Source organism: Gallinula chloropus (genome assembly GCF_964237585.1).
Source record: "Gallinula chloropus genome assembly, chromosome: 15".
Taxonomy (NCBI): domain Eukaryota; kingdom Metazoa; phylum Chordata; class Aves; order Gruiformes; family Rallidae; genus Gallinula; species Gallinula chloropus.
The window spans coordinates 261,209-511,274 of NC_140100.1; the positions used below are offsets into that span (position 1 = coordinate 261,209).

General features: G+C 55.2%; 2 protein-coding genes across 2 annotated transcripts; both read left to right on the forward strand.

Annotated features, from left to right (window-relative positions):
• Positions 1-23,916: 23,916 nt before the first annotated feature.
• On the forward strand, positions 23,917-195,832 carry LOC311197369 (ankyrin repeat and fibronectin type-III domain-containing protein 1-like; the record flags this gene model as incomplete). The annotated part of the gene is made up of 23 exons (XM_084271121.1): positions 23,917-24,044; positions 43,561-43,754; positions 49,263-49,480; positions 130,557-130,597; positions 161,407-161,535; positions 182,176-182,377; positions 182,692-182,899; positions 183,183-183,377; positions 183,550-183,663; positions 184,239-184,336; positions 185,773-185,863; positions 186,848-186,955; positions 187,202-187,301; positions 187,749-187,881; positions 188,933-189,052; positions 189,419-189,634; positions 189,986-190,152; positions 190,483-190,633; positions 191,463-191,631; positions 191,886-192,052; positions 192,579-192,789; positions 193,073-193,731; positions 195,545-195,832. The coding sequence occupies exons 1-23, from the start codon at positions 23,926-23,928 to the stop codon at positions 195,830-195,832; spliced, it is 4,098 nt and encodes a 1,365-aa protein (XP_084127247.1). The 5' UTR covers positions 23,917-23,925.
• A 44,053-nt stretch (positions 195,833-239,885) lies between these two features.
• LOC311197300 (noggin-2-like) lies at positions 239,886-240,825 on the forward strand. Its single transcript, XM_084271037.1, has one exon. The coding sequence runs from the start codon at positions 239,996-239,998 to the stop codon at positions 240,638-240,640; it is 645 nt and encodes a 214-aa protein (XP_084127163.1). The 5' UTR covers positions 239,886-239,995; the 3' UTR covers positions 240,641-240,825.
• Positions 240,826-250,066: the final 9,241 nt, after the last annotated feature.

A 250,066-nucleotide genomic window follows, 5' to 3' on the forward strand; every position in this document is an offset into this window, starting at 1 on the left:
CAGGCAGATACTTGTCTGAATTTCAGTGATGCCAGAGACTGACAGCCTGTCACGGGGTAAAGGCACAACAGCCACCCCAGCGATGCACACGTTGGGGGTTGGAGGCTCAAAGCAAAGGCACTCTGAGCTGCCTCAGAGGAGACTGAGTGATGTTGTGTGTGACATGGCAGAAAAAGCATGGAGGTGCCTCTTTGGAGTGTGTCTTGTCACCACCCTGGCTGTGCACAGCTGACATTGTCTGCTGATGGTCTTACCCTATGTATTCCTTTTCTACCCTGTTTATTCCTTTTCCCCTCCAGTTTCCACGTTGTTCTCTGCAGATCTCTCTGTTCTCTCCAGCCGCCCCCCAGAGACTAAGAGGGGACCTTATTAATGTTTATAAATATCTTAAGTATGGGATGCAGGGGAAACGGGCAGCCCCTTTTCAGTGTCTGTGGGGACAGGCCAAGGGGCAATGGCTGCGAGTTGGAGCACAGGGAGTTCTGCACCAACATGGGGAAGAACTTTTTCCCAGTGAGGGTGAGGGAGCCCTGGGACAGGCTGCCCAGGGGGTGTGGAGTCTCCTTCTCTGGAGATATTCCAGCCCTGTCTGGATGCTGACCTGTGCAACATGAGCTGGGGAGCTGCTTTGGCAGGGGGTTGGATCCGATGAGCTCTCGAGGTCCCTTCCAACCCCTGTGATTCTGTGATTCTCTGTGTGGTGATTGGTTGGGCTTTTTGCTGGGATTCTCCCCCCCTCCCCCCCCCCCCCCCCCCCCCACACACACACACAGGGTGCCTCACCCACATCACTTCCCCGCTCTGGGGGCGAGAGTTTCTCTTTCCCATGTAGTTCCCACCTCTGCAGTGGCTGCTGAATGGGGCATCGCATCTCTCTTCCCATCCCCAGTTGCAGGCTAATGGGGATGCATCCATGTAACAATAAACGAACCTCAGTGTGGTAGTGAGTGTTCTTGCCAAGCCATGCACGTTTACTGAGGTCAGGAAGAAACACCAGTATGCTTTTGGCTGCTAGTGCCAAATCAAGGGGAGGAAGGACATATGTCAGTAGAAGCCCGGAGTTCTTGCTCACACATCTCCTTTTTTCTGCTGAATAAGAAATTAATGTAATCCATTAGCTAATGTAATCCATTATCAATCCAGTGATGGGTAACCAGCTAGAAAGAGGAGGGCACATCACATCTGGGTTTAGTGACAGAGGTACCAAGCAACTGAAGGAAGGTTCGCATCCTCACTGGGAGTGTGCCTGTGCACCGGTGTGCTCAGGCTCATGGCTGCTGAGAATCCCTTAAAAAGCTCGGTGCTCAGGCCTGGGGGATGGAATTGAGCCATCCTGGGTGGGATTCAGCTGGACCACATCACCTAGTGGGTCTCAGCCCCATTTGGGTGAGAAGCACATCTCTGGGCACGTGGTTGTCCTCCTTTGTGGGCCCCAGTCTTCTCTCACCTCTTGCTTGCACGCTGATGATGTCTGTCTGACTAACGGGCAGGGTCTCCATCTCTCTCTCTCCCTTCCAGCGGCGCAGGGTGGCTAGTGATGGTGCAGCACGCAGGTCTGCGTCGCGGCGCAGGATCTCTTGGCCGCAGGGAGACGGGGAGGAACTGCTGTGGAGCCTGAGGCGAGGGACGGGATGGACCTTGTCAAAGGGTGAGTCGGGCTGTGCCAAGCTCCCTGTCTTCCACTCGCTCATGGTTGGTGGGAGAGGGAGGGAGAAGAGGTGTGCTGGGTCTGGGGAAGCTGAGCCGACGCCTGCCCTGCACCACGAGAGTTCAGTGTGTGTGGTACCTTCGTCGTGTTTCCCTATTGCAAAGCAAACCTCTGCCTGTGGGGAGAGGCTGTGCCCCGTGCTGCTGAGAGCAACTGCTGCAGCTGGGGAGGGCTCACAGCCTCTTCCCCCAGCGTGTAGCAGTGGGAACTGTGGGCAGTGCTGGGCTTCAGTTTTGAGTTGGAGGGATGCTCTGGGAACTAGCTGTGAGTAAGGAAGGAGTGAAGGGTGGGGTTTGGACCAGTGGTGAGACCCTGCATGTAGTCAAACCTGACCATCTGACTGCAGCAGTGGTTAAACCCCTGTGTTTAACCTCAGCCTGTTATGTCACTCCCCAGAGTGAGTGCTGTGTGAAGAAAACCATCTTTTCCTGTTCCCCTTATGTCTGCTGTTGTTTTTCCCATTAAGTTGCGGGAAGATTTGCCTCTTCAGGGAGCTTCCCCTGGGAAGCAAGGGCTGGGCTGTCCTGAAGCCGTTTGCAGCCACCACAAAGTGCTTCCCACCTGAAGATCTGTGCCAGGATCACTTGAGTGTGATTGCATGGGGGTGGAGGTGAACACAGGGTGGGTGCTGGTCCATGCTGTGAGCATGGGTAAGGGTGTGTGGCTTGCCATCACGCTGCGGGCAGGAGGGGTGAAGAGGGAAGGAATGGGAGAAAACATCTTGTCCTTGGGGGGAGGTTGTTATTCTGCATATGGAAATCATCGCTGGCAGGGAAAGGAAGTTCAAGGGCTGGGAAGGGATAGGGTGAGCCAGTCTGAGGGCAGGAGAGTAGACCCTGCTCGGCTTACCCCTGGAGAGGAATGGTTTTGAGCTCCCAGCTCTCAGCTGGGCTGAAAGCGAGAGAAGAAAACACGTGTGATTAAGGGATTTGAGCTGGGCTGGACCAAACACCTCTTGGCTCCATCGTCTGGCTGCTATGAGTGTGTGTTCATGGACTGTCCTGCGTGCTGGAGGTGGTGAGGGGCACCCAGCTCTCTGTGTGTGGGGCAGGCAAGAGAAAAGGAGCCTTGGAGACTTCTGCTGCCATCTGCACGTGCGTTAGAAACCTCCAAATGAAACACAGCCAAGGCGCAGCCTCCTCCATTGCTGAGCTATCTAGTCCTTTCCCCAAAGCTAACTTTGCCTTTGCAGATACAAAGGCTGGTTTGTCTACCCTGCCTTGGCAGGGCTCGCCATTGGCTAACGTTGTCTTTGTCTGCCACAGGCCCGTGGAGCTGCAGATGGGCTGGGGTGAGCAGCCTCTCAATGCTGGGATTGTTTCTGGCCACCCCCGCAAACAGGGTGTGCTTGCCATGCCACCCCGGCACCTCGCTGCTGCTCCGGGCTGCTCCAGGGCTGCTCCAGGTCCCCAGCACCCCTCTGAGCCAGGCACAGGGCTGCTGTGCTGAGTCCCATCCTGCTGCTGGCTGTCCCTGCCGGGAGCAGCCTTCTGGATGTCCGCCTGCTCAGAGCAGGGCGGAGGGACAGCTCATCCAAAGGGCATCTGGTCCTGGCTGGCTGAAGATGCACTCGCCTCAGCCTGTGCCACCTGCACTCCAGCTGTGCAGACAACGGGGTGCTGGATATCCCCACTCTGGTGCCCTTGCCATGGGATAGAGGGATGGAGCCCCTCGGGGGCTCCAGGTAGAGGGACTGAGCCTCTCTGCTGCTCCCCAGCCCTGCCCTCCTCTGGGCACTGTATGTGTCAGAAGGAGAGTCTGGAGAAAACGACCCATGAGCAGGGAAGGGATGAGCTGGGGGTGCTGGAGTGGGGGCAGAAGCTCGGTGGTGAGTGTGGTAACTGTGTGCAGTCTGTTGTCCGAATGCAGGTGCCTCAGCTGGCCTTGAGGGAAGATGTAAGGTTGTGGGGTGTTGAGGAGAGCTGCTGAGCACGCTGCCTGCAGAGGGACGGGTCTTTGTTGCTGGTGCAAGAAGAGGTCGAGCAGAGGAGCAGGTGATGGGTACAGTGTGGGCTGGCTCCTTTGCCAGGTCCCTGAGACCCTCCCTCTTTGGGTCTGCTGGTGGACTGGTCTCCTTGGGGCTGGACCTGCTGCCCAGAGGTTACAGCGATGGTGGTCAGGGTTGTTTTACTTGTGTGAGCAAAGGAGAGAACAGGTTTTTATGGGTTCTCTCCACCCCAGGCCCTGGGCAGGAGTCTGATCCCTGTGCATTCCAGCTGCCTGGGGACAGCTGTCATGAGTCCTCTGCCCCTTCCTCATGCTCCCATGTTGGAATTTCTGGCTGGGCTATTTCACTGAGTGGTTGTCAACTGCAAGGGCTGCCCATGCCTGATTCCCCACACAGCCCCCCATGCTTTCTAAATACGTGTGGAAGGGGAGAAGGGCAGCATGGCAGGGTACAGCAGGACACTGGGGCTACTATGGGTTCCTGTGGGTCTGGCCCTTGTGGGGTGGGCACCAGGGATGCGAGAGGGCAGTGTGGCACCGCCGCTCACCCAGCCCTGCGTGGCCCAGCATAGGTGTGCTGCTGGTACCCCACATCTGTGTTGACCCTCCCGCCCCATCCTGCCCCTGGCACCCTCCTAGCACCCCAGCTCCGTGTGCTTCCCACAGTCTGAGATCTCTTTAGCCAAATACTTGGGGCTATCTCAGGCAAGATCTGTTGTCTTAAATTGTTACTTACTCGTTTGTACAAGGGCTGTGTCCTGGGAAGGATGGCCGCAGTGCTTTGAGCATCAGCTACAGCTTTGACCAAAGGGGCCGCGTCACCTCTCAGTATCCACAGCTGTCTCTTGGCAGGGCACTGTGCCTGTGGACTTGCCTGCCCCTTGTGCTGTCTCACACAGAGGTAGGTGGTTGCATCATGGAGGCTTGTTCTTGCTCGCTGGTGCTGCAGCTTTTCCTGCATGCTTCATCCCTGGGGTTACAGTTTGGGGGGAAAGCCCTCCGTAAGGAGGTGGTGGTTGAGACATCAAAGGCATTGAAGTGGGAGGGATATAATGGATCCAACTGTCATAAGGTTCTTTCCTTTCTGCTTCAGAAAATAAACCGTGTGAGGTAGAGGGAGATGCTCTGCACAGTAACTTGCTCTTTGGGACTGTCAGAAGGCAGCCACAGTGTCAGCCCTGGTCGGGGTGACAGGGTGTGATTCTCACCCCAGCGCTTGCTTTGAGGTCCTATCCAGGGCACAGTGAGGTGCGAAGGCACAAGACGCAGCCCCTAAGGCTCTCTAATTGTTTTCCCTTCCCCCAGCCCCCCTTATAGCTCTGACCTAGAAATTCCTCACTTGCTTTGTTGAGTTGGCTTTGTTGAAGACTTGACTAATTTCTGGACTATTAAATACTCAGTGGGTATGGGGAGGGAAGGAAATGTCCACTCCTGACTGTGGGTGCGGTGGTGGTGCTGGGCTGGGGAACGGGTGCTGGCCCTGCCCAGGGATCTCCTGCCATGCTGCTTGCCCAGGAGGGCACAACCGCTGCGCGGGTGCGTATTGGGGAGCGCGTTGCCATGCTTTTCTGTGCATGGCTCTGGTCTTCTCACTTCATTTAAGCAGGAAACCAAATTCTGGGCTCATGGTCTTCAGTGGCATGTTTTCAGATTGTTTTGCTCTTTTTCCTCCCTGCAAGTCCCATGATTGATGTCCCCAGGGTGCTGCGCTGGACGTGCTGTGGGGCAGGCGCCGCTGCCTCAGCCGGGGCTTGGCTGCAGTGATCACTGGGGTCCCCCAAAGAGGTCAGATCTGCAGACATCTGGTGATAATGCCGGGGCTTGGGGTCCCCTTGGTCCCTGTGGGTGGGATGCTCCTGGGCCTCCCTGCAGCTGTGCCCCTGTCCTGCTCACTGGCCTCTCTGGGAGCATGCTGCAGGCTGCAGTTTGGGCAGCACTTACTCCTTTAAAGCCGTGCTGCCACGTTTGGGATAATTCCTCAGATGTGTGGTGACAGCAGCTGTTTTTCAGGTTGCAAATACCTCTGTGCCCTGGGGGTTGCATGAAGGAATATATTTCCTTGATCTCTGCAGGCTCCTGGTGTGCTGGTGGAAGCAGATTCCCCATTTAACAACAAAGTAAGGGTAGGTTGGCAGTTTCTTTTCCTTTGATTGCTCCTCTGCTTGCTGCGATGTTGCTGCTGTATGTTCCCCTGTGTAAGGGGCTTTGGCTGGAGGTAGCATTTGTCCTGGGCACCTTCATACCTGTGATGGGTCCAAGAGTTCCAGGAAGAGCCTGGGCCACCCATGTGAGTCCTGTAAACATGCTTTTTGGGAGGCAGTACCTGAAACTTCTGTTTCCCTGACCAGTTGGGAACTGGCAGGGATGCTGGTAGCGGCTGAGACGCTTTGTGCTTGAGTTTTGGCAGGATTGTTGCAATAAACAGTAAATGACTTCATTAATAACCTGCAAATTGCTGCTCCCCAGCTGAGCCATGGGATCTGTCTGTGCGCTTGCCCCTAGACTGCAGGGAGCTGACAGAACCCTCCAGCGCTCATGTTGACATGTTTAGCTAATAGATGCCATGGGCAGAGCGGGAGCTGGACAGCCAGCAGTGACCTGGTGGCTGAAGCTCACTCCCAAAACTGGCTGTTCTCAGGGCATGGGGGCAGGATGCCATGCGGTGGGGCGGTCACCACCACGGCTCTGGAGCAGATGTTTCTCTCCTGGACCCACAGTTGGTGCTCAGAGCAGAAAAGCCTGGGAGGTGAGGAGAGCTCTGCTGTGAGGAGAGCTGCACTCCAGGCAGAGAAACTGGGGAGACACTGGTAAGTGATTGCTGCCGCCCTGCTCCAGCGCAGTGCCATGCAATCTGCCCCGTCTCCCACACAGGCACAAGGGTTGGTGTTTCAAATAAAGTTGTCTCCTCAGGCAGCCCGCAGGCATCTGTTTTCTACCTTTTCTTGCCAGTGGACTTTGGAAATCCAGGCATCCCTGCTTTGGGCAGAGCAACTGTGAAGTTTAGCTGCTTTTTCCTCCTGTAAATTCACCTTCAGCTGGGTCCCGCAGGAGTTTCTCCACAAACTATTGAGTCTTGAGGAGTGTAAAGGGGGTGAGGAAGGGTTGGGAGTTGTGAGGGGCTCAGCTTTACCATGTGGTGGGAAGATGTGGAGTGGAACAGCAGGGAAGTGAGTGCAGGATGGTCTGTGAAGCACGGCTCTGCTGGTGCAACTCCTCTGCCATAGGGTCAGCATGCAGGAATGTTACAGAAACTTCTGGTTTAATGCATGGGTGTGTGTACCTTGTAATGCCTGCAGTGGGCTGCAGGGCTGTGTTTGAGGAATTGAGCTCAGACCTTAGGGACTGACACCACAGAGAGATGCTTGGCTGCATGGGGTGTTCCTGGGGCTGGGCTGTGACTGTCAAACGGCCTTTCCAAGGCACAAAGCACTGTGGTGGGGGAAATGGCTTCACACCTTCAGAGTGCACGCAGCATGTGGGAAGCAAACCCCACCAAAGAGGTTTGCTGCAGGCTGTGCTACCCTGTGTGTGTCCACCCTTGCTGGAGGAGGACAGGGGAGAGCTCTGCCGAGCCGTGCCAGCTGCCTGCCCTGTGTGTTCGTGAAGGTTCCTGGATCTCTGTGCTGGGGAGCCTGGCACAGTGTCTGAACCCGTGGGTCCCCTCGGAAAACAGCTGCAGCCGGGAGTCTGGAGAGCAGTGTGGCAGTGCTGGGTGTGCCCTTTGGTGGCCTGTGCTGTGGGCTATGCTTGGGATCTGGGGACTCTCTGTGCTGCGGGACCCACTGAACGTGTTTGGGGTCTTGGGTGCCCCAGGAATGTTCTCTCCAGGTGCTTCTTGCTGCAGGGGTGGTTTTGCTGTACAGAAGGGCTCCGCAGGTACCAATCTGAGCTCTGCTACATGAGTTCTTCCCCTGTTTGGCCAAGCCTGGTGTCTCAGTGATCAGGTTGTGCTGTGCTGAAGCTGCTGAAAGCTGGGAGGGACTGTGGGAGCTTAATTTAGTGTAGGGCCGCTGTCTGCGGCACATCGCTGCGGCTTAGGGAGAGGCACTTGCTACATGCTGAACAAGGCTGTACTAAGCTGTGGTTTACCCAACCCCTCAGCCCCAGGTAACAGCTGCTTTAGCACATGGTGTTCCTCTTGCCCTGGTTGCCTGTGCTGCTCCAGTCCTGCTGGCCCTGGGTGAGAGGTCCGGGGATAATTCCCGCTGCAGGAGAGGCACTAGCGAATACTTTGCATTCCTAAGTTGCCAAGGTGCTGCCACCTCGGGGAGGGCCTGCTGTGTCCCTCTCTTCTGGAAAGCGTGTCCCTGCAAGGTGCTGGCGTCCTGTGGCTGTTTGCCCCCCACCCAGCAACCTGTCGAGCCCCAGGATGGCAGCAGGAAGCAGTGAGAGTTGGTTTCCCTCTTCCCGTGGAAGCAGGGGCTGTCTCGCTCTCCACAGGCCTGGCTGTGTCTGCACATTGGCTTTACTGCTAATAGAGCTGCTGCTTTACCCATTGGCTTCTCTATCCAGAAAGGGCTCGCGAGAGCAACTGCAGCTTTCCCTCTGCTCTACAGAGCCTATTCAGCTTGCGCATCCTCCTGCACTGATTGCTGGATTTCATCAGAGGAGAGGCACATCTTTCCTAACAGCCTGTGTAATTCCTTCCAGAGGGACCCATCGCATTAACTCCTTAATCCACCAACCTGCCCAGGGAGCACGCTCGGGCTCTGTGCGTTTACTGTTGGTCTCTTGCACAGCCCTCATGCCACCCCAGAGGCTTTACCCGTTGGAGGAGCTGGAGCTGGCGCAGTCGGAGCCTTTGGAGGCCAGCTGGGGTGGCAAAGGGCTCTGGCCCACCTCTGCTTTCTCGGTGTGCTTGGCTCTAACGCCACCTCCGCAGCGTGCTGGGGAAGGCAGGGTCCTCTCTGTGCTGCGTGCACTTGGGTGGCATCAGCTGGGCTCTGTGCAGTGTGAAATAAACTGCGCAGGAATTGAAGTGTGGTGGTGCAGGGCTGCTGCTCTGGCAGGTCACTGCTGCCTTTGATTTCTTTCTACACTCAAAGATGCTAGCTTGCTCTGCTCTCTTACAAGTTTCTCACTTTTGGATAGGGTTTTTATAATTACTTTTATGAAAAGGCCTTTTGGAAATCAGCTGGTGTGTCGCTGGGCCTGATGCTGCCTGGGCAGAGTCCAGCTGCGCTGGGGCAGCGGAGCGAGAGGCCTGTGCTGGTCCAGCTCCTGCTGCACCATCCCACTGCTGAACTGACTTCTGTGTCACCTCCCGCCGTGTCCCCTTGCTTTCTCTGACCTCTTCTTCCTTCCTCCCTGTCCTTGCAGCCCTCTCTGCTAGGCAGGAGTGATGTGGAGGGAAGCCTCGCTCATTTTTCATGCTCAACCACCATTGCAGCTGTTGACTGTGCTGGCAATTGCCTTTGATATACATTTACAGAGATGGTGACCTGTGAAAGAGTAAATCAAAGACTTGACAGTAGTGCCTGGGGTGCACCTTAATGTGGCATAATCTCCCCATCTGTTCCTCTGCAAGTAGCAGGCAGATAACAAAGACACATCTGCACATCAGGCAGAGATCAGCCACATGATGCAGCTACCTGAGAGGAAGGGGATGAGGGTGCCTGGGACATCTTCAGACTTGGGAGCCTGGAAGCAGGCGTGTTAAACCTGGACTTGAGGAGTTTAGCTCCTGTGGCCGTAGCTCTGTATGAGGCCTGACTCTTGAAAATGATGATTTGCATCTTTGTTTTAATAATTTTTAACTTTTAAAAGTTTTCATGTTGTTTACCTTTATTTGCATCTGGGCACCTTGCAAAGCTCTTGGTTCTTGGCATCTCTGTGTGCCTGGGCTCCTGGCCCCAGCCTGGGTTCTGATGTCCCAGAAGGGCCCTGCCCCTTATCCTGCCTCCGGGCTGAACTCACTGCCTGCTTCTCCAGGTGATTCAGAGATGTTTTGTTCACCACCCGATCTCTCAACCCGTGGTACCCAATGTGGCAGATCAGCCCCATGGGGACGCTTGGTGCGGCCATCAACACTCGGCTCCTCTGGGCTGATGAAGTGACTGGAAGGTGAAAGCTGCTCAAACTCCCAGAGCTGCCCTATTATGGGATGATCTTACTCCTGAGCCCCGTGGGGCTGCTCATGCTGTTAGGAGTGCTGTCATCTGCCAGGCTGTCACAGGTCTGCCTTCCCTGACCACAGCTCGCATCTCCGCATATCTTGGCCAATACTGGCCTGCCAGCAGGCCTGTGCGGTGAGGACATGGCCTGTTTGATGTCCTCTGGTATTCCCACCTTTGCTGCTCACTTTAATTTTTTCCTGCTTCTTGCAGGAGGCATGGAGGGGCCTTTTACAAACATGTTCTAATGGATCTGAGGATGTTACCTCATCTCTTTAGTTTTTCTTTCTTCCCAAAAGCATATGTGGAGTGCCTGCTCTGCATCTCCAGGGGTGGCAAGAGAAGATGCCAAGCTGCTTGCAGTGTGCTGGGCGGGTTGTGGGTCACGCTTGGCTCAGTGAGTGTCCCTCCTGCAGAGCTGGAGAATCATTTCCTAGTGCATCATTCCTGCTTTAACCTGCTGCTGTGGACACGGGGAGGGTGGCCCTGCTCAATGGTATTGCTGCTCCATTACTCCACAGGCACTGTGGAGACTGCCCAGCTGGTGGGATACCCTGCTGCAAGCACGGCCGGTCCATGTATCCAGATCTCTTGGTGGAGCCAGCAAGGAGGCCCAGTACATGGCTTGCTGGACACCACTGCAGTCCCTGGTCCTGTGTGGCCCCCATAGCAGAGAGGAGAGGATAGAGGGAAAACTTGGCTTTGTTGGGGAAATGAGTGGCTGGGAAGACACAGCTGAGTTGTTGCATCACCCAGCTTGGGCAGAGCCGGGGCTGTCAGAGGGAAAAGGTACCAGGTCATTTCTTGCAGCTTGAAGGCTGCAGAGCATCGTGGGGCGACTGTGGCCATCATAGGTCCTGGTTGCCCACGCTGTGCAGCCAGGTTCTGTGCTCTGCTGCAGCTGATGCAGTGAAACCCCAGAGGTTTGCTGAGCGTCCTGAAGGCGCTGGACCCGTGTGTCTTATGGGGATGCTGCCTGGAGCTGAGCTGAGGGCAGAGCTGTGGTGAGAATGGAGGAGATAGGCCATGGGAAGCTTTGCTCCGTGGGAAGGAAACCCATCAACTTCTGGTTTTAAATGGTGTCTACCCAGGTTTAGTTTATTTTCTTTGTGCTGGCAAATGGCTGCCATGCTTGGGCTTGGGGTGCTTTAGGAAGACTGGAGAGAATGACGAGGGCTCCTGGTTTAGGTGGGGTTGTGACATCTTTTTTCCCCCCAGAATTTATTTGGGGGGTTTTAGGAGTGTATGTGAGTTTGGGGGTTCTCTGCATGCCCCAGGATAGCGGACTGGGGCTTCACAGAGGCACTTGCTCTTCCCCCTGGAAGTGGAGGCCGAGGTGGGTTTGGGGATGTGACTGCGGTGTGACAAAAGGGTTGGTCCAGAGTGCAGAGAGCTGCTGCCAGTGAGATGGGAACTGAAACAGGGGATCTAGCCCATTCTTCTTTTCCCAATGTTTTTTTTTTCTTTTCTTCAGAGGTTTTGCAGCTGGGGAAACCTCTCCTGTACCCCTAGAGCAGGGGCAGCCCTTGGAGAGGGAAGCTGCTGGTGCCTAGGCTAACCATGCACTGGAGAAGTAGCCTAAGATACCTACTTGAGCCCCTCCTGGGGGGAAAAGCAGCACCTTAAGTTTTGCCTCCAGGCCTGTGGGAGGAGGCATATCCTGAGTTTAATCGTTTGGGGATTGCACAATGCTGAGCTGCACCACTGAGCTCTGCTTGCCTCTGGCAGCCTGGTGATGATGACAATGATGACGTCTGAGGCAATTCCCTGTGGCTGAAGGTCTTTGCCCCAGTTGGTTCATCTGCAGTTCTGCAATGTCTGAGCTTGAGGGACTTGGACCTAAGAATGAGCAGGGAGCTGGGGTTTGCTGTTACGTTGTTGTGATGCTCCCTGTGACTCCCACCTATCGCTTTCACAAGCGTCAGGAGCTGAGAGCTCCTGTGGCCCTGCCCAGGGTGAAGCAGACACATCGGTTGGGGCTCATCAGTGTTTGGGAGGCCACAACTCAGCTTGCAGACATGCCAGAGGTGTTGGCAGAGGCTTCCCAGCTACTGCCTGGGAAGGTGAAGCTGCCCAACCCCGCAGGTAGCATGCTGCTGTGTCCTGCCCCTCGTGCCAAGAAGCAGGGCTGAGGTGTGATGATGCTGCGCGCCGTGGCTGGGACCAGGCTCATGGAGAGGTGATGGACAGACCTCTCTGTGGTGCATTTCAAGCTTTTTTGCCCTCCGTGGGTGCTAAGGGATGTGCAGTTCGAGGGCTGCTTGGCATTTCGGCCCCAGACAGGCTGTGTGCACTGACACACAGCACTGGCACTCGCAGGAGATGTGCTGGGTGGCCTGTTCTGCCAGGCACCCCCCGGATGCTGGGGTTCCCAAGGAACCATTGACCTGGGTACCCTGTGCTGCCCTCGCTGCTTTTCCCCAGTGGCTGGTCACTGGTGTGGGGGTTTCAATTTCCAAATCGCTGTAGTTTTTTCAGCGAGAGGTGTGTTTCCTGCCTGCCGGCTGTTTCCCAGCAGCGGCTGTGCCGACCACGTGCTCTGAGTCTTACCACGCTGACGTCAGGGGCTGGGAGGTTTGGGGGGGCTTTGCTGCTGTGAAGTGTGGCTGTGGAACTGCACCTCCTTCCTCTGCTCTGTGGGCAATGTGCTTGGCTCTCTGGCTTGCCCCCTGTGCTACCCCTCTGCTGAAGCACACACAGCTCGACGACCCCTGTGATGTGCTGGTAAAAGGTGTTGTTTTGCTGTCTCTTTGGGGGATGGTATTGAGTGATAGCAGAAATCCAGTAGATCCTGGGCCCTGACTGTTGGGCACGACTGTTTCTCACCCCTAGCTAAGCCTTGTGGCCAATTTGCACTTAAATATTCAGGTTTCTTAATGTGCTTCACTATCCAGTTTTCCTGGCTGTGCTGTAGTAGTTACACTGCCTTTCCTCATGGGTGCAGGCTCTGTGGGGATCTAGGCATGCTTTGCAAGGGCTGGTGTGGTGTTTGCCCACCTGTAGCTTCTCAGAGCACAGCTTTGCATCCGGTGGGTGCTGGGGAAGGGACTGTTCCCCCACACCCCTGGGTCTGTCAGGTCTGGTGGTTGTGTGGCCTTGGGATGACTTAGCTCCCTTGGTTATGGAGCATTGAGGGGTGTGGGTGGGCTGGCTTGTGTTTTGGTTTCGACCAGCTCAGCTGACCCACTGGGAGCTGCGTGGGCATGCTGCTGCTGCCTTGAGCTCCACAGGCTCCCCTCTCTCTTTTTGGGGGAGGGATGGGTACCACCAGCCCTGGGGAGTGATGTAGGTGGGTGTCCTGCTGGCAGCCCTGGGGTGTGACATAGGTGGGTGTCCCACTGCTGGCCCTGGGATGTGACACGGGCGAGTGTCCCGCTGCCAGCCCCCAGCAGCCTGCCCAGGGTTCCCCTTCCCTCTGTCAGCAGCATGGCAGCATCCTGTGGTGGGAAGGTGAAGGTAGGGATGGGGCACTGGCTGGGAGGAGCTGATGTGGGCAGAGGGTGCAGGATGTTGGCAGGGTCCCTCTCCCTCTCTCCCATGCTCTTCCCCAGCAGTAGCAGCCTTGGTCCCACTGCCCAGGGCTGAAGTGTGACCCTGTGTGTGCAGCCCGAGCATCAGGTGGGTGTGGAAGAGGCTGGGGCGCAGCGGGGTACCCGTGCAGCCTGGCCTGTGGTGTGGGGGCTTGTGCAGGAAGGTGGGGGGCTTCTGGGAGCCCCACAGACCACAGCTAATCCCACCAAGGTCCCCACTCTGCCAGGACTGCGGGTGCCACTGTGGTCCCAGGGCTCGAAGCTGACCTCTGCCTGCCAGCAGAGGTCTTTCCGGACCAGATGTGCGGTGAGGACCTGGGCGGTGGCCTTGCAGATCATCCAGGTGAGGAGTCTGGATGTGTAGCTTCCCTGTGGTGGCACCGACCATCTGAGTGACGCTCTCGCTCTGCCCGTGCGGGGCTTCAGCTGGTCTGTGCTGGCCCGCGAAGGCCGCGGCCTGCTCCGCTCTGGCAGCCCTCGTCTTTTACTGAAGCAAATCAAAGTGCTTTATTTTCCCTCAAGCGTTATTTGGGCTCCGTACTCTCCTTGGCAGTCCTGGAGGTTTTCATTTTACAACCAGCATTTTGGTAGTTCTGGCGGTTTGTTTTTACTTTAATTAAATTGCTGTAACCTGGGGGAAATCTTTTGGCTTGATTTAAACAGAAAGCCTTATGCCGAGTGAATCCAGTGCCCCTGTCTGCCTGATGATTGTGCTGTTCAGAGCTTTGACATGAAAAGTTAAAATCTGACTCCAGGCTTGGAAGTTTGCAATCGTTGGCTGCAACAGGCACAGCCAGCGCTGTCGTAAGAGGATTACATTAATCTATTGTTTGAGAAAGGAGCTGCAGTTTTAATAGGCTCCATTTTGATGCCGAAATGGGATAATTACTGGGTGAGAGAAGAGGAGGGAGAGGTTGGAAATAGAAGTGTCCTTGCCTGGTGTGTGTGGGTGTCTGCTCTGGGACCCCTGGGTGTGCCTGCTGAGGATGTCTGTGCCACCCTGGGACAAGTGCCTGGCCCTGGGGTGGCCCTGAGGGGTGCAGTGCGTTTTTTGGGGGATTGGGGAGGGTGCAAATGCCTGTGGGCTCTGGACAGTGGCAACAGTTCTAGGGCTGGACTCCCCAGCTTGCGGAGCTCTGGGTACCAGGTTGGGTCTTCTGCTGACTTGGGAAGGCTTGGGTCTGCTGCTGGGGACCACAGTGTCTAGTGTCAGGGACTTTGTATGGGTCAGATGGAAACTCAGAGTCACTGGTGAGTAATTTCCTAGAGAGGTCATTGCATTTATCCATGATTCACACCAAAGCAGGCCCTGTGGAGTGCTTGAAGGGAGCAGGCTGGAGACTCGTCCTGCTCCTTCTGGTGCATGTGAAGGTGACCTCCCTTGCCTGGCAGTTAATTGTGGTTTCACCAGCTCCCTCTCCAGCTGGCATCTGCTGCATGCTGCCTCCTCACCCTGGTGAGCCCATGGCAGGGATCACCCTGCAGCTTGGCTTCGTCTTTGGTGGTATCCCTCCATCAGGAATGATTTAGGGAGCTGCAAGCAAAGTGGCCGGGGTGAAGATGAGCAATCCCTGTGGTGTGTGCAGGGTGAGGAGTGGGGGGCACACAGCGTGCAGTGAAAGCTGCACAGCCAGGATGTCTTCACACCGCAGGTTGGCAATCGGGCACGACCTTTCCATCCCTTTCTCTGGGCTTGCTCTGCCTCTAACCAGCCTGCTGTGAATCCAGGCACCTTTTGGGAGGGGGGTGCCTTAGGGGTTGGGTGCTGGCTAAGGAAACCCTTGGAACAACAACCATGGATCTGATGCTGGGGAGAGACAGCTTGAGGGGAGCTGGGTGTGGGAGGGGGCTGCTGCTGGTCAGGGATGTGATGGGCACAGGCGGCTCTCTGTGGATGCAGCAGCCGCATTGATCCGAGTCCTGTGGCTCTGGAGACTGCTCGCTCTGTATCGATTATTAGTTTTTCTAAAGGCTGATGAAGTTTGGGCTGTAATTGCAAGAATTAGTCTCCTTGCCATTTTATGACATTCTTGATCATGTTAACGAGTTCTCCAATTTCTGTGGAGAGTTTTCCCTGGGCTGGCTGTCAGGGGAAAGGAACTGCTGGTGAGTGCCGAGCTCTCTGCTCCCCAGGCTGGCTGAGGATGTGGGGATGAGGATGGCACATGCTATTTGCCCCACTTGGGGTTTTGTATGAAGGAACAGGTGAGTTTTGGGTGATCTCCAGCAGTGGTGGGGGACAGAGCCGAGGTGCCCCTGTATAGACACAGTGTAGCAGAAGCAGCACTGTGGGATACTTCTGCCAGCTCCAAATGTCATCCATTACTCTGTCTTTGCTTCTCCTTTTGCTGTGCTGCCTCCCATCACATCACTGTTGATGTTTTATACCTTCTTTGATCCTTTAGAACTCAACAAACTGTTTTCTAGGGAGGGACCAACCAATTTTCTTTCTCTATTTTTTTTTTTTTAATCTTCATTCTCTTAGCAACTGTGTAAAAGCCCCCGTGGCTCATTCGACTGGCTGTGCTGCTGTCTGCTTTTCTCTGCTGTTATCTTTCCCCTGCAAGCCCACAACAGGTCTTTGTGCTGCCATCAAGGAGTGGGCATCAGGGATGTCCCTGCTTTGGGAGGTGATTGTCCCTGGGTGTGCCATGATTTAACTGCCCCATGCTTTGTGCAGGGACAACCTTTTTAAGTGGGATGAAGTAACTTTGCAATTCCTATTGATCTGTGGGTTAAAAGGAAATTGGATTTCCTGAGCATGCACGTCCCATGCTGTTCTGGAAAGGCGCAGATGCTGATGAGCCGCTGCAGCGATGTCTCAGCCATGGGGGCTGCGGCTACTGCACTGGCTCTCGGTAGTGGTGACCTCTCTGCTTCCCTGGTGCTTCTCTGTTAATCACAGAATGCTTTGGGTTGGAAGGGACCTCAAAGATCATCCAGTTCCAACCCCCTGCCATGGGCAGGGACACCCTCACTCGACCAGGTTGCCCAAAGCCCCATCCAGCCTGGCCATGAAAACCTCCAGGGATGGGGCTTCCACCAGCTCTCTGGGCAGCCTGTGCCAGGGCCTCACCACCCTCAGAGTAAAGAATTTCTTCCTGACATCGAACCTAAGCCTTTCAGCTTGAAGCCATTGCCCCTTGTTCTGCCCCTGCACTCCCTGGTGAACAGCCCCTCTCCCCCTTTCCTGTAGGACCCCTTTGAGTATTGGTACACTGCAATTAGGTCACCCTGGAGCCTTCTCTTCTCCAGGCTGAACAAGCCCAGCTCTCGCAGCCTGTCTGCATAGGAGAGATGCTCCAGCCCCTTGATCATGTTTGTGGCCTCCTCTGGACTCACTCCAACAGCTCCATGTCTTTCCTGTACTGGGGACCCCCGAGCTGGATGCAGCACTGCAGGTGGGGACTCAGGAGAGCAGAGGGGCAGAATCCCCTCCCTTAACCTGCTGGCCACGCTGTTCTTGATGCAGCCCAGGGCACAGTTGCCCACCTGAGCTGCTCACACACCACTGGCTCATGTCAAGCTTGTCATTGAAGGTGAATATTGAGTCAAACTAACAAATACTCCCTCACACCAGAACGTTCATGCTGCAGGGTGAGGAGTTGGGCACTTCAGAACAAAGTGAGGGATTTTGGCAGGCTGGAAACAAGGCACCATGAGCCACGCTCCCAGCGCCCAGGGCTGCGTTTAGCTAGGGGATGCTATGGTGCATCATGATGCTTTAATGTCGCTAATGCCTGCCCTTCTCTGGGCACAGGGGGGGGCCCAAGTTACAGAACCAGTGTATCTTTGAAGTCTTTCCTTCTGCTCTTCAGCGCTGTCACCAAGAATGGCACATCTGGATTTGCTTCTGGAATTAGAGTAATTGTGCTAAATGAGTCCTAATGCAGCGATGCACCAGGCAAATTAGTAAATTGATGCAACTGGTTTATGCTAGGTACCAGCACTGAAATTTGTATGTAATGCAATATATCTGTCAATTAAAGCAAAGTGCCTGTTAGGCTGAAATTACAGAGCCTCTCGTATGCTCTGCTTTTCATTACAGCTGTATTACAGTGTTGTGTTTCCATGGGGCTTCACAGCTCTGCTGACGAGCCGGGTAGTCCCAGGGCTGCACTGCTTTGAGGAGCTGGCCTCCAGAAGGCTCTGGCCACATTTCTCCAGGGCTGTGGGCAGCCTGTGGTGCCATGGCAGCCTTGTGTTCCCATGTGGCACAGGGGTGTTTGCTTGGCTCGTGCTGCAGGGATGGTGTGAAATCAAAAAACAGCCTTGTATCTGCAGCTGTTAATTGTCTTGAGAAGCCCCAAAACTGGCTTTGGCTGTGGTGTGTCTCCCTTCTATTTGATGCTCAGGAGGATGGGTCGGTCTGTGTTCAGGGGTGCCCAGGGACAGGACAAGGGGCTGTGGGAACAAACTGGACCAGAGGAAATTCCACCTAATCCTGAAGAGGGACTTCTTTCCTGGGAGGGTGGCAGAACCCTGGGACAGGCTGCCCAGAGAGGATGGGGAGTCTCCATTCTGGAGACCATCAAACCCCGTGTCCTGTGCAGCCTGCTTGAGGTGATCCTGCTTTGGCAGGGGTTGGGCTGGGTGATCTCCAGAGGTCCCTGCCAACCCCATCGTTTTGTGATTCTGTGTGATGCTCCAGGAGGCTGAGCTAAGGGCAGCTGAGGAGGGGTGGGCTCACTGGCTCTCACCTGGGGATACAGACCCACAGCCTGTCCTCGTTGTGTTCATTAGCTGCTGTAGGTTTGAGGAGCTGAGTACAAGCATTGGGCAGGTGGTGCAGCATGAGGACTGGAGCTTGGTGCTGCACATCTGGGTGCTGGCCACCTGAGCTGTCACAATGTGCTGTTGTCAAATGCTGCCAGTGCCTGGGGAGCGATGACAGCCCGTGGGTGCACTCAGTGCTGCTGCAGCGGCTGCTCCCAGGAGGGCTCTGTGCTCTGCGCCCTGTGGCTTCACCAGAAGGGTTGTGGTGATGCTTGGCAAGCTTCCTGGGGGGCGACTCCAGGCTGGAGTGTGTTTTTTGGTAAGTGTAGCAGCTCTATTGCTGCATCTTTGAGCATCCCCCTTGACCTGATGGCTGGAGGTGTGGGGCTGGGGGCTGAGGAAGGCTTGAGCCTGGAAATGCCTCTGGAGAGGATGGGAAGAGCAGGCAGGAGTGCAGGAGGTGTCCTGCCTGTGCCCAGCCTGCACCTTGGGTGTTGCAGTGCCTGCTTTTGGCTGGCTCTGAGCCAGGGGTGGGGGCTGTATTTTCATTTTGTGTGATCTCTGCTCAGTGCACTGTGTCACACCCATACTGTCATATGCTCCAGCTGCAAATACAATGCAGGATTGGTTTAACCTCCTAAAGACATGGAGGACCTTGCAGCTCTTTACCCAGTGACAGAGCCCTAGGACAGGCTGCCCAGCGGGTGTGGAGTCTCCATCTCTGGAGAGATTCCAGCCCCATCTGGATGCCAACCTGTGCAATATGAGCTGGAGAGCTGCTTTGGCAGGGGGTTGGACCTGATGAGCTCTCAAGGTCCCTTCCAACCCCTACAATTCTGTGATTCTTGTGTAACTCCACAGTGTAATGCTTTAGTAGAGGTGTGTGTGCTCTGTTTTGGCCTTTCTGGGGACGTGAGAGGGTTGCTGGTAGCCTCTTGTGTATCTGTTTCAGGAATCGCTTCCTACTGGTGTTTAACGTGTTCCTTTGCTTGCACATGGTGATAATTGGTGGTGCTCATCCTGTGAAATGACCTGTTCCCTTTTGTTTTTATACCTGTCCTGCAATTTTGATGGCGCTCTGGCATGCTGTGAAAATGTTGTGGGAAACAGGGGCTCGGTCACTGGGCACACTTAAAAACAGGGTGGAGGAGTTTTAGTTCCTACCCGCCCCCCCCCCCCCCCCCCCCCGATGTTAGTGCTCAGAACTTACCTTCCCCTCCAAAAATTATGGTTATCAAAATTCTTTGTTATTGGCTTGCTTCATCCATGGGAGGCTTGGCAGGGACCTGCTGCCTGACATCAATGGCCAGTTTTCTGCAGTTTGGAAAATTCCTGCCCAGAACAAACTTTCAGGTCCCCATGGTGCTTTCAACCAAGCCAAATATCATGGCTCCTCCTCAGCTGGACTGAGAGAGAAAGCCCATGAGAAACCCTCTCTAACCTGACCCAATGGCACAACTCTTCACTGGGGCATTAGGAAGCTTTCCCTCACTCAGTTTTTTGGATCTTGAGTGTTTTTCCCTCTGGGAGAGAGGAACTCTGACCACACTGGGTGGGAGCTGGGGTACCAGGACCCATACAGTCCTAGTTTTGCCCCTGAGCTCTGGGAAAGCTTGCCCTTTGACCCCGGGATGTTTCATGCTCCATTCCTGACCAGCTCAGGCTTTGACTCCTTGTTTGTCCAGGCTTGTTCCTTTTCTAGACTGTTCTTCTGTTGTCACATATGTTTAATTTTGAACCTGCTGTTGGGGACCCCGCTCGTGCGTCCTGCTGAACTCCATCCTCCCCATTGCTGGAGAACCTCAAGCAGCAGCTGCTGCTCTCCAGGTATCAGCCAGACTGGGAAAGGGCCACATGGAAAGGGATCCTTGGAGATCATTTTTGTAGAAACAGGGTGGCTGCTTCCAATATAGCTTAACTGTGGCTTGCATGTTTCCCCTGGGCAGTAGGGAGAGGGTGGAGGGGGTGTGAGGTACTTGTGAGCAGCGGTCCCGGAGAGAGGAAGGAGCTGCTGAAGGCAATGCTGAAGGAGGAGCAGGATGGGCTCGACATCTGCTGCTGAGTGGCTCTTCAGGATGCAGCTCTCCCACCGAGCCAGGGGCTGGCATCTGGGCTTGGAGGAAGGAAACTCTCCTGGATAAACAGGGATGGAGGTTCTGGTGCTGTAGGAGTGGACAGAGAAGCTGTCAGCTCAGAAGAATGCTTTCTTCCTCCTTCCCTGCTTCTGCCTAGCCACGCTTGAGAGGTGCCATCAGAGTAACAGCTGCCTGGGGAAGCCACAAAGAAGCAACAACATTTGGGTTGCTCACCCAGGGCTCGGGAGTCCCCAGGGCTGCGAGGAGTCTCCCAGGGATGGTGCAAGGGTGGGTGACCTTACAGTGTCACCCAGCTTGCCTTGCTGTTCTGGGTGGGCAGGGGTCTTGGCAGAGATGCTTTCCCACTCCCTGCTCGCGGGCAGCCCTGGGACTTGTGGTGTTTGAGGTCGCTGTGAAGCCTGACGAAGTGTCGTGGTGCTTTGCAAGCTGGGCCTGGAGCCGGTTCCTGTGTCTGCAACGGCTTCACTGGGTTTTGGAGAGTTCTGAGATGGGAAATGCTGGTCTCTACATGTCCTCACTCGTGCCATGCAGGGATGTGAGGGATGGACCCAGACCACCACAGGGTTGCATTTGACTTGGGTTTTTTCCCTGCAAAAGGCCTGCAGATGAAGGTGCCCTGTATGAACACCTCCGTGATGGTTGTGCAGGGGTGGCAGCGCTTGGTGTTACCCCGACACGAGGTCCCAGCGCGGTATGGAGCTCGATTTCTGCTTTAACAGTCTCCTCTGCAGCTCCTCTTAAAAATCAGTTTGTCTCCTGCAAATTAAACCACTGTTTCAGTTAATAGTGGAATGAAAGGCTTTATAAGTGGAAGTGGGAAGCTGACTATCGCATCGCTGAGTACACGGCTGCAAACCCCAGCGCAGCAGCCTGTTAATGTGGAATTAGAGATATTTCGGCAATATCTCAGCAGATTGCCTCTGCTGCCTAATAAAATGTGCACAGCTCCCCTGGGAGACACTTGTGTGACAGCCCTATCTTGGAGGGCTGACCACTTCATCCAGGAAGAGCCTGGGGGCTGTTGCTTTGTGCTGCCTGTTCCCTGGCTGTGTGGGTCCCACTGAGCCTGGTCCTGGGGGCTGGGATGGACTGGGAGAAGCAATCTCCTCTGGAGTATGGTTCTTTGATCACAGATGGAGGTGGTTATGGAGTCATCTTGGCTTTCAGGCACCCTGAATCCCACTGCCCCCGGCTACCCAGACAAGAGGTTCCTCCTGTCCCTTTTCCCAGTGCCGGTGCTGCCGGGCTCCCAAAGGAAGGTTTGCAGCCCGGTGGGAGGCCTGCTTGCCCTGGGCAGAGCCGCGGCTCCCGCCTGCCTGCTGCGGAGGGGACTGTGGAGAGGTGAGGTGCTCTGGCCGAGGACCTGGGCACGGCTGCATGGAGCCTGTGTCCAGCTGTGTCTCATCCTGCTGCCGCTTCTGCAGCCTTCCAAATTGCCCTTTTGTCCCCAAACAATGGTACTTTGCAAACGCCAAGGGGGATCCATGGGGTGGCATTGCTGCTCCTCTGCCCTCCCGGTGCGATGCAGAGGAAGAGGAGAGAGGGATTCAAATTCACCCTCCGCTCCTGCTGCGCAGCCCAGCCACTCTCCCATTGCCTTCGCATAGCTCAGGAGCAGATAACATCATCTCTGCCAGGTAACCACCGCTGTCCTCCTCTGAAGGCATGTGTGTGCTTAATCCATCTGCGTGGAAGGAGCTGGCGTCGTGTCACGCCTGTCCTCCGGAACACGGAGACCAGAGTTGTGCCCTTCTGCCTGCTCCTTGTCTGGTCTCCCCTTCAGCTGCTTTTCTGCTGCCTCCCACCAGCCCCCTCCGCTCTCCTCTGGATCCTCTGACCTCCTTTGACGTGTCGCGTTTCACTGTGACTGGTAACAGGGAGTCGATGAGAGATAAGAGGGGTGACAGTGTTACCGGCTCACGCTGTGCCTGAAAGAGAGAGCCAGCGGGGGATGCTCTGCCTCAGCCCCCCCTCTGCCAGCGAAGCGATTTTTAGGAAGTGCCCTGGACCCCTCCCCAGCAGCGGTGGAGCCCATCGAAGGGAGAAGGTGGGAGATGAAGGGGGCTGCTGTGTAGAGCAGTGGGTAGAGGGCTTTATTTTCCCTGGCTGTACGAGGGAAGCGAGCCCGAGCTCTTCTGGTGTGTGTGAATGGGAGGGAGAAGGTGGAGAAGCACCGCGTGCCTGCCCAGCGGAGGGGCTGGCAGAGCCCCCCATGGTCATGGGGTTCCCCCTCTCCCCTCAGCCCCCCACTTTGTGCACAGGTTCATGCTTGGTTCGCTCTGTTTTACTGGGATGAATGTCCACACCTGGAGCTGGGGGGCAGGGACGGTGACGGTCCCTGGGACAGCCCCGCGCAGCTGGCAGGGGCTGGCGGCTGCACCAGTGACCGGGGCTGTGGGGCTGGTGTCCTGTGGAGCGTACCTGGCTGCTTCGGGCATTTGGAGCGGGAAGCGGAGCCAGAGCCCAGAGGAAAAGGGGGGGGGGGGGGGGAAGCAAGGGAGGAGGGAAGCGGCACTCTGCGAGACACGCAGCAGCCTCTCTGCAGCCGATGGTCGTCCCCCGTTGCGAGCAGGCTGCTTTGCTTGCAGCGGGTGGCTCCGAGCAGGGAAAGAGCAAGGAAAGGGATTTGTGTTTGTTTATTTTAACATGGCACCCACAACAGAGGGATGGAGGGGACGTGGAGGTAGCCTGCTGCTCTGCCGGTTGAGTTGATGCTGCTTTTCTTTGCTGCTTCCCCGAGGATCTCTTGGCACAGCTGGGAGTTGCCATCAGACACCCCTTCCCCTGGACACGCTTCACTGACTGAATCTGTCTCGTGGGGCTGGAGCAAGAGGGGTTTTTTCCTCTTTTTTTTTTTTTTTTTTCTGAAGCCCTTGCTTTTTCCTCCGCCCAGCTGGCGTCAGGCGCCGAGGATACAGAGACAAGTGCTCCTGACCGGGGAGGTTGCAGTAGGATTTCCCTTCGGGTTCGCAGCATCCCTTCAGGTGCTGCCTGCCGCAGCCTGGGGAGCCGAGCCCGCGGGTGACCCCTGCCTGCATCGGGCTCGCTCGCTTTAGATGTCTGTCCTTCTCCTCCTCGCGCTCAGGTGTTGGGTGACAGGCTGGAAGATCATGTTAGGTAGGTGCTGCCGGAGGCTGAGGGGTGTCTTCCGCCGTGGAAGGCGGGGAGGGAGGACGACTGGCGAACTCTGAATAGCCACAAGAAGAGCAAGCGGAGATCCTCGCCACCTGCTGTGCTGGTCTCTGTATGCTGTGAGAACAGACCCTTTGGAAATTCATCTGAACAGCCGATTTCTTGGGGTTTTTCATCACTTGCTGATCAGGACAGCATCCTCTCATCTGGCTGATGGGCACCGCAGCTGCCCTGGGCCATCTCCCCAGAGGCCTGCCTAGTGGCCACTTGCTGTGAGGGCTCCAGACCGGTGCCACTGCTACTGAGGCATCCTTTCCAGTGGGCATTATTATATTTTTTTCCCTCCTTAATTCAGCTGCACCACAATAACTAAGCATACAGACACCAGCCCCTCTCATAGAGTTGGGCGCCTGCGGCTGCCTGGGGGAGGTAGGGCTTTCTGCCCTCACAGTCTGAGGGGTCGCCGTGGAGCACGCTGTGGACTGTCCAACAAGTGATTCCTGGCTAAACTCCTGCTGTCTTGTGCTGTCTCTTTCTCTAACTCGCAGTGCTCCCCTCCTGGTCCCGCCGGCTGCCAGATTGTGCGGAGTCGGGAGCACAGCCGGGGTGTAGCATGCGTGAGCGTGCGGTGGGACTGGTGCCCGGGGACGCAGGCGGGTGCGTGCTTGGACACCGCAGGGGCCATGGCTTCGTTTGGGAAGCTGACGGAGTACTTCAGCCTGAGGAAGTCCAGGACGGAGCTGCGCTCCAGGTGGCGGGGCCGGCGGAGTGGGAGCTGTTGCTGTAGTGTCACTGAGTGCAGGTATGGGGTGGCAGTGGCCCGTCTGTCATATTGCCTCCGTGTGTGCCTGGGGAGCTGCAGGGTGGGAGATGTGCAGTCCTTGGTGTTTTGTGTTCCCTTTATCTCTCCTGGGGCTGGGGAGGGGGCTGAGAACAAGCCAGGAGTTCCCAAGGCATCACCTTGGTCTTGTCCTGAGGCTCCCAGGTGGCTCGTTGCCACAGGATGTTTCTGACAGGTTCCGTGTCTCGGTACTGGTGTCCCTGTCTAGGGCTCGTTTCAGGTGTCAGTGGCACACCTCTGACATCCGTGTGGTGACCGTGTGCACGTGTACCTGCTTGCTTTTGTCTCCTGCTTTCTGTGTTGTGCTGCTGTGCTGTCTCCTTGTTGGGTGGTGAGGTTCCTGTACCCCAACTACCCTTCCCTGCCCCGAGTGAAACCCCTGTTTGTGCAGGCAGCGAGAGGCGGCTTGGTGGGCTATTGAAAGAGCATGGGAACTGATGGAACATCCTGGCTGGGATAGGGGTGGGGGGCATCTCAGTGGTGGTCAGGGACATGGTGTGATGGCGGGGGCTGCTCTGGGCAGGCAGACATGTAGTTGTTCTTCAGTTCGTTAGGGAGACAGGGAGCATGCTGGGGACAGGGAGGGTTGGCACTGGACTGACTGGAAATCTCCTGGGGTGGACTGAGTTGGGGGGCTCGACACGCAGCAGAAGGGTGCGTGTGTCCTTGTGTTGTGATGTGAACTCTTACTGCAATAAGTAGATTGCTCTCTGCCTGGGTGGCTTGTCTCTCCTTGGCTTGTAGGATGTGGCCAGTGCTCAATGCTGCTCTGGGCTTTCCCTCCATCAAAAGGGTCATGGGGCAGAGGGTTACTGGCCCGAGCACCGTGGGTCCCCACATCCTTCCTCTGACCTGCACATGGCGCTTCCCTGCTTCCAGAGGGGGCAGGGGGAAGTAGCACTAAGACACAGCTCACCTCCTTCCCTGGTTGTTGAGCATCTTCCTGGTGGTAAAGGCTATTGAAGTATCCATGCAGATCAAAAAGAAGTTGGAGGTCTGTCTCTTGGGCCCCTCCTGCTGCTCCCTGCCTTGCTGTTGCGATGGCGAGAGATGACGTGCTGTCGCTGTCTCCCCTCTTCACCCTGCGGTTACAGGAGATGGTCGCCTCTTCCCCCCTGCTCGAAGCAAGGCAGGAACGTTTGTGGCTGAACTCTGTCCTGCTCTTTCCTGGCATTGCAGACAGAAGCCCTGGGTTTTGCCCACAGGCTTTTGCTGTGCCGGCACAGAGCTGGGTGTGAGGAAGGTCAGGTCTTTGGGTGCTGCTGAGTGTGAGGTGTCTGTGGTTTGCTGGTGCGCAGAGCTGAGTGCTGTGTGGAGAGGGAGTGTGTGACATGTTCTGGCCTCTCCCTGGCACAAGGGAGATGCAGAGATGCGCCTGGGGTTCCACAGCATAGCGGTGCCCTGTGCACAGGGTGCTACAGTCCTGGACTTTGTGTTTTTAGGGTAGTTGGGTGCCTTCCCGTATAAAGGGAGATGCTGCGGCACCTTCCTAGTTCCAGGGCGTTAGCACAGTGGTGCTGTTGTGTAGCGCACGTACCACATCTTTTGGGGGGATGCTGTGTGTGGCCATGTTAGAGAGCTTCCCTTGTGCAGAAGGTGCAGCTCACCCTGCATTGGTCTGGGCTGTTGAAGCTCAGTGTGCTCTGTGTGGGGCCAGAGGATGTGGTTCCCCCAAGCAGAAGCTTCCCTGTGCACCCAGGTGGTTTTGGCGTGTGCGGAGCCACACTCTCCCTGCTCCGTTGTGTGTTTTGCCCCCAGAGCCAGGCAGCCACTCCAAGCTGACTGGGAGGGTGTCACAGTGCCTCTGAGTCTCCAGCACCTGCAGGTACTGAGCCTGTTCCCTTGATTGCACGCGGTTGATAATGAAAGTAAAAATAAGCGCTGATTGAAGAATAGGATGCTTTTGAAATCAGTGTCGCTTTTCACTGAAGCTACTTGATATTCTGCCGTTCCCCCAGTGTCTGTACACTGAGAAGCCCCAGTTGAGACCCTTGACCCAAACTAAACTGGCTGCGGGCATCCAGAAAGTCATCTCCTGCTCGGTCTGACCCTGTCCTTTCCCAACATGGTGTTTTTTCTAGCTCTGATGAACAACTTTGCAGTTTTATTTAATTTCCTCATGTTAACGTGGGCAAATTAAACAAGGAATAAGGATGCTTAGCCCCCATGTTTCTGTGTGTATGAAGGTACTGGAGATCCTGCATCCCAGGCTCAGCAGTGTGGTGTCTAACGACCCACCAGAGCCCTACCCTGGCCTTGGTGTAGCTTGGGGTAGCCGGGCTTCCACCACTCATCCCAAAAAGTGCAGTCCCCTGAGACTATGGCAAATGAGTGTTGGCAAGTCCTCGGTAAAGAGGATGCACCGACTGGAGTTATTAAATTCTAAATATAGTGGTCCCACACATTCTCACAGGACCTAACAGGTATTAGCAGATGTGTAGTTATGGTTTTTAAATTAGGCCTCCAGATGAAGCAGTGTGTGTGAGGGGGGTGGGTGAGTCTGCTGGGTTTGGGAATTTGTGGGCTCAAGCCTGTGTGCTGAAGAGGAGCCCAGCGACAGCATCTCCTCCTCTCTCCGAGCTGGGAGCCTGTGAGCAGACATGCTGCTTTACAGGAGCTGCTCACCCTCTGCCGTGCCCTGTGCCCTTCTGCTGCCTGTGCCCTGTGGCACCGAGCACGCTGAGGCTTCCACCCGTGCTGTGAGGGCTGCAGGAGCTTTCCCCAGCCTGACACTTGGCGGGAGGACGGATGCTCTGCACAGTTGCCCCGTTACCAAACAGACCTCCAGAGGTTGAGAGGCTCCAGGTGGGACAAGCTGGGGATTGTGGCATCCCCAGCACGCAGCTTGTACTGGTGTAGTGATTGAGCATAACCATCCCAGGCAGAGCCAATCTCAGGGAAGCATGGCCGTGATTTATTTGCAGTGACCTTTCCCAGTCTGGTAGAGGCATTGATGGATGAGCCACAAGCTGGACTTGACTGGTTTTGGAGTTGTCCTGCTCCGCGCAGGGTGAAGGTCTGGATCGCTGCAGGGCTTATTTCTCTGCAGCACTGGATGCAGGTGCCTGTGGGTGAAAGACAGGAGGGGCAGGGGGGGTGTTGTTCACTGTATTATCCTACAGCGCTGACCTCAGGGTGCTCGTGCACAGCTCTGTGTGTTGGCAGGGTGAGTGGAGAGGATCTGCCTCTGGCACAGAGGAGTAATGAAAGGAAAAGGCAGGTTCTACAAAACAGCTCGTCTGTTTCATTAGGAAATTTTAAACTGAAGGGTCTGGACAACTAATTTTGGGTTCCTGCAGGTTTTGAAAGTGGATCAGAAAATAGAGAATACCTTGTAAGCGGGCTGAGAAACCGGCTGTTGCTCTGCTCTTGTTCTGGGGGAGGCTCCAGACTGAGCTGAAGTTTTTGGAAGCAGGCTGACACCTTCCCAGGCTGCTGAGCAGTGAGCTGCTGTGCAGAGCCCTGTGCTGACACCTGGGCACTTGTGACAGCGCCCGTCCCTCCTCTGATGGGGTTAACCAATGCTGGAGAGTTTCTTGAGGAGGCTTTTGGAGTTGATCTTGGCTGAATGCAATGCTGGCAGAAAGAAATCCCCTGGGAGTGCCGCTCCTCTTGTGGGAGCCATGACTTGCAGTGGTGACAAATAGCACTTCATTAAAAATCCCAAATACTGCCCGGAGGAGGGTGTTGGGAGGCATTTTGCCCTCTAAATTTGGGAGACCAATTCATGCAATAATTTTCTGTCTTGGCCCAGTACCCTCTTTGCCTAGATCTGCTCACCTGGTTGTAGGAGGCTGATGACATGTTCTCTCTTGGATAGCTGTCACCTCTTCCCTTCTCTGTGGTCCCCAGAGCCCTGTACGGTCCCTGCAGAGGGGCCTTGATGTGCTTACTTGGAGGTCGCTGACCTGGCTTTGGAAAAGGAGATCTTCAGGATGGGGGAAGAGGGAAGGAGATACTTGTGCCTGGTTTTAAGTCTCGTGTCCTACTCTGGGTGAGACCTTTGGGCTTGAAGACAGCAGAATTGAAGACTGCTGAAACCATGAGGGGTGAAGAGCCTCCATCCTCGGTGGGCTCCAAAAGAGGAGTGTTTTCCTGGCTGGGGTGGGTAGTGATGTGAGTTTGGGAAATGGGGAGGAGAGGTGCTTGGCTTGCACTGAACCAGGGAGCGTGGGGCATTCCTTTAGGGTTTCAGTGCCTTTCATCTCAGCGATTGGACGTTGGTGTTGATTAGTGGTGAATTAAATTACGTAAGAATTACATAACAATTCCAACGTGCCCAGCCTGTTTTGCCCATGCCATGAGAGAGTCTCCAGCTGAAGGAACAGTGCTCTGGGTGATGCTCAGCCTTTGCACTTGCAGGGGTTCAGAGATGTGTCCAGTTGTCCCTGTGGCTCTGTGGGAGCTGGAGCCCATCCTGGGCCTCCTAGGAGGCTGGACAGAGGAGCTGCTGTTACCCTCCCTCCTTTGGGGGGTATTTTCTACACTGATATTCTGATTCATATTCTTTGCTTTGGAGTTTGATGGGCTCTGAGGTGGATGGGGAAGGGGGGTAGTGGGCAATCTTTTCCTGGCGGGTCTGTGCTTAGTTTTGAGTGTTTAAAAATATCTCTTCAGCTCTGGCAGCGTGTCTGTGTTCAAGCACGTGGCTGTTGGTGGGGAAGAGGAGGAGCTGGCAAGTTTGGGGACTGGAAAAGTGCACTGAAAGAACAAACGTGAGCTGCATGCAGAGTGAGAGGAAAATGATGGTGGGTCTTCCACCTCTGTCCTGCAGCAGGGCCGTGCAGGAGTCCCTGTCGCTGGAGTGTGGCTGTCTTGTGCGTCATCCTGGGCGTATCGTGGTGGCACTGTTGGAACCACAGAGCAGTGGTTTGGGCTGGAAGGGACCTTTAATGCTCATCTCATCCAACCCCCTAATGTGAGCAGGGACACCTTCAACTAGGTTAAATTAGCATGTTGCTGGGTCGTGTTCAGTTTTTCATCCACCAGTACCCCTAAATCCTTCTCATCAGGGATTGTTCTCAATCCCTTCATCCCCCAGCCTGAACTGATACTGGGGTTGCTCAGACCCACATACAGGATCTTGCCCTGAGCCCTGTTGAACCTTGTGAAGTTCGCATGGGCCCATCTCTTCAGCCTGCCCAGGTCCCTCTGGATGGCGTCCCTTCTGTCCAGCCTGTCAACTGTGCCACACAGCTTGGTGTCATCAGCAAACGTGCTGAGGGTGTGCTTGATCCCACTGCCTGTCACTGATGGGGATACTAAAAGTACTGGTCCTCATACAGACTCCTGAGGGACACCACTTGTCACCAGTCTTCATCAGGATACAGAGCTGTTGACCACTACTGTTTGGGTGCAGCCATTCAACCAATGCCACATTTATCAAACAGTCCACCCATCAAATCCATATCTCCCCAATTTATTGAGAAGGATGTTGTGGGAAATCATATCAGAGGCCTTGCAGAAGTCCAGATTGATGACATCCATAGCTTTTCCCTTATCCATGGATTCAGGCACTCCATTGTCAAAGGCCACTAGGTTGGTCAGGCAGGACTTTCCTTTGGTGAAGCCACACTGGGCATGTTGAGTCACCTCCCTGGTCTCCATGTGCTTGTGCAGAGCTTCCAGGAGGGTCTGTACCATGATGTTCCCAGGCACAGAGGTGAGGCTGACAGGTCAGTAGTTCCCAGGACTCTCCTTTCTGCCCGTTTTAAAAATGGGTGCAGTGTTTCCCCTTCACCAGGGACTTCACCTGTCTGCTGTGACTTTCCAGGTATCGTGGGGAGCAGCTTGCCGCTACATCAGCCAGTTCCCCCGGGCCTCCAGGATGCATCTCTCCAGCTCCCATGGCCATATGTCTGTTCAGGTTCCTCAGGTGGTTGTGAGCCCAGTCATCTCTTCCAGCGGGAGGGACTTGCTGCCCAATGGTGCGTGGGACACTGTGCTGGGGACTGAGCCCACTCCTTCCAAATCCCAGTCTGGCAGTTTTAGTCAACGCTGGCTATTTTATACATGAGTAGGAGTGAGAGCTGGTGGGATGGCATGAGCAGCTGGTTGAGGTGCATGCAGTGGTGAGGAAATGTTGAGCTCCAGCAGAGCTGCTTGTCAGCCTTGATGGGTGCTTGGGTGTTGTTTTGTGTACCCACCTGTGACATTTAATTATGCAAATGTGCCTGGACTTCCGCACCAATATGCAGAAGAACTTCTTCCCAGTGAGGATGACAGAGCCCTGGGACAGGCTGCCCAGGGGGGTGGAGTCTCCTTCTCTGGAGAGATTCAAGACCCGTCTGGACACCAACCTGTCCTAGGGAACCTGCTTTGGCAGGGGGTGTGGGACCCAATGAGCTCTGGAGGTCCCTTCCAACCCCTGTGATTCTGTGACTACTTTCCCCAAGTGCTATATCCTGCAGCTTGAGCTGGGTGAGAGGCTGGCAGCATGTAGTAAGGCTTTCTCCCCAAGGGGCACTGAGGATCTCTGGCACGTGATTGATATTTTGACTGATGTTTCCTACCTTGGTTTTGATGTGTTTTGAGCAAAACCTTTCTGCTTCCAAATGACACGTCAATATGGAGAGATACCTGCATTTTAAAAAGAGAAAACAAGCCAAGATCTCGGCAGTGTGTTTAGTGAAGTGCAAAGTTTCCACCTGGAGTCAGACATTAAGGTGTTGGTGGCACTTGCATTTCAAAATTCCCAGCTCTGGCTGGGAGGCTGGCAGGACAGTGTGTGTGTGTGTGTGTGCTGCAGCACATCATTGTACCCTACAAAAAGACATAAAGCCTGATGTCCATCACTGCTGCGTGGAGGTGCTCTGTGCCGGTGTGGAATCAGGCTGTGCTGGAAATAGAGCCCTAAATCCAGTGTTGGTGACTCAGAGTGTGGCACCTGTTAATCCTGTCAGCTGAACCAGGCGGCAGCCGCTCAGCATCCTGACAGCTGAGCTGGGGTCAGGCACGTGGCCCTGCCAGAACAGGGGGAGGCCCAAGACTTTGGCCTCTGTGAGATGGGGAGCTCGCTGGCGGGTCGTGGGGCGCACTCAGGTCGCCCATCTGGATGGATGGATGGATGGATGGATGGATGGATGGATGGATGGATGGATGGATGGGGGCTCTTGCATTTGGCAGCTGCCCCCTTCGTGCCAGTGGTGTGCGTTGAGGAGGACTGAGTCTTCCTCGCCTCTCTTGTGTGTCAGCTTCTCCCCAGGCTGTGTGAGCGCTGCACGCCTGGTGTCTCACACAGATGACAAGCCGTCAGACGTCAGCGGCTCTGTTTTGTGAGCAGAGTGGCAGTGCCACAGGAGGAAATGACATTTAGCTTTTGTTGCCTGATTCCAGCTGCCTGGGCTTTGCATATTAAACTTAAAGAGGCTTTTTGGCTTTGCTCTCCCCTGGTGTTTGCATCGCTGTGGCTGTGATCTGGCAGGAGGGGGCTTGGGGAGCTGTGTGGCTGAGAAATCTCTTCCCATCAAACCTGTCCTTGCAAAAGGGCCTCTCCAGCAGAACCTGGCACATCTCTGGAGGCTTCTGTGCACCAGGAGATTCTTTGGCCCTGGGTGCCTTTCCGGTTCTAGCACCCGGTTCCCTGGCCTCAGCTCTGTGGTGCTGCTGGTTCCCTCCTCTTGTCCCAGTGTTGCGGGGCCAGGCACCACCACGTTAATGGGGGATGTGGGGCAGCAGAGCCAGGCATGCCTCGTGTCTCTGGTGCCTCTTGATGCTCCCCAAAGCCTGTGCTTGTGGCTGTAGGTAGAGGTGTGTTTAAGACCTCTCCTGTGAAAGCACAGGGACATGTCAGCCTAGGAAATTAAAGTTTTCCAGATCTGACAGGCTGGAAAAGCTTGCTTGAGCTCTCAATGTCATCCTCTGGGTTTTGGGGTCACGTTGTATCTGAAGCCAAGCCGTGTGTCCATACCCAGTGTTCTTCCTCTGCGCCTAGCCTCTGGCCTCCTTTTAAAGCTGATCTTTGGGCTGGGATGTTGGGAGCTGGCTGTTATCTGTACAAGCTGAAGCTGCTCTTTGACTGCATTAAGCAGAATCAGATGAATAGTCATCCTTTGTTTTGGAGTGGTAGTTGGATGAGGTGGCGGGAGGAAGGGGAAGTTATACTGGTATTAAGGGGAATTACATCTGTAGCATGACTACAGAAAACTTCTCTTTCAGCAGAAAGCCTTGGCTTGTGAGTCACGGTTGTTAGAAAGACTGTTTGATTCCTAATTCACCCACTGTTTTGGCACTGAGTCACAGCTGGGTGGGTGTACAGGTAGGAAACAGAAGCACCAGCAATACACACCGGGACTCGTGCACCGAGGAGGGGAAGGAAGTGATTTCAGGCAGCGGATGTGAATTTTAACAGCTTGTAATAAAAGCAGTGGCTGGTAGGGGGAAGATTTAAGGTTTCTCAATGGAGGTTGTCCCTGTTTGCCCTTTTCAGCCCAGCCCTGCCTGCGCAGTGCAGCCCTCGGGGTGTGTGGGGGATGTGAAGCTGCGCAGTTTCTGGCTTGTGGGGCACAGAGAGGGTGCTGAGGGGGGTCTGCTGGGCACAGGGGAGCTGACGGGGAGCGGGGGGGGGGGGGGGGTGTCATGCCTTGCTTGTAGTCATCAAGATATCTAGCTGTGTTGGCATTGTTTGCTTTTGGAGGTGAAAGGCTCTGTGCCCTTGCGTGCCTTGAGGAGACCTTGAGCTGCAGGGCATGCAGTGAGCAGAGCCCTGGGGAACGGACAAGATGCTGCTGTGAGTTGGAGGGGTCTGAGCACAGAGTATCATCGATCCATCCCCGCTGGTGTGCTCAGCACCCTGGTGTGGGATGCTGAGCAGGGGACAACCCATCCTGTAAACACCCACCTCTCCCTGGATGCTGAAGGACCACTTAAAAGTGACCATCCCTGACCTGGCCATTCTGTGTGTGTGAGGAATTCTGTACTGTTGGGGAAGTTTGGGGGATGGGGTATTTCCTTCCAACCCCTCAGTGGGGGAGCAGCCACCCCGGGAGGAGAGATGCTCCTGCAGCCAGTTGATGCTCTCCTCTGGGAGGTGGCTGAGATGGGGCTCTGGAGAGTTGGAGGGGAAGGGGATGGGTGCTGGGCTGACAGGGGAGGCGACTTCTGGACTCCAGGAGAAACATTTCAGAGAAGAAAGAAACAAAGAAGACTTCTGCGTAGAATATTTAAAATGGGAAAACCAGAATACTTTAATAATTGAAAAGGTGGTTTGGCTTTTTTTTTTTAATTCTGCCTTTTCTCCTGAAGGAATAGTTGGCAATTATACAAATTTATGCAGAATATTTTTAGTTTGCATCTTTTGATGGGGAAAGAATACAGGCGGGAATAAGCTGTTCCTGCTGGTGAGCTGGCTGTGGCGGCCGCTTCGGCACAGGGGGAGCGGAGCAGAACCCCAACCCTCGCCCACCCCTCCTGAGGCAGCCCCCTGGGTGCAGGCACCGCTGCCAGGGGCACCCATGTGCTTCCATGGGTGTTTGGTGCTCAGAAGCCACCGGAGTTGCTGGTGGTGCCAACTGGCTCCTCCATGCCCGCTGCTGCCTGCCCTGTGCACAGAATTGGGGTCACTGCCTACATTAGGTCTCTTTTGGCTGCAAATCCATGTTTGTGGAAAACCAGAAAGCTTCAGTGCATTTTTCTCTTGCTTTCAAAGAATAAATAACTAAAATTTGGATCACAGGAGATGCACGTTATGGAAATCTCCAGACATACACCCAGAACCGGCACCCCTCAGGCTGCAAGGGGTTGCAGTAGAAGCTTGTGGGTTATTTACTCCAACCACCTCAATGGCCTGCTGCAGCCATAGAAACTTGTGTTTATATTCACAGAGGTCAGAGGCACTTTGTATCTCAGAAAGGCTTGCTGCTGAGGAATTCCCAAGCTGCTGTTGGCTGGTCTGGACTGCTTGGGATTTCATCTGCCTGCCATCCCTGCTCCTGCACCGACCACCCACCAGCCAGCAGGAGGGATGTTATCGGGAGAAAACACAGCATAAAAGCAGTTTGCACCAGCAGTGCTGTTGGGTTGGGTGCAGGTGGTGGTGTAGGGGAGGAATGGCAAGTGGAGCCGTGGTGCTGGGCTGCAGGGAGAAGGGGGAGCCTGGTGTTCATTCATCCAGTGGTGTATGTGGGTACCAGGCTGTGAAGAAAGCAATGTTCGTCTTTTCCAGAGAAAGATGCAGGGAGCAGGAGCTTATTCAGACTGAGGATTTTAGGGTCTGGTTTTCCTCCTGAGGGGCAGCAGGAGGTACATGCTTGTCTCTGCCTTCCTCTGTGCGCACTGGGCTGAAACGGCTCATGGACAGTCTGACAGCTAACCCTGTGCCCAGGCCCTTGTGTAGGAGCAGGATGCTCTGGGGCTTTGCTCCCCTTGCATCCCATGGTTTGGACCTGCAGCCCAGCCCTGCAGGTTGGTTTCGTACCCTCTGTGCTGGCAACGTCATGCAGCGAGACCCTGGGGCTGGCAGGGACCAAGACCTGAGCTGCCTGGGAGGAAGCCTGTACCCCACTACTCCTGGCTGCGTGCTCCCTGCGCTACCCCAGCCAGGGTGGCTCCTCTGAGCCCACCAGCTGATGGATGCCGTGCTGCAAAGACCAGGAGTGGGCTTCCTTCCTGGTGTTTTGGGGCTGTTAGGTCTTCGCTCTTTCTTGGGTCATAAAACTCACTGCCTCCCCCTTGCCCCAGGCCGGGAGGGCAGAAGTGAGTAGCTGGTGCAGGGGGTCCTGCCCTTGCCAAAAACTGTGGCTCCCAGCTCCTCGCAGCATCCACTGCTCCTGCATTGAAACACAGGCTTTTTTAGAGATGTTACTGTGACACATTGGGAAGGTCAAAATCCGCTTTGTTGAATGGGCTGCTTGGCTGTCGGAGTGCAGAGGTGACCTGCTGCTGCTCTGATGCTTCTGAGGAAAATGGAAACCAACCCAAGGGCCTGGAGGAAGAGTGGGGCCCAGGAGGGTTTAAAACACGTGCTTCATCCAAGGCTGTAATTCATAAATACGTTTTTTGACCAAACCATACCAAGACAATTATTTCTGCCTGGAGGTAGCAGTTGGGGAAAGGGCAGCTCTGCCTCTGTCAGTGCTGAAGAACTCGGTCACGCTGCAGAAATGACAGGATTTAAAGAAAAACGAGACGTCTTGAGTCTTTGTGCCTTCCAGAGCGCACAGTGTTTGTGCCCAAAGGTCTCCCCCCTGTTTGTATCAGTAGTATCCTTTCCAAGATGAGCTCAGTGGCCTTTTTGTCTTGTGACTCAGATTTTGAAGCAACAGGGGAGACCAGCCCTGTGTCATGAGACTGGGAATGGGATCAAGAGTTTGGCTGTGGAGCTGGTGGGCATCCCTGGGAGGGGTGGGCTGTGCTGGGGGGGTGTCAGAGCATGATTTTTGGCAGGGTAGGTGAGGGGAGGGCAGTAGGTACTAAAGGTGGCTGTGGTGCTTGGGGTCTTCTAGTCTGTCTTCTTTCCATCCCCAGTATAAAGGAGGCTGTGAGGTATTTATCTGTGCTTCAGCCAGCCTGGTAAAAATCGAGCCAGGATGCGTGTCTTCCATGGTACTTGTGCTTCATTAGCTTTTGTCTCTGAAATTTTTCAAGGGTAAACAGGGGATGAGTAATTCTCCTGCAGAAGAAAAGTGGGAGCTGGGGCACAACAGTCTGTGGTTCAGCATCTGGTGAACTCGGGAAGGGGGAGGTTTTTTGTCTGGACTCAGCCCTTGGCAGGTCACATAACCCCTTCTCATCTCTGCTTTCCCCACCTTTAAACATCAGTTTCAGTGTAGCACTAAAAGTGTTGTCATTTAAAGCCAGGAGCCATATAATGGTCTGCATGGCTCATCTTTGGGCCAGTTCCTGCCTGCTGGCTCAATGTCCCTGCTGTGCAGCAGCTGCATCCCAGCCACGCTTTGCTGTCCCTTGCCTGTCTCCGTGCTGACCACTGCATTGGAGTCACTGGTGTGTCCCCAGGGGCTGTGTGAGCTTGTGAGCTGACTTCCAGTGGGCAAGCTCTTCAGCTGAGCTTCCTAACTCATCTGAAATACCCTTCTCAATAAGATGGGGAGTCTACCTCAGCCCTCTCTTGGAGAGTGGTCCACAAACCTTCTGTGTTCCCTGTGGAGCATCCCACATGCCTTTTGCTGTTCTCTTGGCTGTACCAGTTGGTGCTGAGTGGCAGGGCCTGGCTACGAGCACAGGGAGCTCGGGGTGTTCACAGCACTGGTCCCTGAGGGTGGAGGTCACGCTCTTGAGCTTGCTGGGAGGAAGGATGTTCATGTTCGTGCTGGGATTCGTGTGTTCACCTGCCCTCTTTCCCTGTTTATCAGAGCACCCTGCAAGCAGGATAGATGTTCATACTCTGTAAGTGTTTCTGTTTCTTTCCTAGCCCTGGGCTTTCTGTCTTTGGCCTTTGTTTTTGTTGAGGGGGTGAAACCCTGGTGGGCATGGGTGCCTCTGGCAGCAGCCCCCCAAGAGCCTGGTTCCTGCCTCGCCCCTTTAACAGCACGTGGGTCCGCATAGCTGGTGGGCAAAGTGTGCCCTGGGCTCCTGCCCCTTGCTGGCCGTGGAGGGAATGATTTTGCGGTATCTCAGGGACAGCGCACGTCTGGTTTCTGGGGTCTGGTAGGGGCAGGGTGACCACCAGTGAGGGTCCCCACGGCATCCTATGAGCTGGGGAGAGCCCTGTGTGTCTGGGGGACCTCCCTGTTGGCTGGGGGTGGGGTTTGCTGCCTGCAATGGAGCTGGAAAAACGTGCTTTAAGGAAGAAACCAGCGTGCTTTGAATGAGTGCCTGGCCCCCAAGGGTTCCCTTTGTCACCATTGCACTGAAGCCAATGTTGAAACGCGTCTGTAAAGCCCTGCCCAGGGCTTGGGGACAGGACAGCTGAGGTGACATCCCGGTGGGCTTTTAACCTGGTTCCCTGAAGCAGCGTGTGAGCCTTGCTGGCCTGGGGTGGCTTTGCCTGGGGTGACTGGCTTGGGCTGATGGGACAGTGCCAGAGACAAGTGCTGGCAGAGCAGCCGCCCGTCTTTCGGGCTGAGCAAATGCCTGGTGGGTGAGAGGCTGCTCGTGGTGCCGGCAGTCACCAGGCGTGATGCTGGCTGTCACACACTGCAGCACTTAGGGCTCAGCAGGCAGCTGCTCCCACAAAAAATGACTTTTGGTCTTTTCCTGGGAAATTTGGTACCTGACTGCAGCAGGGCGCTGCTGGCACCAGGCCCCAGCTTGGAGGGGGCAGTGGGTGCTGAGTGCTCCCCTTCCCAGCACCTCTTCTGAAAGGATTTGCTGAGGACCTCCCTGTGCTCCGGGTGTGCGACCTCCTCTCCCGGCAGCCCCTGCGATGCCGCCTTGAGGCGCCGTGGTGCAGGGGTGGGAGCAGTTCCCCTGCTGCTGGGTGGCGTTTTGCTCTGTGCTTGGGCACTGGCCCCTGTTGCAGAGATGAGCGTCAGGCTGCAGACATGGCAGGAGAGGCGGCTTCTGCAAACCAGCTGGTGGAAATCATGGTGTTTACCGGCTCCCAGCGGAGTCTGGGAAGGTATTTTTATAGCTTCACATAGTTTGTTTTGGGGTTTTTCTTCCTTTTTTTTTGACCTTGCAAGCTGAATGCTGTTTTGGTTTTCGTTTTGCTTTGAAACTGTTTCACAGCCAGATAAAAGGTGCTCAGTTTCCAGCCATCGTCCTCTGCGCTCGGCCCCTGTTCCCTTTTAACTGTGTGAAGATGGTTTTGTGGAGGCTTGGCTTCGACTGGGGGAGAGAGATGTCACCTGGCTGAACCCCTCCTGCACGGGGGATGCCTGCTGTGCTCTGTACAGGTAGCAGAAGGGCTTGTTGCTGCCTCTTCCCTGGTCCCAGATGGTCACGAGAGGTAGCAGAGCATGGTTGTGTGGTCCTCAAGGACTGTCCGAACTTCTTGTGCTCCAGGGATGTTCTTGGGATCAGGGGAAGATGTGGCAGTGATGCCATGTGAGTGATGGAAAAGAGCTGTGCAGGGTGGGGAGCCCCCCGTGCCTGGGGCTTGGCTGTCCTGTGCAATGGTGCTTATGTTCTCTGTTAAATGGTTGTGTCCCTCAGTAGACTCACCCACTCCTCTCTCCTCCTAAAACTGTGGCTCTCTGTGGCAGGGGGTCCTGCTGTGAGGAAGTAGCAGCTTATCACTGCTTGTGATGTGGAGCTGGTGTTGTTCTGTGCTACCTGTGGGATAGTCAGCTTGGGTGCCTGTACTGGGCAGCAGGAGAAGAAGGGTTTTGTTCTGGGTGTGTTTGGAATCGAAGAGAAGACTCTCAATGATTGTGCTCTGGCCTCGCAGTTCACAGGGCTGCTGGAAAAGTACCGGTGACTCACGGGAGGGGGGGTTGCCAGTGGTGGATAAGGTTTGCAGAGCCAGCTGGTTGCTTGAACAGTGCAGGAGCCCTGGGAAGGCTGCACTCATCCTAAAGCCTCGGGCTCTGCTTGAGGCCAGCTGGTGTCCTACCCAGTGTTATCGATTCTGCTCAGACTCCTTCTCTGGGCAACCCCTCTGCTGTGCCATCCCCTAAATCCTCACACCATGCCCTCCATGGAACTGTGCTGCCTCTTTGGCTGCACTGCTTGGCAGCCCAGAGGTGGCTGCTGCTCTGCCTTGTGCTTCTGCCCAAAATCAGCTCCTGAAGCGCCTGCAGCCTCCTCTGCTCCTGCCCCTTCCTCTTCCCATGAAGCCCCTCTGCAGGGACCAGCTGCAAGGAGGTGTCCCTTGCCTGAGTGCCAAGAGCAGGTTGTGGTGGGTAATTGTTCCTCCTGGCGTGCAGCATCCCTCGTTCTCGTGAATCTAGCTGAAACCTTTGCCGAGTTTTTAAGGTCAGGTTGCTAAGTTACACCTCCTTGGAGGAGCGGGCTGAGCAGCGTGCTACAGGGAGAGGCAGCCGCTGGCTGGGAAGATCTGGGAGCGGTGTCTCTTTGCAATGAGCAGGCTCTCCTGGCCCCTCTCCCTGCTGTCCTCTGCCAGACCTGGGCTAATCTCAGTGCCACACTTACCCGTTCTGCCCCAAACCTTCCTTTGCTCTGCAGATGTACTGAGCTGACTGAGGGTGTAGAGGAGCTATCTGCAATGCCTGGGAAATACCGTGCAGTCCTGCAGGATGGGGAGCAGCCCTCTGGCTTCTCCATCTTTTTTAGTGCCTGTTTGCCCTTTGGAGATGTGAGCTCTTTGGGATGCACATTGTCCCCCTTGGAATCTGGAAATGTCCTGATATGTTAGGGCTCACTGCTGTCACCAAACCACAGTGCTGGAGCAGGCATGCAAGGTCCAGAGCAGCCAGTGCCTGACTCCTCTGCTCCTTTCCAGACTTGCTCCCTGACTTAAGCTCCTCCTTTCCTTTCCATTTTCCACGAGCAGCTGGGCTCTGGGAAGACTTGGTAGGAGCAGGGAGAAGGGCTGGATTAGCATGGTGAGTACTCGGGTTTGTCCAAGAGCTGCAGGGCTTTCCCCTTCCCAGGAACAGGGCATCTTCATGTTGGAGTGCAGGAAGTTCCGCACCAATATGCGGGGGAACTTCTTCATGGTGAGGGTGACAGAGCCCTGGGACAGGCTGCCCAGGGGGGTGTGGAGTCTCCTTCTCTGGAGAGATTCAAGACCTGTCTGGATGCCTCCCTGTGTGACCTGTCCTAGGGACCCTGCTTTGGCAGCGAGGTTGGACTTGGTGATCTCTGGAGGTCCCTTCCAACCCCTGTGATTCTGTGATCTCAGAGGGTCACCTTCCTCGGGCACTTCAGGGGTGTGTGTGGGAGGCTCTCTTACTCACTTCCCTGGGAAATCATGTAAATGAGTGAGGCTTTTTGGGGTCCTTTTTGGATTGTGTGAGTAGCAAGTTTAGTGTTCGTTTTCCCTCCTGCTTGCTATCTGTTGGATTTCTGCTCAGGCTGGCATGGGGACTCCTCCATCCTTCCCCTGAGTAATGTGGAGACTGTCCTCTCTCTTTCAAAACTAGACTGAAAGAAGCCCCAGGGCTGGACTGGGCAGTGCCTCAGCAGAGTAGCTTTTCCCGGATTGGAATAAGTGGGGAGGACAGGCTGGGGGGTGTGTGTGTGTGTTTGTGTGTCACAGAATCATAGAATCACAGGGGTTGAAAGATCATCGTGTCCAACCCCCCTGCCAAAGCAGCTCCCCAGCTCATGTTGCACAGGGCGGCGTCCAGACAGGGCTGGAATCTCTCCAGAGAAGGAGACTCCACACCCCCTGGGCAGCCTGTCCCAGGGCTCCCTCACCCTCACTGGGAAAAAGTTCTTCCCCATGTTGGTGCAGAACTCCCTGTGCTCCAACTCGCAGCCATTGCCCCTTGTCCTGTCCCCACAGACACTGAAAAGGGGCTGCCCATTCCCCCTGCATCCCATACTTAAGATATTGATCAACATTAATAAGGTCCCCTCTTAGTCTTCTTTTCTCTAGGCTGAACAGTCCCAGCTCACTCAGCCTTTCCTCATAGGCTTGTGGCAGTTGCTTGGAGGAAGGATGCAGAATCTGTCTTTCCCTGTGGAAACCTGCCCCTCTCTTTCCTTGGGCTGATGGAGAAGCTGCCGGTTAAGAACATCACTGCGGGGAAGGCGTTGGATGCAGCACACTTCTCAGGTGTGCTTTGGTTTTGGTCACAGGGGCTGTATTTGTTAGCCTGGGGAAGCAGCACCTGCATCCCTCGGGCACCACGGGCCGTGGTTCGGGCAGGTGATGCTAGAGCAGGCTGCTGGGCTTGGACCCTGCCTGGCACAACCAGCTTGTGCCCAGAGCTGAAGGCAGGAAGCTTGGTCCTGGTGACTGCTGCACATTTCCCCATCTGGCCGTGGACTGGGAGCGATGGAGCTGTCACTGGGCTCCTGCCTCGGGTCTCACATGCAGCCAGAAGGATTTTTCAACCCTTGTCAAGACTCGATTATGTGCTCTCCTTTCTACCAAAATGCTGATCGGCAGCTAAATATAGGCTGTAACTGTCTTGATTATGGCTTTTCTAATTGAGCTTTACACTCCATCGGGGATCTTTACTAATGGGATGTGGCATCCTTGATAACGCCTCGCTGAGGAGCCACTCGGGGAGCATCTGTAGATGCGATGTGACTTTCCTGTGGCAGACGTTGGGTGCTGGCTGGCAGGCGCTGCTGAGGCCTCTGGAGTTGTACGTGAGGTGGGAGATCTGGGGAGCTGATGTTTGCCTGGGAATTCAGATCTCTGATAGAAACGGGTCTCTAGTTGCTTTGCTCTTTCTAATATAAATCGTCTGCAGCTATGCAACTAAAAGATTGCTCCTCTAAGGGTGGGAATTCTCCCCCTTTTACCCCCACGTGATTTGTGAGTGGCACTGTTTGCACAAAGGGGTGTTAGTACTCAAAATGCTAATGCTGTTCTGCAGGTGATGGAGCTCTATGCAGGTGCGTTTAGCAGCGCTGAGGCTGACATGCAAGACAAAAATGAATCGTTTTGAACTCTGGCAGAGCCCAGGACTCATTTATGCAGCACAGCGATGTGTTAAGTTCCATCCCTGTTGTCTTGTGCCAGTGAAATGTGTTACAATGAGAGGTACATACATTTTACTGGAATAGAAACAGCTCGGGATGCTAATTCTGGCTTTGTATCTCCTGGCGCAGCTTGTTTCCTTGTCGATGCAAGTGAAGCGTGGGGCTGCGAGTGGCTGGGACAGTGCTGTGTGCCTGATCTGCTGTGGCAACGCCTTCCCGGGGCTGTGCTGTCCCTGCAGCTGTCCCGTCCCCAGAGCAACTCAGCGACAGCTCTGTGGACCAGAGCAGCACGGCCCGTGAATCGAGGGCAAGTGTGATTAATACAGAAATCAATACATTTCTGAACCTAGACGCTGAAGGGCGCTGCCCGCCCATCCCTGCTCCGACGGATGCCGGGGTTAGGGTCTGGGTAGGAGGCCCTGGTGGTGGACGTAGGGGCTGCCTGGCTCCCAGCAGCTGATGCTCTTGCCCAAGGGTTGTTGGGAGTGGTACTGTCCTGCCAGAGCTCTTCCCTGGCCCCCATGTCACTGCTTGCCTGTGAATTACATCAGATGCCGGCACCGGTCGGGAGCCGCTGTCACATTTGCAAAGGGAATGAAAAATGATGGTAATAAACGTAGCCGTGACAGGCAGCCACTGAGGGTCAGGAGCTTTCATGTGATAGACTCTCCCTGCGTGACCTTGAGCACCGGCTTAGTGGAAATTGGATAAAATATAGTTCTGTTACATGCAGGGAGGCAGAGTGCTTGCCCCATCATCCATGCTGGGACCTGAGCTCTGTGTGATGCTCTGGAGTGGGTGGAGGATGCTGAGTCTGAGCTGGAGCGGGGGCAAGCGGGGGATGTGGAAACAACAGTGGGGAATGAAAGCTCATTTTATAAGAGGAGGCTGAAAGAACTTGCCTTAACCAGCCTGTGCAAATGCAGAGTGAAAGGGGCTGTGACTGTGGAATCATAGATGTTAATCATGGGAACGCATGCTCGAGAGGGGCAACAATTATTTAAGCTAAAGGGGAATATTGGCTCAAGAAGAAGTGAGCACAAACCGGCTAAGAGTTGTTTGGGATGGGAATTTGAAGACTTTGTACCATTTGGGAGCAGCCTTGTTTGAGGCTGAACCCTGTCAGGGCACGCTGGGGAGCTGGGGCAGCGGGGGACAGGGCTGGACAGCCTTGGGGTGATTCTAGCCCATGGCCCTTGGCACAGGGCAGTCCTGCCATGTCTCCTCACACCGCGGTGGTGTTGGTCATCTGTTCCTCTTCTCATGTTTCTGGGCTCCTTGCAGCATGGCCTGGGTCACTGGCATCCCTGCTGACCGAACTTTGAGGGAGGCGGTGGTGAGGCAGGAGAGAAAGGGATGTGTTCTGTGCCCCATGGTGATGCTCAGCATACTCCAGGGTTTGAGAGAAGCAGCCTCATGGTTGTACCACGCTGCGGTGTGTGTCTTGGTCACCCCTGCAGCTTTCAAGCTCCATCATCAGTCTCAGTTGAGTTTTGACTCCATAGGGACCTTAAACTGGGGTTTCTACATGTGGCCTGACACCTTTGTGACCTCTGTCACACCTGCTGTGAGAGTCTTGTGGATAGGCTGGACCTCTGCTATGGCATGTGTCACCTGGTTTCCACCACAAAAAGGCATTCTGCCATTTCAGTGATGCTCTAAGTGGAGTTTTTAATTCTCTTAAAGGCAATTTGTATTGTTTCAGTCTTGAACCCTCTGTTAATTTGCTTAATTTGGATTATCTGTGAGTTTTGAGGTGGGGTGGGTACTGGAACGCTTCATGTGTTGCTTATGCTGACTGTGGCTTGCAGCTCAAAATGCAAATCCTAATTAAAATACACCAGTGAAGAGAGAAGGTGTTGCTGAAACAGCAGTGGCTTTGCAGATGAAGGGTGCAGTTTGGTGTTGGGAAGGACTGGGTACTCTCAGTGCAGCATTACAGAGGGGTCCTAGCTCAAAGCAGCCATCACACCTACTGAACTGGGTATGCCCTGTGTTTTTGTTTCCTCCCCTCAAGGTCTCTGGACAGAAAGCTGCAGCGGCCGCTCCTGGGGAAGTCCCAGACGCTGCCCAGCATCCCGCAGTCCCCAGTCCTGAGCAGGCTTCCCCTCCTCGACTCCGCACCGTACAGGGAGGAGATGCCAGAGCAGAAGCCCTACAAGAAGCACTCAGCCTCCGACTGCCAGAAGGGCTGCACGGTCCCCTCTTCCGGTGAGTGCTGCAGTGGGCTTCCATCCCTTCCTGCCAAGGGACCTGCAGAATCCTGGAAGCATCTCCTGCTTCTCCAGAGCCACCAATAAACAAAATGAACCCAACCCCAGGCTGTGTGGGGCTTATCCTGTCACAAAACCAGCCCTTCCTGCTGAGATGTGGGTTGGGGATGGGGGTTTGCCCTTCTCTGAGCCTTTCTTTGAGTCTGTTACCCCCCCCCCACCCCATCTTCCCTATCTTTCATATTACACTGATGAGCCAGTGGAGTCAGCCTGTGAAAGCCCCTGATGTGGAGAGATGATGCTCAGAGCCGTCTGCCTCTGGGTGAGCTGCACCTCACCCAGAGATGCACCCGTGCTGGGGTCAGCTGTTGTCTCAGTGGCTCTCTGGCCTCTGGAGAGACCAAAACATCTCTCCATGGCATGAAGTAGCTTCCTGTTGCTGGGCCTCATTCAGAGCAGCAGCAGGGAGCGGCACCACTCTGCTTTGCCTGTTTACCTGGCCTGGGGTGAGGATTTGCTGGAGCAAACACTCCCATCCTGGTAGCCTTCAGGTCTGCTGAGGCTCTCTTATCGTGTTCTTCTACTTCTGTGCTGATCCTGATGAAATACTAATGTGTTGGGCCAGCTGATCTGAACACATTTATTGGCAATAATGTTGATGGCCAAGGGATTTCGGTGCTTTTGGTGCCAGTGGAGTCATGCCAGGGCTGTAAAAATGATGAGGAAAGGGATTATTAGCACTGAAAGAAAGATAAGGGCCTGCAAGCCAGAGCAGATAACCCAGGACTAAGTAAAATCCTTACAGAACATCTCCCTTCAAACAGCACCCTTGGATTTTTATTTGTTATTTTTAGTCTCTTTAAAACTAACCTGCTCTGGGTCAGATCACTGAGCTATCCAGCGAAGCAGCTGTCCAAACCCTGGATTAATTTGAATGCTCTGCAGGCTGCGTTTCATTTCCTGGTGCTACTAATTCTCCTGAAAGTTGTGCCTGGAGACGATCTTGGCAGGCTGCTGCGCCCATCCTGCTGCGCTCATGGCAGCCCTGCTCCTGGCAGCGCTGCAGCACCCCAGCAACTGCTGCCCACTGCCTGTGGTTCCCCTGGTTTTCCTTTCAGCCCACTGAATTGTTAAAGCGGGTCCTGGTGTAGGAAGAGAACAGGTGGGAAGGTTTGTGTAGCTGAGTCCTGGGGACAGGAGGGATCGGGACACCTGGGAGTAGGTCAGTAGTTGCAGGCAGCTCCCTTGCTTGGAGTCAGAGACGGCCTGTGTGGTCTCTGGATTTCTTGGGTTTGCAGAGAGAGACCTGGATAAATGGTTGGGGGTCTGCCTCCTGTGAGGGGGCAAATCAAGGGGCTTGTGTCTGGGAGAGCATCTGCAGTGGAGGGCATGGAATCTGGAGCCCCTTTTCCTCACCTGATGGATCCCTGGTTGGTGTGCTGGTACTTCCAGGGAGCTGTGCTGGAGGGGATGCTGGAGGCAGGAGGCTGGGCTAAGGCTGTGAGATGAAATCGCAGCAGTGGTCAGCCCCACGCAGAGCTCAGCACCTTCTGCTGTGAAGGTCTCTCTTGGGAGTCTGCGCTCTCACGCTTCACTGCGGTGGAACGGCCACTCCAGAGCAGCCCCTGCGCACGGTGGGTGTATGGAGGAGCCCCGGTTCCACGTTGCTTTATTCCCAGCTGGCAGGTTCCTGGGATGCCCAGAAGAGGAGGAGGATGAAAACCCCCACGGGTTGGAAGGCTCCTTCTGCAGCCAGAGCCTTGGATAGATGGATGAATGAATGAATGAAGAGTTGTTTTCTGTCCAGATCCTCCCAGGCTGTTTTCCTGGCTCCTTGATACTCAGTTAGGAACTGCTAATTAGTTGCTCATTAAGGCTATCAGCATGCTTTCACAGGGAGGGGGGAAGAAAATGCTTTTCTTCACATTGCAGGGTTGTTGTGTCTGGCACTGGCAGCCTGGATCCTGGTTTTGGCAGCACTTACCTGTGCCGTGCTGTGTGTGGAGCCTGGGTCCGACCCCTCCGGAGGGCTGGCCTTGTCGGGGCAGGGTGTGAGCTCTGGATGGGACCAGTTCAGTGTGTGGATGGGACTGAGCCCCACGTGCCGATGGTGACGGCAGGGTTCTCACAAGCGCTCATAGGCTGCTCAGGGCTGCAGTGTCCCAAGGGAGGGGAGATCTGCTCCTTAAAGTGCCTGGGGATTTTAAGCAGGAGCTGCTGCTCCCTGCTCAAGGAGAGGGGGCCATGTGGCCGGCTGCAGCGGGGGATGCTTGGATAAAGCCACCGCAGGAGGAGGCTTGTCCCCAGGGGAGCTGGGCTGCTCCTGGGGAGGCGTTAGCCTCATCTTCAGGGGGAGAGCATCGCTCTCCGGGGACGGACCCGGCCTCCAGCTCACTGCTGCCCTGGAGGCCACAAGCAGAGGCGCTTCCAGGTGAGGTGGGAGAAGCTGTGCTCACCTGTGTGGGTAAGGTGGGACAGCCTCATCTGGAGGGACTCCAATGGGAACTCCTCCAGTAGAAACTCCTCCCGAGCCTTTTGGTTTGTGTCCTGTGGTTCCAGCGTGACAGCACCTGCAGGATGGGGTGTCACTCTGGGGCAGGTGGGGTCACCAGGGATTGTTCTACTCTGGCATCACATCTCCTGAGCAGGCCTGCAGTGCCTGGTGGGAAACAGGGGTTCCAGGGGTGGCCAGGAGAGCTGATGAGCTTGCCAAACCTTCTTCCCTCAAAACCAGCCTTCTCACTCCATAAGCCAGGCTGCTGGCTGGGCTGACAAACCTGTCTGGGCTTCTTGTTGCCTGGTTTTGGTGTTCCCCTCCAGGCAACCCCCAGCAATCGATGGTGCAGTCGGCTGGGACAGGCTCCAAGCTCTCTATCCTTCACCTCCTTGGCTGGAGCAGCACACCAGCACTAACCCAAAAGTCCTGATGGCTGTCGGCTGGGGGTGTTGCAGGGGGAGGCAAGGGCAAACAGGGCTTGGTCAAAGAGAGGCGGCTCCTGCCTTGTCCAAACCATCGTCTGCGTCCTGCCATGTCTTGCAGTGTTCCTCCCCAGGGACTTGCTGGTCTTTTTTTTTCCCCTTCTGACTGCTCTGGGCTTGATCACTGATTTACTTGTTTGTTAGAAATCAGGAATGAGTCCCTTCAACATGTAGAAGAGCTTTTTGGGGTTTCAGGGCCCACCTCTGTGGTGGGGAGGAGGGGCTGTAACCCTTCTACCTGAGCAAGGGAGAGGTTTGGAGATGATCATCTCTCTGGCAGGCCAGAGAGAAGCTCTTCTTCAGGACTCTGCTGGGGGACGCAGCTGCCTGTAGCTCCTTGGAGAGGGAGGAGACCAAGAGGAGAAAACATGACTCCGTCTGTGGGGCTTGAAACCCAACTCCTCCTCCCAGGGAGAGGTGTCCACACAGGGGAGGGGGTATGGTGGGTGCCTACCTCACACTGGGTGGCTGAGCAGCGGTGGCTGCTCCCGGTGCCCTGGGGCTGGGAGGAGGCTGCCTTGGGGACAGAGGATGGGTGGGGGCTGAGCCATCATAGATAAGCACGGGGGCACCTCCTTCCATGTACAGTTCTCCTGCATGTTGGGTGGGTTTCCTCCTGGGCTGGGTGCTTGTGGTGAGGCGTTTCCTCCCCTGTCCCTGGAGCGATGCTATCTCGCGGTGGCAGTCTGGATCTGGGCTCCGATTGACGTGTTTGTGCCTTGAATAATCACAGCTTTCAAACAGCAGTTCCTGTGTTGTATGAGTTGACATTTGGAGAGGAGAAGCAGCAGCTTATTAAATTGAAAGTAGGGGAGGAAAAAAAAAAGAGATACGATGGTAGGTAGTGCTGTGCTCCAGGTTGCCTCTTTGTTCACGTTTTTAAGCTCTCTGCCTTTTTCTTCTTTCCTCTTCGTTCTGCTGGGTTTGATTTGGCACCTTCAGATCCACTGGCAGGACTCTGCACACAGTGAGCCGTCTTTTTACACATGAAAAAGCACAGGGAGCTTGGGGAAGAGACACTTTTATTGTGATACAGAAGATGGAGTGGCCAGTCGCTGCTCCGAGGCTGCAGTGTGCAGCCTGCCTCTCATCCTGGTCAGTGTAAAACCCTCACCCTCGCTGGGTGAACCAGTCTTTGCTCACTTTGTGTCTGGTTTTTACGTTAAGGCCTTTATTTGTTTTCAACTCTGTCAGTATTTTGCTCCTCAGTCCTGAGGTATCAAGGTCACAGTCGTTCCTGCTCAAAGGTGCTGGGTTTTTTGGATATTGGCCACAGCTGATCTTGCCTTGGCTGCAGGAGAGTTCCTGGAGGCGATCGTGTGAGCTGCCCTTTCGGGCTGCAGTGTCTAATAACAGAGTGTTTTTACAAGGATGGAGTGAGAAGCTTTAACTGTTTCTTTGTTAGGGCTGTGGAGAGGTGGCTTGTGGTGTGGGGGCAGGAGGTAGGGCGAGCTCCAGGTGTAAAGGTGAGATTGGCAAGGAAGAAAGGACGCGGCTGGGAAGAGAATGGAGCGGTGGTGTTACAGAGGGGGTTCCTATTGTGTTTTGTTCCTTTGCCCTTTTATTGCAATAGAATATGGTCAGTCCTACCCCAGGAGCACCAGCTCTGCATGGTGCTGACTGTCCTCTGCTGCTGCTGCTTTCTGAGCCTCAATGGTTTTTATCTCCAGCCCTTGCAGCCCTGCAGTGCTGCAGCACGTGTTGCTGGCGATGGGCTGCTTGGGCAAAGCAGAGGTCTGGTTCCTGTCCTCACTCTGGCTGTCAAATTGCTCTTGGCTGCACCATAGGGAGTTTTCTGGAGGAGGATGTGGCAGTAAATCCTTTGGCAGTCTGCAGCAGTTGTGGTGCCTCAGTTTCCCTATTCACAAAGCAAGGTTTCTTATTGCCTCCAAGTACAGAGCACGTGGATACCTGCAGGAGAGAGGTTTGGTACAAGCATGTGGCATTAATGCCAGTGGCAAGAACTGTCTGTAGTTCTAACTGGGGGATTTTCATTCCCTTAAAAAAACCCCAAACAAATCTAGACCGTTTTCTTTTACTGTGGAATGTCTCATTGGACTTGAGGTGATGAAAAATGAGTGACGCTTTTATTTCATTACAAATGACCCTTTTAAACAGCTCACCCTATTGGAGCTACATAGCAGGACGGTTTTAAATGCTAGGATTTTGGTCTGCTCATCATTCTGAGGGATATATATGTTGCAGTAGTGCCTGGAGACCCTGACAGGCCAAGTCTTTGTTGTGCTCAGGGACTGCCTGATTCCTGCCAGGAAGATGTTGGGGGCTATGGGTGTGTGAGGCTGGGCAGGGTGGGAGCAGGGGCTGTTGCCTGGGGGGAGTGGGGGCAAAGGGTACCTAGGGCCACGCAGGGAGTGAGCTCTGCTGCACCCCATGGCACGCTGGGGGGGTGTAGGATGGGTTGAGGAGGTCCAGGCTGTTCATTGGGCGTCCCCATCCCTGGGCTGGTGGGGCAGGATGTGGCACAGGCTGTGCTTCTGATGGGGTGGCGTGTCCTTCTGCTCCCCAGAGGAGGCCTGGCAGCTGGAGGATGACAGCACAGACCACCCCAGGAATCTCCAGCTCAGCACGGCGGTGGAGGACGCTCCGTTCAGCCACTTCCGCACCCGTTCCTTCTACATGAGGAAGAGCCTCTCGGTCGACAACCACCTGGGGTCCCTCAGCTGTGCCGTCCACCCGGCAGAGACGAAGGCCGAGCGTGTCAAGACGAAGCTGCGGCGGCAGTTTGTGAGTATTGGGGTGTCTGGCCACCCTGCTTTCACCCACACGTAGCTTCCCAAAACCACTGGCATGGTGCAGAGCTATTTTTACATGCAGCATTACCAAAACAACAGGAAAAAGAGGCTGCTTCAGCCTGGCAGAGCAGATGGCGGCAGCAGCTCAAGTTTGCCCACACTGTGGCAGACCCCCTGCATGCCATGCCTGGCAGGGTTTCTGGCTCCCTGCTTCCCCGACGGGCTGTTGCTGGCTTGGAGGCGGCTGTTGCTCAGCCAGGGGATGCGTGGGGCAAGTGTCTTGTCTCTGGGATCTGCTGTGTGAAGCAGGAAGCAAGGTGGAAAGTAGGAAATCTGTTTTCCCGTCCCCTGCATCACCTTCACAAGCTACTGGGTCTTTCTGAGGGTTTGCAGGTGGGTGCAGCGTGGGGCTGGGGTGAGCAGTGAGCCAGTGCTGAGACGCTGGGGCAGCTCAGCCCTTTCTGGTCCAGCAGAGCATCCTGGTGGTGGGGTGGCGGGGATGTGGCAGGGCTGTACCACAGCTGTGGGATGCTCCAATCAATGTTTAATGGGCTTTGCCTCTTCTCTTTCCCAGAGATATCCGATATAGGGGTTCATATGGCCTTCCTCCTGTCTTGTTACTGGCCTTGGGGTTGTAATGAGGGCTCAGGTGTCCCTGTGCTGAAAAGCACTTGGTGTCAGTTGGCAATGGGTGAGAGCATCAGTACAATGGGAGCGGAGAGGGGAGTAGGTGCCCACACAACCCAAAGTGCCACTGAGAGCAGCCGACCGAGGCAGCAGTGCTCACCCTGCTGCGGGTCTGGGCAGACACAGGCTTTGAGACCCCCTGAAGCTGCTGACTTTCCTCCAGCCTGGAGGAGGGGCTGATCCTGGGTTGCACGGACCGGTGCTATTGCACACTCTGGGGGGCTTGCCCGCTCTGCCTGTGCTTCAATGGACTGTTGAATGTAACTGCTCCTCTTCTCCGTGGGAGGACGGTTCTGGCTGTGGACGTGTGTCGATGCTTTACCCCGTGCAGCAGCAGCAGCAGTAGATGCCGGTGGGGTGAGTTTGGGGGAGCTGGTCCTGATCCTGGCACTGCCAGTGAACCATCCCTGAGGGAGCTGAGGTCGGTGAAAGGCTCAGGAGTGGAGACAAGCAGAAGCAGGATGGGGTGTCTGATGAGCACAGCTGAAAGACATTGGAAGAGTTAAGATGAGGCGGTTCTGCTGTGTGGTAAGGCATGAATATCTGCTTTTATCTGCCTTTCTGCCTGGATCTGCAGCTCCCATCTGTGCCCAGGAGAGTAGGAGGTCACTGAGACGTTAGGGACCTTTCCTCCTTTAGAGATGGCCTTTCAGTAGGCTTGTCACCTTCCTTCTGTGGTGGTGATGGGCAAAAAAGGTGAGGAAGAACTTTGGGCTCTCAACCCAACCAGTGACGGTGTGCCTGAGGAGTTGGGCTCTGCCCTTCCCTGCGGGGGCCTGCTGCCTGCTCAGCACCGTGCCCGCAACTCTCTGTGCTGTCTGTGGCTGTGATTTGCCTTGGTCTTTGACCCCACAAGGTTCTGGGGCCCTTTGGCTCTCCTTGGTGTCTCTGTGGAGCTAACTGTTGTCCATCAAGGAACGGAGCAGGATTTTTGTAGGGTGGATATTTTATTTTCCGATGTCCTTTCTGGTTTGTTTGAACACCTCAAAGATGATGTTGCTCCAGGCTCAGCTAGGGGCTGTGACCTTGTGAGACCCACTGAGAAAAGTAGAGTCATCCAAACTCTGCTGACACCTTGCAGAGGCTTGGGGCTCTGGGGCAGGGTGAGCGCGAGGAGCTGATATGGCAGCTTGTTTGCTGAGACTCAGGCTGGTATGGGACCTGTACCCCTCACACAGCTAGAGAGCCTGGTTTATAAGTTCAAAGTAAACGTTCTGTGACCTGGAGAAGTTATTTCCAAGAACAGGTAGCTAGTGCTGGGCTCCACATCCTCTCACAATTTTGGAATTGCTCTGTTTCCATGCTGGAGGTGTTGCAGTTCCCCGGGTGCCTGATCTGTCCAGCCTGGCTCTCTGAGCATGGTTGGCAGAGAAACTGGTGCCAGGAGAGCTCTCCCTGTGCCTGGCAGAGGATTTATGGGAGGGAGAATGTGACTTGCCTCTTCTGCAGTGGCTCACCTGGGACCTTTTTGGACAGTCCCTATTTGCAGCTTGATTCATTTTTCCAGGCTGATGTACTTACCCAGATCGGAACGTTAGATTTCTGGCTCTGCTCTAGCTGTTCTGACAGTCTGAGCTGCCTTTGCCTTGCCATGCAGCTGCTTGGCTGTCTATTTTGGGGACTGCTGAGGGAGGGGGGAGGCTCCTGGTGGAGGAGATGGTGGGGGGGATGGCTGGGACCCTAACCTGGCAGGTGGGATGGGGATGGGACAGAGCTGCTGCCTGTGTGTGTGCTGTGCTGCGCAGCGTGCTCTCATCTGTTTGGTTCGGCTCTGGGCCTAACAAAGGCTTCGTGTTGGTCACGGGCATCTGAGTGTCTTCAAGGGAGATTCTTGTTGTAGCTGATCTGGAAACAACCCAGGTTTGTCTCCCTATATCCCTGGGTACTGCCGGTGTGCCTGCGAACCCTGCTCGGGCCCGTTCCCTGCTCGGGCTCCCCGCGGGCCTGCCGTCCCCCAAGGGCCCGTTCCCCCGGCCGCCGAGCTGCGGGCGTGTGTCTGCGGTCCCGCTCCTGGCACGTGATGGATCTGCATGTACGGATTACTTGCATTTGCATAATTTGAATTTTAAATGAATGCCAATTCTTGTGATTGTCAGAACGGGTTTTCTTGGTGCTAAGCCTTTCCTTTTCACTCCTCTAAGGCCTGTGATGTTGGCGGCGCTTCTGCCTTTGAGAAGGAGGAGTGTCTGATTGCTTTTGACATCCGTCTCTCGCACTGATCCGCTGTCTTGTCCCAGTGGGTCTGTGCTGTGATGGTGGCAGCAGCCAGGGCTGGGGCTGTGCTCTGAGGCCGCATGTGAGGTGGTTTGGGTCACTCAGTGACAAGCAAAGGACTGTTTTTGTGTTTCATGCCCAGCTAGATGTGCGCTACCTCTGAGGCGGGCAGCAAGGGCAGGGACTTCTCCTTGCTTTAGTTCCTGTGTGTTCAAGTCGGTGAGACTCCAGGTTGTGTTGCTCATCTGGCTGTGTTCTCATGTACTGATTTATATTCCCTTTTAATTATTATTACGTTTTCAGATGGCATTCTTTCCAGGCAGCCATTCTGTTATGAAATGTCTGTGCCCTCCAGGAAAGACTGAGAGCTCTGCTTATCCCGGAAGCTCTACAGATCAGTTGAGCATGGGGTAATCCTTGCCTTACAACACACATAATGAAGGAGAGAAGGCTAACTGAAATGGTAGAGCCTGGACAAGGAGACAAACTTGCTTTGTGGCAGAAACTTGTTGGAATCTGGTGCTCAGTGAAGTCACTAGGAGTTCCTGGGCCACAGGAGGAGACTGGCACCAGCTGACGTACCCATGAAGGGTTTTCTATCCCATGGATTCTGGATATCAGTCCAGAAACTTGTGCTTTTCCTGATGGACTCTGCAGAGATGTTGGGGAGTAGGGGTGTGTGTGTCTGTGCAGCAGTTGCCTCACCCCAGAGTGGCCACTGGTCCATGGGACATGAATATCCCAGTCTAGGTGATGGGTGGCAGGCATGCTGGGCAGAGCTGGAGCAGAACAGTTTCTGCTTTGTAGGACCCAACCTCATGTTACCCCATAAGCTGGTCGCCTTTTGAAGTGTGCAGGGACTTGGGAGTCTGTCGGCTTCTGTACGAAGCAGTGACAGAGCATCTGGTGTGATGCTTTTGGGACAGCACAGGCAGGCTTGGCCCTGCTGTGATCCCACCAGTGCTGGTGAAGTCACGCTGGTGGTAACACTCTCCTGCTGGCTTCATCTTACTCGGTTGTGTTCTGGTGCTGCTCTCAGCCCTAATTTTAGAACATGTCAGCACACAGCTGGTTGATGCTTGTTTGTGCTCTGTATTTCAGTGTAAAAAAAAAAAAAAAAAGATGAAATTAGGGGCTGGGGTCACCTGAGCAGCAGGTCAGCTGAGCTTTGTGAAGAGGGGGAGCACAGCAGTAAGTGTCGTGCTGGATCTACGCACATTCTGCCCTCAGTCTTGCGAAGCACAGTCGCAGTGGCTGACTTCAGAAGGTAAAGGCAAAGGCAGATGAAGGATGCACACTGTGTGCCCAGCCCCACCGTGGCGATCGCTCACTTGCTGACTGTTGTTCATTGATGAGTAGTTAAATAATAAACAACGTGACAGGCGGCTTATTCACCGGAGAGCTGGCGGTGCAGCGGCCCCGAGGAGGCGGCACTGGGTGGGAGAGGCTGCTTGTGAATCAGTCGGCTTTGCAGCTCGGTGTGAGACAGAATCGATACAGTGATGCTCCGAACCAAAGCGTACCCGTCGTGGTTCTTTGGCAAGTGTGGTTTCATGTGCAGCAGCAGCAGCTCGTAGTGTCTCAGCAAGTCCTCTGCGGTGCCTGTAGTAAAAGCAGTGATGGTTTGGGAAGAGGAGTGTGTGCTGTGGGTCTGCTCTTGGCATCCCCACGCAAAGGGAAAGGTCTCCTGTGGGGTGGAATTAGAGCGGCAGCTTTGTGGGCTCACTCAAAGCTGGGCTGGTAGGGAGGGGGGATTCTGCTGGGGTACATGGACAGTGAGATACATCCCGTTTTTCAAAGCCGCAGTGGGGACAGGTATCTGATAGTGTGGGGGGGGTTAGCCTCATCCAAGCCCTGTACAGCTGTTCATTCACTTTCCCCCCCATGGGATGGGGATGAGAATCAGAGTGGGTTGAGGTAAAGATGGTTCAGTAGGTAAAGCCAAACCCTGTGAATGCAAGGAAAGCAAGGGGTCCATTCCCTACCTCCCCGGACAGACAGGTGTTCAGCCATCCCCGGGACAGCCAGGCTCCATCACCATAACAGTGACAGAGGAGCTCTGGTGTTAAGAGAGATATTTCCAATTCTGTGAAGGGAAAATACAATTTGTCTCTTAAACCTATCTTCTGATATTTATTTAACGCTTAATGCAGGGCAAATCGCATTGCATTTGCAAGTCCCTTGTGGGGGAAGCTTCTGTTTGTTGCAGGCAATTGGAGACCTGCTGATGGGACGGCTTGCAGGGGCTTGGGAGTGTACAATCTCTGGCAGTGCCTTAAAATAGCTAGATGGGAGCTGTGGGGCCCTGATGCTTCAATCTGGAAGGTGTTTTATTGCCAAGGGACAGACTTTGGCTTTGATTTGAACGCTGCAGTTTTGCAGGCTGGGTACTGGTGTGTGCTTTGTGTCATTTTCCCAGTGCTCTTAAGAGAAAGGATGCAGATTGGCTTCGGTCCTACCTTGGGCGGCTCCAAACCATTAACACGAACTATTGGGAAATAGCCTCTGGGATCAAAATAAACCCACCCCGATGAGAAACCTCGGCGTTTTCCCTGCAAACCCGCAGTGTTTGCTCCCTCTGCTGGCTTCACTTGGGAAGGAGCAGCCTGGGACCAGCCGGGGTGGGGATGCTGGTAGAGGGCAAAGCTGGTGGTGGAGGGAGGGTCTGATGAGCTGGCAGAGAGAAAAGCAGTGATTTTTTTTTTTTTCCAGCCTCCCATGCGTTAGTATTTTGCTTCTGGGCAAGGAGAATCAAATGCACAGAAAGCAGCGGGGCTGAGGAGGAGGAAAGCAGAGTCCTTTGCCAACTTCCGATTTTACCCCACTTCTCCAAGCTGGACCTGCTAAAAATGGCAGTGTGTCCTTTGGTATTCAAAGAAAAAGCCAGCTACAGAACTTTAAACTAGGTGAGATGGTATTTCATGAGCTGGAGCATCCCTGCTTTGTGGCAGGACTGGGATGTCTCAGCTTGAAACTTGAAGGAGTTTTCTGGTTGGTGCTGTGGCCTCAACTGGGGTCTGGGTGATGCGGGGTGGGCTGGGGATGCTTTGGGCTGCAGCCAGCAGCAGGCCAACTATGTGGAAAGGCAAATGCTTTTGGATGACTTCATCTCACTGAGCACACCAAGGCTTGTGCTGGCATGGCCCAGATTGGTTTATGGTCAGGGTGAGGAGCTGCCTCTCCATGGCACAGCTTCTCCACCTGTCTTTGCCTGGCTGTCCCCTCCCAACAGCTGGGTATGACAGTGACAGAGGCCATGCTCTGCTGCCCAGGTCCTTCCTGGTCTCTGCATCCAGCCAGAGAGGTCCTGGCAGCCAGGGCTGTTGCTGTTAGCCCCAAAGTGCAGTCTGGTGCTTTGCCATCCTGACTTATTTTTTCATGCTTCTGGGCTCTGTGGTTTGTCAGCAAGACTGGCATTGGGACTGGGGGTCCTGGATGCTAGCCTGGCTGCTGCTCAGACCAGGCATAGAAGGTCACATCCTCTGTAGGGCCTCTTGGTCCAACTCTGGACCTTTACAGTGTTTCCCTCTGTAGATCTGCTCTTCCTCTTGAGCCCTCTTGCAGCTGCTGTCCCAGGCACCAGACAGGAAATCTGTGGCTGTAGTCTGTGCTCTTGCAGCTTGGAGCTCACAGCCTGCAGTTCTTAGGAAGGCAGGTGGGCCAGGTTCACAAGCGAATGGTGCAGCTGTTTTCAAATGCAATCCCCAAAATGCCTGGACACCACCAGCAAAGCAAGAACTCTGGCAGCCCGTGATTTGGACTCTTCAGAGCACTTTTCTTATGAGCAGATTCAAGCAGGGAGGTCCTTGGGCATGAAAAAGCCCTTTTGAACATTGTGGCTTCCTGTAAGGCTCAAGGATGTGGCATGGATTAAAGCTAAAGGAGGGAAGGTTTAGGTTAGATATTAGGGGGAAGTTCTTTGCAGAGAGAGTGGTGAGGGGCTGGAACAGGCTGCCCAGAGAGGGGGTGGGTGCCCCGTCCCTGGGGGTGTTCAAGGCCAGGTTGGATGGGGCCCTGGGCAACCCTGTGTGGCTCCAGGGCTGGAGGTTGGTGTCCCTGCCTGTGGCAGGGGGTTGGAGCTCTGGGACCCTTGGGGTCCCAACACAGACCAGTATATGAGTCAATGATTCTAAGTGGATTCAGCTGTAGAACCAGGGAGCAGTGAAGCGTGGTGGCTGCGTCCATAGGTAGCACTTTGTGTGTGCTGGATGCTGTGAAGCCTGGACAAATGCACAGGATAAATCCCCAGTGTGCTGTGGAGCTCCGATTTATTTCCAGCTGGAAACCACTCAGCTCCCGGAGCTGCTCCGTGGTGTCAGGGTGCGGGTGCAGTAGCAGCCGTGCGCTGCAAGAGGTCTCTGCAGCACTGTGCTTTGACATGCTGGAACCCACCACGGAGCAGCAGCTCCACGGGCTGCCTGGACTTCTCCTGCTTTGGAAGAAGGGCTTCGTTCTACCCATCCCTGCCCCTGCTTGAGAGATCCGAGTTCTCCTCAGCCTCCAAATCCTCATGGTCTGCCCTCTCTTCCTTGCATTTGGGAGCCTGGGGAAAACTGCCAGAGCTCCCCAAAGCACTGGGGTGAGGGGGGGAGGGTGTCACGGTGTGTGGATGATGAGGTGGTCACATCTGACTGTTCATCGTTAACGAGTGTCAGGGCTCCCCGTTCTCGCCTGCACCCAGAGCTGAGGCTGGCTCGGTGCTGCTGTCCCCTTTGCAGCCTGAGCCGTGACGGTGGAGAGCGTGCAGGGATGTGGCCCTGGTGTCACCCCGAGTGTGGGACCCAGTGTGGTGTGGGGTTTGCTGCCTGCTTGGCTTTGCTGGACCTCAACTAAGGAGCTGGTGGTTTTGGGAGACGTTGTTACAGCCCAGAAACACGATCCAGACAGAGCTTTTTCTGCCTGCCCAGTCCCTCCTGCAGCCACAGCTTCCATGGGAGCTGGGCAGCAGCAGATCTGATCTTCAGCCCTGGCCTTTCCCTGTGTGAGCTGCTTCCCTGGCAGTGCCGTGGGGCCGGATGGCCTCACCTGTGTGAAAGAGGCAAGGGGTTAAACGTCCGTTGCCATGTGTCTTGTTTTGCCCCTTGTGCGTCGCTGCCCACCCCAGCACGTGGGACCTGCTGGGCACTGCGAGGGCTCTCTGGGCGCAGACCTGGGGCTGGTTCCGCTCCTTGGGCGAAGGTGATGGTGAAAAGCAGAAGATCTGGTGGGGAAGAGCCTCCAGCTTGCACAGAGGCACCGGGGCTGAGGGGAGCCATTGTCAGGCTCTCCGTGGGTGCTCTCACTTGCTGAGAGCTCTGGTGACGTCTGAAGCTGCCCCGGGAGCGCGGCGGAGCGGAGGGTGGGAGCAGGAGCTGGCAGCGACCTCAAAGGGGACTCGAGGTTGAAGATTAAGCAGAGCATTTCCGGTGGGAACAAGATGATGTCTGGGGTTGGGTGTCACCTTGCTCTGACGGCAACAACAGCCTTGCTGCTGTTGGGGAGGATGGAAAAAGAAAGGATCCTGAAACCCAAGAGCTGTTTTGCTATTTACTTTGGTTCTGTTTTTACTCCAAGAATAGAAACAAAGACGGTGGATTTGCATCACCAGGAGCAACTTGAGGAGGCAGGAGGAAGCAGTGGGGCCTCATTAGCAGCGGGAATGTGCTGGCAAGAGGATGGACGGTGACAGGGGAGGCAGTTTGACCTGGGGGTTCCCATTAGCATTTTGTTCATCTCGCTTCTCCCCCCGCCCTTGCGTTTCAGTTTTTTAATGACTGGTTTACAGGCTTTGGAAGGCCAAGCCTTATCTCTGCTGGGGAGGGTTTGCAGAGGCAGAAACAGCCCAGGCTTCAGCAGGGACTAAGGTGCCTTTGGAGGCTGCACAACGTGTGTGGTTGGGTCTTGATGTCCTGGAAAGAAGAGCAGATTTAGATCTTTTTGCACAGACAGTTTCGAGGTCTCCGCTGGTTGCACACAGAAAGCTGTTTTCCCTCCCTGTTGCTGCTGTGGTTGGATCTTCAACCAGAGCCTGGTCACAGCACAGGGGTGGTGGTGGGGTGGCTCTGTGGGCCAGAGCTGTGACACCTTCAGCCTCACAGGTCCTCGCAGTGGAGGAGGAGGGCTGGATTGAGGAGGGGGTGGAGAGATGCTTTGGCTGTAGGGCTCTTGATGTCACCTTCCATGGCAAGGGCTGTGTTTGCTGCCAGCCTGCTGAATCTCTCCCTGTTGAAGCCTCCAAGAAGCAGCCCAGCAGAAGGTGGAACTGGGACCCAGGGCTGACTGGCAGTGGAGTAGAAAGGTGGAGTTACTCTCTTGGGGTGTGAGATCTTCCCTCTCTTTTCTTTGGCTGTTACAGAGGTGGCTTTCCCAGGTAGAGAGAACAGCCTTCTGGAAACGCCCAGCTGCCAACATGGTTGTGTTCAGTTTCTGAATGTCCTTCCTTGTGAAAAGTTTCAGTGCTTCTGCATGCTTTAAGGAAGGCAGTGTGAAAGCTGCTGTCCTAGAAAGACCCTATGTGCACCCAGTTTCCCTGGGGTGTGGTGGATCTCGGGTCTTGGTATTGTTGCCTTGGGCTCCTGTTACCTCCTGAGGAGGAGGGAGGTTGCTGGGGAGGACAAAGTATAGAGCTTCACCTAGGGAAGCTCATAGACAGTGATAGATCAATGTGGGACCTGGGTCCTTGTTCAACTTCTGTGTTCAGCCACAGTAGGGTAGGAACTGTGTGGCATGTTGAGGAGACACGTGTGGTCTGTGGTACACTGGGGCTGGGGGACAGCATGTGTTCATCTGGTTTTGGCTTCTGCTGTGTCCCCTCTGGTGGGGACCTTTCCCTTTAGTGGTTGTCCTCCATGTTTTTAAGGGTGGGTTCCTGTTTCGGGCTTGAAAATCCAGCCCATAGCTCACCTTTTTCAACCAGGGGTTGTTCCATTGATCATTTACTGGCTTTGGGGCTATTTAAGGTACCTCTGGTGAGCATCTGAGGCACCAGCTCTGGGGCAACAGGTCAGGAGGTAGCTGTTTGGGTGGTAGGACAAGGCATTGACTGCCCAAAAAGGGGGAGAAAGAGAGTCCTAATACCTGTGGGGTGGTGGGAGGTGGTGTTTTGACTGCAGACCTTTGCCTGCCATGGATGGGGTCCAAGCCCTTTGCGGTGGCACTAAGCCTAGTGATGCTCCAGGAGGAGGAACACACAAACCACACAGCTTCTGCTGTTGCGCAGCGTTCTGCACATGCTGCATGGGATTTCAAGCAATGACCCTGCCAAGAAACAGCAGGTTTCTCACCCCGAGTAAGTTACTGTCACGGGGTGGTGGGCAGACCTTGGTAAAGGAGCTCAGGAGCTTCCTGGGGCAGAAGGAAGCCCATGAGAATGGAGAGGATGGGATCCAGCCTTGTGCAACCTGCCGGAGACCTGGCTTGTGGAGCTGTGAGATGGGAAGTGGCTCCTTCATCCCAGCACCACTAACCCCCTCCCTGCCTGTCCTCCCGGCCACCCCACCAGTAAGCCAGTGCTGTGGGCACCGGCAGAGAGCCTGGCAGGGTGTGGAGGGGCTGAGGCTCTGGTTTGCTTCAGGATGCAGGCAGGCAGCTGAGGCTGCGGGGAGGCGAGGCGGTGTGGGGCCGCGGCCGGAGGCTGTGGGGATGCTGCAGCTCCAAACCTGGGCTAAATATTTTTAATTACCCTGCATTTAGAGACCTTCTGTAAACAAACCAGTGACAAGCCACCTCTTTCTCTGTTGCCAAGGCCCGTGCAGAAAATATTTAGATCAGCAGCGAAGGCAAATAATCTTGGTGTGGGGGCGTGAGGGGGTCTATTTTGCAGGTTCTTTTCTGCCTGGGCTGGATCTTTCTTTATTCGCTGTTTTGTTTCGTGGTTCCCATCACACACAAATTCGGGCCGTGTTGAGGCACGGACGTGTCTCCTTTTCTGCAGGACCATCCAACACCCCCCTAAGTATCACTCCCCCTCCTGGAAAAAGTTATTGTTCCTAGAAAGCAGAGCAGCGCTGCTGGAATGTTAATTGGGGGAAGTGAATAACCACTGCTACCCTCTGCCTAACCTTCCCCAGCCCCCTCTTAACGAGCAAATTGAATTTATTTAGGCATTGAAGGTCCTGTCTCTCCCTCCCCTGGGCAGAATGAAGTGTCCATTGTGCAGCTCCACATTGGGATTTGCTGCCATTTGTTCAAGGAATTTTTTTTTTAGAAAAAGAAAGGCCATTTTAAGGAGGTGGGGGGGGTGTACCCTTTTTCTCTTGCCATGGGGAGAGGAGATGAGTTATGGCGCGCAGAGGCAGGCAGGGGAGTGGGTTTGTTACCCTTGCTGTTCCCAGCGTGTTGGGACATACCCCACGGCATAAAGGCTGCGGATTTGAAGGGCTCAGGTTTGCCTGCAGGCTCGAAGATGGGTTTGATTAGGCAGATATCTGTGGTTTTGGCATCCTGGTCACCAGGCTTTGGATTTACCCCTTGAAGCACAGGGTGGGTTTTACTGGTGTCTGTAGGGGTGCGGGTTTCCTGCGATCTCCATCCCATGGCTGTCCCAGGGCTGCTGACCCTTCAGCCTACAGTGCAAATGGTTTGCTTAGTTTAAACCCCAGAATTTCAAGTACAAATGAGATCAGCTGGTGGAGTATCTCCAGTGCCGTATGTTTTGATGCTGAATTTGTCATACAGGGTCTTTATGCTGTTAATTCTTGTCTCCCAGCAGGCTGCTGTTGCTTGCCTGGCTGGCTGCTGGCTGCAGGTGCTGAGCTCGCTGGGCTGGGGTACCCAGCTGCAAGGGGGGCCTGGCATTTCCATAAGGCGCTTTTGCCAAGAGGAGCAGAGCTGATGTGCTTAGGAGAACCCTGGAAGCTTTAGAGCTGACATTGGAGTGGAGAGGAGAGGAGGTTATACCTGTCTGTTCTCTTGATGAGTCCGAAGCACATCGATTTCTGCTGGCAGCATTGTGCGTTTTGTGGTGTTTTGCCATCTCAGGATTGACCTGGGAGCTTGACTTCACCTTTGGAGGGAGTCTTGGCTGATGGTCTTGGGGTTGGGGATGGTGGGAGGCAACACGGTGTCACTGGTGGGATGCACTTGGGGTGTGGGAGCTGCTTCCCAGAGCTGAGCTGGGGAGATGGTGAGCTCCAAGTACATCGCTCTGTTGGGTCTTGATTATCTCAAAGCTCAGATATCCCCTGTGGTCCCTGCTCCTCAGATCACATTAGGGAGCCTGCAGAAAGGAAGGGGGGTGATGCAAGTTTGCAAGTTTGAGGGCTCGGCTGCCTCCCCCCAAAACTCTTCTTTTCTTCCAAGGGGAAGCCTATTTGGGGATGGGAAGGTGGGACGGGGGTCACCCTGCCTATGTGCCCGCTCCTTCCCTGGTGTGAGGACCTCTCACACCAGCTGTGCTGTGGGACAGAGCCAGGGCTCAGGACATGCACCTGATGCTGCTCTGATGGTCCCGCCAGTGATGGTCATCGGTGGGGTGGCTTCCCTCCTCCACTGAGATCCGGATGAGAAATCCGTGGGCCACACTAAAGCCCAGAGCTCAGGCTGGCCAGGGCAGGATGTACATTACCTCCATCCCCCAGAACTTCCAGGCAAACAATAGGACAGATCAAATCACATTGAATAAATCTGCAGAATGGTTGAAGTAAAAGAAGATAATGCTGCAGAGGTAGTGTTGGGGTGAAAACTGAGCACTTAGGCTGTGGCTGGGAGGTCAGCTGTCTGCTGGGATGCTCTGTGGGGCCTCAAGCCCTTGGAAAGAAAACGCCTCCTGAGTTGTGTGCTGAGTTTGGGTGAGCAGGCCTGGAAGGTACAGAGCAGTGCAGCAGCTACTGGCAGCAGGAGGGAGGTAGTTTGCAACTGAGCTGATGCTCAGCTCTGCCTTGCACTCTTTTCCTGCCCTTTTCGTAGGAGAAAGGGAAGAATCTGTTCTGCAAAGCCACTGGGTAGCTCCTGCTGCTTCTCCCAGCTCCCTCTGCGAAGTGCCATGCGGTGCTTTGCACTGATGGGTGTCGATTTGTGCCACCTCTGTCTTGTGTCACACACCAGCTTCATCCTGTCTTGATGTGTGTGTCCACGAGGGGCAGGGAACAGCTAAGGCGCAGCAGAAGGCAAGTGCTGGGTGTCTGGGAAGGGCCCCAAGGTTCTTGGCAGCAGCGGCCTCCACAGGTTCTCCCTATGGAAGCTTTGGTGTTTGATGTTAAGTGTAACAGCCTCAGGGCTCTGGTGGGAACTCGTACTCCCTCACTTTGGTGTGGGAGGGTCTCACGGGGGGACCCTCCTGAGAACCTCTGGGTGCTGTTGTTACCCCTGCCTGGCCCTGGTTAAGGCTCAGACAGAAGTGAGCAATTTCCCATTGCTAGTTGCATTTGTTTTGCATATATTAAAGCCTTTGTTTTTCCTTCCCATGTACCTATTCGAGTTGTCTGTGCAGCTCCAGCCACTCCCCGTCCCCCAGCCTCTCATTTCCACTGGCCTTTGCCTCTGCCTACTCTCCCTCACTTCTCTTCTCCCCTTTGCTGTCCTCTCTGCAGCTGCTGCTTCCTGCTTGGCAAGTGGGGAAGCATTGCCAAAGGAGGGAGAGATGATCCCGTGTCCTGGAGTAAATGTGAGAGGCAGTGCTGGGCTGCCTGGATGTGTGGTGGCAGGTCCTGGCTTTACCCATCCCCTCCCTCCTTTCAGTGCAAGGGAGGGAGAGCGGCACCCAAACCAGACCGAATTCTACATCTCCCCGTATTGCCTTTGGAGACTCTTTGTTGTTCATTTGTTGCTGATTTGTATATTCATGATTAAAACCCACAGCTGTCCAGTGCCTGGAGGGTTTGGAATGAATTAGAATGACAAGAGACATGGTCTTTACAAATGAAGTAATCATTTTTCCCTGCACTTAGCATTCATCCTCTTTCAAAGGTTCTCTGTGTGACGCAGATTTGCTGCACTTTCATGCCGGGACTGTGGGGAGATGTCTGGATCTCGCAGTCCTCTTTATTTCTGTGGCAGACGTGGGTGCGATGACGTGGGAGGAAGGGGCAGTGTGTTAAATGCTCTGATAGTTTTTAATGGTGTCAAAGTCTGCCATTTAAATTGGGACTTTCATGCTAGAGAAGAATTGAAAGGGGAAGATGGGCGTGAAAATCGATGCCGTGGGCCTCCGTTCCTCCACAGCGTCCCTGTCGCAGTGCTTGTTGATCAACCTCCCTCCCCCTGGTCCTGCTTCCCCTCCTGCTGGAGCTTAATCCTTTGCTCATGGCATCCCTGTGTTGCCATGGAAATTGCCATCCTGCTGGTGGGGCACTTCACCTCTGCCTGGTGGAGAGCTGGAGCTGGATCTGGTGGTGGTGGGCCCAGCTGGGCAAGTGGCACCCTTCCTGCTGGGTCGGTGGTTGGCACCGTGGTGGCTGGAGGTCAACAAACATGTGCCTTGCAGCAGTGGACACAGGTGGCATCTGCAGTCTCCCTGTATGGCACATTCCACTTGTGGCTTTGACATTTTATTGTGCCTCTGAAGTTTATCAGCCATAAGAAGTCGTGGCCTGTGCTGCACGGAGCGTGGTGTGGGAGTGTGGGTGGCTAGTGACCCTGTGGGTCCCCCCATGGCTGCTGGGACCTGGCTTCCATGACCAAGCAGTCCTTCCAGCTTGTGTTCCTGGGCACTGTACGCTCTTCAGGATGGACTGTGCCACGTGGTGGTGGCAGGTCTTGCGGGAGGTCGGTGGTCAAGCCTTGGAGGCTGGGTTTCTGGGAGAGGGCAGCTCCTCTGTACATGAGGCATAAGGGATGCGGTTATGGCACTGGCAGGTTACTGACTGTGGAGTGGCTGTGTCCTCGGTCACCAGGGTTGGGTGGAAGGAGATCCCATGAATCACAGTCCTGCTAGAGGAGCTGCATGGTGGCACGTGGAGCACCCAGACTGCCCCTGCAGCACCACGCAGGGTAGAAGAACGGGTTAAGATTAAAAACGCTGCCTGTGAGCGTCCTGGCTGGAGCATGAGGAGTGCTTCCTCCTCAGACACTGTAATTGTCTTATTCCAGCCCCACTTTCATTACACGAATCATTACACGTCCGAAGGTGGCTGCTCAGCTCGGGTTTGAGCTGGGGGTGCCACTCCACCAGCCAGCTGTGCTCCAGATGGCATTTCCTATAAACACAATGTTTGGGTGTACCGATGGAAGGCTTCAACCCTTGCTGGTAAGCAGTAAATGCCTGCTGATAATTGGTATGTCTCAAAAACCTCTGTGGTTGTCCAGGCCTTGCTCTAGCAAACCGCTGGAGATGTACGCTGGTGCTGGATCGTGCCACCAGCCTCAGCTCTGCCTGTGGGCTTTCTGGGACCAGCTCTGCCAGTGTGGGACAGGGTGGGAGGCAGTGGGTTGTAAACAGTACTGCGTCTCAGGGTTGTTTGTTTTCCCCGTTTGTCTGATCTGGTTGTAAAGCAAAGAGATGAACTGGGCTGTAGGACAACCTGGACATTAGGTTTATTTCTGTGTCTTGCAGTTGAAAAGCCAAGTGGATGATGGTTTAAAGTTAAGTTTAAATTAATTTAATTTAAATGAAGCATTTCCCAATAAAAACCCTGTTGACAGAGTAGCTGTGAAGCTCCCAGGAGCAGAAATACTCTTTGAATTGAAAGCAGGATCCACGTTTTGGGAAAACCAAGCTGAGCCCACCTTCGACTTAGCTTTTTTCTTTCCCTTTAAATAGTATGTTTGGAAGGTGAAGTGGAAGAAACGTTGTTTGTCAGGTCTGCTCCTGGCTGGGGAAACACAGGGGGCACATGTGTGGTGGTTGTCTAGATGCTGGAAAGCCACGTGGTTAGGAGGGCTGGTGGGGTGGGGTGGGCTGGGCAGTGGTGAGTCTCTTCGTTCCCTTTTTTTAAGAAGAACACGTGTTGTCGTTAGAGGCTGGCTTGGTAAGCTGTAAACAGAGCAAAGTTTGCTTAATTGCCAATCCAGATGAGATAAAATAGTTTATATAGAGTTTTATAGGGATAATAAACTATTCAGGGAAATTTATGACACTTCTAGCTGTGATCAGTGAGCCTTTAAAGGGTTTATTGGGCAAGGATATTGTCTACCATGGACACATCCTGCATGGTGTTGGAGCAATTGGGCTTGTGCTGTTGGCTTAAAATATTTTGATTTATGCCATTTATTTGCCAGATGATGCCTCTTCCCAGAGGTTCTCCATAAACGAGCCTGGCAGAAACGGTACCATGGACTGGTACTCAGTCACCTCCTAATTTTCATCCAAACGAGAGAGAGAAGCAGCTGAGGGAGATCATCTGCAGGAACCTTGTACAGTTATAAGGCTGGGCTTAAAACTGGGATAAACTTGAAGTTATGTGCTCAAGCTACTGACATCAGGGTTTCTGATTGTGCAAATGTGTGTGTGTGTCTCCCTGCCAGCAACAGAATTGTACCTTCAGTAAGGGTCTGGAACCTGTCCTGGGAAGGAAGGGGTGGAAGGGGGGTCAGAGGGAAGGTGAGAATTGTTATGGGGAGGACCCCGAAGTGAACATCTCCTCCCAAATCTGGGGAGCATGGCTCTAACAAACAAGCTTGCATTCTCCTTGTAGGGCCCTGGACCCATGTTGCATGATTTGTAAGAGATGTGAGAGATGGAAAGTAACGAATAGGAGATGGCTAGTGTGTGTGTCTCTGGGAAGGATCCCAAATCACCCACTGCTTTTAGAGAAGTACCACCTAGGCATTAAGATTTTGTATAGACCCTTGCCTGCCAAATGCTGTCAGTGATCTTGAGGTAAAGGGGGCTGCTTTGGGTTTTGAGGCAGGTTGTGTGCAGAAGGAGCTGCTTTACACTTAGCCTAAATGACCACAGAAAATACCAAAACCTCCTGTTCATGCACAGCATCTCTACTTCACAAACTCTAACGTCCAAGAGGTTGGACAGTGCATGGTCTGTCCAGCCCCCATGCAGATGCCCTCTGTGCCCTGGCTCTGGGTCCCACTGGCACCCAAGGGTGCCTCTGCTGCAGGGATGGATCCTGCATGTCTCTGCTTGTGCTGCCCTGTGTTGGGAGCAGCTGGGTGTGCTGGCCTGGGCAGTGCTGTTCCATCCTGGTGGCACCCTCAGCCCTTTGCAGAGATGATGAAAAAGCCAAGTGACCCCTTTGTTAACTGTGGTTGGGGCAATCACACAAAGAGAAGAGGCAGTTGCTTCCTCCCCAGTTGTAGCCAGTTTTGCTCTCTGTCCATCCAGGCAGCCTTTGGGGTGGCTTTGGGATGGGTCTGTGCCCTGAGATTGTCCCAACTCCCTCCTTCCTGCCCACCAGCGCAGCAAAGTCCAGGTGGAACTTCTGGGGTCTGCAGCAGGTTGGCCACATAAGCTCTCACTTTCCTCATCTGTGTTCGGTATCCCAGTGAGTAGTAGGTGTAATTAATTGTGTTGATTCTTACCCACACCTCTTGCTGTCAGGCTGTGTGGGACAGAAGAGAGCTGGAAGCAGGGGAGGCCAGCATGGGAGAGGCCCTGTTCCCCTGTTGTTTAGCTCAGCATCTGAGCAGTTACCCCAATGTGTACATCATGGAGGCGGACGTCCAGGTATGTTCCCCATCCTCTATTTCTCTCCAGGTCTCTCTGCACCATTTCAGCTAACTTTTCTTTATGTGCGTGTTTAGTGTCACAGGAAACCTTTTTATTCCTCTCCTGGGCTTTTCAAGCAACTGAAAATAAGAGAAAGCAGGATCGTCATGTCCCCAAATCGGGGCAGTGATTTTCCATCACACTGTTGTTTCAGCAAAAGGGGGTTTGTGGGTCTGTTCCTCTCATACCCCCTGCCCTACCATGTCATGGCTTGGCGCTGGGCAGTGACAGCCCCAGTAGTGCTGGCTTCCCACTGCCTCTCCCCTGGATCTTCTGCTCTGACACAGTGCTGCTGTTTGCTTGCTGATCTGTAGCCCTGCAGAATCCCTGGTACCTGCCCAAGAAGGATGGCTATTTTTGCTTTTCAAGGTGAATAAGATATCTCTAGTTTTCTTCTCTACTGAGCAAGCACAAAATCAATTTACATGAGAGCCTTTCCCGGTAGCTCTGAGAGCCTGATCTCAATCAATCATTTGAAAACTGCCTGGAGATGGGAGCAATGTTTGTATGAACATGGTTCAGAAGCACAGGGTGCTGTGATGGGCCTGCGTCCTCCATAGTAGGTGGGGCTGGGTCAGGATGCTCTGCTCCAGGGGATGCAGAGTTCCAAGGGAGATGTGGGCACTGAAAGAGCTGGTTTGAAAGATGCTGGAAGCACTGGGGCCAGCAGTCCTGATTCTGACTTTGAGCCCTGTGTTTTTTCTTTCTTATTTTTTTTTTAAGAACTTGGCTTGGAAGGGGATTTTCTCTCTTTGCAATAAACAGGGATTGTATGAAATGCCTCATATCTGGTGGTCGCTGCAGAGGGTTCAGGCTGTGCCTTGTAAGGAAACGTGGTGGTGGTTTGCTTTCTCGTGTTGTCACGTCTTCCTTCAATTATGGGATAAATATTAATACCACAACCACCCACTAAACAGGGGCTGCCTGCCATGCCTTATCATCCTGTCCTTGGGCTCTTGGAACAACTTTACAACACCCTTAAGTTTAAAACAACACACACAAAACCCAGTCCCCCTGGATACATTACAGCTGACCAGCAAATGTGCATTTCATTACCTAAAGTATGCTGGTAGACCCAGAAGAGTGAGTCAGCCAAAGGGAAGTGGACCTGGAAAAGGCTTTGGTGCTAGATAAAATAGGGAAAGTGTGTTTTGGGTTTGTTTTTTTTCCCACCACTCCCCCTTTCTCGATTTCTCCTGCTATGAATTCCTGGGTAAGGACATGCATTGCTGAGGGAGACCCGGGCGCCAAGCTGGAGGATGCACTGCGCAGGCACAGGAATGTGGGCAGGGGCCAACCAGCTCTCTTAGAAGAACCTTGTGTGTTTTTATTTTTATTTATTTTTTCTTAAAGATGTCAGTGCTTGGATATGAGTTTGGGGGTAGACAGTTGCTTGGTGTCATCCCTCTATGTGGTTCAGAGCCCCACCGAGGTCCTGCAGTGGGACTGGGGCTTTTGGTGGGCTGGCATCCTTGGGGGGACATGGACAGGGTGTTCGTGCTCTGATGGGGATGGTCGGTGTGGAAGGGCAGCGATGATGGGGTTACGTGTACCCTGCATGTCTGGAGACCAGGGAGCTTGGCACTGCCTGGGTCTGGCTTGCCCATTGCCAGGAATCCACCGCTGGCACCTCTGCGTGTGTGATTGGCAGGTACGGCTCAAGGTCAGCCCTGTCCATGCAGACGTATCTCTGATGAGGACTGCTAACACCCAACCCTCCCCTTACTGCTCGGTACAAACTGCAGACATCAGGGCTCCCCTTTCATCCCTTCTTGGTGGGCTTGGCAGGAAAAGTGCTGGCCTTTTCCAGTGGGATTTTGAAGGCGTCCGTTAGTTTGCAGTGTTGATGATATCTTCTGGTGCTTGGATTTTGTCATCCGAGGCCAAGCTGTGCAGCACAAGGATCCTATGTTGGCCCTGACGTGCCGGTGGGGCTGGGGCAGAGCTGATTTCCACGGGCTTCAAAGAGCCACACAGCAAAGAAATGTGTAAGGAGTTATCTTCTCTTTTTTTTTTGAGAAATGTTTTGCAGTTGAATGACTGGCTCCTTGTTAATGCAGAGCAAGGATTTTTATTCAGCAACGTCCACCTATCCCACTGCTTCCCCTCCAAGAAAAACACGGTGAGCTGTCTCACCAGTTCCACCAGACTGGTCTCACGGAGCAAAACCCGGCTGGTGGCTCCATGCAGGGAGTGTTATTGCATGTGAGAAGATGAGTCACCATCAGTTGCTTGGTCAACAGCAACTGTGTGCATTTTCTCTGTCTGGTTTGGGACAGCTTGAGAGATGTGCCAACTCTACCCCTTTTTTAGATGAAAAAAAGAGCTGAAGAACCCGTATTTGTTCAAATTAAAGAAAATTCCACCAGCCCAGGAAACATGAAAGAACAGTAGTGGCTGCACCTGTAAGGTCTAAAGTCCCTCATGAAGTGCTCACTGGACATCTCTGCCCTGAGTGTGCAGTTGGGGTTTTTCCAAATGACTTGTGCTGTGGTTGCAGGAGATTCTGGCAGCCCCAGTGGACACCCCTGCTGTGGCTCCTCACGTGTCACAGCCCCTCTTCCCTTGCCGTCTTCGCTCCAGTTGTGCCGCTACCAGCCTGCGCCGTGCAGGCAGAGCCTCCTTGGGCCCGTTCTCATCAGCTGGCTCTTCTGTGGCCTTTTACCCTTTCCCTGTGTGCACTGGGGGAAAGGGGGCAGTTTAACCCATTGAACCAGTCTGTGCAGTAAATGGTCCTCCTTTCCCCTTCTTGTTCTCTCTTCTTGTACACTTCAGGCCTGCAACAAGCACCTTCCATCTGCCAGCCTGTTCCAGGGCGCTGGGCTGGTCCGTGTGCTGGGAGGAAGATGCCTCTGATGGAGGAACAATGCTGGCTTCTTTTCTGCAGACCTGCAGCAGCAGCTGGCCTGTTTAGTTTGAGTCACCACAAGTTAGTATAGATGTGCTGAGCTAGCATCAACCTTGGGCTTTTAGTGGGGCTGCTTGTATCAGCATCCCCCAAATACCACTGTTTTTACTGAGAAGGTATTTTAGAAGGACCACTGAATGCTGCTGTGCTGGTGCACTGACCTCATCTTTCCCCGACGGATGAGATGAGTGTCATGGCATCCACAGTCTGGGCTTGAGAGCCTCCTGAAGCCCAGGAGACCTGCCAGAAGCAATACTGAAATTCACATGTGCACCTAAACCTAATTTTGAAATTGATACTAAGGGGCTTTTTGAAGGAGAAGGCTGGGCAAGGGGTCAGGCTCAGGATGCTGGTTCCATGGACCATGTGTGGTTGTAGCCCTGGTCTACAGCATACCCTGTAGGTTTGTTCTGCTTGCAGTGTCCCCATTCTCCTCTTCCCAGTCCCACCAAGTTTTAGTTATTTTCTATAAGGAACACAGTGCTCTACTTCAGAGCCTCCTGAAATCTCCACTTGGTGTTAGGAGCTTGTGTTTCCTCTTACAAAAGTAGAAGGGAAGCAGTTTTCCATGGGCTGAACTACACAACCTCTGTTCCTGCACAAAGTGATGTCTCAGCCATCTCCCTGTGCATCTCTCCCCAAATGCCACTGCTTCACGTGTTTTAACGATTTTTGCATCCCACCTGCATTTCCTGCCATCCACTCCTTGCTCTGGGCAGAGAAGATGGTCTGTAGGTGCAACCACAAGAAGGAAAGGTGGAGATCCTGTGGGCTCGCACATTGCTTAAGGCTTTTTCCCCAGCAAATGGGTAGTGGTGCCCTGTCACAGTTGTGCAAGCTGGGAAAGGATTTCTTCAAGGGATACCTGTGGCAAAAACCAGCCTGGAGCCTCTGTCCCCTGCCCTGTGCTGCCCAGATGCTGTAATCCCTCACTGGGGACATGAGCGCATATCTTGCACCAAGACCACACATACAGAGGGACCAGATGTGACGTCTCCAGGTGCTCCAGATCCAAGTTTGGCTCAGCAGCCTGTGCTGCCTGGGCATAGTTTCCTCTCTCAATATACAGAGGTTTGAATTCATCATCCTCCCGCAGAAGCAGCGTGCATAGGTCTGTGTGAGCGAGTGTGTGCGTGGGGAGCAGTGTCTCTGCGGGGGTGTTACCCTACAGGAATACCTTCTATCAGTAAACAGATAAAGGAGTTGCTGCTAAGGGATGTGCCTGCAGAGGAGCTCCAGGGATGTCTGCGAACCTTCTGTATAACCAACTTTATCCGACAAGTACAGGGCTCTGTGACCCGTCTGGGGGTGCTGTGCCTTTGAAGGGAGGCTGGGGATGGTGGAGCAGGCGGGCAGTGGGCCTCCCTCCTCGCCCTGGGCACGCTGGGGCAGCTGCAGGGTTTATCCACAGCAGCATCGGGCTGCAGTGGTGGCCCTGCCTCTGGTGGCACTGCGGCTCGGGCAGAGCAGAGCGGGTGTGGGATGGCACGGTGCAGGGAGAAGGGACTCCTGGTGTTCTGCTGTGCTAGGTGGAGAGCTGGTTTGTTTGCCTCTCTGCTCCCCTTGCTCTCAAGGGATGGAGCAGTGTCTGGGGATGAGGAGTGCCCAGCTTGGGTCCAGACGGCACGCCCAGTGCCTGGGCTGCCTGGAAGCACGTGGGTTGTTCTGCTTCCAGCTGCTGGGTCAGGAGAGAGCCAGTGTACAGTGCTCACGAGGGAAACCTCGTCTGGCTTCAGGAAGCAGAGCTAAATGTGAAGAGATGGTAGTGTGGGGTTGCTTCAGAAAGGCAGATACCTGGTTCTGGAGGTGGCCAGGCTGCTTCTGCACTTCCCCCTGCTCAGCATCACTGCAGAGTGGAAGCGATGCCTGAAGGCAGAGCCTGGGCACTGGTGCAGGACAGCTTTTCCCAGCCCTGAGCTCAGAGACCTGTGATCTCCTCGTGGCACTGGGTGAGCTGGGAGAGCTCCTGGAAGGGCTGAAGATGGCCGAGTTGAAGCCCAGCAGCCCTTTTAACACAAAAATAAGAGGCTGAGTAGGTCGGGGGCTGCCGTGGAGGGGTTGTGGCTTTGCAGGGTGGTGGTGGGATTGGAGAGGGGATTCCTGTGGGGAAGGGTGGGAAGAGAGCAGAGAGAAGGAGCCGACAGTGTGAGAGAGCAGAGTCCTGGGGCAGGAGCAGAGAGGTGCTGGGGGCAAGCAGGGGGTGCCCCACATCTAGCACCCCCCATACATGTTCCTTTCACTTCTCTAGTGCCACATATCATCACATCTCTGGAGTTGGGGGTTTGCAGCTCCAAACTACCCCGTTCCCTCCCAGGCTGGTTTGGGCTCTGCTCAGCAAGGGGAGCTGCCACAGCAGCCCCAATTGCAGCTCTTGTTTTACAGGGGCACAGCTGGGGCCTCTCGAAACTTGAAGCTCCCCACAGGGAGTCATTTACGCCCCCATTTGCAACGTGAGTGTCGGTCTGTACGCTGGGGAGCACTCTTGTCTCTCCATGCACATCCTGTGGCAGATGCTGGGAGTGTGTGCGCTGCGCAGCACGCTTGGAAGTCCTGGGGAGACCTTCCTATGGGTGGTGCAGCTTTCCTCCTGCCGTTCACCCACTCACGCAGAAGTGTTTCTGTGGGCAGGCTGCAATTCCTGCTTGTAACTGTGATTTATCAGTGGTTCTGCGGGAGGGAGCTGCTCCATGAAATGCTTTTCCCTGGCTAAGGGGTTTTGTTTCCAGGCAGGGATAAGAGCTGCTCAGGTAGGGCAAGAGCTGTGCAGCTAGATGCTCAGAGGGCATTTTTGAAGATGTCCTATACAGGGCAACTATTTCATTTCAGGGCTCTGCATGCTCAGGGTGAGCAACTGAAAAGTCACTTTGACTTTTTGTGGGTGAAGCTCTCAGCAGTAAAAACACCCCTTTTCCTGTGACACAGAGGGAGAGGAAGGAAAGTCAGGAAGGGCACTGAGTGGTTGTGGAACTAAAGCTCTTCTTTGGAAGAGCTCATGGACTCATTTTCTTTGCTGGAGCTGCAAAGCTTCCCTATGAGCCTGGTGGCATTTGGGTGCCTCAACACAGCAATGCTCTTGTTTTAATGTCTGCCCTTCCCTGAGCTGCCCTCAGGCTGTGTTTCAGAGGTGTCCATCTTCACCCCCCAGTGAATCAGAATACCAGGCGGGTTTGGCTGGCATGGACCACCTCTGCCCTCCTGGCAAAAGGCAGGCACTGGACTCCATCTCCCCAGGCTGCTCCTGGCTGAGGAGGATGCTCAAGGCTTGTTTTTCTTCCGTGAGTGCACTGTTCTGCCTGTAAAACAATGCAGCAGAGGTAGAAATGCTAAATGGAAGCCATCCCTGTTTTCTGCCAAGTTGGTCTGATTTTTGCCTAGGCTGAGTAGAAGAGTGCTGCTCGAGCCAGACACGGGTCTGGTCTGGGGAACTGTGACCACAGGCACTGAGCAGTGTGCAGCAGCTGGCTCTGCCCTGGTTAAACTAAAGGCATGAAATGAAAAGAGCTTGGAACTGTTGATGGTGAGCTGGGATGAAAGCACCATCTCGAGCCTGGCATCCAACAGGTTGTGGTTATCTGCTGAACCAAAAAGTGCTTCCTTGCAGCTCCAGGAGAACAAATGGGCAGGGTCAGCTTCCTCTTTCTGATGTGTTTCTAAGCACAGACAGAGAATGCAAACTTGCATGCTCTTCAGACAGCAGGGAGAAGGAGGTAGGATGTTTTTTCCTTCACCAGTGCCAGTCTCAGCAGGAAGGACCAGCTTCAGAGCCCATCTGCCAGTGCCAGTGATGTGGAGGAGCTGAGCGGTTTATGCTGTCCTGAGTCAGACGCAGGGGTCTGGGCACCTGATGCTCTCCATGCCTGGAGTTTTCCAAATGCCATTCAGCTTTCCCTGGCGGCTCGGGGTACTTCTTGAAGAAGGTCAGTGATCAGAGTCTGTGTGCCCACATTACTCTAATACACCACACATGGGCTCTGGCCTGGCTCAGCCTGTGTGTAGCTGTGAGCATACAAGTAGCTTGGTTGTGGCCAAGGAGAGGAGAAACCTCCTTGGTATCAGTGCAGTCTGCTCGGGGGCTTGCAGAGGGGCAGCCAGGGGCTGGGACAGGTCTCCTTGGACAAGGTGCTCCTCTGCTTCATGAGACCTGGCAGCCCGTTCACTTACCAGGTTTGTGGATTGCTCCTTTTGCTACTTGCTATTACTCAGCCCCCACATTTTGGGGAATACTTAGTGAAGTGTGGTCCTTGGTGGGATCAGAGGCTGAGGGCGGATGGGGCTCGGCAAAACACTGAGCAGGGCTGTATGGGATACAAAGCTTGCTGGGAGCCTGGAGAGCTGTAACTGCGATATTTGGAGCTGTCATGAACTGATCCAAACCAGATTATCTGTATTCATGGGATTTCTTAAAGAGACCTTCTCACTTCTTGGGACATTATTACAAGGCTGTGACTGCCATGTCCTCGCCTGATCCAGAAGGAGGTAGCTCTGAGCTGAGAGGAGCGGGGGAAGAGCGCTGGTGGTCCTGCCCAGCACTGCTGCTCAGAGGTGTTCCCAGCAGCCCGAGGGAGCCCGGTGTTAAATATCATTTTAATGTGGACAACATCCCCCTAAATGAAGCAGAACGCAATGTGAGATGAATCAAAACTGTGGTAATGGTGGAAAATGTACATGGCTTTTAGAAAGCAATATTAGTGTGGGACTCAGTGCGTGTGTCACAAGACATCTTGAAAGGTTGGCCCTTTGCTCAGCCAAAGCAGGCAGGAGAAAAACTCCTGGCTGCTTCAGTGTCCCCAGTGAACCTGCAGTGGTGGGGCTGAGGAGGCAGGAGAGGAGCAGTTACGTAGGGGAGAGGTTTGCCAGAGGGATACTCGACTTGTGCCACCCTCCCATCAGCGGCGTTGGAGAAAAGGGAATGGGGGAAGAGGGGAGGGAGAAATCTTCCGTTGCCATCGTTGTGTGGGGTAAAGGGAAAGTCAGAGCTTCCCCCCCTTTAGAGTACCCCCATCCTGGGGATTTAAACACTGGTTTTAAAAGGAGAATAAAAAATAATGAGGACATGGATAGATGGTTTCTTTTTATCTCTACAGCTGAAGAGATAAATGTGACATTAATTATATGACATAGCTTTGAAAGTCATTATATATCTCTGGTTTTTTTTAAAAAGGGGTTTCAGATTTCTGTCTGGGACTAATAAGGAGGGACAGTTTTGAAAAAACTTTACAGATGATCTGTTGGGAGAGAGTTTGCTGTCTTAATTTTCTCTTCTCTAGATGAAGCTTGTTCAGCTCTCCCGTCTCTTGCATTGAGTGTGTGTGTGTGTTTGAAGGAGATGCTGATAGAGGGAAAACCAGGGCAGCTTGTGAAGTTCAACAGGAGAATATGGGCTTTTGTATGGGTGGGGAGTGAATGCGGCTGTGGGAGGGGGAAGCATTGAACTCTGCACCCCTCTGTCCCAAGGAGAGAGGAAATGAGAACTGTTAGCATCACTGAGTAAGCAGTCTGCCTGCTTTTCTCGAGGTCTGCAGGCTGGGTTGCTGTAGAGCAGGCAGAGCATGGAGAGGGCTGAGCTGGCTGCCCTCCCCACCCCAGGTGCTGCTGCGCGGGGCTGGCTGGAGCAGCTGGAGGTTGAGCTTTGGGCCCAGTCCCGGTGTGCAGGTTGGTGGGGCTGGTTTCTCTTCAAGGGCTTGGCTGGGCATTGAGGCTCTTGGTGCCCTGTGAGAGCAGCCAGTGCCGCCAGCCGGATTGCTGCTGGCCCATTGGGCACATGGGTCGGGCGCCAGGAAGGTGCCTGTTGTGCAGAGGGTGGTTCCCTGGCTGGGGCTGCACTGGTCAAGAGACATCTCGGCAGGAAGCAGGACTTCTCACTGGCAAGGGGCTCCCCAGATCACTGCCCCGAGCCTTTCTGCTCCTGATATCGAATTGGTTTCTGGTTGGGGTGTAATAGCAAACCTGAGAAGCTGTATTTGAGCCAGCTTCTCAGCTGCAGCACAGTGAGGAGCTGAGGCAGGCTTGGGTTTAACCACGGCTTGGAGCAGGCAGTCCCATGTGAGTCAGGGGTGGTTGGGGGCTAGATGGGATGCCCACTCATGCTGCCCAAAGTCAGGAGCTTCTGATGGTCGTCTGTTGGTGAGTATAAAGTGATGGGGTGATAGGAGAGGTGAGAATTTGCTTGGGATAGAGGGAAGAGATTACAAGTGTGAGCTTGGTCTCTAGCTGGGATCAAATCCTTGTGCCAGAGCCAAGCAGGGAGCAGGCAGCGGTGGGTCTTGGGCACCTTCCTCTGGAAGGAAATCTTGATCCACAAACAAAGAAACCAGTTCTAAATAGAAGCCTAAATAAGGCAGGACTGCTTAAATGGGGGTTTGCTGCAGACTGTTTGGAGGATGCCATGGCGAGGTCTCTCATGTCAGCAATTTTTGGTAAAGGTAGAGTCCTGCAAGTAGGAGTATTTACTCCTGTTTGCAGAAACTCTCCTTGAGAGAGGGTTTGTGATGCTAACCTAGGTGGGGTGTGCTCAGCAGGGTGTTCAAAGGAGTAACCGGGGCTTTTCCTACCAAGAATTGGTTGGAAATCCATCAGCATTAGGCTCTGAGCTGCTGGAAGGGCTGTGAGGGGAGCCCAGGGAACCTGGTTCTTTCCTGGCTGCCTCCTCAGCATTTTGGCAGCTGGCTCTGGGGGTCTGCTGGCAGCAGCTGCAGGCAGCAGAGATGTCTTCTCTGGAGACATTCAAACCCCACCTGGATGCGTTCCTGTGTGATTTAGTCTAGGTGATCCTGATCTGGCAGGGGGGTGGACTCGATCTTTTGAGGTCCCTTCCAATCCCTGATGTTCTGTGAGTCTATGAAAGAGGAAGCCTGTGTGATGTGCCTGCGCCTCTCTGGCTAGATGAATGCGGTGGTGGCCCTGGCTTTCCTAGTTAATTTGGGGTTTAGGTGCACCCCTGTTTACCCTGTGCATCTCTCCGGAGCAGCTGCATTGGAGGCTGAGGCAATGGCAAGAGGAAATAGCTGGTCCGTGTAGCCCCGCTGTGAATAGGTGCCTGTGCCTCGGGCCAGCTCCAGCCTTGCAGTTGGCGCTGGATCTGTGTGGACCCAGGGGTGCATGCCGTGGGGCTCGGCACACCGCAGGGCTTGGCATGCTGTGTGCGTGGGAGACAGGGATCTGTAAGGGCTCAAGCTGGCACGGCGTGATGCTTCTCAAAACCGAGCGTGCTGTGTGGCACACCGTAACGTGGCCGTGGCTGAGCTCGGTTCCTGCTCTGTGCTGTGCCCCCACCAGCGAGGAGCAGCCTGTGGAGAGGGAGTTGCTGTTTTGAAGGGCAGAACTTCCCAAGACTTGTTACTAGCTTGATCCCCTTCTCGCTGTCACCATTCCGGTGAGGACCGTCCTGTGCAGAGCTGTGGCCAGGGGAGCCGTGGGGCCCTGTGGGTCCTGCTCTGCAGCCAGGATGGTGGGGGGATGTGGGAGCTTTGACTTTCTCCCACCGAGGGACCTGCCAGGTGTTTGTGGCCACCCACTGCAGCTCATCTGCACAGGCAAGAGTGGCTTTGCTGCTTGGCTGAGCTCTGCCTTGAATGAGTCCTTCTGGCATGAGGTTCCTCTCCTCTTTCTCCATTTCTCCATGCAATGGGTGTGTATCCTGGGCAGTGAGGAGCAGAGGAGGCTCTCGGGTCATTACTGCTTTGCCCAGCACAGACCACTGACTGCCAGGGGTGGCAGCATAAGGGATGTTGTGCTTTGCTGGAGGGACGGGGAGCGCAGAGATGTGGCGATGGGGAAGGCAGGGCGGCAGCGATGGGCACCATGTGGAAAGGCAGCGGGAAAACAACCGCTTGCGAAAGGGGAGAGGAGGGAGGATCCTGCCAGTGTCGGTGTCCTCCTTCCAGCACAGGATAAACTTTGGGAAGTCATCCCAGAGGAACGCGTGGCAGAGTTTGGGTGGGATGGGTGTCTAGAGTACATGGTGGCTGTATGATTTTTATAATGTTCATCTGCACACTTGCTGATGAAAGGCTAATAGCTCCCGTATGGCATCCCTGGAGGGGACTGCATCTTGCTGCCAGAGATGGGCTGTGGGGAAAAGCCAGGAGGCTCAGACCCCTTCCAAGGGGGGGGGGGGGGGGGGGGGGATTTTCTCCTGCCTCGCGTGGTGGCCAGGAGTCTGACGCAGCCCTTGCCCACCAGAGCATGTTATGTCTTGGCATCTTCCCGAGGCAAGATGATGCAGTGCTCCTCCTCCTCCCTGATAGATGGTGGCTGGGCAGGCTGGAGGACCTGCCTGTGGCACAGCAGGATTAGGTCACCCTCCATGGTGGCTCCTGCTGTGTGGTGGCTGCGTTTGGCAGCGGTGGCCCTGTGTAACCTCCACTGCAGGTCCTGCTAATATTTGCTTTATGACATATCTTTGATAATGTTTTGTGAGTGCCCAGCGAGGCCCTATAACTCAGCAGCGCCGTTCCAGCCCGCGTAGCTTTAGACCAACAATAACAAAAATAAATCACTCCACACTTTCCATCCAGTGTATATTTAGACGTTGCTCCACACGAGCCACCAAGAGAAAATGATGTGTTTATGGGGGCCAGCCTCACACCTCCCAGCACATGCCCCATGCTCCCTGCAACCCGTGACGTTCGGTCATGCGAGGATGCAGACTCCAGGGTCACCCCTCCAGGTGCCTGTCAGCATCTCAGTAAATTGTGGAGATCCTCATGCCCTCACCCAGCATGGGCTTGAACCTTCCCTCGAACACGGGGGCGCAGCTGAAATCGTCCCAGAAGGTTTTGGTGGGGGGGTGGGGAGGCACAGCAATGCCGCCCCCCCCTCCCTCCCCCTCCACGTGGCTCCCCCTTCCTGCTGGCGCGGCCGAACACAGAGTCTCATTTACACTCGGGAGCCGCGTCCCTTCTCCTGCGGCCGCCTCCTGGCTGTTACTATAAACATGCCAACCTCAGCGACCACCTTTCAGCTCCAGAGTTTGCTGAGAAAACAAAAGCGTGCGAGCCTGCGGGGTGGTTCTTCCCCACTGCGCTCGGGGAGGCTGCGGGCTGCCCTTTGCTGCTGCTTCCAGCCTGGTTTTGATGGCAGCTCGGGGCAGTACCTGCTGGTTAACATAGAACCCTCAAATGTGGCCCTTGTCAGCCAGGGAACTCCCCCTGCTACAGAGGGTGATGCTGTCTGGTTTGGAGCATCATAGGGTGGATAGCCAGGGGATGCTGGCTGCTCTTGGGCTCACCCGAGCAAAGTGATGGCTCTTGGTGTGGCCAGCCTGGTAGGTTTGTAAAAGTCTGGTTGTGGGGTTTGTTCTCCAGGAGAGCTGGGCGTGTGTGTGCAGGAGGGGATGGGACCCCTTGAATTCTGGAAACCTGGGTGCCCTCAGTCTCACATTGCTCTGGGATATGTGGATGGGGGGGTCTGGAAGAGGAGGAGACACAGCTGAAATGTTGTCAGCCCTCGTAGTGCAGGGTACCTGGGGCTGCAGGGACCCAACCTTTCCAAGCAGTCCCAGATTTTTCTCTTATTAGGAGTTTTGGTATTTTGTTCCTGGCTCTGTGTGTGGGGATACAGACAAAGCTGTTCTTTAGTGTCCTAGTCAGACTAGTCCCAGTCTGACACTAGTTCCTACCATGTCTCCTCTTGTCTAAAGCCCTATGTACCTGCTCCTGGTATGAGAAGCACTTCCAGTCCCTGACCTTCAGGTTCATGGTGCTTAACGTGCTATTCCATAACCTCCAGGTGGTTGGAACCCATGGCATGCGTGGCTGTGGCACACCATCTCACACCCCACTTCCTGGCCAGTCAAAGGCTGGGGAGTTGCTTTGGGTCGGAGTTCTGCTGCTCTGGGTTCTTTGCTGAGCTGCCCCAAGCCTGGGGCGCTGCAATGGGCCCTTTTGCTCTTCATCCCCACCTCCATTCCCATGGGACTGAAAAGCAGGAAGCCCCTGCCCTGTAGTGCTCTCAAGCCACCAGTGTTGGTAGCTGTGCATGTTCTTAGCCTGCCTGAAGACACTATGTGTCCCTCTTTGATTTCCAAATGGGTATGGATTAACCCCTGTGTGTCCAGAGGGAATTCCCACCAGCTCCCAGCAGCTGCAAGAGAAGGTGGGCAAAGCAGAGCAAAGCCTCAGGCTCTGCCCCCTTCCTTGATGCTGCTCCCCACAGCAGGGTGCCAGGGCAGGAGCACAGCTGCCTGCAGCTCAGCAGCATTCTCCTCCTGAGCCCTTCACGCGTTGCTGGTGCAGGGAGGGATCAGTCAGGGTCTGCTTCACCCTACCATGGACCCTCGAGCATCTTGTGGCTGGCCAGCCAAGGCTGGAAAAGCACCCAGAGTTGGGAACGCCCTGGGAGGAAACAGCCATAGGGTCTGGGGTGTTGCTATCTAAACTTCTGCCTCTAAAAGCAGCACAGTCCTGGGGTGTGTGTGTGCAGGGAGGAGACGCTGTCTCAGCTCAGCTTTGCTGGTGGCCTTGGGCAGCTGCTTGGCCTCTGAGTGCTGGAGAGCCCCATCTCCATGCTCTGATGCCAAGCCCATGCGAACTGCTCGGCTTTCCTCATGTACGTGTCCAGCCCTAGGTGCACGGTGCTTTGCTTGGGTGGAGCAGTGCTGGAGCATGAGTAATAATCCAAACCAAACTAGAACTTGACTCTTCTGCCTGCTGCAAATCTTTGCCCTGTACAAACCCCTTTTTTCCACCAGAAGAGAACATGTTACGTTTGAGGACACTTTCTCCTCCCTGCAGTGCCACAGTGGTGATGGGGAGCTGCTGATGTGGGGCCCTTCTGAGTCAAAGTCACTCTCCTGCTGCATTGCTTCTTCCCAGTGTCTGTTGTGGCAGAGAATGGGGAGGGAGAGGGCAGGGAGCGCCTGGGGCAGAGGGAGGCTGGGGGATTGCTCGTGGAAAGCAGACAGCCCCCTCAGGCATGTGTGCTCCTGGTCCTGGTGGTAGCTGGCTCATGGAGGAGAACAAATGCACATTGAGGAGGATTTGCTTGCAGGAGCATCTTGCTCTGAGGTCAGGACAGAGGCTACTGTAAGAGGAGGAGATGGCTGTAGCCTTCAGAGCACCCAAGAGCCATGCATGGGATTGCCTTTGAAAGCAGCTGGCCCTTGTTGTCCTGGGGGGGCTGGCTGGGACACCCCAGCACATTGGCTGGAGCCAGGAGATGTGTCTGCTCCGCTGGGATTCACTCAGCAGTTAGATCACATGAAGGATGGGTTTCCCAAGTCTTCCCTGCTCTTCCCTGTCTGGAAGCACGCTGGGGGCTGGCCTTGCCCTGCACACACCTGGCTGGGATTGGCCACCAGAGCTTCCAGGCCTGGACTAAGAGCACAGAGCCTTTCCCACAGTAGCCTGTGGAAGCCAATGTTGAGGTTTCTTTCGGCTTCAGGATTTTTAGATAAGATCTGTGATTCCTGCTCAGCACTGAGCTCCATCTCTGCTCCTGAGCCTGAGCTGGCCTGCCTTGGACTGCAAGCGATGGCAGCAGCAAAACGCACGCAGACCGTGTTTGCTGCAGGGCTGGTCTTGAGCGTTTGCAATCAAGTATGGTTAAATCAGTGTGGTTCACAGTGTACCGTCAGTGGAGCTGTTGGGGCTAGGAAGTAGACTGTGTCCTGGGATCTGGCTGTGCAGCTGCTTATACTGGGCTCCAGTGTTGTGCTAAAGCGTGGCTGTGCAGGGATGGTACTTGGTCTCCGCACCCAACAGGGAAGGTAACCCCAGCTGTGGCACAGAGAGGTGTCCGGAGATGTTCACTGACCTTAGAGATCCATGGAGCCAACCCACACTGCTGCTCTGAAGGCATGGCTATTGTCACGTGGGTTTACATGGACAGTGCCATGTGGCCTACAGAGACAATACTAAGTAGGTCTACATGCACCATCGTAGGAGAGCCAAGCTTTGGTTCAGCCCTGCCTGGCTGGGGAGCCCCTGGCTCAATCCCCGAGTCATGGACCAACTCCCAGAGTGACCCTGCCCTATCTTTGCAGATCTGCCCAGGCCTGATCCTGACCCTGACTTGTCAGTTGACATCCCAGTGTGACCTCAGAGCTGCCTCATCACCACCAACGTGCTGGTGATTTGGACTCTTGCTTCAACTTAGCCATGATCTCCGTGACTGCCCTGCACCTCCCTGCAATGGTTGTGTCCTGCTGGCCATTGGGTCCCCCAGCTCCTGGCCCTCGCTGCACCCCAGCAGTTCCCGCTGAGGCTTGGGAGCAAGTTGAAAACGCTGTTGGTGCTGGCAGCAGCCTCCCCAGCATCTGCTACAGTGGGAAAGCTGTGAAACCACAGAGCTTTGCCGCGATCACCTTCAAAACGCTTCCAGACGCCTCCGGTGTCGTGGGAGAGGAGGTTCTCACGCTGGGTCCTGGTGAGGTCTTCCCATGTGGAGGATGACAGGGCAGGTTTGCTGCAGTGCTTTCCCCTGCTTGCAGCTGTGTTGGATGCTGAGCCGGGTGCTGCCACAGCAGAGCTTTGTCACTACGGGCTGGAGGGCAGCACAGAGGGGCAGGGTGTTTGCCATGCCAGAAGTGGTCCCACCTCCTCGAGGTGTATGAGGGTGCTGGGGCCACCTGCAGCCACACACTGAGTACCTAAAGGCTGCATGGAGCAGGATGGCCCCAGGATAGCTGCTGCCTCCTTGTAGAGGAGCTGCCCTTGGCCTCAGCTCCTGTGGAGCTCTGTCCTCTCTCCTTGGACTGGGTGTTTGTGCTGGAACAGGGCTGCAGCTGGAGAGGCTGGGGCTGATGCTGCTGGATGTCAATCTAGGGTTTTCAGGCTGCTCAAGGTTTTACAGCTGACAGAAGAACCTCTTGGCTGAGCTGTTGGTAGGAGTCGGGGTCTGCAGACCCAGCTGAGCTCTCACTGCTGCTCCCCTTTGCTCGAGAGCTCAGGGGTAAGAAGTGAAGAGCAGGGGGGTGGTGGTCCAGGGGAAGGCAAACATGTCCTTGCAGAGCAGCACGGGGCAGGCAGGGTGTCACAGTCACCAGGACATGGCAGCCCCTCAGGCCTGTAATCACCCCGGCTGGTGCTAGCACTGATGTCGCGGTAGAGAGGTCTCTGTTCAGGGGCCTGGGGTGCATGGGGAGGAAGATCTTGTTCCTCCCTGTGGTGAGGGATGAAACCATTTATCTCCCTTCCCACCTGTAGAGCCTGGGGCAGCAGGTGTTGGGTCTGTCCTCTGTGGCCAGTGCTTCTGAAAGAAGAAATGCCAAGTGTACAAACCCAGGGCAGCCTGGTCTCTGCTCTGCTTTAAAAATAACCCGGATCACCCTGTGCTGCCCTGCCCTCATGTGCTCCTTGGGAGAGGAATCGATTGCTGATGTGCCCAGAAAATCAGTTGAACCTCCCCATCACCCTGCTCATCAATATTGTTTAGTTATCAGGAAGAATTTCAGGTATCAGGAAGGATTTAGTACCGAAGGGGCTGTCAGGTGCTGGCATGGGCTGCCCAGGGCGGCGGTGGGGTCACCGTCCCTGGAGGGGTTTCAAAGCTGTGTGGATGAAGTGCTGAAGGACATGGTCTAGAGGTGGGCCAGGCAGGGTCGGGCTGTGCTTGGACTCGATCTAAAGGGTCTCTTCCAGCCCAGGTGATAATTGTGATTCTCTGAGTAATGTGAACGCAGCAGTGACAAGGGGGGAGGTTGGGTTCCCTCGGGAGGGGAGATCTTGCAGGCATCCTCAGCCAGCCTTTCAGAGAGGATGAACACTGATCAGGGAGCAGGGGAGAAATAAGCTGCTGTAATTATGCCTCCCTAAGAGGAAATAAATGAATCTCTGCCTCTGACAGGACAACATCAACCCTAACCCTCCAGAGACACCCTTGTGCTGTCACACCCCCCCCCCCTCCCACCTCAGTGGGGGGGGCTGCATTTTAACATACATGTACAGCTGTGGATCTGGGTGCAGAGGGTGTTACATACGTGTGTCCTGGTGTGTCTATGCCTGCACACATGTGCTTTTTTCCCTGGAAATGTGAATTTTTGGGCAGGCTGCTCCTCAATAACTGAGAAGGAGCCAGAAAAACATTTGATTTTTTTCAGTTTAGGGTGAAAGAATGTAAACTCTTCATTTTCTGAATGTCTTTTTCTTCCTAAGATCAGGTTCCTTAGGTCTTAGGGTGACAAGGAAGTGGAAGATGATGTCTTCAGAGCTGAAAAAAAGTAATGATGTGTGTTGTGCTTTAAAATGTCCTCTCTTGCCCTAGAATGAGAGAGAAGGTAGTGAAGTGACCCAGCCAGTGGCTGAGCCCAGTGGCTTTCCCCCGGTGCTGCTCTGCTCGCTGCAGCCTGCTTAGCAATCTCTGTGCTGCATTCAGTTTTACCAGGTGTTTTGAGGCTCAGGAGGCTCTCAGCTGAGAATGGGCGATGTTTCAAGCTTTCTTTGCTTATTTGAAGTTTGCTGGGGCAGCAGGCAGGAGTATCCTGCCTTGGAAGGAGGAGAAGGGTCTCACCTGGCTGTTGGGCTATCAACCCAAAGATGGGTTTATCCCAGGGATGTGCAGTCCCTCCTGGTACCTAATGTGGCTGTCCAGGGGTGCTGTAGCCCTTCTGCAGGGTGTGCTGCCACCTGGGATGGACCACCACTCCCATCTGCCTGTGCTGCCTGTTCTCTGCTCCATCCTGCCTGCACCATTCACGTGTATCTTTGGTGGCCACTCAGCCCTGTGGCTGCTCTGACATTTTCATGCTGGGCTCCATGGCCTTTCACTGCTCTTTTGGAGGAAGCTCCTATTATCTTCTCTCCACACAATGCAGCAGCTCGCTGTCTCCTTCCCCCAGCCAAGAGCCAGCAGGCCATTGCCAGTCAGCTTTTCTCCAGCAGAAGATGTCTCCCTCTCTATCCTGGTGGGTTTTCATACCCTTATTCCATTCTCAGGTGCCTGCCTCTGCAAACAGGAGCTGTTTTGCCCGGCTGGCTCGCACGTGTGACAAGCGTGGGGCAGTTTTGTCCTGCCCCCCATGCCCTGCACAGGCTGGGTGGCCCTTCCCGTGGGAAAACGTGACTTTTTTGGTGTAAGGCTTGTGTTTTGGGAATATGAGTGTGCACTGCAGGCTCTGGGCTCGACATGACTCTTTCTCATCCAGCTACAACATTTGCTGAGGTTGCAGCTGCTCCGTAGCATCCTTTGTGCATCCCTGGGGTTTCAGAGTTAGCGCTTGGGCAGGAGCAGTCTGCTGGTAGGAGTGGGCAGCCAGCCTGAAGGTGCCTTGAGAAAGCAGAGGTAAGGTAGCTCAGCCATGCTGGGATTAGTACTTCCTATATGTTTCTTTAGAATTCAGCCTAGTGAGACCCAGATTTTAAGTCAGAGCACACCTTCGCCGTGCTGAACCCTGTGGAAGAGGAGGGCTGTCAGTTCACCCCTCCATGCTCCAGGGTAACGACTCTTTGTGCCAGCGCTCTCGGTAGTCGTGCAGAAGGTTTGTGCTGCAGTTGTTTTGTTGTTGTTGCAGTAGTTCTTGTTCTTAATTACAGGGGAAACCTGTAATCAAAGCAAAACAAGCCGTAAGCTTTGTTGTTGCTGTTCTCACTGATGACAAGCAGCAATGACAGCAAGTGAGCTTCTGTTTCCACTTTGCTGGTCAGTGAAGAGTGGGGGCAAGTCCCTTGTCCTCCAGACCCTTGGGTCGGGGTTGTTGGGACCTGACTGGAAACCAGGCACACACCTTTCACAGGCTGCTCCTGCGTGCTGCGCTGGCAAGAGCCCACCTGTCACCTAGGTGAGAAGAAACAAGGATTTCCACGTTAGAAGGAGCAGGAGGCCATGCAGATGTCTGAGTGGAGATGATACACATCCTGCTGCCATGTCCTGCAGCACTTGAAGATGAGAGGTTAGAGTTGATTGATGAGTTTAATTCACTCTGGTGTTCCCATCCGGATCTCAGCTGCTGGATTGCTCAGTGCTAACCGCAGTGTGAGCTGGTACCCAAAAACGTCTTGCTGTGAAGATGGAGAACCAAATTTATCCAATCAAAGTCTCACATGTGAAAGCAATGTGTGCTTTGCTGTGCTCTTCTCACTGCCCATGGGTAAGTAACCTGCCTCCCCTTCATTTGATGGTGCCTCTGACCCGAGGGGCAAGTGGGAATGAAGATAATTGCTTGGTTATTGTTTTTGCACAAGCAAAACTTGACTGCTGGGGAGCTGTGAGCTAATTAACAGAACTGGGTGGTGGGGTAATGTGTAAATACCTGCTTTCCTAGATAACCACCTAGAGAGCAGCTACCTGCCTCAGGCTCTGGTACTGCTCGGGTCAGTCTCCAGGGTACAAGGTGTGTGTTAATTTTCACACTGGTAAAGATGAATGTTCCTTAAATCCCTCTGACTTCAAATGCATTTGGACTTGGTGGCACCATAGTGCCTTTCATCTGAGCAGCTCCGAGCACTCGACCAGATGCGAGGCCACCGGAGTCCCCGCGGCAGGGCTGGGAGAGCAGAGGCAGGAGCGCGCCTGAGGGGGGTCAGCGATGCAGCTGCGGATGGGATCTCTCACCTCTTTTCAAGTGTGTGGCTTAACAAGTGTGTGCCAGTTGTGACAGGAGGGGAGCAGAGCTGGCAAATAAAGAAGATGAAATAATTCCAGATTTGGGTAGATGTTAGGAATGCTGTGCTCTGGGTGGAGGCTTATCCTGAGATCAAGGCTGATGAGGATGCTCCACTTTCTCTGTGAGCAGACTGAGGCTCCAGAGCTCTTGGTGGCCATGGGAAGGTTTGAAGGCAGTTGTTTGTACCTCCTTAAGCAGGCTGCCTCCCTGCTAGGGACGCTGCCTTTGGGTAATTGTGTGGAGGTGGATCAGAGGCAGCCCTGTGTGGCCTCCCTGCTGCAGTCAAATGGATGTTCTGCTCAGAGCGGTGAGTGGTGGCTGTTGGGAGACACCCCTGTACTTTCTGCTACTCCCTGGGTGACAGCAGCAGCTTTCTCTGCAAAACAGCTTCCCACCAGCAGCTCACACACAGGTTTGTAGAATGACCTCATGCACTAGTCTCAAGTAGGATTGGGTTTTGCTTTTCTTTTTCATCTTCACTGAGCATCTGCCTGCTCAGATTCTTCTCCAGAGTTACTAGACAATAACAGCTACATTCTCCAAAGCGGGATCATGTCCCTGTCTCAAATGTCATGGGAAGGCTGGTGGTTCCATCCCAGTTCCTCCCTGGGCAGCAGCTGCTGGGAGCCCCAGAATGAAGTGGGACAGGATGGTGGAGGACTGGTGATAGAGTCCTCCTCCTGTAAATAACCTGTTCTTGGTGGCCAGGAAATTAGTAGTTTCTGTTCACTAGCATTGGGTCTGTGAAAGCTGGAGATGGTCTCACTGCTCCGCACAGGACACCCGCAGCCGGCGGGGCTGGGGCTCTCTCAGCAGCATCCGTGAGGACTGCCTGGCTGGGATGGCCCTGCAGCACCGACACTGGGGTTATGCAGTGTCTTGTGGTCGCTGCCTGAAGGATATCTGCTGGCTGGTGCTTGGTGCTGTGCTGTGAGAGCCTGACTGGCGCACAGAACTCAGGGTCCCGAGGCCCAGCGGCTGCTGCCACGGAGGTGCCATTGGATATCCAGGGGGATGGGGCAGGGCCAGCTGGCTGCTCTGGGTGTAAAGGCAGGGAAATGTGCTGCTCCATGCCGGACACCTGGCCAGACGACCCCAAATGCTCCCTGCCCAACTGCACTGCAGGTGCAGGCCCTTCTGAAAGCGAGCTTGTCCTCGGTGCTTGAGGTTGGAACGGGGCAGTGCTGCAGCGTGCAGGCAGGAGCCTGGAGAATTTCAGACTTATTTTGTATGTCCTGGATGCTTTTCAGCTGAGGTTCCCATTCAAATAATAGTCAATTTGTCCTTTCACTGCCCCTTTCAGGCTTGCAAATGCTGGTTTCCTTGTCCATGGAAGCAATCCTGTGTGCAGAGAGGCTGCTTGGCCCGTGCGGGCAGCCCTGAGCTCTCCTTCCTACGCTGTTCCGGCTGGGCTGGGCGGCTCTTCACGAGCGGCAGGGAAGGCAAAGCAGCTCTGGAAATAAATGCTACGTGGAAGCACACTGTGGGTGATGGGTCCCAGCCAAGCTTCAAATCTGCTCCTGGTGTCAGGGTTTATGAATCGCTGTTATTTTGAGAGGTTGCTTTGTACATTTAATAGGTGTGCGATTGATCTTGGTGCCCAGGAGAGCGGCTGTTTTCATCAGGTCAGTTTTTATTTATAACCTAAAGCAGCTGGAAGTTTCCCTGGAGGGAGTGCAGGTCCCCAGAGTCACTCTGGGGCGATGGCAGGGATGGGTCCTGCTGCCATCTTTAGCCGACTGTGAGTTGGCATCAGGGTGAGTCTCAAGAGTGATGGCAGCTCGAGTGGGGAGGCTCCATTGCCCCAGCATGGGGACAAAGCCGAGGAGAGTCCTCTTGGTCTCACTTAGTCTCTGCAGGAGCAGCTCTGGAGAACGACCTCCAGCTCCTATAAGGTGGCTCCTCTTGCAAGGACAGTCTGTGCTGGGAGAGATGGTACTGGGATGGAGCTGGCTGTCCCATGGGGACTCCCCTGCTTTTCTTGCCCAGCCGCTTCCCCACCCACCCATCGGTATAAAAATAGCTTCTTGGGGTCTTTCTAAGCTGGAAATCCATGGGCTAGTGGCAAGACTTGCTGGGAGAGGGAGGGAGCGATGTGCCTGAGTGTGCACGCAAGTCAGTTAACTAGCATGGTGTAAAACACAACCAAGTGGCCTGTCCCCTCGCCCAGACTCAACCAGCTATCCCTTTAATGAGAGCCTGCCTCGTGCCTTGGTCAGCTAATTAAAGAGACCATGCCAGTAAGCCATGGCACCAGGTTGACGGTGGGAAGCTTTTCTGAGCAGGATGTGAAGGGAAGAGGGATCACGCTGGCAGCAGCTGCTTGGCTGGGGGCCCTGTGAATTCAGCTCACCCCCACTGAGCTACTGGAAATGGAATATCAGGTTTTAAAACCCAGTTCTAAATACGAGCGCGGGAGCTGATGCAACCCTGGCAGACGAACGCGAGGTGTTTAGAAACGGGAGACGGCTGTGGGGACGGCAGAGCTGCCTCGCTCCCGGCCCTGAAACCTGAAGCGCACCCCCCTCTCCCCGGGCTGCAGAGGGGCTCCCTGCTGCCTTCCCCTCCCTCCACCCAGACTGCACATGAGGGACAGCTTTGGGCTTCAGTGAGAGAATTAGCCCCTGTAATTCGCAGGCTAGATTCACTCTGTGTTCTCTCTCCCTCTAATAGAATCATAGACTCATAGAATAGCATGGGTTGGAAGGGACCCCAAGGGTCACAGAGCTCCAACCCCCCTGCCACAGGCAGGGACACCAACCTCCAGCCTGGAGCCACACAGGGTTGCCCAGGGCCCCAGCCAACCTGGCCTTGAACACCCCCAGGGACTGGGCAGCCTGTTCCAGCACCTCACCACTCTCTCTGTAAAGGACTTACCCCTAATATCTAATCTAAACCTTCCTTCCTTCAGCTTTAATCCATCCCCCTTGTCCTGCCATTGTCTATCCTTTTAAAAAGTTGAATCCCCTCCTGCTTAGAAGCTCCCTTCAGGTACTGGAAGGCTGCAGTGAGGTCCCCCTGCAGCCCTCTCTTCTCCAGGCTGAACAAGCCCAGCTCCACCAGCCTCTCTTTGTAGAGGAGGTGCTCCAGCCCTCTAATCATCTTTGTGACCCTCCTCTGAACCCTCTCTATAGGTGTGGTACCATCCCATTTCAGCACATATATATATATATATACATACCTAGATGCTAATGGAGGTGCAAGCCATTGCTTAAGCAGCTGGATGCCCACTCAATGTGGGTGATGCTTGTGGATAGGTTTTGTTTGGTGCTGCTTGTTCAGCACCAAAACGTGATTGCCAGGGTCAGCACTGCCCAGCTCTTCCACAGGACCCAAGGCCAGCTCTGGAAATGCTGTACTTCCCCCAGTGAGGTGTGAAGCCTGCTCCTCTCCCTCCCCGTGATAAGATATGATCTGCAAATAATTCCCCTGCTTGGGAATATCAAGATTTCCCCTTGTCAGAAAAAGGGGGGTTTAAGACTCTGCCCATGGAAAAGTGCCATGGGCTCTGAGTCTTAGGAAAAATCTGGGAGCATCCAGGTTGCCCCATCCTGTGGTCAGTCTCCTTTCTTCCCACACTGCTCACCTTGCCACCCCTTTGCTTAGCAGCAGCTAGGAAGCCCTGTCTTCTCCCTCTGTGGCATGGTTCAGCTGCCAGAGTTGGTGCTGGGGCTGCCCACAGCACACGGGCTGTCGGCAATGCTTGGCAGCTGCCTGTGTTGTGCCGGGGAGGCAAGCCTTGTCCATGGAGTGTGTACCCAGCTATGGGTGAAGTCAGACACCGAAATGATTGTTTCTGTGGTGGTGTGGTGCCTGCCTTGGGCAGCAGTTTCTGAGGCACTCGGAGCATCTTGGCTCACAGAGAGGCTGCATGGTGAGGAAGGGGGAGAGCTTGGGGACGGTGTGCCCGTGGGTGGTTTCTGGCTGAGGTCTAGCATTTGAGTCCTGTCTGCAGGGCTTCGGGGGTGGAAGCACCCAAACCAGACCAGCTCTGCTCCTGGAGTCTGTGGCCTTTAATAGAAATAAGGTGCTGGTCCAGCTGGGGCCAGAGCAGGTCTCAGGGGATTTAGAGAATATTTCAAGAAGAAACATGGAAAAGACTCTCAAGAATAATGAACTCTGTATGTTTCAAAACAGTTTGTTGTGTAGCCCAATGGTGTGATGCCTGTGAAGCTCCTTGCAGGGCTTCCTTAGCAGCTGGTGGAGAAGTGTGGGGAAGCAGTGAGGTCAGTAAGGCATGTGTGGGGGTGCTGGCTCTTGGCTCTGTGGCGTCGCTGCTCCTTTCCATCTCAGGTGTTTTCCTCTTCAGCGTGAGGCATTGTTCCTTTACAGCAGGTACTCCCTGAAACGGGAGCGTGGCACCAGCCCAGGAGTCTGTCTGAAGTAAAACGCAGACCCAGCTGTGGCTCCTGCAGCCCCAGCCCCGCTCCTGGCACTTGCTGGGCATCCTGCAGCTTCTTTGCCCCTGGGTGTCTGCTGTGAGACGCTTTGGCTCCCCTTGGTTGTGCCTGCAAGGGGCAGAGTTGTTGTTTCTGCAGCCCCCGGGGGTGCAAAGAGCTGAGGAGGAGAGGTCGGGGCGGCCCCCCAACTCCCTTGCCCTCTGGGGACATCCTAGTTGCCGGAGCTGCTGTCCAGGGCGCTGGGCGCCGCATCCCTCCACCGCGCACCCCCCCGCCCCGCTCCGGGCAGCACCGACGCCTCGCTGTGCCGGAGATGTGCTGCTGGAGGCGAGCTGCGGCCGGTCACTCGGGCTGTCGAGCCCGGCGTCGCCTAAAGCTCCCCGGGGCCCCGGTGGGCCCCGCAGTGCTGCGGGCGCCCGAGCGTGCCTGGCTGCGGTGCCGCGGCCGGCGGGACGGAGCCGGAGCCGGAGCCGGGACGCAGCATCCCGCCGCTCCCGGCGCGTCCGGGTGCCGAGTCCTTTAGGTGTCGCGCTGGAGCGGCGAGTCCCGCGGCGAGCCCCCGGCCGCCTCCCCCGCGCCTCCCGCCCGGCTCTCTGGAGGCTTCTGTAACTCTGGCTGTCGGTCTCTGGCTCAGGGTGAGTCACGAGGAGCTGGCAGAGCCTGGCAGAGCCTGGCACTGCCTGGCACGCCGTGGTGCCGCCGCGGTACGACGGAGCTGGCACGGGTCTAGTCTGCGGGTCAGAAACAGCCTTGGGGAGCTGTTGGGTTTCTCGGGATGCTGCCCCAGTGCTCTAGGGGGTTCACGCCGCTCCCCTGGGAAAGGTACAACTCGCTTTCCCTTTGTTAGCCAGGCGGGGGCTTGGTGACCCTGGGCTCCGAAGCATCCTCCTCGGGGGCCGTGCAGCACCTCACATGCCAGCAGTTTGCTCAGGACTCTTGGCTGGCTCTGGGGAAAATCTCAGTTTGCTGGCGGTGACAGGCTGTGGGTAGTGCTTTGGGGGCAGAGGGCTGGGAACCCCCAGGGCAGAAAAAAAGTATCTCTGGTTGCTCGATGTCTCATGTGCAGATCAAGGATAAATCCAGCTACAGGGTGGGGTGGAGACTTGGAAGGGGGTCAAAGCTACCCCTACTCTGCATCTGCTCCCACCCCTCTGCTGGGATGGACTGTGTGTCTGCTGACTGTCTCACCATTGGAATTTTGTTCTGCTGTTGTTTTACCTCTCAGCTTTCCATTTGCTTGCCCTAACTTTTCATCTTCCTTTTGTAGCTTGAGTCCCAGTCCTTTCTCTTCCCATTCAGTGTCCTCCCTATGGGTCTCCACCCAGCCCCTCTGTCCTGCTGCCTCCAGGAGGGGAGAGCCCCAGGCTGGGGGAGAAGCTGGGAGCTGTCCCTGGGGAGGGGTGTGCTCCATGGGGGGGTTTCCAGAAGGCACCACTTCCAGCAGAGTTGTCCAGGTTTGAAGTGAGCTGTGGTCGTGCTGACTGCAGGATCTCCAGTGTCTTTCCGGGCTGTCCAGCTGGAGTGGGACACGTTATGGACGCAGCCTCGCATGCCTGGCCTGCACCTTTGCCACAGCCAGGCTATTTTCAGGCTGGCTCATTTTGTTCCTGCCCTGGTATTTCCAGGGTGAGCAACATCAGAGGCTCTGAGGCTGAGCCACTGGAGGGAAGGGATTCAGCACTGGAGCACTTGTGGAAAGATTGGATCATTTAGTTCAAGGTAGAAGATCCCTCTTCTCTGGAGGCACTTCAGAAAGCCAGAGTTGCTTCCATAACTGATTATCTGACCTTGGCCATAAATGTTCTGTCCCTGTGCGAGGCACCCTGTACCAGGCTCCGTGTTTGGGGAGGGAGCTTGTCCCAGCAGGACCCAGCTGAGCACTAGGGTGCTGTTTGAGGAGCTGGCTCTGGTCACTTGAACCTGATGGCGGCCCTTAGAGCTGCCTGGTCAGCAGCAGTCCCAGTGCCAGGTGCCTCTTCCCCAGCTCCCCCTCCTGTGTGGTGCCACATGCAGCCCATGTGTCCCATCATCCAGCCGAGGAGCCTGAGGGATGTGGTGCAGGTATATGAGAGTGAGGGGAGGCAGGAACTGCCTCTCCTCCCGGAGCAGTGAATTCCAGGTGTCCCTCCCCAGCAGCAGAGCGTGGGATGGCTGGGGGATGATGATTCAGCAGGTCTGGCCCCATCACCAAGTGCCTTGGGCACAGCCATCCCCCTTTGCTCCAACAAACCCAGTATGCATATCTCATGCTTGGACCTATCTGCCCCCTCCCCTCTCCTCAGTGGACCCAGGGTTTGCTGAGCACTCTCAGCACCAGCAGCTCATGTCCCTGACACCTGCAGCTTGAATTCTGGCCTTTCAGGACTGAGCTCGCTCTCTCCAGTTGTGGTGGTTTCGTTTCCCCTTGGTTCATTCCAGAAGATGGATGCAGGACAGCTGCTCACCAGGAGAGGCATGTCTAGGTGTGGAAGAGGCAGACAGGTCCCACTTGACTTCCCCTTGTTAGTCTTAGGCCGTCCCTAGAAGACCCACCATTAGCAGGAGATGTCAGGGCTTGAGTGGTGACGAATGTGTCATCTGTGAGCTGGGGTGGGTGGCTTCACAGAGCACCTGGATGTCTGCCCTGCGAGCACAGCTGATGCCCCGACTGTCGGTCCGGCCTTGCTCCTGCTCTCCAGGATTCTGACCATCCATTTCAGCAGACAGCAGGATCTGGCACTGCTCCAGTTAGGAAAGAGGAACAGAATAAGCAGATAACGTTTGAGGATCCTCCATGGGTCCTTGGCTGCTCGGGAATAGGGAGCTGTTGTGTTGGGGAGCAGGACGGGTCCCAAGGAGAGGGTGCCCCGTGGATTTTATCTTCTTCCCACAAGGCAGACTGGTGAGAAGGGGAAGTGGAGGGAAGCAGAGAAGCCACATGGCTGCAGCGCTTTCAGGAGGAGTACAAGGCCTGAAGCTGTTCAGTGTGCGCCCAGGGCTGGAGCACGGTCCTTCCTGTCCCTCTGCGCGCTGGAGCACCACCAGCAGCCTGGGACACGGGTGAGATGGCGATGACATTCCCGTTCCCTTTCCCAGCAGGCTGGAGGAGCAGCAGGCTCAGTGCTGGGGATGCAGGAGTGCCCACTTCTTGCCTCCTTCCCCTTCCTCCCGACTTTTATGGCACCAAGCAGATTCCCCAGCATCTCTCCACTGCCCTGCAGCTGGAGCCGCTGGCTCTCCTGCCCTTGGGAGAGGGGAAGCTGCGTAGGGCTTGTTGAGCTTCCAGGACCCGCGCGTGCTCCCAGGGTGTGGGGTGGTGGTAGCAGGGAAAGGGAGCAGGAGGAGAAGGGTGTTCCCCCTTGCCCCCCGGGCTGCCGAACGTGCGGTGAATTCCTGCCAGCTGGGCTCCTGTGCGGGTATTATCTCAGGATGAGCTCATGCGCGAGGCGCGCGGGTTATCCGTGGGATTCCGGGCGCTGGGGCACCGTTGCGGATTCCCCGGCGTTACGCGCAGTTGCCATTTCCACGCATTCCTGGGTTAACAGCCGATCGGGTTTCGCTGCTCACAGCCCCATTGAGCGCCCTGGGCCGTGGCTCCGGCGCTGGTGGAGTGGAGTGAAATCCCTCGGCTGTCTGGCTTCTGCTTTCCCAAACCTTGCCTTCCCCCTTCCTCTCCTCTCTGTGCCCACCCTCTCCCATGGAGCTGGACACGTCTCAGGTTCTCTTTCCCCTTCCTTGTTTCTAGTTGAGCTTTAATTTGTGATGGTGGTAAGACCTTGGCTGAGGTCACTGCTGCGTTGCAATGCTTGGAGAAGAGCTCCATGCAGACCAGGCTGGTGGTGAGCCTCTGCTGTGGTGCGGTGTCCCGCTCAGCGCAAGGGGCTGGAGCAGGGTGATTCCCTGATGCTCCTTTGTCTTCATTTTCTCTGCTCGTGGAAGGTAGATAGCTGAGGAAGGAGACGTGGCTGTGATCTCTTAGAGTCTTAACAGGTCAAGAATTGGACGAGCCAGAATTTGAAGGGTCAGATCATCTCAGCCTCTCCCACAGGAGGGCCTGGCAGGCTCTGGGGTGTCTGTGCATGGCTGCTGTGACACCCATGGCAAGGGATGCTCTCTGGAGCTGGGCTTGCTGGGCTCCTAGTTCTTTCCCCAGCAAGGAAGGGGCAGGGGAACCAGCAGGGCCATAACTTGCAGAAAATTAACTTTTCTGGGGACAGTGGGTGCCCACATGCTGGAGAAGCTCTTGCCTATGCTGGCATCTGCCCTCTAACTTTGGGGGGTGAATTTGATGCCAAGTCCTAGTGCAGATGACCGTCCAGTGCAGCTACTTGCTCTGCCAGCTTTGACGGGACCTTTAAAGCCAGTGCCAAGCAGGGAGACCATGGAGGTGATGGTGGGAGGTACCACTGCCCAGATTTCCTTGACTCTGGGAGAAACCCAAAATGAGTTTCCACCCTGAATCCAAGGGTCTGGAGATCTGCAGGGATCTGCAGGGAAGATCAGCTCGTTGCTTGGGTGAGTGCTTGGAAAGAAGACAATGGGAAAGTTTGATTAGTGTGGAATTTATGTTAATTTTCTTCTCTTCAGAGTATTGATTGTATTGCCTGAGTCTCAGGGCCATCAGTGGGCAAGATGCTCTATGAGTGGATCTCACGCATCCAGCCCAGAGAGCCAGGAGCATGTCACCTCGCTCCCATTTGCCTTTGTGGGAATGGGAACCACATTCCAGTACAACAGGGAAGAGCTGTTGGTCTGAGTGATCCCTGGATGCTCTGGGAAGTGGCCTTTCTTTCCTAAGGAAGAAAATGCACGTGAATCGCCCTTTCTTTGGTAGGTAAAGGTGTTTGGAGCAGTGACCTCAGAGAAAAATCCCTGCAGCCGTGTGCCGAGTGGGGCAGGGGCTGAACTGCCAGCGACCGCGTTCACCGTTCATCTTCAGCACCTTGGGAGGATGGAGCAGTGTGGGTAGATTGTAAACACGGTAATGGGGCTTCAGGAGAATCTCCTGATGAAAACTAGAAGGTGGCACCTGTAATTGTAGCAAATGTGCCTGTGCTGCCAGCAGCTGACCCCTTAGCATGTGGATGGAGGCGTTGGCATGCTGTTCTGCTCTTCTGGAGGTGGGGGGATCGCCTGGCACACTGTTCTCTCTATCCACTGGTGTGTGTTAAGGCTGTTACAGAAGCCTTTTTACAATTTCCTGCCATTCTTTTTTTTTTTCCCTCCTGTGCAGCCTTAGGATGCTGCAAGTGAAGTTTCCTTTGTGAGTGTTTGGGGAGAGTGAGAGGGAGGAATGTGGCGGGTTGGGAAGGAGATACTTGGCAAAGTGCCCTGGTCAGGGAGGGAGACTGGAGGAGACAGAGGTGAGCTGGGCTCAGACACTGGTTCAGAGTGGTGGAGGGGAGGAAGATGGAAAGCAAACACAGCTTAGGTCCATACACAGGCATATGCACCGAGCCATGCCCCTTCAAACCTCCTTGTTTAGCAGAGGAGAGGTGAAGGGTGTTGACATGTTAAGTGGTCCCAATTAGGCCTGGGAGTTAACACCTTATTAAGCAGGACTGGGGGCAGTTGGCACCTCCAGGCTCTGTCTGCAGGCTCTGGCTACTGCTGTTCCCAGGGTTGGGGCTGTGCTGTTGGTTTCTGACATCACATAAGCTGTCCTGGCTGCTGGGCATGGCAGTAAACCCTGCGAGGGCGAAGCAGGAGTGCTTGGGCAGTTGGAGGAGTCCAGGACTGTGGCCTAGCACCGGCTTCGGTGGCACCCGGCGTCCTTCCCGGCGCCTCCCTCCCTCCAGCTGGCTCTGCTGTGGTGTGATGGCCGGTCCCGTGGCAGGCGCTGCCTTTAGCTCAGGTTTTCCATTGGGGTTGCCAGCACCGTTCCCAGCTTTGGAAGCAAGGGCTTGATCCTGTGCCTGCTGGGATGCAGGAACCTGGGCAGTGCAACCTTCCAGTACCCATGGTGACTCCAGCTGGTGACGGAGTGTGTGTGTGCCAGACATCCCAAAGGAGGAACCTTTGCTCCTCTGTCCTCTGGTATGATGGTGTTGATGTAGAAGAATCGGGTATCAAAAGGTTAATCTCTTCTTGTGCTGTGTTTCCAGCTATTTGCAAGTATAGGACTAGAAAACACACTTAAAATGTAATGTTTTTTAAAAAGTGAGGTGGCCAGTGGCATGGGAGGAGAACAGGAGCAGGAGCTGTAACAGAAATGCCAGGTAACGTAAGGGCCATGGCATGGCTGTGTGTGCCAGCTGCTGTGCCTGGAGTCCCTCTGCTCCTTATGCTGTGTCGGGCTAAAGGTGTCATGAGCTGAATGAGCGATGAGATACCTGTTCCCATACCTGCAACTGCTGCTCAGCCCAAGGAAAGCATCTGGCTGGGTCTGAGGCTTTTTTTGCAAGTCAGATTGCAGCTTTGGGGCTCTTTCCTAAAAAAATGCCAACCCACTTGTCCGGAGGCTGCAGGCGGCTGGGAGCTGTGTGGCAGCTGTTCAGGTCTCTGGGCTGGGGATATAGGTGACAGCCTGGGGGAGGGGTTCATGGCCCAGCAGCTAGATGGGGAGAGGGGGATGCTGGCTCATGATGTGCTGTTAGTCCTGCCACTTTGTGCGTTTCGTTGTGGTGATGGGGGATGCACACCCTTGGGAGTCTTTCATCAGACCCCTGTATTTGCCTCTTGCCTTTCAGCAAGTTTGTCCTGTTTCCACCCATCTGGGTTTGAGTTTTGCCATGAGAAATTCTGGGGATGCTGCTGGACTTTCTTAGGTTGTTGCCCCATTTGGAGGGTTGGGTTGGTTGCCTGGCTGGTCCGAGGGACGGGGAGGAGGACTTTGCGAGTGGAGTGTAGAAGAAGATGTAGCTAGAGTAGCTACCTTTCAACCAAGGTCTGACATCATTCTTTCAAAACCTTACATGAACTTACTGCGTTTATTTAAGGGGAGAGAAGCATGATGTGTTCTCAAGTCAGGCTCAACACCCTGCCTTCTAATACTGTTTCATGGCCTTTCGTCAGGACTTGGAGCTAAATGTTGTGGAGTCTCCTCCTCTGGAGGCATTCAAACCCGCCTGGATGCGTTCCTGTGGGATTCAGTCTGGGTGATCCTGCTCTGGAAGGGGGGTTGGGCTAGATGATCTTTTGAGGTCCCTTCCAACTCCTCACATTCCGTGAGTCTGTGACTTTGCCGGTGCTGACCCTTGGTGTGGAGCAGGATGTGTTCCATTGGGCTGGTAATATTTTGAAGCTGGACTCTTCCCCAGCCCAGCCACATGTCTGTCGGAGGGGCAGGGCAGGGATGTTGCACCCCTGGAAGGACAAGGGGTGCAGAATGAGCCGGTGCTGCCTCTGTAGTCTTGGAGGCTCTTGCAGATCCCTTTGGGTGAGTGACCTTGGGAAGGGGGTAGATTGGCCAGTGTGAGCCTGTGACCTCACTGCTGTCCCTGTGGCAAAGCACCATGACGTCACAGTGCTGTGAATTCAGAGGAGGAGCCTCCTGGCAGGCGTGAACGCGTGGGAGGGGCAGGCATGCCGGCGAACCCTTTAACTGGATCAGAATGGGGCAACGTCAGAAACCGAGGCAGCGTTGAAGATAAACTGCTGTAAATGTAATGGTTTTCAGTGTTTGCTTTTATGTGACAGCTGCTTTGAAACGCTGGCGGCTCTCCAGGCAGCGAGAGCCATGGGTTAGTGGAGCGACCGGTCCTCCGGCAGCGCGGCGTGCCCTTCAGAGGGAGAGGCTCCGCAGTGCGGAGAAGATGCATTTTTGTGGTTCTTGTGGTTCCCTGTGTTTTTTGGGGGAAGGGAAGAGGCGACTGGAGCGCAGATCCGCGTCTTGAGCACACGCCGGGTCAGGCGCCCTGCGCTGGGAGGGTTAGTGCTGCCTGCACGGGGGCCGTGCCTGACATGGCTGCTGCCCCAGGGGAGCTGGAGTGACCATACCCCCTCTTGCCGGCACTGCCATGGCTGAAGTGAAGGTGCAATCCCCAATGGGATGTCACTCAGCTCCTGCACTCGCTTCCGGCTGGCTACTCCACGGCGATGGGGCAGGAGCGACGTGCCCTTTCCCTGCTCGCTGGGCCGAGCTGCGGAGCCCCAGGCCCGGGGTAGCCCAGGACACGGGGGCTCTGCTGTAGCCTGAGGGTTTCATGTCTGCCGCTTTGGCACGGGGCTGCGTGAAGGCATCCTTTACCCTGACAGCAAACCCATGGTGACAGCTACCGCAAGGGGTAAGATTAAAACCAGATGCACCCCTCTTTCTCAAACACTGGCTGAGCCAGAAACAGTCCTCTGGGGATGCATCGTCTGGGAAGGGCTTGGACACGCTCCTTCGCCCGTGCTCGTCCTCCGAGCACGAAGGCACAGCTCAGCCGGGGGCGAGGTGATGCCCTGCCAGCGCTGCCTGCCCCTGGGCAGGAGCAGGCAGCCCACGGGGCCCTCACCCGACAGGCAGCTTCGCCCGCAGCTCGTGCACGGCCCCAGCTAACTAGAAAAGACATCTTTAATTAGAAAAAGGCAGCGTGTAGTATGTGTGGCGCCTGCTTTTAAAGGGCTTTGCGTGTTGTCTTCGTTATGGGTGTGAGAATGCAGCTCACTCTCTTTTTCTTTTAGAACAAATTAAGGACACATTTCACCCATCAGGAGATGAAATAAAATACGAGCAGGGAGTGAGTATGCTTGGCAAGCTCCCTCTCTCAGTCCAGTCTCATCCTTTGGGCCTCCCCAGCCCTGGCAGTGTTGGACCCCGGTGTGGGCAGGTGCTGCCAGGCTCCTGCCTCCCCTCCCATTCCCAGGCAGGATGCCCTCCCCTGCCCACAGTCACAAGGGTCATGGAACCTTCCCAGCCCATTTGGGCCGCTCCTGCACCAGCAATGTGCCAACCAGCCATGGGCGGACAGGGGACACGCTCCAGTTTGGACTCCCCGGGCATGCCCTGGGTGGGGATGCTCATGGCCAGGAGGCAAATATTTTGCCATGGCCTGACTCTAACATGATGGGATTCCTCTGCTCAGTGATGGCTCCAGGAGTGAGACCCCTGCATGGGAGCCTCCTTTTCCAACTTTTTGTTTTAATTTTTTTTATTTAATTTTCCTGTTGCTGGATTTGAACTCTCCAGAGAAGGACCAGAGTGAGGTGTGTGTGGCAGGATGGAATAGAGGATAAATCTCTCCCTGTGAACAGCTTTGGTGTTAGTGGTCTGTAGTGAACAGTTTGGACTAGGGACTCTGCTTTGGCAGGGCGTTGGACCCGATGATCTCTCGAGGTCCCTTCCAACCACTGTGATTCTGTGATTCTATGACTTGGCGCCGCCAGCTGCCATCCTCGGGTCCAGGAGAACCATGGCACTTGGGAGCCAGGAGGTGTGTGTTTGGAGGCTGTGCCAGGCTGTGCTGTGCTGTGAGCGTGGCTGGGAGCGGTGCTGCCTCTGGGATTGCTGGGGGGGGGTGAGCACTGCAGGGGATCTGGCTGAAGGAGCCCTTGCTGGGGGCACAGGTCTGGCAAAGCATCCTTGGGGCAGCCGTGAAGGGGGTCCCAGCCCCCAGCACCACCATCCCAGTCCCCAAAGCATCAGAACTGTTGAAGCTTGAGAAAAAAGCCCTGGCGTAGCCATCCCTCCCCCTCCAGTAATCCTTTCTGTGAGCTGGATTTAGGGATTCACTGTGGCATTAAAGGCAAATAACAAACGAGTCGGTTTTGCCCCCGAATGGGGGAGGAAAGTAAGACTGGGAAAGGAGTTTCTGTGCGGTAACGTAACCGTAACTCGGAGGGGCCCACGTCTCTGCGGTGTGTGTGTGTCTCTGCGTGCCTCTATTTTCCTCTTAATACTCGTGGACTGCTGGCTTGTAACGTGACGACTCTTCAACGTCAATAATGTATTGAATAACAGGGTAAGGAACAGGGGGAAGTGTTAACTCTTTCCCTAGTCTGCAGCTTGTGAGCCTTTAGGGGAGAGCTGTGCTCTCTTGGCTGGCGCTGGGGATGGCAAATCCCCCCAGCCCAGGTGGGTTCCTTGGACAAGGATTGCTCCCAATGTCCCCTCCCCCTCTGCTCTTAGGCTGGCTGAGGAGTGCAGGGTGGTACGTGGTTTTAGCGTAAAATGGTTGAATTAGCCAGGAGTTTAGGGATGCGGTGATGGTGAATGCTGAGGCATTGCTTGCTGCTGAAATTTGGCACATCTTGGACCTTGTTTTTGCTGTCGTGGTGACCGAGGAGTGGCTTTTAGCTCTGCTGGAAAGGTTGTTCCCCACCTGGGAAATGCCTCTGCCTCTTGCCTGTACCTGGGACCCAGCCTGGTGCACGCTCCCAGCCTGGCCACATCTCCCAGGATTCCTGCCAGAGCAGCCCTTTCCTCTTTGCAGTTCCTTGGTGTTGAAGGTCACTTTTCCCCTGCCAGGGAGACATCCCCGATACAGAGTTGGCTCCACAGCCACGCTGAGGAATGGCTGATAGCAGCAGTTGTTCTGTGAGCACTAACACTGAGGGAAGGGCTGTTGCAATCATTAAATCTCTGCTCTCTAATTAAGGCAGAGAATTTCAATGCTGATGTTTGCAGTGGGTGCCCAGGCTGGCGGGCAGCTCTGAGCAAGAGCTGTGCTCAGCACCCTGCTCGTGCTTGGCTGGTGCAGCGTCACCCCTGGGGCGATGAAGTCGAATTTCACAGTGGTGCCCTCCACGTGTGGGTCCGGCTGGCACCTGCTGTGGTGAGAGCACTGTGCCCAGGCCCTGGACTCACTCCCCTCCTTCTGACATCCCGAGAACCCTTCAGAATGATGAGATGTGCCCACTGACTGCATTGCTCGGCGCTTGCTTGGGAGAGCCCAGTTCAACACTGTCCTCTTCACCCTGCCCAGGCTGGAGCTTTAAACCAGTGTTTCTGTAATGGGCTGATGGGCTTTGAGCTCTGCTTTAGCAAACCATGTGCCAGATTTTGACTGTTTGGGATCTGTGAAGCATGGTCCCTGCACTCGGGCTGCTGTTGAGGAGGGAGCAGTGAGAGAACAGCTTGTTAGGTGTTGGACAGCCAGCCAAGGCCAACCCCATCTATTCATGGTGATTGGGGCTCCTCACTGCTACCTACTGCCTCCCTTTGCTCTGGTGCAGGGCTCAGCACATCCCCTTGACCCAGCATTTTGGAGAGTAAGCCAGTTCCTCCTGCCCAAGTGCATTTCAGTGTGCCCCATAGCAGAGTGGGATTGCATGGGATGCTGGATTCAGGGCTTTGGTGAGAGCAGAGGAGTTGTGCCCCACCTCTGGCTCCCCATCCCATGGGTACTTGCTGTGCTGCAGGATGCTATTGCTATCAGGAGCCTCTGTATAAATTTGTGGTGGTGTTGGAAGGTGGAAATGGGGATGCCAGCAGCAGCACTCACCTGAGTGATGCAAGCAGGACTGGCTCTGCAGCCTCAGGGTGCGTGTTTCTCCTCCTGTTTGCTGTGCTCATGGACACCGTGCTGGGGATGGCTTCCAGTTTGCTTTCTGTGATCTTCAGACAAGCCCACAGCTACCGATGCAGCCGCCACATAACGCGAATGTGGCTGATGTTACCGCTGGAGTGGCACCTTCTCTCCCCTTGGTCGCTGTTCTCGGGGGAGTTTCTAAAGCCCTGTGAAGACAGAGGCACCGGCTTCTGCCAATGTAAACCAGAGCTGCTGCTCTGCTTCTGCTCAGAGCAACATCAGTGTCCGTGGGCGGGGAGCAGACAGCCTGATCCTGTGTGCTCACTGTGTGCCCTGGCCCCACAGCATCGCCCCGTGCCCCTGCTCGCCCAGGGGCTGCTGCGGGGAGGGGGCTGCAGGGAATGCAGCTGGGAACAGTGCCAGGCTGAGTTTAGCTGCTTTCCAGCCAGCATGAGTTTGGCAAAGTACAAGGGAAAGGGAGCACCCTCCTCCTGTTTGGGCTGAAGGAGAGGAGAGGGAAAGAAAAAATGGGAAAGAAATAAAAAAAAGGAGGAAAATGTTGGGTTTGTTTTGGTTGGGGAGCTGGAGCCACAGGGAATGTCGGGTAAACCAGAGCTTGGGTTACCCTCTCCCAGTGCACAGTGTGATGCTCTAGCTGGGTTGGTGGAAGGGGCTTCTCTCTCCTTTGCTCTTCCCTCTAGGACAGAGCCCAAGGTAGAGCCCAGCCCCAGCCTGCCACAGGAGAGAGGGATTTCTGCTGAGAAGCAACAGCCCACAGGCAGGGCACAGGCTGCTCGCTCCAGGTGACATATGGGGCAAAGGGCTCACTGGGAGCCAGTACAGATAGCACTGGGGGACCAGTGCTCTGCCCCCTTCCTGCTGCAACCCACTCCCCAAAGCGGCCAGGGTTCCATTGGGCTCTTGGTTTTGAGGGATTTGCCTGTAGGTGAAGCCTCCCAAGGAAAAGCAGGAAGCATTCAGGCAGGAGGGAGATGTTCTCTGATGGACACAACTGGGAACTGAATGTCCTGAAGAATGACCTTGGAGTCAGTGGGCACCAGAGTGAGCTAGTGTGTGTGCTTCTGGGCACCCTGTGTCAGCACCCTGGCCATAGCCAGATTGTACTGGTTGGGACCCTTGGAGGTGGGTGCTGGTGGATGCTGGTGTCGCAGGGGATAGCAACTTCACCTTTGTATGTTGTCTCCTGTCATGCAAGGGACCTCACCTCAGAGACCAGCATCACGTAGAATTGGTGAAAGCTCATGTGGAGCCCCAGATACTCCACTGAGTGTTTTCCATTGCAGAACTGGCACTTTGGCTTATGACACAAGGAGAAACCTTTTTTCTAGCATGAGCACTTGGTGCAGAGGTGTTGGGGGCCAGCACTGGTTCTGGTTGGAAGCCTGGAGTGTTTGTGGTGCTGCCATCAGCTGAGGGGCTGTTTCAGCACCTGAAGGGCAGAGGAGGATTTTATACTGCATGCTGTGGACTTTTTCCATCCTGATAACCTTAATTCACTGTGGGTCACTCCTGGCATCTCCCTGGGGTAGGCAGGGTTAGAAGGCCACAGTGGCAGGAGAAGTGCCAAATCCGTCTCCTGATGTACAGGCACAGCATGTGTCCATCCTGGTAGGCTGCAGCATGGAAAGGGACATCGTGTTGGAGGTACAGGCTGTCTCTCTCATATGTGGTACTTGGGTCTCTGGTGTGTGACACCTGTGGTGACGGCAGCAGTGTGCTGTGGGACTGCTCTTCTGCTGTGCTAAGTGTTGCTAGAGGGGAATAGGAGCTTGGGAGGTGGGGGGAGGAGGGGGGGGCGCTGGGAAGGAAAGACCTCCTCTGCTACTGCCCTGTTGTGAGCAGGCAGGGGTAGGCAGGAGAGCAGGTAGGGCCCAGTGGAAGGTCTCCTGAGCTGTGGGATTGACACCCACCCTGGGAATGCCTGTGTGTCCTCCCTGTGCCTATTGGATGCTGCTGAGAGCTTTTGGAGAAGGACAGCGGGGACCCAGGAGCCCCTTTTCAGACACAGACAAGGAAATTGTGTTGCTCTTTGGTCTCCAAAACCACTGACTTCAGAGGGGACAGCTCGAGAGGAAGGAAGGAAGGAAGGAAGGAAGGCCTGAAACCGGAGCAGGAAGTTCCTGAAATGTGAGAGCAGCCTTCATCCCCACACACTGAGCCTCTCCTCTCCTAAGTGCCCTTGGCTGGGCACTAAGTGGTGTTAAATCTTAGCTGCAAACTCTTGTGAAGTTCAGATCCTTCCTCCTAGTAATAAATCTGGCTGTGGCAGTTCCTGAGCTCCTGACATGGATCTTCTGAATTTACCATATCCTCTTGGGTGGGGCTTTGTTGGGTCTGTTCCGGCTCTTCATCGCTGCAGAGGCCCCAGGGGTCTGTTGGTGCCAGGCGTGTTCCTCTGCTGGGGAAAGGGGGATGCTTACGGTGCAGAGCAGGATAAAAGCACAAAAGTTATGAGCCCCTGGGGGGGCATGCAGGGGACCTGGGGTGCAGGTCCTGCAGGTTTTGTAGGCTCCTTAGGTGCTGTGGATGAGCACGTCCCCGTGGAGGGACAGGGGACACAGCCACCCACAGAGCCAGTCGTCAGAGGCTGCAGGGGCAGCTGGAGGCGGCTGGGGAGACAGCGAGGCTGGGGTCAGCCTCTGCCGAGCGCTGGGAGGGGAACAGCATGCCTGGGGGGCAGTGGGACGTACTCTGGGAGTTCCCATATAGAGAGAGAAGGGGGGATCTGGGCAACACCAGCAGCTTGCTGGGTGGAGCAGGCAGCGGCGAGATTTGCAGTGCCCAAGGCTGGAGCAAAGGGCTCTGTGGCCGTCGAGACGCGGTGTGGCAGGGTGATGATGCAGGGTCTCTGCGGCCATCGAGACGCGGTGTGGCAGGGTGATGGTGCTGGGCAGGGTGACACGCAGGGTCTCTGCACCCATGGGGATGCGTGTGGCGGGGTGACGCAGGCAGCTGCCCGCCTGCCAGCACTGCTTCATGCAGGCGCTGGCAGAGAGGTGGCGTAAGCTGACTTGTGGCTCGGCGCTGCCTGATGCCTCGCAGCAGATCTTGCTGATTCAAGGGCAGGCAGGTGGGGATGACTGGACGGGGCTGGGAGTTTTGATAAAGATAGCATGGTTTCCAGCCCGGCGGATTAGGCTGGGGCTGGACATGCTCCGTGTGATTGCTCCCAAGCATGCGCCTTTCCCAGTATTTCCCATGGCCGGAGCTACCGTTGAGTGACTGTGGAATTAAAGTATCATTTGCAATTTTCTACATTCCAGAGCGGTGTCAGGTTTTGGCAGAGGGCAGGCTCTGTGTGTGCCTGTGTGCTTCGCTTGGCCTGCAAGCCCCTGAATGTCTCGGAGGCCACGCACATCGCTGTTGTCCTTGCAAACTCCTCCTTGACTGAACTACGATGGAGAAGTGTAGGAAAGCCAAACTGAGGGCAGGAGGGAGCCTGGCCTCCTGGCTGGTCAGCTGCACAATGAGTGGCCCCTGGACAAAAACTTAGTTCAGAACAAAAATCTCACCCCAGCAACATACCCTCATTTTCCCAGGATTCTGAATGATGGGAAGACTGGGATCCAAATAAACCCAACTGCCCGTGGTTTTAGACATCTCGTACTCCCCCAGCATCAGGCGGGTGGTTGTCTCCAGGAAGGCTGGCCGCAGAACGTAACCAAAATCCCAGTCTAAACCTCAGTTAACTCCAGCGAAAAGAAAGAAGGAAGTTGTTGTTTCACAGCAGCCGATCCATCTGCTACCCCTTGTGGGGCCGGGGCCGGCTACGAGAAGCCAGCGGTGCTGTGGCTTTGGGTGCCTGCCTCCGTCTGCGCAGCGGGGTTAAACAAATATCAGCCCTGGGTTTTTATAGCAGTGAAGGCTCTCAGAGTGGTTTGCAGGCTGTAATGAATTAAGCCTTGCTATGTTGCTGTGGTTGGGTCGGGATGGCATTCATAGTCTGTTTTCTCTTTTGCAGCAGAGGAAACTGAGGCACAGAAGGAGGAGGGGTGGGATTTGTCTGTACAAATAGAGACACGGTGATGTGGATGCATGTGTCTGGGCTGAGTGTTTGGACTCTCTTAGGTGATGGAGAGAAATGAACATGACCAGAGTGTTGTTGGCTCCTCTGAATGGGTGTGTAAAACAGGAGGGGAAATGATGTCTTTGGAGATACCCGTGTCTCACCATTGACTGGAACAGATGCCACCATTACAGATATGGAAAGGAAAATGTCAAGCCTGTGCCTGGCAATATGTCTCTAGTGAAGTGAACATCTAGGAGAAATGGAGGTGGAATTTGGCTCTGGCATGAGCCTTGTGCGTATTCTAGTTGTCATCTTTGCAGAGGGCTTGGCTGTCCTCACCTCATCTTTGGGCCACTTGCTGTTGTGGAAGTAAACTTGCAAAGGGATCTCCATGGTGGGTCCTCCAGCCCTTCTTCATTTCCTCATCCTGCATGTCCATGACAACCACCCAGTAAAGATGAATGTGTAGGGAGCGGGTCTCTTTCTTCTCCACTGGACCAGGAAGGCATCTTGAAATGCCTTCTTCTGGTTCTTCACATCCACTGACTTCGCCTAAATGAGGCAGGACGAATCAGGTCTTGAACTCCTTCCATGGCATTTTGAGGCAGTCAATATTCCAGCAAGGTCTCCAAGGCTGATGTGGAGATCAAGACATCCTTAATCACCATATTTCTCAGACAGAAATTTACTCTCCATTTACTTAATCGGCTTCATGGCTTTGAAGCAACTCAGATGGTATCTTCTATGGACTGTTTACCATTGTGGTGTGGCTAGTTCATGGGAGGGACGTTGTGAAGTGTAAAGAGGCAGTTTGTAGATTTGTATATGTGCATATACATCTATGGCACCACTTGGAGAAGGAAATAAAGACCAACTGGACTGTTCTCCAGGTGCCTGAATTTGGGAGGTGAGAGAGGTTCTTTGGTGATGTGATTATTCCACTAGTATCCTCCCAAGAGGTCCTTGTCATTCTTGTCTTCTCCTTGGAGCATCTGTGGAGGCAGCCTCTAACCATCCTGCCTGCGAGGCAGAGAGACAGCCACCTAGGTCTTCTTTGAAACATTTTCCTTTAGTCAAGGTGATTTGACTCCAAAGGTCTCTCTTGTTTCCAGAAACACTGAAAAACATAGAGGTTTTTCTCCAAAGAAGCCTCTGCAGTGTGGATGTCTAGAAACCCCCCTCATGCATAGCACAGTGCCTTGTCAGACACTGGGAATGTTTTCTTATCCCTTTGGTATGTCATTCATGGCAGGATGATGATTCACTCTTTGGTGTAGAGCTTTGGTTATCTCTGTCCAGCTGCCCAGCTCGGGTGAGCAGCTCAGTGCATCTCACTGGAGCACCGCAGAACCGAGGTCTGACACACCAAGGGTCCTCCGAGCGAAGCGGGTGAGCTCATACCATGGTTGCCACTGGGTTTGCCTGGTGCTGAGCACATGTTCCAGACTCTTGATTCATTTCCCAGGCTCTGTGCGTGCAACCCACTGTCTAACCCCAATTTCACTAGTGTGCCTGAGGTTAGGAGTGGAACAATGGAAGGAGAGGACCCTCTGGATTTCCTCTCTTGATATTTTTCCTTGCATTCATATTCATTCTCACAGTTTCTATTTTTGAAATGTTTTCTTGTGCAATCTGTGTGGGGACACACTGCTATATTTAATGCTTTGCTAGTATCAGGTTTTGCTTTCAAAACAAAACCAATAAAAATCAAACCCTCTTGTAGGAGGTCACTGAGGTGGCATGGTGTTTTCCCAGTTGCTGGCATGCTTTGGACTTCTCCCTGTTCCCTGTTCAAGCTTATTTCCCTCCTGCCACACACAGCCAAGGATGTGTACCCCATACATACTTCCCAGTACCCAACAGTGAAGATGATGCACGGTATGTGCTACTTGGGGCACTGGGCTGGGGGGTTCTAGGGCTGAGCAACTTCCATTTCACCTTTTGCGGAGGGCGTGGTGGGGGCTTGTGCAGAGCCGTGCCAGCAGCATCCATCTGTAGTCTGCTGCTCTTGTGGGACTTGTTCCCCTGGGCAACTTAGCTTTAGGAACTCGTTAGTCCCTTAACCTGAAAATGTCTCTTGGTTTTTATCATCAAGGTTTTTGGGCCATCACGGCAAATCTGTCTCCAGCTTCTTCCAGACATCAGTGGTTTCCACTGGGGAAGTTAGTACACGTGGTGAACCACTGACCTGCACCAGCTGGCCAGCCCTGGCAGAGAGGAAGCTGTTCACAATCCCAACTGCAGTTGTCCCATCAGGAGTCCCTGGGCTCACCGCTCCAGAGCTTCTGTGTTGAAGTTAGGGCAGAGCCAACCTGGACAGGTCCTGATGTTCTGGCCTGCAGGAATGCACCCTTGGTGCCCAGATCTCTGGATGCAGGAGCACAGAGGTCCTGGCTCCCAGGCACAGCCTGTAAGTTGCCTGACACTGCCCAGCAATGCCGTGGAAGTGGTTGTGCCACGTTCTAATTTTTTCTGAAGTCAACCTACGTAGGAACTGAGGCTCCCGCTGCTCTCTTGTATTTTTATTAGCCAAACTGTTTAGCCAGCAGAATTGTTTGCAGAAGCAAAGCACTTTGGTCCCCAAATGGTCGAGCTTCCGGTTTCCATCGGCTCTCAGTAGGACAGCGATCATGTGTTAAATCCCAATTAATCATTAAGAAGATATTTGAGGTTTAGCAGCTGTGTTATAAGATACAGTTTTTACTGGTTTCGACCTCAGTTAAATATGTTTTTAATAGTGGATGGTATTTAATTAAACATAAAATAACAGAGGCTTATTAAATCTAGAGAGACCCTTCTTAGTGATGGATATTGAATGTTAAGTAAATACCAGTTGGTCATTAGAAGCATATTCAGTGTGGTTTCACAGCTATGTAATAGGCAGGTATCTTATTACCCGTCTGCCCAGTTTCAGTGAATGCACTCTTAATGATCAATTGCTATTCATTTAATATATAATAATAACTGTCCTACTAGAGCTGAATTAGATCCTTGTAGGAGAAAATGGGGGTAACTGGTGCTCACTGGTTCTTTGAGTGGTTTTTGTTTGGAGTTGATGGCTCATTGAGATTAGCTTTTTCAAGGGTCAGTGAAGATTGGATGACACTGGGTTGGATGGTGGACAAGTAGTCTTGTTCATGTTGGGACCTGCCCAGAGATGCCACCACTACCATGGCCAGGCAGGAGCGGGGCACAGGGCAAACGTGGAATGCTGGCAGCGCTCGGGGCTGAGCAGAGGCGGCTCCATCCATCCATCCATCCATCCATCCATGAGCTACTGGAGTCTCAGCGTGACAGGGTTGATGGTTGTGGGGTGACGCCATGAGTCACAGTGTCCTTTGAGTTCTTCTTTGCCTTGTGAGCAGAAAGTGCATTATGCAGGACTGCAAGGGAGGAGACGAAGCACTGCCTTGGGGAGACCCTTTCTTATCCAGGAGGCACTAACCTGCAGAACTTGCTGCTATGCAGTATCTTCAAAGCCAATTCATTACCTGGTGTCAAAGGAGGATGAGAGTTGTTTGTGGATGATATGATCAGAAAGAGTTGCTTAGGGCACAGCAGATGTTTCTAGGATTCATTTCTGTTCGTGTTTAAGGACAGACCAGCAGCTGACCACACTTTCCAAGCTATTTCTCATCTCTCTGCTCCACAAAGTCAAGTTCTGATCCCCTGTTTTGCCGTGTTTTCACAGCTCTGTCTCGTGTACCAGCTAAGTGCTTTCCAGGTTTCAAAATGTGTGGATTGCTGGTGAACAAGGACCCTAAGAGGGCTCGAGATGCTCCATCCCAACCAACGAAGCAGGTTGTTGCAGCAGTTTGGGACCCTTTTGGTTTATTTTGGGGTGATGTATGATTTATTTTGCAAGCCCAGTGTGTGGTTGCTGTTTGCACCAGCACTGCGTTACTGCGCAGCAGGAGCTGTTTTGGGGTGGGAAATGGGGGCTTGGAAAGAGCAGGGAGGGCTGTCATCTTACGAGGGAGAGACAGAGCAACCTGGCTGCTGAGCAGCTGGAGAGCAGCTGGAGGTTTTGGTGAATGTCCCCTGCCCTAAGACAGAACTTGCACCAGGAGTTACTGTTTCCCTCCTCATTCACCCTTCGAAATCGCATTTTGGCTGCAGGCCTGCTTTCTGAGGAAGGAATAAGCCCTGGGCATGGATTTGGAGCAGCAGGGAAGGTGCAGGCGGGAGCGCAGTGTGTGCAGGAGGCACGGCCCGAGCGTGTCGCTCGGCCAGGCCCAGCTCTACAATAACCCCCCCACCTGCAGAGGCGCGGCCGTTGCGCAGGCAGCCGACGCTGCTCAGCCTGCTGCCCGTGCTGCAGGCAGCGAGACGCCTGCCATGGAGGCTTAAGGGTTTGATGTCTGGGCTGGTCGGTGCTGGGGGGGGCACGTTCTGTGGCAGGGAAGGCTGGAGCGCAGAGCGGTTCTTTTCTGGGGCTCTGTGGGTAGTCCGATTAGCTTTCTCACAGTAGCACTTTGTTTTCTCCATTCCTCAGCACTGCTGTGTCTCATAGGCCATAACTTTAATCTCTCCCCTTGTTAACCTGCGCAGCGGTACTGACTCAGTGCTGGAACAATACATGAGACAGTCAGGAGAAGCAGTGATTCATGCTGCCTGGTGGATGGGATGAGCCCGTCTTCTCCACTTGCTTATTAATTTCTTCTAGTGTGTGAGTCAGGCTCTCCTCGCCCCCGGGCAGGAAAGCAGCCGTGCTGAGTTTTAAACAGGGAGCTGGGAAAGGGGCCACGGGGAGGCTGTGACAGGTAGGGGCTTCTGCTGATGGCCACCCTGCTCCCCGGGGGCTGCCAGCTCTGAGTCAGCCGGCGAGCACAGAGAGCGCATCACTGTGCTGGCACCTATTGCATCTCCTGCCAGGTCCTGCAGAGCAGCAGTTTAACCAATCCCTTCTCTCGATGGCTTTGGGAAGGGTGTCTTGCTGCTTTCTCAAGTGTTCTCCTGTGCATGGGGGTGAGGCCAAGCCAGCTGCAATGCAGCGTGTGCCCTTGCTCTGTCACAGGTTTGAAGGCAAAGAGAGAGAGACAACTTGTTCACCTTGCCCTGCACATCCCACTTGGCATGTGGCACAAGGCTGGGAGCATCTTTCCCCACCCCTGGACCTGTCCCCCAGCCTTCAGACATATCCTGACACCCGTTGTCTTGGCCAGCACTTGTGTTACCTGCATGCTTCAGGGCTTGACAGAAGCTATGGAGCAGTAGGACAGAACTGAGGCTGAGCAGGTTCATCACATGTGTAGCAGCAGTTACAGAGCAGGCAAAAACTGCCCAGCAGCTTTGTGTCCCTGCAGGATCCAGGCCTGGGTCACTGCAGAGTACCTGACCCCCAGCATCAGTCCCAGGACAGCCCCAACTCCAGCTTTGCCAATTACTGGCAGCGACGGGCCATGCAAGCCGCTGGGCTCTGGCTTTGCAGCAGGTAAAGCTGTGACACCGAAGATGGGGAGCACTCACGCTGCTGCCTGTGGCTTGGCTCTGGCCAGGCAGCAGTGAAGAAGCTGCACCAGCTGCCTGCAGCCTGCAGCAGGTTGCCCAGGGAGTTGCTAGAAACACATCTGGGATGGTGGAGACAGGAAAAGCCAAAGCTTCCCCACACGTGCAGATATACAAGTGGTAAGGGGAACAGTGGGGGAGCAATTTGTGAAGTCCCAGTTAGGTTGGACGGGGCTGCCCAGGGTGCATGTGCTCTGATCTTGGAGGATGCATGTTGAAAAGAATTCTGTGTTGCCTGCATTGTGCTGGGAGCCACCACTCCAGGCACCTTGGCTGCCTTTGGGGCTGTCAGAAGGATGGGGACATTCTGGGTGCTGCAGGGATGGCTGTGGCAGGAGGAGTTCAGGTCTACCAGCTCCCAGTCTCAGCTGGACTCGCGGTGTGAGCGGGTACCTCTGCGCACCTCTAGTCCTGGCCAGGCTGCTGAAGGGGCTCCCTTGGGCCCTGGGGCATGTGAATGGCGGCTCTTGAGGAGCATTGCAGTGCCAGTCCTGGGGCTTTGGCATCTTCCTGAGCTTTGGTGGTGTTGCAAGGGGCGATGTAAGTAAAGGCCTTGAGCTGGGTTTCTCCCATCTGGCTGGCACTGTTCTGGAAGAGAAATCTGTTCTGGAAGGGCTTCCTAGAAGTTGTGTTGTTTGTCCTTGATATTGGGGTCTTGTGGAGACTCTGGGAAGATGCAGAGGTCTGTGCCAGACTCTTCCTGACTGGACTGGGGCAGACTGATTGCACGCAATGGGTGAAGAGCTGTTTGTTCACCAGATTGTCTGTGCAGCCAAGTAATGTCCCTGTTTGGGGTCATGCTGGCTGTTGAGTTGCCCTCTTTTGTCTGGACTGTGGGTGCTGGGGCTGCCAGCATGAGCTGGGGGCTCACCAGACAGCTTCAATTCACAAGTCCCGGATGTGGGGCATCACATCTTGACCCCTCTAGGCTTCGCTCTGTCTTCCTTCCATTTTATTCTTTACCCTCTGCAAACAGCCCTGAGTCTGCCCAGCCACCTTGGCAGGCTCCGCACGCGTCCTCCACCCCTGGCCAACCCAGCCATAAAACCCTCTAATCCAAACAGGCTGGGGCAGAGCAGTGCTGCTGCCATCAGGATGAGTCTCTGTGTGTGGTTTCCATTTATTGCAGATTTATTTCCTCTGGGTCGCCGTCTCTGTTGTTGCTCGCTCCTTGGGAGCTTCTTGGGAGCATCCAGCATTTACCTTCTTACAGGAAGGGGCTTTGAGGGACTGTAGCTTCATTGTGTGTGTCAATTAGGAAAACACCCTCAGGATTTTCCTTTCTGATGGTTCCCAGCTCTACAATAACCTCTGTCTCCATGTCTGCCGGCTCCCGAGAGCCCATCCCGCCAATGCAAACGGAGAGGGAGCCGGGAGCAGGCTCAGCTCTGCAGACTGCTCGAGCTTCTGTTCCAGCTCCCTCTGAGCGTGGAGCTCATCATTTCCACTTCTGCCGTGCTTCTCGCTCCCTCTCCGGTCGCTGGAGTTTGGAGTTTGTTGGAGTTGTTTTAGAAACCGCTGCAACTCCAGCATGACGTCACCAAGATTTTGTAGTATCTCTGTCTCCATCCTAGTTAGGCACTTCCTGCTCTTTGGCTCTCGCTCTGGCTCGCCTGGCATGTCTATGCTCTTTCTTCTCCTCCACAATTCCCCAGGGATGTCTTTTATTTCCACCACCACCCCCCCTTCCTGCATCTCTTACACAGCAGCTTTTTTTCCCCTGTTTCTTCTTTCTTGACTATCCCGTTTTCCCCTCCTCTCCAAAAAGGGCCTGTTTGCCCCCAAAACTGGCTTTCCCAATTCATTTTCGGGAATCCCATGGTGCTGGAATGCTCCTGGCTGGCTGGGTCCCAAGGGCAGAGGGAGGAGGTGGCTGTGGTCATGGGAGACCCTCCAGCTGTGGTGCTGCCAGCATTGCCGTGGGTGCAAGGTGGCGGCAGACAGGCAGGGTCCGGTCTGGGGGGGATGTTTTCTGCTGCCCTCTCTGTGCTGGAGCAGAGCTCAGTCTGCACCTTCCTCCTTCTGCCCCAGCTCTTCTTCACCACCTCATCTTCGTCCAGCTTTCCTTACGTGGCAGATCTTTTGCTTTGCCCTGTCAAGCCCCTTGCCCGTATCCCCAGATCACCTCATCACTGTCCTCACCCTTCCAGTGCCCGTCCGACCCCCCCAGGAGCACCCACATCCCTGTGCCAGCCCAGGGCTCCCGTGCCACCCTATGACTGGCTTGTGGTGACCAGCACCGGTCTCCTGCCCAGGCTTGGGGATGATCATATGTGAGGTTTAATCGTGATTCTCTAGTGAGTATTCACTGAGTGTGAACAAAATCTGATTGATTTCTTTAATTTCTTCCCTCACACCAGTTTAATCGCTGTCTGATGGCAGGCAGCCCTCCCCAGAGCCTGCTGAAGGAAGGCATGGCTTGCCTTTCTCCTGCTGCCTGCACATCCTGACCCTAGGCACGGCAACGAGGGGCCGTGCTTCCCGAGGGAGCAGTCCTGGGAACAGCACTTTTAAACAAGAACCTACAAAATATATATATCATCTATGTAGGGATTCAGAGAGTCACAGGATCATAGGGGTTGGAAGGGAGTTCCAGTGCTCATTGAGTCCAACCCCCCTGCCAAGGCAGGGTCCCTGGGACAGGGCACACAGGTCGGTATCCAGATGGGTCTGGAATCTCTCCAGAGAAGGAGACCCCACACCCCCTGGGCAGCCTGTCCCAGGGCTCCCTCACCCTCACTGTGAAAAAGTTCTCCCACATATTGGTCCTTTTGCTGCTCTCTGCCTGGTTGTTTCGGATCACCACACTGCCGGTGTGTGTGGGATGCTCCTCTGCGGGCAGAAGAAAGCAGGGGCAGATAAACCTGCCTCTGTACAAAGGCTTTTCCGTGGAAGCTGCCTTGAGGTTTGTCATTGCCACTTATCCTGGGACAGCAGTGGAGGCTTGTAATTGCAGGGAGAGGCTGCAGGCGTCCGGATAGGAATCTGGGGACAGGCTGCTGCCCTCCCGGCAGTAAGAGTCCGGCCGCCCCAGGAAGGAGGGGAGGAGGATGAGAAGGAGAAGGAAGAAGAGCAAGAGGATAAGGAAGAAGCAGGGGCTACTGTGCAGCTCTGAGCGTTACGGAGATGGTGAGTGATTTAAGACCAGCACTAAGGGAGATTTGATAGGAAAAAGCTGAAATTAATTACAGGCAACTATTTTTTTTGTGTTGTTCGTGAAGATGTTATATATCTGGTTGTGATGAAGGCCAGAAGGGTAGATGGGCTCAGCAAGGAGCCGGGGGGGCTGCTGGCCTTTGTGGTTTGGAGGTGACTGGTGCCCAGACCCCTGTGTGCAGGAGGATGCACTGGAGGAAAGACTGTGCCAGAGAAGGGACTGCTCCAGCAGGTATTGGGCAGCTGGCCCTGAGCCATCGTGGCTCCCTGCTTTGAGCAGCCACTGGTCGGTGAGCTGTTGGTTTGGCTCCATATGTCACCCTAATTTTGAAGGCTTCCCCGTGCCCACTGCTCCAGAGGTGGGCAGGAGCTGGCGGGATGGGGTGATCATGAGGACACGGGCAGGAGCCAGAGGGTGGGGACCAGGGAGTAGGTGCACAAGGAAGGGCCGTGGGTGGCAGGAGGAGGAGCGGCGGAGCCCTGCCCAGCCCTAAAAGCCCCAGCAGCTTTGAGAGGTGTGCATTTTGCACGCAGCATGTGTCACCTGCCACCCGAGCAGCCGCTGTGTCTCAGCACAGCCCTTCCAGTATGCATCGCCTGCCACAGGAGGATGCCCTGCGTGAACGTAAGAGTTGCTTCTTTGTGTCCTTGTCACCCTGTGCGTGGATGGTGGGCTCGGCTGTCCCTCCGCACAGCAGCCTGGCTCGGTTCATGTTGGCAGGAGCTTTGCCAGAGACCACTTGAGGACTGTCACCACCCTGTCCTTCAAGTGACAGGGTGCTGCCACCAAGGTCCATCGTACCAGGGCTGGTGCCTCTCTGGGCGCTTACATCACCCAGTCACCCCACAGGGATTTATGAGGTTGTTTGATTCGGTATTAAAGCTGGTCTGCAGGTCCCAAGCAATGGTGAAGAGGGGACTGAGTGGGTTTGGAAATGGGCCGGGCAGCAGCAAGGTGTACCAGCTGGGTGGCACACTGGAGCTGGTGTTTGAGCTTGGGGGCCTGGCACCTTGGTGAGGAAGATTTGCAAGAGGGATGCTGGAGCTGAGGCGCTGCTGGGTTTGCCCCACTGCAAGAAAGCATCGTGTGTTTATAAAATAGGATGTGGCTTTTGCGTTGTCTGTTCTTTACAGAGATTTACTGAGGCTGCAGAATTCTTAGGCAAATGTTTTGCTCTTAGTTTCCTGAAGCTGGTCCTTCAGACGAGGCTGGCTGTGGTCTCTGTGGCAGCATGTTTCTTTAGAGCTCTGCTCTGTGACGTTTGTCCAGGTTGACAGGGTGACATCTCCTTCACCCATGAGCAGCAGGCAGACAGCAGCAGTGTAGGGCACCCAGGGGACCCTGCGGTTCCTTAGACTCGGCAGCCTCAGCCCGGAGGCCGGAGCGGTGCAGCTCCAGGGGGGTCCAGGGCTGCCTGTCCCTGTGTTCGCGGTGCGTGGCTGCCACCATCTTAGGACCACGTGGCACCTTATGTGCTGTTGTACGTGAGCCCTGCCTGGCTCTGAGCCTGGTCCTTGAAAACACCACATTTCAAAGAAATTTGGAAGAGCTTCAAGCACCAAAGGGTTGATCTGTCTTTGTTTCTTGGTCTCCCATCTATGGGTAAAGCTCACGCCTGCCATCATGCTGAATCCAGAAAGGGGATGGAAGGTGCACGCTGCCTCTTGTGTACTCTTTTATTCTCTGCGCTGACAGCAGTAATGCCAATAAACCAAATTTTTGTTTTCTATGTTCACTTGATCTACTGCAGTAACAGCATGTGGAGCTCGTACAGCCCTCCACCTCCCCAGAGTGGTGCGTGAACATGACGTGCATCTTCTTGCAACCAGCAAATAGCATTTAGGGAGTGAAAAGAAAAACAGAAAGGTTAGTTTGTTGTTCTGTGTGATATATGAAAGAGCTGTCAGCCCCATCCTGAAGTCATGAATCCCTGGGTATTCCTGGGACAGGGCGAAGGAATGCATCCCGTGGTATTTTTTCACTTGGAACAACCATTTGGCTCTTCTGGGTCTGAAAAGTTTAACTTCAGTTGAGTAACAAATTAATGCTGTCTCTTAGTCACTGTCTGGCTTGGATGGAAACACTTAGCTGACCTGGTTTATCTGTGTGTCCATCCCCATGGTCTGGCCAGGGCTCGCTGCCGGCTGCCTGCCGGGGCGGTCGCTTGCGGTGCCGCTCGCCTGCTGCAGCGCCGGGGATGCTGTAATGGGCCAACAGCACCCGGGTGTGTGATGATGTTTGGGAGTCTGTGAGAGGGGAGGATTTTATCCACCTTGGATGCAACTCAGGGCAAGAGGGAGCTTGGGGCCGTCTGTACGGGGGGGAGCTGGTACCTGCATGCCAGCATCCCACCCCAGGCTGGGACCGGGGCATCCCCATGTGTTCCCCAGGGCCTTGCCTGGCTCTAGCCCTCACACCCCACCCAGAGCTGCCCCCCCATCCATCCCCTCTCCTCAGCCGCTTAGGAGAGCCCGAGCGAGGTGGGCTGGGAAGCCAATCAGGAGCAAAGTTAATTAAAAAAACCCTGACAAAGCCCCATTTTTCTAGTGCCAGCCAAGAAACGTGACACTGAGCAAACAGAAAATAAAACAAAACCTTGGAACTCACACTGGGTGGAGAAATGGCCTCTTAATTCAGCGAGCCTACGATGTCTGCATGCAGAAAGCTTCGTTTCAGAGCCCGGACGTTTGATGCAAATGTCACTTTAAATAGCTGCTCCTGCGCGCACGTTCTGGTGCCGTTTGCCATGTCAGAAATGGATTGCTCCTTCTCTGAGTACATTCTTGTCTCATTTTGTATCCCCATACGTTAAATTGATAGTTCGGGGGATTATTGCTCGTTCCAAGATTACATGGGTGGAGTCCCCTTTATATGGCCATGCTGGTATGTAGTGAATTTGAATTGGCGCAGCAGAAAACTTGAAAATTTGGAACAGATAACTGTCTCCTATCTTTATATGGGAACATCAGAGTTTCTAGCTTTATTCTGGGGTTCTTGCCATTCCAAATATAATTTATTCTTTTATATAACTGTTTTCATATGATCTACTCTGAAGAGCGGATAATGGTTTGGGGAGGAATATAATCATTTTTTTCCCCCTCCAAGGCTGTCTTCCCAATTAATGAGATTGAGAACACGTTCCAAAAATCTATTTTTCCCCTCCGGGCTTTTTCTAATGTACTCAATTTATTCTGTAGTGTGTCTTGCGCTTCCTTTATGGAGTCTGATGCCTAAGTACATAGTGGTGGTTGGTGGGCTGGAGCCTGTGTAAATACTTGGGGTACTGATGCAGTCTCTCAGCCAGCCTGGGCAGTGAGGGCAGATCCCCATCCCAGTTCCTTTCTGCCCAGGCTGGTGGGAAGCATCCGTGTCCGTCCCATCCCTCCCACCCACCCCATGTGTGCTGAGCTGAACCTTGCTGTGGGCTGGGGTTGGTTTTATGGGGAAAGCTGCTTGTTTTGGGAGATGGAGAGGCATCCTCGTCCCCCTCCTCGTCTTGACTGTCCTGTCTGGGTGAGAAGTAGGTGGCCTGAGGCGAGGCGGTGCCTTCTCCCCTGATCCTCGAGGTGGCAAGGAAGAGATGTTCCTAGAGGAGCATGCAGTGCTCGTGTGGTTTTCGTACATAAAGCCTGGCTTGTAACAGACACAGGGGTATTGGCTTTGTGTGTTTTTCCTGCTCAGGCAGTTCTTTGGGTCTATACATTTCTTACAGCCCCATCCAAGTGAGCAGCCCTGGCTTTCTGCCCCCTCTGCCCCCCATGGCTGTTGGTGTTGCCTTCTGAAGATGCTCGCTTCCCAGCTTTCTCTAGCATTGCTGCGGGATGTCAGTTCCACCTGAAGCCTCCACTGTGCTGAGTGGTTCCTGTGGGGGTTTTCATACCCTGGGGCTGTTCTCTCTGGGCTCCTGGGGTCTCCCAGGGCACCTCCTGCTCCCCCTTCCTTTTCCCTGCTCTCCAAACCCCATTTGTGTGCTGGAGGCTGTGAGCAGGGTGCTGGGCAAAGCTGCCAGCCAGCAGGACGATGAGGATGAAGAACTGGGCTGCTGTCCCTGGGCTCTGTGGAGGGACAAGGGCCGCGTGGCACCAAGGGCCAGAGGATGTTAGAGCCTGCTCCCAAAAGCCTGTACCGTGTTGATTCTGGAGAGCCTTACAGCTCCCAAATGGCTTGACTGGTACATTTCAAGCCCTGTTTTTAAAAGAACTGCATTTGGTTTGTGACTAAATGTGAATTTTCAGGCCTAGAGGAGTTACCTTGAGACAGTGGTGGTAGGAAAAGAGTGCTCAGCATGGAACCTCAAGTGCTACCCTGGACAGGGAAGTGGTGCCCACTGTCTCTAAGCAGCAGGTTTGCTCCATAAAGCATCTGTGTAAGTATCACCTCCTCCCTCGGGCATTTCTGCTCCCCTGGGTCACATCTGCTCCCTTTCCTGACCAAAACTGAAGAGCTCATTGTAGCCTCCTATGCCCTCCAGCCCACCCCAAACCATCAGCTCCCTGGGGATGAGCAGTGCAGGAGCGGGTATCCTTGTGCTGTGGACTCGCTCCTGGCCACTGAGGAGGAAGAAGAAGATGAAGATGAGGCCAGCTGAGAGGAACGTCGTTGTTATGTGGTGGGCATTTGTCCCTGCAAGTCACTTGGCTCTTCCTCTGGGGTTAAAAGCAGTTAAGAGCATTTTGTGGTCACGTTTGCATCACGCCGTGGTTGACGGGCACGGAGCTGGCTGCCAGCAGTCAGGTTCCCAGGAGCGAGGATTTGTATTTACATAGTTTGACTCAGACATTGTATAACCTTGGGGAGCCACTTTCTGGGCCAAAAGGAGGAGAGACCTGCTCTCGAGTGGTGTTTTGAGCTCTGGTTGGATGATGTCCTGTGCCAGGGCTGGGTTTTATTCGGTGCCCTGCTGACAACCTGGTTCGTGTTCCTGCAGATCTTGCGTGTGTGGTGGTTATTAATAGCTCATCAGTGGGTGGGTGACCGGCCAGATTGGCTGGGTCCCTGCTCCAGCCAGATCCTCTCCCTTTTCCAGGTGTGTTGCCAAAGGAGCCATTTGACGGCAGAGGACCCTTCCCAAGGGTGCGGCGCTGTGGTGGCCCCGGTCCCACTGGCTAGGGTGAAGGGATTGCTACCTGCGTGCTGCCTGGGCAGAGGGCTGTGGTACTGGGGCTCTCCACAGGATAGCAAACCGCAGGCAGTCAGGGTGGGGGACCACGCTGTGGGGACTGACACGTTGTGGCCCACTCACATCTAGTGGTCTGTTCCTGCCAAGGGAATGGAGCAGGATGTACCTCTTGACTATGCCTCTTGACTTCCCCAGCTGAGTGGAGGGGTATGCCCCAGGCCAGGTATGGGGGAGAGGCAAAGGCAGAGGGAGAGAACCAGGGTGTGCCAAGGTCTGTCCAATGAGAGGTGGATCTGCTGGGTGAAGCAGTCAGACTTTGGATGGGACAGTGGGGTGGTGGGTGCGAGCCTTCTCCCTGCCAAGGCATTCTTGGGGTTGGTCAAGGCCTGTGGACACTACCTGAAGAACGCTCCTGGAGACCCTCATCCTTGCGGTGCCCACCACCCCCCATACGGGAGACCCTGAGCATCTCAGGTCATCCCCAGCCCAGGCTGCGGCTCTGCGTCCCACGGGTCCCAGGAGGCTGCGGCTGACCGAGCAGAGCGTGCGATGGGGAGGGCGCCCGCTCATTTCCTCCCCACACTATAATTAGCTGGGTTGGCGGGCAGACCTGCCATCAGGCTGCCTGACACCCAGCCAGGCTGTGGGGCTTGCGATGCAGCATGTAAAATACGCACTGGGGGACATGGTGTAATTAAGTGCAGGCCCTCAGAGCTGAGAGCTGACTGCTCCTCTTCCAGCCTCTTTTTTCTTGCCTGTTTTCTTTTCTTTCTTTCCCTTCTTTCAGCGGTGGAATCTATAACTTCACCTACAAACCCCCGTGGGCGTGTGTGAGCCTGTACGCCTATGGATTTTAAAAGAGCTGGACGATACCAGGCAGTGTGTGAACGCAACGTGAGGGCCAGGCTGCTGGCAGCCCCCCCTCGCCCGTGGTGCTAGCGGGGAGGGGAGCTCGGTCGCCTGCACCCCCTGCGCGTGCCGCGCTCGGGGCTCACCGCTATAAATAGCAGCACGTTCAGCTCAGCATCTCAGCCCCGACTCTGCAAACACTTAAGCCCCAGCACAGCTCTTTCCCGACGTGCTTAAAGTTGCAGTAATGGTTTGCAGGCTGCAGTCAGGAAAGAAGGTAGGAAGCAGAGCGTGAGCTGTTGTATCGGTGAAAATCCTGCCCCAGGTGTCTGCCACTTCTCTCTTGCAGCTCCTGTGCCCCTACCCACCTAATTAAGGCTTCTGATTAATGAAAACATGGAGAGAAGGTGCCCGTGCCTATGTGTGCATGCCACCCAGCATGATGGTGTCGGGCTGGCAGAGCTCACAAGCTCCAGTGGTTTTGCCAGCAATTTGACAAGTTCTTCCAGCCAGAGAAGCTCCGATGAGCAGCAAGTGCACAGCTCGAGCTGTGCCAGCCCTCAGCACGGCCCAGGGAGGTCCTTCCAGAAAGAGAAACTTCAAAACTAGGAGCCTGTGCGTGCGTGCATCTGTATGTATGCACAGATTAATTGGTACAGGCATGTTGCAGTACAATGGAAGTTGAGGAAAAAAAACGTTTCCTGGATGAGCTCTGGGTAAAGAAATGCTTTGAAGTTTAGCTCTGCTGTAGTGTGGTGTGAGCTGTGAGGGGTTTGTGGGCAAGCAGCCCCTGTTGGCATGGGGAACATGGCTTGGGATGAGGTTTAGCTGGGAAAGAGAAGGCTGGGGGAGATGCTGAGAGGGGAGGTGTGATGGCAGGGGAATGGAAAAGGAGTGCAAATGGACTTGTTTATCTGGGGGGGGCGCGAGGGGGGGATGGACACTGGGGGGTGGCTGACGCTCGTTAGCAGACCTGGTTTTTCCTGCCTAGGAAGGCAGGCTTGGGGATGGAGCCTGTCCTTGTTATCCCATCTGATGAGGAACCCAACATCAGTGGCAAGGGTTTGTGCTGCAGCAAACCTGGTTGTGTGTGTTTAAGTGCTGAGTGGAAGGAGACCGAGGGAGGAGATGGGTCACCAGGCACTGCTGGGCTGGTGGATGCCGGGGCTGTGCCAGTGTGGCTCGTGGCACCAGGGCTTGGCTCTGTTCCTCCTTGATCTGATGCATATGGATCTCTCTTCCTCTGTGCAATGCACCTGCAAGGCGTGCTCTGAGGAGGAGAAGCAGAATTTAATCATGTCAAGGAGTCTGGCACTCCTTTGGCTTGGCCTGGCCCTCATGAATGTGTCTTGTCAGTAGGACCAGGGTGGGCTGCTGAGCTGGTGGGTGGTAATGGGTCTGCTGTCCAGGACACCCATTACCAGCCACCTCATTGCTTTCCCACAGGGCAGATACAGGTCTGGTGAACGTGTAGCCCATTTTCCAAAGAACCAGGTTTACATTTGCATTTCAACCCCTAGGAAAGGACCAAGGTCTCCCCTCCTAGGTCCTAGATGTGGGGGTAGATGAGCTACCAGAGAAGAGCATTCAGCCTCTGGTAAGATGAGCTGGGAGAGCGTGGCTGCCCACCTGCTCGCAGGAGGACCTTTGGGCACAGTGAGGTAGCAGGTTCAGGCTGGAGTGTGTGCAAGGTTGTGGTGCCAGGATCCACTGGCCAGGAGAGCTGTTGAAACACGGGACCTCTTCCTATGGGTCTGTGGTGCCTCTGGTGGGGGTAGCTGCTTGGAGGACACTGTGGTGCCTCTGGTGGGTTGAGCTGCTCTGCTACAGGGCTTCATCCCTGTTCTCTGGATTACCTCGGAGTACATCTCATGTGCACAGCCGTGTTTACCTCCTCCTTCCCCTCTAAATGGTCCAAAAGAGCTTTTCTCTAGCTTTCAGCATGTTTTTCACCTTCCATTGGACTCAAAGCCCAACTTGGAGGCGCATCAATGCGCCGTGTGCGTGCACAGGGTCACTGCTGTTTGCAGGCAAGTGTGATAGCTGGTCCAGACTCGTGCTCCAGAGCTGGGCTGGGATGAGCTAGCTGCTGAAGAATGAATGTGTTAGAGCCATCGGCATCTTCGCCTGGCTGGGTTGGGTCTGCAGGGAATCGCCCACCCCCTCCTCGGAGCCTTTGTAGTTGAGGCAGGAGGCGGCAGGATGGCGAGAGGCTGGGGCTGTCCGCTCACACATCCCCATGGTCCATCAGTGCTTTGGCCCTGCTGAAACACTGTCCTCTGAGCATCCAAGGCCCTTCTCTGATTCCCTTGTCCTCCCTCAACTCAGCCCATCCCATCTCTCCATCTGGGGAGGTGGTACTGCTGCCCTGGCCCAACCCTTCTCCTGCCACCACATTTTGTTCTGTTGTTGGCCTACCCTCTCTTAATCAAATCTGTTCTCCAGTCCTTAATCACCTCCTGTGCTTCAGCACAGGCAGGGAGCTGCTGTCCAGCAAGGCTTGTCCTGGGAAGTGCAAAGCTGTGCCCAGCTGGGTGGTCAGGAGCTCCCTCCTGGGTGTGAGCTGGTTTTGCAGCGCTGCTGAGAGACATCACCAGAGAACACCATGATTTTCAGCTAAGCTGGTTCATCCAGCCAGAAGTTCAGGTTTTAGGATTGAGGGTTCACCTGCCTTTGCATTAAGGTCCTGGGGAGACTCGGGGCTGTATCAGCCCGGGGCAGTGCCAGGCCAGGGCTGTTTTGAGGGGTATGGTGCTGGGCATGGGTTGTGGTGGCAGGCAGGATGATTGCCACAGCCCATGGCCCTGTCCTCAGGGGAGGAGACAGCACTCCCACAGCCCTTTGGTTTCTTGGCCAAGCCGGTGCCAGAGGCCAGCGGCTGGAGGGAGATGGGCACAGGGTGCACCCAGCTGTGGCGTGCTCCTTGGAGGGATGCTGCTAGCTGGGGTGGGGGCAGAGGGAGGGGGGTGCAATACCTCCTGCCTCCTTCTTCCAAACAAGCGTCTCGCATCCCAGGCTCTGAATTTTATTTCCTTTCCTACAGCCAGGCATCAACTCCTGATTACTCATAAATGCAGCACGCTGCAGATACGTGCAGCTTGATGAACGGCTGCGCCTGAGAGCACGAGCTGCCAGCATCCAGGGGCGAGGAGCCGGGGAGGGGGACAGGCTGCACAGCCTGTTCCCCTCAACCCTGCCCTGCACTGGGGGCCAGGAGCCTGCTGCTGGTGCCCCCATCCCAGGGCCCCGGCTCAGAGATGCTGTGGCCGGTGGGGTGGGGGCTGAGGTCCCAGCAGGTGACCATGGGGGTGGCAGGTTGCAGCCCAGACTGCCACTGGCATTAGCCCACCGGTTTGTTTTGCAGAATTCTCTTCTAGCGTGGAAAAATAACTCATCCCTCGGTTTTTCTCTCCTTTGTTTGTGTGGGCATTGATTACGCTGGGAGTTACTGAGCCAGATTTTATTGGAATGACTTAGAAAGCTGCCACCTGCAAGCAGCCACTTGTCTTTGGGGGTTATTTTGGTGTAGTTTCTAAATAATTGCATGAGGCTTCTTCAGCCCTGCTAATAACTTCATTCTCCAAAGGCCACTGCCCAGAAAAAGATGAGCTGAGATTACGCTTGGCAACATTTAGGAGAGGGAAAAAGTACAACAGGATTGATGTCTGCTGGCGTGAATAAATAAATAACGCCATGTCTCTGCCGTAGCCCCTCTGTGAGCATCCTTGTTTTCAACCCCCATGTCTGTTATCTCAGCTTGGCTGAATTTTTGGAGTTCAGAGCAGTCCTTTAAATCGGTCTCATGGTTCCTTTTTCTGCAGTGTGTTGTGCTAATTCTTATCAGGGAGCAGCAAGGCTGGCTCTGGAGATGAGCTGTCCTAGGGAAGCCTGCCTGGTAGCTTAGATGTGTTGTGTAACTTGGGCTTGTTAGATATACGATTTAAATAACTTACAAAATAGTTTACTTAGTGCCTGCAGTGTGACGTTCAGAGGCTCATTTCAGGCGCTTGTGTTGGCCCAGGGACACACAGGATTGTGAAGGCTTTGTGAGAAACATCAGTTGTGCTTTGAAATAAAGAGGCTGGGGCACACGTCTCGTCGATGTTCGGTAAACGAAGGGTCTTTGGGAGCTGGATCGGCCTGTGTTTCTGTGACCGCCCTGACCTGGTGAGGAGGCTTGGGAAGGGCAGTGCTGGGGACTTGAGAGGTCGTCCCGCTGGTCCACCGAGTTTGATGCCACTGAGCCTCAGCCATGGCCCACGGGCAGCTGCGTGTTGCTCTGCTGCTTTGGGAGGCTGCATTTTGCCACCCTGCAAAGATGCTTTTCGAGAAGAGCTGCTAAGTGTGTGTCCCCCCCGGCCTCTTGCTTCATCTTGTTTGACTGTAAAAGCACCAGGAAAGTTGGTGTCCCTCTGCCTTCCCCTTTCCCTGATGGCATTGCTAAGGTGTTCCTGTGGCCTTGCACATTTGACGTTGACATTGCACGTTCCTGTGAGCACAGAAGGGCGCCGAGAGAGGCCCTTTAACGAGGACAAGGGCAGCACGGGCATTCTTGTTCCATAAGGGACAGAGCCCAGCGGTGATAATGACCTTGAGCCAACACTCTCGTTATCATACAGGCAATCCCGACTTGTTGGCAGGCTGCATCCTGGCACCCAGGAGCTGGGGGCTTGGCGGCAGCATCCCTTCTGCTGCTGCCACTGCTCGGGTGGGTGTTTCCTCTGCAGAGTGAAGAGATGAAAGACGGTGCCTGGCCACATCCAGAAAGGCAAGGAAGACACGTGCCTGGGGGGAGTGAGGGTTGGGGCACTGCCAGGCTCTGAGGGATGTAATCGGGGACTACATCCTGGCCCTGCCAGCAGTGGGAGCCTGATTGATGGAGGGTGTAGTGTGGCAGCTCAGCCGTAGCTGCCTTGCACAGCACTGCACCAGCAGTGCGGGCTGCTCCTGTCCCTCCAGGTCCCCCCATGCCACTGGTCCCCACAGTCATTCACCTCTGTGCCTCAGGAGGAAAGGGTGGAGGAGATGGGCGCAAGCCTCGCGTGAAGGATTTGTTTTAAAAATACACACCGATAAAAATGACTCTCTCCATTATTTCATTAAGGGATTTAAAATGTGCTTCCTAAACCCTGAGTCATCAATGAAGTGAGCAAGCAAGAAGCAGCGCAGCGGGTCCTGCTGGAGGGTGACTCACGCCGCAGGGGGCGGGGGCTCAGGGCTTGCAGGGGACTGGACTGAGAGATGCTGCACTCCTTCCCTCCCTCCCTGCATGGCCAGGGTCTCCCCAGCATCCTGAGCAGCAGCAGGTCTCTGAGAGCCCCTGGGGCTCCCGGGTTTATTCTGGGAGCTGAGCCATCACAAGCGCAGCCGTGCCTCCCTGGGGACCCCAGCTGCGACTTGGTGCACAGGAGGCAGCCGCAGACATCTCTCCTGGAGTCAACCAGCAGCAGTGCATGCATGCAGGCAGGCATTTGATTTGTTTCTTGTATACCTGCATAGATAAAAGCCTCCAGTCCCGTATCAATTCAGGAGTCTTTCCTCCCAGAAGGCTGAGGGAAATGCCAGGTCACCTCTTGCTCGTTTTTGGGAGCGCTCTGTCTCTATCAGTACCCGGGCACAGGCAGGAGAAGAAAAGCCAGACCCAGCTCTCTGCAAGGGCAGAACTGTCCCCTCTGTTCCATTCTCAGTGGTTTATCTAGCCGGCTTTTTCAAAGCCCTTAGAAACTCTGCTCTATCCCTTCTACTAGAGTTGGTTCAAACTCTGCTTAAGTTCACTGCCAGGATGTTTCTCCTGTGATCTAGGCTACGTGTTCTCTTTATCCCACTCTGCTTCCTTACGTCCTTCCCTTGATCACTTTTCAATAATCTCCCTCTCCTGTGGATACTGTGGTACCCATTGCCAGGGGCCAGAGGTGGTGGCTGGTGGCGCTGTTGCAGCCCATCCTGCTGCCCCCGGGGAAGATGCTTCAGGTGCAGCCCCTTCATGCAGTGTGGTACAAGCAGGCAGCACCCACGCTGCGCCCTGCCTGCTGCGTCCTGCCCGCAGCCTCCCATCACTGATTCCCTGCATGCTTTAGTTGATGCCTGTAGGCCAGCTCCCCTGCTTGGGGGGGATCTTCAGGGTGCCACCCTGGGCTCTCTAAGAGCTCCCAGCTGGTGGTGTCAGGGTGGTGTCATGACCCTGCACTTGGCAAGTGCCTCAGCTACATCTTATAGTGAGCTGCTGCTGGAAGTCAGGCCAGGCTCAAGGCGCCCGGTGGGCTTGTAGGGCGTCGTCGCCTTCATGCCCCTTCTTCCTGCCGACGGCTCTGTGCTGCTCCACTGGCAGTTCTGCCAGTGTCATTTGCTTTATCCTCTACCTGGTTTATTAACCTCCTTATGGACGGTCACTGCCTGTGGCTCCTGTTGTGACACCGTGTGTGTCTGCGTTCGCTTCTCTTTCCACTTGTTCGTGAGGACCTTGCTTAGAAGCAGTGATGGAAAATGTGTCCTTGCTTTGGGTTTTGCTGCTGGCCACGACTGACTTCTCCTGCCCGGGCATTGCCTCTGCCAGCCACCAGCAAATCCTGTCCCATTCACTGGTGATTGTGGTGGCAAAATGTTTTCCAGCCACACTCCAGGAGCCCTTTGGATCCACCTTAGATTGGTGTGGGCTCAGGAGGGCTAAGTGCAACATGGTGGGACTTCACCTGACCTCTGGGCATGGTCCCTTTCTCTTCTGGGATGCAAAGGACTGTGAAGGGCCAGTTGGGGAAACGGAGGCGTGAAAGGGGAAGGGAGTGCTCAGGGCCAGACCTGGGGCAGTGGTAGAGCTGGGAGCTGACCTACAGCTCCTGGTCCTGCTCCAAGCCTGATTCCTCAGACATAGAGCTGGTGTTCTGCTTTTCCTCCTTGTTTGCCATTTTCTTATTAAGGTTTAAAAGGAGCTGTTGTGGCTGATTGTCACTGCATTCACTCCCTGTTTTATTGTTCTGGTTTTCCTCTCTGTAAAGTTAGTGCCTGATTGTTTTATCTCAGATATCTAAAGCTTTCTGTTCACCGTGGCTTTTAACGGTTACTTGAGAAGCTCAAGGCAACCCCTTCTCTTAGTGTGTCCCATAGCTCATTCTGCCAGCGGCTCACAGACAGCATGTCTTCCTTGCCAAGGGCTGGGTGGGATGCTGTGCCCATGGTGCTGCTTGTGGCTTCGCTAGAGCTTCTCCACCTCCCTTGTCTGTAGGAGCTAAACTCACTGGGTGATCTTTTCTGGGTGGGTGATCTTTTTGCCAAGCTTGCATGTGGTTTTCCCTCATTAGGGATTGATCTCAGAGATCTTCATCTCCACTGGCGTGAGAGAGGACGTTCATGCTTGAGGTACCTGTGACAGTGTGAAGAGGCTACTGAGGACTATACCTTCTACTGCACAGCTTAGTGACAGCAGTAGTGTCATATATGCGTGTGTGTGTGTCCTTTTTAGAAAGGTAGAGGAGTGTCAATGTTGTTTCCTGCTGTTACTGGTTACCAGAAGGATCGGGTACTGTCTGGAGCTGGCTGTGGGTTGATGGGTTTTTTCCCCTGGAGCTGGGGGGGGCTGGGTCTGACCGTGCGGGGTGCAGATTTTCCATGTGTCTTTTCGGTATTGGTGGGAAAGCTGTTTGTGTTTTCTCCTTAAATATCAAGATTTAGTAGGTATGCACAGGTATGGGGCTGAATGTGTCATGGTTTGTAACCTTCGTTGCAGCAAATCCACAGTTTGGGCACTCGCTCCCTGCAGCTACTGCTGTGCTGGATTCTCTGCTGCTTCAGGAACTCACAGAGTGGTTGAGGACATCCCCCAGTCCAACCTGGTTGGACCTCCACCTGGTGGTCCTGGATACCCAGGACCAGTTGTGTCTCAAACGTCTCTAGGGCTGGAAGCTTCACCACCTCTCTGGTCTGGCCGTCAGTTCCCTGGGACTTTGCCATAGCTTCTGTCTTGTAAGAGGAGGGGAAGCAGCAGGAGAGCGAAAGGGTGCCACTGTCTCTGGCCAGTGGGGATTGCTCAGAGCTTTTGTGTGCTGCTATGGCAATCAGTGTGCGGGCAGATGAGACCTTCCCACCCCCAAGGGCTGCTCTACCCCAGACCGGAGCTCCAGTCTAGGTCTGTGCCTGTGGGATGTGCAAGAGAGCAGCACACATCCAGACCAGTGTACCCTGTGCTGTGGCTTTGGTCTCACCACTGCCTCTGTGCCAGAGCAAGGGTCAGCCACTGCCGACAGAGGCCCCATCTACCTCCTGGGGGGATGCTTTTGTGAGAGAAGATCCCTGCCCGCTTAAACTCCAGGGCCCTCCCTCCTCCGGCCGCTTGCGTGTCAGTCACAGGGTGGGAGCTCCGGGTGGCTTTGGTGGGGATGGGGAGAGCAGTCGGAGGGTGCCGGAGAGTTCCTGCGCCCCTGATTAGCATTCGGCCCCGCTGCTGCTCCCGCGCTTTGGCATTCGTGCTCACCATTGCCTGGCAACCACGGAGCAAAACTACAACAGGAGCCCCAGCGCCGTGGCGTGCTTCCCGCGAGCCTGCACGCACACCGGCACACGCCTGCGGCTTGTGTGGGGACAGGGTGGGTGGCAGGGCCACCTCGTGTCGCTGCCCACTGTCCCCCATCCCGGCAAGGGGCAAGGGTGAGGACTGTCCCCACGAGGAGGAGGAGGAGGAGGAGGAGGAGGAGAGGGCTCCGGCAGTGCGACGGCTTTGCTGATGCCCAGGTTTGGTGGGTCTGTCTGTCTGTCTGCCCTGTCACTGCCTGCCCCACTGTGTCCAGCACAGCCTGCCCGGCTGTGTCCCTTGGGTGGTGGGGGATTCTTCTGTGCTCAGCAAGCACATGCCAGGAACTGGGGCCATGGAGTAGGGCAGGGGCCAGCCTCCCCTGGGGCCAACCCCCAATGGGTGCCATGGGGACGAGGCAGCTTGGGGAGAGACTTGGGTGTATGCGGGTGTGTATGGCTCCACTGGACAGCACGGCGAGGCAAAGCAGTCTGTGCATCTGCCCTGCATGTCACCTGAGGTGGGGTCTGTGGGATGCCCATTGACCCCAGGCTCCCTACTGGGAGGCCCAGTCTGGCCAGGGTCTCCCCAGGATCCCAATGCTCCAGCAGCCCAGCCTGGGACGCCGTCAGACTTTTACTAGACTCTGCAGAGTTGGCAGCACTCGGGAGAATGTTGGTGCCTGGGAACCTGAGTGTGCATCCGTCTGTCTCTGCTTCCCGGGCTTGTGCATGCTTGGGGTCTGATGTAACTTTTCTTGGCAGAAGAGTTTGTGGTCCTGTCCCTGGGGAGGGAGCCTTGGGCTCACTGCTCCCTGCCCGAGGCTCACTGCAGGCAATGGTGGCTCCATCTCGCTGCCAGCCCTGCACCTCATCTTTGTGGCTGGCTAGGCACGAGACGACACGAGTGCCCTCCTGACACAAGGTGCTATGCTTCTGCAAATGATGGGAGGCACAGACATGCCTGAATACATTGGGTTCAGATTTAATGCATCCCCACATCTCTGCCTGGACTTTGTTTTTACATCCTCGGCTGCTCTGGGCTCTGCCTACGGTGTGTTCGGTGGCTGTGGGTCCAGCCGGCCCACACATACCCACCAGGCAGCAAAAAGTGTAGGCACATGTCTTCTGCTCACCACCCATCTTCATCGATGGTACTTGCATGGCAAAGGGTTAAAGAAACACGTCTGTCTTTTGTGTCTTGCAGAGCCTGGGGTCAGCGGACAAGAAGGACTTCTACCAGCCAAAGTAAGTGCCAGTAGCTGTGGTGAGTAATTGCATGGAAATTCCCAGTTGGTCCATATTACTGAGCAGCTCTGTGGCTTGCTAAGATTAGACATTTGAATGTACAAGAATAGCTGCTGCAATTACACAAGTGAGGATAACAGTGGAAGGGCTGTCAATCATTTTGGCTTCAGGGCATATGCAAATTATTAAATGAGGTTGGAAGGAATCACGACAGTTTGACTGAGCCTGAGGGACAAAGCTGGGACTTGGCGGGGTGGGGAACAGGGTGGAAGGGGTGACCTTTCCCACCTCTGGCTCCCCCTGCTCTGGGATTGCACAGCTGAGCTGCTTTGGAGAATTGACAGGTTTCGTTCTGTGCCACAACGGGCTGATCTTGAAGCTCATCTTCCCCAGCCCTGCTTTGACGTTGATGCCTGTCACCTTCCATCCATTGTGTTTGTAAAGCATGGTGAGCCACAGGGGTGAGAGGAAAGGATGAGGCTCTTTGGAGCCAGCACATTCATGAACACCAACAAAGGAGTTAGTTACTAAGTGTGTGCCCCTGGCCACAGCTCTGAGCTGGCTGTGACAGTGCAGAAGCAGCGAGTGACAATGGAGCATTTGCAGCTGTCAACCTCCAAGACCCACATTAAACAGCAAGTGGAGCTTGTGCTCACAGGGCGGTTAGGTTGTTGCACCCAGCAGTGGCAGAGCCTCGCCACAGCACAGCACCTTCAAGGCCAGAAGCTTGTCTGTCTGCTGGAAAGACCATGATTATTTGGATAATGGCAAACTATTGAGAGCCATGGTGAGAGGTTCGGTTTTGGCCCTGAGTGCTGAGCAGCTGTGCATCACTGAGCAGCCGTGCATCGCTTAGCAACAGCCATGCACCACTGAGGAGTCACACATCACTGAGCAGTCGTGCATCACCGAGCAGCAACACTGCTTAGCAACAGCTGTGCCTCACTGAGCAGCCGTGTATCACTGAGCAGCCGTGCAGCACTGAGCAGCCGTGCAGCACTAAGGAGCTGTGCAGCACTAAGCAGCCGTGCATCGCTGAGCAGTGGCATGTTACTGAGTAGCTGCACATCGCTTAGCACCAGCCACACGTCCCTGAGCAGCCATGCAGCTCTGAGCAGCCATGCAGCTCTGAGCAGCCACGCATTGCCAAGCAGCCACCCATCGCTGAGCGGTCCTGCGTGGCTGAGGAGCTGTGCATCGCTTGGCAGCAGCTGTGCATTGCCTTGCAGCCGTGCAGCACTGAGCGGCCGCGCGCCGCTGAGCAGCTGCACGTCACGCTGTGGAGCACGTCGCGTGGGAACCTTGTGTTTCTCCTGCTCTGTTTGGGGGAGTGAACGTCTTTATGTTATCACCTTTTCTCCTCTGAAATAACGCTATGGGTGGCTTTGCAGCTGTGGAACAGTGCCCTGGCACGTGGGATTGTCAGAGGAGTGGGGGTTTGGAAGATTCAGAAGGAACTGGGTTGAGGAAATTTCTCCTCCAAAACTTACTGTCCCGCACTTGCTTTTTCTTTGCTGCTTTCCCAAACGTTCCTGCAGAGCTGATTCCCAGCAGTGCCTGAGCATGCAGTGAGCACCAAGGCAGCACCCTTGGTCCAGATTACTCTTGGCATCAGAGGAAGCACGTCCAAGGCACACTGGGGATGGCATGCTGTGTCTCAGAGCACCTTACAGAGCTGCCTGCTCGCTGTCTGTGATGGAGGGAGCAGAAGTGTCGGCTGTATACATGTTCTTCAGTTATCTGCTGCCTCCTCTTTCTTTATGCCACTAAAGGTTTGTGGAACTCAGCACTAGTTTCTTAGGTCCACACTGAAAAGCCAGATCTCAGGGAGTTCCCTCTGGCTTACCCCTAGGCAGAGTTGATCATGATCTTTCCAAAGTTGTTGGCAGCTAATAACTTTTGAAAATACAACCAGAGCCATTTCCCAGGCAGTTTAATCCCACAGGGCTTTCTGGGAGATCAGTGGGATATCCCAGGAGTTTATGGAGTCATCATGGTCATGATGGCAAAATGAACACATGTTTGGCAAAGACTTACAGCCGTGCTTTTGTGACCTCTCCCAACGGTCGACCAAGATTTCAGTCCTTCCTGCAGTGCTGCTGGGTGCTTTGTGGTGTGTGTTTTGACAGGCAGGCTTAGAGAAGATTGAAGCTTTTGTGAGACTTTGAGTAAGTGATTTGGAGGAAATATGTAAAGCGCTCTTGCTCTTCAGTTTTCCTGCGGGGTAGTTTTAGCAGTAGGTGGCAACAGTTGTAGTGCTGCTTTTAGAGCTCGTTGCACCAGAAAACAGAGGGATGTTTCTCTGCCCTAAGTGGGGGAACCAGGGCTTCCCACCTCGCTGAGGCTGCAGAGCCGTTGAGTCAGAGTGGTGGGTGCTGGTGCAGAAGGTCTCATAGATACATAGGTCTTATCAGTGCTCTCTGGTTCCCCTGTGCCATGAGGCTACGGAACCACCATGGTTTGGCCAAGTGGCCTGTGATATCAGCTGGGACTTGACTAATCGTTATGACATCGGTTTGTACCCATCTGATTTATGCTCCTCAGAGGCTGTTTTGAGGTTGTGACTGGTAGAGCTTGTGGCTGTGATATTGCCTGGTACCACTGTGCCCACCCAATCTGGCTTCGTGATCCTGCAGCTGCTGCCAGCACTGTTGCTGTTGTGGGCAGGCCTGCGCTCACTGCTGCAGCTCCCTGCCAGGCTGGGCCGGGCGCCTGTGGGGGCCTTCAGCCTCTGGCAAGATTGGAGCTGGTCATCTTCATCAGGGAAAGATCCCTGGCAAGTGGTAGAGGTCTGGTGGATGTGCCGAGGGCTTATGAGAGCTCAGCACTTCTGCAGCAGCTCTGCAGATGTGTTCCCTGAGCCCTGGGCAAGGCAGTGGTGAGCAGCCAGGGCATGGGAAGCACCTGCGTCCTGGAGCTGAGCCGAGCCCTGGTGGTTCACGAACAAGTTTGTGCAGTGGGCTGGTCTCAGAGAAGCCTGGCAGCTCCAGCCCTGTGTGCCGGAGCTTGACCGAGCCTCTGCTTTCCCTTGACTGGGTTTCAGAGGCAACATTCACCCTGCCAGCCAATCCCTCTGAGGGGTGAGAGCAAAGTCAGAGCATCCCTGCCCTCAGGTGAGTGGTGTTGGGTTCTCACAGATGTAGCAGATGTAGGTTGTGGAAAAAGAAAAAGGAAGGGCAGATGTGCCAGAAGTCTGAGTGGTGGGATTCATCACTGCTGGTCCTGGGAGCACATCTTGCTCCATTCCTGCCACGTTCAGAACTCTTCTCTGATCAGATGTCCTCTTCCTGGACATCAGGTAATCTGCCAACTGGGTTCCGCTGTGTCACCCTGAGTGTCTCCTTTCCTTCCTTTGTGCCTCTTCCCATCAGTGATGGAAATGCTGTCAGTATGTACCCTCACCCCATGTTACCATTGGTCTATCTCAGCCAGCAGTAGGATGTTTCCCAAGTGCCTGGAACAGTCCAGTCCAGGGTGTGGAGAAGTGTCTCACTTCACCCTCCAGCCTTTGATGGCCTTTACCCTGGGCTCTTCCCCTCTGCAGAGTCCATCTGACAGGTTTTAAGGTGCAGATCTCCTGCTGGCTTGCCCCAAATGTAGTGTGGCAAGCACACAGAGACTGTAGTGAAGCTGCAGGAAGTCAGAGATGCCAGGATGGAGGCACCAGTGCTGAAATGATGTTGCTGCCCACTGTGGGGGAGGTAGTTTTACTTCCAAGGGTTTTGGTGAGGGTGCTCCTGCAAGAGTTGGAGCGTGTCAGGAGCTGTGACTTGTGGCTTTTAGTATGCCTGGGATTTAATGTTCCCCCTTTCCATGCTAAATGAAAGGCTGCAGCCTGAGCTGAAAACACTGAAGCATTCATCTTGAAAAAGAATTCCTATAGCTGAAATACCCAGGGAGGGAGCCTGGTGTATTGGGAATGGCCACGAGTCGAGCAGTGACCCTCACCCGGGTACCTTTACCTACAGTGGCCGCTCCAGCCATCCCATGTGAACAGGTACAGATACCTTCCTGAGCTTCCAAAGCAGGTCCTTCTGATGGTGCAACAATTTATTCCAACCTAGTAATTCTCATCTGATGCAGTTTGGGTGCATGCCTCCATCACAACACTGCCTGCCTGCAGCCCTGCTCCCTCTGGGGTCTGCCTGGTGTTTGCAGGGACCAGGGAGGAAACACCTTGTGGCCTGAGTCAGCCCCTGAGCTGCTTGCTCCTTTGTCACCCCAATTTTGGAAGCCGCTAGTACAGCTGTAGTGTTGTCAGAATAGCTGGGCTTTCAGGGGTCCTCCCAAATTCCTGACAGAGGACCCTTGACCGCTTTGTCAAGGCATTTTCCTGAGCGAGGACCTGCTGGCTGAAGACCCAGGGACGCTGTGCTTAGAGACAGGAATAGGTTCTCCTGGGGGAGCTTTTGCTTACTAACTCTCCTGGCAGGTCTGGTTGGAAGTGTCTTGTCAGGAACCGAGAAAGGCTGGTGCATTTGCTAATCCCCCCTGGCATGTGTTTGCTCTTCAGTGTCAGGCAGCGACTGGGACTCAGTTTCTTCGAGCCCAGAATGAAATGTTGGTGGTGCTAACAATCCTATCCCCCTCACAAATGTAGCCTGAAATACCTGGCTTTAATTAAAGCGTCACTGAGTTGCTGCAGGAGCTGCTTGCACTCCCTCCCCATGCTGTCTCCTCTGCTGAGACCAACGCTCATCTGTCAAGAAAGTCGTCACTGGGGAGCAGTTAATATTTGCCAGGCACTTGGAGGTGTCAAGAGAGACACCACTGTGTCACAGAATGCTCTCCATTGAGCCGCTCGTTCAGCCCCTCGGGACGACGTGGCCATGCTTAGACGACCTGATGTCTCAGAGCCCATGTCTCGCTCCAGCAGCATCCCACAGCCCTTTTCTACAGGCACCTCGTGGCCCCATCTCCATCCCAGATTGAAGACTGCCACCCGCCTTCTGAGCTCCAGCCTCAGCCGTGTAAACACACAAGGCACCTTTGAAACCACCTTACGTAAAGCAGCAGCTCATGTTTGTTTTGCCTTGCAGCCTTCATTACACCAAGATGTCTCTGCAGCTAATTCGTTGTCACCCTGCTTTTAAGGCAGAACATTGCATCTCTTAGACTAAAACCTTTCCTTGCCAGCACTTAGATGAAAGCGAGCGTTTCGGTGCTGAATCATTGCAAAACCGCGGTGGGTTTAACCATCTAGAAATGAGTATTTACATCTTGGAGGCATTAAGGACCCATCATAATAAGCTAGATGTGTTCCTAAGCTGGGTGTTCATTTCATTGCCTCCTTAACTCAGACATAATCGTTATAGTAATGACAATAATAACACACATCTATGCTGCATTTTGCTGCTTTTGTGGCGGCTGGGAGTGATTCAGCTGGGATGCTCTTCAAGTTGCTCAGCATCCCCTGCAAAGTGCCAGGGAGTGGGAGGAGGACACGCAGGGAAAGGGGGTGGAGGGGAGTGAAGAGATGGTGCAGGTGATGCAAGGGAAGCAGTGGGGTGGGAGAAGCAGTGCTGAGACCACCTTTGTGTACTGCAGCCACGGCACACACAACACTGCTAGAAACTGCCCCAAAACTGCCTTCACAAGGTTGGGAAATGCTTCTCCCAGCTTCGGTTGTAGGAAAGGATGAAGTGCCAACACCAGCATCTCTGCGGAGTGGCAGAGTCAGGGGCACTGGAAGAGAGATGTTGGGTGGGCACCCCTTGCATGAGTGCAGGTTGGCAGTTGAAGGGGAATAGAGCCCTCTGGAAGGGACCACGAGCACAGGTCCCCAGCTTCTCACCCCAGATCCTGGCTCAGGCAGTTTTCTGAAGAGACGGGGAGTTAACTCCTCCACACACAATGTAATTAAGCAAAGAAGATTACGATGCTGGTCGAGGTATCCTAGCAGCAGGGTCTGGGCCACTGAAACTTTACTGCAAGCTTAAAACAATATTTCCCCTGGGGTTTGGCCAGGGGATTCAGAGCCTGAGTTGCAGGCTGGTGGAAGGGCTTTAAGCTTTTCTGAGTGCAGGGAAAGGAAGGGAATCCTGGAAAGTTCTTTCAGAGAAACATCATGGTTCAACAGATGCCAGTCTGGGCATGGAGAGCAGAGCTGGGGCAGAGAAGGCAGCGGAGCGGCGGCTTGGAAGAAAGGGGTATAAGTGGTGAGAGGTCACTCGTGGTGTGACAGTGAGCTGCTCTCAGCCCAGAAAGGCTCTGGAGATGTGGCTGCTCTGGGGAGCAGGGCTCTGCCCAGGGGGCTGGTGCTGCTCCTTGCCCTGATGCTGCTCCTTGCCCTGATGCTGCTTGCAGGGCGATGGGTGCTGTGGTGTGCCAGGCCGCAGCTGCACAGTCTCTGCAGCTGTGGCAGCTCCCTGAGAGGTGCAGATGTGCCACTTCAGGGCCTTGCAATGGGGCAGAAGGATAACCTGCATCTCTGGCTGCTTGCAATGCTTTGGCTTTGTTTCCCCAGTGAAATTTTCCAGCATCCAGCTCTGCGGCAGTGGAGGGAACAGGACACAGCCTTGGCGAGAGCAGGCAGAGGTGGGTTGGAAGCTCAGAGGTGGAGGAGGCTGTAGCCCCACCGGATCACCCTGTGGCATCTGGGTGATCTGCCCAGGTAAATATCACTGGGTGCTTTTGAAGTGGGAAGGCTGGTGCGAATCCATGCCCAGCACAGTGAGAGGGGCCCAGTGCTGACTCCTGCCTCTGCTGCCCCCAGCCTCAGGCAGCCCAGGAGAGCAGCACTGGGCGATGTGCCTGACAGGAGCCACCAAGGACGGTTTCTGTAACGTACAAAGGAATGCAACTCTCTGTCATTTCCTTTCCTCTTGCTAACTGTGTGGGAGTGCCCAACCTGGGGCTCTACATCTGTTGGGGCTGGGGGACTGTGGTGGGGTGCTTGACACCCAGATTTATGAGGACAGAGATGCTCTTTCCCTCTGCCCCAGGCTTGGATGGCACAGAGCTCAATATCTTGGCCTAAGGGAGATCAAGAGAAGGAGCCACTTGGGTCTGGTGGCCCCTTAAACGTAGGGGATGGGAAGGGGAGTTGTTGGGGCTGTTGAACCCATGCTGCCCTGCTCCTGTTGCCCAGGCTGGGGGAATGCTGGACAGCCCCCAGCAGTGTGGTCGTTCTCTGTCTGGGAACGGCCCTCCTGAGCCTGGTGGAACAGCAAAGTTTTGGTTTTAGTTGTTTCTGTGCAGCTTTTAATGTGTTAAGTGAGGTTGTGGTGTAGGCTCTTACTGTGCCGGTTGTCATAGAAACTTGAAGGGTTTTTTTTCTCCTATCCCCCCAGCCCCTTTCTTTAAACCAAAGCAGGGTTGGGTTTTTGATTTCCCCCCCTGTAATTTCTGTTTCGGTCCAATTACAACCCCTGATTCTCCATCTCCAGCAGTGCCACTCAAGGGCTCTGTGTCTTTATGTTGTGCTTTTCTCCTGACGGAGGGCTGCCTGTTCCCATGAACTAGGCACGTTCCCAGTAGTGCTGGGTGGGCTTCTGTCCCCACGGACCCCCGCCAAGGTTCAGGCTGGTCCTCAGCTCCTGTCCCTCTGCAGTGCCTCTGGGTCCCTCTGCAGTGCCTCTGAATCCCCTCTCTCCCCATGGGATACCTCTCCTTGCTTCTTGGTGCCTGGTTGCTGGAGGTCCCTGGTCCTTTGATGGAGACACTGAAATGGCATCTGCCTGCCCTGCTGTGCTGAACCCAGGGCTGCCTTCCCTTCTCTTGGGATGGGAGGACAATGCTGCCAGCTCAGAGCTGAGACCGGCACAGAAACCATCTATGCACCAGCTGCAGCCCTTCCTCATTTGCTAGGCTCTGCATTAATCATGAAAAGGGAATCTAGCGTAGGAAGATGGGCATTTTTTAACAAAATAACCAAGGCTGTGTTCTCCTGTAAGCAAGAGAGCAAAGTGTGTGCTGCAGTGAGTCAACACTGAGGTGCTTTTGGCATGGGAGGTAACACTCCCACCCACAGCAACCACCGGTCCCACGGCCAGGTAGCAAGAGGTAGAATTGGGTTGAGGTGTTTCCCAACCTGCCTGGCTCTGCTGGTGTTTCTTCAAAAGCTGTGAGAAGTCCTTTACCTGGCACGAGACCTGGCAGGGACTCCTCACAGCTAGCAGGGCCTCTACCCCGGAACCTCACCTTTGAGAAGTTAGCACCCATCTTTGCTGCTTGGTGCCTCTTCATTGCTTCATGGCCAGTGTGATCTCCAGCAGTGTGGTGCATGAAGGGGCAGCCTTGGAGCTCCAGTTGTCTGCTGGGATTTGCCTGTGTGGGATGTAGGTACGAAAGCATCTCTTGGATCGTGCAATTTGGCCTCCCTTGTACTGTAGGGATGTAAATGCCACCCACGTGCTCCTCCTTGAACTGAAGAGGTTGTGGTTGCCGTCTGTGAGATATCTAAGCCTCTGAGAACCTCCAGGCAGCATCTAACCCTGAACCAAGACTCATTTGAACTCGTTGGGCTTCAGGTCCCATCCCTGTCTCTCTGCACATCTCTCTGGATAAGAGTGGTTGCCACTGCTCTGGTTTGGTGGGGGGAGGGGCAGGTGCAGAATTTTTCTCAATAAACTCAGTGTAGCTCAAATCTTTTGCAGCAGGATATTTCCTCCAGCCCTCGGATCAATTTGGTGACTCATCCCTCCAGCCTCTGTGCTTTTTGAGTGTCCCCTTTGAAACGTGGGCATCTTAATTGCGGGAGGGTTTCTGTCGCTCTCGGCGGTGCAGTACGTGTAACCCTCCTCTCCCCCAAGAACTGTGTCAGCTTTTTTCATCCCAGCATCACATTAGGGCCTTGTGTTGGGCTGCTCACCCGTGGTGACCCTTGAGCCTTTCTGGAGGCTCTCTCTTGTCTGGGATCCAGGCCCTGTTCATAAATACGGCCTGAAATCCTTCTCCGTAGGTGTGTCGTTCTGCGCTGGGCTGCATTAACATATACAGTGTTTGAATGGGCTCAGCATTACCGAGCAACCCACATTTCACTCTCTCCTCATCAATATTTACCGTTACATCAATCTTCCTGTCATCTGCTAATTTTTTGGAGCGAGGATTTTGTCTTTTCTTCTCGATCATCGATGAGAATATCGACCAGCACGGTCCCGGCGGAGCCTCGCTAATGACTCCCCATTGACGGCTTCTGTCTGAGACCTGTCAGCCGGCTCTTCATCTATTTAACGAGCTTTACTGACACTGTATGGTGCTATCTTCTGAAATCAGAATGTCAGGCAGCACTTAGCGCTCTGCCCGCGCAGCCCTGAGGTGCAGCCTGCCTTTCTCAGCTCAGCCGGCGTGCGCTGGAGAGTGACATGGGGCTCATTTGACAAGATCTCTTGGCCACAAAGCCGCGCCGACTGACTTTAATTATAACTTACATCCTTTAATTATGTCTTAATTTAATTCCAGATGAGCCCTGCCTTCTAGGTCTTCTATCAGGCTGACCATTTAGTAGTTAACTAGGTCATCTGCACTGCTGGGTGTGAGTGTTGCTGTGAAGGGGCCATTTGCCATCTGGATGTGGCAGCTCCCAAGTTTGCTCAAAACAAGCGGCAGAGCCTGGAAAACCCTCCCCACCTTCAGGTACACAATATCTGCACTGGCTGTTTAGTGCTATTTGGCCACCTTCGATGTAGGTGAGGATACTAATGGTTTAGGAAAGCCTCATCTGTCCTAGGAAGACTTCCCTCTCCTTTTTTCCCCTGAACTGAGGAAGTGTCTGCTGACTCTGTCTGCTTTTTCTGTGTCATTAGGAGCAGTTCCCCAGTCTCTGCTTAAAAATGGTCCTTTTGCTCCTTGAACACTGACCTACTGCTACAATTTGGCTACTAATAGTAGATCTTGCAAGTCCAGCCATGCATTTTCCCCTTCCTTAGTTTTCCTTAGCAGTTTCCTACGTGCTGTCATTTTTCATTTGTTCCACCCACTCTGTATTCTATATCCTGTTCCCACTCTGAGCCTTCATTTAGCAAACGGGGTTTTCAAGCCAGTTGCTCGTTTTCCTAACTATGGAATTGGGACTTTGCAGATATTCAGCAAACTCCCCTTAAAGAACTCATTCTTTTCAGTCTTATCCCATCTCCTGGGATGTGCAAACAGCCACTTTGCAGTACCGAGTGTGCACGATGCTGCGGCCCCCATCTTCCCATCGGCCATGGGGATTGCTGCCAGCCGGGGCGTGTCCCTAGACAGCTGGTGATGGCTTGACCTTTCATTGCTAGCCATGCATTAACTTCTGCATTGAGAAGCTACCGACTCCAGCACTTAGAAATGCACATAGCTCTGGGAGTCTTCTAGCATGCACCTCTCAACCCCAAGTGCTTTGTAACATGTCCTTTCTTTCTGTCCATTGAGAACATGTCTCTAGGGTTGAGGTCCTGGGCTGGCTCAGATGTGATGCTCTGTGCCTCTTCCCAGGCTTTGGTGAGAGGGTAAGTCTGAATTTCTTCAAGTATTTACAGCTAAAAGAGCTGTAACTGTAAAGAAGAAAAACAGAATGGCAGTTATTGGAAGTCTGAAGCGCCCTCTTCCTTCCCTGCCGCCCCTCCTATGCAGATGTCTGATCACGTAAATCACTGTGGCAGGTTTCAGTAGTGTGGAGTGCATCAAACTTTTGCTCATGAGTGAAAATCTCCCATTCCTCACGCTCCTTTCTCAGCCTCACCACCATGCATCATCTCAAGAGCTTGCTGCTTCGCCCATTGGGGCAGCACAAGCGAGACCTCTGATGCTCTTCCCTGGAATGACCAGAGATTACTCTGTCTTTTTACTCACATACACTGTCCTGGAGGTTTCTTTCCATGCTTTCACCTCCAGTGACAGCTGGGCCACAGAGCCATCAGCAGCTGCACCAGCCTGTGCTCTTTTCAGCAGCTCATCCTCATCCAAGACCACCTGGCCGTGGCCAACCTGGGTAGCAGCTGAGTGCTTCAGTGTGTAGTGTTGTCTCCTGCTGTGGCTGGGACCATGTCTGAAGTGTGCTCTGCAGCTCTTTTCCGAGCTGCCTTTGCTCCCAAGAAGCAAAATTCACTGGTGGTGGTGGAAATGAGGACAGAATTAGCCTTGAGAGCAATCAGCCAGGTCCCTCTGAGCAGCGGCGTTGGTGTTTCTCCTCTGGCTCTTTGCTCTGGGAAGGGTAATCAGGCTGAGCACGCTGATTTACCTGGGCTGTACTGAGCAGACTGTGGGGAGACATGTAGATAGTGCTAATTTGCTGAGGGAACAGTGTGTCTAAGGACATTAAAGAAGGAAAATGCTTTGTCTTCCCTGCATGCTGCTGAAGCAGTGTGCACAGAGGTGAGAGCTGAGGCTTGGAGCTTTCCCACAGGTTTCTGGCATGGGCAAAAGTAGAATTCAGGGTAGCATGGTGACTCCCAGGAGATGTCCAGCAGGAAGGGACGATGGTGTGCAGGTGCTTCATTGTCTCTTTAGGTTCAGGACATTGTGTGAAAGGGCACTGTGATCTCCAGCGTCACCATCTAATTGATGGGGAAATGAATTCCTCCTCCAGAAGTGTGTAGGGAGCCTGGGCAGCTAGCTCAGATCTCTGCCATCAGTTGTGGCCGCTGGTGGCTTTCAACATATCCAGAAGATGCAGCTGAAGGTGGAATGAGCCTGTAATAATTACTGAAGAAACACTGGGTAATGATACTTACACCTAATTAAATACTTGACTGACGCTGTGGACAGCAGGGACAGGGGAGGCTTTGGGGCACATTACCGAGGGGTTGTGGGCGATCTGCCAGACCCTAAGCCAAAAGAAAACACCTTCTTGCCCCACAGTAAATGGAAATGCAGGCAGTGCTTTGAGGAAATGGGCTGGAGAAGGAGGCGAAAGGAACCCCACGGCTCGCAAACCCCATTTTACGTTTCAAAATAGAAAAGCCAAGCCTTCCAAAAGGCCTGAATGCCTTGAGAAAACCTCTGGAGCTGACAGCGCTCGAGCAAGAGCTGCTGTCTGTCTCAGCACTGTGAGGTTGGAAGGGAAAAGCACCCAGGGAGGGAAAGCTGGAAAGCTCAGCTGCGTTCATGCTCCCCCTCGGATGTCAGAGATGCTTTGTTTTCCAGAAGTGCTTATTATTCATACAGCTATCTCATTAGACAGCTGAAGTAGCTCCAGCTTGGGGCTTGTCGTGGCCCAGGCCCTGCCATGGAGCTGTGCGGTGTCTCGGCTTTGCAGCCCGTGGGAAGTCCTGCTGGAGCCGGCAGGACAGTCCTTGGTGCCTGCCTTGGGCACAGTGCTGGGGGTGGTTTGGTCATCTTTTCCCCACTGCATTCTTCCCTTTATCTCTCTTTTAATCAAAGGTTTTGTCCTGGATCCTAGGCCACCATCTAGCAGATATGTGGACTTAGCATTGTCCTGAGGGTCCTTCAGCTCTCAGCAACAATCTTCCCAAAGAAGGGACAGCACAAGAGCTGTTACCTCCAGATGTTTCCCTTGTTCCCAGATGGTTCCAGTAAGCCCCTCTGCCTGGATACAAGTGTCTTGACTGCCTGCACTGGGGTCAGGTTGCCAAGCCTGGTTGTGCCGGGTTCCTGCAATGCAGCTGTGTGGGTTTGCCATTTCCAGAGCAAGTGGATGGCTCTGAGGATGAGGAGGACTCTGCTTCTGCACTTTTATCGAGCTTCAGTGTCCCCCTGCCTCCCTGCAGCTGGTGAGTGTTACTACACACTGTTAGAAGTTGTTTTTGAACTAACTTGGACTGGTTTATAAATGTCTTGTTTTTCCTGCTGCACCTTACTGGGTTCCCAAGCCGTGAAGCCAGGCTGTGAAGGCAGGGGAGGAGGCAGCATGGCTGCTGCTGAAGTCATTGATGCTGCTTCACCGAGAGCATCCCACAGGGAGTCCCACCTTTGGGACTTGGTTGGCTGGCTGGAGTCAGCAGTTCTCTCCCCAGGAGGGATTGCCTACATCCTGACATGCTTCTTTGCAGTCAGAAACAAATCCAGTATGACAGGTCCCACCTCATCCCACCAGTGCTGAGTGTGGTCCTGGGGGATCTGCCAGCCACTGGACCCCTGAAGAGCAGGGGCACTGGAGGGGGGTTTGGGCTGCACCGACTGTGAAAATCCTAACTATTTGTACACAAAGGCCATGCTGAAATCCCCGTCCCTGTCCAGACATCAGAGGTGTCACTTTTGATTTCCCAGACACAGAGAGAGCCCTTTCAGCCCTGGCCTACTCAGACACTGCAGCTTTAATGTCCAAGCACCCAGCGTGTTTCCACTCCCCTCAAATGCATCAATCAGGTCTCGGTGAGGCTCTGAAAGAGCCAGTTTGTTAAATAAACACACTTAGTGTAAAAAGTTTATTCCAGTTAATTAGGACTTCATTGCAATGGAAACAAATTACCCAGCTGTCATCTGCCAAGGCAAACAGCAACGGGGGAGAGGGGGTCCTGGCCAGGCGGGAGACAAACAGCCATCTCAGGCAACTTTATTTATGGCCTTTTTATGCATTTCTGTATTTATTTGGACATTCCTGAGCTGGAGAGCTGGGTTATGGCCGAGCTGCACGCCCCAGCACTTGGACGGCGTAGGCTGTCACCAGCCACAGGTTACCTGCCTGTGGGGGTCCAGGCAAAAGCTGGTGCTGGCTGGGGCAGGGGCCGCCCGTGGGGACATGGGGACAGTGTCTGTGTCCCTTTGAGCTCACCCGGGGCCCTTGCTCCGGAGTCGGAGGTGGGGTGCTGGGTGTGCAAGCGACAGGCAGGTCAGGGTGAGCTGCTGGTCCCTTCACACATGGACGTGGAGGGGACACGGGTGCTTGGATGGAGCAGTGGGATGGGGGTGCACTTCCGAACGCTGGGGGCTGGTGGTCACTGGGAGCTTCGCCTGGCCCAGGACTCGAGAGCTGCCATGGCTCCCTGTCCTCACAGCCACATCCCCTGTGTCTGCACCGACCTCGCTGTACCCTTATTCTCCTCTCCCAGCCCAGGCAGCTCACTTTTAGGCTGGAGAGGGTCCCACTCGCTTCCAGCTCATCAACACCCTTTTTTCCTCCTAGAGCCTTGATTGAAAGAGAGGGAGACAGGAGGTGCTGTGACGGGGGGGCAGGGAAGCCAGGAGGCAGGCATGGAGCAGAGCACTCTTGGGAGTACAGGAGTCCCACGGGAGCGCCCGGGAGCTGGCGGGGTTGGTGCTGGCTCCTGCAGCCGGTGCGGAAGTGACAGATAAACCCGCGGGATTAGCAGCGTGTATCCTTGCAGGAGAGCAGCATCCCCTTCCTGGAGCATTAGTCACCCGAGCCTGACGCCGGGCGGGGGAGGCAAGTGCAAGTCATCAAATTACCTCTTCCCGCTCCCAGGTGGCCTGTCCTTGCTTCGCGTCCCTCCAGCTCTGCCCTGTGTGACCAGGGGCTGGGTTGTGCCGATGCTGCGGTGGGGATGGGTGGAGGGTGTTGGTCCTTGGGATGGCTGGGTGCGAGCAGCACCTCTCTGCTTGGCCGCAGCTGGCAGCATGGTGGGTTGGGGTGGCACAAGCACGATCTCCGGTCTCCCCGGGGATGCACTGTCCCTTGCAGGCACTGGGGACATGGAGGATGACAGCACATTTCTGCCTTTGTACTGGGACCTTCCTGTAGGTTTGAAAGTCTCTGTGTGCCTGGTGGATAAACCCAGAGCTCTGCACCCTTCTCATCTACCACGATCACATGCAGGCTGGATTTTTCTGATCCTGTGAAGCCCTGAAATCCACATTTGAAGTTCACATTGCAAATAAGTTGCCATCCAAAGGCCTTTATACACTTTCCAAGAATGTTTCTGTTGCCTTATAGCTGTGAGATCACCATGGCCCATGCTCTGAGGTTTCTGTCTGCAATGGCATGTGTTCAGGAGGGTGGAAAGCCTGGATCAGGGCATGCAGCCTTGAGAGGCAGGCCTGGAAATGGGGCAAATAGCAAAGCCAAGCACTGATAGCTATAGAGATGAGTCCTGAGACCAGACTGATCTCATCTGGGGGATGTAGGAAAGATGGTGACCAGCACTGGAAAGGGCAGTTTTGACTGCCCAGGGACAGGGGAGTTTGGCGTGAGCATCTCAGTTCCTCAGAGTCAGCTGGTCCATCTTGAGAGGTAATTTGGAAACACAAAGACAAAAAGCACCATCAGTGCCACATTCCCCTGCCCGGGAGCTGTGCTGTGTTGCAGGTAGCCCACCGTTGTTCCAGAGGCATTAATGCCTCCTTAGTCCCAGAGCGACATGCACGGGGGTTTCCATACCCCTGCTCTCCAGGGAAGGCTCGGCAGGCAAAGCTGGAGTGCGGGGTGCTGGGCATCCCCCCACCTCTGGCTGGCAACCTTCTATTGTTGGGATTTTAGCTTGCTGTTTCTAGATTGACTTCTTGACGGTGTTTATTTTTAGCTCCTTGCAGATTCCTCGAGGGACTCTTCCTTCCCCTCTCCCTTTGCTTTGCAGTGTAGCCGTGTCGATTTGAGCCATGAGCAGGAGCTTTCGACGACACCGTCAGGGGCTGTACCACAGTGCTTGGGGAGCACATTGTCTAAGGCTGATGGGTCCATGGGGTCCAGAGCAACCATCCCTGCAGAGACCAGGGTGCTGGCAGGGAGCATCGGAATCCCTGTCGAAACGTGGTGGGTGGCTCTTGTCACCCTTTGCTCGTCTCAGCACTGCCCTCCCAGTGATTTCTCTCATTTCACTACCCAGGGGAAGAGATTCAAATCAGCATCAGGGTACTGGCTGCAGGGAGACAAAGCCCAGGGTCCCCCTGCAGCTCTGCAGCCAGGTTGGATGGAAATTTTTAAGCGTGGTTTTTGGTTTTTTTAAGGCCCTGCATAAAGTAATTCAAAACAAGTTGTGAGTGTGTTTTGGACTCCGGCGGAGCTGTCGTCGTCGCCTCGCTTCGCCCGCTGGCTGTCCCAGACAAGGGCTCACTTTGAGCGTGCCCTCCTGCCAAGCAGGGGGGGAATGTTTTCATTCCTAATTTAGAGTATCCGTCCCGCTGGGGTCCACCCCCCACCCCCACTCCCCCCCATCTCCCACTGAGCCCGGCGCAGCGCTGGGAGCCCGGGGGCTCCCTGCAGCGAGTTTACCTGTCACCAGCAGCTCCAGGGCTCAGCTAACGTTTTCCTTAGAAAACACGACACTCTTTGGACTCAGCCTCCTTCTTCTCGCCCTGGGCTGGCGCTCGGTGGGGGATGTGTGAAGGTACAGTTTGTGCTCTGTTTTTTCCAGGATTTCTGTTATTTTGTAGAGGAGGGTAAGTTTGCTTATTTTTAAACACCTAAAATATAGGTTGATGTTCAGTATAGACTTGCTGTTTTTCCTGGGGAGAGAGAGCACTGGGAGGTCCCATTCAGGTGTGGCTTTGGTGGTGGTAGCTCCATCACCGTGGCCCAGATCCAGGACAGTGTGTTTTTCTGAAGCATTGATCTCCGTGGGGCACTCTTACCCTGGGAGATGAGCACATGCTGAAGTGTTTTGTTGGACCTGGCCCTGTAAAAGCAGAGTCCCTTCAGCAGCTGAGGGAACCAAAGCTAACAGTTCAAGCAAACCTGAAAGCCACTCGCAAGGCCACAAGAGTTAGATCCCCTTGCAGCAGCGGGGCCTGAAGGTTCTGGTGTGGCATCTCCTCTTCTCCATGGGTATACCAACTGCAAGGAGGAGTAAGGAGAACAGAGGCTGTGATGTGGTCACATGTCCCCAGGCAATGGCTGAAGCAGACAGGGACTGGTGCCTGCAGCGATGCTCTTGGTGGCTCATGTTTTGCAAAACCATCCATCAGCTGTCACATAACGGTGCTCCCTGTCCCCATCGAGCTGTGGTTGGCTGAAATCATCCCTGGGATTGGCAGAGGGGCTGAGGTACCTCTGTGATGTTTGGCTTCACTTTGATCAAGCAACCTGGTGCTGGAGGAGAAAGTTCTGCACATGGTACCAGGTGCTGCGAGGTGCTTGGGCTACAACCCCTTGCTTGGCTGTTTTGCTTTGGGGCCTGACAGGAGCTTTTCTAGGGTTGAGGTTTTTCTTGATCTTTATTTTTGTAATGTTCATTAGCACAGTTCCTATCAAAGAACAGCACGTTCCCTTCCTGTCCTCGTTTTCTCCCTGGTTAATAACCCTTTGCTGCTTTGGCTCATTTGGAAAAAGAGACAGTAGCTCTGGGAACGACTCCTGGTATAATAGACAGACGTCAGCATTTCCAGTCTGATCTGAAGAGCAGCTTTAATTCAAAGAGCAGGCTCAGTGCAATGGCTGCAGAAGGCCCATGTTGTGTGTCTGTGTAGCACTGAGCCAACCTGTGTCAAAACGTAGCCGCGTGCGTGTGTTCCTCCAGGCTGCTGAGAGATGCCCTCAACCCAGATCGTTGCTTTTCCTTTCAGAAACGGGCTGTAGCAGCAGCCTCCTGCTCCTACTGAGGCTCTGCTCTGGAGATACCCGTTGCTGGGGCTCACAGAGCAATGAGAACCTTTACAACAGGGTTGAGCAGCAGCAGAAGACCTAAGGTACAAGAGATTGGCGGGTGGAGGTGAAGCTACAGTGTGTGCCACAGGTGTTGGAGGCACACACTGGGGGCTGGGGTTGGATGGGAGGCGGTTACAATTCCTGAGCACATGCTGTGCTCCTGAAGCCCCCACCATCATCCTCAGCTGGGTTTTATCGGTGCTGAGGAACAGACTGAGGATACTGGACTGCAATTTGAAGTGAGCAGGGACAACTGTTGCAAGCCTGTGCCTCAAACTTTTCTGCTCTGGGGGCTGTGGAGCAAGTGCTGCCATTGCATCCCAGATGCTGAACCTGTGGGTGTTAGTGGCACAGCCCCATCCTGAGGACCCAGGGGTATTGGAGGGTAGTGGATCCTGCTACTGGTTTGGGGAGAATCAGGAGACCAGCTGCCTGCTGGGACCCTTCCCTCCAGAGAAGGGGTATGTCCCAAGTGGGGCTGAGTCACCTCAGAGCAGGGAGAAGACTGCACCCATTGGGTGCTCTCAGTACTCTGGGATGTAGTTCCAGGGGAAATCTGGATCACTGTGTGAGTTTGGCAGTCAAAGAAAGGGAAGCAAGAGGCACCAGCTCAATGCCCTACATCTTGGAGGCAAGGTCTCCCAACATACCTGTTGAGACCTTGACCATTTCAGTGCACATTACATGGCAGCTTGTCTGTGAGAAGCACAACCAGCTCAGAAACTTCTCCAGCGGCTGTTCTGCTCCAGAGCAGCTGGGCTCAGCTCTGCAAAGAAGTGATGTCTTTGTGCAAAGCCTCTAGAAACTCAGCTGTCCAGTGAAGCATCCTGTGGACGTGCTGGCTGGGCCCATCAGAAGACAGTCTGCTCAGAAGTTGGAAAGCTCTTGCTCCATGACAGCCTGAATGAAGTTGCAGCAGGTGGTGAAGGGTGATGTGCCTGGGAGGACCAGCATCCCGTGGTGTCCCCACAGCACAGGCAGCGTTTGCTGTGCACCAAGATGTGCTTTCAGCAGCAACCTGTGATGTGCTCTGTGGAGGAGGATGGAGACGAGACACCTGGAAAGCATCTGTGCTGCTATTGCCAGTGGGAATAATCCACCTCTTCCTGATTCTTCAGGGCTATGGGTTTTCTGCAAGGACAAACCCTCCTGTGGTTTATCTCTCACCACTGACTCTTTGCTTTCTAAGTGTCTGAAATGACTTTTGAAGACTTCAGGCAGAGCACATGCTGGGGTTTTGAGTCAGCTGGTGCAAAATCTTACATCATGGATTTGGAATCATGCTTGTGTCTTGCACTGGCGGGCGTTGATGGTGGGGAAGGCCTTGTACAACCATGGAGCAGTGTTGTGTCTGATGTGAAACCTGGGCTCATGGTGAGAGGTGAACACAGCGTGCTTCACCTCTCTAGTGTTGGCTTTTCCCAGAGGTTTTGGTCATTGCTGCAGGATTCCTTGGTTGGAAATGGAAGTGTCTTGTCTCTTGGATCACTCCAGGCTCAGTCCAGTGTGAGATGCAGCCCTCCCACATCTCTGTTCCCCACCGCCGCGCTCAGTGTGGTCGTGCATAAGGGGCGTTTTAGATGTGGGAGCTCTGCTGATGGGAACTGCCTCATCTGGAGGACATCAAGTGTTGTTGGTTCTCGTGCTGGGAGGTCACTTTCTTGCATGAAGAGGCTCCTGTGTCAGAATAAAATGCCTTTCATTGGGGCTGGCTGGCACGGCTGTCCTTCGTGGGGTCTGAGGAAATGGGCCTGATGGTGATTTAATGATGCTGGGTTGGTGCAGTGTAGACAGATGGCTTCTGAGGAGCTCCGCTCTCTGTGAGTGTTCAAATAGCAAAGGCCAGTCCCTGCAGCCCATGGGGATGGGGGGATACTAAGAGTGTACAGGGAAACTGAGGCATGGAGACTTTAGCTCATAGGTGAGGCCATGTGGCCCAGACAGGTACCCTTCGATTTTCATAGTACTGGGCAAAAGCCATTGTGCTGGGTCCTCTGGCAGCCTGGATGAGGTTCACACCCCCATGCTCAGTCCCTTGCTGTGGTCCCCCACCCAGCTCATCTTTGGCTGGATGCTGCCTGGAGACACGGCCCCTGCAGGGACCACATTTCTGAGAGATCCCAGTGAGGTTCCCAGCCCTGGCTACGGCTTTGGCCTGTCCTGCTTGGCTCCCGCTGAGCATGTCCTTCCTCCAAATCATCTGTGCTTGGCTGTTGGGCTGCTTGTGTCGGAGCCGAGGCCATTTGCTCTTCCCCGAGGGCGGCGAGTGCCTCTCGCTCTCCCTGCTCTGTTGCTGGAGTTCCTCATGCCCCAGGCGCCGAGGAGCTCTCCTCTCACTTGGCTGCAGAAACGGGCTCAGCATCCCAGAAATTCAGGCTTTCATGTGGGAGCCAATAGTCACACAACCTCCATCCAGAAACCATCATTATCGGCCGCTTGCTTTTACTTGGTTTCTTTGAACTACAGCTCCCAGGATGCCTGAAGATATGCAGACATCCCGAAGACAGTGGTTTCCCATAAACTTTTGGGGTTTCATGCTTTGCAGGCAGGAATGTTTTTATTGCGTCGTGAATCCCTTCAAGTCCCTCAAACCTCCGTGGCGCTTCCCCGCCGTGGGGCAGACGCGGTGGCTGGAGGCGGCTGCGGGGGGAGGCACGCCAAGGGCTTTTCTCTCGTGAGTTTTTGCCCCTTCTTGCAAGAGCAACCTTTGTAAAGCCCCGTCGTGCCTTTTTGAAGGGGACTTTTGGACTGGGAGGAGGTTTGGATACGCTACTTGCCTTTAGGGATGCCTTTCTCACTCCCCTTGTCCCGCGTCCTGCATCCCTGTGCTCATTGCTGGGCAAAGAAGGGGAGATGCTGGTGGGTGAGAGACGTGGGCAGGGTAGCAAGGGGTTTTCACTGGACTGGGAAGGACTGGGAATGCAGGGAAGATAAGATGCAGTTCCATGCACTGGTGCAAGAGATAACCACTTACTTTGTGTAGGAGAGGAAATGCCAGGGGTAGGACAGGGCTGTGTGTACCCTGGGGAGATGTTATGGCTTTGTTCTCCTGACCGTAAAAATACTTGAATGATTTTTTTCCCCACGGTGCTGGTGAGCACCAGCGTTGGCTTTCTGGTCCGGGTGTTCTGACTTCCTCCTTTTTCCCTTTGCTTGATAGGAAGACAAAAGGAAAAAAAGCCCAGCATCTTCCATGGGCTGGGTTTTAACGTGTGTTTCTTCTATAGGTTAACAGAGGTTATAAACTCTGCCAGTTTGAGGAGCTCTGTGAGTGAGGCATGGAGGTGCTGGGTGCGCTTTGGGGGCCACCAGCACCCCTGACCACCCAGTTCTTGCAGGAAGCAGCACAGGCACGAGCTGGGCTGCGTGTCCCCCCACGGGCCACGTCCCAGCCCTATTCCGCACCATCTCCGAGCAGCCAGGCCAGCTGGATGCTGCTGGGGCTGCGTTTCTGGGTGGGTGTCCCAGTGCCTCTGGGAAGTCTAGGCTTATGCCCTGCCACCCCTCCCCTGTCCCTGCCTGAGTGCACGAGCACAGCCATGGACGTGAGCACGCCCCGGTGCACGCACGGCTGCTGGCACCTGCCCGACGGCAAGCGATGGTGGCAGGCCCTGTGCTCCACTGCAGCAGGTGGGTGCCAGCCCAGAGAGGAAAACCATTGCGGCTCTGTGGCCGGCTGGCGTTAACCACATCACTCCTCTCCTCTGCTTGGAAAAGCCTGGCCGCCTGGCAGCCCAGAATAACAAGCTTTCCCATTCCTGCGTGCAGCGCGGCGGGTGCGGGGCCACTGCAAACACCAGCCGGCTCCAGCGGGAGGGCAGCGCGCAGACTAAACAGCAGCACGTCCCCCTCACCCCACCCCGGGGCGGCTTCTCCCCTGCAAAGGGGGATCTGGCTGGAGTCAGGGCTGCTGGGGCAGATGGGGACAGCACGGGGGAGGGATGCTGGGATGGCACGGTGGGGACACTGAGATGGCACGGAGGCGATGCTGGGATGGCACGGCGGTGCCTTGCCATGTACGGGCTCAGTCTGAGCTGCGGCCGGAGCAGGTGGAGGAAGATGAAGGTCCTGGGAGGGCTGAGCCCCCACTAGAGATCCCCTCGCCCACACGAGGAGGGAGATTTGTTGGGGTCCCTTGGTCTTTTTTTTTCTCTTTATTTTCCCTGGTATCTTTTTAATTAGGATAAAAAGCTTTAATTGCTAGGCAGGGGGGAATTCTGAGCGCGAATTTCCGGGGCTGCAGGCAGAGCTCTTCTGTCCCCTGGCAAGAAGGGAGCAAGTCTGCATGTTTCTCTGCCTTGGCAGGCATACACTTGAGCACGCTCACACAGCCTGGTTGGAAGAGCCCAAGCTCTCTGTCCTGCTGCTCAGGAAGGAGTGAGATCTTCATTAAGTAAGTGGAAATGATAGAATTCTTAAAAAGAAGCAAAGTGATGGGGATTTTTCCCAAGGAAAGGAATTTTTTCCTGTTTTATTTTGTAGGTTTTATTTAATTGTTGACTGTAGGTGTTTGGGCTTTTGTTTGGAGAGTAGATTAAGCTAATCCTGAGGGTGAGGAATACTGGTACATGCTGTCGTGAGATGGTGCCCATCAGTGATGTGGTTGATGGTAGGCACTGAGGTAGCTCTTGGCTCACTCCTTTTGGAGACAACAGCGTCTTAATCTGACAGGGTGGCAGGCATGGAGGTCCCGGCCTAAATATTGCTTAGTCTGGAGATAGAAAACTTCCAGACCATCTTAAATTGTCTTCAGGATCCCAACCTCTTCCTGTAGCCCTGTTCTTCTCACTGGGGACCAGGGGGCTCTCAGCAGCATGTCCCACTCCTCCTTGCTGTGCTTATCCATGGGTTGCTTCCTGGCTTGTGTCTGGGAACGGGTCCACAATGGGGTCGCATGTACCTGTGGGTGATGCTGATGGCTGGGGAGGGAGATGATACTGTTGCAGGTCCTGTCCCCCCACCATGGGCACGGGCATGCTGGGTGGGGTTGCAGGGCACGGTGTGACTCACAGGACTGCGGGCACGCATGCCCAGCGTCAGTGTTCCTGCGCGGACAGCTGTTGGTCAGAGGGGGAACAGTTGTTATTGTCAAAATGCAAATGAATAAAATCACTGTTTTGGCAAGAGAATTTTTAGGGGAAGGACATGCAAATTTACCTTCCGTTCAGAGCGTACATTGGTATTAAAGTACAATGTTGGGAAGCCAGAACAAAGGAACATTTTAATTTGGGACTCATCAGATGATTCCTTCTGCTTGGATTAGCAGCAGATTCTTTGCAGTTAATGCTGCAGGCTTGACAAGACTCCAGTTTTCAAAGAAAATGAGAAAAAAAAAATTCTAAAAATGCCATCCATTTCCAGGGATCGTGGCTGCTTTCCTTTGCTTCTGCTGTTGTGAAGCAACTGGTATGGTACTGAGTACAGGATGGGCCAACGGGGATGGGCCTTGGGAAGGGCAGGTAGGATGTGAGGTTGGGTTTCTTCCTGGATGCTGCTTTCCTCTGGCCTCCAAATAGCTCAGAAAAGTCAGCCCAGGGGTTCTGATCAGAGGCGCGGGACCCAGGGATCTGGTGGGACCTCAGAGCACGTCGGAAGGGTGCCAGCAGAGCTCACTGTCAGGGTGAGAGGGAAGGAGTGGGCAGCAGGGTCATGAAGCTGCTGAGATCGCTGGTGGAGGCTGTGCTGGAGGGATGTGTGGGGTGTCTTTCCGTGGCCACCTTCACAAACACCCTCCATCTAAAACCCGAGTTTTCACAGTGCTCGGAAGCAGCTGTGACACTTACTTCAACGTGGGTATCTCCATCCTTCCCCCACTTCCCTTCTTTCATCCCTGGCTATACCTACCCGCCTCGTGTCACAGATCAGGAATGGAGAGTGGCCACCGACTCACTCATTGTAATGCAGCCTGATAATGCCAGCTATAATTAGCTGTGCATACCAAAGCGGGTTTGCTGGAGGAAGTTTTTCGTGACCCTGTTACCGTACTTTAAATAGAGGATCCCTCTGCTCTGCCCAGCTCCTTGCAGCAGAGCCAGGTCCTGCAGAGTCCAGTGTGGTCCTTCCCAGGGAGGTCAGCCCAGTGTCAGCCTAGGTGTCTGCATCTGCCAGGCTTGTGAAGAGCCAGGCCTGCCCAAGCAGCGCTCCTCGGCAACCCTGAAGTGCTGCTTATGCCTCCTAATACCAGGTGGATGTCAGCGAGCCCGGAAAGATCTGCTCCCTTCCCTCAGCCCTGTCACTGTGTCTGGCCAGGCGTGTCCCCAGTGACGCGGGGCTGCCCTAGGTTATGGTCATCTCTCTCTTACAGCTTTAGGGCATGCATGAGCTGGGAGGCAGCTTGCTCACATTGATGTGTGCTGTGGCATCATGTTTTGAGCTGCAGCATCACATCCCAGCGCCATCTCTTCTCTCCTTGTTGAGACCTCCTGTAGCTCCTGCCACTCCCTCCACATCTGCATCATGCCCACTGTCCTAGGGAAGCCTCAGCATACTGATGGGCAGTCTTTCCCTTGCAGCAAGCCCCTCACTGGGTCAAAACAGGCGGTACCAGCCCTGCCCAGTCCCACCAGCCTGGCTGGTTTAACTTGTGGAGACCCACTACTGGCAGGTGGGTCAGATGGCACTCTCGTGGAACTCATACCCTTGGCAGTGCTGTTCCAACACCGCCGTGCTCAGGGGGTACGCACTGAGGGCAGGGGTTCACTGTGCTTCCCACCCACCACTCCCCTGCAGCCGATGTGTGCAGCATACATCTGAGCTTGGGCAGTGCCCTGTGCTTCCTATGACCCAAAACAGAAGTGGAAGAGCTCAGTCCATGACTTGTGCACCCCAGCACCAGGCTTTGCTCGCAGATTTAGGAGAATGAGGAAGAGGAATGTGAGGGAAGTGGCGTATGTGGCTGTCTGCAGCTCAGCAGACTCCTTGCGTTGTCGCCCATGAACCCATGGAGAACAGAGTGGTCAAAACCACTTCTCGAAGTTGTGAGGGCAGGAGCAGGACATCCTGGCAGTGTAGGGGGCTGCTATTGCGACTGCCTCCTCCTCAGCTCGCCTAAGGATCCCAGATGTTTTGGTGGGAGTCGGTGGAGTTTTCTGCCCTTCTCAATAGGAACAGAGAGCGAAGCAGGGCTGTGCAGGGTAACAGGGGTTTGCAGTGTCCTCCATGGATGCCCTTGGGGTTTGGAGGCGCATTGTTGCATCAGGAGGATCCCAGAAAGCCCAAAGCCAGCAGTGGGGTCTTGGCAAACCCTGGAGATGAGTGTGAGGCTGCTGGCTTCTGCCTGGGGATCCCTCCTAGCTGAGCCCTCCCAGTTCCCTTGGCTGAACCTGGTCCCCTTGGCCAAGCCCATTCTCTCCCTCAGCCAAGCCTGGACCCCACAGCCAAGCCCAGTCCCCCTTGAATCAGCTTGGTCCCCCATCTGAGCTGGGACCCCCAGCCCACACAGACTTGTGCTTATGTAAAGCCCCGGCAAACGACCGGGAGATTCTTCAGTGTCGGAATCTGAGTCACATGGGGCTGTTTTATTTCCCCCTCTGCTAATCTCGTTTCTATAGAAACAAGATTGGGAGGAAAAAAAAAAGAAAGAAAAGAAAAAAAAAAAAAGATCCAAGCACAGAGCGAGAGAGAAACCTGAGGTGATGGGTGAGGGAAGCGGAGGTGGCAGATGAGGAGGTCGCGCAGCACGGGTGGGAGTAGGGGATCCCGGCCGGGATGGGAGTGTGCCTGCGGCTCTGCGCCTCGAGGGGATGGGGACTCTCGCCAAGAGCCACTCTCAGATGAGCTGCTCCTCCAGCAGCAGGCGGCCGGCAGAACGTGGAGGGAAGGGAACAGAGGCTGTGCAGGTGAGTGAGCATCGCTTGCGCGGCTCCTAGGCGTCCTTCTCCGGCACGGTGCAGCATGGCACAGCTCTGCCTGGCTCAGCGGGGCTCCTGTCCCCAGCTGCAGCTTCGGGGACACGCTTGTGGCAGGAGCCATGGTTGGTGGGCGCCGTGCCCGAAGCGTGCCGGTCAGCAGGCTCTGCTGGAGCGGCGTTCCAGTCGGTGCTTGCCTGGAGGCTGGCTGCGTGTGCATGGCCCTGCGGCCGGGCATGTTCCCTTTCCAAAGCCTCTCTCTCCTGAAAGGCGGCTGCCGCCGGCTCCAAGGCACCTTTCCAGCTTCGATGATTTTTCCTCTGTTTTATTCTAACTGCACCTGTGCAAACAAAATGCTCACAGGAGCCGAAGCTGGCAGCTGCAGGGAGCGCAGGGAGCTGTGCTTGCTCCCAGCCCTGCTCACCCCAAGGCAGCGTCCGGCTCCCTCGCAACGGGATTTCCCTTCTCCAGCCTTGAGGCCAAGCTGCGGCCGGGATGCCTGTGGGACCAAGCCCGGCTCAGAAGCTGGTTTTGCAGTGACTGTTCCCAAAGCGAGGACTAGATGAAAATGCTGCTCCTTTGCCTGCTGCCAAGTGCCTGGGCTGCCCACAGCCACCACACGGCTTGTCCCGGGGCTGGTGCTGATTCAGGAGGCTGGCGGGAGCCAGGTTAGTTCAGAGCCACATACAAGCACGTGCTGGATCCTGACTCCAGGGGTAGGGAGTGCAACAAGTGGGAGTTATTCCTGCCTGGGCTAGGGTGTCTGTGGGATGGATGGCTTGCGCCCATGTGGTGTCAAGGTGCTTTGGCTGGGTGTGTTTGTGGAGCAGGAGCATTGCCAGCTGGTCCCATGCCGGTGCCCACACCGGCACTGCCATGTGACCTTGGTCGTCCCCACCTGTGGCACAGTGCAGCGGTGTCAGCACAAACCATGGTCTGTCCTGCAACTCTGGCTGTGGCACAGTTGGGTCTTGCAGTGCTGGAGGCTAGGTGAGGAGCTGCACGAGCACCAGGGCTTCTGTGGGCACACACTGGGTCTGATGGCTGCACACCTCTCAAGCATGCCGCTTTCTGCCGAGGCAGCCTGCAGTGTCCCTCTGAGGGCCTCCGCAGGGGACAGGGAGGGTGATGAAGCTGAGAGGATGGGGATTTTGCTTGTCACTGCTTTCCAGTTTTGTGGCGTGGGGGATGCAGCGGTGAGGCATTGCAAACCCCCGGCCGGATTCACGCCTGTGCCCGGCTGGTGAAGCCGGAGGGATGGATTGAGTCCCTGTGTATTTCTGTACTAAGTCAGCTTTGGGAAATGCCATTGTTCATCCGCCCACCCAGCCAGTGAGGGGATGGAGGGCAGCGCTTCGGGCCCTTGTCCTCATCCGAAAGGGCAGCCGAGTGGATCTTTGTGCTGGGATCCTGCATCCCGCCACGGCTCAGCAAGCTGGCGGAGCTGCGGGCAGAGCGGGGCCGGGCTGCCAGCCCGCTGTGTCTCTGCTCTGCCTGTGCTCTAACTGCCTCAGCAAGCTGGGCGCTTCAGCAGCTGCCCGTGCTGGAGTCAGAGCCCCAGAAACCTCCCCTGGCGAAGGAGGGGGGCATCAGGCGGGGGTAACGTAGCACGTGCAGACAGTGAAGCTGGGGTGGGAGCTGTGCCCTGCACTGAGACAGAGTCTTCTCCCCCCTGGCTGGGCTGTGCTGTGCTGGCAGCAAGGGTCCAAGTGCTGGTCCAACACTCCGGGGACTATCAGCACACACCGGGCTGGGGACAGCACTGTCCCTGTCTCTTTAGCGGCAGAGTCTGGCTCTGGCCACCCCTGCCTGCAGCAAAGGCTGGGTGCCGTGGCTTGTCCCCAGGGGTGTTTGCCACGCTAGGTGCCACCAGCCCTGCACAGAGCTGTGGGGTTTTGGGGAGACATTGCGTGTGGGCTTTGCATCCTGCCGGCAGCGGTGTTCCTGCCTCCCTGGCGCTGCCAGCTCTGCTCTGCCGGGAGGTTTGGAGGAGAGGGCTGAGGCTGGGGATTGCTGCAAGAGTCTCCAGGGCTGATAATTATTTCTGGGGAAAAGATGCTGTGTTCTGACTTAAACGCTGACATGGGACTCTGAACATGTGTAATCTGGCTGACAGATGGCAAGTCATAGAGGTGTGATTTATGATACAGCACAGTAGCTGAACAACCTTCTCTGGTTGTCAGGAGACAATTCTTCCCAGCACTGCGGTTGATGTTTCAATTGATGGTTTTCCCCGCGTGTCCCTTGGCCCCTCAGCAGTGTGCAGGGACTGCTGGGGAGCCTTGGCAGGTGCTGGATCCACCAAGCCCCAGTGCTGAGCTGCCACAGAGGTGCTGCTTCTTAGGGTGGGGTGGGCAGGTCACCCCAAATCCTATCCGGGCTGGACCATGAGCCCTGCTGCAGGGCTGGGGGAGTGGTGCTGGCCTTGTCCCCGTCCCGTGGCTGGAATGAAGTTGGCTCAAGGCAGCACTGGTCCTCTGGGGCTGCCTATTCCCCAGACGGACACTCGTGGTGCCGAGTGTGCTGTACTCTTGCCGGTCAGTGAAGCACACAAGAGGCCAGATGCCAATAGCTGCAGGGAATGTGCCTCACTTGTACACCCTCCTGTGCCTCAGTTTGCCTCTCCCTTAAGATCCCTAATGTTAATCCTTCTCAAGGGAGAGGGGAATCTCTTAGTGTTTGGAAAGCACCTGGGAAGTCAAAGTGTGGTCCTAGCAGCATCCACCCCTCTGTGTGCTCACCACCACTGCCACCCACAGAGCACAGACCCTGGGCATGATGCCCAGTGTTGCTGTGGGAGCATCCTAATGCCAGGAGCATCTGAACTCTGGGGGCTTTCTAACCCCGGAGCCAGAGCAGCCTCAGCACATAGAGCTCAGGCAAGCTGATGCACGTGCAGGGCTTCGGTGGGGCAAGGGGAGTGGGGCAGAGCAGGCTGCTGGCAGCGGGCTGCGTTTGCCTGCGTGCAGCCATGGCATGGCAGGTATGATTCATTCCTCTCCTGCAGCACAGTTTATGTAAAGCAGCACCGTATAAATAGCCAGATGATACCGTAATGTGCTCCTGGCTTTCTAATTAGCGATACTTCTGTGGAAGCTTTTGGGTCTGGTGGAGGTGAGAGGAGGCTGGTTCATTGCCGGGGTTTGGGTGAGTTGCTGGCAGCTCCTGGGGGGACATGCTGGCTGGTCAGAGTGGTCACAGCCTTCTCCTGTGACCGGGCTGTGAGCAGTTGGAGGTGGTGGGTGAGCTGGCGGAGTGACGGGTAGTCTGGAAGCTTGGTCTGGAGGGTGAAAACACCACCCAGTATCTCAAAATTCTTGGTCACCTTCTGGCTCATATGTGGCCTCACTTGTCTGCCCTGGGCTGGGCAGATCCTACCAGCACCTGCCCTGAGCCAGGGCCTTCACCCCCACGCCTTGCCCTGTTATGCTGTGCCGCAGTGGGAGTCACAGCAAGGCTGTACGTCCCTGAGTGCTCAGGTGGCTTCTCCAGCCCCACCAGCACACCCTGCCCCAGGGACTGATGCTCCTTCTTCCTGAGCCCTGTCCTCACAGCTCCCTCTTCTTGGCAGATGCCCTTGGCTTTATCCATGGCTGTTCCTTCTCTGCTCGGGGCAGGCGGGTGCATCCAGATAAACCTTCTGGGTGTGTGATTGTCCTGGGGGTGTTGCTCACAAGAGGCACATACCAGCACCACAGAGGCACACGCTGGTTGTGGGAGTGGCTGCAGTCTCACATCCATGTAGGTGGTTTGGGATTTCTCAGCCCCCATCCCTGCTGGGGACTAGTTCAGGAGGGGTGGCTGTGATGGTGCAGGGAGTGTGATGGGGATGGGGTGAGCACAGCAAGCAGGACAGCATTCTCCAGTCAGTACCCTGGGGATGGAGCCCCAACCCCTGCATGGTAGCAGGAGCCTGTTCTGGCGAGGTGGAGAACTGGGTGGCAATAGGACTGTCACAGTGGAAACAGCCAAATGCAGCCAAGGGGGTGCTGTAGGAAGCCAGCATCACCCATACCCATCACCCAGCCCTATCCCTGGCTGCTGAGAGCTCTCCGGTCTGCCTCAAGCCCTGCTCACACCGGGGGCTGCTGCAGAGCATTGGCAGCCAGTGCCCATGCCTCCCTAAACCGGGCTTTTCTTCATTACAGCCAAGCTTTGACACCAGATCAGAGGAGGGGTGAGGTGGCAGGGATGGTGTTAGTGCAAGGCTCTGCTCGATGGGCTTTCACAAGGCGTCTAATTGCTCCTCTTCGGACGCCTCTTCCTCCGGCTGCGAGCAGGGAAAACTGGGGTTTGGGTTTCTAGTTGGGTTTCTTTTAAAGGCAAACCTCATCCTTTACATCAAAGTAGTATTTCTTCTCAAGAATGTAAAGAATGACCCTGGAAGGTCTGAGTGGCTCTTTCCCTGCGGTGACTGGAGAGACGAGAGCCTTCTCCAGAAAGCTGTCTCCACCCCATCCCCATCCCCAGCAACAGCGATTCATAAGCTGAAAAATAAATCAATAACCAGAGTTAATGAATTGAAGATGTCTGTGTTTAAAATGTTTCAGGGAAAAAACCATTAGCTGGCCGTGGTTGGCTTAATTATTGTACGGAAAGGCGGGGAGCTCTTGTTTCTCAGAAGTACCTTTGGTTTTTGCTTTCTTTCTTTGGAGGTGTTTTGTTTTCTTGAGCTTGTCAGGGCTCAAGAAAAGAGGATGATTGGCTTTAACAGCATGTGTAGGTTCAAAGTACCCCCCCAGGTCTGTCCCATATCCCCTGAGACCTCTGTCAAATCATTCCTGTCCTTCCCTGTCTGTTGTGGGGCCAGCAGAGCAGTGGGAGCAGGTCATGCCAGTACAGGACCAAGGAGAGGAGGAGGAGGAGGAAGAGAGGCAGCAGCCATGCCAGCATGCATGACAGGGCTGGCAAACGGCATCAGCATGGGTCTTTGTGGGTGCAGTCAGGTCTGACAGCTGAACCTTCCTCCTCCGAAACATCTCTGACATGGGCTGATTCCCATGTCAGCCCTCATCAGGAAACTGTCCTGGGGTTCAAGAGCCCCATCTCAGTGACCGCAGAGCTCTGGGGTTTGTCTGAAGGAGCATGCAGCCATGGCAGAGCTCTGCTTTGATACCCTCCGCTGATGCTTCCCCGGCTGCCCAAGCCCTCTCAGGCAGGCAGTGTGAGAAGCAGAAGCAGTCAGTGTTTCTCCAGCACTGCCCATCGCTGGTTGGCATTTGGGCTGCAGCACACAGCCTGGGCAGGGGATTTTGGTGCAGTGTGTAGCAGGACCTGGTGCTACTGCAGCCTGCCGGGCTCGCAGCTTCAGTTTTGCTAACAGCACACCATGGACCCATGCTGGTCCTTGCTTGCTGAAGTGATGCTAAATCTGTTGCTGCTCTGCTTCTTCCCCACCCCAGTGCTGTGCTGCCCCATCCTGGTACCATTGACCCTCCAGGAGACCCCTCCTCTCAACTCTGAGCATCACCTGGCTTTGTGCCATGGATGTGCCGCTGGGAACCCGGGTGCTTCAGTGACATTAATGCCTTTCCTCTCCCCTTCCCCAGGTCGGAAAGCAGCCTCTCTAGGTTTGCCCACCGCTTGTCAGTTAAGCAGAAGCAGGAGAAGAGAAGGAAAGCTGAGTATGCCTCAGCCGAGCGGTCTGCCTTCCGGCCCAGGTCTCTGAGCATTGAATGGTAAGAGCTGCAGGACAGGGCTGGGGGAAAGGAGCTCCTGCCTCTCCACTCCCCCTCCTGTCCTCTGTCCTCACTGCTTCCACTCTCTCCCTGTCCTAACAACGTCCCTTGGGACAACACTCCTTCGAACCCAGAAGCTCCCTGGGGTATCAAATCAAAACATCCCCTCTTGGTGCAGGGCAGGGAGCATCAGGGATCCCTGGGCAGCTTTTCCCTTGAGGAGGCTGAAAGAGACCCCATGAACTTGATCCATGGGGATCTTTCAGGGCTTGTGTGGGATGTAGATGTGGCCCTGCCACTAGCTACTCCTCTCCTCTCCCCTTCCCTTCCCACCCTACACTCCTTTTAGGAATGGCTGGAGGGTGCATCCCATATCCTCTCACTGCCTGACACACCTCCATCAGATAAACCAAAGCTGAGACCCATGGTGGGGTGGCCACAGCTGGTGGGGGGGCACTGGGAGCCGTGAGGGCACCAGGACCCATGGTGGCATCAGGAGCCACAGGGGCTCCTCACTGACACCATGCCCAGGGTGAGTGATATGAGGGGACAGGGCATCCCTGTTTGCCCACCACAGGGGGATGCCATACTCCCTCCTTCCCTGATGCTGCTGTCACCGCAGTGCCGGTGGGGCCCCTCGTGCCCAGCACAGGTCTCAAACTGCAGTCCCTGCTCGAGCAAGAAGTCATTTATTCTGGGTTTCTAAGCTCTGATGCAATAGCCTTGGAAGCAGATCACAGCCAACCCTCCCAGCGTTAGAGGTGACCTGCTAAGGATATTTAAAAGCCCTGGAAATTGCATTGCTTTCTGCTTCCTTAGATGGATAAAGGAGGGTAAAACTTTAAAAAAAGAAAAAAAGAAATGCTTAGAAATTGCAAGAATGTGGAGTTTGGTTTTCATTTTCCCTGCTTTTTTTGGAGATCTTTCTGGCATTTTCTGCATGTTCTAACACTTCATGTGAGGTTGCCGAGTCCCCTCAAAGGCTTCCTCTATCTGTGAAGTTCGTTAGGCATCAAAGCTAACTAGGTATTAATGAGGCCAGACAAAGAATTTCAGCTATTTGGTGACTTTCTTCTCCAGTTGCACAACTTTCTTTCCTTTGCTGAAACGATGTCATCAGGAAAGCTGTTCTGCAATCACAGTGAATCTGCCAAATAGACAAATATGTGAATTTCTAATATACCAAATGGGAAAACAAGGAATGAACTCATTAGAAGGAATCAGAGTTCCTCTTTATTCATAACAAAAAAGAAGCAAGACAAGTCCATAAATCTCTTTTCTCCCTTTAAATGTCTCTTTGAAGCCCACGGATCCCATTTTAGCCCTGCTGTGTCAAGGTATATTTGTGGCACATTTTCACTTGCTCTGTGTCTCTTTCCTGGGGGAAACCATCTGTCTTTCACTGGTTTGCAACGCACCTTGTACAGCAGCAGCTCCGCAGCAGTGGTAGATGATGCTGTTTTATGGGGCTTGGTGAGCCAGCTTGGAAACGAGCTCTTGGTGAAGAAGAATCCCCTTCGCTTTCCGTTTGCCACACGCTGCTGTGTTGGGGATCAGAGGACGGGTAACCCGGGGGGGGTTGCAGTGATGCAGGGCTGAGCAAGCAGCAGCAGGGTGAGGACCACCCCCTGCTCCCTGCCCACCTCCACATGCTTGTTAATGCTCTCTCTGTTGTGGTGGTTCAGCTGACAGCTGTTGCAGCATGGGAATTGAATTGGCTTTTACGTGCACACAGCCCCATTTTTGAATCGGGTACCCACAGGGGTACCTACACGTGAAGTATGGAGCTCTGCCCCCCCTCCTTCTCCCCCTTCTCTCCTTCCCCAGTACGTCTTCAGGGATCAGTGAGGTAGGATCAGCATCCTCAGTGAGTTGCTGCAAACCATCGTGCTGCACAGAGGGGACAGGCCTCTGGAGCATCTCTACCCCTGCTTGCCCCACACCCTCCTCGGGAGGTCCTGGGCTGCAGGAGAGGTTGATGGGGTCTGTGGCCAACGGGCTGCAGGGCTCACACCCTCACAGATCTGCAGGTGCCTGATTGGACCTCCAGAGCTAATATCTGCACACACTGAATCTGGATGTGTTTGTAAGCTTAACCCAAGGTCACCACTGCCCCGTTTTAGCTGCTGCTGTGCAGGGGGTGAATGCCCACGCTGCGTATGATGGGGGCTCCACTCATCCAATGCAGCAGGAGAGGGATGGAAAAGTGATGGACTGTGTTTTCCCAAAGCAGTAGCTTCTAAGAATCCTGCCCATCTTAATCCCAAACCTTGGAGGCAAGGAAGAGCTCCTGGACCTGCTTACCTCTTGCCAAGGAGGAGGTAGAGATTATAGGCACAGCATCATCAGCATCCATCGCTTTCAAAAGCTGGCTGTCAGTCTGGTGGAGTGATGAGTGATTTCTGCCTGAAACCCCTACCAAAACATGGTCAGTCCAACCCCTGGTGTCTCCGCCATAGCAGAAAGCATCCTTACCTCTCATCCTATGCAGGGCAAGCTGAGCCAGTTTTCCAGGGTTCCCAGTCATTCAGGTGCTCAGGTGGGGCTGGATGAAGCTGAGGTAGAAGAGAAGGAGCTGTACAGCATCACAGTGTTTGCCTGACACCATGTCTCCTGCACTGAGCACTGCCAGGTACAATGGGGACAACAGACCCCTTCATCTCCCCTTGGCTCTTCTCCCTGTCCCTGGGGACACCTCAGAGCCCTGTGGGTCCCTGGACAATGGTACTTCTCTGGGCCAGGAGATGCAGGGTTTTTCCTGCTGCAAGAAATAAGGTGCTGAGTGTCCTGCACAACCCCACAAGGATGCTGCCGTCGCAGGTCTCACACGGAGCGTGTGTCCGTCAGAGCACATCTCACCCGCTCGTGTGATGGGACGTGCTCAAGGGTCGCCTGTCTCCCTGGGCACAAGGCAGGCTTTATTCACACAGCACATGTCTGTGTGCTGCACCGGGCAGGCAGAGCACAGCCCTGCTCCCCAGCGCAGCCGTTAGTGAGCGAAACCTCGTTAGTTCCACTTATTAAAAAAAAATTGCTGGGAGGAAGGGAGAGAAGGCAGGGAAAAAGTGAAGTATTGAGAAAACACTCCTTTCATTCATATGTTGTTTACTGAAATAAATACTTCATTATTAGGCTTTTTTTTAGGCTATTTTTTTAAAATCCATCCCCACAAAGTCCCCAGTGTTCAGGCCCTGAATGTGCCGTATCCCCTCAGCCTGTTGCTCCACGAACCAATGTCTTGCTGCTGGGAGGTGCCCAGGGAGAAGGACCATGGGGGGCGGGGCAGTGCGAGGCTTTCCCAGGCTTGCAGGAGAAACCTGGGGCTGCTTTCAGTTTATTTAGGTTTGCTGATTCCTTTCTTCTCCTCCGTGGTGGACAGTGCACGCTGTGGCTCTCGGGGCATCAAGGCAGCTTGAGCTCCAGATGAGGCAAAAACTGGTAACTGAGGCGAGGAAGGATTTGGGGTCTGCTTAATTAAAGCTCTGCTGGTTCTGAGCTCTGCAGCCTAAATAGCACAAAGGTGTACGAGGCAGAAGCACTCTTTATTTGAAGGTCAACCACCTTCTGCTGTCCGAGTGAGGAGTCAAGAGCTGATGGTTTCTGTGGAGCCTTCCCACTGTCCCTACAGCAACCCAGAAATGCCAGCAATCTCTTTCCTCCCCACGCAGTGGGAATTGAGGCAAAGAGCCTCCTCTCCTCTTATGCCTGTCACCTGGGAAATGAGCCCTGTTCACCTTTCCTCTTCAGTGAGTCTTAGTCTGGTGCAAGGGCTGTGACCTGCTGGTTTAATCTGCTGTGTGCGGAGCCTGGGAGCCTCTGTCCGATTCCTGCATCCTTCCAGCTCTGCCAGGTTTGTCCTGGCATCCATTCATCTCTTCTTTTTCCTTTCCTACCTCTCAGTCTGGTTTTCCTTGTTCCATTTGTCCCTCTGCTTGTCTTCCCCCACCACAACCCTTTCCCCATTCTCCCCTCTTGTTGTCCACCCTGATTTTCCTCTCCATTTTCTTCTGCTTGATTGTGTTTACTTCTTCCCGTTGCCTCTTCTATTTGGGTTCCTCGAGGTTTCCATGTCGGACAGCCTCCCTGCAGCCTGTGGTTGGAATAGCCTATTCCCATGGTGGCTCAGGAAAAATGCAGCACATTCCTAGCTTACCCCAACTCGTTATCTTGGTTCTGCTTGTTGGCTGCCCACCACGAGCCGCCGCTAAAGCAACGCTGGCAGGAGGATGTCGTCTGGTGGTTAGACACATGAGGAGGCAGCCAGCCGGCTTGGGTTCAGCCCTGCCTGCATCTTGTTTTGCTGCCTGACCCCTGGCACGCTGCTGAATCTCAGCTCCTCACTTCCCTCTGCTGAAGAGGGGGATGTGCAGAGACCTCCCTACCCAGCAGCTCCCAGTGCAGACCATTCCTACCCAGATGGGAAAGTATGGAGTGGTTTTCCCACGATGTGCCAGCACCAGGGGGAATGGCTGGTGGGCATCCCTCTGCCATGGGATCTCAGGGTGGTAAGGGCAGGAGCTGCCGCTGCCAGGCTCGGGGACCACGCTGGCACTGTCAGGCTGGCAGAGGAGGCACAGGCAACTGCTGTGGTCTCTGCCCTGTGTTTCAGGTTTGGCTATAAAGGGAGAGGTTTTTAATGGAAGAGTTGTCATTTAAGTTATTTAGTTTTATAATGCAGTGATATTTCCCCTTTGGGTTTAAGTGGTCTCATGTGGTGCAGAAATTCTCCCCAAACTGCTGTGCTGGGGCAGAAATTGGCGCCACGGAGGTGCCGGCACTGCTCAGTCTCCTTCCATAGCTGCTGCCAGCTGATGTGAGCAGGCAGAGTGCTCGACCTGTCTCCAGCCTGTCCCATCATCAGGTCCTGGGGGGCTGCAGAGCCCAGGGGAGGTGCTGAGCTACCATCTGATCTGTCTGTTCCTGAGCCAGGGCACGGATGAGCTGCTACTGCAAAGCTCAGTGAGAACCTTGTGCTGTTTCCATCACAGTCATCTATGGCCATACTGGACTTTCCCTGGGACTCTGTGCTTGACAGTCGTCTGTTTGCTGAGGAAAGCCATCCCAAGGCCAATTGTCAGCAACTTCTTGGGAGGTGAGGAGGGCAGCACCGTATATACAGAGAGCTCAGAGCTCCTCTGGGTTTTGCAGCGTAATTTGCATATCCAAGAGCAGGTTTGGAGCCAGTTCTCTTCCCAGCTGAGGCAGCTCTTAGCCTGAGTGAGGGAAAAGAAGGAAAAACCCCCCTGAGCCTGTCTGTGGAAGCGGGGAGTGCCAGGGCCTGGAATGTGTGGGCATCTGGCAGCCTAGAGATGCACTGGGCAGGCTGAGATGTGGGTGCCACATCTACACTGGCTGTGGCGTGGGGAGGTCAGCCCTGACAAGAGCTTTGCTTCCACATCCCATCAGTCCCGGCCGTCGATCCGGGGTGAAACGCAGCCGCCCACAGCTCCCTGTGTGAGCGCAGGTCCTGGACGGGCCAGTGCAGTGCTGAAACAAAACGCCAGGCGCTTTGTCTCGACTGGGAGCGCTTTAAGCCCTCGCTCAGGAACAATGGCCAAGCTATGGGGTCATTTGTTCTGGTATTTCAGCAGCTCCTCATGATTTATGGGATGTTTTGTTCTGCTGCTTGTCTTAGCTTCCCCCTCTCCTCCCTCCCCGTCTCCATCCCTTCTCCATTTCAGCTCCTCCTCCCCCCGCTCCCAATTCCCCTAATAGCTGTGGAGCCTCTCTGCCTTATGAAGTCATGGTATCTGTGACTTATTGAATTAGCCGTATAGGAGCTGGATGTCCACACCGCATTGTGGTGTGCCGGGATGTCCCGGCTGCTGGGGGAGCCAGCCTGCAGCAGGGCCCCTTGCCCAAGGGCTCTGGGCAGCCTGAGCCTTTCCCCCGGCGTGGCAGATGGACGTCACTGTCAGAAGGCCACTAAAATGTTGGTTTATGGGGATAAATGCAGTTGAGAGGAGCTGCAGCCCCAGCGAACAAGGAGTGCTCTGTCTGCAGGGACTGCCCTGTCCCAGGGCAGGAGGGGGGCTTGTCTGCCTGCTCCCAGTGCTGCCGCCCCTCCAACCTCCTGGGATACCTCTCTGTGGGTGAGGTAGACACTGGTTTGGGAGCCCCAGAGCTTTTGGTGTTGGACTAGGCATGGGGATATGTGATTCAGGAGCTTGGCTTTATCCCTGACACCCTGAGGACAGCCACAGTTGATGCCTGTGGGTGTATGGGGGGAGCAGTTCACCCCACCCCCAGAGCTGGTGGCACACTGATTCACCAATAACCGTGAGGGACCTGCTGATGGCGATGGGGAGGAGCGAGCCCTCAAAATAGCTCCCTGGAAGTTGGGTTTGCCTTTAGGAAAGCGTTTGAATCATAGAATCAATCACAGAATCATAGAATGCTTTGGGACCTCAAAGATCATCTAGTTCCACCCCCTGCCATGGGGGAACTATGTGTTTGAATGGAATTATTTATTTGCAGAAAATCACCTTTTATCCTCATTACCTGTGAGTCACCAGCAGACAGAGGCTCAAGGGTAACTGCTGTTCACACTGTATGGAAACAGCTGGTCCTTAGCCTGGACAGCACTTTGCAGTGGCAGAGGAGTCATAGTCCATATAGCTCCGCATCTGCTGCCCTGTGCTGCTGGTTGGGAGCACCCAGGAGCGTGTGGGTGGGAAAGGAGAGCAGCACAGGGGGAGTTCAGGGCTCTCCAAATCCATAGGGTCTGTGTCAGGCTTGTGCCTCTGCTCCTGCTGCCTCAAGCCTCCCCCAGACCAGGTTTCCTCCTCATCTGGGGAGAGGGAGCTCGGCTTGCAATTACGATGAGGCTGGTGAGGTTGGGAGAAGACAAGGGTTGGGCACTCTATGGGTGCAGTGTAGTGACCTGCCGCAGGTTCCAGCAGGTCCAGAGGTCCTGTCTGTATTTGTTTCTCATGTCACTTCAGCAGGAAAAATTGAGCCCTCTGGGAAAGGAAGGGAAATGTTCAGAGAGGACTGATTTCCAGGTTCTCCCTGTCTGGGACTGGAGCCCTCGGCCAGATCCTCAGTGAGAGCACAGGAAGCAAATACCATTTGTTTAAAAGACAAATTTAGAATACTGTGTTGATATGTTATTCTGGCTGCTTCGCTCTGATGGTAGCTGATACCTCCCAGCCCCACTAAGATTATTTCTCAGTGCAGCATATTCATTATCCTTGGGGCACTTTGATGTCTCTCAAATAGCCCATTTAGAATCAGGGAATCGTTGGGATCATCAAGTCCAACCATAAAGCCAATGCTGCCAAGTCCCCATTCACCTGATTTGATTTGTTTCACTCTCATCATCTCTCTGCCATTTCCCATGGCCTGGATCTGCAAAGCAGGATGGATGCTCTGGTCCTTGCTGAGGGGTGTGGAAGATGTTCTTCATCCCACAGGGTCTCCACTGGTTCTTCTCCGTGGATGTGTCCAGGTGCCAGTTGCCTGGATTTCTACAGCGGGCAGCTCAGGCCCCGTGGTTATGCTGGGGGGAAGTGCAGAGGTGCCACAGTCCTTGGTATGGATGTCCAAATTGTCGTGTGAGTCAAGCCCTTCCCAAGGATTCTCCACACCATCTGGCGTGGGTATTCCCTTAATTTGAGCACGCTGGATTGGCAGGGTCTTGGCCCTTCCAGTCTTCTTGGACAGCACACAAAAGGTATTTCAATATATTTATTTTAGTGGGAATGTCAATAACAGTCCTGGTTTTCTACTCATTGGGTCTTCTTACCTACTGGCTTTGAACCTGGCTTCTCCATGGAGTCACCATCCCTGAGGGTACTGGAACTTGCTCTGCCCGGGCAGCAGATACTAAAAGAAGTGAGTCATTTTTCCCCCTCATTTCTCAGCATCTTTGCTGGGGAAGAGCAGGCAGTTACTCTGTTCAGAGGCGGTGGCAGGAGCAAACTCTGTCTAGGTTGGAGGAGATCCAGGCTGATCAAATCTTCAACAATTTCTTCTGGGTTTTGATGTCACTGTGCACCAGGCTCTGGAGGGTGCTCACTGCTGCTGCACTGGAGCATCTGAGGATGGAAGCCTTGAAGGAGAAACTCAGCAGTGGGTCAGTGCCTGGTGCCTTGTGCCAGGGAACAGCCTCGAGGGCAGGGACAGCCCGGCGAGGCGAGGCTGGGTTTGTGGTGCCAAGAGGGACAGCTGGACCGTGGCAGAAGGTGAAGTTGGGTGAAGACATGGATTTGGTAGTGAGCGATCCATCTGAAGTCTAACATGTGCCAGGGTGCCCCATCGCTGCCACGTGCGCTGCGGGGGCAGCTCGCAGCCCAGCCCTGCCATGCCCCGTGCCAGGCGGGTGCCGGCAGTTGGGAGAGCTGGGTCAGGTTTCCCTGTGTGCTGAAACCCTGTGGAGCAGCAGGCTGAGTTATGGGAAGCAAGGAGGCTGCTTCTGGACACAGATAAGCCAGCGTGACATTTAGCTAATGCTCCTGCTTTCCTTGCCTATGGCCAGTGTCTTGCTGGCTGTCCAAGGGGTTGTCTGAGGGAGCCTCTGCTGTGAGTGTGTTCTCGTTGCTCCTTGAGCGAGGAGATGGACAAGCCAGTGGGGCACTTGCCTGCTTTCTGTGCAAGTGGAAGGCTGATGCTGCCAAAAGGTCCCATCCTCCCAGCGCTCTCCTGGCCTCGCTCTGCCCCGGTCATGAGCTCTGGAAGGCTCATGGCAAGCAGAAAAGCAGTTTTGCTCATGGAGCAGAGCTCCTCTTGGGTGAACTTCACATGAACTCATGAAGTTTCTTTGGCTGTGCTCTTCCCTGATGATGCAGGCAGGTCAGGAATGGGATGCTGTATTGCACAGGGGCCCAAGGCCGCCTTTCTCATGACCAGCATGCCCACCTCATCCTTCTGCTGTGCCATGGAGCTGTCTCTGGGCTACACTGGGACATGAGGGACAAGGTGTGGCATGCCAGGCCAGCACATGCTGGGGTGCAGTGGGCACCTGGAGGGGCTTTCCAAGTCCATGGGCAACTTGGTCGCAAGGAAGCACGCAGCCAGAAGCAGGGTGAGGAGCGTGGTGGGATGAGCAGGGTGTCTCCACTCCCACTTTCACTGTTGAGGGCATGGTGAGCGGGAGGAAAGAGGCAGCAGCACCCGCTGTGTGTTGAGGCCACTAGCTCTGTGAGAGGTTTCTCACCCTCTGTGATGGAGAAGCCCAAGCCATTTAGGTCTGGCTCGAAGCTCCTGCTTGGTGTAACCATGTGAACAGGGATCACCCAGGTCTTTTGAGAGCCTGAGGCACTGGGGGTGGAGTGGTCTCCTCTTGCCCCATGCCACCACCTCCCATCTCCAGAGCCACCTGCAGCCATTGGCCCTTGCCACCCTTCCTCTTCTGTGCTCCAGTGAGCTCATCCTTGTGTGCTGCCATGAAGGGGCGAGTTGGGAGGATGGCACCTCTTGCCCAGCCCCCCAGCTGTCAGTGGAGCCAGCTGATACCCCTGTCACAGCTGTGTAGCACTTCCCAGCAGAAGTTTGTTCACACATACCTTTGCCAGACTGGAACTGTCTGGGCTGGATTTCTCTGTCCTCTCTCTGCCTCAGGCTGAACTTTCTCTTGTATTTTTTTCTTCTCCAAGTTGCAGCAGAAGGTTGGGGAAATGGCAGCTTTGCCAGTTGTTTTTTTTCCCCTCCCTTTGCTTTGTTTGAGGACTTCTGGTGCCTCCACACTTTGGAAAAGAGACTTGAAATTTGGCAGGATTGGTGCATTCCTGGTGGAAATCAACACAGATTTGGTCGAATTGTTAGCCTCTGGAAAGCATGGCTGTGCATGCTTGGCAGAGCTCTGCAGAGGGTAGCTGCTAAAGTCCTCATCTGCAAAGAGACTGTGGCCACTGCTCTCCAGCTGCACTGAGCACCCCCTGCTCCCATCTCTAGGGGCACCCCCTTGGCTATGTGAGTCCAGGTCAGGAGTGGTGACTGCAAGGAGCCCAGATGGTTGTCTCATGTGGTGCTCCTCATTTACACAAGATGACATTGTCTTTATCTCCACTTCCTGTGCATCAAAACGGGGGCTGTGGGCATCCCCTGCCTCTCACTGAGGGGCAGAGCAAGGACCAGAGCTCTGGGCAGTATCTTGTCTCTAGACCTGAAGAAACTGAGGCAATGCTCAATGAGAACAGAGTTTCCCCATGCTCCCATGTCCTGTGAGGCCTTGGGAAAAGGCATTTGCACCCCTGCCTCTCCCATGGGTGTGTTAAACAGTGATGTGTGGACGGATGGATGTGTCCTGATGATTGGAGGTCTGACCTGGTGATCACTATGAGGTGTAACGTTCCTTTATATTAGGGTAGGAATCTTTTCTACTTGCTGTGCTGCAGGCTTTGACAGTTCCTCCCCAGGTTCTGTTATCCTCAGCTTGAGCTTCTCCAACTGAGGGTATCTCAAAGCTTTCTCCAGCTAGAAAGAGAAGAAAGTGACACATGAGGTAGGAAAGCTCTGATGTGACTGAGGCAGCAGGCAAACCTCAGCTGGGAGGAGGCCTAGCTGGTGGTGAGGTCTCAACCACTGGTGGATTTTTTTTCTATCTAAATGGCAAAAAAAAAGTTAGCTTCTCCTCTTGGACTGCAGCCTTTGGACCCTGGCTGCCCTGGGGACGCATGGAGGGAAGGTTGGCTGTGACATACATGAGCACTTCTGTGGTTGGGTGGCAGCAAACCAGCTCCTCTGGCTGGTGCTGGCTGGTGCTGGCATGACACCAGGACCAGAGCTGCTTGGTGGGGTTGGACCCTCCTGTCAGAGGAGAAGACCCCAGTGGGTGCTGGGCAGGGACTAGTCATGGAGCGAGCCAGGAGCAAATCCTGCCCTGCAGCAGTGCTGATCGGGGAGCCGGCCTGGGACATCCAAGGAGATCCCCACCAAGCAGATGGATGGGTGCCAGGGACACCCTGTGGGCAGTGGCCAGTGTGCCCAGCGCTGCCAGCTGGGTCCTGCTGGTTGCCTTCCAGCAGGAAAGGGGTTTTCTGACTCCAGTAACATTTACCAGCTGGGCAGCAGCTCTGGAGCCGGGTGTGTGCGTTTGTCTGTTCTTCCATTGTGTCTTGGCCGTCGTCTCCTCCTCCCCGCTGAGATCAATGTCTGTGGCCTGCCTTTTATAACCCCTTTGGGTGCAGCTCTGGAAGTCTTCAGCCAGTGGTGCTGGTTTTCATCGTGCAGCTTTGGTGTGCTTGAGCGGCTTGGTCCCCATCGAGCTGGATGGCTTGGGTAGGACCATGGACTGGAGGTGGGTTTCCACCAGAAAGGGCATCCCAGCGATGGGCTGGGGAGGTGCCCAGGGGTCCTGCAAAGTACAGGTGGGATGTAGTTGGCTGGGGATGGAACCAGCCACAGGCATGGGGGAGTGAGCTCAGATGACCTCAGAAGTCCTTCTTGGGCCAATTTTCTACAGTTTCATGGTTTTGGAGAAGAGGTGGCTTTCAATGAATGCTGTATCTCACTAGCATATTCTTCCTGGTGGCACCAGGTGGCGCAGGAGGTTAAAGGATTTGCTTGTCATCCTCGCAGGTCTGGGTTCAAATTGATTACTTATCACTGCTGAGATGAGTCTGTAGGTCTCAGCACCCATGGCACATGGGTGTGCCCCCGTACCGGGGCAAGCTGCGCGCCAAGGGCCAAGCAGTGGGGCTGCAGCTCCCAGGAGCCCTGTTTCCAGCAGAGTGGGGAGCTGAGACAATGTCTGAGCCATAGCAGGGAGGTTGGGTGCATGCACACTGTAGAACCCCATCATCTCAGGAGCAGGGCACAGCCATGTGGAGGAGCCAGTTTTGGTGTGCAGAGCCACTCTGGGTCTCAGCAGGGGACACGACTGTGGTGTAGAGCATCACTCCCACACACCCCTGAGCCATCATGGGAGAAGACAAGTTAGAGCTTCTTCCTGGCTCCTGGGGAAACCCAGGCATTTTGCTGGGGTGGGGGTGCATGGTGGAGCTGGGGCCATGCATCCTGGCCCCTGTGGCCCCTTCTGCTATCAGGATAGCTCACAGCCACAGCTGCATAGGCTTGGTTTGCCACAGCAGCTTCTGCAGCAGCCAGCCCTGCTCCCTTCTGAAAAGTGGGTGCTGGTACTCAAGTGAGGAGATGGGACCAGGCTTGGCTGAGCGTGGCCTTATGTCCCTTCTCACTCCTCCCAGCATGGCTGAGTATCCCCACACTGCATCCACCTCCTGCTCCGCTTGGGGCCCATCAACCCTGGAGAGAGATTCTGTTTCCCCTCCTTGTACCTTCAGTGATCTTTGAGACCAGGCGTCGTATGACTCAGCTTCTGCATTTGATCCCCCGGGCAGAGTTTGCACACGCGTCTGTGGCACGGAGCGGGGCTCGTTCCTGGCAGGCCACGCTGGGGTAGGGTTTCTTCCTGAAAGAGGGGCAGTGAGTCCCCTCTGCTCATCCGCTTTTGATATGCGGAAGTCTGATTTAGCCAGGATGGTGCCAGCAGGTCGGGGGGTGTCTTCCAGAGCGCTGTTGACCTGCTCCAGCATCCAGCTTGTGAGAGAGATCCTGCGAGGAGGAAGCACCGTTGCAATGCAGAGCAGGTGCTCTGCCAGTCCCTCTGTGCTTCAGAGGTCTGTCTGGCGTCTCTACCTGCAAAGGTCCGGCTGGTTGCGTGTGCCAGAAGCATCAGGCACATTTTGGGTGCTGAGGCTGAAGTGCTAGTTCTGGCAGTCGGCGTGGGGCATGGTCAGCAGAAGTTGACACCGATGTAGATCCTATGAAGAGCAGTTTGGGCGCTGACCTTTAGGTCCTGTCCGTTTCTGCTGCCTGGTCCCTGAGAGCAGCTCAGGTCTGGAGGCAGCTAGTGACAAGGAGCACCAAGCCAGCCCCTGGGGCCAAGTGGCCCAGGCAGGGGTGCTAAGCTTCCTTGCTGGGGTGCTGGGCAAGCATGAGGTCACAGACCCTGCAGTGCAGAGGTTTGCAGGACAGGGGTTTGCAGGGTGCAGGGATTTGCAGGGCACAGGGATTTACAGGACAGAGGGTTGCAGGACATGGGGTTTGCAGGGTGCAGGGGTTTGCAGGGTGCAGGGGTTTGCAGGACAGGGGCTTGCAGGGTGCAGAGGTTTGCAGGGCATGGGATTTGCAGGGTGAAGGGGTTTGCAGGACGCAGGGTTGCAGGACACAGGGTTGCAGGGCACAGGGATTTGCAGGGTCAGGGGTTTGCAGGGTGCAGGGGTCTGCAGGGGGGCTGTGAGCTCCAACCACGCTGGGCCCCAGAGTTGCGTGCTTGGCACTCAGCACCAGAGGACTGGCTCCGTCTGCCTCCTGACCGGCACTGGCCGTGATTTCAGGTGGTCATGGGGCTGTGGTCACACCTGGTGCTGCCTGTTGCTGCCGTGGGTACCTGGCACCCGGGTGGCCATGCAAGACTTCCCCATGAGCTTTGGTCACAGCTTGGGGCAGCCCATCCTGCTCAGTCCTGTCTCCATGAGGTTCCAGTTAAAACCAAATGCATTCTCCAGCCTAAGCTGCGCTGCTGTATGAGCAGGTCCAAAAATGAAACAAATACCCATGGACTGCAATTCAAATTGCAACTCAATTAAGGCTCGTTCCCAATGCGATCATAAAACCTCCAGTACGAAAACAAACAACCCAACCAAACCACATCCAAGCCTGACAGCGTCCTCTGGAATGCCTTTAAAATAACAAGGGGGGCAGAGGAAGATGAAAGCAGCATGGTCTGTGGGAAGAGGGCTCTTTGGCCTCGAGGGGCAGCCTGGAGGTGGGCTGAGCAGGTGTGGGGCAGGACACCGTGGGATGGGGACCGATGTGTCAGTGATGTGTGTGATGGAGATGGGGTGGGATGGGGACCAATGCAGCAGTGATGGGTATGATGGAGATGGGGCAGCTTGAAGGAAAAGGTTAGGCAGTGTTCCCAGCAGGACGTAGTGGGGTGAGGAAGAGGAGGCTGCATAGGTGTTTCGAAGCGTGATGGTTGTGCTCTCAGCTGCTCCGAGGGCGGGTGTTTCAGCAGGATGGAGGGGGGCGCGGGGCCGGAGCAGGACTGCGGCGGCTGGAATGTGTGTCCCGTGTAACCCTGGCTTGCACTGAGTCCAGCCAGTCTGGTGCCGCGGTTCGAGTTTCACGGCGGACTTTAAACCCAGCCATATTTAGCGTGCGCTTCACTGGCCTGTCAGGGAGGGGAAGCCACAGCACAACTAATAAAAAAAAGCCAAACAAAAACAATGTAATTAAAGAGACTCAGCACTGTGTGTTCCCATAGCAAGAACATTTACCCAAGACTTCCTTGCTCAGATACTTAATGTCAAGCAGCAATTAAAGGCTGGCATTGTGGGGAGCACAGAGAGGAGTGTTTGCCCTGGCTGGGAGGTAGAAGCCCAAGGCTGAGCACAGCTCCCCGTGGCAGCTCTGCTGTCCCCAGTGCCTGCTGGTGGGACTGGGGGCTTTTGGCGCTGGGAGGTGTCCCAGGGATGAGTGGTGCTGGTGATGGGAATGCTGCACCCCAAGCAGTGGCTCCTGAGCTGTAATGCACATGCCCACCAAGCTCAGTCCCACACAAGTTTGGTAGTGTGAAAGAGAAAAGCAGAGTTTTCTAGGTGTGAGTATCCAGGCTGGTGCTCATGGGCTGATGATCAGCATCGTCTGCTTTGGTTGGATCATCCCTTAGCACAGTCCCCAAGGAGAAGTGTCCTGGTGTCCTGGCAATGGTGCATGAGGTGTGTGTGCAGCCAGGGGAGGAGGTGCCCAGGAGGGATGCGTGTGTGGACACGGACAGGACCCATGTTGCTTTGTGACCACTGTGTGTGCATGACAGCAGTCCCGGCTGTGAGGGCAGACGGTCACGGAGGGGTGACCAAGGAACTGAAAGTCTGATTTCAGGCATATTTTAATGGGGGGGTTGAGCCACCGGTTCCGTCTGGTGTCATTTAAAAACTGTTATCAAAATGATTAATTAAAAAAACCCACAAAACCCCCAGGGGCATCATCATGGTGCAGCAGAATTTGTTCTAGCATCTCTGCTCTCTTCCTCCCCCAGTCGTACTGCTGGGCCTGCAGAAAGGGGGTATTTTATGGGAGGCCTCCGCAGACTGTCAGCAAGTGATCTACTTGGCTGGCTCCGAACCTCTCTTGGAGCCCTGAAGTCTCCATCTCTCCCAAATCCAGAGCCTGTGATTTAGGAGGGAGGTGCAGCAGGGCCAAGCCGAGCGGGCAGGCTCTTCCCCACTGTGCTGCACCCGGGGCACGGCTGTGCCTCCGGAGGACACCGCCAGCTCGCCAACTGGCTGCATGATGAGGCGCATGGCACGGCCAGCTCCCAGTCCTCCCTGCTGCCATGGCCCTCCGGCAGCTGAGTGAGGGCTGGTCCCGGGGGTTCTCATCGCATGCTGCAGCTGCTGCAGCCCAGGGCAAACATTCCCTGAGGGATGCAAAAGCCTCTTGATTCAGGGAGCAGCCTGGACAGCGACGCATCACGCTTGATCCCGTCTTGCTTCCACAGGGAAATCCCTCACTTCTTCCCCTGTTGAATGCTGGCAGGATGCTGCATATCTCCCCCAGGACGTGCTCTTCTTCTCCTGTTTATTCAGGTACCCCGCTGCTGGGAGCTGACTTTCAGAGCCACAGTATGGCAGGCTGCATGGCCACAGGGCCCACCCTCTACTGCCTTCAGTCGTGAGCTCCACAAGAAGATGGCAGGGACAACTTGCAGCCCTCCTAGCATTGCCAGAATGGTGCCTGATGCTTGGGAGAGTGCACAGACCTGGGGGCTGTGCAGCATCTCCTGGCCTTACACCATGTTGAGCTCCTCTGAGCACTGGGCTAATAGCATTGGGCTTCTGGAGCTCAAACAAAAATGTCCTGGCAAGAGCAGGATCTATATAAGTTAGCTGTTACTGCTAAACAAAAGAGGCATGCTCGTTTCAGCTCCATTCAAAACAAACCCCAGCGGATTTGCCAAGTGGGGAAAAAAGAGAAAAATCTGAAGGAAATAAACAAACAAAGCCCTGGATCTGGTTTGCTGCCTTTCCCTGGACTCAGGTTGCTATAAGCAAGTGCATTTTCCAGGCACGCATGTGTTTCCGCAGAGCTTTGCTTCATCTTTGCCTGGCCAGGGCGTCCTATGATATTTAAACACCTTTGAGGTCTGTGCACCTCAGGATGGGGAACTAACTGGTGGGTAGGCTGTTCCTGTGATCCCTGCCTCCTTGCAGGGGTGCTCAGCACAGCATTTCATCCCAGCTTTGAGCATGGCTTTTGGTGGGTTATGAAATCCCACTCTTTGGGAAGGGCTGTCCTACTTGTGCTCTGTTTTGGATCCAGTGTCTTATTTCCCTGGTCCTGAAATATTGCTTGTAATCAGGCAGAGCGAGTGGAAAAGCGAGTGCATCAACAGCTCCTCTTCGTGCTGGACGCCACGCTGCTGGGCTGCATCCCCGTGAGCCGAGGATTGCTCCTTTGTGTGTTAGGAGCTTGAGGGCTCTCTGCAGTGGAGTGTTAGTGTCCAAGTGTTTGGGCACCTGATGTGATTTCCTGCACGCACCAAGGCTGAGCTGAGTCTCCTCAAAGCAGAAAGACCCCTCGCGCTCAGATTTCTTTGGAAACAGTCTCTACATTGATCTTTCTGGCTCCCAGTTTGCGGTCAGGTTGGCTGCGTTGGGTTTGGCTCTCCCCAAGAAGTTTTTAGGCTTCCCCTGTGCTTCACTGTTCCGGGGACTGACTTGGACAGCTTGTGCTTGTACCATCGACATCCATGGCTCCACGAGGCTATGGCAAGCTCTGCAAAGACCCAGCCTTGTCCTCCTCCCCACTCCAAGCCTCATCCTTTCAAAGCATCAACACTTTCCATCCTCCATTCTTCTGGTTCCCTTTCTCTCACGCACAGAGCCCTCTCTCTGCTGCATTAGACTGCAGATGGCAGGGAGCAGCTTCCCGAAGTGACAGCCACCCACGCTGACCCTGAGGATGGCAGCATGGCACTGACCTCATGTCTGCTGTCACGGGCTGCAGCCTGCCCTCTCCTTGCTGGCATGAACAGGCTCCCGTGAGCTAATCCTTTCCCCAGCCACGGTGGGGGGGTGGCAGGGCTCAGGCAGCCTCAGTGTTTGGCTGAAAGGCCACTGACACCAGCAGCAACGTTATTTGCAAATGAGCCTTCCACAGGCTAGGCTCCCACTGGTGGGAGATGGGGTGGCGTGGCTGCCAGTGGTCCCCACCAGCCACATCTTGTGACCTCCAGGCAGGACGGCCATTGCCCGCCTGTCCAAGTACCTCCTGTCCCTGAGACAGGAGTGTGTGGTGGCAGGAAGGACAAAGCCCGTTGTCCCCCTGGGGTTTGCGTACCTGGTGCTGCAGGTGCCCGGCAAGGACAATCGCTGTTGGGTGCTCAGGGGAGGACGGATGGGCCTTGCCGGGCGCGGGGCAGGCAGGGCTCCCTCCAGCCAGCCCAGGGGGCAGTGACAGCAGGTCAGGGCAGGCCTGTCTGACATGGGCTGGTTCTCTGGTGGAGGCCCGGGGAGGCTATGCCCCAAACCAAAACGCACTTAAAATCGCATCATTAGAACTGTTATGTGTGCTGTTTATCAGGCCAAGACCTGCAGCGTTGGAGACATTAAAACCCAGACTATGCAGAAACCACAGCACTACGAGCTACCCCGTGGGTTTGCTTGTGTTTTGTGAGGTGGGTCTGGCCAGCCCCAGTGCATCCTTTAGCAGAACCTCTGCCTTTTCCATGGGAGCTTGCTGGGTCCATGAATTTATGGCACTGCAGACCTGATGTCCATACCACCTCCCTGATGGCTGCAAACACATCCCACAGCAAGAAGGCTGAACTGGTGGGGCAGGCAAAGCACCACCCATCCTCTGCTGCGGTGCTTGCAGTAGGGAGGTAAATAATTAGCAGCAAGAACTGATTGTGCTTGAGATAAATTTAGGTTGGATTTGCTGAGACTCTCAGGGCAGAGGAGGTGGGACCGCCTTCCACCACTTCCTCACAGCATGGGCTTTGCCATTGGGGTGAGCTGGTGTTGGCTGGTTGTACCTTGAGGGCACAACTTCTGTGGGTGTTGTTTTCAGCTATCAGTTGCTCCACGGCAAAGTCTAGCTCCAAATAAATCAAGGCTCTTTCACGGAGTCCAGATGAGTCACAACTACAGGGCAGGAAACTCTTTTATCTTCGGGGCAGCTGGTTTAATGTAGATAGATGTTCACTCCTGAACTCTGAATAATTGCTGTGTCTTTACTTCTCATTAAAAACAAATCAAATGAGGGAAAACAGTGAGAAATTTCTCTGTGTTGCCTCTGTTTCTACCATCTCGGAGGGAACTTCCTCCAACTTGTGCTGTCTGCCCATACTGGGTCATTTGCCATATATTTTAATTGGCAGAAAAAAAGTGCTTTTGCTCCAAAGCACTGCTCCTTTTTTAAAGCTTGATTTTGCAGGCTTGGATGGAGCAGGGATTTGTTACAACAGGGTATAACCCAGCTCCCAGAGAGGTACTTGTGGGGTCTTCCTTCCTTTCCTGATGTGGGAGAGCATTGGATGAAGGGGAACAGCAGACAAGTTTGGTACCTTGTCAACAAGCCTGTCAAAAGGGCCACCTTCACCTCTGAAGAGCAGCTGAAGGGACAGGAGGACTTGGGCAGAAGGGAGCTCTTACACATGGGAGAAAAGGTGCAGTTTTGCTGGAGAGTCCCTTGAGTTGGTTATTTCTCTTTCCTAAGCATTTCAAGGAGCACTTTGCTTTTTGGGCTTGGTCCATGGGTCAGGACCTGCCTTCTTGGTTGTCTCTTTCTGCCAGAGTGTCCTGCCTGCACAGGCATGAGTGTCTTTTCTCACTTTATTTTCTGCCCACCAGTGACAGCAAAGCCTCGTGATGCTTTTCTGCTTCTTTGATGTCTGGTATTTGCCATCTGTAGAGCATTCAGTAGTGCCTATGCCAGGAGCTGCTCCACATCCACGATGAAACATGGGATGCTCAGGCTGCCACGGCTGTAAGCTGAAGCCTCTGTGTGCAGAGCCCCGTAGTTCCCAGTAAGCCCAGGGCTGGCTCTCCAGCACTGGCCTGTGTGATGCAGGCCTCTCTCCATGTGGTGATGCCCTCCTGTTCCACTGTCTTACCATCAGAACCACAGGACCCCGCTGTGGGCATGTCACTGACCCCCACGTGGCATCTTAGGAGTGTCCTGCCACCCAAAGCTCGTGTGGTTGGTCTTCTCTCTCTGTGCAATCTGTAAAGCCCTACATTCAGACACTATAATCGTTCCCCACAGGAATCCAAGGCAGCAGCTCAACACTGGGGCTTAGGCCACACTTGAGACCTCTGAATCTGTAGTCTGAAGCCAGAGAGTGATTGGCAGGACCCAACCTCCCCATCATTTCCCACTTTTAAATATCACAGTAATAAGAGGTAAAAATCATTGAAGGACTTGTGCATCCCACTGTGCCTACTCTGAAAGCAGGATGACAAGGAGCACGTAGCAAGGTTGTTATTAATACCCTGCCTCTTGATGATGGCTTTATAAACACCACCACCACAGGCACAGCTTCACGGTAGCATTTTGGCATGACCTTCCAGACAACTGTCCTGCTTTCTATCACACTTAACCCTTGCTTGATACTTAACCAATAAAATGATACGGGGAAGACCTTGCCCCTAAATATCTGACCTTATAGACAGGGGTACGAGATCAAAACTGAGAGAAACTGTATTAAGTGTTGTTGTGCTAAATGCTCTTTAGCCCTGATGCTCCTTGCCTGGGAACTGTGCCATGGGCTATGACAAGAAGGGGATCAGATGTTTGACGCCAGCAAAAACTCTCGGTGCTGTCAGGGATGACTCATGGGCAAAAGCCCCATGCAGCAGTCAGGCCATGCTCGCACTGAGAGGGGGACTTTGCTCTGTGGGGAGGACATCTTGGTGGGGACATGAGGGTCATGGCCCTGGGGAGACAGGCAGCTCCCAATTTGCAAAGCCAAGGAAAGATGCCCAGCTTTTCTAGTGACTTGCACATGTTTGGCATGGCTATTTGAAGTAGAAATCAGAATCAGAGGGGAGAAAAGATTTTGTAGCCTAATTGATGTGGATTGAGAAGGTGAGGAGCAGCTGTGGAGCCTGGGTCTGCTGCTGAGTAAGAGATTGGGGCTCACCAGTCCCCATCAGGACCTGGTGTTGTCTTGGTGCTGTTAGAAGTGGCCTTTTGTCCATTCACACTTGGCTTACAGAGGGTGCAGTTTGTTGGAACAGTGACCTGGGGAAAGACATGTACCAGAGAGGGCTGAGGGATGGCAAAACGCACAGGAGACAGGATCCCACTAGAATGGATGTGAGCAAGGGCGTGAGGCTGTCCCCATCCAGCTGTCTGGTAGGCAGCACTCACCCAGCACAGGGCTATTGGCCCATGTGGCCCCTGCTGTAGAGGGGGTCTGGGCAGCCCCTGGTGGGCAACGCATCTCTGTGGGAGCTGGTGGCAGACTGGGATTAGAGAGAGGCTTCCATGGTGTGATGGATGGGGACTGGCTGCAGAGCTGAGGTGCTTGAGGTCGCTCATGTCGGTGCTGCCCTGGCACTGCTCCATCTCTCCTGAGTCATGCCCTCGTCCCAACACTGCAGGTGTGTGTCTGCCTTTCACATCCTCACATGCCTCATTCCCCCACACCTCCTTGTCCTTCTGCAGGTCATCCTCCCCCAAAATGACGCAGCAGATGCGGGACCTGCAGCTGGCGCAGGCCAGGAAGCCGCCGGGCCCTTCCTCCCCCAACGCAGCCAAGAGGCTCTACAGAAACCTGTCGGGGAAGTTCCGTGTCAACTACACATCCTTCGATGAGGGGAGCCTGGTGGGACGGGGCGAGAAGGAGAAGCTCCGCAAATCCTATCTGGTCAGTGCCGCTGGCTCCGTCCGGTGTTACCGTGGCAGGTGGAGGGTCCGTGTGTGGGCCGTGCTGACACCTGGGTGGAAGCCCAGGAGTGTGTTAGTGAAGCCACCATGGAGCAGGTTCAGCTGGAGCTGGTGCAAGTGTTTGCTCAGCATCATCTGGCTGTGTCTGCAAAGAGCCAGTGCTCCCAGCCCCTGGCATCAGGGCATCCCCCCACCTGTTTGGGTTTGTGGGGTGCTTACGAAGGGCTGAAGTGTTGGGCAGGGTAGAGGAGGTTGGCCCATGTTCAGCTGACCTGCATTTCTCCCTCCATCCAGTTCCAGAGCAATGCTGCCCTGTTTGAGGCCGTGGAGCTGCAGGACCTAGACAGGGTCCAGGAGCTGCTGAAGCAGTACAGCCCTGAGGAGCTAGACCTCAACACCCCCAATAGCGAGGGCCTTCTGCCCCTGGACATCGCCATCATGACCAACAACGCTCCCATCGCCAGGGCCTTGCTGCAGGCAGGAGCAAAGGAGAGCCCGCATTGTGAGTTGGTGTGGGGAGTGCTGTGCACATCACCTGGGCCTCCAGCCTGGTGGAGTGGGGCACTCTGGGCAGCAGGGGCCAGGTCGGGGGAGAAGAGGTGGTCACTGAGCTCTGGGAAGCTGGTGCAGGCTGTGGCAGGGGCTCGAGTAGAACCCAGGAGCAGGACACAGAGGGGAGGACCGGGCCTCAGGTTGGGGAATTAGTGCCAGCAGAGCCTGGGCTTGCCCTCACCACCTTCTCTTCCCTCCTCCTGGCTGCCCTCCTGTGACACATGGCCCCGCAGTCGTGAGCCTGGAGAGCCGCTCACTGCACCTCTCCACGCTGGTGAGGGAAGCAGAGCAGCGTGTCAACGAGCTGATGGCGCAGGTGGTGAATGAGGCACCCAACGCCGACTGCTCCGAGAAGGAGAAGCAGCTCAAGGCCTGGGAGTGGCGATACCGGCTTTACAAGCGCATGAAGGCAGGGTTTGAGCATGCCCGTGAGTGCCCGCAGGAGGGCTTGGGTACCTGGGGGGGTCTGGGGGGCAGCAGGGATGTGTGTGGTGCAGGCAGCGGAGTGCTCCGGGAACACATCCCTGGGCATGGGGGGGATACTGAGGGGTTCAGGGTGACTTTCCGTGCTGTAATGGTCCCTGTGCTCTCTGTCCCCAGGAGTGCCAGACGCACCCACCAACGTCAGCCTCTCCGTGGCCAGCAGCTCCGCGGTGCAGGTGACCTTCTGGGAGCCCCTGAGTGTCAACTCAGCTGTCGTCACCAAGTACAAAGGTAAGGACCAAGGTCCCCACAGCAGTGCAGGGGCACGCAGAGATGCCAGGGGCCTTGAGTGTGTTGGTGGGGTGTGCAGTGATGCTCATCTGCACACCAGCACTGCTGACAAGGCCCTGTCATGCTGCCTTTGGGCTTGAGCACAGGAGGAGCCAGGGCTGCCTGCTGCTGCATAGCCCAGCCACCACCCAGACGGTCTGAGCGGGACTGCACCATGTCCTGCACCAAGGCATGGTTGAGGGTGCTGGTTGTTTGCTGCCCCCCTATCCTGCACAGTGGGGAGGGCTGCTCCTGTGCCCCTCACCACTTAAAACATCTATTTTGCTTCTGGGAGAATTTCCTCCATCCCCAACTCCACCCCCGTGGTTTGAGGGTGCTGGCCCTGGCTGACATGGCTTGGGGAGAAGGACCGCAGCTCCCCGTGCTGACTCCCTGCTGTGGCTGCCCCCTCCCCGCCTTCACTCGGCTGCCTCCCCCTCCCATGCTGCCTGCAGCAGCTGGCCCTGAGGCCCTGCAGCCAGCTCCCGTAGCTTGTCCCCACAGCGTATGGCACCTTGGGGTCTCTCTCCTTTCAGTGGAGTGGAGCTGCTCCCCCACCTTCTCACCGCTGCTCGGCGAGGCTGTGATCGACAAGCTCAAGAACCTGCACTTCACCATCCAGGGGCTGGTGTCGGTGAGCTCTCGGGGTACCCAGCAGGGGTCCGGGCTGTGGGGGGAAGAGCCTGTGGCTGGGAAAAGCCACTGGGCACAGTGAGGCCATTCTCTGCTGCTATCACAGGGAGGGGATGGGGCATAGTCTCGAGCAGGAGGAATAGGGTTGTGCCACAGTGGTGTTGAGCATGGCACACGGCAGAATGGAGAGCGTGCGGCCAGGAGAGGCATCTGTTTGTCCCTGCATGGCCATAGCCACCCTGGAGATGGAGAGAGTCATTGCACAGGGTGCTTGGGGACTCTCGAGTGAAAGGCAGGATGGGCCCATTCACCCAGTGCCTGATTTATCCTCTGTCCCCCACTCCACTCCCATCTCCACCGTTCTCCTCCTGGGCAGTAAATCAGTGGCTCGTTCCTCTGCCCCCTGCACAGACCAACCCCCCACACCAGCCCATCTCTCATTGGAGAGGGGGAACCATCCCTGTCTCTGTCTCCAGCAGCTCGGCAAGGTCAAGGGCTGGTTGGAGCCAGGCCTCCCCACTGTTTTATCTCCCTGAGAACCATGGGGGCCGTGCTGCCTGTCAGCTGTCCCCTCCCCAGAGGCAGCCGCCCTGTCCCTGGCATGCATTGGACTGGGGGGGGTGGAGACGGGGCAGGATGGGGGCCATGGCAGGATGGAGCTCGGGATGGGACGTGGGGAGATACTGGGGTGGGCGGGGTTGCCATTACCAGGGAGATGCAGCACCACAGCGCTGGGGGCAGGCAGGGACAGCCAGCTTGAGGAGCTGGGAAAGCCCGTGGTGTAGTTAGAGGGGCTTAGCCAAGGCAGCGATGCCGGAGCCCCAGAGCCGCTGTCAGGACAGGAGAGCTGCCCTGGTGTGCAGCACCACGGGGCGCGAGCGGAGCCCGGAGCAGTGCCGCTGCAAGGAGCTGGCTCGAAGCCATCAATCACGCCTTCAGAGCTGCTTCGCAGGCTCCTGTTTGCCTTCATGAGTGCCTGGAGGCCTTGCAACATCTGGCAGCTTGACTGAGCTTTAATCAGAGGCATTTAATCACTGCCACCATGCCACAAGCCCTTGACAGCGCCGGGCCAGCTCTCTCTCTCCAGGGAACAGATCCTTGCACATCACAGCAGCAAGGCAGCACCCGACCCTCCCAGCTCTGGAAGCACTATGTCTTTGGGGCTAGAGCATCTCCTGGCAAGGGGTCTTTGCAGAGTCCCATCTTTCCTCTGCCTCCCCCTGAACCAGCCACCTGGGCTGTGGGGATTCTCTAGTGTCTGATAACACGAGCTTTACACAGCTGGGGGAGGTCAGAGCCAGTGACCCGGACTGTGGGCTCCCAATTTGATACTCCTCATGGTTGTACTGGTGTACTGGGCAGGGGTGGATCCTCCTTCCCTCACACGCTGAGGCAGGACTGGTGCTGGTGCACTGAGTGTGGCTTCTCTCCTTGCAGGGCACGGCATACTACGTCCAGGTGTCTGCCTACAACATGAAGGGCTGGGGCCCCCCGCAAGCTTCCGTGCCCCCTTTTGCCATCCCTTCCAGTAAGTACCTCTGGGAATACCGGGGGCAGCTGACACTGGCTGGGGCGGGGGTGGGAGGGAGGGGGGCAGCAGCTCCCTGTGCCATCTGAGGGTTCCTCTCACTGCTGGGATGGGGTCTCATGTGCCCAGGAGCAGAAGCAGCATTTGGGGTCTGCCATCCCACAGGGCTCACACTGCCAGTGACCAAGCCCCACAAGGCATCTCTAGGGTACAGCTGAAGTGAATCAGACCTGAGTGGGGTTTATTTATTTTTTTACCTCCAATAATATTTCTCCCTTCAGTAAGGATCTTTACTGGCCCAGCAGAATATAGTCAGGCACCTCCCTGGGTGTTTTTAAAGCTCCTAAAAATAGTGGCGAGCCCCAGCCAAAGTTAACAGAGCTGAACTTTCCATGGAAAACAGCAGCAGGCAGGACACAGGGGGTGTTTGAAGCAATTAATGTAAAGCTAACGGTGAAGTGCCGGCGGGTCCCCAGCCCCACTCCTGGTCCTGCTGCCGTCTCACAACGGGTGGAGCTGGCAGGAGAGTTTTATTTATGTGTTTGCCAAAGTGAGCCCAGCTCTTGGCACTCCCCTGGAGAAAGACGAAGTTCTGGGGAAGACCTGGAGGAAGACACTGGAAAGAATTTTTTAAGGCTGGTGAAGTGCAGCAACAACAGACAGGACCTTGTTCTTTCCCTCTGCTGTGTCCCTGCCACGCTGCAGGGTGCTGGGGGCCATGGGGTGCTGTGCACAGCCAGGGTGCTCCTGGAAAAAGAGGAGCATAACTGGGGTAGTCCCAAAGCCCTGCCCACCCACCCAGCACCTGTGGCTGCTGCCGTGCTATGCCATGCCATGCAGTGCATATGGGACGCATGGGTGAGGTGCCAGGGGGTGACCTACCGTGGGGAAGAGGGGATGGGAAGCCCCCTTTCTCCCAGGCTTAGGGGCAGGTGCTGGGGCAACAGGTCAGGTGCTGGGGGTGATGCTGGTCTGTCCCCGCAGACTGGCGGGAGTACGACGGCCGGGCTCCTCGGCGGAGGGGACAAGCTGAAGCTCTGGACCATCTCCTGAGCCAGGTGAAGACTGTCCACCAACACTGCGTTTGCCATGGTAAGTGCACGGCATGGCACTGTGGGGAGGCTGGGCAGGGGGATCCAGCCAGACCCCAGGGCTGTGGCATGGTCTGCTGGGGTGGCACCAGGAGTAGGTCTTTCCCATGCGCGGGCATAGAGGGGAGACAGCTCAGGCAGTGGAGACCTTGGCAGAGCCTCTCCACTGGGTTGGCATGCCGTGCCACGGGCTGCCAGCCTGGCCCTTCATCTCCTGCCACAACATCCTCTGTTCTCTGCTCCCCAGAACCCTGCAAGAACCAGCCCCAGAGCAGGAAGCACTCGGTCTCCAAGAGCCTCAAGCACCTTTTCCACCCCGGCAGCAAGTTTCTCAAGACGCTGAAGCGGTGAGAGGCTGATGTGCAGCGGTGGTGGAGAGCCTATCTCCCAGCAGGGACATATGGCTGGCTGCCCATCCTGGGCACAGCAGGGAGCTAGCTGCACAAGCCAGGGGCTGGGGGGTGCTCAGAGGTGGGTCCTTGGCTGGAGTGAGCTGGTGGTGGCACTGGAGACTCCCATTGCCCAGAAATCAAGTGTCTCTCCTTGGTGTTTCCATTTGGATGGCCCAAGCTGTGCCTGTGGCCACATCACTGACCATCACTCCGCTCTCCTCTAGACCCCACCACTCTCCCACCACCCACCCTCCCACTCGGCCTCCAGGCATCCCAGCATGTCTCCTGCAGAGGCCTGGCCCTGTTGGTTTCCCTAGTGCTGGCCAGAGCATCGGCCACAACATCAGCTTTGGCACTGGTCAGCTCGGGGTGACACGGAAGTCTGTCTTGCCTCCCACGCAGGGGCCTCTACCTGACAGCCATCTTCTACAAGGACGACAACATCCTTGTGACCCATGAGGACCAGATCCCCGTGGTGGAGATTGATGACACTTACTCCTGCCTGCTCATGCAGGATTTTCTCTGGTTCACCAAGGTGGGTGGCTCAGGGACCCTGTGCTGTGTGCTTGGGGCGTAGCAGCAGTGTGTCTGCTGACAAACCCGCCTGCCTGGCCACCACCCCAGATGCTGCTGAGGTGATGGCCACCACCCCAGACACCGTTTTCTCCAGTGGTGTCACAATCTGCAGAGTGCCTCCTTCATTGCAGCAGCTCCCCTGGAGCCACCCACACCAGCAGCAGTGCCCGTTGTGTGCGGAGCATTGTGGGGCTCTTGCCGGGGCTGGCTGGGGCGGATGTGGGGCTGGGAGCAGCACCAGGGACACCCCACACACACAGAGGAACATCAGCCAGTCCTGCTACTCACACCAGGCAACACAACATCTGGCAACTCTTGGGCTTCCCGGCCTTGTCTGAAGGACCTCCAGTGTCCCACTGCCCTCATATGCTGTGCAGGGCAGCGCGGTGCCGAGAGCCACTCGCAGCCGGGGAGCACTGGGCTGAGCCAATGTCTGGCAGCCCGTAGTTGTTCCTGGGGTTGGGCACAGACAGAGAAACTGCCAGGGAATGGCATTTCCATCCCAGTCCCTGGGAGCCCAAAGGTGATGGCCCAATGCCGTGCTGGGCAGGCTGCGTGCCACAGCCGGGGGGTGGGCGCCGCGTCCCCACAGGGATGCCAGCGGCTCCTCCGCTGTTTAACTGCTTCATGGCAGCATCCTGCTGCTGCAGCTCTGCTGCTGCCGTACAGAGCAGGATGTGCAGGGTGCTGCTGCCTGGTCTGCTGCTGTCAGTCAGCTTAGTGAGAGGGCAGGCTGGTGGCTCAGGGCCAAAAATCTTCTGCTGGAGGGTCCTTCTCTACTGAGGGAGAAGGATATCTCCTCCCTCCTTCTCGGTTATTTTCTACTCAGACTTAAGCAGGTCTCAGTTGTAGGCAAAGACAGGTATCTGAGGGGACAGAGAGCTTCCCTCAGGTCTGGTCTCTGGAGGCACACGGCGCTGCACCCCTCCCAAGGGATGATAGGTGCATTTCCCCAAAATGCCGTTGTGTGACCCAGCTGCAGGCAGTGGTGACCCTTCGGTGTGCTGCAGGTGTCATGCATGTGGGACGAGATCCTGTGGTTGCGACAGTGTGTCACTGTCTCCCAGTCATCCTGCTCCTGCATCCTGCAGACACGTTTCAAGATGCTGCTGGCCATCTCGCAAATGCAGGTGAGGAGGGGGGAAGGACAAGCATTTTTGGGGGGTCACTGTGATCCAGTCCCCTAGTGGATACACTGTGTCCAGGAATACCTCAGGCTCTGCCAGTCCTGCCTGCAGCTCCATCGGCAGCAGGGCTGAGTGCTCCTGCCTTGTCTTCCCTGGCAGGACCCCAGTTGTGGGGCAGTGAGTTGTCGGTGGTTTCTCATGCTGGGGGGCTGGGGGCTGTCAGTGGGGGCTTTACTGGATAGGCTGGTTTCCAGCTGGCAAAGGGGAGATCCTCAGCCACGTTCTGGCTGCCCAGCCCCGTAGAGCTCTGTACCTCAAGGTTGTCCCCTGACCCATTGCTTTCTCCTGCCCTCCTGTCACATCCCGCAGGGGCTGCTGGGCATCCAGGACCTGGGGCAGGTCTTCTTCGAGCCTGTCAAAGACAAACAGGGCAACATCCTCATTGTCACTCTGAAGGAGGTGAAGACCAACCAGACCTTTGAGAGTGTCCGCTGGGTTCCCATATGCAAGCTGCAGACCAGCCGCAAGTCCGTGTCGTCCCCCGAGGAGCCCACTGCTCTGGACACGCTGCTCATCTCCCTCCAGGTGCTGCGCTGGTGCCATTGTGGCAGGGGCTGCACTGGGCTCCACTGCAGGACCACCAGTGCTCCCTGCTCCCCCTTGTGCTGGAGGTGGGGTCCCAGCAGAGCCCAAGCCACCGAGGGCTTGGTCCTGACTGCAGGCAGAGGGGGAGCAGAGCCTGGACAGCCTGCACAGTCTGTTGCCTTGAGCGGGGGCATCTGGAGGGGCCAGGATTTGTCCTGGCAGCTCTGGGTTGTACCTGCTCTGCCACTTCTCTTCTGCTGTCTGGGCTGGCTGTGCCGTGGCCCTCGACGTGAGGGAGGAGAGAGCCCCACTGTGAGGGTTTGCTCAATCCAGCAGTGCCTTTCTCCTCAGGACAAGCTGGCTTACCACCAGCGGAGCAGCCATGCCCTCTCCCCAGGCCTCTACCTGGGCTACTTGAAGCTGTGCAGTGCCGTGGATCAGATCCGAGTGCTGGTGCCCGAGCAGCTCCCCAACATCCTGTGCCATGTCAAGATTCGCTCCAACCCCAACATATCCAGGTGGGCCTTGCAGGGCAGCTCACCGAGGGCAGCCAGGCTCCTCTGTCCCACCCAGACCCCCAGCCCAAGAGCATCCATTACCCTGCTTCTGCTTTCGGGCTCCTTGCAGCGGCACAGTATTCCATCTCAGCCCTGCTCCCTGCCATGTGGTGCAGCCTGGAGCTGGAGCAAACCAAGGTCCCCCTCTATCACCCCAGCTCCCACATCCCTCAGAGTACTGCACCAGCTGGGGGAGGGACAGCCAAGCAAATAGAGCTCTCATAGTAATTGTGGGTTCAGGTCCATCCCAGGTTGTCCCATCCTGCATGTGCCTGTGTCTCCCTTCTCCAGGGAGGAGTGGGAATGGCTGCAGAAGATGGCCATCATGGAGGAGCCCGTTCCTACAGAGCCAGAGGCTGAAACCTCCCAGAACCACTTGTTTCAGGAGCTCCAAGGAGCCATCAAGGAGCTGATGACCCTGGTCAACATCCCATTGCAAGAGGTATGGGCAGGTGCCAGTGTCTGGGGAGGAGGAAAGAGAAGAAGCTGTGCAGCATCGTGCTGGTCGCTGCAGCAGGCAGGGTACTGCATCCCCATGTCCCTCTCTGGGAGCCTGCAGCATCGACTGGATTTTAGTTCTGTGCAAACAGAAGGCAAGTGGTGGACAACTGGCATCTGAAACATCCACCTGCCCAGGGACAGCGTCCACTGGAGCTGTTTGTCTTACCCTCCCCCATAGCTCCAAAGCAAGGATGGTGAATCCAGGTTTGCGTTGTTGCTGGCCATGTGGTTTGGTACCAGGCTTAGCCCTTGCAGCATGAGACCAACCCAACTCCATCCCTCCAAAGCAGGATGGTCCCTGGGCAGTGGTGAGATGGAGCTCCAGCCCCCTGTGCCAGACTGCATGGGTACAAATCCCTCCTCCACCACGCTGAGTATTTTCTGGGAAGATGCCCACCAGCCCGAGTACCAGGCACATACATATTTCTGGCCAGGCAACTCTGGGACAGCTCTCTGAGCAGGGCTGAGACCATCACTGGTGCTGCTTCTTCTCTGAGACCCTGTTGTACTGGCTGTCACCAGTAGATTGGAGACTTTCAGAGCAGTAAGAGAGGAAGGGAGGTGCACAGATTATGCTGAAAGCAGGGAACCTCTGCCTGTGTGCTGGAATGGCAGTCCCCTGCTGCACATGGCCCCTGGGGCCTACTCTGCTGATGAGAAGTAGGCATGCTGGAAGGTGCTACCCCCACACCTGGCAGCATCTGGGCCTCAAACAGCTGGGTATTGGAGTGGTGGCAATGGCAACTGTTACCTGCAGTCTCTTCCTGCAGGCCAAAGATTTCCGTCTGTACAGCCAAGAGGTGCTGGACTTTGGGGGTCAGGTCTCCTTCCTGCTGCTGCTGCCTCCATCAGACGACGTCTGCACTGCTCCAGGCCAGAACAACCCCTACACCCCCCGTTCCGGCTTCCTCACGCTGCCGCTGCAGATCTTCGAGCTAGGTGAGGAGTGGTGATGCCAAAACCCATCCTTGCCTGTGTCTTTGCCCTCTTGAGACCTCTTGAGAGCTGGGATGGGCAGTGAGGTGGGCTGGAACTCCCTTGCCTTCCCCAGGAGAGGAGGGATGGAAGGGGATGCCAAGGGCTCTCCAGGTGGGCTAGAGGAGAGTATTGCCTCCTCCTTGCATTGGGCTAGTGTGGCAGAGCCCGTAGGGCACCCACAACAAGGGACCTGATGTTCCTCATTCCCTTCCCAGTCCACTTCTTCACGTATGATCGGGAGTTCATCACCCAGTACTGCCAGGTGTCTGCCCTCCTGGAACTGGAGTCGCTCCTCTCTCAGCAGAGCCTCAGGGAGGCCTTCTCCGACGCCGAGCTCTCCACTGCGAAGCAGAGGCACCAGCAGGTTCAGGACTACATCCAGGTATGTGGAGTCAGAGTGTGCTGGGATGGAGCCAGACTCAACGGTGCCCATGGGACATGGCCGGGTCAGTCCTGCCCTGGACAAGCTCCAGGAGCATCCCCGCCGGGCTGGTCACTGGACTTGGTGGCTGTGGCTCCCGTGGGATTTCTCTGACACACCAGACAGGCAGCAGCAGGCAGGGCTTTGTCTAGCAACTTCTTACTGCAGTGATCGCATTAAAACTCTGGAGGCTTCTGCTTTGTGGGTGGAAAAAGGCCTGGAAGCACATCTTGGGATGGCCATGCAGAAGAGCTACCCCATGCTACCCCCTCTCCCAGCACCCTGCCTGTAGCAGGCAGCTCCTGCCAAACCAGCAGCTGCTGGTGGTTGAAGCAACATCTTCCCACCTGGGAGCACTTCTGTGGGATTTCCTGACTCAGGGATTCTCCCAAAGCTTTTCCCTCTTGGGAAGCTGTGTGGTGAAAGCCTGTGTCTTGCTGTGGGGCTTTGGTTTTTGAAAGGAATCGTTTGTTTCCTATTTTGGCAGCAAATGGAGGAGATCTGGCGCGAGATGCGCTGGATAATGGATGCTCTGCAGCACGCCCGGTACAAGCAGCCCTCCTGCGGGGTGTCTCTCAGCGGCTTCCTCAGCGAGGCTGGCGGGGCAGTGAAGGAGAAAACCCGATCCACCTCGTCCCACCTTGATTACCTTCCCTCTCCAGCAGCCTCACCAGAGACCAGCCGAAAGCTGAACTCCGGTAAGGGCCTGGCTTTGCAAAGCTCCTGCCCAGTGCACTGCAGGGGAGAACGGGAGGGCTCTGTCTGGCTGCAGCATGGGGGTGTGGGCAGGCTGGCGTCAGGAGCATGGGCAGGGCAGTCAGTCTCAGTTGGGGCAGGGCCTGCTCTGCCTGCACAGCACGGGTGTATGGTAAGGGTGCAAGTGCTTGGGGGCTTCCTTGGGCGCTGTCAGATATAAACCCTCAGCCAGGGCTGCCGACAGCCAGGCTGAGCCCCTCTTCGTTTCTCTTACACCCCTCACAGACTCGCACGGGCTGTCGGATGAGGAGGGCTCCTCAGAGGTGTTCCTGGCCACCGACAGCGACTATGACTCCAGCAGAGCGCAGAGCCCAAAGGAGCTTGACTTGGTGTACTCCTCGGGGCCCGAGTGCTGCAGCAGGAGAGTTGCCCGCACCCTCCGGGACGGCGCCCCGGACGTCCTGCAGACCCATGAGCTCAAGACTCCCCCGCCCCCACCGCTGGAGGAGCCCCGTCCACCTCCCGAGCTCTACGACAGCGATTTCGTCCTGCCCAGCCGACAGATCGAGCTGCTGCGCATCACGGAGAAGCGGCAGGCGTACTGCGTTCGAACCAGCAGCCTGGACTTCCCCAAGCCCATCTGCCAGGCCGCCAGAAAGTCCTGCCCCGGCTCAGTCGACAGCTCCCCGACGGAGAGCAGGACCGCAGGCCACTGCGGCCAGCTCAGGCTGGGGACTGGCTCAACACACAGCCCCGAGCACAGCCGGGGCGGGCAGAGCTCTGAGCCTGTCTTCCGAACGCGCTCAGACGAGTGGACTCAGAGCTTCCAGGAGCAGCCGGAGCAGCCCGGGTGCCTGGCCGACCGAGAGAAGAAGCCGGGCTCTGTCACCCTGTGGGTCTGGCCCCAGTATGAAACCGGACTCCCCAAAGAGACCACTGTCAAGGTACCAGAGCCTGCAAAGGGCAGTGTCGTGGCTCTGCCGTGTCCAGGTGGAAAGGCTGGCGGGATGGGGAGGCAGGTGGCACGGGCTCACGTGCCCCTCACCTGGCACTGCCGTCTCCATCCTCCACCATCCAGGGCTGAAGTCCTCACAAGACCTGCAGCACTCCTGCCCCATGTCCCTTTGTCCCTGCAGTGGTGACGAGGTTCCCAGCAGCACGGGATGGGGAGTGTGGTGCTGCGGGAGTGATAGGTGCTGCTGTGGAGCGGGTGAGACAGGACCGTGGGTGAGGTATTTCTGGGGAACGAGGAGGTGGAGTCCTGGTTCAGCTCTCAGTTCATGGTTCAGCAGCTGACAGTGGGTTAGTGCCAGCTAGGGTGAGCAGGGAGTGAGCAATGGTCACACTGATGGGTTTCCCTCACCATGTCCTGGTGTTGAAACACAGCAGTCCCCTGGCCAGAATCCAGCTGTCACCCCCAATCCTATCCCCAGCCTTCCCACAGCCTCTCCTGCCCAGGTCTCTGCTCAGCCCTCCAGTCCTGTGTGCCTTTGGATAAGGGAGAGCAGGAGCCGCTCAAATCCAGCCCATGAAGGAGACCGAGCAAAGCTGCCTCCTGCGATGGGAATCACCAGAGTCGCTGAGCGACCTGGTTCATCTACACAAGGGCTTTGCTGCTGGGAGCTGACCAGCCATGGAGGAAGTCCCCCAAGGCACCCATCTTGGGCAGATCTACCTCCTTTGCTCCCAGCCATGAAGCTCCTTTCTCCATTGAAATTTCCCTTCCGACGTTGCTGGTGCCCAGAACGTAAACATCTCACCGTTCAAATGGCAGAGGAAGGACAGAGCTGATGGGCCGATGGGTCTTATTGCTGGGGAGTTTTGATAGCTGGTTTCCCCATGCCCGGCAGGGATGTTAAAAGCAGAGGGGAATCTGACTCTCAGTATTTATTTTCCATTTGAGAAATTACCATAGATTTCTATGCAACTGAAGCGCAGCCCTCGGGTTCCTGGCGGGCTGCCCACGTGGCTTTTGAAGTTGCAAAGCTCTGGACACGCCTGCTTGAAAGCGTTTTACGATGTTCTCCTCGAAGAAAGCCGAGTTCAAAGGAACGGCTCCTCGACTGGCATAAATCAAATGAGCCCTGCGATGATTGTTCAGAGCTGGCAGGGTTCACATGGGCCCAGGGCTTGGACCACCCTGCCGGGGCACTGCTCGCGGTGCTCCGCGAGCCCTTACGGCTGTGCCAAAGGAAACGGTGGCTTTGCCCAGGCAAGGATGGATGTCCTGCTTCAGGGCCTTTGAAGTCAAGTAGCAGGCTCCTGATGGTTCTTAGCAGCCAGAGCCCAGATGAGCTCGTTTTTTCGGCCGCATTTGGGATTCTGAGGGCAGAGAAGGTAGCTGTTGGTGAGAGAACCCCGAGCTTGGGAATGGGATGTAATGTAGAGCCACTTCCCAGAGAGCTCTCGGCCTGGCACCGCCGGTGTGGCAGAGCTGTTGTGGTTCCGCTGCTCTGACGGTCTGGGTCCTGCTCGTGAGAGGGACTTGATGCAGATGCCTCAGTGATGCCAGGAGCAGGGCTGAGGCCGAGCCCACTCTGGCCGCAGGTAATGCAGCGGTGGGGCATCCTGAGTGAAGCAAGGCGAGCTGTAGGTGACACATGCAAGAGCCAAGCTGTAAGGACACAGAGGTGGCAGGAAAGCAGTGCTCGAGTTGGGGCCCAGGCATGCCTGCGGCTCCACACCAGGTGCTGCCTCTGGCCCTCAGTTCCTCCTTGTTCCTTCCCCTCACCAGCCGTCTCTCCCATCTTTCCACAGCTGCACATCACCAGCCAGACTTCCGCTGGGGAGGTGGTGAAGCTGGTGGTGCTCAAGATGAACGACCTCTCCCGCAAGACGCTGGGCGGCTTGGGCACCTACTGCTACAGCGAGGAGCAGCTGGAGCACTTCGGACTGGTGTTCGCCTCCGACGAGAGCGAGCAGTGGCTTCCCGACGACTTCTTGCCTCTGTCCCTCCAAACTACCCGGCCCCAGGGGCGGTTCTACATCCGCATCAAGGAGACGTCCCCTCTGGTGCTCCAGTACGGGCCGGCGACCACCGTATGAGAGGAGGAGAGCCGGCCGGGCGGTGTGGGAACCTCAGCTTCCAGAGAGCAGACAGCTCGTCTCTGATGCTTCCTTCTTCCACAGACACCCTCTCATCAGGCGTCCGCGGGGTGGAATGGGATCATACTGGGCTATGTGTTATTTGTTTGTGTTATTTTTTTCTCTTTTTTCCTTTTTTTTTTTTTTAACCAAAGAGACATCGAGACTCAGTTTTTCTGACTGCAGAAGAGGAGGGTGGAGTGCGGAGACCTCAGAGCTTGGGAGGAATCTCTGCAGGAATGGAATTTTTGAAAGTAAACATTTTTAAGGGGAAAAGGGGGGGGAAGAAAGAGAGGAAAAATATTACAAAAAGCAGCAATACCTTTTTTTTTCTTCTTCTTCTTTTTCTGAAAAGCCTTGTTTGGGATTCACTGAAGGCAAAGCCACAGAGGGTTGCTGGAGAGGGTTGTGGTGTCAGTGAGGAGAGGGCACAAGTCACAAGGACAGCACTGAGAAGGTTATTTTCCTGTCTGCCCTCCTTTCACTGTACCTGGAGAAATAATTCTTGCACATAGTTCTTGGAACAAAATTCCTTTTTTTTTTTCTGGGAAAAAAATAATAATAATTGTGCTAGAGAAGCTGGAGTTGTGTCAACGGTGAAGACCCTTTGAGGGGTTTGAAAGGCAGAAGGAACCCACACAGCCGTCCTGTGCACACGCAGATGTGCACACAGCTGTGTTGGTACCACCGCTGGAGGTTTGCTATGGGGCACCTACTGCAGCACCCTGTGCACCACCCTGGGGTTTCCTTTGCTCCTCGGTTGCTGTTTCGTTCTGGTGATTGTGCTTGGCCTTTCTTGTACGTCCTATAGCATGACATTTTGTTAGCCATTAGGTCTCTTGTTAACACGGTTATTTTTCTGATCTCCTGTGGTCCATAGTAAAGATGACTGCTGCTGGCTGCGTATCGCTCTCTTCCTTCGTGCGGCTTGAAGTGTAGTGCTCCTGCATCCCCCGCGTCAGCCTGGATCTCACGGGCTGGACACATCCTTCCCAGGACTACTCTACCTTTCCACCCAGTAGAAGTTCACATTCGCAGGCACGTCGTGTGTATGGGAGCAAAGTGCAAGGTAGACATGTTTCTCTGGGGGGATTGTTGCGCTCTGTAAGGCAGTAAAATAAGCTTTGGCCTGCAAAGGCAGTCACCTCCACGTGGTGTTGGAAAAGCAATGGTGTTAGTGGTTGTAGTGCCTGAGTGTCAGCAGTTCAAGGTGTTAACCTGGTCCTGCCGCCTCTGCCATGGGGAGAACAACAGGGGAGGGCTGTGAGAGCTCACAGCTGCACTGCAGATGGCACAAACCCTTCCAGGCGGGCGGCAGCAAGCAAGGTGCAAAGCCAGTGGTCCATCGTGGGGCGAGGCTTGTGTTGCTGATGCTGACCCCTTCCGCAGCCACCTCCATCCCCTTCTCTCTGCATGGAGGGATTCAGGCTGGGCAGCAGACCCCAGTGGGTGCTGGGGTGAAGGCAGGGGCTCCTTGGAGCGCTGTAACCCCTCACCTTGGGGCAGAGAGCCCGCGGCACGTGGCTGTGCGGCCTGGGCAGGGACATATCCCAGCACGAGTCCTTTGCCGCCCCACGTCAAAGCCGCTCTGACGGGGAGGAGCGTGTGCCAGCCCCTCAGCACCGCACTGACGTCAGCGCAGACGCCGCCGTGGGACGTGGAGGCGACCGGCAAATTAGAAAGGCACTTCTCCCATCTCCTTCCCTCTTTGCTCATCTCCTGCCTCAAGTTCAAACCAATCCCACTGTCCCAGGTCAAGGAAGAAGCAGGTTGGTGGGTGTAGAGGTTCCTGTGAGTTTGTCCTTGTCGGGCATCCACAGGCATCGTCATGGTGGAGAGGCAGGAGCTGCAGGGAGCCTTTCGCAGGGAAAAGCCTGTTCACATGGGTCACCTACTGATGCTCGAGCCTGGGGCAGAGGACAGGGAAGGCAAAACAGGTGGAAAACTGCGAAGTGGCCTTCTCAGAGTCACCAAGTGGATTCAGGATTAGACCAGGGCTACATACAGAAAGCTACATCTGTGTTCCTAATGCTCCTAAGCATGGATCCGTGCAACTCTTGCTGCCCTTTTATTTGACCCCATAGGAGGAAATGCAATTGTTCTCCCTTCCTAGAAGCCCTGCTCCACTGAGAGAGATGGAGACATGACCCAAAACCAGGCAATGTCACTTTGGCCTGGGTGGATGTGAGACAAGCTCTGCAGCTAGACCCTGCTGGGACCTGGTTGTCCATATCTCTCACTGCAGAGTTCCTGCCCTGGGATGTTCCTGCTGGCCATGCAGTGCTTTTCCACAGGAATTTCTCTGGCCACAGAGCAGGATGGATCACTTGGCTATAGGGAACAAAAGCTCTGTGTGGTTTCATAGGAACCCCTCCCTGGAAGAGGAAGAGGGAAAGATCAGGGACCTGGGTAGAAGCAGAGTTGGATGCAGAGTGAGAAGGGTGGGAGTTGTATAGCAGTCATGTAGCTAACTCCCCTGCCAGGGGCACTGGGACGTGTGATGTCCTGATGGAAGCTTTGCTTCTCCCCCAGGCACATCTTTAGCCCCTTGAGATGGACTTTACCACATTTCTGCCCTGCCCTGGTAAACAACACATGACAAGGTGAGATTATCGTGAAGAGCAGAGCAAAAAAGGACCTGGGTGAAGAAGCGGTGTTTCTGGAGTAAGCTCTGCTGCACAGTGGCACCTGCAAGGTGATTGCATCTTCTCACGTTCTCCTTCTCACCCTGGGCAGCTTCATGGGAACATCCCAATGTTTGTTTTCCAAATGGGTCTTGAAGCTGTCAGACATCTCCTGCCCTTCCCCACGGCTAAAGAGCAGGGGCAGAAACCATGTAGTCTCTACAGAGGCAGTCTGTAAGGCTATCATCTCAGTGTGAAGGCTCATGGAGATGTGGCTGCTGGAACCAGCCTGAATCCATGAGCTGTTCACCTAAAAGTTGTTGGTTTAAATTTGAAGACCGTGATACACACGCTCTTCAGCAGCATGGTGTTAACAGTTAAGACCGGGACTTAGTGGCCCAAGGCCCAAAGGGGCACTGAGGCTCCGGGTTAGGTGTCCCAGGCTTTTCCTTGTCTCTCCTTCACACCTCTGTGCCATGGCTGCACTCTGTTCCCTCTTTTCACCAACCAAAAGCCACGTGCCTGGCAGCGAGTGGCCTGAGCAAGGCTGGTACTGGGCTGATAACCTCCCACCTGCTTCAGCTGGTGTTGCTGTCAGGCGAGGAGAGGCCAGGGCAGTCATTCCCAGCAGCATGAGGATGATGGCCTTGTAGGTCACCTCCCACTGGTGGCAGAGGTTTGGTGTAGCAGCTTTCTCAGTGGGGACCAGCCTGGCCCTTGCTCCAGCATGTGCACCACAGCACAGGTGATGGAGGAGATCCCCAGAGCACCTGGTCTCAGCCCTGCCCAACATCCCCCTGAGCCCAGGTGAGCACCTCCTAACCCCCTCACTAACCCCTTCTGCAACAGTGTGCCACCCAGGCACCCTGCATGCACACACCACCCCTGCCTGGGTGCCATGCACCTGCCTACCCCGCACAACCCCACATCCTGGGGGACAGAGCATCCTTAAAAATCTCACCTGGTCCAGGGAGATGTGAACGATGATTATCTGGCAGGTGAGGTGGAAGCAAAGGTCTGGGAGGAATCAAGAGCAGCCCGTTGTCCACAAACCAGAGCTCAGTAGGAAATCTCACTGCTGCCAACACCGCTCGTCTCCTGCTGACCTTAAGCCAAGAGCAAACCAAATGGCTCTGGGGTTTCCTTTCCAGCTGGCAGCATGCAGGGGCTGAGGGCAGCATCGGGCATCGCATGGGGATGCATTTCCTACCATGGAGAGCAGGCAGAGGCTGGGGTTGCCTCTGTTGGGATCCATGGCTTCCTCTTCCAGGCACTGTGGAGCACCGAAAGACGATGCTGCAGAACAGTTTGTACTTTGTGAGGGTTTGGGGTCTTTTTTCATCTCTTTGTGGACATCACTTCTGTGACTAGTAACAGTTAAATGCAGATCAGGGTGTTAGTTTTTGCTGTTGGGGACAGTCAGAGCCCAACATTGGCTTTTCCAATCTGGCAACCAGGTCTTGTGCTCCTTCCACTTAGAGGTCCAGAAAATCAGCAGGAGGAAACTGGCATACTTCCATGAAGATTAATGGGGATGTATTAACTTACATCACCAGAAGAGCCACCCCTGCATGGTATTTTTCTCACATTCTGTGTATTCATAGAAATAAACCTGAACCATGACACACTGTGTTTCCTTCCCAAAATCAGGAGCTTCTTGGCATCAGTTCTAAAGCATCATCATTTATTTTCTCCCACCCACAGGGAGTTGCTGTGTTTATCAGACTCCAATCCAGCTTTGTGTTTCCCAAGGTTTGGCTCTCTGTGACTGAGACACTGGGAGGGAGGGGAAGGGGTGGTGCTGCGCTTTTTTTTTTGGCCAATTTTTTCTTTGCTCTTCCCCCACCCTCCAGCCCTTTTTCACCCCCTGGGATACTTTTATTTCATATTCCTGCTCTGAAATCTCTTTATTTAGTTCTGGTACCAGGGAAAGCTGAAGAGCAGCTGCAATGTCCACAGAGGAGAGGTGCTCTAAGCCTGATCTGTCGAGGCCAGTGGAAACCTTTTCTCCCTCAAACAGGAGGTGAGAAAGAGAGCAAGAGCCATGCCAGCCATCCAAAACACAGTGGAAGTTCCAGGGCTATTCCCCCACATGCAATTACTGAGGTAATTACTGCCCTATCATCTGTAGGAACTCTGTACACTTACACAGACTGTTTACCCACAGTGCTTATAAATAGAGTTGCTGTGTAATTGAAACGTGGTGTGATCAGGTTTATGCTGGGCGAACCAAGGGGTTGCAGGGTGCCCACACTTTCCATCCCCTGCACAGATGCCCACTGAGGATGCAGCTTCAGCGAGCAGCCGATGAGCAAAACACTGTTGGTCTGAGGCTCGCTGTCAAGTAGCCTTTACGCAGGCAGGCCAGGTTCCTCTGAGAAACCACACACTGGTCTAGCCTGTGTGCTGTGGGAAAAGCCACTTCCCACGTGGAACTGGGCCAGACAATGCAGATTTTAGACCGAGATTGTAGCTTCCCAACCACAAAGACACTTGGATTGGAGGAAATGGGAGTCCTGGTAATGTTAGTACCATTGGAAAGCTCTGGCTGACTTTGGTGTGTCTAGGATTTTTTGGCTTGAGGTTCTCCCAACCCACCTATAGACCAGGCAGAAAACAGATCTTGCCACACCACGAAAATTCCTGGGACACAGGAAAGTCTTCTGTTCCCAGTGGCCTGAGAAATAAAACATCCTGAAAACAGTAACTGAAAATACAAAGGTAAAAACTCACAAGGAAGCAATTCTGCTTTTTTATTTTATTTTATTTTTTCACTTTAAAAAAACCAACTTTTTTTTAAACAAACTAATTTGCACTTTAAAAGCCAAAACACAGGAACAGGCCAGTGAACACAACTCTGTAGATACCTACTCAAGAATTTTGGAAGATACCATTTGTTGAAACCAACAGCCTTTTATGCACATTTATATTGCAGCTAACATGGCATTTTTGGTGGGAAGAAAAAAGGAAAACCCACCAGATGATGTGTTAAAGCAACATTTTTATATGGTTATTCCCTCAAGGCCCAGCTTAATCCGGTCGGTCGTAAACCACATGCTTAAAGCTGAGCATACGCTGTGCTGACTCAGGCTTCAAAGAACCTTTGAGGATGCAAACGTGCTTGTCCCAAAGTAGCTTAATTTGACGTGTAAATTCAGATAGCAACAACAGCATGACTTTGCTCTTCTGTCCTTGGCTGGGTTTGAGCTGCTGGCCCCTGTCCCTGGACTTGCGAAGGGGCGGCAGGAGCTGCAGCCCCTGGCTCAGCGCAGAGCCGCGTTGTGTCGGTCCTGCAGCTCCTTGCTGGGGAGCAGCTGGCTGGATCCTGCTTTTCACCCCACTCTGCCCCCGGGAAACACCGGGCTGGAACCGGCTGCCCATCCCGAAGGAGGTCACAGCAGCTCTGCTGTGGTTTGCTGTGGCAGCAATAGCTGCAAGCGCTGCTCCTGAGCCAGCCACGTTCCTCTCGTCCCCCAAAGCCCGGTGCCCGCACCACAGGCGAAGCACAGCAGAGCACCCTGCGCCGCAGCTGGCACCCTGCTGCTGGCGGGGGCACAGTCCCTCACCCTGATGGTATCGGTTGACCAGCGTTCTCCCTTAAGACTGTTGGGGAGTGCTGAGAGGAGCCACGGGGATGCTCAGAGGGCTGGAGCAGCTCCCCTATGAAGAGAGGCTGGGGGAGCTGGACTGGTTCAGCCTGGAGAAGAGAAGGCTGTGGGGGGCCTCACTGCAGCCTTCCAGTCCCTGAAGGGAGCAGAGGAACAGGAGGGGAATCAGCTTTTTAAAAGGGTAGACACTGGCAGGACAAGGGGGATGGATTAAAGCTGAAGGAAGGTTTAGGTTAGATATTAGGGGGAGGTTCTTTACAGAGTGGTGAGGCACTGGAACAGGCTGCCCAGAGAGGAGGTGGGTGCCCCGTCCCTGGGGGTGTTCAGGGCCAGGTTGGATGGGGCCCTGGGCAACCCTGTGTGGCTCCAGGCCTGGAGGTTGGTGTCCCTGTCTGTGGCAGGGGGTTGGAGCTCTGTGACCCTTGGGGTCCCTTCCAACTCAGACCAGTCTGTGATTCTATGAAGACAGCTAGTTAGCAACAATGCCTCAAATATGGAAATTAAATGCATTAGGTGCTTCCATCATGGTCCTGGAAAGCCATCCCACCAGGCTCCTGACCATGCTGCCTGGAGTTGGAGGCAAAGAAGCTGACATGCCCCAGAAAGGATTCACAGCATGTGCTGTGGCTCATGGGTGAGTGATGAGGTGGCGGAACCTACCGGGAGAGGTTATGTCCTCAGGTGTTGCGCTATCCCCAGAGCCAGTACTTCTTCCTGATCTAGATTAAGAACAAACCCAGCCCTGCAGTGCCATTCACAGGATGGGCAGGTGACGGGGTGGAGGCTGTCATACCAGCATGGCTTAGGTGCCAGCACTGCTTTTGTGCATGCTGGATTCTCACTCTGCCCACAGTTTACCCTGTAGTGACACCAGTAAGCTGAAACCATGTGGGGAAGTCTACTAAATTTATCTTAAAGGATGTGGGAAATAGCCAACTAATTATAGATCTGTGTATCTTTAAGGAAGACATCCCTTGGGTGTCATTTGGTAGAGCAGCCACACACACTGTGTGTGTTTGGGCACAGAAACAAGGGAGGAAGAATACACCAGGGTCCCACTGCTGCACCCTGCAGTCAGCGCTGGTCAAACATGAGTGTGGATCACACCTCCAAGCTGGCAGGTGAGCCCTGGCCATGCCTGGTGGCATCTTCTTGCCCAGGGGGTGCCTGGTCCTGCCACCCTACCCATCACAAGCACCGAGTGAGAAGCCACGGTGAGGTGGTGGTACCCAGCACGCTTGGACTGGGAAGGAGGGTGGGAAGAGAGAGGTGGATGGCCTCCCTGCATGGCAGGAGCTAGTGCTGCAAGGTCTCACAAGGGGTCTGGCTTTGTTGGTGTCTAGTGAAGGGCTCTGCAAGGGGAAGGTCCTGTGATACATTCTGCAGCCACTCCGCTCTAGGCTGAGCACAGAGTGTGGATTAACCCTGCACCCAAGCTGCTGCAGGGACTGACACCCCAGGTTTTCATGTTGTGACTGTAGATGGAGGTGTACCTCTTTGTGCCAGGTTGAAGCACAAACATTTGTACGAAGTCTGGGACACAGGACTGACCAGCTCAGGGCCAGCTGGGGTCATGTGCTGCCATGGCAAGCAGAGATGGAGCCATGCTAGCAGAAGGCTGTGGCCCTTGCTGGTCAGGCCTGATGACACAGTGATGAGCAGGGTGGTGGAGCCGGGCAGCTTATATGCTGCCAGGGGTTGGGATTCCTGGATACCCACCAGGAAGTAGGGTAGGGGTAGGAGAGAGTCCTGAGGAACTACCACCTGGCCAATTTTGTGGTGGAGTTTTCTTCCAGATGGCTTCCCCAGCCCTCCTGCTTTTCTGGGTTAACCCAAGGTCAACTCTCAATGAAGCCAAGCAGAGAGTTGCCCTTGGCACTGGTGGGACCGGAGTTTTGTCCTAGGAGCATGCTGCCAGGCAAGGGGTGGTGATCTGCCACTGTGGGTCCCTCATCCCTCCCCATGGCTTGGGTCTTCTTTTCTGGTCCAGGTTGTGTTGGGAGCTGAGGAAGGACACTCACCACCTCCATTGGCAGTTGTCACCAGTTTCCATGTGTGGCTGGTACAGGGCAAACCATGTTCTTTTTGATGTGTCACCAATTGAGGGTGACTTCATGAAGCCGAGCTCAACTGCGCCGTCATGCTCTGGCTGGAAGCGCCTTTGATCTGGGTGTTTAATGAAGAAGTTAATTGATAGCACGTGGAGAGGAATTTGAGCTGTGCTGAGCTGTCTCTGAGCCCCTCAGATCCCAGAGCCATCATCCCCTTCAAAACAGAACAGAAGAAAAGTTATTACAAAACAAATCATGTTTGTATAGGCACTTTAAGAAAGAAGTGCTCTCCAGCTCTGTTAGGTTCATATTACTGGCAGGGCTGAGCTAGAGAGACCATGTGCACCATGGAACGCCTTCAGCAGATTAAACCAGCATCAACAAGAGGAGACGCAAGGCACTGCTGTCCAGATCCTGTCCAAACTGCAGCAAGACGAGACGTGACGTGGGGCTTCCGTGGGTCCCACTCTGCTTGGCGAGGCGCTCACAGAGTGGCTCTGGAAGCGCCAGTCTCCAGCAGAAGGGAGACTTCTGCCCACTGGAGTCCACGCCTTCCAGACAAGGATCCCTCGGCCGCAGCGCTTTGGGGAGCTGGAGGCTTTTCAGGGCTCAGCTCCACACATTCTGGCAGCCATGGCTCGCTGCAGACTCTGTCCTCCTCTGCCCAGACGTGTGCTAACTGCAGGCAGCGCCGCGTCCTTCCGGACACACATGTTTCTCCTAGTTGATGATGTGCATCCAGCTCTGGCCACTGCTGGTGAGGTCCTCTTCCCAGCGGGGCTGTGGGTTACCTACTGGCAGCCGGCCGCGACCCTGTTGCTCTTCTCCATGACTTTGTACAGAAGATGCTTCCGTTTCTTGCCTGGTCCAGGTTACCTGCACCCCAACTAGCTGCCCAGCGCACTGCCAGGAGAGTTGGGAGGATGCGATGTTTGGAGCCCTCTCCCCCTCTGTCAGATCGGATTGGAATTGGCTGGGGGACTGAGAAGTTATTAGGAACAGACACCCCCAGACAATGTGATTGCACAAGCTTCATTTCCGTAGAAAACCAGGCCAAGAGAGCAGGAGCCTGTCAGTAAACATGTTGATTCCAGGGTCTTTTCTGCATCGCTCTCAGGAAGGAGCACACAGCCCTGGCACCCGGCCCGCACCACCGAGCGCTGCCTTTTGCTCTGGACGCAGCTCTCCTCTTGGCGGGTCGGCAGCCGTTGAGCTGAGGGTTGCGTTGCCCTGTGGCTCTTGGCAATTGCCAACAACCCAAGGTTCACCCAAGGCAGGCAGAGTGGATGATGCAGGGTGAGATGCTGGTTGCTCCTATGGTGCAGGGTCGGCACTGGTGGACTTGGACTCAATCCTGCCTGGCAGATGTGCTAAACTCCATCGCTGCCCAGGAGTGGGCTGAGAGTAGGACATCATGGCGCTTGCATCCAGAGCTGTCCATCCTCCACACTCACAAAGGTGCAGGAGGATGAGGTGTCCTCATGGTACATGGTCCTCACAGCCCAGCCTCTCTGGCTTCCAGCTTGCCTTCCAACTGGGACTCAGAAACAGGAATCTGGGGGCATTTCCTCCCCTTCCTTCACCCAGATTTTATGCCTGTGCTTCCCAGCCCCTGGAGTTACAGCCTCCCTGCAGCCAGGCTGGAGGAAGAGCTCTTGCAACACTGGAATGCTCTGCAGTCATTACCTCCCTCCCCAGAAATTTTTGGGGTCAGAGGACATAAGTCTCAGTAATTGTCCAACAACGTCAGTGGAGCTGCGCTGATTTACACCAGCTGAGGATCAAACCCCTCCCTTTCCTCTCCCATATTTAAGATATTTTCCAGACTTCAGACATATACAGAGAAGAGAGTTGATGGCTTCTGGGTTGTTGAAGACGTTCCAGCTTTGGTCCTGGCCTGGAGAAATATGAATATGGTGGCTTCCCTGGCTCTGCCTCTGTATGGAAAAGCCATGCTCCCGCAGTTTGCTGGCCGTCGAGCTGGCAGAGGGACTGGGACAGGCATCAGTGAGCCCACACACATCCTGAAGGCCTTGTCAGTCTGAGAAGTGGCTCCATCACCGTTCCTCTTGCAGCCAGCACAAGCATGCTTCCACGCGTGCTGCCACTGCTCCATAGCATGCTGCAGAGCCCACCACCTTGGTTCCTCATTTCTTCAGCCACAACAAAATCCAGCTCACTGAGATGTTGCATGGTCCACCTCAAGGATTGCCACATCCCTCCTCAAGCCTTTGCAAGGCGAGGCATCACTGCCACAGGTCCCTGGGAGCATAAGCAGCACTGCTGAGCTCAGGATGCACCCGCTGGGGACCAGAAAACCCAACTACCAAGACCACAGTCCTATCTGCCATAAAAAAACCACCCATGAGCCTTGAGGCAACGTCGGGTTTGATGTGTAACAGTGAAAGTTTATTCTGAGCCCAGTGTTTTGGTCTGGGCAGCTGGGCCAGTCTTGAGGAGAAGCGCAGTGAATATTGCTGATAGCTGGATTCAATTTATAAGGCACTCAGCAGAGACAATCATCAGGGAAGGAGACAAATAATCTTCAGGCAATTAAATTTAATTGTTCCGTCTGAAGATTATTTATCTCCTTGCCTGATGAATGTCTCCTCCAAGCGCCTAATAAATTGGATCCAGCTATCACTGATAGTGGCTGCTTTCCCCTGGCAGCAGGGAAGGGTGTGGAGAGCAGAGCAGCGCTCAGCTCTGTGTGTTGCTTAAGATCTGTCACCTCGAAACATCTTTTTAGCAGACTTGAAAGTGTCCACAGGCTTTATCGATGCTCTGCTCCGCTCCAGAGAGCTTGGCAGTGCTGGGCTAGATCGTGCAGAAGCTCCCAGACCAAGGTGCTGGGCAGAACGAGATCCCACATATAATGTCAGGCACCAGTGAAGATTTGGAAATATCTCTGCCGCCTGTCTGTCTGTCTCCACTTCATTAGCTGTTGGTCTGGCTGCTTGTGAGAAGGGCCAAGGAGGAGGAAGCCCCGCAGGCTGGAGTTGGCTGAGAGCTGATCTGCTACAGCACAGGAGTTCGGAGAAGGGTTTCCCATAGGATTACAGGGCATGGCACTGCTCCTGGGAACTCCCCTGTGGCTCTCCGTTCCTGCCAGTGGACATCTTCAGCCCTCAGTGGGTCACTTTAGAGCTGGGGCAAGGCTTGTCACTTCTCCTCCCATTGCAAACACTGGGCTTGTCTCTCTGGTCGGCCCTTTTTCTTGAGTTTGCTTGTCTGTAGCCTGCATGGAAGTGGGTCTGCGCTGGCTGGGAGGACAACACGTACTTCCAGCTGACTAAGTAAGGTTAACCCAGGTGAATCAGAGTGAAGAAAATCTTGGAAAGCATCACAGGCAGGAGGTCATCCCAGGACAGGGAAGGGCCAGGGGTGAGGAGTGTGTGGAGCATTTCTCCCAAGAGAGTAAGTGTTCCCATGAAGTACGTTATGCTCTGGATGGTTTGATTTCCAGGAGACAGGGTGCATAATCCTTGTTAGAGATCATTTAACCACACGAACAGTAGATTGCAGCCTTGCTTATGTTCCTGATGGACAGGTCACTTGACCTGTGAAGACCCAGTGCTCTGCCTGTCCACCTCCTCTTACCAGAAATGACTGCAGGCTCGGGACAGCGGCAAAAGCCTTGGGAGTCTGTGGGTGTTCCAGGGAACTGTGTGGCTTTCTAAACTTGGGTCTCTATTCACCATCCAACCGTTGAATAGTTCAGTAGTATTTAATTAGCATACAATAACTGTCCCATTGAATTTGATGGAATACATGATTTTGGAATGCTATTTACAGTGCTAGTTTTTCTTACAGAAATCCATGTGTCAGAGCTTTATCCATTATTATAGTCTTTAAAATAGGCAGATGTGCCTTTTGTGGCCAACTGCATGTTTTATTAATGGGCTAGAACTATCAGATGTATTATAAATCACTGGTGGGATGTAGCCACCAGTCTGGTGCTTCTCTCCTTCTAAGTCCCAAGGCAAGTGAGTTTAATTGCCTGAATGGTTGTAACAAACCATGAGGCACATGCTCACTTCCCTGCTGTAAAAGCAGGTTCTCCCAACCACTGGGAGACCACAGTCTCTGCCCTGCCATCACCACCTCCCCTCCTGACCACATCTGTTACCCTTTGCCTGCTCTGGAGGCCATGCAAATCCTCATTCTACATGTTTATGTGTAGATAATACAATTAATATGGGCTGCTCTGCTCCCTCGATGACTCCTTCTCCCTCCCATGGTTCAGGTGTTACCTGCCCCTCTCCACCCTCTTCCCTCCAAAGTCAAGGAACAGACTTGGGGCCTCTCCAGCAGAGCAGCATTCCCCAGGTCTCTTCTTCATTCAAGCCCTCACACTTTGCACATGTTGCACACAACTGCATCTTGCTTCATTCAAATACTCACTAAAAACTTAAATGAGTTCTTCTGGTGGGGTTGAAAATCCTGGATGGGTAATCTCACCCTTGGAAATAACCAGGAAAGGCAGGGAATAGACACACCAAAAGAAAAAGCTGACATCAGGCTGAAGGTTTTCTTGACAAGCATTTGGCAAAGACACTCTGTCCACTGGCAGAGCCCGCCCAGCCTGCTCCAGGCACATGGCAGGTCTAGCAAGCCCCCATCCAGGACTTCCAGCCTCTCTATGACTGCCAGGACTGTCCCCAAGGACAGCCCAGCCAGAGGCTGAGTTCAGCATCACTGTCTTCCGGATGCATCCAACTTTTGGCAGGAGCAGAATCCTCCCCTCCCGTGTGCTTATCCCAGCCTAGGAGCTCCCTCAGGATGCTCCCAGCAGTGTGTCCCCATCTCTGTTGATCCACACCAGCCAGCGTGCTCCCTGTGGAAGCACCGGTGGGTGCCCAGACCCTCTTCTGCAGATAAGCCAGGCAGGTTTTACAGCTGGAAGGCCAGCAGGACATCACTGAGGTAGGAAAAACACTCAAAAGTCTGGACTAGCAGGAGCAGCCCATGGGCCAAGGGAGCCATGGTGGATTGCAGACAAGGACGACGGCAGGAGGAGGGAGCGCGGTGCTGCGCGTGACCATCCCCACTCTGCATCTGTAACGATAGCGCTGGACGTGAGCTCAACGCTACAATCCTGGATCTGTGCGTAATACTCCACTGGGGACAGATGTCCTCTCTTGTTTTGTACACTGTAAATGCAATACTGGTCCCAAACCCAAATGATTCTCCCCATCCAAACACCGTCCTCGCTCCCATCAGCTGCAAATGGCACAGATGGCTGGAAAAAGAGAATAGCTGTTTTTAAAAAACAACAAAAAAACCCCAAACCCCAACCCTGTTATTTCTGCATTTTTTCTGCGTGAGGACACTTCCTTCCTTCCAGGAGAAATCAATCCAGTACCAAAGCGTTAACTGCTTCCCAGCCATACAAGGTGAAGTTCTGCTGGCCCCTAACATCTCACCTCATTGCACTCCCAGGCCACCCCTCCTGGCCCCGTATCTGGTGAATCACCCTTTTTCCTCAGGGAGAAGGATGGGGGAGGCTGGCGGCAACGGCGAAGTCATGGTGAGCCTTCAGGAGGACTGTGTGGGCAGGGAAAGGATCTGAAGCCGCCCAGATGCCATGCAGGAGGTAGGAGGAGACATGATGCCAGGGGTAAGCAAGGCCAAGAGGCAGCCAGGTGAACTTGGCTGTTCCTGTGACCGGGGGGAGAGGGATGCAGAGGGATGTGTGGGCACTGGGCTGGCAGTGCTGTGCTGAGAGGAGCAGAGAGGCAGGGGTGAAGGTGCTTCAAAACATGAACCAGAGCATCGTGTTCAAACTCTTCCATGGGTCTCTGGAGGTGATGCTGCTCAGTCAGCATAACTCTGTTTTCCTTCCATCAATGAAGCAGTTTGTGATCCCCAGTCCAAGCACTGCCCCCTCCCCTGTCCTCCAAGGCTCCTGGTGGGAAGACCCCACATGCAAGACCTGGGCTGGCCCAGTTTTGCAGGGGATGGGCTCCTCCTGCATGTCCTCCAGGCACCAGTTCACAAGAAACTACAGGAAAGACCCCAGATACTTGGGTTTTGCTGGTGGAAGGCAGGTGTCAGAGGGCCTCTGCCTGCAGAGCTCCTCTGGCCTGTGCCTGCAGGAGGCCATGCAGAGGGAACTCATGATGGCCCAGAGCCAAGTGGGGTGAAGTCCCTCCCCAGGGTTTCACTGATACCAGAGGGAGCTAAGAGATACTGAACAGTGCAGGGAAGGAACAGGAAAAAGGGGCAGGAGTGGAGGGTGCTGCAGGACCCCACCAGCACGGTCATCCTGCCTGGGTCATGTGCCGCTCCCTTGGTGAGAGCCCCACACAAGGATAGTTACCTTACTGGGATCCTGCTGGGATCCTCCATCCAAGAACGGCCACTTTACCAAGACCCTCCATTGAAGGAGGACCCTGTCCTGTCCCTCCCCAGGGTCCAGCTGCCTTTGGGGCAGTGCTTTGGCTGAAGGGATGGTACTTCTGCCCAGCTACCCCCTCCTCGGGAGGGTGCAGGAGATGGGGAGCTTTGGAGGAGCAGTATGAGCATGAGGATGAGTGAGGGTCAGGAAGGATCAAACCAGGGTGAGGGAACTGGGGAGGCTGGGATGATAAGGGCTGGGGGGTGGGGGGAGGATAGGGGGTGCTGTGTGATTTGAGCTGGGGCTCCAGGCCATGGGGGTCAGGAGCTGGACCTGCCAGAGGGCTGTGTGAGGGCTGGAGGGGGGACAGACCGAGGTGCATTCAGGGGCTTTGTGTGCACAGCCCGCACAACAGCTGCTGGCAGTATGGTTGGCTCCAAAGCTGGTGTTGACAGTCCTTCACTTTTATGGGAACTAAATTTACCCAGACACACGCAAAATCAAAAAAAAAAAAAAAAAGGGAGGGGGAAGAAAAAGATGGGGGGGTTGGAATTAAAATAAATTGCAGCAGCGCCGGCATCTGCTCCTTTGTGGTGCAGCCTGGGTTACGGAGAGGGGAGGAGAAGTCCGCCAAGGGGAGTAACACTGGTGTTTACTGCAGCCCTGAAACATCCCCCGTTTGCAAGTCAAGTGTGTTTTCACCGTGTTGCCTCAGGAATGCCTGACATCCAAGATGCCAAAGAAATGTACCCGCTGGGTGGAAAATGAAAGCCCAACCATTTTCCATGGGTTGGTCAGCAGGCGTGTTTGCTAGCATATAGGGGCAATAATGTGCTGCGTTGTTCAGGGAGAGGAGATCTGCTGGAAGCAGAGTTCCTGACAGAAGGACATGACACTTAAAGCTTTTACCTCCTTCTTTTTAAAATGCCCTAGGATTCTTGCTTACAACTTTGGTGATTTTTTAATCTCTTTTCTCCTCACTCCCATCCCCCCCCCAAGCCAGAGGCAGACACTGTGGTGATGCTGTTTTGCTTTGGTAGATTGGTTTCTTGCATTTGGATGCCTTCTCTCCTCCAAGTGCGAGGCAGCAGACCTGAAGCATCAGGACAGAATCACAGAATCACAAGGTTGGAAAAGACTTTTAAGATCATCGAGTCCAGCCACTCCTGTCCTGTGCTAAACCATATCCCTAGGTTCCTCATCTATCCTTTTCTTAAACACATCCAGGGATGGAGACTCAACCCCCTCCCTGGGCAGCCTGTTCCAGGCCCTGACAGCTCTTTCATGTCTGTCCTGCACAAGACTCTTTGGTTACAAAGAGCTCCAGATTGAGCTTCCAAAGTGGTTCTTTTAAAGGCAGAGATGCTCTGCATGCTGCTCTGCCATTTGAAAACATGCTGCACCTGGTGCCATGGGGGCACAGCCACCACACTGTGACTTCACAGACTGAGCTGTGCACCCTGGGCGTTGCACACTCATGTCTCCATTCCAAGCCCCGTGGCACAGGCGTGCCCTGCCTGCTCTCCCTGCAGGCTGCAGGCAATGGCAAACCTCTATTCCCTGGCCAGGAGCAACTGTTCTCTCTTTGCCCAGGGTGCCTTGGAAGGGCAAGGGCTCCAGCAAGTCCAGTGCCAACTCAGCTCCAGGGGTACGGAGGCAGCTGGGAGAGGGTCCCAGCACAAGCATCCATCCCTCTTGCCACGGGAGCCCATGGTGTTGCCTCTCTCCAACAACACAGGCCAGGCCCAGACTTCCATTCAGCAGATGAAAAAACATCCTTTTCTTTTTTTTTTTCTTTATTTTTTTAAAATATTGCCACCACTTTCATGGACATTTAACACTGTAAACAAACTTTGCAGCCACGGTTTACAGAGAGCCTATTTGTCAGCAGGGCTTGTCTGCCGGCCCTCCCAGCAGCTGCAGACGCATGCATCCCCGAGCTGTTTGATTAAACTGGTGCCCGAACAGAGGAGCAGAGGAAAGGGTTTTGATGGTTTTGTGTGTGGCTTGAGCAGAAGAAAACCAGCTCGTGTGGGCACAGCTCTCAGAAGTCCAGGAGATCTCTATTTTGAGCTGCCTCATTTTTCCAGATGAGAAGTGCGCCTCTTCTCCTAAAAACTGTGTTCTTCTCGGGTGTTTTTTGGTTTGATCCCTAATTTTTTAATGAAAAGGAAGATGCTGAAAACAATTAGTCACTTTTTAAAACTTGTAGCCAACAGTTTCTTTTGCTTTGTTCAGCTGGGATGTGACGAGGGCCAGAAGTTATGCTCTGGGTGGAGGTGGGAAACCAGGGCGACTGGCACCGGCTTGGCATTTAGTGGGGGTGTAAAATGAGTGAAAATTATACCAATCTGGGAGTTATTCTCCAGGGAGTAAATGCATTCTCCCGAGATGAACTCTGAAGTCAATGGGAAATGCTCCCAGTCCCACCAGGGCTGGACTGGGCCGGGGATGTGGCTCGTGATGCTGCAGCTGGTGCCGCAGTATGTGCAAGTTTGAAGTGCAAGGATGGGAGCTCTTCTAGCCCAGCAGTTCGTGCTCACCAGTCTTCTGCCCAGCTTTCCTCCCGTGTTTGTGGCACTGGGAGGGCTGTCCCTTGAGGGCTGCATGTGTTTTACTTCTTGCAGTAGCCAGTTGGAACAACCCAACATCATCTGCAGAAGCAAGAGCAAGACAGACATGGTATGGGGTGATGGGTGCTTTGTGCTCCTCCTTTTCTGGAAGGGAACCACTGCTGTGTACAGCAAAGGAGAATGTCTGATGCAAATCCAATTGCTGGTACATATAGCCTGGAGCATTTAAAAAAGCCCGTATCTTTTCTGCTTTACAAGGAGCTGAAGGCTGGTGGTGCCAGCACGTGTGCTGGTGCTTTCCCATTGAAGCCCCAGCTCCCAGAGTCATGCAATGCAGCAAGGGTTTCCATTTTCACTGGGTAATCTCCCAGGCCTCCTAGCTGCGGTGAAAAACCCATCAGGAAAGAAATGCAAAGAGCCCAAATGTGTTTAATTACCTCCTGTAACTGGAGCTCTGGTTCTGGGTGGCCAAGAGAATCCCTTTCGCCACGGGCAGCACCACCGGCTGCAAACCTGGAGCGACTCCTGAGACCCCAGTACAGCGGGTGCAGTTACCTCGGGGGTCCATGAACATCCCTCTGGCCACAGAAAGGCCGGGTTACTTTCACAGCCACTACGGTGCCTGAGCTAGGGGAAGGCTCACGTGTGACCCAGGCTGTGGTGAGGGTAGGAAACCAAACCCTTCATCCCCTCCAACATTTTGGGAGGAGAGCAGATGCTCACGGTCTCCAGCCCTCCCATCCAACGCCACGGGCATCCTCCCACCCCTCCGTGATGCGCCGCCCCGGCCCCGTTCACACACACCCAGGGCCGGAGCGCTGGGAGGTACGGGCAGCCCAGAGGCAGCAGGCACGCTCCCTCGCAGGACTTCAAAGCCGGCTCCTTTGTGTGCGTGCGTGTTTGTTCCCCTCCCCGCGGTACGGCTGCTCTGATCGATGTGACATCACCTAGAGACGACGCGGGGAGACCAGACCCCACCATTGTCCCCAGGCTGGGAGGCGATGTCCGTCTCCTAGGAGGTGGGAGCTGGGGCTCTCAGGCATGCTTTCATCTCCCTGACCTGCCCCGCTGGCGAGAGGGCTCTTCCCAAGGCACCGGCCTGGGGAGAGGCATCCCCACTGCACAGCAGAAGGGACACGAGTGAGAGACAGACACGCTCACAATGTTTAAAGACATCATTAAACGCCCCCATCCTGGAAGGCTGCACTTGCCAGCTACACCCATCTGTTGCTTCTCATTACAAGAGCCAGCTCCTTTCAGAGGTGTGCACTGGTGTGCATGTGTGTGTGTGTGTGTGCTTGCGAGTGTGGGTGTGCTTGGTCCCTCCTTGGCATCCTCCATCTCTGTACCCAAGGAGAAGGAGGACAGGAGGCAGCCCACAGCCTCCTGCTTCCTGTGAGCTGCTGGGTTGGGGCTGGGAGATGCTGGGTTGGGGCTGGGAGATGCTGGGTCAGGGCTGGGAGCCATCCCAGGTGCATGGGGACATGGATATGGGACCCTCCAAGTTATCCAAGGGAGAGGGTAGCAGTCCTGCTTGCATCCTGCAGAAAGCAAACCGCACCTTCCCAGACCGGCAGAGGGAAGGCACCCTAAGGCTGGATGGAGGAGGAGGAAGACTCCACCTGGGCAGGGAATGGAGGAAGGCTGAGGAACTAATTTCCTTCTGCAATGGCCAAAATTTTGTAGCTGGTGGGTTTTTAGCTTTATAGGGGCAGGAGACCCATGGCCCACCTTAGGCAGTGGCAAGGGACCCTCAGACTTCCCTGTGCTGTAACAGGAGCAGAAGGGGCAGTGAAGGGCAGTTCCCCACACAGCCTGGCCCTCTTTCCTGCCTTCCAAATTAGCTGATGGAGGCAGCTCCCCTCACCTTCCACCTTCAGAGAGGCAGGCAGAGGGGTGATTGTGGAGAGGAGAGGACTTTCAGAAACTGGCTGTAATGGAGGAGCGAGCAGCCTCCTGCCTCAGGTGCAGGAGGAGAGGATACAGGCATGGTGCATCCACCTTGGCCACATCCACCACGACAGAGGCAGAGCAGCATTTCTGTAAGTCGAAGATCCCCTTGGTACTTGCCATCAACACGTGATGCTCTCAGTGTAATGATGGGCTTCATAATGATTGAGGACATCTCCTGTGAGCCTCAGGGTCTGAGCTTAGGACACCGTTTCACTCTTCCACCCCATGGTCTCTCTCCAAAACTCATGTGAAGGATTGGCAGGAAGCAGAACATCAGGAACTGGGCTTACATCACTCTTCAGGTCTGCAGATGACATCCAGAACTGGTGTCACTGGGAGGCACCAGAAGGGAAAGAGTCTCTTGCATGATCCAAGGGAGGCAGGTCTATAGAGCTGCAGCGAGGTCTTCAACGTGTGCAGATCAGCTCCAGCACAGGCCCAGCATGCAGGGAAGGTTTTTATCTAGCTCTGAGCTTGGCAATCCAACACTACCATGTCTCACTGCCTGGGACATACCTGCCTGGAAGATGAGCACCTGTCGCTTGCCTCGTCTGCCTCCACAGTACAGTGGTGCCCAGTGCTGCATGTGCAGAAGGAGCAGGTCAGGGTTGCAGGAGCTACATTTCTCCTCCAGCCAGTCTCTCTCCCAAGTCCAGCCTGCTGTGTGGAGAGGGGAACACAGTTTGGGGGCCCTCTGATCTTTATTGCACCCCAGGCCTCCCTGTCTGGACCACCACGATGCACTCGCAGTTCACACCCACATGGTGAGCTGGGGCTGCCCCCACACCCACCAGCTTGTGAGGGGGTGTCCAGACCCCCAGCTGAGCTTGTGTCTTACTGAGGCATTTTGCACCTCCTCCCCACCCAGCCATTCTCCCCAGGGTGCAGTGGGGACCTGGCACAATGGAGATTGGAGAGCTCCTGGGATAGAGTTTTCATGGCTGTACCTGCATTTACAGACCAAGACAAAGTCAATCTACATTATTTGCTGTTGGGATTAGCTCATAGGGGAAGCTCTTCTTGGAAAGGACTGGACTTAATTATCAGCACATTGTTAGCTAGCAGGCTGTCTCCTACATCGGGAAGCTCTGAGCTGATGCCATCAGTCACTTCTAACAAGGAGGGCTGTAGTTTACCTGGAAGATTCACAGCTTCTGACAGGCAGTGCAATTCTCTGTGGTGTGAGGGAATTGAGCAATTGCTGCTATGTGATGTCATCTGCATCTGGCAAGGAAAAGCTACCCAGCACCTGAATGTGGAGCTGGAAAGGCTGATGCAGATGCAGAGTGGGGAAGGAGGTGATCTGGGCAAAATGTGCATGATACCAGCATGCTTAGATGAGCATCTCTCATCCAGCTGAGGACTCAAAACAATGGGGTCTGTGAGCACTGCAGTACGTTGGTGGCCTCAGCTTGCATGCTGCACACTTCGGCTGGGGCAGCACAGACCAACAGTGAGCCCGTGTTGTCACCTTCTGAAGGCACAGCAGGAAAGTCTTGGAAGCTCTGAACCATTGTCCTCAGGTCTGCTACTGCCCTCCCACCTGCCTCCCCTGGCGATGGGATGGGATAGGATGGGATAGGATGGGATGGGATGGGATGGGATGGGATGGGATGGGATGGGATGGGATGGGATGCTCCCAGTTGTGTAGTATGAGGTCTGCTCCCAGAAAAAAGTGCATGGAACTCAGCCAAGCAGCTCCCATGCACGCCGGACAGCTGAGCTCCACGCTGGGCTTGCCCGGAACAGGGACTTTTCATGGATCAGAGGAAGGGAGAGTTGTGGTGCAAAGTATTGTATGTCCATCTCAGAAGGAAATACTTGGTTATGAAGGTGTATGAAGCTGTGCTTCAGTGATATGAACGCAAGAGGAAGCTGGAGAGAGATGGCTTAGGGTTGGCCTCTGCGCACAGGAAAGCTGCTGGCCTGATTTCCCACAGCAGCAGCAAGCAACAGGCTCTGATGGTCCCAGACGGGGCAGACATCAGCCCAGCAGGCCTGGACAAGCTTGTCTGAGTCAGCACGAGCGGGGCCAGTGTCTGCAAAACAGGCCACTGCACCCCAGAGCAGCAGCAGATGAGGTAAAATGATACTGTGGGACCATGGGGGTCTTCCCACCTAACCAGAGAAGCCAGGGTAAAACCAGCTCTCCCATGATGTACCACCACACCTGGGCATCTGGCATGGCTCGTTGCAAAGATGCCAGAGTAATAAACTTTATCCTTACAAGTTTGCCCAGAAAGATTGATGCTTCTGACACAGCTGCTGTCACCAAATTACCGTGAAGAGCTGATTTGTGGGGGTGTTTTTTCCCTTTTTTCAAACCAAGAGAGTCGCAGGGTCTGGGCAGCACCTCAGCACCTCAGCACTCGGGGACCCTGTTGCCCCGGCCCCTGAACCAAGAGGGTTTCACTGTGTTTGTTGCCCCAGGATGTGTGCTGGGATCTGTCCTTCCCCTCTCTCTGTGCAGAGGGGACGTTAGAAGGTCAGGGATTGGGAAAGGCCCTGATTTTTACTTGGCTTGAAGGAGGAACCCTTGCAGGGAGGGAAATGGGGGCAGTAAAAGTGACTGCTTGGGTAGAGAATGAGAGATGCGGGCCAAGGAGCTGATGTGAAGGCACCAAGAGCCATGAGAGTTTTCCCCCAGCTTGGCTGGGCTTTGATGGAGGAGGAGACGGGCAGCCCATGGCACTGGCTGAGCCCAGGAGACCGCACTGGCATCATCACCTTGGAGGTGATGACGTCTCCGGGTTGTGATTCCCAGCAGGATGCGGAGCCCTGGTCCTGCTGCAGCAGTGCGCTCCTCTCCTCTCCATCTGGTCTCTCCTGAGCTTCTGTTTTGGACCGTTCTGTGTTTCCCATTCCTCCCCCTGCCCTGCACGCTGCCCTCCTGGGACCGGAGCTGCGGGGGCAGGCGGCAGGCAGCGAGGGGGGGGTTAAACTGTGGTGCAGCCCTAATGCAATCCAGTGCCTCTATCTAGAGCTCTGGTGTTACTGGCTGCTGTTACCATACTAAATTGTATCTCTGCTTCAGGAAAGAAAAAAAAAAAAAAAAGACCTAACCCATGCTGTCTGTAGAACTGGCTTTAAAAAGGATTACACATCAATACCCAGCCACCCTGCTCACCCCCACCCTCCGCCACCATTGTTCTTTCTGAGGCGCTTCTCTCACTTTGATGATGATCACTGGCAGAGTTTCAAAACGATGTATTATAAAATCTTCAAAAAAAAAAGAAGAAAAAAAAATCCAGTTGCCATAACGTAATGCAGATTTTTGTCACCGCTCCACGGCTTCTGCTTTCAATTTCCAGTGAGGGGGAGAGACTTGGTCGCAGTCAGATGGAGACCAGCTCGCATCCCCACTCTGTGGGCCCCCAGGCAAAATCCCTGGAATTTGTTCCTTACTGTTTGAAGGCAAAGCTGAGGGAGGAGAGAAAAGAAGGGATAGATGGGGGAGAAAAAGGAGGTGCCATTCCTGGGGGGACAGATAGGCACAGACCCAGGCTGTGCCCCAGGTGGAAGCGGCAGCAGGCCTCTGGAGCTCATCCTGGGCTCAGCCCACCTGAGAGGGATGGGAAAACTGGTGGCAGTGTGGCTTTCCCTCGGGAGGTTGGGGTTATCATCCTGCAAGGTTTTGAGCAGCGCTGCGGGCTCTCAGCTTGGCTGTAGGCTTTCGATGCCATCCATCTGTCCGTCTGTCTGCCCTGCCGCGAACCAACCATCCCACCAAGGGCTGCCTTCTGCTCCCGCTGAGCACCTGCAGCCGGGAGCCCCTGAGCATCATCCCAGCTGCACCCTCCAGCTTGGGGTCTGGGAGACCTCTGAAGGCTGGGGGGACTGAAGGCAGGACAGCCTGAGAGCTGGTGGGGTGGGCTTCCCCACCAACCCTTCTGCCAGAGCCTCTGCCTGCCCGTCCCCGCTGCGCCTTCCCACGCGACCTGTGCATGGCCTGCTGCAGGAGTGCTCTCTGCCAGGCACAGCTTGGCTCTGGCAGCTGAACCCAACTCTTTCCCACCTACCCGTGGGCTCTTACCCTGCCCAGAGCTGCTCTGGGCATTTTTGCTGTCACAACCTGAGCAGTGACACTGGAATCAACACAAAGAGCACTACAGGTACTGCAGTACATGTTCACTGACAAGCTTTACTCTCTGTCTGCTGTCTCAGAAGAAGGTTTTGCAGCTGCAGGGATTCTGGGGGGGCGGTGCTGGGATAGTTTTTCTAAGCACAAAAAGACCTTTTGACTCTTTTGAAAGAGCTGTGATGCTGGGGCCTTAACCCGCCCACTGCGGTCTCCCTCCAGAGCTTGAACATCAGGTGGGCTTTCCCCAGGCTTGCAGGCCAAGTATGAGGTTGCCGCATGCTGTCACTGCTGTGGTGGGAGGGAATGCAGCTCTCCAAGTGAGGCATGCCTCACATTTTTTGAGCAAAGGAACTGTTTCTGTATAGTTGGGAAGTTTCCAGGATTCATATCACAGTACTACGAGAGCGGGGTTCTCTCCAAACCAGGCAGCCTGGGTCAACCCTTGTCACAGAGCAAAGGGACTTAGTGGTATCCATGACTTGGACGCACCTTCTTCCATAGCCAGGCTGGATTTGGAGTTGGTGCGTAAGAAGCTTCTTGGGCTACAAAGGTTTCTTGGGCACTAAAAGTGATGCACTGCTTCTACAAGTGTTCTGTGGCTGGTGGCACCCTGTACTTGTAGGAGCTGTGCCCAGTGAACGCGATCACACGGGGAGTGTAAGGGTGCCCCGACGGACCCTCACTCCTCCAGGACAGACCTCACTGCACCTCTAGCTTCCCAAGTGGGAACTGCATCCAGTAACTGGAAAACCTGAGCAAGCTGGGGAGGATGGGGAACATCTCGGCTCCGTTCATGGGGAACATCCATGAGTTTTTGCCGAGGTTTTTGCTTGGGATGGGTTAACCATCTTCTGCTGAGAAATGGTGACTCAGCCTGTAACATGCAAATGCAGATGCAAGTCATGTCCATGCCCAACATCTTCATTTGCAAACACCTGCCATGGGTTCTGCTGGGGCCAATGGTACTGCTGGGTCTCAGTGGTCATGAACAGCTTCATTGTAGGAGTACTTGGTCACCCCATGATGCCTTAAGCTCTGGATAGTTGGTAGGCTGCTGAACACATTTAAAAACACAAAATGACCCCTCCATCCATTGCAGGTGTCAGGAAAGTCCTGACTGGAGCTGTGACTGCTCCCCGTGGTCCCTAACTGTCTCCTCTGTGGCTGGTGGCTGAAATCTCCAAACAGCAGTTATCTAGGAGGTCAGTCTGCTCTCCTTTCTCATGGGTTTCTGCCGAGAACCACAGAAAACCACCCAGCCTGGCCATCGCTGCTCTTATCTCCAGGCTCCCCATCCCTCAGCCCCCTGCACGTCCTCCAGCTTGGCCTCTCCGCCGGAGCTGCTCTTGCTGGTGGGTGCTAAGAGTACAGCTGGGAGGTGACTTGGTGGAAGGCATCAGCTTCACAGCACTGGCTCTTTGAGCTGTCCCTGCTGCCTGATCCTAAAAGGGAGCGTGTTCTGGAGAGTTATGAGCCTGTGCAAACAGGGCTTTATAAGGCAGCATCCCTGATACGGCGCGTAACCTTCCTACCCACAAGCATCCTGATACCCTTTCTGGTGTGAGCTTGGCTTTGTCAGCCAAGCCAATCTGATCAGGAAAATCCTGGGGAGAAAACAAACAAGGAGCCCCAGGAGGAGGCTGGAAGTCACTTTCCAGAGCCAGCACAGATGTTGTTTAATAGACAGCGATGCCCTGGCCAGTTGATGCTTAAGGACATGGCAGCCTGGCCACAGGGCAGAGGGGGCTTTGTCCCCACACTCCTGGGTACCACAGCCCTTCTTCATCCCCTCTCCCCTCCACAGCCACTGGGCCAGACTTCAGGAGCATCAAGGATATGGGGGGGTCCTCTGTGATACCCTCAGTCACCCCTCCTTCCCCCTGCCCAGGCCATAAGATGGCATTTCAGGGTCAGCTGCTTTTGTCCCGGTGCTGGTGCCAAAGGTTGTGGAAACCCCTTTTTTCCTGGCTCAGCAATGCCCTGCTCCTCCCAGCCACCACGTCTGCAGCTCCACGCAGGGGGGAGAGGCTGAAGCCCTGGGGAAAAGGCTCCTTTTTAAAAAATTTTATTTCCCTTCCACTTCTCAGCACTGCCACAGCCGTGTCCGTCCCCGTCCCCGTCCCCGTCCCCCCCCCCGATAATGAGCTGTTGTCTTGTGCAGCATTGAGAGCTAAGTAAGCATGAAAAATTGGAACAATAAAGAAGTAGTTCTGGGACAGCAAAGCCCCTTGTTTGACAAGGCTAATTCCACACCCCCCAGCCTCATTTTCTTTCAGCCACCTTCCCCCTCTTTGCTCCTCCTTTATTAAATGAACTGGCTTTTATTGGGGTGGAAGCTGGGTTTCCTTTTCCCCTCTTGCCTCTCCCTCTGTTCACATGTAATTTGGAGAGTTAATCTCCTCAGGCAGGAAATGTTGTTTCTTTCACTCTTTCTCTCCAGCCCTTTCCATTTGGCTCTTTTAATTGGGGCCCAGTCCAAGGAAATGGCCACACCACGGAGCCCGAGCAGGAAGAGGGCTGTTTGAGGGGCCCTGAGCATCCCTTCCCACCGCCCCAGCTCGCACGCACCCTTTGGCCAGGTATGGGGGTACCCAGCTCCCCTTGGTGGGCTCGGACACCCCGGCTGGCTTGGTGCACACTGGGATGGAGATGTGGATAGGCATTTCTCCTCCTTTTCTGAACTCTTCTTCCTGCTTCAGGTCAAGTGACCCAAAGGTTTCAAGACGTAACATCACCCAGGGCCCTCTGCCCTGGCTCTCCAGCAGTGTGAAGGCACTTGGCTGCTAACATTTTCTGTGGAATCTCTTTGAAAGACATGATATTGTAGAACCTCATGGAAATTCTATAGATTTTTCTTGATGCTCTTTCCCTAGTTTCTTTTCAAGGAAATAATTCCATTTTAATGAAAAATAGAGAGCTGGGGGTTCTCCCCCCACCCGCTATCTGTCTCATTGCTGTAGTCTGAAGGAGATTTACAGCAGGCCCTCTTGCTGGCTGTGAGTATGTGGGGCACATGTCCCTGTGCAGACATTATCTTGGGTGGTGCCAGTGAATACAACTCATAGAATGAGGTGCTGTGATTGATAGTACTGAGACCTGATTCCTCAATACTCCCTAGGTGAGGGCTTCCTGCAGAAAATACAAGTAAAACTGCAATCCATGCTTCACTCAAAGGCAGGGCCAGACCATGTCAAGCTCTTTTCTTTTTAAATAGAGGATGTCAGGAAGCCACTGGAAGCTCATGGGAGAAACCCTTCCTAGAGCAGGGCAGTGCTGGGCAGGACGAGGCACTTGGAGCCTGCAGCAGCCACTGAAGATGCTGACCTGGTGCATAGCACCAGGAGGCTTGAAAGGCTTGTGATGGGAGCAGCCACTGGAGCCTGTTCTGCTACTCAAGGCAGAGTCCTGCTTCCATCGTGCCCCCCACATGGCGAGATACACTGGGGACACGGCCCCAGGGCTCCCTTCAGGCATCCTGCTTCCAGCTCCTCCGGGGACCCAGCCAGGGAAGATGGAGCATGGCTGATGCCAGGCAGGGCTGGGAGAGGCTGGTCAGCCCATGACTGGCTGGGAAGCTCTGGAGACTCAAGTGTCCTCCTAATCACAGTTTGGCCAGAGCATTCCCAGCTCTCCGGCAGCCAAAAGCTCCTGCATCACTCTTTGGCACTGCCCATCACTCCCACCCACCAGGGCAGTGATTGGTGCCAGGAGGCTAATTATCACTGAACTCCCTCATCCCTTATAGATAAGCTCTGGAAGAGGCGATGGGCTGAGACTGTGCATTCGTCACCTGCCATCACCTGTGGGACTCGACGCCAGTGCAGATGGCATCAGTGTCCTGCATCTCTAGGGACATGGAGGGCCCTGTCTGTGCTCTCTGGCTTCAGGCACTACGTGGGAAGGAGATGCTCAGTGGGGACCGTGCAGTCCTGCCACAGGACAGGCATCACCCCGCTGCAGCATGTATGCACCACGCACGGGCTGATGGCCCTGCTGAGAAACGGGCTGTGGAGTGTGCCATGCACAGCAGAGGGGACAAGCAGCTGGATTTTGGGACTAGATAACCAGAGCCTTGACATGAATTGATGCTGTCTAGGAGAAATCACAGCTTTCCTGCTCTGTGCTGAGTGAGTGTCCAGGCTCTGGATCAGGAAGCCAGGTGTCTGACTGAGGACAAGGACACCTAGAACGGGGGTATCCTCACTCAGATGTTAACCCAGATGTGTCTGACAGGAGAGGGAGGGTAGGAAGAGAGATGTCACTGCCTGCAGAGGTAGCAGTGACCACAAGCTATCTGCCATCTCCTCTCTCACCTATTTTGGGACATTCTTGGTCCAGGGAGGATCTCAATCTCCAGGAAGCTCAGTTCCCACAGAGTGCATGAACCAAGCCTTTTCTGGAAGACTTCACCTGATGCTGGCTCTGCTGTGTGTGGGTTATGGCTGTCCAACCCAGCCTCAGGGCAGCATGGGAGGCTGGCGTTGCACAGACAGGTTGATCCGTGCTCGTAGGAGATACAGAGCTCTATCTTGCCTGCAGTGACACACATGCACAGGTGCTAAAGACTGCTACACCTCTCTGTGCTTCTCAAGATTATCTGTGTGGATGAGGTTCCTTTTATTTAAAGCAAAGCAAATTAAATCCCAGCAGGATCCTCTTGGACTAGCCAGGATGCCTGGCTCTGCTTCCAGTGCAGCCTCTCCCTCCAACAGTCTCAGCCCTTCACCTTCACTTCCCTAAAGCTTGACCACTTTGGAGCCAGGTGCTTGTGCCAGGCCCTGGCTGTGCTGCAAGGAGCAGGGAAAGGCCACACACCACTCTCGGGTGAGCAGAAGCCGGGCTGGACAGGACAGGCAACCATGGTCCGCTCTGTGGTATCAGAGCTTCACATGGGGCTGGACCCTGGCCCGTGGGATCCAGGCACAAACAGGAAGCTGAGCTCTTTGGGGCCATCCCCAGCTGCCTTGGGAGGCTGCTCATGGCTCAAGGCTCAGACTGGCAACAGGCAGCAGTGGGCAAACAGGCCCAGGACTGGGACAGGGGCAGAGGGGCTGCCCAGGGGCTCACAGGGAGGATGTGGTGCTGCTGGGTACAAGTAAAGCCTTTTGATGTTACCCATGCGTGGTAGGAGAGGGCGATGGGGATGGGAAACCTGCAGAGCCTGGCGAGACAGCCAGCCCTGCATCAGGACAGTGCTGCAGAGCTGGTGCCCAGCATCACCACTGTGGGGGGACCCCGGGGCCTTGTCCTGGTGTGTAAGGGACACAGGGTGATGTGTCTGGCCCGGCTTGCCCAGCCTGGAGGGCAGGGAGGAGAGGGTTAATCTGCTCCCCCAGGTCCTCTGCTCTTGCAGAAGAGATGCCACGATGGAGCTCACCCGCCTGCCTGCCGCCTTCCCCCTCCCTCCCCGCTGCCCGTCAGAGCTCTGAATAGGGAATTAGTTTTGCCTGCATTTAGACCTCTTAATTAGCTATTCTTTTTGCTGGGCTGGGGAAGAGGAGGGGCGAGAGGAGACCCTCACGCACCCCCAGCTGAGCCCTGGCCCCGCTCCTGGAGCAGCACAAAGGAGCGCAGCAGGCAGAGCCATCGGAGGGCGCTGGGGACGCCAGGACTTGTCAAAGCTTGTTTCCCACCTTCCAGAGCCAACCTTTTCTGTCCCAGCCAGGAGACAGCCTGCCTTAATTGGGCTGAAAATCTAATCATTTGTACCTCCGGGCCTGGGAAGGGGGCAGGGAGGGTGAGCAGAGCCTGCAGCCCCGGAGCGGGGCCGGGCAGCTGGGCCAGGGCTGGGAGGATGCAGGCGGAGGGAGGAGGGACGGGAGTGAGGACGAGGGGGAAGATGTAATGGGGAAAGGCAGGGTGGAGATGAGGCAGGAGAAGGTTGAGCTGGGTCTCGGGAAGTGCACAGGCTGCTGGAGGAGCTGAGGGGACAAGAGGATTAATTTCTTTTTAAGAAGTAAATGAAAAATCATTATTTTGGAAAGGAGTGAAAAACAAAACCAGAAGTGAGCAGCTGAAGGGTGGATGGGAAAAGAGCAGAAAAACCTGCATCCCCCACTTTTCCTGATCTCTGACTGCTCTGAGGCTGCACTGGCAGTCCTCACGTGTCCTGCCAATGTCTGGAGCCTGAGACACTCCTACATGATGGGTGTCACAGGAGCCCATGCTCCCATCTCAGTACCTGCTTTCTTAATGTGGCTGTGGCACTGCCCTCCTGCCCTTTGGCTACCAGAGACTTACCTCTCACCTCAAAACATGCACAAGCCTTGCCTGAAAGAGAAAAGCAGGCGAATCTATTCCTGGGAACAGCCATGTGCCATTGCTCATGTTTGTGGGGCAACAACTGCTCCAGCATCCATGCTCCCACTACATTTCAGCTAAAGGCTTTCCAGAGCGCGGGCTGCCCGTGCAGCCTGGGGTATCAGGGTGTGGAGGTGCCAGCCAGCCTGCTGAGCTGTGTTCAGCAGGGGGAGACAGATGCTGTGACCCACGTTGGAGCAAGCCCCTGCCAGCACCTGCAGCCCATGGAGACAGAGACACAGAGATGAGCAAGGGGGAGATTCATGCTGGAGCAGGTTTGCTGGGGGGAGGCTGGTGACCCTGTGGAGGACTGGGACTGAGAGACCTTGTGATTGATGACTGCACCCATAGCAGTGACCCACGCTGGGGCAGCTGGGGCAGAGCTGAAGCCCTGTGGGAAGGACTCACGATGGAGAAGTTCATGGAGGACTGTCTGCTGTGGGTGGGACCCCACGGTGTAGCAGGGTAAGGGGACGAGGAATGCCCAGCACCCAGCTAAGAAGAAAAACAACTCTGTAGGAGCTGACCCAAACCCCCAGTCCCTGCCCCTCCCCGCACCATGTTGGGGGGAAGAAGGGAGCGAAATCCTGACTAAAGTGCAGTCTGCTGAGAAGGGAGGGGTGGGGGAAGGTGCTTTAAGATCTGGTCACACTTCTCATCATCAGTGACTCTGGTGTCACTGGGGGTGCAGGGCAGGGCCATCAATGAGAGAGTTTCCTTTCCTTTGTTCTGTGTTGAGTCTGTTCTGCCCATGATGCTGATTATGGAATGATCTCTCCCTGGCCTTACCTCAACTCCTCAGCCTCCCAATATATATTTTCTCCCCTGTCCAACTGAAAAGGGGAGTGATAGGCCGACTTTGGTGGGCGACTGGCCTCCAGCCAGGCCTAAACCACAACACCCATGCAGCAGCCTGCCCACGCTCATGGCACTGTGGCCAATGCAGCAGTAGGAGGGCAGCTGGGAAAACTGGCTTGAGCCACAAGCACCAGCCCCCTGTGATCACAAGCAGCAAAGTCCAGCCTGCACAGCCCCTGCTCCCACGCTCTCAGCCCAGCATCCTAAACCGAGATAACAAATGCCAGACTAGAGGGTGCAATTTGATAAGCAGGAGAGTTGAAGGCATTGGAGTAGCCCCAGACCATGGAGCAATGGTCTGACAAGGTCGCTGACAGCGATGGTCTGACAAGGAATTACATAGTGGACTCCTTGCCAGGGATTGCTGTGGAGACACAGAGTGAAAAGGGTCAAGAGCGGAGACATCTAAAGGAACCCAGGGCAGAGGGAGACTGAAACTGAGCCCACCGTGGGTGGGAGGCTGTGAAGGACCTCTGGGGTATAGGAAAGAGGACAGGGTGCCAGGGAAGAAGAGGGATGAGAGAACTCCAGGGAAGCCCCTGAGTGTGCAGGGACTAAGCCCTGTGGGTATGGAGGGGGCTGCAGTGCGACCCAGGGATGCGGTATGGGGAGAGGTTCTGTGACCACAGCCCTGCCATCAGCTCCATAGCACAGCTGTCCTGGGAGGCTGCCAAGCTGGGCAATAGTCTCAGCCCGGGCACTAAGAGAGCCCCAGGCAGCGATTCTGCACCAGGAACACCAGTAGCACCTTGGAGCTGCTGGTCTCCAGAAACAGAGATTTTTTTCTGGGACCAGGGAAGAGGAGATGCTTAGTGGTACTGTTCCTGGCTGGGCAGGCAGGGAGGGCAAGCCAGGGACTTGTTTTCATCCTCATCCACCCCAGGAGGTCCTCAGAGCACAAGGAAAGGGCAAGCTCAAAGGCCTCTCAGGTTTGTGAACAGGTCCAGCCACAGAGGCCCAGGAACTGCTAACCTCCCAGCAGCAGCACCTCTGGGCAGTCATGTGCAGTAAGGAGGGGTTTGAGCCCTGCTTTCAGAGGGCTGTTTTGGGTGAGGCTGCTCAGAGGGCAAAGCAATGCAGGAGAGCACACGTCTGGGTGGAGGCAGCATGCCAGGGTCCCCAGAACACCCACCTCTCTGCACTATGCCATTCTTTGCACAAGGCAGAGGAGCAGCAGAGCAGGCTGCCACGGCTCCCGGGTCAGCTGAGGTAGCTCTGTCCCAGCCAGTGCTGATGACAAATCGCAGGCAGATAGAGGCAGGCGCTCTGCCCTTGCGATACCCTTCCATTTTCCAGCAATTGGTGCCTTAGCAGCTTCCTGAGCCAGGAGCGGAGAGCGTGCGGCCCGCGGAACAGCCACCGCCGACTCTGCCCTGGGTGAAGTCGTCTCATCTCATTTCAAAGCCGTGTGTATTTTTGGCCAGCGCAGCATCCTGTGGCCATGAGGCCACAGTTTAATTACACGTCGCGTAGGATGGTGATGCCTTTGGTCTGCATGGAGCCCGGGGCCGGCTCCTTTCATTCATAACTTCTCCCTGCAGCCTCAGCTTCCTGATTCCAGTGGCAATTAGTCAGTGAAATGCTGTGGCTCCCCGTGACTGGTGTCCTTTTAGCTGCAGGAGGCTTTGGAGGCACACGGCCAGGGCTGACCTTGGTGCAAAGCATGGGAAGTTTCAGGGGAGCGGGATGTCCATGCCCAGGAGGGATGGAGGGGCTGGGCTGGGTTATGCTTCTCACTGCCCTGCTCCAGCCAGGAGAGGATCTGGGAGACTCGCATGGGGCCAAGAAGAGCGACCTCAAGGGATTTGTGGGCACTGGGGTTCCTTGGGGAGCTCATGTCACCAGTTGGAGGCATGAAGCACGGGGCAAGGACTCGGTGGGTGTGTGGCATAAAGCAGGGTCACAGGAGAAGTGGAAGGGTGCTGGTGCTGGAGCCTGCACTGGAGCTGAGCAGAGCTGTAGCAGGGGAAACCTGGAGCATCCCCTGGTGTGTTGCCCCAGAGTGGGGCTGCCTGGAAGACTGCAGCAGTGGGGACCCTCCAGTTATAAACACTGATGTAAATGCTTCTCTTGAACATTGCTACTTAGTTATTTTCATCTCTTGTGACTAAAGGGGACGTGCCACCATACAAAAAGTACTGCTTGAATAACTAGCATCCAAATTCCAGTTTCTAACTTGGAACACAGGAAGATCCATTTGGATATGAGAAAAATCTTCACTGAGGGTGACAGAGCCCTGGCACAGGGTGCCCAGAGGAGCTGTGGCTGCCCCTGGATCCTTGGCAGGGTTTAAGGCCAGGTAGGATGGGGCTTGGGGCCCCCTGGGCTGGTGGGGGGTGTCCCTGCCCATGGCAGGCAGTGGGACTGGAGGGGCTTTAGGTCCCTTCCTGTGATTCTGTGACTCTGATTCTGTGATTCCAGCCAAGCTGAAGAAGAATTACAAAATGCTACAGGCAAGTTGATGAGCTACAGGATAAGATATTTGCTTTTAGTAGGTTATCCCATTCAGCGTGTCCACAAAGCCTGGCTCCAGCCAGGCTCCAGCACGGCCAGTCTCCAGCCAGGTCCCAGCCGGTGCTCCATACCTCCTGGCACAGGTGCAGGAGCCGGGTTTATGTTGTCTCTTATTTGTGCTATTATTGCTTCTGGCTTTGTGCAGGAGTCAAGAGTGCGAGAACACAGCAGGAGAGCTGGTGGTGACCAGGAGGTAACGGGACAAAGACTGTGGACGTCTGAAGGCACTTAGAAGCACGACTGTAAGTTGACTTGGATAATTCAAGTTGACTTGAATAATGAGGAACGTCCTCTGGTGCAGAAGGTCAATAAATCACTCGCTCACTGGACAAAAACTGCCAACCCCCTGCTGCGACCTGGAGCGGCTTCAGGTCTGGGCTTCCCATCAGTGTGGAGGGAAGGGCAGGATCCTCTCATGCAGCAAGTGGAGTTCCTCCCTTCCTCCCTTTTCTCCAGCAAGGAGTTCACATCCTTTCTGTCCACGCTACCCTGCCCGCAGATGCCTGCCCTGCCAGCATAAGCCCCCAGATCTGGTGTGCTCCAAGTGGTCACACCCTTGTACCCCTTCCTCACCTTCACTCTCCAAATCATGCATTCCCCACAGGCAGCCAGGTGCTGGAGCAGGAAGGTCTCTGGACAGCTCTGAATGGAATTTTTTGGATGAATAGATTCTTGCCTTTTTTTTGTTAAGTGGAGATTTGGAGCAATCAAGTCTTGCCCTGAATTCAGATCAAATTAAGCAAACAGTTTCCTCTGGAGGAAAGGAAAAGTACAGAAAAGTTTAATTCAGACATCAAAAAGCAACATAATCCCTATGGACATCTCTGCCCAGGGGGTGAAGCGGTGCTGGGCACCCCATGTAGATGCCACAGGAAAGCCCAGTTACAAGGGCGCAGGCAAATTTGTCCCTCCCCAGTTCACTCCCAGCCTCCTGCAGCCAGTGCATGTGTTTCCCCCCTCCTGCAGCCCGTGCCCTGGCCCCCCACCATCCTGCAGCAGCCAGCACCACAGGCATGGGCTGCACAAAAGCCACCGCCGCTGGAGCAGGGATGCGAGGAGCACCAGTGGGAACTGGCAGGGTGCTGGGGCTTCCTCCCTTCCTCCGGCCACTGCACAGGCAGGTGCTGCCCTCTCTGCCTGCCAGAGTCCATCCCCAAGAGAAACCCCCTGTTTGGGGGGCTCTGAGTGTGATGAGCCCAGGCTTTTGGTTTCTTTGCCAGTTTTTGATGAAGAAATGACCATTTCTCCCGGCGGAGCCCATAGCCACGGAGAGCCCAGACTGAATGGCATGAACAGGCAGGACTTCTCACCAGGGAGGAAAGGCACTGAGGAGCCCCAGGTCTCTGTGGAGCAGACATTTCACAACTCTCTAGCTCCATGTCATCCCTCCCCTCTGCTGCTTCTTTGCCGCCGCCCTCAGAAAACGTCCATCAGGACAAAGGCCACGTCAAAGTGTCAGCAGAACCAAGAGCATTTCTCCCGCTCCCTTTGTGGTCCCCTCCGGGGCTGATAAAAGGCCCACGGCTTCTGGATGCGAATCCGAGCTGCACGTCATCTTTTGCAAGCGTTTGTACGGGGTGAGCAGGAGCAAAAGGCCGTCGGGCAGAGCAGCAGCGCCCGGCACCCACCGAGGGCTGTGCAGGACGGGAGGGGAGCGGGAGCCGGGCTCTGCCGCTCCTGCATTTGAACTCCGCTGCCACTGACTTTCCGGCTGCAGGGAATGACTGACAGAGACTGATGGTGTCTCTGCCTGTGTGTAATCTTAGAGCCGGCTGGATTTGGGAAATCTCTTTCATTGCTTTAAAAAAATAAGCAAGTGACTAGACTGAAGGGTCCCGATTAACTGGGAAAATCTGAGCAAAATGCAAACGCCTTCTCAGGTTCTCACCCCCGCAAAACCCTGCTGCGCGTCCCAGGGGAGGGCAGCCGAGCCCAGCTCCGGCTGCAGCACGGGAGGCACCGCACCAGCCCCGGAGAGGAACGGGTCCTGACTGTGCCGCAGCCACGGGAACAGGTCCCGAATGCAGAGCCGGGGCTTCCCTCCGATCCACCCGGCTCTGGAGAGGTCTTTGGGTGGGGAGCACTTCACACACACTGGGATGTGCTGCTGGTCCTGCAAGCCCTCCCCTGCCTGCGCCTGCCTGCCCTCGACGGACCGTGCTCCGGGATGCTCGTGCCCTCCACCCGGCGACAGCTGCCTTCCTCCTGGGCTTCACACTCCTCAGGGTCTGGAGGGAGAGTTGCAACTGGTCAGAGATGACGTTATTACATTGAATTATTATTCACAGACAGGGTTTTTCAAACAGGAATTTAGGGAGGATTTGGCACCCACCCCCCTGGCTCTGCCTGCTCCCTTCCCGCCGGGTCCCTGAGTCACCCTGCCTCGTGTTTATCTCCCTGCATCTCCAGAGCATCGCAGGGACAAGTAAAGCTGGAACTGAATCAAGATAAAACAAATACACTGGCAGAACAGAGCTGAAAGAAAGCTGCATGGGTGCAACATGCTGCCCCCGGGGGGCTGACCAAAGCCTACAGCAAGCTGGGAAGCCAAAGTTCCCACAGGTTTTGAACCAGGTAGGAGGGTGTCCTGAGCCCACTCTCAGGAAAGCTGGCATGCTGCTGTGTGCCTTGTGTCAGAAAGACCTTTGTCAAACATCTAACCCTGTCTTCTGCTGCCGAATTTGCAGACTGGAGTGAGAAATGCCAGGTGGAGTGTTCGCAGCAGTGAGTTTTCCAGCTGCTCGGTAATAAGGCTGTGGAAGAAAACAGGAGGCAGGAGGCAGCCGGCTGCGTGTGCTTGATTGAGAAGCTGCAGCTCAGAGCTGGTGGGACCTCCAGGATGATGCTCAGAGCCAGGTCTGGCATCCCCTGTTAGATCATGTGAATTGAAATCTCTCCCGTGAGAACGACCTGGACACCAGCAGCCCTGCTCTGCCCCTCCTGGCTTTGGGCAGGCTCTGCCACAGCACAAGGTGGCTCAGTGCTAATCCCTCTTGGACGCTAAGATCAGCCCAGCCACTGGCTTCCCTGGGATTTAAAGTCCGGAGAAACTTGTCCCTCATGATGCCAGTGCACAGCCAAGTCTACTCGTGCTGTGGGGCAGGAGGGAGAGGTGGATGGAAGGAGAGCTCCACAGCAAACGTGTCTCCCTTGGGGTTAGCGCGAGGCTACATGCTGACACAGGATCCCATTCCTGTCCTGTGTCAGCTCATGCCTCCTGCTGCCCTCCCTGGGCTTCCCTTGGGCAGGAGAAAAGTCCCCGTGGAGCTACATGGGACAGGAGGAAGCAAACCCAAGGACCTCTGACTGACCCTTGCCCCTTGATGTGCAGCACAAGTACCGCACTTTGGCAGTACTAAACCTTGCAACCACACTCCCAGGGTTGCTCTGACCTCCATGGACCTTGGCTTAATGGGCAATGGGCCCAGCTCTTCAAAGACCCAGATGTCCCTAGCTCCTGGTGATTTGACCTGCCTGGCCCTCCTAGCCCTGCCCTGCTCTGATGCCCCTGCCATGGGGGTGGGCAGTGCTGGCAGAAAGAGATGCCCTTTCTTGGAGGACTCTGTGGGATGTATCCTTTCAAAGCGGGCAAGCAGGCCAGAGTGACTCTCTAAGAAAGACCTGGCAAAGGCTGTGTAGCCTTGTGAGCTTGGAGCAGGGTGGACTGAGACCCCACAGTGCACTGGAGAAAGGGGCACAAGCTGCCCTCTGCCTCAGCTGGCAAGAGAGTACCATAGGCAGGGCAGCATCACAGTGTGGTTATGGAGCAAGTGTCTTCTTCCTGAGCCCACCCACTGGGGCAATGTGTGAAGATGAAAAAAAAATCAAAGAAAATTTAAAAACCTAGAAGATGGAAAAAAAAAACCCAAGAAGATGAAAAGAAATGTGTCCATACACATTTCCCTTCAGTGCAACTCCTAAGATACCTCCTCCCTTTGCCAGGGGAGGACAGTGGGTGCTTCAGATGCCAGTCTGGGGAGAAGAGCTGGGCAGTGTGGCAGGTCACCCAGGTCCCTTGGAACCTCACCACAGAGATGTCCCAGGGTAGCAGTGCTGCTGGCACAGCAGCAATTCAACCTCTGTGGAGCTGAGTGTGGGTGAGTGAACCCCTCGAGTACCCCCTGTGCACCCTAGGGGTGTCTGCAGCCAGCGCTGAGCCAACAGCTTCCCCCTGCACTCACTCCAGTCCCTCCATCACACATCAGTTAGAGACACACCTTGGTTCCCCTGGGACTGTCAGCGCTGTGGTGCCGCTCCCTTTGGCTTCAAGCTCACCGTGGCAGCACATGGGCTTGCACCTGGGCAAGACCCTGGAGCACGCTGGCCCAGGGAGGGAACCTGAGGGCAGGTAGGGATGGCTGGGACTCCACCTGCCAGAGCCTGGTGGGAAGGAGTGCTTGAGCCAGAGCTAGGAGAGGCAGCTAAAGGAAAGCGCCTGTTGCAGGGTAACATTTGTGGGATGACATGTGGGGAGCAGGCTGTGGATGGGCTGTAGCAGGATCTTTGGTCTGGCTGTGGTTGGAGGAGACTCTCTGTGGCTGTGCAGGGCAATGGCTGGGTGCTGTGTAGGGATGCTGCTCATCCACCTCATCTGCACAGCAAGAGTTCCCATTGCCAGCTGCCAGGTGTCCCAGCCCTTCAGCATGGCACTGGCCAAAAGGCCGGGCTTGTCACAGAGGAAAAGAAGGAGTGGAGAACCTGGCAAAGCCTTGTAGCACCAGGTTGGCCAAGGGCTGGGCATTTGGGCTTGGTTTACACCAGCAGCTGCCCGTTTTTCCCTGGAGAAGGGCTCGGTAGCCATCCTTAGCGGTGGGCCATGTCCCCAAGGCACGCTCTAGCCCTTTTATTCGGGACATCTTCAAAAAATAGCTGCCCAGAGCAGTTCTCTCTGCCTTGGAGTAGTGTTGACAGCAACTGCCACGTACAACATGACGTGGCAGCATTGCTCCGTGTCAACACATGTGGTGACAGATGTATGCCAAGCGGGTAGAAATCTCAGAGCTCCATGTTGTTGTTTTTTAACATTGGCGGCTGTCCAGGGATCATTCCTGGTCTCTCCGCCGAGGAGCATTCCTCCAGGGTCCTCTGGGAGAGGAGAGCTCGCCCTGGCAAGTTTTCGAGGACTCCATCATGACATCTTGGCTTCTGCTGAGCCCCTGGGCTGAGTGGTGGACACGTCAGGCTGGACAGGGGGTCAGGAAGATCAAACTGCTCCTCCAGAGACTTTCCTTCTGCATATTCCCTGGCTGGGGAGCGAGATGCCCTGCTCACACTCCCTGGCCCACAATGACCCGTGTGTGTGAATATTTACAGGGTGAACAGCCACAGAACTGCTGATGGCTGCAGAGAAACAAGTCTCCTTCTTCCTTCCTGCAATGCCATCGTGTGAGCAGCAGGAGCTGGGTAGAGGATGTCAGCCCAGTCAATACTGCCCATCAGGTAGCAAGTGTTGGAGTCACCATGAACAGACTGAGACCAAACCTTCTGCTCAGTGCAGCCTCCTCCACCAGCCTGGGCATCAGCTGTCCCAGTTGTCTACGCCATAGGCCTCAGCAGATTTGACATAATCAGCCGTGGGCTGGAAGGGAAGAGGGAGGAACACCCCCCCCTGCCTTGGACTTCTTCATGTGTAAGGGCGATAGGGTAGGTTTTTCTGAAGCATTGAGGACATCTGGCACCACTGGGAAAGCACCAAGGTTTGGGCAGACTATTAGCTGGAACCAGTGGAGCAATTTCTGGTCTCTCAGGGACAGCAGAGAAACTGGGGGCTGAAGTCAGAGGCATCCGGTCTTTGCAGAGCAAGGTGCTGCAGCTGATGCACAGCACAGGCACCCCTGGCACCAACACCGAAGCACCGAGTCCAGGCAGCTGATGGGGACTGCAAGGTACAGCTGCACAGGACACAGAGACTTACACAGGAGGAAATCAGTGTGCACCATAAACGGGTGAGGCAGCGAGGGATGGGGCACAACATCACAGTGCCCAGAAGAAGAAAGCCATGAGGAGCTTGAGAGGCAGAAAAGTACGTCATGATAAGGACCAAAAGAGATGCCAGGGAGCTCAGAACAGGGAAAACACCCTACTCAGTATAGAGAAAATGTATTTCTGAGGCACAAGTAATCCCCTCTCCTGAGCTTCAGGGATGTTGTTTCTTTCCCATCAGCTCTTTGGCACATTTGAACTTGGTGCAGGGTAAGTTCTGGGGTGGTGCCAAGCTCCCAGGACCATGGCTATGAGGTCTCCCTGGGATGCTGCTAGCTCAAGTCCTTGGAGGAGACCTTTGCCATATGCTCCTCCACCGGGGAAGTGCAGCACTGGGGTGGCTGAGGGGTTTTGTTGTGGCTGTGGAAGGAGGAGCTGGAGCTGAACAGTTTTAAACCCCTAAAGCACAAGGTGGCTGGGGTGACCTTTCATCCCATCCCATTTCTCTTCCCATCCCGTTCCTGATGGGAAGAGCAACCTGTGAGCCAGTAATTCACATCTTTGCCCCAGGGCAACCCGTCTGCCTAGAGACACCCGGGTTCTGCCCCTGGCCTGCACGGGCAGAGGGGACAGCCCTGGGTGGCTGTGTGGCCCTTGCTGTCTCCCTTGCCTTCAGCAGGATTTGGGGCCAGACAGGCACTCTCAGCATCTGAATTCCTCCTGCTCGCAGAGGATTGCAGGGAGCCAGGGAGCCGGGAGCTGCTGCGGGAGGCTGCTCCATGGACCCCTGCCAACCACTTGCTATGGCATACTTTGGGAACCGCTCCTTCAGACACACTGATGAGAGCAGGGTAATGTATTTCTACTGGAAAATAAACACATCTCTAATGAAAACCTGGTGCACCATGGTTTAGTCCTTCATTTTTTTGGTTCCTTAAGTGAAAATTAGGGCTTTTGTCTTGTCAGACCCCAGCCTTTCCCCATACTTGCCATGCCAGCCCATCAGCATTATTTCTCAAGCATAAAGAGAGCCTGGTAAACTTAAAGCAAACCTAAAAAGCATCAACACCCCCCAAAAGAGACAGAGGACGTTTGGCTGGGATTTAGGTTCTCTCCTCTCCTGTCCTCCACTTTCTCGGTCCATGTTTCAGGGTGAGGATTTGAAACTTCTGTGGGTACAGCTGAAGGACTAGGAATAACTTTATAACACAGACAACTTTGCTCTGTATCTTTTCCCCTGGCTTGGAGCTAAACTAGTGCCACTGTAATGAGCTGAAAGATAAAAACCTTGCCAGTTGAGTAACTGTGTTGCTAAGACGGTACCACCGATGTTTTGCTGCTACTCGGAATTTACTCGCTTGTGGAGCCTTCCAGCAAAAACAGAGTAGGCACTGCCTAAGTTGAAGATGTGAAAGAGAAATGCCCTTTTCCTTTTGTCACAATTTTTGGTGGTCTTCCTTAGATGGCAAAAGGATGCCAGATGAAGGAAAGACACAAAAATAAGCAGTTTGCCACCATTTCAGCCTTCAGAAGGTGCCTTTAACTTCACGCCTTTCTTCTTAAATGGAATTATTTTGATAAGGCTTTTCTGTATGTGATATGCACCCTTTCCAACTCTAAATCCTTTAATTAAGGGCTAGATTGTGAGCTGGGCTGTGTGCCCGCCGCGAGCAGAGGGAAGGTATACGAATGCTGCATAGCGCTGCTCGGGCTCAGGCCACACAGCCAGCCAAAGCGGGGCTTTGCCCCAGCACCTCTGGGCCTGAGGAGAAGAGGAAGGGGCTGGAGCAGGACCCTTTGGCTGGTGGACACCGCAGGTATAATTAAGCCTTAGGGGGCTCGTGTCTATTCCCCCTGCCCCTTGAAAAGTTCAGCAGAACCCCAAAGGGCATGAGGCGCGGTGGCTGGCACAAGAGCGCGGTGGTTACCCCGCCGTGGGGTGCCCACTTGAAAGACTGGGAGGGTCTTACAAGCCCCTTGCAGACCTTGGTGTCCCCCCTACTTACCTCCCCCCCTCCCCCCCGCCCCCTGCCCCTGGGATGTGTCAAGCACCGTTTTCCAGAGGTCTTGCCTCCCAAAGGGGAAACCCTCTCCGGCCCACCCTGGAGAGCCTCTCGTGTCCCACGGGGGACCTGTCGCAGTGACGAGAGCGTGCCCAGAGCTAAGCCAGCTTCGCCTGGCGCAGGATGATTAAGAAGCATGTTTATAAAGTCCAGGAGACAGCTGAAGGAATTAAGTTACTTGAGTGCTTTGGGATCCTTCAGAATGAAAAATGCTGTATACACGTCGGATTTTATTATTACAATTACAGTCAGATGTTAATCCCCTCACCGGGATTTGCTAAGGCAGTGGTGCCAACAGCAGTACATCGCGCTGAGAAATTGCCCCGTTCCTGACTCTCCAGTGTCTCTGCCCTGAGCTGCTTCTCGTTACTGTGTTTGCTTTAATTCTGACACTGCTGAGAGACCCGTGTTTTCCCACCCAGCAGCCAGCAAAGGCAGGGTACACACATCTGCCTGAGCATCCAGGCTGCCTGGCTCAAACATCCCACGATGTGCACTGGGCTCAGGAAGTCGGTGATGAGAACGCTCTGCTGATAATACCCAGTATGGAGGGATAATGACATGCATCTCTTTTGCAAATTGTTTTTTGAGATCTAATGATAAAAGAGCTGGGGAATGGTATTGTTTCACAGCTCTAATTGCAGAGCGTGTGTGAGCCAAAGGAGTGAAGAGAAGCCCAGAGTTCGGCAAACCAAGGATAACGAGAGCAGAAACACAAGGGAAGAAAAGGCTGGATGTGTTTAAACCTCACACTTTACTCCTGCACTGTGTAAATAACCAGGACACGCTGAGACCAGCTCCTGAGACGGGGCACAGCAGCTTCGTCTCCCTGAAGCCCAGGGGATGATGAGACCTTATGCAGACTCGGGAGTGGATCTCCAACCTCTCCATTTTGTGGGGGGAGTGTTGTCTGCTTTGCCTCTGTGAACCCTGTTTGGTGTTTCTGGGATAACAGAGACAAAAACTGGGGGAAGCGCTGCATTCATCACTGTGCCGAGCGAAGGCAGCTTCACACACTCCCAGTGAGCACCAGTGGGGCGCTCCTGGCTGGTCTGCTGTTGCCACTTTTGATTTGCTTGGTGGGTTGTAAGCACATCGCGGTGAGAAATCGGCCCCATGATCTACCTCATTCCCTCCGCGCCCTGCCTTGGCCCCAGTGGGTAACTGGTTATCTCATGCCTTTGGGAGGGAGTGACTGGCATGGGCAGGAATGTTCTTACACACTGTCAGCCCCGAGGAACCAGCTGTGTGTCCAATTTCTGGACATGGTTCAAGTGTGAGCTCAGTGCCCAGCAATGTGGAGGTAAAGGAGGTGAGAAGGCTTTGGGTTTTCGCTGTGTTGACGCACACCAGGCTTCCACCCTCTTTGCCTCAAAGGTTATGGGTCCAGCTCTCCCCCAAGAGACTGAGCCCCACGCTGCTGAGAAGGGGGTGAAGAAAGAGCCACTGATTCATCCCGGCTGCCGTCACACCGAGCTGCGCGGAGGGACGCGGGGATACTTTATCTCGGGCGAGGGTGATGCTCCTGGAAGGCTGTAGCCTGCCTTGCCGAGATGCTGCTGATGCCGGAGCGCATCCGGCGGTTACGCTGGGTTGTGCTGCCCCGGGGGGTCCTTCTCCGGGAGCGGCTGCTGGGATACGGCGCCCTCCGCCTCCTCCTCTTTGGCCTCCGCGCGAGGCTGGAAGAGGGCTTTGAAGAGGGCTTTGAAGAGGGCTTTGACGGTGGCGTGGGCTGCCGCGGAGAAGCAGACACGGTGGGGCAGCAGAGCGGCTGAGCAGGGCCCGGCTGCACGGGAGGTGTGCGCCGGTGCCCGGACCGCGCCGGGCCGCCGGAGCCGCAGGACGCCGAGGCCGAGGCCCCTTGTGCCTCGGGGGGGGCAGCGCTGCCACCCCGGCGCCTCCCCGCTGCCGGGCCCGGCCCGGCGCCCCGCCAGCCGCCCCGCCCTCCCCTCGCGCCGCTGCGGGGCCGCAGGTGGGACGCGCTCCCGGGGGGCGGCGGCAGGACCCGGCGGCGGCCGCGCGGGCGCGGCTGTCACTCAGCGCGCGGCGAAAGTGACAGCGGGGGCGGGGCGGCCGCGCGCCGGGCGCGTATTTAACTTGGGCGGCGAGCGGCGGCGCGGCAGAGCGCGGCGGGCGGCGGCGGCGGGGCCGGGGTGCGCCGAGCCGAGCCGAGCCGAGCCGAGCCGAGCCGCACCGAGCCGAACCGCACCGCACCGCACCGCACCGCGCCGCACCGCACCGCGTCGAACCGGCAGCGCAGGGCGCGGAGCGGGCGAGGCGCGGAGCCGCGGCTGGATGCGCTGAGCGCGGCGGGGCCGAGCGGGCCCCCGGAGCAGCGGCAAGCATGGGTCGCCGGGGCTGCTGAGAGGCGGCCGAGCCCGCCCCTGCCCGCCCCCGCCGAGGAGCCGCACGGAGCGGCGGGCGCCGCCGGGGACCGCGCCGGGAGCCGGGGCGCGCCACCTCGTTTCGCCGCGCCGGGGAACGCTCCCCCCCCTCTGCCCCCTCCCTCCGCCACCGCCACCGCCCCGCGCCGAGGATGCCCCGGGGGGCCGCGGGCCGCCCCAGCCGCTCGCCATGAGGAGGAGCCCGGCCGGGCCGCGGGCGCTGCCGGCGCCGCCCGCCGCCGCCTGAGCCCCGCGCCCCGGCGGTGCCCGCGCAGGGGCCGCCCGAGCGGGCCGCGGCGCCGTGACCCTCCTCCCCGCCCCCTCGCCCGGCTCGCCCGGCTATAAAGGAGGGTTTTATTCTCGGGCTCCGGTCTCACGCCAAACCCTGTCACACCGTCTAGACGAGCTGTCGTGGGGCTCGGCCCAGCTGTCACCATGGCGATGGAGACGAGTCCGCTGTGAATTTTGGGGGGAGCGAGCGAGAGCGGCGGCGGAGGAGGAGGAGGAGGAGGAGGAGGAAGGCTCGGCCGCCGCCGTGCCCTGCCCTGCCCCGCCGCCGCCCGCGGGGGAGGCACGGACCCCCCGGCGCTCTCGGCCGCGGCTGGAGCCGGCCCGGCGGGGAGCCCCGGGGAGCCAGCGGCCGCGGGCGCGGAGTGAGCCTCAGATGCGTCTGTCACACAACCCCGGCCGAGCTATTTAAAGTAACGGGCCTCGCCGGACTTTTGTCTCTGCCTATTTATGAGTCCCCGGGAGCTGGCAGGCGCCGCCGGGCAGCGCTAGGAGCCGAGCCCGCAGCGCCAGCCCCGCGGGGAAGCCAGCGCCGAGCCGGGGCCGGCGGGGGCCCGCCCGGAGCATGACGGCGATCCGGGCGCTCCTGCTCTGCTCCTGCCTGGGACTGCTCCGACCGGGGGGCGGGCAGCCCTTCCTGCGGCTGCGACCCTCGCCCAGCGACAACCTGCCCGTCAAAGACATCGTGGAGCACCCGGACCCCGAGTACGACCCCAAGGAGCAGGACCTGGACGAGAGGACTCTGAGGAAGAAGCTGGGCAGCCATTTCGACCCCGGTTTCATGGCCGTGGCCGTGCCGGGGCCGGCCAACGCCTCGGGCGCCGAGGCGGCGGCGGCGGCGGGGCGGGGGCGGGCGGCGCTGCCCGCCGAGCTGCGGCGGCTGGAGCTGGGCCCGCCCCAGGGACCGCGCCTCAAGGTGGGCAAGAAGGCGCGGCGGAAGGTGCTGCAGTGGCTCTGGGCCTACACCTACTGCCCCGTGCTCTACACCTGGAAGGACCTGGGCGTCCGCTTCTGGCCCCGCTACATCAAGGAGGGCAACTGCTTCGCCGAGAAGTCCTGCTCGCTGCCCGAGGGCATGTTCTGCAAGCCCGTCAAGTCGGTCACCAAGACGTTCCTGCGCTGGCACTGCCAGGGCTGGTCCAGCCAGAAGTACTGCACCTGGATCCCCGTGCAGTACCCGCTCATCTCCGAGTGCAAGTGCTCCTGCTAGCCCCCGCCTTGCACTGCCGCCTCCTCCTCCGGATGATGATGATGATGATGATGATGATCTATTCTGGGGGGTTGTGGGGGGTGTTGGATGATTTGGGGTTGTTGTTTTTTCCACACATACACACCCCCTGCCCCAGTGCGGGGAGGGGGAGAAGAACCAGGTATTTTGGGTGGGGTTTCTCGGTTTGGGGGTTTCTTGGGGTTTGGGGTTTTGGTGGGGTTGGTGGTTTTTGGGGTTGGGTTTTCTTGGACTTACTTTAATGTTATTTTATTTGAAAGGGGAAAAGCAAACCCAGGAACTGCAGGGCAGGCCAAAGGCACAGTAAAGCACTACAATCAGATGTCTATTTTTATACGTATATAGCCTTCTAACAAAAGGAAAATAAAAAAAACTTTAAAAAAAGAAAAAAACAGAAAAAAAATACCAGCCGTGTAAATAGAGAGATTTTAAAGGAAAGGGGGGAAATTGCAGCTGTTTTTTATTATTATTATAATTATTATTGTTATTATTATTATTTTAAAGACATAGGACCACGTTTTAAACCCATCCCCACAGAACCTGAGTATTTCCCTGCTGAAGGGAAGGGCAGAAATTTCCTGTAAAGATGATTTTATTGAAAGGGGGGAGGGGGGAGTTAAAAAAAACCAAAACCAACGGCAGCATCCCCGAAGATGGTTATTTTTCTGTGTTTTGGGGTCTTTTTATGTCTTCAGACCGCGTCACTGATGTTTGAACTAATTTGCCAAGCTCTCTAGGGTTTTGTTGGGTTTTTTTTTTTAAGTGTATAACGATTAATTAAGGAGGAAATTTTAAAGAAAAGTACAAATCTATGGAAGAGTGGGATCGTTTTGTTGTGTGGGAATACATATAGTCATGTAGAGATGCTAAAGGAAATTTTCAGTGTACAGTTTATTTATTTTTAACATTTGTGTATAGGAAAAAGAAAAAAAAAAGCTAGAGATTATGCCAGAAACTATTGGAAATGTTTACTTGAATATTCCTTTAAAAACATATCAATGTAAATATGAGCTATCACTGATCAAAACATTTTTAGCAATAAACTCTATCTTTGAAGAAAGACCCCCGTGCTGCACCCCAGCTCTCTGGGAGACAAGCGGAGACTCAAATTCTTGCTCGGAGCAGGTGATGAGTAAAGGGCTTTGGCTGGGCCACACGGGTGTAAATCGTGAGATGCCCTGAAGATTGGTAGAGCTCCTCTGCTTTACGCCTCCCTGGGATCCCGCTCTGGGTTTTCTTTGCGTATGTGACCTGCTGGGGAGGAAAAAAAAGAGATTGGAGGTGGCTTGTAATGCATAAAAGAGCTGTGCTTTCCCGGACAGGAGGTATCATCTGAAGTCCTTGGGAGATTCCTGCCTCGTGTCACCCATCCCGGGCTCCCGCGTGCTCTGTGGCTCTCGGATTTGGCTCCCGCGAGCAGAGGAAGCGGTTGAGGTTACTGCCCCGGCCATCAGAGAGCCTGGCACAGCTCACAGCCCCCTGTGTCAGAACAAATGGCTTTTCTCAGCTGCAACCACCAGCCCAGGAGGGAAGGATGGAGGCGAGCCTTGTGCCCAGCCCTGCTGCCACGACGCAGCCCAGGCCTGGCATCTCTCCGCCGTGGCGTAGCCGGGTGCGTGCCGGGGTCAGGAGGAAGCGCTGGTTCTGCAATGGCGCTGCACATCCTCTGCTTGCCGCCCGCGTGTGCCAGGGCCGGCGGGACCCCCTGCCCTCCCGATGGAGCTCACAGAGCCTGGGCACGGCAGAGACGCGACTGCTCCGTGCAGGCAGGCTGTCGGCAGCTGAGCTGGCTCTGTGGAGCGGGGGCACTGGCAGTGCAAGCCCGCTCCCGACCGAGATCTGTCTGTCTGTCTGTCACGGAGCTTGGAGCGGGGCCCTGACGGGCTGCCAGGCCGTCCCCCTGCGTGCTCCGCGTGGGCTGCCGGTGCTGGAGGGGAAGGTCTGGCCGTTCCCTCCGGTGTCTGAAATGCGCCCGGCATCCCCAAGGAACAAACTGCTGCTGAAGGCCCTTGCCAGCGAGGAGCTGTGCTCCGCCAAGCCGCCTGCGGAGCAGCGGGGACACCCATCCCCATCCGGCTCGGTGAGCGGCAAAGGAAGGCAGCGTGACACCGAGCCCGTGGGAAGGCACCAGGACCCTCCGAGGGGTCTCACTTGCATCCCTCCATCTTCCTCTGAGGGGGCGGTGGCCCTGCAAGCTGCCCTGGAGCAGGCCTGCGGAGAGAGGCCAAAACTGGCAGAGGGCTTTTCAAACAGGCATGATGGGGATGAGGCGAGAGGGACAGTGACTTCCAGCAGCCGATGTCCCCGCAGAGCCCTGCAGCCACCCTCTCGGCCCCACGTGAGGATGCAGGTTGGCCTTTGTGCCCGTTTGTCAGCGAGGGACCGCAGAAGGGCGGGGAGGGGGTAATGCGGAGGGCAGGGTGGAAAAGAGACCTCGGAGAAGGCAATGTGCAAAACATCAGGGGCATTTGGGAGAAGAAGGGGAAAGCTCATTTTGCAAGAGGAACATCTGTGGTGTGGGGGCCGAACATCTGTAGGAGGGAGCATGGGGGGAGGGCATTCTGGGAAAATATTTCTGACATAATCCCAACAGTATCTGGTGTGTTGGGATTTGGTTACAAATGGCCCTCTAACGTCTTTGTGCGTTTTGTTCTGCTGGTTCCAGGGGCACACAGAGACCCCTGCTTTGTGCTAACCTGGGAAATAAACCATTCGCTGGGCTCAATGGCTGAGTTCAGTTGCGCGGGGAAGGGGGGGTGGGAACGGGGAAGGGGAGATTTGTGTGAACTCTAGCGAAAACCAGCCTAAAAGCCTCCATGCCATGTGCTAGAGGGAGGAAGGGGGGCTGCCTCTGTCTCTGGGGAGAACTCAGTGGTCCTGCTCGAGATGACGGCTTGTCTGGAGGCAAAAGCATGAGAGTGGAGAGCCGAGGTGCTCGGTGCGGGCAGGGGCTGGGGAGCAGAAGGCGGCCCCACCAGGGCGAGTGCCGGCGCACCGGGCCCTGCACCGGCTCACCGGGCCCTGCCTCACCAACCTGCTGCGGCACCGGCGCGCGGTCGCCTCGTGCCAAGGAGCCCCCTGCTCCGCTGCCCCGGGAGGTGGTGAGTCGGGTGGGTGATGGCTGGGCCATGGGCGTGATGGCTCGCCTCGTCTGCCGAGCCTCAGAGGAGGGAAAGACAAAGGGGAACGAGCCTGGTTCTTTGGTGCGGTTATTTCATTGTCTCCCCAAGCTGCTTGTGATTAAGGGACAAGCTGGGGTTGGGGTGGAGGGGAAAGGAGGCAGAACAGGCAGTACCGGAAGAGCCCCGAGGTGTGGTGGGTGCCAACTGCTGGAGACATGGGTCTTTCACCCGGCGCTCTGGGGTGGTGGCCCAGGAGATGGGCCCAGAGCACGGAGGGTGGGCAGCATCCTCGAGGTTGGGTCACACTTGTCATCACGTGGGCAGGAGATGTGCGTGGCTGTGGCCACACACTGACAGGCGTGCGCACGCCCGCTCCTCCGGGGCACCAACACGGTCCCTCGGGTCACCCACTGTTCGCAGGACAACCATGTCCATGCCCTGCAGAGCCACAGCGAGCCACATGCGTTGCAGTCTCCCTTCTCTGCGCTGAGTCTCAGGGCTTAAGCAGAAGGTGGTTAGCAGGAGGATCAGCAGTTTAACCCCCGCTTCCTTCAGGCAGGGCAGAACAGACGTGATGGAGGAGGCTCCATGGGACCTGACGGCCGCCCCAGGCACCGCAGGCACACATCCACTGGCACAACAGGGAAGAAAAGGCAACTTTCCACAGCCAGTGCTGGCCAGAGCTCCACAGCTTCAGAGCTCGCCTGCTCCACCACCACGGGCTCCCTTTGCTGGATCACGTGTGGATCTCTTCCTTGCTGTCCGTACTAAGCCTGGTGTGGCACAGAAAGCCCCTCTCTTGGATCTGCGGAGTTCTCTGTCTCTTCCTTCTGCATGTCAAGGCCCTTCTGTCACCTGGTAAATTGCTCTCCCATGCACAAATCCCACATTTAGATGCTCTTGTTTGTCTTGGGAGAGAGCATGGGCTCAGGATGGCTTCTGACGTTTGAGTCGGTGGTACGGAGACACTTTTCCATTTGCCTTTCGCGTCCCGGTTTGGCTTTGACACCAGCAGCAGGTTAACTCTCTTGTCTCTATTGCCAAAGGATATTCCATCTCCATTTTCCTGTGCCGCCTCACCCAGTTTAGCTCTCAGCTAAGGCCAGTCTCCAGGAATGCAGTTTCTGTCGGCGCACTGGCTCTGCCAGGGTGACCCAGATTCACAGGGCCAGAGCTCGCAGATGTCTAATGCCAGCTCTTGAGATATCTGACTCAGGCCTGGGTGATGATCTAAGCCCATCATTCATCGTTCCTAGAAAGGCAGACGAATGGTCTGGAGGCAGTAACTGGCCTCCTCCAACTTTCAAACTCGGGCTAAACTGGGACTTCTCTTAACGTGCTAAATTGCATTCATCTCCTCCTCCAGCATGAACTTTCTCTGTCCCTGGTCTTTGCAGCCCGGTGTGGCCACCAGGAGCTGGCAGGGAAAACCAAGCTCCCTGCAAGCCCAGCTTGGTCTACCAGCAGGTCCCTGGTAAGCCCAATCTGCTGACTGCTGCTGGCTAGGAGCTCCAGGTGACCTGGACCTGCTTCTGCCAGGCACCCCCAGCTTCTTGCTCATCACCAAAACACACAACAACGTGGATGTTAACAGCACTAGTACAGGTCGGGGTGGACCGTGCCAACTGCAGGTGTGCCCCGTGGGGTGTGCAGAGGGAGATCTTGTCTTGCCATCTCCCTGGGGCTGCTGGGTGCAAGGGGCCCACCTCAGGCTGCCTTCCTCTCCGCTCCTGTGCTGTTCTCTTTAGCTGCCTGGGTCTCCATGTGAAGTAAACCCAACCACATGCCCAGTTGCTGCTCGGTGGAGCTGGGCCCTGACACATGCTGGCAAGGGGATGCAAGGGGTATTGAGGGCTTTGCCCACTGTCAGTCCAAAGGTGTCAGACAAACTGCTGGTTCATCTGCAAAAAATGTGCCTGAGCCTCCCTTTCTTCCCCCCACAAGCCCCGTGATTAAAACCAAACATTAACAGCAGCACCACCCAGGAGACATGGTTGCTCTTCAGCGTTAGCTGTGTGGTGTTCTGCTGAAAAAGGTCAGACACCCTGCGAAGGAGAAGGGCGCTGGGAGCCCAATCAGAGCAGCAGAGCCACGAGGAGCAAATCCCAACCAGCTGGGAGGCAGCACTCGCGAGCCGACCATTGGCTGAAATGGCCCTTTCAGGCAGTGGGTGAATGAACCCATTCACAAAAACACAGGGCTGGTTTGCAAACAGCAAAACAGCCTACGAGGGGTTTGTTTTTTGCACTGGGTGAGTCTGCCAGGGAGACACCCAAGCCCTGCGGCAGATGTGTGGCACATGGCTGGTGCAGCCGTGCCCAAGCCTGGTGTAGGTGCAGTGAACTCAGGAGGAGAGATGTCACCTCTCAGTTCACAGGCCCTGCTGTTCTTCCTGAGGAGGTTCAATGCCTTGCTCAGAGAACCTCGGCTTCCTGACAAAATCCTGGAGCAGGGCACAGACCACGGAGGGCCCACGGACCACTGTTGGAGTGTGGTAGGAGAACCCCCTCTCCAGCACCACACAAATGTCCTGGAAAGGGAGAGGAGCCCTTGCAACCCCAGAGAGCTGGCAGACAGTATGATGGAAAAGCCTCCTCCTTGGATGGGGGAGCTGGAGGTGAAGGGTATCACTCTGGAACTGCCAGGTCTGCAGTGTGGTTGCTCACAGAGTGCCTGGCTGAGTCAGCCACATCACGTGCCTTGTCACCAGCAAACGCAGTCCTCAGAAACCAGTTATCTCCCCAGACTGGACAGCAGGGAGCAAAATGACCAGCTAAGCTCACTAGCCACCCCTGTTAGTTCGGATCTGGACCTTTTTCCCCAGGGAAGTCTTTACAAACCACTCCAAAAAGCTGCGGTTTTGGAGCCAGTGCTGCCAGTGGGGACCCTGGATGGTCTTCAGGATGGTGATTCCACCTGCTGAGCAGCAGCATGCCCATCCTGCACCTGTCTCAGGGTTGGCTGCTCTGGAGGCAGCCTTTGGGAAGGTAGCAGGAGGCAGAGCTGAGCAGCAGGGGCTGCTTAGAAAGGAAGCTAAGGCTCCACCTCTGGGTGCCAGGGCAGGACAGCCTTTGGGGAGCAGGCCCTGAGTATTACACACAGGCTTTCACATCTATAGGCTTCTCAGAGCCTTGTGCAAGAACCATCAGATCCCCTCTGAGAATGGCTGTGTCCTCAAGCGTTGCCTGGTCTGCTTCCATCCCATTTACTGCCAAAAGACACTTACTCTCCAGGAGAGGGTACTGACAAAGGACTGGGCCTCCATCCTTGGCTCAGTTTATCTACTTTATTGGGACAGGGACCGTATTTCATCCTGGAGCCGAGATTAAACACTGAGCTGGACTTGGTGTTCTGCTCTTTGACCGTAGTTTAGGGACGAGCCTACTTTTGCCTCCTCCAACTGCAGCCAAGAGTCCTTTCGGACACGTCTGTGAGGCAGAGGTGGCAGCCTGCGGGTCAGCGCGCAGCTGTGAGGCTGGTGCTGCCGCGGGCGGTGAAGGATGGCAGCGGAGGGGCACGCAGAGGCGCGGGACCCAGCGGCAGCCCCTGGCCGAGCTGTGCTGGCCGCTGGAGAGGCGGCGGCTGGGCACTGCCCCGGCCCAGGCACTGCTCTGGAGGAGCGGCCGCGACAGCCCCAGGCTGAGGCCGGGTGCGCTGTGCTGGGGGCCCGGCCCTCGCCGCCGCCCGGGCTCCAGAGACGCCGGGGACATCAGGGAGCGCTGGGGCGCGGCCGGCTCAGGGCCTCCTACTGCCCCGGAGCTCGCAGGGGTGCGGGCCGGGCCGGCCGGCCGGCAGCGCCTGGAGAGAAGGACCCGGAGGGTGCGTCCCGCGGCCCAGAGCCGGCGCCCGCCCCGGCCTCGCGGCCCCCCGGCCCCGCGCCTCGTCTCCCCGGCGCCGAGACGGGCCGGGCCCACCCCGAGGCCGCCGCCAGTCGCCGCCGCCGCGGGCGCCATGACCCGGGAGGAGGGCGCCACCTGGCGGCCGCGCGAGGCCCCGCGCGTTCCCCCCGCCCCGCCCGACGGGCCCGGCCCGCGGGGGCTCTGCCGGCCGGGACCCCCCCCCTCGGCCCCTGCCCCCGCCGGGCCCCGCCGGCGCCCGCAGGCCGGTCCCGGGCGGCCAGCGCGGCTCCGGGCTTCCCCGGCCCTGCGCATGTGCCGGGCAGCGCCCCGTGCCCGCGGCCTGCCCTCGGCGCCTACAGCCGCTCCTGGCCCCGGGCGCCGCGGGGCCGGACCGGAGGAGCCCCGGCAGCGGGCTCACGGCGCCGGGGGAGCCGCCGGTGGCGGGGCCCGCGGAGGCCCTTGGTCGGCTGGCGCGGGAAGCGGGCTGGTGCCGCCGAGGGAGCTGCGTGGGGCAGTCGGGGCCCCCCGGGCCAGGCTGTGAGGCGGGGGCGGTGAGCCCGGGCCGGGCGCCCTGCGCCGGGCGCTGCGGCTCTGCGGGACCGGCAGCCAGCGCTGACCCCGCAGCTCCCGCCAGGCCGCGCCGGCGCTGCCGCAGCTGGCGCATCCAGCCGGCAGAGCAGACCCGAGCCGCCCAGGGCCCTCCGTGCCTTTCGTCCGGGCTGAAGCAATGCTCCTTCTCCTTGAGGAGCGTCAGCACGCCTGGAGTGTAAAGGCTCCTGACTGAGCAGCCCTCCGTCCTCCCAAAGGGAGCGGGGGAAGAAGCACAACCAAAGATACCCTGTGTAGAGGAAAGGAGATCCCCTCAGTGAAGTGGGATTCACTCCATCCCCGCTGCCTACATGCCGAGTGTCTGTCCGCAGTTGTTGTCCTGGTCTAGGTCCAGCCCTGTTGTCCAGCTCAGTTACTTCAATAAGCCTTCAAATTGCTTAACAAATACCACACAAATGTTTCAACCCTGAGAAGTTGTACTCTGGGCTCAAAATGTGATTTATCTTCATCTATGCCTGCAAGATTTATCAGCCCCAGTGAAGGGAATGGCTGCGCTCTTTAAAGCGCGGTTCTCGTCAGAAGCACCGAGCGGAGGCTCCTCTCGGTCAGGAGGACACACGGCCAAACCAGAAGGGAAACATTGAGAAACGTTTTTCTAAAAAAGCCCTTGTGTTTTTTGGTCAAAAATTTGGAAGCGTGGCTGAATTTAGAAACATTCAACCAACTGTGGAGCAGGCCAGGAGTCAGGAAGGGAATGGTGAGAAGTCAGTCAGGTTTTTTCTGCTGCTCTTCACCAAAGTTTTGTATTTTTGATGCCATTTTTCATCAAAAAAGTGCTGGCAAGTTCTGTGCAGCACATCTGCCGAGGAAAAGCCGCCTGCAAACCTCCATCCCTTTGTCACGTGGGTGGGAGATACCCCTGTGCATGCACACACACACCAGAGAATAAAAGCACTTGGCCCTGTGCTCTGGGCACGCCTGGGCGTGAGGGCTGCGTGCTGAGCACAGAGCTCACTGGTAGGTATGGTGGCAGTTTGCACTGACGAACACTGCAGGCTCGACGTTCCAGCTGTCACTGTCACGGTTCTTCCTCCCTTCTTGCTGGGCCACTGAGCTCTGGAGGGGCAAGGCTGGCTCTGCTGTGCCCTGAGAGCTGTTGGAGTAACGTCAGGAATTCCCAGTGCTGTGCACAGCTTCGCACGACACGGAGTCCATTCTTCTCCCTTCCATTCCATCTCGGAGGTGCAGGCTGTGCTCAGCAGTACAAGCACAAAGAAAACCAACCTCCAGCAGGATACAGCCTCGAACCAGGCAGAACAGAGCAAGAAGTAACAAAGACAATGGGCCACTGACTCGTTGCCACTAGGAGCTAGAGAGACCAGCTTTGGAGCTAGGTGACATTCAGCCAGAGCCATACACCTAAATGAGTCTTGTCTGGAGGTGGGAAGGTGTGGAAGATGGGTATAGAGACCCACACTGGATATGCCCAGCCCCAGACACTGGATTTGCTATTGGCAGGAACTTTTTCAGACCAAACTTATCTTGAAACCGCATTATTTGTCTCTCTGTGCAATTTCCCATCAAATTACATTGTAGTCCCCCCAAAAAAGTCAGAATGTGTCATTCTAGACGTTTCCTTCAGACAGCATCAGAGCCTTTTGATCCAGTTCCAACCCCCAAACCCTCTACATTCAGATCATGGTGCTGGTGCTGGTCACACAGGGCAAAAAAAAAAGGAACCAAAAAGTCCTTTCAGGCTGGACTGTGGGTGTGAACCTTTCCCAGTAACTGCGATCAGAATGTTTTGTTCCTCATCAGCGTGCATGGGTCAGTATGTTTTTCTCCCCCAAAGAAAATCCTTGGCAATTAAGCCTTTTCTGTGCAGTGTTTCAGGGTGC

Bases quoted from the DNA above. Each gene is read 5' to 3' on its own strand.
- LOC311197300 (XM_084271037.1), top strand. From the start codon at position 239,996: ATGACGGCGATCCGGGCGCTCCTGCTCTGCTCCTGCCTGGGACTGCTC.